The sequence below is a fragment of the Cataglyphis hispanica genome, chromosome 8, assembly GCF_021464435.1.
Source record: "Cataglyphis hispanica isolate Lineage 1 chromosome 8, ULB_Chis1_1.0, whole genome shotgun sequence".
In the NCBI taxonomy this organism is placed as follows: Eukaryota; Metazoa; Arthropoda; class Insecta; order Hymenoptera; family Formicidae; genus Cataglyphis; species Cataglyphis hispanica.
This window is the reverse complement of record NC_065961.1, coordinates 4,878,174-5,156,863: the sequence shown is the minus strand read 5'-3', so window position 1 is coordinate 5,156,863 and position 278,690 is coordinate 4,878,174. Positions and strand designations below refer to the sequence as shown.

General features: G+C 37.9%; 1 protein-coding gene and 2 long non-coding RNA genes across 5 annotated transcripts in view; 2 read left to right on the top strand and 1 right to left on the bottom strand.

Moving 5' to 3' along the window:
- Positions 1-38,182: 38,182 nt before the first annotated feature.
- Positions 38,183-163,531, bottom strand: LOC126851506 (uncharacterized). Its single transcript, XR_007687678.1, has 3 exons — positions 162,505-163,531; positions 77,300-77,355; positions 38,183-38,382 (listed from the first exon to the last, which is right to left on the bottom strand). It is a non-coding gene; the product is annotated as an uncharacterized LOC126851506 (long non-coding RNA).
- A 1,362-nt stretch (positions 163,532-164,893) lies between these two features.
- LOC126851497 (hemicentin-1-like) lies at positions 164,894-259,419 on the top strand. 3 transcript variants are annotated; one of them, XM_050595547.1, is made up of 7 exons: positions 164,894-166,157; positions 178,994-181,409; positions 231,050-231,222; positions 233,746-233,956; positions 234,506-234,617; positions 235,050-235,228; positions 254,120-259,419. In XM_050595547.1, the coding sequence occupies exons 2-7, from the start codon at positions 181,343-181,345 to the stop codon at positions 254,227-254,229; spliced, it is 852 nt and encodes a 283-aa protein (XP_050451504.1). In that variant the 5' UTR covers positions 164,894-166,157; positions 178,994-181,342; the 3' UTR covers positions 254,230-259,419. The 3 variants fall into 3 exon arrangements, with proteins under 3 accessions (XP_050451504.1, XP_050451506.1, XP_050451505.1); XM_050595549.1 differs by having other exon boundaries at positions 235,050-235,232; XM_050595548.1 differs by having other exon boundaries at positions 164,899-166,157; positions 231,053-231,222.
- A 12,337-nt stretch (positions 259,420-271,756) lies between these two features.
- The window catches only part of LOC126851508 (uncharacterized), a 49,222-nt gene continuing 42,288 nt past the window's right edge, over positions 271,757-278,690 (top strand). Inside the window, exon 1 of the long non-coding RNA XR_007687680.1 lies at positions 271,757-271,914. This is a non-coding gene — a long non-coding RNA (uncharacterized LOC126851508). The remainder of the gene's footprint in view (positions 271,915-278,690) is intronic.

The window sequence follows — 278,690 nt, the reverse complement described above, 5'->3', positions numbered from 1 at the left end:
ATTTGGTTAATGTAATTATAATAACTTCTCGTAATAATTTATGTTGATAACTTGAAAGATAATATATTCTGTTTTTATTATTAGTGATGTATTGATTAATTATTAATTATTAATTATATTCACGATAAAATCAGCCATCCGTGATTAAAGTTACCAAAACGTTGAGGAAAATAGCGAGCTGAAAATATTTTTATTTTAAAATCACTTTTCAAAATTTAGACATCAAACGATTGCAACACGTATTTCAAGGTAATTGTGCAGTGTCCAGTCGCCGTTGCATCGGCGATAACGATGAAAAGATGGAGACAATCGTTTCGCGATCAGCCGCACATGGCACTCGGTCGCGCGACCGTCACGAGACGCAAGGATCAATATTAAAAAGTCATAAAGAGGGTTAATCCTGTCGCGGCTACGTGACTGATGTCAGGGGATGCGTGATGTAGGAGGGAAAGAGAGGGATAGCGAGGCGGCCGATTCTACGGGACGAATGGCTGTGTTTACATAAATTTCGCACGCTATACTATGCATAACGTGGCGCGACATCCCGGGGGCTTTATTAAACCTTACATCACCATCGCCATCATGGCGCGAGAAGATAAACCAGAGTGAAAGACAGTGGCTGCGAGCGTGGAGTCAGGGGAGAGAAAATATAAGGGAGAGAGAGAGAGAGAGAGAGAGAGAGAGAGAGAGAGAGAGAGGAGAGAGAGAGAGAGAGAGAGAGAGCAGGTTGTGAGGAAGGATAGCGTTTTTTGCTCCTTTCTTTTAGCTCCCCGCAGGTTGCGCTCGAGTCTCAAATGTAATCGCCTAAAGGTGATGCCCGCAAGACGTGTCTCGTTTCACTTTGATGTCGAGAGAAATGCCACCGAACCTCCCCTTTCCCTTGTCTCTTTTTCTTTTTAGGAAGCATATTTTGTGAACCCGCGCGTACTTTTACGCGAGATCACGTGTGCACCTTCAGCCTCATAACTAGACAAGGATCCTAACGGTATGAGTAGATAAGCGCTGTCATCGTAACGCCAGAGACCGTGATTTGTGCGAAGCGAAATCATAAACGAATTTTTTATAGAAAATTGCGTTGTGATTATTGCCAAGCATGATTGACAAGAGAGCCACCAAAGCTGTCAAAACGTAGATAATTCAAAACATTTACGATTAATTCAATACTTTTTATGAGAAAAAAGATATTGTGTTAATTTAGTGTTTTCGATTTACATATTGTATAATCTTGTTTACGATCGGTGTTTGTACTAGGTTGTAGCTTTACTGAATAATGCATCACGAGATAATTAATTAATATATTACGCAAAAATATATTGATATATATTATAGATTATTAATATAATAAATAATTATGCCACAACACGATTTTTGATATTAGGTATCTTATATTTGCTGACAAACTTTGCCGAAAATGAGAAATGTATCTCATGCGAAACGTCTTTTGCACATGTATCAGCATGCCGATATAATAAAGGCAAAGGCAAGACAGCGGAAATTTGCGAGAAAACAACCCGAGCAAGCAGGGGCTTAAATTAATGACGGAGAAACGAGCGCTTTGGCCCTCAAGTATGTCGACTATCGCGATGTCTTTACCGGAGAATGACTTTACCGGAAAGACACGAGAACGGCTCCTCGGTGGACCGAGGACATGAAATATGGAGGTGAGAGAGAGAGAGAGAGAGAGACGCGAGATGACAGTAAAAAAAAGCGAAGGAAAAGCGTATCGGGGAAAAGGATAGCGCGTAGGGAGCAGCTGAGAAGCTGCTATTGCTGGAATAGAGATTTCGCGAGATGAGAAAGGGGGCGACGAAAGAGGCGAGCCGGGTGGGTTAGTTTGCTCGCGCGAGGCATTGCGGATGTTCCGTGAAAGTGGATGATTGTACGCTTGGGCGCGGGCCGTGCCGGGCCAAGCCGGGCCAAGCCGGGTGGTTCGTACAATGCAAACAACAATACGCAATCAAGTAGTTGACGGCTGACGTTCGCATTACCGCGCCATTGTTGGACGCGTCTCTCCGACGGCGTTCTGAAATTACCGAGCCGCCCCCCCCCCCCGAGTGCCGAATTATACTCGGATGTATGCCACGCGCGCGTTAACGCGCGTCCAGCATTTTTTTTTTTCCCGCTCGCCGAAATCGGAGGGATGATGCATCGGAACGCTCGCAATTCGCGCGGTCGATCGTAAACGTCAATCGCTTAAAGCTGCAGTAGCGAGAATCGTAAATGGTCAGCCGCGACTCGTCAATCTCTCTCTCTCTCTCTCTCCCTTCTATTAAAATAAAGCCACAATTGTGAGGATCGTAAATGGTGGTCAGCCACGGTTCATCAATCTCTCTCTCTTACTCTCTCCGCCACCTTCTAATAAAATAGATTATAATATAACTCGTACTGGACTTCGCTAAGTGATTGAAAACATCATTTGCAACGCGTCCGGGCAAAAAAAGAACTTAGAATGAGCTATAAAAATTACATTAACAAAATCAAACAAATATATATGCATAATTCTAACTTTTTTGTACGAAAATATGTAACAATATTAATTTTTCAGTTGGAATACTTGAGCAAGATGCCCAGCATGTACAACCAGTAATATTCCTATAAAAATTGCTAACAAAATAAATGATCATCATTTATCTGTACAATATTTATCGAAGCGTGACAACTGTTTTGAGGTAGCGCGCGTCTAGTGGATTACCAATAATTGTGTGTCATGCTACAAATTATGCGAACGCAATTTATAACACCGCGTAAACGGCGTTATGAATTATCGAATACGCCTGCATCCATATACATATATAATTCCCGGCTACGCGAATTAATATACCAAACACAAATGCGTGGGTGTTATAGCATCTCGCTTGGTAATTTAACTTGGCCCGCGTGAATTGTAAGATTTCCCCGGAATAAATCGATTCGCCTAGCTGTGAAGCGGATGTTAGGGAAGAACGCGAAGTGCAAGAGCGGAATTGTGAGATTCGCCGAGCTGCGAAACGATTCGCATCACTTGTCAAGCGTGCGCGAGCGCAGCTTAGTTCCCTCGATTCCCCGTAGAACGTTTTGCCTGGAGATCAGGTGTAGCTGGCAGCAAGATTGTATGTACACACGTGTACCGTATATGGCTTTACCGTATAGTCGTCGCTATTCGCGCGCGAATCAGAATCCTGTCTTCGTGCCGTCTTTGCATTAAATTTCTCCTTGATACCCTTGACAACGACCGAGTCGACTCGCTTGCTCGCTGCAAAATTCCGTAATGTTTTGTAGGAAACCATATGTAAAGATGATCGAAGCCCACGGAAAAGGAAAGAGAAATGTAGAAGCGAGTGGCATCTAGAGGAAAAACTATTGTTTCTTCGGAAGAGCATTATCGACTGACTTTCTCGAAGAGAATGTAAAATAGAATCGTTGCCAACTCTGTTTACATGGATGTGCAAGAGACAAGTGCATTTTTTTTTTTCAGGAATGTACAAATATCGTATAAGACGTTAAGAATAAAAACTTTCTGCTTAAACCAAAGAGAAAAATTTTTTAGTGGATTTCTAAAAAAAACGCGCAAATGTAATTGACAACGCTCGTTTCGTCAGATTTTATACAGCTGATTGTAGCTCGTTAATTAATTTACCGTGCGCCATTAATCGAATTTCGTACGTATAGTTATCTCGCGAGTTAGCTGTCAGATAGAGATGGAAATATCGCGTTTTATGCGACGTTGGGCGGCGAATCAAATCGCGAACTTTTAATTTCCGCCCGTCGTCGACACGGCGGCCCGACAGTAATAGCACGGAAACAATGCGACACGAGAGACGAAGATATCTCTCATCCGCGGAAATGCGAGCTCCTGGTCTTTAAAGCTGAACGATCGAAGCGAGACGCAGCGACTACGGGATTTATAAACCGGAGTGTATACACTACATATATAAACACACACGCATACACACACACACACACCGACGATCAAAAAATATTTTATATTTTGACAGAACGACGAGATCGGCGGCTAGTCTGATTCAAACATTGTCGGCCACTTTATCAATTCGGCGTCTCACTCGTATATATGTACGTACACAATCAAAACATACTATCTTCGGTGTTTACAAGGTTCGAATATTCAACCGGGATGACTCGACCATTTTGCGAATTACGCGTAGAATAATATAGGTCGAAGCTTACAGCTCTCATATCGCCCTCCAGGTTCTCCCTCTCTTTCTCTTTGTGCGTATGTGTGTATAAACTGTACACACACACATGCATATACTTTTTTTTTAATATATATAATATGCAAAGCTGTAATATACACGTCCATATTGATCAGCAGTGTACATGGTAAACAGAACGGACAATAGGCAAGGCATGGTCACTCCGTGGTGACGGCAGTGTGATAAGCGGTGAACCAGCCGCTATTGATTATCGAAATTTATAGGCGTCATAATGCAACAAATATTTGTGATCTTGCTGCTGCAAGAGCCAGGGTTGCCTGTTCGTAAATAGATATTTGCATAAGGCCATATTTGCATCACGCGTTTAGGATGATCGTTGCGACTCTCCGCATGTGAGTATAAAAAAATGTCCCGTGGTCCATGACAGAGACGGTCACATCGGACGGCTAATCCTACGTATCGTATAACTCGGCAAGAGCCCGATATTTCTTGGTCGCGATCCGACCAACCGAGGAGATTGAACCGTTCTACGGTCTATATTTAACAAGACAGCTGCTCCTCGCAAACAGCCAACCGGATCGATATACGTAGTACGGTATGTCTCACGCAGTCGGTTTCTTCCCTCTTCTCCTCATCTCTCGTCCTTCATCTTGTTCTCGATATTGGACTCGAGTTCAAACTTCCGTTTGGTTACGCGCAAAAAAAAAGAAAAAAAAAATCATCCAACGTCATCGTTCGAGAATATGACAAGCTACAACTTTCGTTCGAGATATATAAGTATATACGAGGATTCCCATAGATATGTTCATTACCCAGGTGGTTTCTACTATGTTGACGAGGACTCGTTTTGTGAACAGTTCGTTTTCTCGACATACGAATATTTCATGAGAATATTTCGTATCGAAATAAGGAACCGCGTGTCACGTCTGAGACAGCGATTGCCCGCTGATGAGATCGTGGATTCGGATATGTTTGTTTATGTGAACGTATATCCCTCCCGATGCATATATGTACGAAAAAAATCTTTTTTCTTTGTCGTACATAGCAGGAAAAATTTCAATTTGTTAGAAATCTCTCTCTCTCTGTATTTTCCCGATTTTGACAAAAATGTAACTTTAGAAAAGGAGATAAAACCTCCTGTGCATAAAGACCATCATTTTAAAGTCAATCATTTTTAATAATATTTGCACAGTAGAAGAATTGTGTGAAATAATTATGGCCGTAATTTTTAAGTATGCATTAAAACGCTAATGTACTCGAGTATCGCAAACAATTTTTATTTCACGAGAAGAATTCACGATGAGAGTAAATTTAAGGGCAGTTTTTGCTCGCTGAAAATTGAGGATTTACTTTGTACATTCCCTACGCGCGAGTAATACTTTTCACGCGTGAAATGGAATTTATTAGTCACAAAGTAAACGAGTTTGCATAAAACGAGATTCTTTAATTCCGTTTCGTTAGCTGCGCGACGTATTTCGTAGCCGTGCCGCAGTTAAAGCGTCCGTTCGCGCATAAAGGTATTATTGTTGCTCGTAAAAAGTGCAGTTAGAGTCGGTTTCTACGCTCATTCGTTCTCGAGTTCACGTATCTCATCTGGCGAAAGTATAAGACGCGCGCGGGATGAAAACTTTCGACAACGACGCGGGATGAAAGAAGAATCGAAGAACGCGATGAAGCGGAAGACGGTAATTATTATTTTGTCGAAACGTGCTTTTTTTCCGCACGACATTACGCGAAAAGGAAAATGGGAACCTCTACCCAATGCAGGGTTGGCCTAAACATTCCGGTCAGACTTTGAGAATTTCTATGAAATTTAATTCTGAACAAGAAATTTCCTATAAACATGGATCGAAAAATACTCATTATTCATTAATCATTTTCTACTATTACAGTGCTATTTAGTTTTTTTTTAGTTTAAAAGGAAAAAGAATTATTTTATTTTTATGAAAAAAATAAAAATTATTTTTTTATTTTTATTGATTTTTTCCAAGAAATTTATTAAGTTTCATTTTCTTTTTATTTCATTTCCTTTTCTTCTTCTGCTCTTCTTTTCATCTTCCTATGATGGTTGGGGTTAAATGCAGAAAAAAAGTAAAATTTTTTTAATGGAAAAATCAACAAGTAAGATAAATATTAAAAATTAGCTAAGGCTATAACAGCATAAATGAAGAGTATTTTTAAAAAGCTCCACTGTCGATAGGCGAAAAAACACTTTTTTACATTCGAAACTGGTTAGCTTAAAACCTGTAGAATGTATTACAATCATTTTGATATCATTTAAAAAATAATTTAATTTTCTACAACTTTTGTTTAATACTTTTTGTTAAAAAATATATTTTTTTGTTCCAATAGTTATAAAATAAACGCGATCTCAAAGGTTTTTGGACGCTAACTTTTTAAGGAAGCATTCTTCGACCAATGTTCATAAAAGTTTTTGTTCAGAATTAAATTTTCTATAAAATCTCAAAGCCGGAAGGTTTCGTCCCCACCCTTTATATATGCGATAAAATTGAATCCCTTCACGTAAAGGCGTTGCGGTTTTTGCGTTTCCCTTCGACTAGTAAATACTTGTTCGCGCTTTACGACTTTCAACCCATCTCCATTTCGCCGTGAGAAAAAAGTCAAGCTCTCGCTGCATTCGTTATTTTTCTTCGTCCTGTTTATGCGGTTTGTCTTGCCGCTCGAGCGACCCTTTTTTTTACAACTCTTCTCTCGCAAAACTTCCTTGTTAAATGCTTACACTTTAATACGAAACAATAAAGTGGGATTAAGACCTATGTGACTGTTTCAAAAACTTTCCTAAAATATTTCAAGTACATCCATTCCCGCTGCACGTTTACTTGCTCAGACTTTTTGCCATTATATTGTACTTGTACGCTATATTTAAGTTTTTACTTCAGAGCTCATTCTCTTTTCTTATCCAATTATCGTGTCAATTTATTGTGAATTTTGTTTCGGGAAAAAAAAAAGATTGTCCAACCGGAAGGGTTAATCGGTAAAAAGAGTTTTGAAAGTTCCCAAGCTTTTTGAAGCGAACGAGATAATAAATTAGCTTGGAGCCGGTAATAAAAAGCGGAGAGATGCTAGGAAGAGATCGTCGAGGAACGGCAAGAAGAGCAACCGCCAATGACGCCAAATCAAGTTTGCCACTCAACGATGTAAATAATGCATCACGTTCGATGGATTCAGTTAGTTGGACAACCAATGCAAAGCTTCGGAAAATGCTTAGATGCACCGATCATGATCATTATCCCCAAAATTTTCCCCGGAATAAGATCCTAATAAAAATGTAGACATATTGGCACTAAATATAAAACGTTATATCAAAGAGATTCGCATATTGACAACTTAAAATTTTTCTATTTAATTAAGTATTAAATTCAGATAAATGTTAAAAGTTTGCGATCGAGTCAAGAGTAGGCAAGTTAGTCACACAATAGACAGTTTTTGCGAAACAGCCAGCGAGAATTTATCGAGCCGAATCGAATGAGAGGCGTAAACGAGGTCACGCTACGTTTTGCCATACACGATCGCGCAATAATTGCTTCGAAATAGGAATCATAACGCACAAATCCGATGTGACATAAGTAATACGATTACCGATGGAGAATCGTTGCGAGCTTTCAACGAATGTATTCTCTATACAATAATGGGACTAATTGGAGGCCCATGCTCAATACGAGCTTTATATTTTTGCGCAACGCATTTTAGCTGAGATAACATTAAAAAAAAATTTGTCGTTTTTTTTTTTGGGATCAATAACGACGCGTAATAAATAACGACACTGATAACATTTAACGAGAAAAATTTAATCTCCTCGATGCTGTCTGGACTCTCGACCGATGGATCAAATAGTTAATGAATTCTGCATTTGACGATTTTTACGGTAGTAATGAAAGATTCTACAATAGGTTTCAGTTTATTTGGCGATCGCCGTGAAGAATTTTTTAAATCATTCAATGACAGGTATCGATCCGTACTGTCGTCGCAATTTTCGAAACGGCTATTTTTTTTTTGTTTTCGTTATCCATTGGACAATTACATTGGTCTCGATTAACGATAACATCGCTAAACCGGAAACCTTCTTTTCCTTCCAATAATTTTAATAAACAGGTAAAAAGAGCATTTGGCAAAAAACTACTATAGTGTCATATACGGCGATTTCTTTCGTTATCTTATCCGTGGCCCTTCGCTTTCCTTCGATCAATCGGACTCGTTATCGTCAAAAAGATAGAATCAGGCATGGGCTTGTAAAAGCCCACTCGGCGCGATAACAGAATTTACTATCAGCGAATCGGGGAAAGTCGCTACTCAACAAGTTGGTCTCGTCGAGGACAGATAGGTGGGTAGATAGGTAGGTAGATGGTGGCTTTTGCTCGGTGACGGGGCGCGAAATACGGAAATTGTGCAACCGAGCGAAGAGAGGGAAAGTCGAAGTTGGGAGGGAAGCGGAAAAGGTGATATTTTATCGAACGTCGCGGGTATTATTTGGTTTTACGCCGATATTTTACCGGCAAGCGCCTCTCTGTTATCTGCACCGCCGGCAAACGTTCTCATACGAAATGTTTTTACATATTTTACTCCTCACCTACCTCTTCCTCTTCCTGATCGTCGCAAACCGCGGAATTTATCCGCGCTAGCCAATTTACACGCTCGGCTATTCTCGGGACGCGCGTCGTTAGCCAATCTCGCTATTGATGATCCCTCGTATTTTTCGAGAGGCAAAATTTAAAAAAAAAGAAAGAAAGATATCCAATCACTATGAAAGCACATAGAATAGCTTTTAGTCCTTTCTGATAAAAAATATACAATAAATATGTCGATATTTTTAAATATATTGGAAAAAAATTTTTTTGTCAAAAATAATTAATCGATACTGAAAACATAATACGCACACATATGCTAATTCTTGTAGAAAAATATTACTGAAAAAAGGAGAAGCTATCAAATGAGAAATATTAATAATTTATTAGGAACTTTTCTGAAGAAGGAATAAAGTACCGAATATGCACGCTTTAATTCTTCCGTCGTGGAAGTACGAGAATATCGCAATAATAGTTAAAGCAAACACAACTGAATTTAAACGTTTGCACTGGCAGTGGAGCCGAAATTTCCATTCTGTTTGCACAATGGAAAGTTCGTGAATGAGAAAAAAGGGCGCGTGCGACTCTGACAACCTCCTTTACTGGCGTTATGAGGATCTCAAATAAAGTTAATGCTCCGTGATTGTTGGCTAATCGGAAATGTCTCATGGACTCGCGCGTGAATTCTCTTTATCAAAGGAACGGGAAAAAGAAATCCCAAGGCGTACAAATAATCGAGAATAATTTTTGATTTTTCAGTGTATAACGAAGTATATAAATATTTGAATAAAAAGATATATATTCGCTCTTTAATCTTCTCGGAATATTAATTCGAAAGTTTTAATTATACCAATTGCGCATACATATATCAATAAATCGTGACGGAAAAATGATGATTCTTGAATCGTCCAATCGTCTCTCGATCTTTTATTTTCCGTTCGAGATTTTTCTCGTTTCGCGTATTCTTCGCGTAATCGTCACGAGCGCGTTTTACGCAGGCCACTCTGTTTACAGATAATAACGGATAATAATTCCTGTTTCGGGAAAACCCACGCTCACGTTCTCGTTCAAAAGCTCGCTGAGTGCTGGGCGTATATCGCGTCTGTTTTTAACTCGTTGCCGAGGTGCGCGGTAGCGTTTTAGCCAGCGCACGAATGCCAAAACCCGAATGCCTCGCCACGCGATTCTTTATAACTCCGGTTTTTCGTTTACGGATTTTCACGATGTGTGTTTACCGGGGAATTTAATTTCCAGTATCGCGTTATCGAGTGAAGCACCTACAATTCTTATAAGTGTGTATTTCGAAGAATAACAGATACCGAGAATGATTACGAGAAAGAAAAAGAAGACAAGATATTAAAAGACAAAATATACCGTCAGATTGTTATTAATATATAAAAATTAATATATTAATGTATAAAAAAATTATTAATATATTAATGTATAAAAAATCGTTTTAATTTCTAACTTTCTTAATTTTTTTAATTTTAGAAAATAATAAAAAACTTTAATTTGTCAAGAGATTAAAATATATAAACTAAGAAACAAATTAATTAATAATTAATTAATAATATAATAATTAATTAACAATATAGATAATATAGATAATATAGATAAGATTAATTAATAATTCAGGTTACTTGCAACACAATCGTATATATTTTTGCAAAAGAATTTATGATAACAACAATCTGAGATTGAATTTAAAATTTCTCTCTCTCTCTCTCGTGCATCACGAGAATCGATTTTTTCGTCGTCAAAGAACGACGCAGGTCTCATATCAGAGGTAAACCGGTTTTGAGCCGCCATCGGTATTGGCCGAGTGCTTTGTGAAGGATGTTTCTCATGAGGTATAAGTTATCTCGGTTGATTGGATGCACAAGCTGAATACACATAGGGTGGGTTCTCTGGTTATAATGCTTCGCTCATTTCTCGTCTCTGGATACGGATATATCAAAGCGATAAATTGCGTATTTTCGAGACCCAACCTCGGCTCAAATTTATTTTAACAAAGCTCTCGATATATTCTGCGCTCTCTCTTATCCACAGAAACCAATTACTTCTGTTTACAAAAATAAGCGATAACACGAGGAATATATAAAATGGCGTAGAGCTAAATAGTTCACATGGTTGATTCCTTTTTTTTTTTTTTTGCAAATAGAAAGTTGTGCAAATTTTGTAATTAAGTTCATAATTATTTTACAACTCTCGCGTCAGTATACTTGACGCAATTATTAAATTTGACAAACATATTTACTAAGCGTTATTTCCGTAATTGTTAAATTGGAGCGAAACGCGCGAGTCACCGGGCGAATATAGAAATAAGTCGAGCGCGCCGCGAGAAGGGAAACGTCACTTTCAGGCGGAAGTGACGCAAAACGTCCACTACGCTTCCGCCGCGTTGTGTATTTTTCATTCGTCGAATATGTACATAACAATCGGGACGTACACGTTTTCCCGCCGGCTAAATAACGCCGGTTCGTTACGTCGCGCGTCGCCCAGGAGGAGAGAGCGCGGACAGCGACGCAAACAGAAAACGCCAGCGCAAACGCAACACACAAACGCGGTGGCGCTTAATGTTTTAAAAGTTAAATCGGACTCCCCCTCCCCTCATGCCCGATCCCCTCTGCGTTCTCGCGCTGCGGCGGATCCGACACGGCGCGACGCGCGTCCAAACGGCCGCGTAGAATTCAATATCTGACCGGGCCAAACACGCCGCTCGAATTCGAACGAAACGCCGCCGCTCGTCGTTTTTCGATGCATTGCAAATGCGGCCATGAATCTGTTAAACTATTGGTAGGATGTGGCGGGCGATCGTGCCGGGTACAGCACGGTCGACGTGTCCACCGAGGCGTGCCCCCCCCGGGGGGATGGATACGTGTAGACCGGAAAAAAAGGGACGACGTTTTCCTCCCCTTGCTCACCACCTCCTCCCCCTCTCGCCTATCCGTCAACCGGTAGTCGTTGGCGTTGCTCGTTCAGTTATACACCAGAGCCGGTAAATAAACAAACGCGGCCACCGTAGCGATTTAAAAAAACTGTGCCGTAGGGCGAGCGCCTTGCGAAACGTCAACCTCGCGTAAAAACTGACGTAAATCGTTAGTAGAGTCGGGAAATCGCTCGAGTAAGGTGTCGGACTTTTAACGAAGGCGAGATAGTGAAAAAAAGGAGGGGGAGAGAGAGAGAGAGAGAGAGAGAGAGAGAGAGAGCACGGTGTGCTTTGCGCCGGAATGCTCGTTTGCACGTCCGAGGAAGTCTTTTAATTTTCGGTGATTTTTGAATTTTTTTCCATTCCATACTGCAGACACAACAGAATGCATCTTACTCTTTCAGTGTAGCAAAAGTAAAATATGTACTCTCCTCTCTTGTTCCTTGTAAATCCATCACTGAAAACGTGCTATTTTCCTCGTTTCGTTCTCTCTCTCTCTTTTTTTATTTGGTGCTTTTAGTGTCGAGTAACTCTTTAGCTCGACTCCACATTCGAGGTGGAGTAACAAAACGCGGGGGACGATTAAATCACGGCGACGTGGAGAGAGGCCACTCTCGCGAAATTCCAGCGTACATATCTCTCCGCGGTGCTGTTTGCCGCAAAATACGCGGCCTCTATTACGGGATGCGCAAACTTGGTGGGCGGGAGGGGGGAGGGGAGGAACGGCGCGGGCAAAGTATCGCACTTTTACGGTCGTCGTCGACGCTCGAGCTAAGTCGAGGCACGTTAATTGCTTTCGAAATTACGGGACGCTGACAGTTGTTTCAAGTCTACGCCCGCCGATCTCTTGCCCGGGACGCGTCCCACGCTTTGAACAGCATCGAGGCTTGCGCGAATTAAACGATGAATTTATATTCGTGCATACTAACGATGGTAAAGAAATGGTTTGCGCGCTTTTGCGCGAATTAATTGCCCCTATTATTTACGCTATTCGCGCAAGTTCAGAATAATATGATAAGCATTCGCGATATATTGTTTGGGCGAAACTATTTAATATTTCTTGTAAATTAATAATTTGTTCACAAAGACAGACTAATTGTGACAATAACAATATTGTCAAAATATCTAATAATGATTTGAATTTTGCTCAATTTTTATTCGCTGAGAGAAAAGAATGTTTAACCCAATTAGAATTTAATCTTTTAGAAATCGATAAAAAAAAATCTCTTTCGCACCCAACTAACCACATTTTGACAAATTGCAATGCCCATTGCAAACACGCGGCGGCGGCTGATAAAAAATATATATATATATATTTATCTTTTTATAAACTTATCGCGTGTGTGCGAATCAGAGGAGGGGGCGTGAATGGGATGCAGGGATAAAATTTATTCCGGGACAACAAAGTGCATCGCATCGGTAATTCAGTACGGAACGGCTTCTCTTTTCGATGCCGGATCGATCTCTCGCAATCGCGAAAGAAAAAAGCGAGAAAATTTTTCTTCTCTTCGGTGGCGCGCGCGACAGATTGGCAGCTAATCTCGGGAGCGAATATGCCGTGGGATAAAATTGCGCGCCCGTGGGATAGGGCTGGGATAGGGCGGATCGGGGAGACGGGGAGGAGAACGGCGGAAAGAAAGAGGGCCGTCTCGCTGCGGGTTAGAATGTAAAAAAGTTAACCGGTGATGAGATTGCATTTTAATGCCAGCCGCGCGCATATCGGAAACAGATTTCCGTTTTTATCCATCTCTTTGCTTATCATAGACCGCAATTCCCCCATTCCGTATCACTACCGAGTCCCCCGAAATACCATATCAATGGCGTTTTCCGCGGCCAAGTGTAGCTATAAGCTCCCGCGCCTTCAATGCGCGATTTCGATATTCAATTCCCGCTCGTGGATTTTGTGGTAGCGAAGGAGGAAGGGAGAGAGAGGGAAAAAAAAGGAGCGAGCTCCTCTTACATAACGATGCATGCCGCTGCTGCATCGCTTACATCCATTCCACCGTCATGACGAAGCGCTTGGAAAAACAAGTATACCGACGGATTTAAAGTTCTAAAAATCTAAGGAAAACCAGTTTAGAGATCTTATCTTAGATATGATATGAGATTAAAATAAACTTTCTTATAAAAACATTTTTTTTTTTTCACGCTATTATTCAGAATAAATAAAAACATCAGATCTTGATGGCAATATCTTTGATGAAACATTAATAATAATAAAATAATTAACGATAATAAAATACAATTTTTCACTCTTTCAAGAAACATAAATAATTATTTAAATTATTATTTAGAAAGAAAAATGCACGAAAAAGTTATGAAGCCAAAAAATAAAAAAATGTAAAAAAAAATAAAGAAAAAAAATAGAGAGAGAGAGAGAGAGAGAGAAAAGCGCTAAGCTTCCTGGCAGTCTTCATTTCCGTCGCTATCTTCCTTTTTCTCTTACTCCCGAGAATCTCGTGCGCGACACGAAATGTTATTTCGCAGCGATTGTCGCAAGCTTTCGTTCACTCCGTGCACTTTCCCCTTGCTTTCTCTTACTCATTCAGTACTGGTACGATAAGTAGCCTGTTGGTTCGTCGCTCGCAATCGGCCGAATGAAGACGGAAATCGAAGGTGAAATTCGCGATGAGCGAACCGTCGTGTCGCCATATTTCGTCCGGCAAATAGATTCCACCCGCATTACATCCGGCTCGCGCGAACGTAACATTCGCGATAACGTCGCTTCAGCCCCCCCCCCCTCCCTCCTCACGGGACTCGTGTTGTCTCGCGCGATATAAAAAGAACGCCCAAATCTCATGATACGATGCAGTATCCGCGACATCACAGGATGGCAGCTTTGTGTCGCGGCTGTCCGGAACGTTATCCCCCGATTCGATCGCACACAACCGGTATTGCGATATTCATCCGTCATGTTATCCGCTTATATTTCTTTCCTTTTATCGAGCATATTTTGTGTGTAAACGGTGCTAAAATTATTCAACTCTGTAGAATATCTCATTGATAAAGTCTCTTTTAAAATCGATATTCTTAGCCTATACAAACGTGATTAAGAGATATACATATAGTACGACTAAATAAGTATAAGAAAATAAAACATTTTACAAGACTAATTACGAGATTAAGAGGCTTCAAGATTCAAGACGTAATCTCGTAGAAAAGATTATTATTCGAGAAGCAAACGAAGATGAAATGAAAAGGTAAACAAAATTTCTTTGAAACTCTTTCGACTTTTGACATCGGCACGAAGGTCGTTATCGCGTAAAAAGAGATTTGTGTGTGTGTGTGTGTGTATGTGAGGAGGAATGTAGAGATTTGAAGAGAGTAAAAGACTGTTGTATGCACCCGGTAACTTTCTCCTCCTCCTCTATCTCTCTCTCTTTTTTTCTACGCGATTCTCGCGGGTCAAAGCTTTTTTTTATTCTATGTGTATCGGCAAATTTTGATGGCTGCATATATATATATATATATATATATATATATATATATATATATATATCGGAACAAAACCGGAAAAAAATTAGATCGTATCTTATCTTCGATATCACGCTTCTAAAAGTTATGCATTGATTTGATGATGGCTGAAGATATGAGTCGACTAACGAGAAGATTGACCGACAGAAAAGATGCAACAATATATGATATAAATTTGTTATACAATATAAATATGAAACTCGCAATTCAAAATCGCGATCTCACGGGGTCATCGTTAGTAAAAACCAATATGAAAAAATATTCGAATATTGTGTAAAATATTACATTCTAAATTTAGATATTAATTGACAAATTAAAAAACAATATATGAAATAACGTGTCATTTGAATTGTGTCATTTTCAGAATGAGACTAATTAAAAAAAAAATGTATATATATATATTTCATAAAATAAACAAATAATAGGTTTGAAGTCTAATGAATATAAGTCAGGTTAACGAAGGTATTTGTGTCAATTTTGCGATACTTACGTGCAGTTTACTTTTACCCAGACGAGCGTACGAAAATGTACAAATAACATGTTATGATAAACTCTTGTTCACACGCTGTTACTCGAGTTACTTGTGTTCAAGTGCGCTCGTAAATAGTTTCTTCTTACCTTATTTAACATCTAACATCCAAGTACCTGTTCAACTGAGTCGCACCGCTCGCTTGAAAGATGTTGGCTGCGGGACCCACTCATCTTTCAGACTTGGCTTTGCCAGTAAAATGTTTTCAACGATAGACACTAGACACGATAGCAAACTGTAACGACCGACTGCTTCCCTTTTATCGTGTTCATTGTTTATAAACTTTTATAAGCTGTTTATAAAAAGATCAATTTTCTAAAAAATTTTATCTTTTCAAGCGTTCATAATTCAATAATTAATATTTTCAATAATTAAAAACTTGCAATAAAAATACATCAGAGTTAATCGCGTGTCTGGCAATCGGATTTTACCGCAAGAATTTTCTATATACGTGTGCGTGTGTGTATGTGCGCGCGCGCGCGCGCGCATTATATAGAGTGTCTCTATTAATAATACGTTTACGGCGGTTAGGCAGCAGCGGGCGAGACGGGGTGCTTATGACAGTCAGGAGGGGTTGATGGTGTCCCGCAATCCTCTTAGCTCCCGACCGTCCTTGCCACGAAATGTCACCATTCAATACCAAGGAGATAAGGCGCGCGCGCACGTGCCTTAACATCGGAAATTACGGGGACTTTAACGGGGGACGCGTCGGCGTTACGCACACATCCCCATGGCGTTTACGCGCGCGCGTCATGTGTCCGCCGGCTTTTCGTTTGCGTTAAGAACCGGATTTCCTCTCGCAAATTGGCAATTCATACGTCGGTTAAATCGCACAAACTCATTTGCCACGATCTCATTGCCCGCCGCAACGAATAATATTCTATTATCGGTGTAAAGGCAGTTTCGCGGACCAATTAACGACTATTCGAGAACAATGTTTGCAGCTGATACGAAATTTTCGAGAGAGTAACGTGACGGAAAATTGAATTTATAAATGTGCGCGGAGAAATTTAATCCAATGATTAATGAACCTCTTTGAAAACAAAAACTAAATGTATGTCTAAAATCAGATTAAATTATAATTGAATACTAATAGAGGCAATATAAATCCGTTATTTGGCAAACGATCGATTGCTTTTGTCGCCTCACTTCCGCGAACCGCAGGCTATTATTAATTAATTAGCGAAGATAATAGCAACAAATGCATAATGCAAAGTTATTTAATATCTAGGAATAGAGTCTATTAGAGTCATTCAGGATGTATAGTGATGAACTAATGTAATATACAGCGTGTAGCAAGCGAGCTATTTGTGTGTACAAACATTTAAAGATATTACTAAATTAATTGGTCAACTAAATTAATTACAATGTGTAATTGTATATGCTCGATCAATTAAATAATTCGATTATCATAGGCTGAGGCAACAGCCCGCATAATGTTTGAATGCAATATCGTCGTTTATTTCTAACACATATAGATTAGCTCGGACATTAAACAGAGAACGTGAGCATCGGCTAAAGATTTGTATGCGCGTAATGTTTCTCATTATGGGATAAAAGTTTTACAAAAATGTTTCATTCGATAAAATGTTGTGTTTTCCAGACGAGTTATCTAATAATAAGCGCGAATTGATAATTAAGCAATATTTTATAAGAACATATGTATGTATAAACGAAAAATATCATGGTATTTGTGATTATTTTAATAATAAATTCTACAAATTCGGAAGCAATTTTTTTTTCTACGTGGTGTCACGAAAAAAATATTTGTCACAATTATTCAAAGCGATAATGTATTCATATTAAGATTAATTTTCATATTTTCATTAATATTAAAATTTAAATATATTTTTATTTATATTAATTTTTATTTATATTACATAGTAATATTAATATTTATATTCATATATTCATATATTATTATTTATATTAATATATTCATATGACGACCTTTTGCGAAAAGCCGACTACTGTACAAAATAAAAGTATCCTCGATGAATCGGTCTGATTAAAAATCGATTCTATCCTATTGCTGTCGTTCCACCTGGGCATGAATTTTAGGACACGTGATATTTCATAGCCAGAGGCGCCAAAGGGGTGGCGATGCGATGGCGGGAGAAGATCGTGCGAAATCGGAGGTGTGAAGTGAAGGTCGTAGGGGGGATGGGAGGTAGAGGTAGAGAGAGAAAGGAGGCTCGGGTTCGGCGAGGTGGAAGAGGTGACTATAAACCACGGAAGACAATAGCTGCTTCGGTAATAGAATAACGCGAGACCACGGCACGTCCGATAGCGATTCAATTATTGCCGTTATCCGAAGGGAGGGGGATCTTGCATGCGCGGCTTTTGATCGCGAGTGCGCCCTCGCCTCCTCCCCCGTCCTCTCCTTCATCGTCCCCTTGCGACTATCCATTGAGCCGGGGCTTGTTGGATATTCGATCGGATAGATTGCCGCTGTTGTTCAATATCGTATAGGCACCCTAGTGACAATAAAGGTCGGCTCTGCCGCTGTCGATCCCCCGTCGACTCGTTTCCCCCGCTCCTATGTTCCTCCCTCCCTCGAGATTCAATCATTATCTCGTTGCGCATCCACGCGTGCATATCTGGACCAGGGCAATAAGTTTACGGTTCGCGCATCGATGACGGCCGGTGAGGAAGTCAATTGACCAAACGTGGAAATTAAATTTACACGATAGAGATACAGCGGCGTGATGCTGCTTTAAAAAGTATAAATGTTTAAACTATTTGGCGAATGTTACGGGTTACAGTTCAATTGCTACGGTAAAATATGGATAACGAAGGGATAGATAACACGTTCTCTTTTATTTATTTCACTCAATTATTATTGTAAATTGATGGCATCAATTTACAATAACAATCGAATGGAATAAATAAAATAAAATAATCATATATCAATAAAATATACGGTATTATACATATATCCACCAATTTTGGACGATAAATTTAATTATAATTTTTTTTTATAAATATTTATAATAGCAAACGAAACATTGTCATGATTTTATATACACATATTGGAGAATTTATACATTAGAAAGAAATCACAATTTTATAAAACACCAATATTGACCGAAAAAACAACGTCCCAGTAGTAAAAAAAAAGTATGAATTTTATTCGCGAGTCAATTTCGCGATTTTCGCAATGTCATTCTTAGTCTTTGAGTTTCTCCAGCATATCTAAAGCGTCCAACTTAAATTATGGCGAGCACACTCGATTTCACATTATAGTTCATTTGGCCGATTTCCAATTACAATTGAACTGATTATCGGCGATAGGACAAACGTGGAGAGAGAAAGAGAGAGAGAGAGAGAGAGAGAGAGAGCGGACTATCAAAAAGCATTGGCAATATCCCGATAGCTCGCTTCGCGCCCAGCGGATCGTCGCGGCGATTGCGGAATGTGGCCGCGCGTAAATGCGTAATGTACTTTATTGTCGTGCGCATCCGGTGATGTACGACGCGCGTGAATTTCCAACAATTTTCACAATGTCCCCGCGGCCGCGACTAATTTCGGCCGGTTCGCCGATTAACCGTATTCGCCTCCATTTCGCGTCGACCAATTAAAGTGTGTGCGTTCGCGGTCGGATTATATTTCGAAAACCGCCGTTCTATATCAAGCGCGTAATCAGATTGAATTGGCTATTAACAAAGCGATACGTCATCCGGGGAAAAAAGATACCTATATATATATATATATATATATATATATACACGTATTAAAATGTAATGATAGCTTTTTGTACAGAGACTCCACTCCCCCCCATCGATTCCCTTCCCTTTCGTTCGCCAAGGTTTTATTTGACAGAGACTAATTGGCACATCGAGCGCGAATATCTCCTCCGCAGAGCTCGATTTTCGCGCACGGAAACGTAAAATAAAATAATAAAAAATAAAAAAAAAAAATACCACGACTGACGTAGAAAATGGAGCGAAAGGAAAGCCGTGGATACGCGACGGATTTCGTTGCTTCGACCAATCGATTCGCTTTTATTTGCCGAGCAAACGTTAGTCTCCCAAAATACCCGAATCCGATTGCACATTCTTGAAGCACGCTACCGTGTTCACGCGTTTCCCTTCACGCGTGTCGTTTAATATAGAAAATCCGAGCTATTCAGGGAATTTTTTGCCTCCGATGTTGTGGTTCAATTTTTCAAGGGACAAGACAGGAAGTAAGGAATGTAAGACGCGCGCCAAGAGCAGTTGCACGCACGCGCGCAATCACTCTCTCCGCAGTGGTGATAACTCGATAAATTTATAATCCGCGGTTGTGCCCTTCCGACAACGCGCTGGAGCAACGATTCATAATGGTGCCGCCGCACGCGAATCATGTATCATTCTAATTGATTCTAAGGTACATAGGCAGACAGGGGAGAAGACAGATACAGCCTTTCACCGGCCTCACACGAATGAATATTCATCCTGCAAAATCGCGAAGGAATGTTTCCGGGGTGTTCCACATCTGTTTCTGATAAACGGATGCGCCGCTGTGCGCCGGTGGAATTCATTTGTTGCCTTAATGGCAGGAAGCGCGAGTTGAAAACGATGAGTGGAATGACCAGTCTTGGGAATTTATGAGTCCGTCGCCTCTGCCCAAGTTCCTCCGAATCACTTTAAGATCGAGAGAGAGAGAGAGAGAGAGAGATCACGACTGTTTTACAAAACAGTTTCACTGATCGAATATTAATTATATATTATTAATTAATTCTCGGAATAATTATAAATCGAGTCACAATAATTTATTTTTATTTAATCAAAAATCCTAAATATTTGCTTTCTTTCAAGTAATATTTTTATTAAAAAAAATTATTAAATTATTAAACTTTATTTTTAGATGTGAGATAATAATGATATATGATGAGATAATAATAATAATTTATCCTTTAATAAAAACTCGCACATAGATTAAAACGTTTCGCTCTTTATCCAACGAGACAGTTCAACGATGAGTTTGTATCACGGATACAAATGCCAGGTGCAAAAACGACGACGGCGCGCGGTGCATTATCGAAAAAGGAACAAAGAGCTTGCGACTGCATGATCCTCTGCCTCCGTTATCGGGGCACGCCGCGCACCATGCAATCGGTGTTTATGAAGCAAACACGCGCATTGTTGTACGCGCGGGTTTCACGAGTGCTATTAAATTCGCGGATAGTGTTGGAACGGGAAATTCACGCAAGAAATTTCGTTCGGATCGGTTGTGTGTTTCGCTCGGAGTGGGCGTACCGAGCTAAAAGAGTCAGCCTTCTATTTTCTACGCTACAGAATCATTAAAGCTAACCGTGTTGGAGCCCGATGGACATTGTTGTTACGCGCTGAATTGAAATGAATATAAAATTTATATTTCCCAGGCCGATGCCCTCTCCCCTTCTCTCTCTCTCTCTCTCTGTCTTTGTCTCTTCGCTGACAGTATACACATCGAAGCTTTATTGCCAAGTTGTAAAACATCCTGAGATGTGTGTGTGTATGTGTGTGAGAAAGAGAGAGAGAGAGATGATGTAAACTTCATATATATATATATATATATATATATATATATATATATATACTTCAATTTTATTATACGTAGACTGTAGCAAGGTGAAACGTACAGGAAGTCATTTCTTCGTACATACACGTTCTTATCTTTCTCTCTGTATGAAGGGGGCAACAGACATTTTGCACTTTCTCTCTAGCCGACGAGAAACCATCCCCCTCGCGCTGCCGCCAGATATACGCGCGTATATAAGAATTTCTTTTCCTATTGGGAACCGTTCTACTTGATATACGACTCGGCTAATGCAATAGATAAGACGGCGCATTTGTCATTGACGCTTTATGACGATCGTCTTTCGCGTTTGGTCGGCTCCTTTCTTCTTCCGTCAACCAAGATCATCCCTGGCGTTCCTCGCGATAACCCTTCAAAGAAAATATGTATCTCTTTTTCCTTCTCCTTGTTTCCTTGCGGCAATAAATGTGACGACGCGCTTGAATCAATCAAAGATCGCTCTTTAGTCAAATTAACAATTCTATTTGTTGGCGAAGTCAATTTGCCTCCCGGTAGAGTCCGATGTTGAAACGGACGGTTACTATCCTTCTTTATCGCTATCCAAATATAAAGTTTGAAGAAAATCATTATTGAAATTCGTTTAAGTGAAGGATGTTCTGTCGTTTAAATTCAACGGATGCCTCTCTCTCTTTAAATGGAAATTTCATCGCTTCTCTATTTCTTTCACTCAACCTAGCTTTGGGTTCTCGCCGATATCATTTCGGCCCCAGATAGCGTCGAAACAAATGTCAAATGAAAAATTTAGGAAAAAAGTTAATACTTTCTTGCGTTAAATAAACATTTGTTTCATCTAGTCGAGGCCGATGTCGCGATTTACCTCGCAAATATTAAAGCTAGTAAAATATAGAATATAAAGTTTGCAATTTTAATTGAAGTTTGGCGAATTGTAACAGAGATAAATGTGTATGTATGTGTGTGTATGTATATATGTTGGGAGATGTGAGATAGATAATTAAAAATTTATTATAGTTTGTGCAATATGTGACTGTAATTTTTATGAACGCTTTTATTCAATTTTTTTTTCTATTATTTGGATTATTTTTCAAAAGATATCTAATGAAAACGCGCGACGAAATTTACATGAAATGGCGACGTTCCAACGTCGGCGAAATTGGTTTCATCAGCAACATCGTGTTGACAGGAAGATAGTAATAAAATTATTCTCTAAGTGTAGTTATAGTCTGTACAGGAGCAATAAAGATTAAAGAGGGGATCGATATACTTCGAACTAAGACCTGCAGTGGCACGAAATCAATTTACATTTTCGCCACAGAGTATCGCTTAAAATGAATTTGCATTTCTGATTCCCGCGACCTCCGATCCTCTATTTTCTCATCTAAAAGTATAATTTCTCCTGAAATATTAAATTCTTGGAATACACATTTTTGCTCGCGAAACGAACGCGGATGCCTTTATCGTATTATGGTAATACTTATACTCCACTATACCAACTTTTCTCTACATGTTGTCTCACCGTGAAACATGTCGCGACCACAAAAAAAAAAATCAATTTTTTTCCCCCTCGAGCACACGATATCGATCTTATCAAGTGCTCGATGTATAGCGTCGCGCGCGCTTAAAATAGAAATTAATAACAACGTAGGAAAACAAATCTCGCACCAGCGGCCTTTGATTTTGACGCAAAATATTTTATTTGGCAAATGGAAGCTCGTGTTTTGTATTTAAATATTTTCATAATGCTAGTTCCTCTCCCGTTGAATATTATCTCGCGTGATATTACGCAAACGTTTCTGCGAAAATTGAACGACGACGATGTATTCGCTATCTCGCGATTGTGCGACATTTCACTGACAATGTCAGTTACCTCCAGGAGACGAGAATTATGGCCGCCGATACAAGGCACCGTTCGTCTAACGCACATGCGTCCTCGTTAAGATGAGGATCCGCGCGTGTACGTTCTTATAATCGAATCTTGTGAGAGTAGATTAAGTATAAGTATATTTATTATTATTTAAGTCGGCAATATATTCAAATTTAGCGGACGCGCGTTTGTCTCATTCCAAGGGGATCAAACGGACCATGGAGGAAACATTTTCACGTGCACGGCCTTTCGACATTTAATACGTAGAAAGACTCGGCGGAAGTGGATACGGCTGCTTACCAGAGCCGGCACATTTGGGCAAATTTATCGACCGACCGACGCTCTGACCCCCGGTCTCATTCGTCCGGGCATTTATGTTATCTGAGCGAGGCATGAGAAAGCCGAGGAGCCGATTTCTTGACCACGCGCGTAAATGGTAGTCCTCTTTTAAGGGCCAACCTGTTCCCGGGGGTTAAGATCGCTCGTTATCGGCCAGTTCAGCACTCGTTCAGTGTGTACCGCTGAAAGAACGTTATTAACCTTAAGCCCGGTTGTGTGTTATCTATTTCCGAGATTTAACGCGCGCGCGCGAACCGACAGAGAAATATACTTATTAGAACGATGATGAAGGGTGTCCGCAGAGAGCGGCGATAGATTGCAGCTTTGTCGGCAGGAAAAGGCTGACAATGCCGGCCGTTTATGATGCCATTGACGAAACTATTCCTTCGCCTCGCTATTCTCTCGCGAAGATGGAGGTAGACATTAAGAGCACAGATGTTATCCGGTGATTGATTCCGTTGTTCGAATGACAGGCGGGTCGAGAAGTATCTTACCGTTGATATCGTGCGATCGTTCGTCGCTTTTGACGTCTTTACGATTCTTTGTATATGCGCAATCAAGTACGACGGGACATCAATAATGCCGATTTATTCGACTCGGTTTAATCGATAAATGATCGTCGAGGCTTGATTAAATTTTCATTTAGCAATTTAGTTTTATTTTTGGGATTTTTAAAACATGTCACTCCTTCAATCGTACAGGATGTCTATTCAAATTCTGTCAAAAATTTCCCTGAAAATTCTCCGATTTTTCCAGGTATTTTTTTTTCCAGATAAAGAAAATATTTTAAACATTTTTTCAATGCAATACGATTTTTCCTAAAATAAATTTTTTTATTGTACGTGTTTTCTAATGCTTTTCATTCATTTAAGAACAAACACAAAACCATTTCAATATAAAACTGAATAGCCTTCGTTAAAGTAAAATTTTTTTAACTTGCATAACATTTTTATTTTTTATCACTAAAAATTAAAATAAAAAATACGCATTGCATATTTAATATTTTGTTAAAACATTGAATATATAAATAAAAATAAATAAATATTTAATATATTTTAAACACATAAATCACAACATGACGAATTGTCTAGTGCTAACAGTATAAGAATAAAATTATCAAAGAAAAATTTTTTTAAAAATTCCCAACAAAATTCCATGAGAATTCTCTGATTTTTCCAGGTATAAAAAAATTCCCTAAGAATTCCAGATTTTCCATATTTTTCCACGGAATAGACACCCTATCGTACTTTTCTCAAGAATTGATTCTCTAACAAGTTTGCACGTAAAAACATTTTGATTTTAATTTCAATTTAGTCTCCCGGTAATAAAAGTAATAAAATTCCATTGCGCGCATAATCGAGAATCTCCTTAAACGGAGCGAGAGAGAAAATTCCTCTTAAGATCAAATTAATATAATACAGCTGGTTCGCGCGAACGATATTCGCGAAAAAGGGCATTTCACAATAATGGAAGATACGAAGCGCTAAGAAAACGAGGTCGATCCCTTTGGGCGCGACATTGTTCGAATTGATGGAGGCGATCTGGGTTGCTCTCTTAAGTACGCTTTGTGCAGCCCTATATAGGAGAATGTTGTCAGATCGGTGGCAATTAATGCGCTTCACAGCGGTCGATCTCTCGCCGTTTGTATAGCATATTCCGGCCGCTCGTCCTCCCCCTCCCTCTCCCGCCCCCCCTTTCCCCACCTCACCCCTTTCCCTCCCCCCGCTCACCGTTGCTATTTAGAGCGGAAGTACACGGACGGTATCGTGTCGCGGATCAAACGACAAAGTATCCTCCTTTTCCGTCACGTCGGCGCGGCACAGGTAAACTCGCGCCTGAATAGAGTTATACGTATTTATATCGTCGGTTCGGGACGCGGGGATTTATAAAGTAGACGCTCCCGCGGAAATATGCGCGCGGAACGAAATCTCCCCTCTTACTAGCTCAGACAAAAGTTTCCTCGCCCTAGAAATTCAATTTCTTCGAAAACTCCTCGATGTTAAGAGAATTGCTCTTCTCGCGCGTTTAGAATTCTGGCCCCTACAGGTGTGAACGTCAGGTCGAGCGTGCTGGTAGTACCAAAAAATCTATCTTGCTGATTTATCGCTAGCATCCGCGTGTCGATTACGTCTTTTACAGAGAATTTACTCGCGCGCCTGTGCCAAGAGTATCGCGGCAAAAATAGATGACGATTTTTCCAGATCAAATTATTTTTTAATAGTTTTTTAAGCGCAGCAGAAATACATCATTCAATACAATTTTTTTTTTTTTTATATATATTCAATAAATATTAAAAATAATAGATTTATAATTAAATGTCTAATAATGGAACGAAATATGTTCTGCGAAATATCCTTGAATTTTTATAAAAAAAAATGAGAGATAAATTCGATACCTTCAAAGCGAACATTCTCTTATTGTTAGATAGGAACGATTTTAACCCGGCGTACGCGAGAATTCATTTTTCTCGATTGCTGTTTTCAAAGTATATTCGTGAGAAAATGATACGTTAGACGTTTTATGATACATGAAAGAAATTCGCTGAAATCGAGATTCCAGTATCGCATAAGGCGGATAAGACTGCAGTGAGATCGATTGAACCGTAGCCGAAAGATGCGCGGTCAAATGTGAAGCATATTTATTGATAAAGTTATGATCGGGCTCGGCACCAGCCGCGTATTTTCATAAAACCGGGACGCTCGTAACGGGCGGCACATGGAGCCGTTTCTTCTATCTCGGTCATCGATGAGGACAAAAAAGCTCAATGAACTGCGCGGATATAATCGTGCATTATGTTTTTCTTAGATCGCGCAAAAATTTTTATGACAAAAATATTACGGTCACATTTCGCTTAAATTAATGATATAATAAAATCTTTATTTATAATAATTAAATAAAATTAAAATATATATAATCCGCCTAGCACATTGCAAATATTAGTCATATTTTGCTTAAATTAATTATATAATAAAATTTTTATTTATAATAAGTATTAAATAAAATTAAAATACATAGAATCCGCGCCTAGCACATTGCATACATTGATAAACTTAAAATCCGCAAACTTCTGATTACACATATGATTATCTCATCTGCTTATCTCTCAAGAAGTTGTGCCAAAAATGCCGTGCCAAAAGTCTTTTATCTCAATTCGTGTTTTTTTTTTTTTCTCATTTTTGGAACGCAGAGGAGCGTACTTTCGATGTCCCCTAAAGATTGATAGCGCGATATGCCGCGAATGAAGCATTTCGGTTGACGAGAACGGGGCGGAAAGGAGATCGAGCCGGACAAGTATCAAGGTGGCATAAGATGCAAGCTAGCTATTCTCTCCCTTTTCATTCTTCCTTCGCGTTCTCGGCTCCAGTATCATGTTGCTATCGCCATAAAACTCACTTGTCATCGACGATATCGCATAGTTCCGCGATTATAGCGTTTCTCTCATGCATCCTATCCAACGAAGCAGAACAAGTTATTCGCGTTGCTTCATCGGGTCTAAAGTTTCGGGGAATTGAACCTGACCCATCGATGCAGTCCTCGATACGAAAGTGGCGGAAAGAGAGAGAGAGAGAGAGAAGACCCGCTAGGATAGTTCATTGAACTCTCATCCTGTAAATGCGAGCTGTTGCCGAAGGTGTAATCATTCAACCGATATATTCCATACAGAGTGTTTCTGGCCAACCGCGTTTTCTTTAAACGGCAAACTGTATGTGCAAAGTTAAGAAAATTTTTAGAAAATAAGTTTTACAAAATAGGTTTTATCCAATTTTTCACATCGCATAAATGAAATAAATTCCATGATTTTCCTCAATCGTTTTTTGTAAATTATTGATGAGCCAAATATAATCATTTTAGAAAAGAATTTGACAAAACCGATCAATCGAACACGGGCCAATGCGAAATCGCCGGATGTCTTACGAGCGGATGGGCGATGGTCATTATCTCTGATCACTTAGTGTACAATGTACGCGCGCACTATACGTGGTCGCTGAGCGAAGCGAGCGATGGCTGTATAAAGGGTACTTTAATTAGGACATGTCTGCCGGCCGAACAACATCCTGTCGGTTATGGAGCATTGGAAACTTCTGAGCCGGAACTCACCACGACACCGATTCAGGCATTCGCGTATTTACGAATAAACATGTACGTTGACGAATTAAGCTTTGTATGTTGATTAAGAAACTCGTAATATATTTTGTGCTATCATTCCAGATCCCTCTTTTTATCTACGACAGTCCAAAGTGCAATCGCATAATCTCGAAATAAAAAAAAGTTAAATATTAATATTAAATAGATAATTAAAAAACTTAATGAATCAAACGAGTTAAAAAAAAATATCAATAAACGTACAAATTATATACAGATTTTAATATTTAATTATTATCAGGTTCATCGTCTATCAGTTAGGTCTGCTATTATTCTTATTGCTTGGGTACAGATTAAATCTGCCAATGTTGTCACGCGACGCGGTATTTCAGGTAACGCCGCCACGTGTGTCGTATGCGCCGTATTCCCGAACATGAAATCGCCGGCGACCTGGCCAATAATGAAATTCGCGACTTGCAAACTAAACACGCCACGGCAGACAATGCACGCGCGGAATGTATTATATTTTCCCGGCGCCATTTTTTTTCCCCTCTTTTCTTTTCCCAACACGATGTGCGCCTCCTTGCCCCCTCCCCCTCCCTCCTCCCGTATAAAATGTTAATATTTATTCTGCCACTAGGAATTCTTTCTTATCCGGAAAGTACATCGTAACTTCGGTAAACTTTATATTGCAAGCACGTCCGGTGTTCGACGATGTATTTCTTCCGTTGAGAACACAAGCGGAGTCCCACGTTCCATCATCGGGTTGGCTTTTGCGTGGTCCGCGTATTGTTTCCTCCATTATTCCTTGCAAACTGATCCGCCGAAACTAATTTGCCTCTTAGCACTCACAGATTTCGACCAACATCGAATGCAAACGCATTGTTAAAGCGTTGATTTTTACGTAATTAATATATAAATAAGTTAAAAAAGAAATTGTAATCATTATTAATTATTTCTTACAAAATAATATATAGATGTTAAAATTAATCATATCCTACCATATCAAAGTGTGAAATATATTTTCCAGGCACAATTATATTTTATATATGAGAGAGAAAGGCGATTTTATATATTCATGCTATATATTAAATAGAAAAATATTACATAACTATATACGCGTTTATGAAATATTTAAAAAATCCTTGAACTCTTTTGTCTCTGAATGAGAGGAGTTGGGCAAGTTTCAAAATATCAAACCAAATATGGCAACTATATATTATTCATTTAATTACGTAGATATCAGTCAGCCGAATACAAAAATGATAATTTTAAAAGAAAAAATCTACCACGCTATTTTAACCATTAAACAATTCCTTTAGCCTATCTTTATGCTGATGATAAATTAAAATTTTATAACTATTATGTCATATCACATATCAGCGCTTTTTTATTTAAATTTTTCTTCTATATATTTCTTAACAAAAAATAGATTTTAGTCGCAGATCAGCAATTTACTCGCAAGAGAGAGAAAGAGAGAGAGAGAGAGAGAGAGAGAGAGAGAGAGAGAGAGAGACGTGAATACTTAAAGGTATTATCTTTATCCCAAGTTAAGAAGGCGCTTAATCGTGTCCCATTAGCTAATTACTGGCGCCCAAAGAAATTCTGGTTTTACTTTGAACATTCTTGATTAAAACGTCCGTCAGACTTTGCGCTGTAAAGTCTTAAAAATGCATTTTGAACGAGATGCGCTGAATACTAAAGCGATGCCATTCTCATTTTTAAACGCCTGATTTCTTATTAGAATTTAAACAAAACTATACATTTTTTAAAATTTGACGTGAAATAATATTGATTTCGCAAAGTAAGAAATGCGACGTTGTATGAATTCGTTTCGTTATTTTAGTTTGCCCTAAAAGAATTCTTTTTTTGGTTCAAATTGTTTGTTTAAATTTGTCAAAAATTATAAAATTATTGAAAATAAAGTCAGAGATCTTGATAATCTACAAGCTTCTACAAAATAATACAACAGCTCTATACATGTATATGAAATGTGTTAGTATTAATTTTTGTTAATATTAGCAAACTAAATCTTTATTAAAATCTAAATTTGATTCTTGCAAAACAGTCTGCAAGTTTGATGAAAAATCAGCTTAACTCGAATCGTGAGTCAATATTTTGCATATATAGAAGAAGAGACATTATCTTTATTAAGCCGCTTTCCCAGATATGTTCTCGAGAATGTCATATTTACATATTCTGATAATGGTATTTCGAATTAATTATTCTGCTCTAAGCCTGTCTTCACGCTTTTTCAATTTCATGAAATTGAAGATTCATAAATTCAAGAGAGGAGAGCCGTTTAAACTTTCAAAAAATGAGCATATTTTCCAGATATAATTTGCAGCAGCACTTTTAAAAAAATTTCTTTTTGAGTTAAAAATTTTTATCTAAGTAGCTAATAATATTGTATTGATATTATAAAAAAAAATTAAAAATTTTTATCAAGTCGTGTTGCAAAAAATCTAAAAAATATACTCACTTTTCGAAGGTTCAAACAGGTATGCCCTTTAAGGTATGGAGGAGTACGCACACTCTTTTTCTTTTTCTCTCTCTCTCTCTCTCTCGCCCGCTTGAAATTTATTGATTGATCAAAATAAAGTTGTGAATTTTCCGAATGAACTCATATTTGAATTTGTTTTTTAATCGAGACTCGAGACAAAAGGTTTCCATTTTCTAAATAAACGCGAAAGTAGAACGTGCCTCTTCAAACAGAAATTTGTTTCATTTGTCAGGCGAACAGCAGCAATCCTCGCTACTTGCGAGCTTGTCAAATATTTTCCGATAGCGCGTTATACGATTCGGGATTTGCAACATAGCGCTACAAGCGTATCGACATGTCGGTTAGGTTGACTGCGGTCAACCTAACGGTTGCGGCGCGTAAAATTGATCCGGTGCGAAATCCCATAATTGTCAATAACTCGGAAGCGATCGATCAGTTTGCGATGCAAGTGACGCAGGGTAACCCAATCTCTCCTGAATCTTTCTGCATTTATTTCTTTTCAGGTTATTCTATAAATTTGGAATATATATTTCTCGCTCGATAGTACAAATGACGACATCGAGATAAGATTTAATTAATTAAAAAATACATTTCCAGTGACTTTATTCGATGAGTTGATTTTAACGTCATCAATACGCCTTGTTGTTGCGACGCTGTACGCACGTATCGTGTAACTTTACACTTAACGTGCGAAACGAAACCGTCGCGCAAATTGGATCGCAATCGAAAGGTACTCGTTGATCCAATTTCTGCTGATTCTAATAATGCTGCCTCTCTCTTGAGCACGCAAGACCTGTCACCGGAAGGAAATGCCGCTAATTGGCAGAAACGCGCGGGAGAATTAATTTGATACGAAGATCGATCGCGTTGGGTTATAAAAGATCTATTCCCTGAATCAATTCAGTTATATTTTAAAGACAATTAAAAAATTGCGCATTGCGCATGCAGGCGATTAAGTGTCGCGTTACAAACATTGTATATTTTATTCATTGTTTTGCATATCAACATTTTTTTTTTAAATACTTATATCCATTTCAAAAATTATTTTATTCAAATTTCCGCGACAGTATTTTTTGGAGAAAAGAGTCGAAGCTCTATTAACTGTGTATCGAAATTTTAAAAATAAAGTGTCAACTTTTATACGAGTTATTCAACGTCGGAGACGTCGAGTGGCTTCGCGTCTTCCCATGTGTACAATCATTCGCGCAACAGTCCAAGGATATCTCACGTATCCTGAGAAGTTTTCAGGCGACGCTGACGATGCTGTCGAGTACGAACCTCGGCAAAATTCGGAAACTTCGGACGTCCCGAATAATTTTCGGAACTCCACGGTTGAATACGTGCCGCGCCACTTTCGACGCGTAACTTTTTGACTTTTTGTAAGTTTTAAAGAATTCAGCGCGGCAACATTCTTAAGCAAAGAAGTAGAGAATTTTTCATCTCCAAAACGCTACATTCTCCCCCTTCAGAGATTCTCTACAACAATTCGCCATTTTTATATTCATCATTTCAATGACGCGACAACGTTTGGGATCTATTCTTATCGCCTGCATAATGCATCGTTACACAAGCGATGATTTTAATATAGTGAGAATTTTTTCCTCGCATTTATACTATGCAATGATAAGAAAATTTTTTTTGATAGAAAGCAATCACAATCTTTTCTAATTTTTTAAATATTTTTTTTTAATTTTAATAATATTTCAATATTTTTTTATTGTTGAATTTTCGTATCTAAATATATTTAGATATTTATTATTGAATTTTATTGAATAATAAAAAATATAATATTAAAACGTCATTAAAATTAAAAAAATAAATATTACAAAAATATAGAAAAAATTAAAGAAGATTATGATTGTTTTCTATCATTAAAGAATTTTTTTTATCGTTGCGTAGTATAAATGTGATGGAAAAACTCTCGTTATATTAAAATCATTGTCGCTTGTGTAATGTTAAACGATGCATTACGTAGAGAGTTCTACGCGGCAGAGAGATCGCAAACGGAAAATAAATTAACAAGTAATCTCAAAGGACAATTTGCATTTCAACCACAAGCGTCGCTTTGATGTCACCGCCGCGGGTTTCATAATCTGCGCCGACGGACTTTACTATTATGTGTTAAGTGCGATGATAAAAACTCGCGAGAAATTCCCGTTGACGATTGTTCATTTGCCGGCTTAAAACGAGTGTTGTTCGAAAGTATAGCTCGCGCCGATGGCGATCCTTCCCATTTGACGTGCGCAAAAAAATCATGAGCCACAATGGATCGGATAAACGGTTCCTGCTTCACGGATCCGTTACTATCATCGTCGATATTCGTTACGAAAGCGATCGACTGTTCGCCCCGCACATATACCACCCCTTCTCGTTTCGATCTCTATCTATTGGCCAGAAACACTCCTGGTCTTCGCAACACTCGGAAAATACGAGTAAGAAGATCAACAAAGGGACGCGAAAGAGTGTCGCCTTGAACACAGAGCTTTTGTGTGTCGTGCCCGGAGCTACGTCCATGTCCCGAGATACATTTCCAGTGTGTCGTGGCTCGATGAATATGCCTCGCTCGCTTAATGAAATTCCGCGCGCATTCATATGGTATTAAGAAATTACTGTCATCCTTAAGTGTTCGTTTTTGCTCGAAATATGTACTTGTCAATTAGTTTTATTGAGCAGGAAGAGAACGATAGCTTCTCCATTTATTTTTTAAATGTTTTCTGTCTTTTCTTGGACGACGACTAAGTGGGTCAGAAGAACACTAAAGCTGTCACATAAGGAAAAAAAAAATATATATATATATATATATATATATGTGTGTGTTAGGATATGCAGGGTGCAAGTTCCATATCTTTTCTACTTACCAATTCTCTACTGAATTTGAAATCGATAAAGGAAAATAAAGAAAAGAATACATATGACGTGACTTATACACTCTACATAAATATCAAGTTTCACATATAACTTTCTCAAAAAATGAATAATTATTTTAATCGTATCACTTCCATACTTCTAAATATATGTAGTAATTTGTTTCATAATCAATTAAACAGATTGTATGATTAATTCCCCGCAGACGTATCAATTTCAATTTATCAAATTTGTGACTTATATAATCCTGCCGCAAATGAGCACTTAGCATTTAAAGACGAGAAGTGGCTACTGCCCGCAAAATGACCGACGCAACGATAATGAAACTAATTGCTAACAATGTGAGCTAAACATAATTACAGAGAAATGCATTTCGCGTCGATCGGACGAGAATATCACGATTCCTTGACGTCAAAGCGCCCGCGCGCCACCGTCGAAACAGCCGAATCGATTAAGCCGTCGAACCGTGACATTTGCCGGAGTTCATTCGTACAATTCTAACGGACGCGACGGCCAACTTTCGCGTCGGTCAATGCTCGTGGTATCGGCAGAAGCATTTTCTCCGGCTCGACTGATCTGAGCCGGGAAAGAAGGGAAAACTTCACTAATCCTTTTATCCTCCTCCCTCTCCCTCAAGACGCTAATATACGCGATTCGAGGCAGCGCGGGGATCTATAATTCACGGAACGTCAAGACGCACGCCTCTCTCCAAACTCTGGACAATTATTTTTATAACTCGATACGACGGTTTAAAAATCGCATCTGCCTCGACTAACTTTTGATTGCAAGATCCCCCTCCTCTCCCGCCTCTCCCGACACAATCAACTGTCAAGAGATACCATTCTCAGAAGCGAAGCATTTTATCCTCCTCGGATTATTACGGGCGCGCGCGAGAGGTAATAAAATGTGTAAACCTATTTCTCGCACAGCGCAGGGCTCGCCGAAATATTAATATCTCACTATCGTGCGAAGACCGATAACGGAACTATTATAATATTATAGACGTGTACGCCCAACGTATATAGAGTAGTTGTGACCGCAATATACCGTAAAGGGGATCGACACTTCTTATCCGGCGACGCCGTCTCTAAATTACGACAACCGGACAACGTTACGTCCGTATGTAGGAGAGATTTGTCGTCGACCGTCGTAATTTGCACGAATCACGGACCAAGCTGAAACAGGAAAACGCTCGGCTACCTTCCGCATCTATGCGGAAGAGGACAGGACGGGGGAAAGGGCGAAATTCGTCACGCGGGTTGAAGCGCATTACCATACGGTACGACCATGAAGCGTACATAAGGCTCGGCCGTGGACACGGTGAGCCCCAATTAATTATTTCCTAACGACTCCGAATGAGGTTCGCTCTGTCGATCTCTTTCAGTTCTCCCTGCTTTTTCTCCTTCTTTCTCTGTCTCTCTTTCTGTCTCATTCTCTTCGGGTGAAACTAGCCCTCCTCTTGCCATTACGCTACACGTGCACCGCGACGTAAAAAATATAACGGTGTAATTTTGCCGCTTTTCTCCTTCGGGAAATAAACGAGTATATGAGCATTCATTCATTGCTCCTTCTGACAACCACGTCGGTGACATCAGCTGATCGAGTGTCGCTTTTATAATCGCGTAAGTATGTATTAGTGAACGATAGGCTCTATACACGAACGATATATAAAGTCACACTTATTAAATAATATTTAAAAAAAAATTAATATAAGACGACTGCACGTGTTACGTTGACATGGTTCTTAAAGGCGAACATTGAATTCTACTTCGTGATATAATAGTAAGACGGTGAATCGATGCCAATTTGCCGTTTCATGCGAGGTCTATTAAGTCGGCATCTGCCAATTTGGCTCGTCAATTCTATCAGTATCTTCGCAAATGCCAAAAATTATAAGCCGGTGCAATCAAAGTGTTGCGTTATAACACAAGTCTCAATTTTTCACTTAAGATCCTTAAAAAATTTAGGCAACATTGCGCCCACCAAATAAGATTTTCTAATGACTTTATTTCCTTAACCCATACATTTTTAACTCGGGGATATTAAGCGAACAAGACCGGACGGTAAACGGGGAGAGAGAGTGGAAGGAAAGATGGAGAGGGGAGAGATGGGGTAAAGGAAGAGTAATGACGGTAATACTATGGAACCTCTTCCGCGCGGGGAGGATTGCGCATAGAGGGCAAATTTTGGCGGATGAGAGGGCGAGGGGCCGGAAAGTCGAGGGCCGGGCGTTTGATGACGTCATCATCTGCTCTAATGCTCAGACATTACCGGGTTTAATTATTCGGCGCCCTCGGTCTTCCGCCGTTTCTCTTCTCGCTTTTGCCGGCACGTAATCGCTCGCACCCTTGCGTCTCTCCTTTCCGAGGAGAACGAGAAGCTCGAGAGATTAAGGGAAATGCAGGTGTGAGAGCGCGCGCGCGAGAGAGAGAGAGAGAGAGAGAGAGAGAGAGATGGACGAGCGCAGAGGAAGAGCGAACCAGATTATACAGAAATAGCGCGAGACTTTTTATGGCGTTTCGATGACCATCGAGGAGATGATGAACGATTAATGTCAGTAATGTCAAACTGCCTTGAAAGCGCTGCGATGGTTATTCTATTTTAACGGCGCGTGTTCTCCTTCTGGCACGCGTTTTTCATTTCTAAAGCCGTTATTCTCGAATGAACGTTGACGTACTAAATGTCAGCAGGGAGAGTAGCCAATTTTTTGGAGAAATTTTGTAAACGATAAAAAATTATTTCTACTCGAAGGAATATAAAAAATTCTGTTTTTTTAAATATTCAAGTTATTTAAATACGTCGTTTAATAAATACGATGTGACGATTTGGAAGTCTTGCATTATTTTATCATTGATGAAAAAAGCTTGGAGATGACATTTGACAATTGTGATTTCTACGTAGACGGAATAACTCATAATCTATTCATATTATAATTTATCGCGGCAGCCAATTAAAATAACAACGAATGACATTTTATACGATCGTGCAAACAAGAGAATATCGAAGCATATAAATTTGTGACAATTATCATTAATTAACGAGAATCGCATTAATCGGCTTTTAATCGAGAATTCATTATCGCCAAGCCAATCGATTGCGAGACATCTGCTTTTTATCTCTCGATATATTGTTGTTAAAATGCAACCATTTGCTAGATTGCTAATTTATCTCGCGAGAAACTATATGCATCACGGTGGCGTGATCTTCGAGTTTTCCGGTGAATCAGGCCTCAAAATCTCCGCCGTCCTCCTTCTCTCTCCGGAGACTACGTGACATAATATCTTCCCACCGATAATTCTTACGCCAAAACTCGCCCGCGACCCGGACACCTTTCACGATCATAAATCCATCAGACTCAACATTCGGGATATTGATTCCGGGTCGTACCTTGGTCAAACCATCCTGGGTTACGGTATGGCGCGAGGGGGGGGGAAGGGGAGTGCAAGGAGGGTGGTCGACCAGAGGAAAAATGTTGTACGTGCTCGATCACGGTGCTATCTGGGCCGCCTCGACGATTGAATAATGGCTGCGCGCTTTCGCGTCTGCGAGAGCTAGCGATTCCGCTCGCATTCGCAGAATGCATGTCGCGCGACGCAGGCCGTAAAGAGACCCGCCGATTAAGATTATATATAATATATCCGCGAAGAGCCGCAGCGAGGCCGAGGGGGAATAATTTATCCCTGGGATACCATTTTGCGGTCGCGGCTCGGAGAATTTCATATCCGTCTGAGACGCCTGATAACGGGGCGAGCGAGAGAAACGCAGAGAGCGATGTCGTCCCCCGCGAAATATTATGGCATCCGCGCCATTTCCGCGCACTGATTGGAAATTGTCACCGCCACGGGAACTATCTCTGCTCCATTGCCCGCGCGGATATTAGCCGGAAGCGCGGCCCGTGTCGCGGCGCGAAAACTTTTTGATTGCGTTTAGCAATCGGGGGAGGAATCGCCGTGCCGGGAGAGATCGGCGGGGATTCGCCCGCTGCCACGTGTGTATATACATGCACGCGCTTGTGGTGTGAATAGATGCCGCACGTTCTCTGTTTCTGCTACCTTGATGAACTGCGCGGACAAGCCGACGTCGCCGTCGGCGCGCGGAAACCGAAGCCGGGTGTCGCTGATAATGACGCATCACCGTGAACAAGAGCGTATCCGCGGGTCACCCAACATTTTCGGACTGTCCCCCCCTCCCCCCACTTGCACCCATCTTTTTTTCGGTCCTCTTCCTGGATTTCGCAGTCGGACGATAACCCGGAGTACTTTTTTCCCTTTTTTTTTTCACATAGTCACAAAAATCTGTTTTCCGCGTTGAAAGCTTTCCACCGGGCGATTTAATGGTAAATGGACCATCCACGATGTTTTATCATCTACGATTTTCTCGACACAATTGCATTTCATTTTACATATTAGATATTTTGTCATATAAATAATAAATAACAAATATGTAAAATGAATTTTTCCGCTTAGGCGAAGAAAGCATAAATTTATTCGTTAGAGTTTTTGAAAAATTTTTTTAAGTAAGGTATAAGATGTTTGGAAAAATATTTCGCATCTTAGAGGTCATGGCGGATTGTATCGTATACAAGAAAGACAGAAAGCCTTTTCCCTCGCTTTTTTTCTTTTTCAAATGTATAAAGCATAAGGCACTACAAAGAATGAAGTACGTATGTACGAACGGATCTAGTAAGCGGCTACACATTGTATCTACAAGTGTTTATCGATATCTCCCCGGAGTAAGCTATATACGATAAAATCACATATTCGAAGGCGAACGCGTATGAAACATTCATATATTCAAACAAACTCCTTCAGTCGCGATCTTATTTTTGCCAAAGACAATCCCGGACGCGGCTCTCTCATTATCTTCAATGTGCAACGAGGCGGAATCAGCGTCGGGGCGTATTATATCGAGCCGTGGACGATAAAATCCCACGCGGAGACGAATTTAATATCACATCATCTACATTTAATCTTGCCCGAGACTGACGATAAATTCGAATGAAATACCGATCAGAATTTCACGACGCCGGGAGAAAACAGCGAGGAGAAATGTTTTTTTAATAACGCCGCGCACCGCGCGGTTTGTGTTGCGCGATCACGAAAAATCTTTAATATAAAAATGCGGGACGCGACAAAACACGCGTTTAATACGGCCTTGTTGAAATCTCAAAAATACACAATCGGATTTCGGATTTGCCGCGCGCGCGTGTGTGTGTGTGTGCGACCGGCGTCCGCGTCCATTCGCGCGGGCCACATTGATTTTCAACGAGCACGCACAGACACCAGACTCTCTCCACCCGAAAGCCTCTCTGAAAATACTACACGTACATACTTACGTACACATTACGGATGCAGCCGGGTTGCGCACGTGCGGGCGAGAGGACAGTTTGAGTAGGCAGCTGCATTTGCGGACGAGGTGGTGGAGCGTATTCCTATCGAGTGCTCATCGTCAATTGGTTTCGCAGCATACGAGATAGCCAAGTTTTATCCGCGGAAGAGTGTTTCACCATTAAAAAGTTGTCGAGGACGATAGAGTTGTACCTCTGAAACGTGAAAAAAAATTCATCGACTGATTTCTCGTAAACAGCACGGATAAATGTCGCGATTAAATATTAATTATATTCGATGTAATTATAATAAGTCGTGTATTTTTTTGATTTCATAAAAAAATCTTTTAATAAAAAAAAAAAAGATAAAGTACTGTAATAAATTTTCTGAAATTAATGACGAACACACGACAAGTGGATTATTGAACAGTTGCAATTCCACACTTGTCAACAAAGGATACGCATGTCGTCGTCACACATGTATGTTTGCGTGTTGACAAATCGTGAGCGAACTGAATGATTGTTTAGATCGCGGGCAGTAACGATCCCTCGTCAAGGAAGAAGGAATCAAACGGAAGCTAATCAAACCAGCACGCACCGTGATTTAACGCGATTATCGTTATCCTCGGTAATTGCTCGCTCCGTGATTAGCGTGATGGTCAGGGAGATTCGTTTCTCGTGCGATCGATAGCAGTGCAGATCTGACGTATTCCAATCGCCTTATTATCTCAACAGGAAATTTGCGAGATTCCGATTTTATTGAACTTCAGATAAAAAAGTATGTACGCATGCATACTTATATATATTTGATGTTATCAAATATTTATATATGTTTGATGTTATCAAATATTTTTGAATTTAATAAAATAATTTTCTAAAAAAGAAAATGTAATTATTTTCCTAATTTATTCGCGAAAAAGTTGTCTTTTACATCCCTCCTGATTCAATTATCGCAAGCCCAAATTAATTCCTGTGTCATTGCAATGGAGTTATCACTACAATTATCTCCGTTACAAGAGGAGGACGATTAGGGAATTTCCGAATTAGCGCGCTAATTCCCCAATATTTTTCAGCACTACCAGGCGTAGCATTCGCGCGCACAAGTGCTGCGAAGAATTCGTAGGGCGCTCTCCACGTCCTAGAGTCCGCCGCCCCGGAACGGAGGATTTATGACCCCACCCGATAATCCTTCGTTGCTCCTTTTTGGAAATAAACGTCTCCTTCTCTTTCGCGCCGGCCACACTCGACGTCGTCGGCGGCGGCGGCGAATCGAGAAACAGGATGGACGTCGTCGGCGGCAGCCTCGTATTAATCACTCCGCTGCAGACAGAGCGCGTTACATGGCTAGCAGATAACGTTATCGCGTCGGTTTCTATTACGCCATAACACTTTCCGAAGCGAAAGGGTCGGCCGGCCGATAATGGTCGGCATAGTGTACGTTCTCGTTCGCGTAGGCTGCAATTTATAAACGCGGTCGCTTACATATTCCGCGAGCTTGTCTTTTCCCGGCTTTACTTCCTTCGAACGATGACGCGGCCATTTTCGCGACAATCTGTATACATGTATACAATATAAGGATCGCATTATAATTATTCTGTGATATCCTTCGAATTTTTCATTGTGTAACAATTGTGTATGGATGTGGAGAAGCTTGTATAACTTTTCTCAAAAAAAATTTTATTTTTTTTTTTTTTATATCAATTGATTTGTTATTATTCTCTATATAAAAATATTACGATAAGATTATCAAAAAATAAATATTTTACGAGATATTTTATATTTTATATCAAAATATGTCAGATTTAGATAAAATAATTCGAAAAATACTTTATGATAATATTTTGAAACTTCTTCTCATTCGAAGAATATTATTTGATTTTTTATTAATAAGAATGTGCGATAAAAAAATAAGGGTTTCCATTTAAAAAAAAATAAAGTTTGTAACAACTTTAAAAACCGTCATCTACAAACATTCCTATAACATTCAACTTGTCCCCCTTGAAGTACTACAACTTTTATTTGAAACATTTCTTAAGATAACGCAAAGTTTCTGAGATATAGTGAATTGATTAAAATAGCCTACCCTGTATAAACTTTCACAATCAGTTCGTACAAGTTATACGAATTATTATACGAGTATTTCTTGTATCTTGATATTTCTCGATGGGCCCGGCGATAAGAGGTGACTTCGGTAATGTCGGTTGCTTATTTTTCTGCTCTTAAAGCAGCGCGACTGATCACACTCCGCGATACGGTAAAAACGTGCTCGCGTCGTAACGCACCATTACCGCGCGTCGCAACGACGACGACGGCGACGGCGACGAGGAGGAGTCCGTCGCTCGTGCCGGCGGGCAAGCAGGCAGCGTAGAATTTACGCCGCCGAAGATATTCATGGCTCGTTGGCGAGTTTATTTTACTCATAAATTATGCCAAAGTATTCCACCAGTCGTTCGTTCGTTCGTGCGGTGCGCGGAAGGCTCTTCGCCGTATAAAAGAGAGACGCCGACGCGATGCGGTTCAACAAATACTTCAAGCTCGCGCCCGTCAGACGAGTTCGTAATTTACGCCTTACACCGGTACTCCCTCCCAAGAGAATGAGAGCGCATGGGATGGGTGTTATGGCCGGCCGATCGCGAGTTTGTATCTCTCTTCCCCCCCCTCACCCCTCTCCCCCCCACCTTCCTCACCCTTTCCACTCGCCAACTTTATCTTCCCCACGGCGCGATAAAAGCCTCTTTTCTAAATAATCCAACGTTTTCTCATGTCAAATGAGACCCTCCCTCACTGCAGAGCAAAGGCAACAACTCTTGAGAAAGTCGTCCTCGTCTGCCGTTGTATCGATAATTGAAAAGTTCGACGATCGAGACGATCCCCTGAAACTTTCGCGATAGACTAATGTTGCTCGCGGGAGAATTTTACAATCGCAATAATTCGAGCTATAAGTTTCTATTCAACATCTATTTAATGTGAGCGACATTATATAAAATTTAACACACGAGTTTTTTTAGTTTTATTCTCAGTGTACGTATCCCTTCATTCTACATTCTCTTTTATTCCGCATCACGATTATACATATCTTTTATCCAATTAGTTTTGCGTTATGCATTTATATATTATATAATTTCTTGTATTTTATTTCAACGGAAATCGAATTATCCACGGCATGAACGCTCAGAGTGCTCTCCATACAAATGTTAATCTCGCGTATTAAATGATTTATTAATAGAATTATGCGGACTCCGAATGGTAAAAGGGACGCTACTTATCAAATCAAGTGAGAGAACAGAGTTTTTTTCTCCAGTTTCGCTTTCACATTCCGTGAGTGATATCATTTATGAATAATCAAATACGAAGCGGTTTTGCGTTAACTAAGAAGACCGGGACATCAGACAGACACCGGCAAATCAGAAAGGAAGAGGGAGAGAAGAGGGGCCACCTCGGCAATAAATCGGCGGTTTTCGAGTGCCTCGCGGGAACGAACTGACGAAAATATAGCGGCGGGCCGCAAACTACGAATTGTTAGTTACTGCGCGCCGCCGTAAAATATATGAGCCGACGGCCGTTCACGAAGTGGGATATACCTGGCGAAACCCCGGAGGGCCGCGCGTAACGGAAGCCTACCTCGAAAATTCGACACCTCGAATCTCGAAGTCTCGAGTATAAGCGTTCCCCAGTTGCCGACCGCCAGGCGTTTCTAAATTGCCAGCCGCCCGAAAGAGAATTGTACATGAAAACCGTATGTATGTCACTTATATTATACGACACTTAAAAAAATCCGATTTAATACCTTGAATCTTATGTTCAAAAATAAATTCGCGATAGATCGTTTCTTTTTACTAAAAAAATAATTTACGTGATGTTATGTATCATGATATTAAATATTTGTTCAATAAAATATGTTAATAAAAATCGAGCGAAGAAACTAATAATAAATAAATCAATTCCTTGATAAATTTATATCATTTATGAATGACAGATTGACAAGATCTGCTTATATCACGTTGATCCTCATATGATTCGAGCGTTTGTGCAAGTAAAAAAATCCAATTCTTTTGAGAATATTCCGAACAGCCTCATTTAATACCATTCATAATCGATCTTGTTTTTGCAAAGAAAAAAATTTTTTAAACGAGTTAAATTCGTTTTGAATGCGTATCAGTAGTAGCTCGTGAATAATTTATCGGCAACGAGATTTCATACATAAAATTTGATATATGCAATATTCGTTTAATCAGAAACGATAATAATGAATTATTATTTTCGATCTCTATTAGACACATAAGCGAAAAAATCGTTCCTGTTTAAAAATTTACACGAGATATCGGAATGTACGTATAATAGGGGATGTAGATAACAATAGATAATCTCGATACAAGAGAATATAATTATAAAAATAATATAAAAAAATTCCGTTATACATCCCTTGCAATATTTAACAAATTCATATTTAAATTTGAAATAAATTCTACGTTCAATTATCACGCGCATGACGTATTGTATATGACACAAAATCTTCATACATGGAAGATTTATTATTCATATTGTGTAAAAATATGTATATCCATTGTAATTTTATAGCTCAAAAAGCAGGTCACCGAATGAATGGATCACATGTTGAAGTATCGCTTTTTTTTTTTTTTAATCAAAACCGATTTTAATTCTTCGTAATGCTACACGATCGTAAAAATACTGTAGAAAGGTATTCAGTGTTTATTAATTTCATTATTTTGATCTCGCGAAATAAAGTCGGATCAACATTCTTCTATAGCGGAAGAAAAAAAGTTTCGTCCAAACAAAAGTTAATAAGGCTCCGACTTTTTCGCTCAAGCGGCCTACAGTTTAATCCATAGATTATTAATTTGCTCGAACTTTTCGCGCCGCTTGTTCATTCGCACTTTGTTTACTCCCCGATATTCTGCAGCGCATTAAACGTAGTTACTGATTATGACGCGGGTTAGATCGAACGAGGCTTTCGCTCGCACGGGGCGGAATAGCAAGAGCGCCTCACGAGGATGATAATGGCCATCAGAATTCTAGCGACGTGCCATTAGGTAAATTGTGAGAAATGCCATGGATCCGCGCGTCTGATTCGCACAGTCGGGCCACGTTCGAATTCTCACGAGCGCAACCGAGACAGTGAGATTTGCGCCGGTCGATACGATTAAATCGCGGATACTTAATCAAAATGGATGTTAATATCGCATTAATAACGCGTCAGTGCTCGCGTTTCGGTCAAGACATATTCCGTAAATAAGTTTTGTCATTCCTTAAACGTTCTTGCGCGCAGTCATTGCTTACGTCATTATTAGTGAGCGATGACGGATGATGATGTGTTTTTTATCGATCTCTTATGGAAATAATTATTTCAATAATTATTTCAAAAAAATGATATCTTATCGGCAATAATTTTATTTCAATTTCGTCGTTATTCACTATTGTTAATATTAGTATCCGCGAAACTTTGGTATCGTTGAATGTGCAAGTAATCGTATCGCGACGCGAAACATTGCCTTGGGAAAATTTTTTTTCCGTATCGCGGACGAATCCCTAATATGATTCCCGCGCGAGTTCGTTAATTGCATAGTCCCAATCACGTGCGTTACTCGTGGCCGAATATCTGCGTCGTAATGGAATTCGGCCTTGAAAAAAGGATCGTTAAAACGTTAAATCGCTCGGTCTCTCTACGTTTCGTCAAAAAGAAAAAAAAAAGAAAAAAAGAAAAAAAAAAAAAAGGATATCATGGCAGTGCATCCCGAGAGTTTCACGAGAGAGAGGCGGGGGGGCAAGAGAGGATGAAGGGAGGCAGACAGATGAGCGGACCAGCGTGAGGGATTCGCGTCCCTGTTCGCTCTCGATCGGTCGCGCTTTCTCTGTCCTTTCCATTCCTTCTTTCTCTCTCTCTCTTAACGTTTATATTCCCGGATTGTATTTCTCGATTGTTTCATGCATCACAGCATCGGCCGGCGCGGATTTCGCGGTCCGTCGACACCGACCGATCGCCCACCGTCGCGCTGCCATCCGACGCAAAAAGGGCGGGCAACGTTATATATGTCTATTTATTTGCCGACAAATCCAATGGAACCTCGCTTCGAGAATCACCACTATTTCCGCATCCATATTCTCCCCCTCTCTTTCTCTCTCTCTTTCTCTCTCTTTCTTTTTTCCGAGCATATACTTTCGGATTGACTGGCAACTAACTGTGATAAGTCGCGCTTCTTATATATGTATATGATCTCCTTCCAAGAGAAAAAAAGTGGCATTGATACAGTACATTGGAACCGAACGAGGAATAGCGCAATGAGTTTGCCATGATTTTCCCGAAAAGTTTGGCCAATTTATCGTTACGTCATTCTCGTGTCGCGCGATCTATGACGTCAACAATAATAAAGCGCGAGAGAACGAAAGAAAAAGAACGGGATAAAAAACAATGTGAGAGTGTTTTGGTTTACAACGCGTGTGGTGAACCGGAAGTGCGATGCGGCGTCTTCCAACGTCGGCTTTACGTGGAATAATGCCTTTCGGCGTCATGCGAAAAAGCGAAAACCCAGCCACTTGATTTCGGATCGTGTGAATCCAATCGAACCGGTGAATCGACCCGTTTCGTGTGTGAAATTGCTGTCACGAGAAATTGCACTCGCGCGCTTCGTTTTCGAGTCTCGCGGCGAGTCTTCGATTCGGTGTGCCCGAAACTTCGATGAATTTATCCGGACGTAGAGATGGAATCACGGCGGTAGCTATTACACGATCGAGAAACTTTAAAAATCCGATATCTCAGCATTTATTCCGAAGACTGACAGAAAATGGATATCTTATCGAATTTGATTTGGCTATTAAAATGGCAATGAAGAGGACGGAAAAAGATATGCGCTTAAAGTCTATGTTGCATTAATTAAAGAATTCATGCACGAAGCCTTCTCATTAAAAAAAAAAAATATATTAAATATTTTTTCGAATTAAACGGTAATAACATTTTCAAAAAAGCTTCTTGCGCACTATTTCGTCCGCACGAGCATCTTTTGCGACAAAATAAAAGTCTCGCATCGAAATCGGGTCAGATATAATGGACCACGCGTGTCGGCCATGCTTCCAAAGTAATTGCCTCTGGATCGCGAGCGTCGAAGGAACGTGTCAGCTGCTGAAACCTGAAACTCGTTCATGACGTATATAGGCACCGACACACGTAAAAGGGGTATACAGGTTCGCGTTATACCTATACACACGATTAAACGTTTCACGGTACACACGTATAGAAACTCGGCGCGCACACACGCGCGCACACACACACACACACATGCATAGGTCGGGACGACGAAAGTAGCGATTGCACGCGATACGCGTGCTGAAACGAAATGGCCCCGACGGAAGCGCTATGTATCACCTACCGCCGACCATATCACCGGATCCACGCCGGTCACACAAAATAGAACAAATTTCTCGGAGCGATAGCGCGGCCCCGTGTCCAGAATTGTTCCGCTCTGCTTGCGCGTTACGACGCGCCGTTATTTTATACTTTTGACCGATAAAGCTTAATTCGCGACAAAAGTATTCTCCGCGAAATCGATCGACGCCACCGCGCGATAAACGTTAATAGTCGAGCGATACAACCTGGCTGTGTTATCTCTTAAACGCGAGAAACGCCAAAGCGACGGACGAGATGGTATTTAAAAAAAATGGCGCGATAAATTTTTTTCAGCTTGACGAGAACAGATAGATCGCTTTTGCGTAGACCGCCTCTCTCTTTCCCGATAGCTATTATTCTTATTGCGATTTATCGCAATCCTCCTCCCCCGCCTTTCCACGCTTGATGTAATAAATGGTTGACTCGAAGTTCACCGTTGATGTACTTCGCGTTTCAATGCTACGGTTCATTTGTCACCGACAGGTATTCTCGCCGCCGTTTATGTCTCTAAAATTTTCACAGCTGATTCAAACGTCAAATCCTGCTCGCCTTCGGATCGGATATCATGCATCCGCTAATGATCCATGAGCATCCTGGGAGAAATGTCATCTTTCGTCGTCGATCCGTAACTACATTTTTTTTTATAACAGTCAGATTATTTTAGGGGAGCGAAATGCGAGAAATTTTTCATCCAAAATATAATTTCATTAAATCTTGATTGAGAACGTGAGACACGGAGGTTTACGTCATGTACCGCGTTCCGCTCTGATAGTTTGACATCGGGCCGACATGTTAACTCGACAATGGTCTCCGAACAGATTTTCTCAGCGGCTATTTCGAGCGACAAGATAGACTGCGCGGCATTATGGCCCCTTACACTGAACAGATTATATCTCCTATATGCGGAACCTCTGTTTAATATACTGATTAAACCGCCTATTATACTCCTCGATCGAAGAGGCTGCTACGTATAAACAGAAAATTAGAAAGTTGAAACGTTAAAGACTAATAGAAATTATTGGAGCGTATTTTAAAATATAATTTCAGTTTTTTTTTTTGTTCACAATTTCCTACAGTCACTAAAAGGTGGATTAAAACGTGGCAAATAAATAAAGAAATAAATTAAAAAATGTAGATAAAAGAATACAAAATAAAGAAAAAGAAAGAAATTTTTATGAAAAAAAAAAGATTAAATTTATCTTAGAGCACAGTCACGAATAAATCTTGCATCTTTTTCAAAATCACCTCGTGTCTCGCAAGTGAAAATCATTTTAAGAATCGCACGTATACGCGTTGACGGACGCGTAACTCGAGCTCCGTTTCCGGTATTGTCGGAGGCGTCAGTAGCCTCATTCAGGAACCCTTTGGAGACCTTCGGGCAAAAAGCGTCCGATGCCACAGTAACAACGATAAATCCACTTCGAAGCGAATTCGACGGCGACGCCGCCACGAGAATAGAGAAAGAGAGAGAGAGAGAGAGAGAGAGAGAGAGAGAGAGAAAGAGAAGAAAGCGGGAAACGTAGGTAGAATGACGAGGACGATGGGGGATGCTTCGTGTCGAGGCAGGCGTTAACGGTTCGGTTGTTCGGTCGCGATAAATCAACAACTGTCGGGTTGGGCCCACGGCAAACAGCGCGTCGCAATTTCAGCGGCGATGGATGCCAAAGACGACGACGACGAAATTAAATACGACATTGCATTGTGTACAAAGTCGTTGTGTTGCAAGCGCCGGCACATAGACACATATAATAGTAAGTCGTATTCCCTTCAGAAGCGCGATGCTCCGAGAAGAATGTTTTCTTCCTATAGTACGCTCTCTCGCTCTCTCTCTCTTCCTCCCTCTCTCTTTCTCTCGAGTTCGAACAAAATAAATTGATTCCTCCTATCTACTCTAGCTGTGCTATCCGCTGTATGATTCGCCGTTGGAGATATCATCGATATCAGTAAAGCTTAATATGACACATAATATGACACACTTTAATGGAATTCGTATGTATGATATTGAATTGTCTCATTAATAGCATTATTATTTCGTGCTTCAATTTATTCACGTTTGTCGGGAGTTGTTTATCTTCTGAACTTTATTACTAAAATTAAACGACGGCGTTGGGTGCTTGGTTTTCCCCTTCTCAGTAAACCTTTAGAGACCTTAAGGCCCTTAAGGCACCGTCCAGGTACTAAGTCCCTCCCACCGCGGCAAGGTTACACCCTAGGAGGGTATTATACGTAGATAATTTTGTAATATAATATATATATATATATATATATCATATTATAAAATTATATACGTATAAGGTGAGATTATTATATTTGAGAATAATTATCTATATTGCATCCCTTTTTTCTCTCGATTAAAAGAGATGCGATGTAGATATGTTTTGAAAAAATAATATATGCATTAAATTTACGATAATTTAGATTGGGTTTCATACTCCATTAAAGAAACGAAAAAGAACTGTGTGAAATGTATATATTTTGAAATTAATATTGATAAATAGTAATATTGTAAATAGAAATTATTTATCACACATACCTCTGCTCCATCGTCGGATGCTTATCTACTTTTCTTCTCTTATTGTTTTCTCATGACATTCACATTCACTCGCGAAAACAAAATTAATTGTGATTAATCAAATATATGATACTCGCATACTTTACACCGGCATTTGTGATCGCGGAACAATTGCACAAAACATACGCTTCATTATTTCGTAAAAGAGAAAACGAAGAACAAGATTTTTAATGTTTTTAATACACAATGCCAAAATCATGCGCCACTCGTAAGAGTACGCTATCTCTGTTATTAAATTATTATTTTTAAAAGTTAATTAATCGTTAATTATAATAATTATAGCGATTATATTTTAATATCTATCGCGATGGCGTTTAGAAAAGAAATTTGACGAACCGTCTCGCACCATTACTTTACTGCTCGAGCGTCGCTGTATGAATGATAACAAAGCTGTAACAGTTTGGCAATAGCGCGCTAATGTTTACACCGTCAAGGCCGAACATCATGTTATTGATATTTTGCAACCGAAAATATATACTATGACGTATATATAAGCGGAATAATAAATTATACAAATATTTTAAATTATAGATCAATTATTTAATAAACGATTAATGTATCACGAAGCTTATCGTAATGTTAATTTGACTTTGATCTGCGATCCGATTATTTTATTATGCCTTTTCAATGCAATCCAAATCATATTTAAATCGAAAAGTCAAAAAAGGCCGGACTAAATATAATTAAACTTTAAATATTTTTAAAGAAATAATTATTGCTTATAAAAAAGAAGAAAAATCGCGATAAACCAATTATTTATAATTTTGATTCCTATCACTTCTTGATTATATGTGTTTATATCGCACGAAATACGCGTCTCGAGATTTATCATTACGATATAATGATGTAATATCATGAAAGATACCAAGGCGTACGAATTTAATCTAAATCTCTTTTTCTGCTTTGACTTAAAAAAATTTATCCGTAAAATACAGAATAAAACTGTGAGTGAGTGAGAATAATTTAACGAACAACACAAAACTAATTTTCAATACTGTTTCACAATTAGCGGGCAAAAACAACTCATTACAACTGCTTTGAATATATACACAGGGTGTACAAATCCCTTTTGAGTGCATAAAAGTGCAGTGGCTGATTCTGATAAAAAAAGCATGGAGGCGTAAGTAATAAAAATTTGATCAAACGGAAAATGTTAATCCAAATCAATATAATACTAAATTCCATTTTCAAAATTTTTTAAGGATAATGGAATTGCAATATGTATTACGGTCTCAGTTATAATTTTCAGATCCGATCCATACATTTTAATTCCTTTATCTAAAAAAATCCAATAATAATCTACGCCATTCACCAAGCCGATGAATCTTCTCTCGGATGCTGCAGAACATCAGGCGGGCCGTTATCGTTGTAAATCATCGAATATCACTGCCAACCGCCGTAGAAATGCTTTCTTATTTTCCCGTCACGTTTCGCGTGCATCCCCCTTTCCCGATATATTCAACACTCTTTGTGCGATCACCGCGATCGTTTGCGGACGTCTCTAATTTATCGTCACTCGACAATACGGCGGCAATGAATATCGAAACAATAACGGCGACGACAACGACAACGGTGACGAACTAGTGTGCATGCGTGCGAGAATGGCGGAGTTTCGTTTTTTCGATTGCAATGGATATTCTCTCTCTCTCTCTCTCTCTCTCTCTCTCTCTCTCTCTCTCTCTCTCTCTCTCTCTCTCTCGCCGCGAACGGAACTTCCGGCACGCTCGGCGACTACCCGATATTACTTGGCCAAAGGATAGTCCCGGATTTTGTTCACCTACCCGACCTGAATCGCAATGTATTTCTCTGGAGAGCAGTTTTCAGCGATCCAAGTATAGTCTCAGCATCGCGGTAAAAATCGTATAATGAATTTTCAGGCGGGTACAAAATTATTTGTTCCGAAGAAAATTTTTTTATTCTATGCGCCATGCTCTCGTTTTTTTTTTTTTTTAAATGTGTTTAATATATTTCATGCTTGTTTTATAATATTTAAAGTGTATTGGTGAATTGCTTTTATAAACTTCATCCATGAATTCTGATTATTAAGTCATTATATCTTTAAAATTTTTAATGTCACTTTTTATTATCAAGAGGAAATATAGTTGCAATTTTTTTTTTTTCAGAGTTGTCAAATGACGATGAAAACAATATCGGTGTTTATTGCATTTTTTTTTGTCTCTATATTGACTCTGGACAGCACTGATTTATATTGTTTATATCACGATCATTCGCAGGACAGAAAAATCGAGTCGTGTAAAATAAATTGGTACAATCAAATGCTTTGATATGAAATGTGCTCTGTACGAAAAAGGCAATTTATTTTTTAAAGATTCAATTTTTTATTTACTAAACTTTCCAAAGATATTTTCATACGTCAATAATCCGGTTTATTTCTGAAAATAGAAAATGTGTTTTATATAACCGATTCTATCCAATCCAATCAACTCGACGTTATTAAAATAAGAGCCATGTAACAAGAAGAATTCATCTTTGACAACTGAGTGACTTTTCTATTTCACGCCAACCGAAGATTCTGAATATTCCGCACGAAGTATGTATATATAACATCATCTTCTGGAAATACTTGTTTGCTCTCAACTACTAGCTATTCATCTATCAACTTTATACTAGCCTAACTGATGATTCATCTGATTTTTAAACGGAAAATCTAAGTAACTGGAAAACTCTCATAGAGTTAGTTCCATGTTTTTTTAGTTCCAGTAAAAAAAAAATAAGAAATGTCAAATACTATATCTTTTCAACATTCGTCTTTTCATTATGATGTAATTATGGCGTAGACCTCGTTAAGAAACTCCTGTGTAAATTGGTCGATGCAACGACAGCAACGGTCGTGCCAATATAAGCTAGTGTTCTTCCATGCCGGATAGCACGAATTAACATGCACATTTGCATCCAACCGGTTACGCAGCCTGCAGTAACATAAATGCAGCACGAAACGGCTTCCTCCCTAAATTGCGAATGTACTTTAAACGGGATTTACAAAAACGTTTCTGTTTAGTGAATCCTTCTACGTGCAATATTGCAGAAATAAAGACAATCGTAATCAAACGGTAGACTACAAGTTCATTGAAACAAGATAATCTCTAATAAAGATTTTAGAGAAATTCATATCATGTATTTATTTTTATCGCTATATATATATATGAAAATAATTTCGTTTTTTTTTCCGTCATTATGAATTTTTAACATTTTATTTATGCGAATGTATAAAAGCTACTAATTTATGCGATATTAAAATAATATTTTAATACGAATAATTTAAGGAACTTTTTGGAAATATATCTTTCTCATGATAGATATTTCTTATTTCTTTTTTTTTTCAATTATCGAATAAATTGCGATATTTATATTGAATAAATAATTTATATTTACGAAAAAATAAGTTTACATACTTGGCCTGTTATAATTTATCACTTAGAAATACATGTATATATATATATAGTTACGTTACAGTGTAATGTGTACTGTTCACGTTTTAGACAAACCTTGTCGTGTCTAATTTATTGCCTTATTCTACTGCCATATCGTGCTAGTCGCAGTCTGAGGCTGGCTTTGCCATGTAAAACGGTATTAAGGCAATTACCATCCTACAGTGCGTAATCTTTCAGTAAACATAAACCCGGCCCCGAATTGTCAGGAAGTTTCAAAGCGATGTATACTTAGCAGGATTAGTAGAAGATTAATTAATACACTTAAGAAGCTGGTATTCTCGCTATTATATACTTCAACTTATTTGGCCCACACGCACGTTTTTTCTTACGAAACAAAATCTAATAAATGTATTATAACTATGATATTTTTATCTCAAAATCTTATATTCAAATTAATTATTATAGTTTCTATTATTTACTTATGACGTAGTTATGTCAGAATAATATTGAAAAATCAAAATGTAATTTTATAAAAATCACACAATTATGTCTATCAATCAATAACAAATCCACTAAAATTTATCTTCCTGATATGAATAATTTAATCCATCCAATATAATTTTTAGACAAATTAAATTAAATTAAATTAATAATTCAAGCAATTAATTAGCGAGCGATACTTTGTGTAAAATAATACCTTTGCTTTCTAGGAGAATGCAGGCGGAGATGACAAAGAAAGTTAAAGAAAGAAAGAAATATTTTGAAAAGAAAAAAAAGAAAATTATTATACAATACTTTTATTTTTTTTTATAATTATCTCAGATAACAGACGACTGACAATACAGGGTTAACAGATACTGAAGGAGACAAAAATCACACAACAGTACCCATAGACGAAACAAGTAAAATTGAACAGTAAAATATCAACGAAATTCTAATATGACAAATACATTCTTTTTTTCTCTCTTTGTTTACTTTAGCGTTCTCTCTCGCGAACATACTACGCATTGCGTGAATAACAACATTGTTTTGATTTAATCTTTAGTTTTAATATATTAAATCTAAACTAAGCATTTCGAGATCCCGCGCATACCAACATAAAAAAAATTAATATCCCTTTTTACATTTCCTAATATACGTGCATATATATATATATATAAATTTTGAAAAATAAATCTGAATTTTTTCGCAATTATATTAACACCTAAAGATATTTTTCTCGATTTACCGATCGGGATGACACGAATAATTGACAAGTTGATTATATCGTGATAGTTTCGTATATGATTAATCATGATATTGATATTTTTAAAGATGAAAAATTAGATGATGAAAAATTAGATAATTTTTTGTAATAGTAAATGAATTTATGTCGATATCATATTGTAAAATATCTTCATTAAAAGATATTTAATGTTACAAATACTATACTAAATTTTTGTGGCCGCATTCCATTATTTGCATGCGAAATGGCCGAGCCTCTCTCATCGAGAGATAAAATTGAATTGAAAAACTTTGCACGATGTCTATCATTATTTTATTTAATTAGTTCAATTCTTTTTGACTCGCAAATATTATATTATATTTACATTCGTAACACGCGTGCGCGCATTTCCAAAAATATTTATTATAAATTTATATCAATGCGTTACACGTGTGGATATGAATAAAATAATCGTTGCAATGAATATCGCATTTTATGAAAGGGGGGTCGCAAACGCAAACACGATGCTTTGCATTGCAGCGCTTCTAGTTTCAAGTTTCACTCTTGAGTATGAAACTCGCGCACACTCGAGAGCAACTTTTCAAATAATGGCATAGTGAATCTGTACACAGTGGAAAAACTTATTCTTATAGAGTTGATAAAAATTCATTTTTATCGCGAGTGCAATGTTGCCTGTGCATTTTGCCTTTGACAAACGTTTTCGCGCACCACGCTGCTTCTTCGCCATGTGATTGTCCGAGAGCACGAATTTTCAAGTTCAACGAGCACGAGAGCTACACATATGTGTACTCGCATTACTTTCTTTTTTTCCCCGCCGACCACATCGAATCGCCGCGATTTCTCTCGATCGAAATAGAGCGTCGGCTTCTTCCGGTTATTCGCGCAATTATCAGACGCGGCGAGCGAAGGCCGGAAGTGGAAAAAGCCGATACAGTCCCGTGCGTTTTCTGATCCTTTCGCCGTTCTCTCGCCAGCCGCGCTTTACCACCCGTGTGTCCCGTTCTCGTTCCGCTTTCGCGCGCGAGAACACAAAACAGGGTACATGCTCGTAAAATATTATGTAGGATAAGGAGGTCCCTGGCGCGGGGCCACAATCGATGACGATGCCGGGAGTCTGGAAAGTTTATCCGGCCAAAGAGCTTAGCGTGGCTGCGGCGCGCGCCTTGTACTCGGCCCCGGAACTTCCTCCTTTATAAATAAACTTTGTCAGAGGGACCGTTCCTGGCCCATCCCTTATTCCTGTGTGTGTCCGGCTTAAGCGTCTATAATCCGGGCACACACGCCTCGCCGCGAGCACGCCGAGCATGTAGTAAACTTACATACCCTCTCATCTCTCCCCCTTCCTCTCCTTCGCGCATCATCTTTGGTTCCCCACCGCTCAACCTCATTCCCTATTCAAGACGCGTTCTCGACCTCGCGGCTTTTCTATTCCGCCATTCTCCGAAGTACGAAATATATGAGTTCTTCCATGGAAGATCTTGTAGCTCGCATTCGCTCCTTCGAAGCGGACGATCGGCTATCTAGGAATCAACGACCACGATAACGCACGAAAGAAAATCGCGGGTTTTCACGAGAATTTTTTTCCGAGTCGTTTATTTGCAAAATATCACTCGTCTTTTCTAAAGTTTGATTTATGTAATAAAATAAATTAAAGATTGCTTACATAAATCTTCACAGATAAAATATCTGGTTTTGGAATTAAAAACGGGGAAAAGATTTTTTTTTTTTACACATTTTTGTAACATGTATATTTGAAACGACCGAATAATATTACGGCGAAGGAAGCGATATGAGAAAAGGATGAAAGATTACGCTATACACGTGATGCGCTCTGACACATTTTTGATGCCGCAGAGGCAAAGCTTGGATTCTCCGTTATCACAAAGTTACGGGGTTGCATGGTAAACGTCTCGACGTGTAAGCGCAATGTTATATCCCTGTGTCAACGTGTCGTGTCGCGTTCCAATTTATAGCGTTCGCATTATACATTATCCGCGAGGAGAGACGCGTTTACAGGAAATTGCACTCAGACACGTTATAACTATTCATCGAAGAGAGCCCCGATATTATAATTGCCGCTCAAGACATTTTCCGCAAAAAGATAAGAATATCTTATTAGATTATATGGTAAATTTATAAAGGATATCTTGAATAATTTATGGCGGACAATCGGCGGCAAGTAAAATTAGGAGAAACGCTAAATAATTTTGCTGCTTAAAAACTATCTTAATCTCGCATTGCAAAAAACTCGCGCAGACAAAATAAAATCGCGATAAATGAAAGTGAAAAATGAGATTTAATTTAAAAAAAAAAAAAAAAGAAAGCTTTCTCTCTTATCTATAGGGATGCACAGTTTTTTTCCCTCGCGACTTTATCAATCTGCAACAGGTTATCCTGCTGAACGCGTGATACTGCTTTATGCACACAATGCGTGTAGCCTATCCAACAAATCCCCAACAGTCTTGTTATGCATCGTACGGCTTACGAGACAGGAAAGAGTGCGCATCCGGCCCGAATATCCATCATCCCGCAAGCTAAAGCGATTTAATGCGGCTAAGTAATTTCCCCTTAACTTTATCGCGCGAAACTTTCGTTCTGGGAACTTGTTATACTGCCGCAGATGTGTAAGCTCCTGAATTATCCTGTCGACGCATTAAGCAGTATCCTGTGGAAGTGCGAGGTGAACCAACAAAGTGCCGAGCTCAGCGAAATCTCGACGGTGAAAAAGAGAAGCGCGGCGGGACGGGGTTTTAGATAGAACGAGGGAGGCGCGCAAAGAAATTTATCGTATTCTGGAAAAAAAAATTCTCCTCGACAAAAAAAAGAAAAAAAAAGACGCGTGCAACGAAATAAAAAATATAATTGATTAGAAATTTCTATAGAGGAAATAAATTCAAAGAGAATAAGACGATATTTAAACGATGAGATTTTCCGATCAATTATGCGTCAATGAAAGAGAGATAGATGCTCGATTGACTCGTCAACTGAATATCCGCTGGCGCAATAATGTATGAAGAAACAAATAGGAAAATGAACGAAAGAGGGAATATCCGATTATCCCGTGTGTTTCGATTATAAATCTCGGTGAAAACGCGCACACGGAAGCTAACCCGCGAACGGATGACGGTGCACGTCGCGCACTTCGTCACGTCACGTCACGTCACGTCATGTCACGATAGTCCGGCGCCCCGTAAGTCCGGCATGTGGCGGTATTGTTTCGCGCTTTGCGTCGACGCCAGATTATACCAGGCAGGACTCTGTCATGTCCGTACAGGCTGCACGTACGTACGTTGCTGCATACAACACACGTTGTCCCTTTTCGTTGAATTGCAGCGGCGCAAATGCAATTTCAACGATTCAGACCGGCTACCGCGAAGTCACGTTGTAACGTCACAAAAATGTACACCGGCCTCTTCAAATTCAACCTGTTTAATGGCGTTTTCCATTCCGCGCGGTTTCGCTATTTTAGACGCAAATTTACACGATTTACGATCATGCCTGAATGAATTGTACGAAAAAAAAAAGAAACATTACGATCGATGCATAAAAGTACATATTCCATTCTTTCTCTTTCGTCAACTTTGATTGATCTATAGTGAAATATAATGGCTTTTTAATAATTCAATGATTCAAATCAAGCTATTAAGCTTTCATTACATGCTGCGTATATCAAGCGTAATAAACTGAAATTAATAAACTTGAATTGAAAATTGAAAAACATATGTTCGCTTTTAAAGCATCTCTTATACGATATAATTTCCGTCCAAATAGAAATCAATTTATTTGCTTCGAATGAAAATCCGCTGCGATAATCAAGAGTTAATCCTGTAAATTTACCTTTCAACATTCGCGGATTCATTGCCGCGCGCTCTCTCTCTCTCTCTCGCTCGAAGGAGAGGATGTCGCGGTGGCGAGAAATTAATTTTCGATAACAACAATTTAACCACGCGAATGCGTTACGAGAAATAATTCGCGCGCGCATCTGCCGCGTACATATACATATATATATATATATATATATATATATATATATATATATATATATATATATATACGTGCATACATTGTTCAATCAGCGATCATTGTGTGTTGCCTGACGATATCGGCCACCGGCGACATTGAACGCGAATTACATGCTGCAGACCGGAGAGTCGTATCGCATAAAACGACGTAAACTCTATCAGTTACACGTAATCTACAAACATACAATGATCCGGACAATTCGCCTAACTCGCGCACACGCACGCTCGTCAATCGATAATAATTCTAACGTTAAATAAAATATTTGCACATTGCTTTAAAATTATATATATATTCTATCAAAATTGAGATCAAATATCTCAAAACTTGTAAGTTTTAGAAGGAAACTTTTAAGATTTGTGAGAGGAAAAGAAGATAGGAATATTATTTAGACCTTGGGTGGCATTGAATTTTTTAACGGAAACCTATCTTTTTTTATTACATATTCTAATAGTCCTTCTTGAAACTTTTTCAAAACGCTATAATAAAATATTTTTTTATTAAAAATTTTTCAAGTTATTTTATATTTTAATCTAACATATTTTATATCAAAATAACAACGCCATTTAAGGTCTAATATTCCTATTTTTTTTTCTCTCAAAACCAAACAACTTTTGTCTGAAAAGTTTTCTTCTAAAATTTACAGATTTTGAAATATTTGAGTGGATAAATTAAAATAAATCACCCTGTATAAGCAAACCGTGCACATGGCGCAGTGCGTTAATTAATTTACGACCAACGCAAAAGAGATTGCGCGGTGGATAATGGAATCGTGTTGAATAACTAACCGATGGACGATACATCCCGAGCCATTAAATGCATTTACAGATTTATTTTGCATAATTTTGCTAATAAGCTCCTCTCTTGTAAAAGAGGAAGAATCGAGTTCGCGAAATGTTGGAAAAAAAACTTTACGCGAAATCTGCTGGGAAAAATTCATTGGACAAACATTGGTTGTATCAAGAAACGACTATTGTCACTGCATCTCGACGACGCATCATAACATGCAGCGAAAACACATCTGACGCGCCTAAGGCGGGGAACGAAATTTATTATACGTTATGCAACGCCATTGTGTTTGCCTGCTAACGCAACAGAGGCGCTCAAGTTTTAGCTTATATACTCGCCGTTAGTCAAGTTCTCACGGAATTAAATGGTACGAGACAGAAGGAGGGTACATACGCGCGCGATCTCATTATTATTTCGCGATATATGTAACATATCTTTCTGTTATAGGTTTCCGTGTAATCGGCAGGTAACAAAAAGTGGATCATCACCCGACAATTCCGACACAAATAAATAACTCTGCACGGACCAAACTTTGTTGACATTTGCAAAGGTAGGACTTAAAGTAGAAAATTCTTTTTTGTAAAAAATAATGACGTGTATTTAAAAATATGTGAAATTTAAAATTGTAACTGTAGAGAAATCGTAATTTTAGGAATGAAACGATTTTTGCGCACAAGATAGGGACTGTTAAAACCTTACTAAGTAAGATCCAGACGGGAATTAAGCTTCGTCGCGAAAATTCCGGCACGCTTAACCGTATGAAAGACCGCGTCGAGAGGGCAGAATTTTCGAGTAGACGTTAGTAAATGGCTTTAAACGACGTAAGGGCGCGAATGCTGAGCTTCGCGCTTGATGAGCGAGCTTAACTCATTTAACATCGCTTACTGCTAGACTGACGGTCAAACTGAGATACCGTGAGGCTTCCTGGGACACATGCGACAGTACTATAAAGCCCCATGCGGGCTTTATGTATATGCACGACCCGTCTATTTTGCGAGGGAACACGCCAAATCCCGAATTCTGACCGTACCTTAGTTATATACGAATTTTCTCTCTTTCTTAATCGTAATCATTTCGAAATAAAATCTGCTCATTAAGAAATAAATACGTTTTTACAATTTCTTTACGTCTAATTTCGCGCAGATTATAATTTGAAAATTATAAATAAAAGTACTTAAAATCGCATTTTGGAAACTCGGATTGACGGCACTCTAAATATATTTGTACAAAGAAATATATATTTATCGTAATGAATAAAATAATCGCGAAATGAGCGATATTAAAGCAGCATTATATTTTGAAATCATTAGAACTCTTTTCAATAAATTCAGGTCGCGGATGTTTACGCTCGCGGCCGCCGTTATTTTCTAATAGTCGCTTTTTGAAACTTGGCACAAGAAAACACTTGTGTGGTCGTGCAAAATCAAATTTAAGTCGCGACAGTCGCACCAGCTGTCTGCTAAATTATGTTAAAATGTCGGGCGATTTACGGTTTCCTTCAAGACAATGGTCGCGCGAATCGTCGCCACCGCGAATGATAACAAATAGCCAGATTTCGACGGGGTGATATTCCCCCTTGGACAATGTAATATCGCTCGTTTATCATGCCAGTATTAAGGCCAACGGTATGGCGAGCGGTACGCAAAGCGAGCGGGTCGGTGACAGACGCAAAATATATCGCGCCTGTACATTCTTAACCGAGCCTCCGCGCCTTTTGGACAATGACTACCGTCTAGCTGCCGCTCGCAATGCTCTTTGTCTCGACGCTTTCATCTCGTGCGTCCCGTGAATTTAAATACAGCCTGCGCATTTTCATTCCGATCTCTAAGCCAGACATAATTTTCTCTATACGCGTCTTATATTGCCGTAATTCAATGCCACTTTATAATCATCCCAAGGACGCATCATTATTCCCGTAAGACATTCTCAACTATGTGACTCGAGTTTTCATCGACGAGGGATGTTGAAGGCAAAGCGGGATATACTGAGGGGCAATCGTGAGGAAGGAGGCGATTTTATGGGCGCGAGATTATTGGTACGACGAAATTAATCGCTTCGCGCGGCTGAGTCACGTATAATTAAATTAAACTTCTCAAGAATTTCACTTAGACGAGACACCACCGATGTGTTACCGATCCCGGCAACGAGAGCGCGGAACGAACTTGGCGCGTACGTCAGGTGAACCACGTGTCCGGATATATAAAATCGCGCGCGCCTCTTCTCTCTCTCCCTTCTCATATCTCACCCGCTACTTCCGCGCCATCGCCGTAGTTCCCGGACGGGAATATTAATGGACTGGAGATGAAATACCGTGAATGTCAGTCGTCCACTGTGCGCGCGCGCGCGCGCACAGTAATAAAGAGCGAATACGGACGATCGTTAAACTGCAATCACCGATGGAATCTTGTTGAAGACGAATCTTTCGTGACGATTAAACTTCTCAGATTTTTTCTCCACGTTCATTTTCACTGCGCATCCGCACGACTATAAAATTCCGCGTAATATCCGCCATGGCTATACAAAAGCGGCGAGTGCTGTTGTTCGTTTCAACAGCGGAACGATATTTCAGAGAAATCTATCCGAACGATGAGCGGCACCCAGCGGACGCGTTATAATCGGCGAATTCTTCATAATGGCATCGTTAACGGCGAATTAACGCGCGCAAAAGTATAAATGTGAAATATCGAAAATTGCGCACAGCCTGCTAATTTCGCGACTAATGAAAACGTATTTTCACCCATTGTGCCACGTGCGTCGCCGCCAGGTGATCAAGCGGCTGGAACAGGCAGATTTTTTTCGACGCTACGCACCCTCGCTTTACCATATCAATATTTATGCTTTAACTCGTCGTCGAGTGTCGGCACACTTTGTCGAAAACGTCAGCTCGCTTCATTTACGTACCTCTTCTTTTTGCTTTATTATTGCTTTACCAAAGCCTCCTCTCTAGATCTGTATTAGTTCTCGGGGATAAGCGGAACGATAATCAGTTAAACTCGTCTTAACTTCCCAGCAATTTGTTCGTTATGTTCGTGGATCAAGGAGGAAGGATGTCGAAGCGGCTTTGGACGTAATTTAACTTTGGCACTGGACTGGCTTGCGCGATGTGCACGGATTCTGAAGCATATGCAGAGAATTTGCGGTGGGTTTGGAGGAATTGCTACTTGCATTGAGTTAAGTGCAATGTTGCGCCATTCTACAATCTTTTATGAAGCGACTTAAATCGTCCAGATATCTGACCTCGAGTTCATCTATCCTCGAGTGCTCAGTGCTCTTTGAAATACTTAAACTCGTGAATTATACATCTTATTTTTTTGTTAGTCTCGAATTTCAAATGGTGCAAAAAATTTTTAAATTATTCGCACATATGTGTCATGCATGATATTCTTAACATAATGTAAGATTAAAAATTCTCAATTATTTATAGAGTATTAATTTTGATTTATATTTGTAAATTAAAAAATTAAATAAATATATTTATATTTTAATATTTTTATTAAATTTTTATTTATTATTTATTACATTTTAATATTTTGAAACCTTTAAGTATCTATATTATTTTTAATTTTTTTACACATTTTATTTTTAGATATATATATATAAAAATTATTCTACTTATATTCCATTTTTCGAAATAACGAAGCTTTTGCTGAGATTTCTTATGAAGGAAAATCTCTTAAAAATTTTGTTGTTTCATAGCTTGTATCTTGCTCTTTCTTTTTAACTACACTCTCGAGTCACAAACTTGTGAGATAACAACATTCGTAACAGCGAACTGGATCGGCACGTTCTCGAGACTTTGCAAAAACTTTTCACAACTTTCAGATGCTGTACTCGTTTTTTTTTTTTAAAGATGCCATTACGAGATATTGTTTTTACACGTATAATTCAAACATTACGTTAAGTATTCATGGTCCAAACAAGACATTTTATTCGATATTTATGAACGGAAATGAAAAGAAGGATATGTAAATTAATTCCTCAAAATATAAAAAAAAAAAACGTTCTTTTTAGATAGCTTTCAAGAAGATAATCTCGTAAAGTATAGTCGCGTTGGAGTACCAAAACGCGCATTATCAGCTTTCTCACTGAGCTAAGTGTAGAAATGCGAGCCCCAAACGGATTAAAACCCTCTCTACCTTGAAGGATTACGTCCTCTCTGAGTATGTGCGCCGACAAAAGAACAGTCTTGCGATACTTGGAGAAAATGGACATGAAAGAACATTCATTCCGTTTGCCGCCATAAGAGCCTATATGAGTGATTATGTTCTTGTAATTACTACGGATCCTTAACAAGCGGAATTGCGCTGAATTATTCGATACATATTTCGTATTTCTTAATTAAATAAAATATAAAAATTATGCATGCATGCCATACTTAGGTATTCATATATATTTGTATTTATTAAATTGTTTTAGGAAAAGATATAAATAATCTTAATAATCGCTTGCACTGTTGCATCAGTCAATTATTATTTCACTCATTTGTGGCTTTCATATATCGCATGGCTTCTATTATTGTTAACCCGGAAATGGATGCGCTTACCAACGTATCTATGTATAACTGTCATCTCGACGGCCCTCTTCAATTTGTCAAATACCAGCTGTTACATTGGTTACACTGGCAGCCGCATTGTGGTTGGCCCGCGCTTTAACCCTGCGACACCTTTGTTCGATATATTGAATGTACATCAAGTTACAACGAGACATGTGAAAATTATAGAGACGCTGGTTGGTGGGTTTTAGGTCACTGTAGCTGTGCGAGCATTAGAAGGATGTATCCGTTTAAACTCTCGGAAAAGTGCATTTTCTAAATTTTTTGCAGCGTAATGACATGATAAAAACATTTTTTCTTTTTACAATATTAATACAATATTAATTACTTAAATAAAAATTTTCAGCTCAAAGAAAAAAAAATTTAAGCTAAAAATTTTTATTTAAATAGTTAATATTATATTAATATTGTAAAAAATTAAAAATTAAAAATATTTATCGAGTCGTTGCGCTGTAAAAAAATCTAAAAAATGTACTCATTTTTTGAGATTTCAAACGAATATATCCCTTTAAATAAATATCGAACGTTAAGTTTTGTCTCGATATGTCTACGCGGTATTTTATTCGCTACTACAATACCTGCGTAAAGTGTGCACGGATACCATTTTAATTAACGCTATATTCCATGGAACGCGCGCATTGCAAACTTTCCCTAAATTATGCGCCAAGTTTCGTAATGGGATATCGGCCGGGTGCATCGTTAACCTAAAGAAGATATTGCTGTTTCGAAAATAGAGAATCGTGCGCAAATAATATTTGCAAGTTACCAAAAAAGGAAAAAGGAAGAAGAAACTGCGTTGCGAAATTCCATCTAAATTATTGCGATGCACATCAAAGTGCAAATATAATTGTAAGTAACGCTTTTACTTCAGTCCCGCGCTATCTGCGGGTTGAAAAATTGTTGACAAGTAGGTCGTTTTATCTAGCAAGACTTTAACGTACGTTCTCAGATGACTGGGATATAGCCAGTCTGGTATATAACGGACGCGCGTCGCTGTAACGCGCGTTCGTAACGGGATCCTAACAATAAGTTACGTCGGCCGCGGTGAAATAACGCGCGGCCGCCGACCGGCGATTATCATCGAGGAGAGCAGCCGGCCCATCATTTAGAGCCGATGATTAAAGAAAACCTCATTCGCGCTGGCGCTTGTATGTTATTGCCGATCCTATTCCCGGCGAGCCGTTCGCCGGCGAGATAAGCTAATTTTAATTATCTCGCAGTGGGAGCGTGCTATTCGCGAACGGACACGTCCGTTCTAGATAAGGCCGAATAAATGGGATTCGAGCGTCTACGGTTATAACTATGTGAGAATAGTCGTCGGTTGGTGCCGCCATTCTCTCTCTCCCTCCCTCTCTCTCTCTCTCTCTCTTGCCAGGCCGACACCCAACGGGGTTTATTGAAATTCTATGCGCCCTAGGATAAAACGTACTGACTTCTACTAATCGCCGCCATTAGTCCCGACGGTGCAACTTCTCAGGACCATTACCTCGTCGTGACACAGGCCGGACGCCGCGCAGCTGTCTGGCCGCGTTATTGCCCGCCGTCTGATTATAGCGCGACATTTACCACTGCTCTGACTTTATTCCTAACGGATCGTGGAAACTTGCCGTCCTCGCTCGTCGATACCTATTACACTTAATATCGCCTCCTAGTTGCAATCGCTTACCCACTCTTGCTTTTAAGCAAGTCGGTGTAAGTGTTTCTATCGGCGAAAGCAGGAAGCGAGATTCTCGCGCTCATTTCCCGTAAAAGCTTTTACCTTCCGCAGTAACTCGTTGCTATATTATGTCGTTTATAGTAGATACGGTTTTGATAGGATCTTTAAAGAAGCCAATTAAATGTGGTTTACCTTCTTTAACTTATATGTTTAGAATTGCCTTGTTCGATTTTTCTTTAATTTTCTCTCCTTTTCCGTGTAAGTGTTATTCCATTAAATTATTTTTATAATTATGTTAAAAGTCGCGCACGCGCGTTTGCACATTTACAGATTAAATAAAGTGAATTTGTTGAATAATTTGCAACAGTTTCTAATTGACTGGCTGTAAGAGTGATCGGCATGTAAAACACAATACAATATGTTAAATAAAATCGATTTAAGGTAAGACTCGATATAAAGTCTTGAGTACTGCGAGAATTGATTATTCGACCGGAAAAGATATGCACTCTCGATGCATTCGCGATAAATTCGCGCTCGCGAAGAACGCTGTGTTAGCCAGAAAAAAAGGAAGATGAACGAAACGATTTATGAAACGCTCCCGTCCCGTCAAACTTTTCCGGTCTCGCAACTTCTTCGCGCCGTGTACCTTTATCGCTTAATGAATATAAATTGCGAACACCGCGCGCTACTCGCGAGGTACCTCTGATTAGTTACGCAGGTATGCACCTGCAACGAGATGAGCAAACACCCTTCGCCGGTTGCAAACTGTATTCTTTCTTCCTCCCCTAACCGCGTTGGATTTAAATCTCGACGATGAATACCGTGTAACTTTCGCCGAGATGCGCAAACACTCGAAGAAAAACTAACGTAATATTGCGAAATTGTGTAACAATAATAATCAAGTAACGTAGCCGCGTACACATACAATAAAATGATTAAAAACAATCACAATTTCATTACAAATATGTCGCGTATTATTAATTACATTTCATCGAAAAACAAATTTTTCTCCTTCTTCTCATCACCGATAGTCACAATATCGCGGTTCGCGTACGAACTCTTAATTAAGGGAATGAATAAAAAAGACTTGGCGAGAGCGAACGATCGAAGGAAAAGCATCGCCAAAACAGAAATGCCTGGTATTTCACGACATTAATTTTAATATGGATTAATGAAGAGATCACACTCGCGCATGGAGGATAACTGGAACAATCCAAAATTCAGAGACCGGGAATTTGTCATTTTATCGATCTCCTTTTTTTTCGCAACGCGAAACGCATACGGTAACACGTGCCCGAACTGATTTGCAGCGAGGCAAGGTTTCGCGTTTCGAAAAAAACTCGCCGAATATTTTATAATTCGTATCACGCGCGAGATGAAATGTCGAAATTTTCGCAACGCGCTGGCAATTTAATAAGAATTATTTTGTGTATTTTTTCCGTTAACAAACATGGCACACAATATCTACTGTGCCATTGTCGAATGTATCGCGCCACTTTTTGTCCCGAAGTGGCGCGTAATATTAAAGCGCCCTATATTTCATCCGCGATATTTTCAATTTCGTATATGTTGCGTTGATCTCGCGCCGCATATTTTTCAAACGTAAAATTAAAATATTCCTGTTTCGCGTGCTTTGTTATTTTGTATCTGAATAATAACACATTTTTTTAATATACATATATACAAAGTGCTTTAAAATCTATCTCTCTTTTTCGCATTTGCATCTCTAATTTTTACAAATCTTTATTTTTTTTCTAGTTTCTGACGTAAATACTTGACATAAATTACTTTTCCTATATAGTTTCTGACGTAAATACTAGAAAATTTCTTTAGATTGACAGTAGTAGAGCATTTTTTTATACTTGTATCCTATCATTTAAAATTATACATTGGATAACATTTTATTCTTAAAGAATATATCGTCCTTAAAACTAAATAAACTACTCTCTATCATCTCCATGTGCAGTGATTTTTCTAACGAATGTCTTCAACCGCATGACACAAATACATGTATGTGCGTACGTACGTTCCATATTGTTGGAGTAAATTTTCCATAATATTCCGCATCGTTGTCAACAATCAGCCATTCTACAACAACATTTAATGCTACAGCGAGTTGAGCCTCGGTGCCACATGAGATGAATATCGCGTAAAGACTAGCTCAACGGGAACAACCACTGTATTTTCATTGTATGGAATCAGCAGTATTTCGATATCCTTGTGACGTCAGTCTCGAAAAGCGACTTTAGACGCATTTGTAAACATTACACTGGTATGAAAAAAATTAAAAGTATCATTTCTCCCTCTCCGCGATATTTGCAATGCTTTCGAACGCAGGTTTTATCGAACACATTCGAAAATATTTCGGAAATTTGAGTAAAGAATAAATTCTTGTAAAGTTACACTGCGAGATGACATCATTATGTAGAATGTAGTTCCAGAAGATTTTATTCTGAATAAATTAGATGTGTTAAAAAGTTTAATAAATCTTTCTATTAAAAAAATATTTGTACATTTTATTTTTCGAGCTGTCTATTGTTCATCAAGTTTTCCCATCGCTCTCTTTTATCTTTGTGTCGTAACGTAAAGAATGCCCATTATGGTTATTTAAATAGCCCTTTAAGAGCGCACCTAATTCCAAGTTGAATGAGCAACTCGCTGAACAAGTTTGTACATAAAATTGAGATTCACAGGCCGTGAAACCAAAGGAGCCCACTGCGTCAAATTAGTTCCACTGTAACTTTCGCCGCTCTAATATACATTTTCAACCTGGTCACAGACACGTCCGCGTCGTTCCGCTCTGTATGGAGATCAATTTTCAAACTCTCGTGCAATTTAGATATTTAAAGTCGTTACAAAATCGCGTTTGAAAAGTCGAGTTACTGTTGCGGATTTAAAAAAAAAAACAAGTTTTCACTCAGTTCTCTCGTTTCATTAATTCCGGAATTATAAAATCGCAACAATTTAAAACTCTATTTCTCGAAAACCATAATTTTACTAAATAAATGTATGCGCATGAAGCATCTATTAGCAGCATTTCATCGTAATGCTGATCGCATTAAAATGTCGAGTACAATTTCGCCGCGCGAGATACGTTGTTTGCGGGAAAAGCTGCAAGCAAATGCAGCTTTCTCTCTCTCTCTCTCTCTCTCTCTCTCTCTCTCTCTCTTTCTCTCACGATGCACTAAAGAGCAAGATCATATTCCAAAAGCTGGGCAAGCAGAGCGCCGTGAATCTTGGCCGTCGGAACAATGGCGAGATGGCACGTACACCACGCGTCCGCGGTAGTAACTTAAATGTGCGTACATTTACTTTCCCCCGTGATTTATGCCCTTTAACTGCAGGGTTATAAATGGCCGAGTATTAGCGCGCGAATATACCGAGATCTCAGGATAAGCCCGGGCTAAATGCTCGTCCGCATCATGCAACGTCGATGCTCATTCGTAATAGAGGTAACATCGATTCTGCCGCGATTTCACAATCCTGTTTGTTGAATTATAAACTCAAGGATATATGTGTCGTATGTTGAAACGTTGACAAAAAACTTCTGAGACAACTAAAGGTAGACTGTTCTATCATTTCTTCCGTGCAAAATATCTGAGCACAATTCTTTTAATGATTTAAAAATTATTTAAATTTAAAATTATGATTGATTTTTATAGAAAGCTTATTGATAAATTTGACAAGGAAAAAACAATGTTAACGAAATAAAAATTTTCACATATATTAAGAAAATTTTAATAAATATTTGTACAAAACTTGATTTAGATCCATTTACACTTAACAGTTATTTACTAAAAATTGTAGAAAAATATTATCTCTCTCTCTCTCTCTCTTTTTGCAAATTTATTTATTTGATTTTTCAAACGGTATAAATATAAAAAGTATTTTATATTTTTTTTTATTTTGATAATTTTTAGTTACTATTATATTTATATCCTTAATTGCTTTTGTTAATTTTCTTGATAATTTTATTACAATTCTTTCTAAATTATTTAATTGAAATTTATTAATATAATTTTATTTTATTTTTAAAACTTGATTTGTATATATTTATTATCATTTTACTGTGTGTATGCGTGGCATATTTTTATTTTATCTATTCCAGAAATTAATGACAAATATACTTGTATGTTATAATTACAAAAAGTAGCAAAAATTTACAGACTAATTTGATATTAAGTGTCAAAGAAGAGTCAATGACGGATCATCAAATAGTGACTATGAAAATCATTTGTGTTTTATTCTAACTTGCTCGAATTGATTTCCTTAAGTTATCCAGGTTGAAGTGTCTCGCACTTGCTCGTACTGCGTAATGCTACCAGTCGATTGTTCAAAGGACAACTCATCCGGTTGAGGAACAAAATAGAAGTAAAAAAGAAGGAGAAAGAAGAATAGTAGAAATGAAAGGAAATTGGGGCGCGGATCGCGATAAGCCTTCAGGACTTTAGTCTCTTTCTCTCAGAATCAATCTCGTCCTTCGAAAAAATACTCTTTTAGACTGCTGGACGTTGAGAGTCTGAGAGGCAGCGTTGGCACGGTAATTGCACTCCTCCAGGAGCGATAAAGTCGTTCGCAGGTGCAACCGAATTCCTGCGCTCCGCCAAGTAAGCTTCATCTCTCTTTCTCTCTCACGTTCCGGAACACACGTTCGTATTCGCTCCAATGTGTCTGTGTATTTATGGGATTCAATCAAGTCGGACATTTCTGGAATTTCATTTGAGATCACACGTTCCGTTCTCGCACGCCAAGTATTTTTACGTGTTTATCAACGCTAGTATCAACAGTTATTATCTCTAATATGAAACTTTGTTTTAGATTACATATTAAAATACATTTATAAACATACGCATTATATTTCGATGAGAAATGATAAAACAAATTTTGGGAAGAGGCAAACAGCATAAAGAAAAAAAATCCGGGTGTTACGCGCGGCAAAGACATCATAAAAGAAAAAAATATACATCCTTCAACAATTTTATAATGGTTTAACTTCCTCTAACTTCGAAACGTCAAAGTCTATAGTTCATCTATATACGCGTACAATCTTGACACTGTACGAGGCCTCGATAAAATGCCGCATTGCCACGTCATATGAAATTTCGCTAGGATGGTTCTCGACAAAATCTCTGGAAACGCTCTTCGTCTCCCTGCTGCGTGAGCGAACATGAGGACACATTATACGTGTATGTATGCCACATATATGTAACACACAGTGGTAAGTCGTGAATACGACGAGATCGAGCAGAGAGAGAACCGAGTCTCGCGGCTCAAGGATGCGGAAAGAGCGACTCTACGTAGGTACTCTCAGTTGTCGAACCGTAACGTCACGAGTCCCCCAGGTAACCATGCTCCCGAGGGAGTACGGTTACTTCCCTTTCGCCCTTATCCTCCCCTGCGCCACTCTTTTCTCCATTTCCCCTGCCCCTGTTCGTTGCTCGGAACCAACGCCGAGAGACCGAGGGTAGAGAGGACCCCCCGAGCTTTTGCAGACTGCTGAATGTCTGGAAAAGCTGCATTCGACGCTGCAGTGGCGCGATTTTGCCGCCGCGAAAATCTCTCCGCTCGTCCGACCGCGTGTTAAATAAGATTACTCGCTGACGACAACAATATTGCGTGACGAACTGCGAACACGCACCGCCGTCACCGCCGCTTCTGTCGTTCCGTCCATTTTCGCGAGATAGAAAATTTCCCGCAACAGCGACACGATTTACGATCGGCAGTCTTTTACATGGTTGCATTTTCTGGCTCGTTATATAAAACAAAGGAATATAAAATATTTCATTGCGTTTGTATGTATAATCAGTTATTCACAATATATAATATATAATTTGCAAATATATAAAATCACTACGCATATATTAAGGGGACATATCCGTTTAAACTCTCGAAAAATAAGTACATTTTCTAGATTTTTTTGCAGCGCAACGCGCTTGATAAACTTTTTATTTTTTTACAATATTAATACAATATCTTTAAGCACTTGAATAAAAATTTTCAGCTAAAAAAAAGCTTTTTTTAATGTTATGCAAATATTTACAGATTTATATTTCATCATAGTATGTATAAAACTCCGACTACGGCTGTTCGACGGATTGACTTCAAATTTTGCATACGGGTTTCTAATAAAATTCCGCATCTGCTAACAAAGTCTTTTTTTAATTCGATTTCTTAATTTTTATGTTATAAATATAAAGATGGATTAAAAAAAAAAAAACTTTCAACACACTGCCATTTATCTATCTTTTAAAATTTTGACTAGAACAAGACATGCGCGCGCACTTTTTATTATGATAAATTTTTTTTGTTTCTCTTTAATTTTAAATAAAACATTTAAAAGATTGTTAATTATAATAATATTTAAACATTTAAAAATTTAATATATCATTTAATAATTATTAATAATATTAAATTTAACAATATATTTAATAATGTTGAAGAGTATTATTACTTGATATTATATTCCTTCTGCCTTTCTTGTTATTCTTAATTGACCTATAATTTAAAATACTTATATAATTTAATATTTTGCATATATATATATATATATATATATATATATATATATTTTATAGTACGTAAAATATTTCGTTAAATTTTATAGTTCGTAAAATATTATAAACAACAAACTAGCAATACCTAACATGGTATGCGGCCTTGGCGACGTAAACACTAGCGCGTTTTATAGCTTTGTTATTATACATACAGAGACTCGAATAGAATTGTAGTGGGGTGAGACGCTCGAATTCCTTTATGATGTTATCATTCGCACGGCGACCTTCGAAGAATAAGGTAGTAAAGCGCGAGCTATTCCGTCAAGTTTTCTTTTCTCAATACAATCGCGACAAACATCGGAAAATGATTTATTATATTATAAATAATTAATATTATAAATAATTAATTATTTTTTATATATCTTAAATAATATTTCGCGTAATACACATTTAATCAAAAATCAATGTGACAGAAATTAAATTTGTAAATTATTGATTTGTCGAAATCTTTCCTTCAGTTTATAAGAAATAATTATTTCTTTAAAAATACTTCAAGTTCAATTATATTTCGTCCGATGTTTTATCGTTTGACTTTTCGACGATTTAAATATGATTCGGATTGAGAATGGACAATAAAATAATCGAATCGCAGATCCGAATAATTAACATAACAATAAGTTAAGCTCCGTGATACATTACTCGTTTAATAATTAATCTATAAAATTTAAAATACTTATATAATTTAATATTTCGCATATATATTTTATAATACGTAAATATTTTTATAACACGTAAAATATTTGGACAGCGAATTAACAATACCAAACTATTCGGTCTTGGCGACGTTAACATTGGCGCGCTATTGTTTACGTATCACGGCTTTGTTATTATTCATTCGGAGATATTTGAATAGAGTTGTAATGTTATCATTCGCATAGCGACACTCGAGCAGTAAAGTGATAGAGCGTGAGACACTCCGTTAAATTCCTTTTCTAAATACGATCGTGACAAATATCGGAAAATAACATGACATGATACTAAATACTAATTATCTATTACATAATACTTTAATTAATATATCATTATATCGTAAGGAAAAATCTCGAGGCGCGTATTTTGCGTATGATGTATATACATATAATCAAGAAGTGATATCGATCAAAATTATTGGTTTATCGCGATCTTTCTCCTTCTTTATAAGCAATAAATATTTCTTTAAAAATTAATTTAAATTACTTAAAGTTTAATTATATTTAGTCCGGTGCTTTTGCGCTTGACTTTTCGATTTAAATATGGATTCGGATTGAGAACATATAATAAAACAATCAAAATGCAAGTCGGAGTAATTAACAAGTTTCGCGATTAATCATTTATTAAATAATTTAGCTACAATTAAAAATATTTGTATAATTTATTATTCCGTATATACGTCATAGTACACAATATATTTTTGGCTGCGTCAGTAACCTGGTACTTGGGCTTGACAGTGCAAACATTAGCGCGCTTATTGTTACGATTTACAATTTCGATCCTGCCGAAATTCGAAAGTGCGGGAGTATCGCACAAAGTATCGCGCGTACAAGTGCGAAAGTTTCTTTTAATAAAAGTGCTGTAGTGCGTCTCTTTAAAATATCGTGTGTATGAATCAACCTGAGAGGAAGAGGAGGCCTAGGAGAGGCATCGGTGGAGCAATCCTATGGTTAGTAATTTCTGTATATTTTATATTTGTATATTTTATATACATTCTGTATATTTTATAATTTGATTTTTTATTCATATGATTTAAATAAGGGAAAATTAGAGAAAGATATTTAATAATATTTAATAGAAGCTATAATCTTGTAAAAGTTTCTACTTATTAGTAATTTTTTTCAAAATTTATAGAATTGTTTAATTATTCTGTTTATTATTATATGCATTGAATATAAAATTCAATGCGTACAATAAATTTTTTTAAAAAATTCATTATTTTAAGCGTTACTACAATTTGTATCTCCTATATGTTACAGATCAACGTAGCGATCCTAACATCCTAAGAGGAGGAGGCAGCCTAGGAGAGGCATCCTGCACCGGCGGAGCAACCCAAGGGTGAGTATTATTATTTATATATTAATTATAAATCTCATATATGCATTAATTCGATTCGATCATTATTTGAACATAGTTTAAACAAGAGAGACTCATACTATAAATATATAAAATATATAATTTTTTAATTAAAAAAATAGTTTTCTTTTTTAGAATTTATAAAATTATTCCATATTTATATGCCTTTTTATTATTATACGCATCGGATATAAAATTCGATGCGTACAATAATAATTTCTTGAAATAGTTTAATTATTTTATTTTATTTTAAATTTAATTATTTTAAGCGTTGCTATAATTTGGATTTTATATTTGTGTGTTGCAGACAACGTAGTCTCAAGACCAAATCTCCACTGTTGCGCATCAGTGAGCCGGTGAGTGATAAATTTTATTTTATTTTATTTTGAGGTGACGGATCCGTAGATATTGTAGATGTAGATTGCAAATGTAGATTGTAGATAGATTCGTTGCCTCAAAATGGATGGGCTGGCTATTAAATAAATTAAATAATTTTCAAATAAATTTTTTTAAATTTATAAAACATATTACACAGATATAATTCAAAGTATAAATTAAAAGAAAAATTTGAAAAGAATATAAGATATTTTTTTTAATTGATAAATTTTATTTCATATGTCTAATGAAGAAGGCGATTTTATTAATTATATAAAATAGTAATAACTAATTTTTATATTGCGCCAATTTTATCCACATTTTTTATAGCCCATCCATCTATATTATCATATCAATAAAAACTTTGTTTTAATTGATGTAAAGCCAAATTATCGATCTATTAAATTATACGTATAAGACACATAAATGTATTATTAAATTTTATTTTTATATAAACTACATATTATTATATATTGCATATTATAATAAGGTTATATATTATTAATTCAATCAATTAATTGTGATTGATAACTTGGCATTTAGATTAATTAATGTGATGACAAACTGTCGTGATATCTTACAATAAATGAGCATAAAATTCGCTCGTGCACCGGCGATGATAATTAGCCAGCAACGGAAGGAATTTTTCTCCTTCATTGATCTCCGATAGAGATCGAAATTACATCTCTGGCTAGATGTAGCCAGGATCAATTTGGCCAGGATCAACGAAAGGTAGGTCCAACTGGCCCAACGGAAGCAACATACGGTTTATTCTATCAGGACACGCGGTTAGGACACGCGATTGGGCTCGCGATTATATATTTGTTATATTAATATTTTTGAAAACAGTTAATATAATCTTGATCACGAAAATCTTCTAGTAACAACATAAGATTAATGCGACTCAAAAACACTCTTTAGGCGTTACACAAATTTTTTTATTATGAAGAAAAGGATAGCAGATAACTATTAATATATTTAATAAAAAAAAACTTGTACTTTATTATTTCAGATATGAAATAATAAAATAAACCAATTGTTTTTATGCCCTTCATAAAATTGGAGGAGCTCTGCAAATATTCGCATAAATTAAAAAAAAAAAAATAAATAAATGTTAAACTGACATTTTTTGTTTTAAGTGGTTAATAATATTGTAAAAAAATTAAAAATTTTTATCAAGTCGTTGCATCGTAAAATAATCTAATAAACACTACTCATTTTATAGTATACTACTCATTTTACGAGATTTCAAACGGGTATTCCCCTTAAATAAATATAATAATAATACAGGTTACTTGCTGTCTACGGGGTATATGGTGGGAGACCGTAAATGTTATTTTGAAGCCAAAGTAAAATTCCAAGTTTGTGTATACATTTTCGCAAAAATTTGTAAGAGCTTTCTGCTTCTGGGGACGCATATGCATACTGGAAATCCTCGTCGTCGCGGCAGAAATCGTGTCAGCGACACATTAGACGCGCCGAGCTGCGAACACGATTTTTCGGCTTTCGCATAACTGCATGCTCGGGGAGCATGCTTGGCGCGCTGCATCGCCGAAATACCGCATGCGTGTACATGTATACGTGTGTATATTGTCTCGAGGACAAGGACGACGATGATGGTATGTTGTGTTGCGGCCATCAGGTATTCGGCGCGCGGTAAATATTTGCCGGCAAAATTCGTCCCTCGCAAAAAAGCGTAAGTACTCCCCCCCGCCTCCCTCCCTCCCACAACGAGAACGAGATGTCCGTTTTCGCGAATTGCACTATCAAATATTATAAAACGATGCGATCGAAAGCGCGGTTTAATTTCAAGTCGCCGATTATTAATTTTAATGCGTTGATTCGAGGGCAAAAAGATGCGTAATAAAAAACACGCGTAATATATAATAAATAGTAGTATAATAAATTAATTATGTCTTATTCGATGTTTTGCATCGATGTGATGTTCCTCTTGAGTTTCGATACACTTCGGATAAACAATATAAATATAAATAGTATGAAAAAAAAAATATATTTTCAATAAAACATTTAATAAACTGCAATACGTATTAATTGATGTTACTTTATTTCTCTTGCGATGCTATTTATATCGTTTATCCGCAAATACGTGTAATCGATTAATCGCGAATTTCGAGGGAATTTGAAATAACGAGCACCGGCCGCTCTGTTATCATACATTTTGTATCCATAACCGTGAAAAAACAGCGTACCGGATTTTGTTATAAAATGCCCTTTGTCATACGCGCGCGTTTCCGCGTTGCATTCATTCTGACTTCGGGGTATCGCGTGAAAAGAGAGAGAGAGAGAGAGAGAGAGAGAGAAATTCCATTTTGCCTCTCATATACGGGAATAATATGTGTGTGTGATGAAAACGAACGAGCGATTAAATAAGATTGTATCGACGTCCCGCCCCGCCAATAGAATCAACACACCGAGTGGATTTATCGATGCTTCATGATGCGAGCGATGCATCGCGCGTAACTATAAGTCTTAAATTAATTATTAATCCTTATCGGTAAATGAGCGTTTAAATGATAACAGTCAGCTGTAGCCGCGCACGTGGAGTTGTTTGTTCTCCGAAACGAATGTACAAATGAATGCGTCGCATTAGCATTGCATTCATTCGCAGATAGATATATGAACACGGTAGAATAACGCGCGTCTGAACGCTAGTACTTCGTCGATGTATACGTTATCGTACGCGAGAGAAGATCATTCTGTAATAAATTGAAAAACGGCAACATTAATGGCACGGCGGCCGAATTGTTTCCGTCGCACTGTTGTTCGTATTGCTCGAAATTCGTCGCTTTATATAAACCATAATATAAAAGCGCGCCGTGCGCTTGGATTGCCGCTCGCATCGATAACATTATTACCCCGATCCCGCGCGCTCGTCAGAGAGCCAGAACGTGTTTTTGTTCGTATCTCACGTCGGATAATGTTAATACATAATGCATCGGGAGAGCGGCGTATATCTTCATTTACAAGCGAAATTAATCATTGATTCGGGATTCAATAATCGTTCTCGTTTATCGTTACGTCGAGAGGTGTCAAGTGCGCGTCCGACGAACAATGCGCGCCATACATTTATACGCGTTATATTATTACGCATGTCAAAAGTGGCTTTACCCCATTATGTCATAATGTCTTTTTTTAATATTTCATAAATCCGTTTACCAATTTATTAATTCAAAAGCGGTAATAAACATTAATAATTATTATTACATTGCATTTGTTGCCACGTTTCATTCAAGTCACCTCCCACTCGAGTGTATTTATTTGTTGCCATCATCAATTATTGTGATTTTTACCTATCAAATACATAATTAGAGCGTCTATGTATTCCATTCTTCATCGATAAAATAATCGCGTCATTCCATTCTTCATCGATAAAATAATCACGTTCATGATTATCAGATTAAACAGTTATAGAGAGTATTTATATCCAAATTTCGAATATCAGCAAAATCCGTTTGAAGCGCATATTTAATCACGTGATTTTTCGCATTAAAATCCCGCAAAGAAAATTGCAAAATATTAGAGATCTGCAAAAATATACAACATAATTTTTTAAGATAAATTCCAAGAATTTGTCATTATATGTATACTAAGCTGAGATCGGAATTTCCGACCGAGCCGATATTTATAACGGGAATAACGAGTGAAAATTTTGTTTGTTTTGAGCGACGTAGCAGACCTTCGCCATCATCGGTCCGTGCAAGTAAGTAAATGGTGGGTAGTAGTAGGTCGCACGTGTTTCGAGCGCAACGAGCGCACGTGTCACGAGTATTCTCGGGCTAAAGGCAGGCACGTAATAATAATTCGAAAAGTGGCGATCACCGCCACCGCCCCCCGTTTCGACCGTCCTCGTGTCGTGCCCCGGTATGCTCGGGACGGGCCGTCGTATCGTCAACCGCTTCGTATGTAATTGCAGCGCACGGCAAAATCGGTGGATCGTGTCGAAAGTCCCGCGCCGCGAATACTGCAGTCGAATTCAGCCAGAATGCATCTCCCGGAATAGCGACTTGCAATTTAGCCGTGGGTGAGCGCGACAATGATTGCGCTGCACAACTGCTGCGCTTGCAGACACGCGAGCAAAATCGTTTTAATTGTTCGCTCGCAGACTTGCGCTGCATGGCGTAGCATGACGAATTATCGGCGCAACTAAATCGTAAATAAGCCAGTGCCGTCTGCGCAAGTGAAAGTATTCGAAAGTGTGACATTTATTGCAAAGACGTGGCACATATTCTGCGCACGCGGTCATTATCGTAAATTTAAACAAAAAGCTTGCGCTGTTTCCTTGCGAAATTATCTCGATAATGCTTATTTTAAATGAGATATGAGTAGCTTTTCATAAGTAGGTTTTCATAAGTAGTTCTTAAACTTTTGTAAACAACCATCTCTTTGCGTCTTTAAACTTTTCCCCACAGTTTATAGTCAAACTTCTTTTTACACATACACATTGTATAATTATTAAAAACATTAAAACTTAAATTTTGTATAAAATAAGCATTTTCCTTCAATTTATTTAATAAAATTGTTAAATTCTTACCCCGCACAGGACGACATTACAGGGCGCCTTCCCGTTCCCTTCCCTTTCAGAAATATCTGTAAAAAATATTATTTTTCTATTAAAATTCTAAAATAAAAGACACGTGTGCAGGTAGAATTTAAATTAAACGAAAAAGTTCTAACCAAAGTCCTTATTAATAATTTTGTTTTTAAACACTATAATATCTCTATTACATAACTATAGTATATTTAAAGAATGTGTATTATTATCATTATATATAAAAATATATATTATCTTTTTTTTATAAAACACTACCTTTTTATTATATCATCTTAATTTAAAATGTACAATTAAAATTTAAAAGATTAATTATGCGAAAAACATATAGTTTAATAAGTTAATTTTTTAACTTAATTTTAACTAAATTAATTTTTGTTTAAGTAAATTTTTTACCTAAACTTCAGTTTAAAGATTTTAATGTAAATTTAATTAATTTTTGCATCATTAACTTTAAACTTAATTCAGTTAAAAGAAAAATTAATTTATCCAATCTTGCAAATGAGAGACTATATTATTAAAATTTACGCCGATAGAAATGGATTATACTCTCTGTGTATTTGTAATCGTTACACGAGGCGCTCACAGACGGATTTCTTTCATTCCATTCCTTTCGTTCCGGAAACTAAAACAGATGACATTATCGACAGCAGACATGACACGTCCGGTCGAATCTTTATGCGCGCCACGAGGGATCGTTACGTTTTAATTGCGACACGCGCGAAGCATGCGAAACCTGTGAGTCGACGACATACGTAAAATCATTAGAGTGCCGTCGCGTGTTCCGACGATGTGCGATAATGATTGTCCTCTTTCAATAAGGATCTCAATTTTATTACCCAGGCATACACATTTTTTTTTAGCATCACGCATGATGCATACTTGAAACTTTTATCGATACGCTTCTTTCTTTACTTCCAAATGGTATTTTATAAAAATGTCCTAATTAATGCTACCAAATGTTTCATTTTTTTGATAAAACTAAGTGACTGCCTATTTCGATCACTTTTAAAGCGGCTACTGCGAAAGCGGATGACGTTAATTGAGACGAAGTATCATGCAAAACACTTCGCGTTGGTACGTGCATTAATAAATCATACCGCAAAGGAACGTAAACGCGCGGACGCGAATCGATAAACGCGATTCCGAAACTGTCCCAAGGAAACCGTTTAATCGCGGCGAAATTTGCTTGACATTCAACAAAATAATTTGATTAAATAAATCCGAACTTGACGAAAATCCAATAAACAGTGGCTGAAATAACCCTCGCGCGCAAACGTAATCGACGGAATGTAAGATGATGCCGTATCCTCTGCAATTTCTGGGTGATTTTCGCGCGAAATGCTCAGCTGTCCAATTATCAGACAGAACGACTATTGAAATTTTCATACGAGCCATACTCTTACAGCGTACGAAATTGAGAATATTCTCCCGCTCGTATTCCGCGACGTGGCGAAACCTTTCATTCTTTGTGTGTGTCTCGAACCTTTATATTTCAGAAAATGTATTAATGTAAGAATTAATTTATAACATCACAGTAAATTTATGTATATTGATGAAATAAATTAAACAAATATATAATATATAATAAAATAAAATATATAATAAATACATAATAAATATGTATACAAGATATTAAGTGTTAATATTTTTAAAACTTAGTTTATATTTCTATTAACATTTATATTTAATATGACTTTCCCAAGTTTCAACATTGTATTATGTCAATGTAAATTAGAATAATAAGCAGAATAATTATTAAAACATAATTAAAACATGTACATTAATTAAAAAAACATATGCGTATCAAAGATAAATGGCTGATTTATTCGCGTTACTAAATGGATTTCATTTTTTTTATATCTTGCATCAATAAGCCGCGTGTGATGAAACGGCCTCAACGAACAATAGTCTCGTGGTCGGGTGAATTTTGTAAATTCCTTTTCTCCCTATTTTACTTTGGACGGAAGTAAAGAACATGGAATGAGACTCGCAAAGTGAATTCTGGCACGGAATCTAAATGCGAACGGTACGCGTATGCCACGAACAAATTGCAGGAATAAAGACTTTACCATTTTTACAAGCTCGTCTCTGGTTTTGCCACAAAAGAAATTCACCAGCGATTTAACGTAATTTACTTCCGACTCGATTAACTTTTAATTCAACAGTCGGATATAGTAATAGATGTAATAAAAACGTATATACATGACCCAGACGCAGGATATATACAAAATATTCTCTCTCCCGATGACGTGCTTTATACTTTAGAAACAGATTCAGCAATGTTGGCGTATAGCGAAGTTTAAGCATTATATATACTCTTTCAGTTTATAATATATCCCCCACTAAAACAATAGGAGCTTCATCTTGGATCAATGTATTCGGATAGGAAACCACCAGCATGTCGATGAGCTACGCGAATGCTCGAGCGCGTGCAAGTGATGGTTACATCGCACGACTCAGCTCGCATAGTTGAGAACCTAATCACGGATTTCCTAGACAGTCGTAAAATCCTTATTTGGTATTCGACTCGGTCCCTCCCGTAATCCACGACGGAACTATAATATCGTGCTAATATTATGCATGGTGAATCGCTGCAACTCGATATTCGCAAGCCACACGTATTACACGAGCGCGGTGCGCGCCGTTGTCCGGCCATAAATAAGAAGCAAAGTAGTATTAGCCAGTAATAAGCTCCTCGAGAGTTTTACGGGAAAAGCAGGAGGGGAGGAGGAGGAGGAGGAGGAGGAGGGGGGGGGGAATATACACGTGAATAAATGAACCAATTCGAAACGTTTAATTTATTTATGCGAAATTTACACAGCGAGGCAGCGTTTCGCGAACACACTTCCGAATATATAAGCACATCGAACACTGCAGATTGTTGGACGATAACTTTTTTCTTTTTTTGGTTTTTTTTTGGTTGTTTTTTTGTTTGTTGATTTTTTTTATACTTTTTTTTTTTCTAACGCACCAGCGCGAATTTGTTTTCATATCTTTGCAAATGGGCGGCAATCGCGATATCGATCGACTGACTAATTGCGAGGAGTTTTTTCAGAACGTTCGTAGAAACGCGATAATCACGGAGAGCACGAAAATCTCGCGGCGAATGCGTGCTGGATATAATTGGATGTCCAGAAAAATGGCAGCGTTACCTGCAATATTTTATAGAAACCGCTTTCGACGCCAAAGTGCCGGGGAAAGGGAGGTAGTTGGTATCAGGATGGGTTTCGTGAAATGTACGCCGAACGAACTTCTCTCCATTGCGTGATATTCGTTATTACGTCGAACGTCAACCGTAACATTTGTCATCAATTTGTTATATGCAATAATTAATTAAATTGAAATTTCATAAACTGAAATTCTGCAACAGAAACTATTTTATAAGTCCTTATCTAGAAAGAGCAGAGTTTAATCCCTTATTATTTTCAACGTAATTATCGTCACAAAATCAATTACATAATTAAATTTTTTTCAGATTTATCAATTAATATATGTTCATTAGAAATTCCATTATAATTGTATATCTTATCGCTCCTTTACATACGGTTTCCACACCCTTATATAAGAGACTCTTTTACGTCATTACGTTATTAACGTCATTCTTAATTGTTACATATTTTTATTTTTAACTCATTTTGTATTAACTTTATTCAATAAACGTTCAACGTCGTTTTTGCTTCAATATAGAATTCAACTTTGAATGAAATGAGAGAAATTTCTTTTTACAATTCATTTCAATTATATTGCATAAGATATGAAAATAACATTTAATCTTAAATACACATTATATGTATAAATATGTATTATAAAGTATTTTCGTATTTTATACAATAAAAATGCAATATTTTATTGCCAATGTTTTTTCCTTCTCAAATTTGTCAATAAGTTCTACAATACGCGATATTTTCCATAAGAATCAATACCAACTTTAAACTTAAATAATTTCCAAATCATGAAGAAAATTGTGCTCAAATTTTGTTCAACAGATATTCAAAAGAAATAGATAAAACAGTGTATAAAATTTTCATGCTTTTGTCAATTTTTTGACATATGACACATACATCCTTAAGCGACGGATTGTCAGAGACACTTGTATGCAGGATTGTTGTATGGCGGTGATATTTTGCCTCGCCGAGCGAGACGAGTAACCTGTCCGTGGCTCTGCCGCCGGAGCTCGACGTAGGACGTTCTGTAGGACCTGCGCGCGCTCCGCCGGCCTGGCGGAGGTTCAGTCACTTCTACCAAGCGGCATTCACGTTCCGCGTCCGGACCGCACGCGCCTTTGCCGCGCGCGCGACTATCATCTATTCTCTCTCTCTCTCTCTCGCACTCTCTATCTCTCTCTCTCTCTTCCTCTCTCCCTTTCGTTATCCTTTCTCGGGGTTCGCGGCATCCCGCTGTGGGCAAGAGCCAGGATCAATCGCCAATGGATTTTGCTCGCGAGTAGTATTGCCGACGATTTCGCTCTCGAGCGCGACTCGTTCTCGCATCCGGGATGATAAAGGACACGATTAACAAGTGTTGTGAGCGCTCCGTATGGGGGACCGGCGTGTTTGACAAGTGATGAGTGAGCAGCGATTCACGAACGCCTGTTATCAGTTAGTGCTACGTGCGCGGAGGAGAGCGAGGTCTCTTGGCGGGTGGCGATGAGTGTAGCAGGTGAGTTTCTCTCCATAGTCGAGTCCTTATTTTTATCTTCGTCAGTGGCTGATATTTTTGCCGGTGGCCGATTGCGAGATAAACGGCCGTCGCGATAGTCGGATGGGTCGTAAGTCTTCGGCGAAAGAGCGACGCTGAGAAAGTACCGCTTCCCACAATGCTCCGTGTTTATATAAACGAGCGGACTGACTCGACAAATCACGTGTACTATATCTTTCCTGGCAAATTACTTTTAGGGTCGGCGAACAACTCCATTGTACTGTATGTGTGCGTGTGTGCATAGATGTACGATACTTATTCATAAAAGGCGAAAAAAGATTTTTCTTTTTTATCGATATGTTGCATTAATTCTGCAACGTAATATCATATAAATTATACAAAAACTTTTTGACATATCATTTATAATTAATTGCGTTCAAACTAGAGTAGTCTAATTAATTAATAACAAAGATTACTTATCGCTTCGAAAGATCATATTACATTCGCAGGAGTGGAGAATTAATTTAATTGCGCGGTACGTGTAAGTCTAGTGGAGCATTAAAGTGGAGATCACAGTTGGAAGATAAGCATGATCAGAGCTCAAAGTGTGATGTCAAAAAGCGATTCGAAGTGAGCAAAGTCAATATGTGCCGACCTCTTTTCGCAGTTGATGAACGTGATGCGTCACAATCGATCATAACGTGTCGCAAAAGCGTCATAAAAAAACGGAAGTGCCCTTCTTTCTCTGTCGCATGTGTGAGTAACGCGTCGCGCGCGGACCAAACAGCGAAATTCGAAGAGATTAATCGTAGTGCTTTCTAGTGTCATAATTAATCGCGTCATCCGTCGATGATTCATGTGCTAATGACAAGTTCGGCATTAACGCACGCGCATACACACACACACACACACGTCATTGTGCGACTACTAATGCACTACTAATTATTGCACTGCCGCTTTCCTTCCTCCGGGATCGAGCACAAGCTTAAAGCCAGAGAACAACCCTTCGTCATACATTATTCTCGGTCTTCGTTTAGCGGTAAGAGTGGGTGGTTTTTAACTATTCCACCCTTAGTTATGGTAGACTCGGTCGTCTATTAATAAGGAGAAAGATCCCCCGGCCTCCTTTGTTATCAAGCATCATGTCACACAGTATGAATTGCGGGAACGCCAGTTCGGCTCCGAGCCACTGAAGCGGCTGTCGTAATGAATGGCCGATAGTTAGGTGCTCGCGGAAACATCAGCGCGATTTATATTCCCTCTTCTCATTGTCAGTTCCCTCTCGGAATGTTATTTTTTTTTTTTTGAGAAAATTTGTAGTCTCTTCATTTATTGCACTTTTTCTTTAAGATAAAGATTACACGCATTATTATGCCGCGAATTATTTTTAAAATAAAGTCACGTGTTTTTATAACAATTTGTATAATTTTGTTTCGTATAGTTTTAAGATAAAAAAATTTAACACGAAATTTTTTTACAAGCTACGTCAATATTCAGGTATTTTAGATTTACATAACTCGTGTAAGCATAAGGCAACAGAGGTTAGTGTGTAACATTGTAGCGGACCAGTACTCTGTATGAGTCGTGTAAAAATTAAATCGCTCCAACAATCTCACATCCAGCAATCTAGATAATAGTATGTTAATTAACGACGAGTTTCCACGAGATTAGTCGCTTAATAATTAAGAGCACGTGTTTTGCAAAATTACAAGACAGCCGCCGGCTGGTCGAGCAGGTTAATTAACGTGCGGGATATGAACGCATTCATCAGGGATGCATATCCAGTTCGAAAATCATGATTCTCAATAGTGGAACACGATGCTTCATCCTAATTATATTACGGCTGACTAACCGCAAATGCGTTCCGAATTTCAGGATTTTGGCTCGCCGTGCGTCTCAATGTCCGAAATAGAAAGATCTCGTCTAAACTAAAAAGGGAGGATGATAGTTATGATTATGCACCGTCAATCGAAAGGCCATATATCGTACTTGAAAACAATACAAAAATCAAAAAGCTAGTTACAATATCCGTATAATTTAATAAACGTCATGTTAAATTGTCAATTTTATTTCATCTCGTTATTTGACTTTTTATAAAATATATAATCCTATTATTACTATATTTTATGACTACTATTAATTGAACGAGCGTGATATCGTTTTATCGATAGAGATATGTTGATTGAATAATATATATGTAATTTTATTGTATAAAAAAGATTTCAAATTGAAAGGATTAATGTAAAAAAAAAAAAGGAAATGTACGAATAGCTTGAGAAAGAAATTCATCTTTTCGAGAATTGTTCAACTTAATGCGGACGAGAGGTCATCAAGAGGCCAACAATTGATCCTCGAGGATCGACGAATATCGTTTAAAATTCAAATGCGAGTTCAGTGCTTTCGACTGTCTGGCGGTAACGACGACTATGACGATGTAACATCAGCATCTCAGGATAAAGGGATATAAATGAAGATCACAGTATGTACATTCAGTTGCGCAAAATAAAAACGAAAAGGGCAATTACTGGACTTTTCACATTTAAAATAAAGAGCACTTCTATTTTAATCTTAGCACCACTTGACATTTGAATTTTTTCGAAGAAAACTCTATGAATAATAAATTTATATTAAACGTACATTTTAGGAATCTCCTGTAAAACAGTTTTAAACTTGACATTTAGATTAAAGAGAGTAACACAACGATAAATACAGATCAAATTAAAGAAGATATCGATTTGAAATATCATGTTATATTGCAAAAAAAATATCGTATTAACTTTCTATATAAAAATTATTCATATGTTAATCGATAATGTATATCGATAAATAAGAAAAATCGACAAATGGGAAAATAAAAGTGGAGAAATGAGAAAATAAAAATCGTAATATATGTAACACAAATGAGAAAATAAAAAAGAATGGCGTACAGTCAGTTTCATTCTCTTTGTATAGAATGTCAAGAAGGACATACAACGCGACACAAAAGATGACTTATATGCGGCGTGTGTGAGGGAAACACAAGATTCACAAATTTTGGTTTCGAATAAGCCGACATTGTAACTCCGGCATTATACTTCGTACGCGACATGTACCGTGTTTGCGTTTAAAACAATCTCGCGCAACGAAGGCAAAGGTGGAATTCATGAGAGGCGTATGCGAGATTGCATCTCGGGGGGGAAGGAAGAAAGAATACGTATCCGACGCAACCGACGACAACGACGAACTAGCTTCGGCTTTAGCTCCTTCTCTTCCTTTCTCGCATCCGGGCGCGAAAAAATTCGATAGTTTCATTTCGCTTTTACGGCGCAGTAACGGAAGATTTCATCATCGCGGATACGAACGGGGGGAAAAGACGTCGGTGGTCGGGAGACGGCAAGGATCAGTCGGACGGAAAGCTCTTTCAGGGCGAAATACACGTGGCTATGCAAATATCCGGGGTCGAGTATTCGAGAGGAAGGGGACATGCATCTGAGCGAATGCCGGTAACCGGGCCTGGCGCGGGCTACAAGCAGCTCATAGAATCGACCGAATCCGCACACATTCACCGTTCTCGGTATTTCACAAGATCGGACGATATCGATCGGGAATCATTGAGTTGAATGAGAATAAGAAGGATATAAATGTTAAAGAGAATCTTTGGGTGGCGGAGAGTTAAATAATAAAAAACGCCGAGGATGTCGTCATCGCCATCGCTTGCTAAAATGTATATATCTCGATAACGCGTGTATCTGCGTTTCGAGTTCCGTTTGCAGAAAATTCCTAATGGCTAGCGCAATAATTATGGAAATGACATCCAGTAGCTCGTTGACGTGTTTGACCATATAGAGATCGGCGTAATGCTTCCGGGCGACGGCGACGATCGTTTTTCCGCCCGATCACATATTCGTGGGAATTGACTTAACGTCGATTTTCTATGTAAATGGGTCCCGGGCTGTGCCCGGGATTCGCGGGATGCGTTTGATCGCCATCTACATAGGTCCTTCTTCGGCTTTCTATTCGCTCGTTTTCACTCATAACTTTTAAAGGATTACATCGTACAAAAGGTGAACTGACATAGTTCACCTCCTTTGGATGAGAGAATTTTTTCAAATTCAATTCCTGTTACATTTAAATGTGTAGAAGCATCCAATATAAACTACAATAATAAAAATAAAGTATTCAAATACAATACGCTTTTTCATTAAAATTTTATAAAATTTGTAAAAAAAACTCGATTATCTTCATCAAAAAAAGAAAAAAAAAATATTCTATTATTATATTTTTATAAAACAGTAATATTCCTTTCGTTTTAAAATAATTAGCTCTTCCATTATGCGAAACTTTCAATTGGTTATACTTTAACACAGTAGCTTTCTTCTTGCCAGCGAAAAGTTTACGTTTTCGAACTAACTGCTTTTTCTTCCCGGCTCTTTAATTCACTCGGCGATTGATTTTTTTCGTCTATTTAGACGGAAAGTTTCTCTATAAGTCTCCGGATGCTCCTCGTTTACAGACAGATTCACTCAAACAGCCGTATTATAAGCGTAATAGTTGAGGAACGATACCGCTATTAGTCCGGCGCCCTCGCAACGGAAGCTATAACAAGTTTCTTACAATTATCCCTGGCGTCCAATTGTCTTTAACTGCACGTTTGCTCCTAATTATACAGTCGCACGCGATATCTCAAGTATGAAAATTGTGCGCTATGCCTGCGAGTATAAAGAGCATCGGTGGAATTACGTTATAATTAGTGAAATGATCTCAATGACAGACGTTCATCATTCTAACGAGCTCCTTTGTAAAATCGTTAGATGGCTCGAATACATTCTCGTAATAATAGCAGATATTGTTATAGTAGATGCTCCCGAGATATATATAAGCGACAGTTGATAAAGTTTCGAACAATTCTGTAAAGTTTTAACGATCGTCAAACGTCGAAGCTATGAGCCTTAAAAAGGGTGCGCTTTCTGCCTTTAAAAGACTTAAGATTTCCCGAGAGCCATCGACCATACCTTTATGTGTATACTCGAGTATATATCGCTCGATAAAGGGGCATAGAAGAATAATAGGATCTTGTAATTTTGCAAGCATTTATTTAGATTCGCGAGATTTTTCACCGGAAAAATCTCGAGTGCTTCGAAATCGAGAAAAGGATAAAAGATCTGCGAAATAAAACGTATGCTGGTGATAAATTATCGCTGAGATATTCTCCGTAAAATTTCTATATAATTTTAAAAAATGAACAATTATCGCCAAATGAGCGCTATAAATCGCAGAGCATTGTCTAGCGCGTAAAATCGCGTATTACTCTGCGATTGGGTGTTGAAGGAAAAATAACAAGCGTCACAACGTTACAACGGGAGCGGTGTAAAAAAAAAAGATGAAAAAAAAAAGTTTCGTAGCTGGTTTACAGTCAGCCACACATCCGTCGCGTCGAGCTGCGCGCGCCTGATCGTTACTGAAAAATCGGTCAACGAGCGGCCGTAACTTCATATACGAGCGCGTCGAAGAATGAGAAGATTACTTCGTTGACGTATGTATACGAATCGATGACGTCCGTGTGTATGTGCACGCGCGCGCGCTTATTCGCGTTTCCTCGGGCTTCGCGTCGACTGTAAATTTTTTTTACAGATCGATGGGACGTGTTACGTCGACGCTCGTAAAACTCTAGCTTGGCCTCTTCTCGCTCGACGGTCTCCTTGCCTCGAGCAGAGTAATTAACGACTTTTAAGAGCTGAAATCGTTTCGCTTGGCAACTTTCTTTGGTGCATCTTCCGCCTCACCTTTTCCTCCGCGTGGCGCGTCTGACAGCCAACACTAACCGACCAATTGCACAACTAGTGCATGGCCTTGATGGCTTTCCTTTCTCTCTCTCTCTCTCTCTCTTTCTTTATCTCTTTATTTGCCAGCAGCGGCTTTTTGCTCTAGAGTGTCATTCCCTCGAACCTTTAAGGCCTGCTCCTTCCGATACGCGCCCCTTCTCATCTCTGCGGTTGTGTCGTGGCCGAGACACAAACGATGACACAACGCCAACGACAAGGGCGACGAAGTGCTCGAACGGAGCTATCCGTGCGATGGAAATGTCGATGGAATCCGAAACTCTCGGGTCACCTCTCACTCTGACTGGAATGTGTTTCTCGAGCCGACATTTCTCTCTCTCTCTCTCTCCCCGTTTGTATATATATATATGTTGTTGGAGCTCTGTTTGGCACTGTATATCTCGATAACTAAGCTGTACAGACTAAGCTGCTAGGAATGCTGGCAGAGACGCTTTGCGCGAGATAGGCTGCCGCCGCTACTGATGTCTCCGACTGAATAGAGATTCAAGAGTCCCCCCCCCCTCCCCTACGTTTATAGAATTTCAAAATTTGTAGAATTCTGATATCACATAGAGAGAAGCAAGTCTAATAATAAACAAGAATGTAATACACAAGTAAACGAATAAAATTTTTAATAAGATTTTAATAATTAATAAATAAGAAAAAAAGAGGGCGAAAAATACAGTGCTATATCTTTGCATTTAACATGTTTGAAACTTTGCGGAGTGAAATTGTCAACTTATTTACATATGTTATTATTATTTTTACTATAGAATAAACGGACATGTTTCTCTCTTTATGAGATCAGAATTGTATGTCTTTTAAAATTATATAAATGTAGGAGAGGAAGATTTTTTAATTTCTGTTGTTTAGTATTTGATGTAAGACTTATGACTTTGATGTTTAACAGTAAGCCTGATCTGTTTCTATGCTATCTCTATAAGACGCTACCGTGGAACCTTGTTTTTCGGTTGTCAGAGCAAATAAGCTTGCCATAATTGAAGACGAGCTCGACAAAAGGAGATTTAAGGCGATATTTTGAAGAACGACTTAACTTCACGCTGCATGACTACTAATTCGTCTTAAATTAACTGACTATAAATATCATTTAAAATACATATAGTGCCCAAGATTTGTCGATTTTTATTTATACATTTTTTTTTGCTTTAATATAATTATGCATTAATTTACCAAAAATATAAAATTTACTTAAAATACTATTTTAAAAAATGTAGAAAACTTTATTTGGATGTGAAAATATAGCTAAAATAAAAGATCGTTGTATTCTTTATTTAATATCGCAATTTATTACAACATTTTAATTTGATGCTTAATTATGAAGTTTATATAATTAATTTATTTAATATACTTAATAAGGAAGATATTGTATTACTCATTAACAAATTTGCCCGACGTAGCTTAGCATGCTATTGGCTTAAGCGATCTCTTATACTCGGCGAAAAGCGAGCTCTCCATTCCCAGACTACATGCAGCGGTCATGCGAAACGGAATTACCTCTCGGCAAAAGGGGGATAGTCTCGGTCTCGTAATATACGCACTACTCGGCGCATACTCGCAACCGAAAGCAAGGGAAGCGCACGCGGTGGCGAACCTATTTTCCCTTGCTTTGTTGCCGCCGCAAGAGCCGGTCTCCCGCGAATGCACGCCCGGCACGCCCCCACGTCTTCGCCAAAGTATCAGCGCTAATGGCGACTACATTTTCCGGTCTGGAACTCACTGACGTGAACACTGCGCGGCCGGTGTACGCCCCAATGTTACTTTCCATACCCGTTTCTAATGGCACTCTACACCCTACATCCTGATGTTGCCTACGAGCCTTCCTAGATAGTCGTAATCATGCCGAAGCCGCTGTTTCCATTTCCTATGTCTTTCTATCTCCTGAATCTGAGCAAAGACATCGTCTCTCCCCATCGCTCTCCAAGGACCGTCGTGTGATACCTGCTGATCCCTCTGAGACCAAGAACATGATTCTCTTTGAAGCTTCCGGGATGTAAAGAAATCAAAATTTTCCTAAAGAAAATTTATGGCAAGATGGACAGAAAATTCTCGATGAAGGAGATGCGAGCGATTGACGTACAAAAGCGATACGAAATGGCGAGCGTTTCGTTACGTTGAAAATGTTTGTGACAGAAATCACTTCTAATTAATCGAGCGCGTATCGACGGGACGCTCGTGATAAATCCTGCGAATTTTATGGCACGTGTTTTAATTACCGGATATAATTACTAAAGCGACACACTTTGCAGATCCAATTAATACGATATCGTGTATACGAGCTAGCACGGCATAGCTCTGTTAATGAAAATTGCGTTTAATCAACGGGAGTTTTTCTTCTAAAATTTACGCGACAAAACTTTATTCCGTTTCGTCCTTTGTTAATTATATGTCGCATGAGCAGATTAGTACAAAATAAAATTTCGTGACGATCTTTTCGTTGTTAACGCACGTTCTGTGCGTGGCGCGCGCTTTCGCCGATATGAAATTAGAAAGGAAAATTCCGGTATGGAGACCGGAAAGTCATGGAAAAGTAGATCGTGGCTACGCGACGAGATCAAAGGGTACCCAGCTTTTTTTCCCCGCGAGGTTGTAAACAGGAAATTTTCCACGGAATAAAGCCAGCTTGAGACAAACGCGCGCAGAGCGGCGCGCGACGCCCCCTTGTTTGCATATGAAAATGTAATATCCTTAGCAAATTTACTCGGGAACGATATAATCTACGACAAAGAAGCCGAGAAAAAAGTTAGTGCAACGGCCACGGCATCATCATCGAGGATATAAGGAAAATTATACAAAATTCTAGCAAATGTCGGTAAGCCAAATTCGTCAAGAACGCGCGCGTCGCGTGCTTGCAAATTAGAAATAAAATACGTGCTATTTTCAGAATGAAAACAGCAACATATCACATTCTGTTGCTCTATATACATTCGTGAATGACATTAATTTTCCTTCACCGGAGAGAATCACGATTGTAAAGCACGAGCGGTGAAAAGCGGCGAATCTCTCTTTCTTTCTCTCTTTCTCTCCCTTTCTGGCAAAGCTTTGCGATGTTAGTCGAATAGGAATTATGCCGGGAGCTCGATGAAATTTCCCCTCCCCCCCCCTCCTCACCAAGCCGACTATTCATCCCGCCAGCAACTCGTACGTAAGTCGCGCTCGAGAGCGTAGGAAAAATGATGAGCGCCTCCCGATAATAGCGAGTCGCGTCTCGTTTGTAACGAACGTCATCGCCGCGGCGAGCACTTGTAATTTCGCGCGATGCATCTGAATCCTTTCTCTCTCTCTCTCTCTCTCTCTCCTTCGTCGATTTTGCCCGAGGTATTCCGAGGTGAATACTTAGCTTATTAGCCACGCTGCGTTTCATGGTAAATTTTGCTAACCTCACGGGATATGCATGCTCCTTCCCGCATCGTTTTCGCGTTCGCTACATAGTCGACGAGCTTGAATTTGCGTAACTGAATTTTCCGTCTCCCCTTTATTTTTTTTTTTTCATTTTCCATCGCTAACTTATACCAGTAAATTTATCAAATTTTCTATTATAGATTTATCTCTTGAACTGACACGCCGGCAGTTTTCTTCTTACTTTTTCTTGTTTCAATAATTGTTTTGTCGAGTTTTAAAATTCGGAAAGATGGATTCAAAGATTATGCACTTTTGAATAGACCGAGAAATGGCCAATAACGTTATAAATTTTAAAATTTTATCATTAATTTTACGGAAGGAATATTTTCCTCCGACAACTTTTATTTCAACTGTGTATTTTCATCCTTGCGTAGTCAATAATTTGAATCCAAGTTACAGAGTATGTTTTGCATGTAAAAGAAATATTTATATTACATGTTTCCCACTTGTTATAAAAAAAGAAAATAATTTCTCAGTCAGGTATCGTACCTAATTTTCTATTTTTCTTTCTTGTTTCCGCTTCTTCCTTACATGCGTTTACTTTAGAGTTACGTTGTTTGCGATCGGCTTTAATGTAGCGTGAGATTTATACTAGCATAAGATATCGCGCGTGCATTTTCAATGAAAATAAAGACATCAGCGTAGCTCAGTCGACTTTTATTCTATTTGAACGTGGGAATCGCGAAAGGCGCAAGAAACAGTCCATCGGAAGTACTCTTCCAATTCACGTCATTAACAAAAGCATCTCTCATCTCCTCTTCCGAAAGCGCGAGGAAATTGGTGGAGAGAGAGAGACTTTTGTGAAAACTTTCGTGCGAATAAACATTCGAGTATCGAGTAAAACCTCACGCGAAAAAAGCACGGACGTTCAAATATTTAAAAAGTTATCAAAGTTATTCTGCAGAAGCTTGGGAGAAAAGGAGAAGTGTTGGGAGAAAACGTCATCACAAGAGTCAAAAATTCTCGAAAGGAAGATGACTTCCACGAGGATCAAATTTTGACCCTTCCTTCTCCCCGTCTCTTTCACGTGTATGCACATATACGAAATATATAAATATATACACGATCCGCGCATCGATCGTGTGGAAAAGAGTTGACGCGACTCGCTCGAGAGGATTTTCGCTGGGAAAATTTCAATTCTTCTTTTCAGCGTCGCGTCAATCGACATGGAGTGCATTCCGACTCAGAATCTATTTTTCTACTGACGAAGACGCATTTTTCCGCGGCAATGCATCCTCGATGCTACTAGTTGAGATCTCGATATAGCATCCGAACGTTTTAATAGTACTAGATTCAGCCCTGCGTAGCACGAATATAACGTACATGAAGAACGAGCGCTCTCGAGGAGGAGATCTCTCGCTGATGTCGCTGTAACTTGGGCGAACGATGAAATTAACGCGGTGTCTTTGGCGCTCCATTTATTCCGTTTAATGTAATTTAGCTTAAAATCAAGCGGAGAATTATGCGTCGCGGATCATGCTACCATCTCCGACCAGACCGCTGCGTCTGACAAGCGGAGCGCGCAATTGATGCCAAATTATTGCGAGCGGAAATTGCAACTGAGATAAACGATGCGGTTTCGCGTCTAAAATCAGACACGTTCCACGTGTTCTTACAAATCAGATATCAAATTATCATGAAAATTTGCATATAAAAATGATAAATTTCCAGATTAATATTCACGATTTTTTTCGAATAAATACGTTCATTGGCATGTGTAGTACAGCTAATTTTGAGATATATTACACTGAAACGCGGCATCTATTTCTGTTAAGTTAAACTTGAACATCGTAATTAAATTACTATTAACACTACGGGCGCTCATTAAACTTTGATCAAACTTTGAGCCGATAATATGCTATATACATACATCAATACATCACGGTAACTATATATCGTTATGCGCAAACGAGAAAGTTGTATGCAAGAAAATCTACGCAAGAAAAAACTTAAATCTTGGCTTAATAATTTTTTTTCTTCGTATCCGAGAGAGGAGCAGTTGTGCCACCGGATGATACACTAGCAAATTGTTTACGAGGTGACAATAGCACGATGCTAGGATAGAAGCATTCTCTGATTCGGGCGTAAAAGATGCAGGAAAGTGGAAAGAACGCCTCGCGAAAGGGAAGAGGAAGAAGGTGAGGAGGAAGGGGACAATAGCTGGGGACAATGCATCATTCCGGCTCCCCATTCCTTTCTGTTTTTTTTTTATTCTCCCTTGCTCGGGTCACGCATTTCGGGGGTGTTTCAAATCCTCCTTACACAGAAATAAAAACGTGTAATCTCCGTCCGTTGATGAGCGAGCGCGGGTCGACGAATCTCGAAATTTGCTCCGCGAATAAAAGCTTACCATTCACGTTGCGATGCAATCTTTAACTTTTCGCAAAGATACACCGTCTACTTTCGATCGTTCACTTTTCTACCAAATTTCTTCTACCAAGTTCGCACGTTTGTTATTGAAATTGTAAACGTCGAGAGAGCATCGTGCTTTTGTGGCCTGAAAGTTTTCTGAGATGAAGAATATGAATACGACGGGTCTTCTGTCGCGAATGACAAGATCTTTAATATTAAATGTCATTTAATATTTCTCCTCCATAATCTTAGTTCTTTCCTTCCTCGACAAATAAAACGACGTGTAAAAGTTCCAATAATTTTTTACATTCTTGAAATGAAATTAACAATAAGTCTAGCGAAAATCATGTGAAAATTAAACATCGTATATTTTGAGTCTATCAAATCTATATTTTTATTAAGTAAATTCACACGAATCATATCTCCATTTTTTCTTTTTTCCTTTAAAGGAAATTCGATTAAAGAGCATGGCCAGCAAGATGGGAAAAGCGTCTTTCACGGAGTCTGGGTCTATCCTTAAGAAAAAAGTCGGTTGCATGCAAAAGAAGTGAGCGCATGCAAAACGAATGCGTTGAAAAGACCGGAGATAGGGCAGCCAGAGACGCGAATGTATGTACACGCGCGCGCACGGAGAGGGAAAATGTAAACGGCTGTTTAAGATACAGTCTGTGCCTGATATTTATGCAGAATACGTACTTCGGAATTCTTGATATCGCGCGGAATCCGCGCGAGGAAAGAAGGACGCGTCATGGTTGGCGCGTCAATTTACAAATTGCATAAGTCGTCCGCCGCACACAACTCCGTCCCGCGGGAATTGCTATTCGCGGGAATTTCGCGTACATATGTGCATAATGCAACGTACGAAATTTCGCGTGCATGCGTATTTTATTCGAAGCGCCAAAGGTCTATGGTGATACGATGCATGCAGTCTGGGAAAGGAATGTAACTAGCGTGCTTTAAGTGAAGAAGCGTTAGATCCTCGATGATAAGAGAAGGGAAAGAAGAAGCGGAATTAGCGCTTTCAGGTTGTCCTCTGCGAGCTTTAAAGAACGCCAGCTGCGCTACAACAAGCCAGAAACTTTCCCGTTCTCGTTACAGCTGTTTATTTTTTGCATGCGCAAACGGAACAAGCGGACCGCGTCTGCAATTGCGCCATGAAAGAAAATGAGTTGAAAGGAATGGCTCTCGTTATTCTTTGAGGTCAAGATCTCGAGGCATAGATTTCGTGAAACGTTTTGCTAAGTATGACAAAATTGCAATTCTTTAACCAAGTTTTCTTCGAAATTAAGTAACGCGTAAATAAACGATTATGAAACTAGATTGAATTACTATAGTATTACATAACAAGTATATATTCCTCCGAATTAAAAATTTACATATAGATAAATAATTTAACAAACTAAAAAAACACCCTTTAATTAAGTACAATTTATATCCAATACGTATCTCTAGAGAGTACTAGACACGCGTAAAAATTTACGGTGAAAATTTATACATTTTTTTTTTTAATAAGATCACAATCTGCAATCTCCTCCGAAATTACGAAGAGGATTATGCTTTCACGTATTATTCTATTAGAAATAATTGCTCCCATTTGAAAAAAAACGATGAACTGCAGCGTATAGATACGGAAAAGTGAACATGGAGGGCGATCCTGCATGAATAGGAATGGCGTGGAAAACTTTTCTGTGAACGCATCACGTACAATATTTGTCATCCCAGCATGCGTCACTTTAACGAGTTACTTGTTTATTCGTTTCGATGCCGCTTTGCATTACAAAAAGCAAACGTATTCGCGTAGCAAAGGAAGCAGCGACAAAAAAAATATTACGGTGCTCGATTTTGTTGTATTATATTAAAATTTACACATCAAAAAACATTTAAGTACAAAAAGCATTTCTTCATCCTTTTTTCGTTAAAAATTCAGGTATGTCGGCTTGGCAAAGACGAAGAAGAGAAACTTTGAATAATATTGACAGCCGAACGCGAAATTATTAGCAAAAAGTCGTAACACGACTGAAATAATGATAAGGGAATAATAATAAGAGCGGTTGGCAATATCCCATGGTATTTGAAAAGTGCCCGTTCTGGAAGACAAAGAGAATGGAACTTTAGTAACGCGGGAAGACAGGTTTGGCACACAAAATGACATTTCGCAATGTCGCATCGAATAGTGGATTTTTCCGCTCCTTCCTCGCTACGAGAAATTTCCGTTCGATCTTACGGCGGCAGATTCAAGACGGAGAGAAAGAAAGAGGGCGCAAATTTGCGCTATCACATCGGACACCCAAGTCCATCCATCACAGCTGCCACTGTTCTTTCTCCGAAGATGAGACCGTGATACACTCGAAGAGTTCAACATACCTAGTCGAGCATGTTGAAAATCTTGCGAACGCGCGCGCGCGCGAGAGAGAGAGGGAGAGAGGGAGAGGGAGAGGGAGAGAGGGACACCTGTCAAATTAGTCGCGAACAATTTGTAGAGCACAAAAGCGAAATCAAATCTATTGAGACTTGCGGGAATGCTGCGGGAGAACGAATTGACAGTCAAATTTAGTAAATTTTTTTTTTTTTTTTTAATATGTACATTCTTGTGATAAAAATGAAAATATAAAGCCCCGAATACACACGCTTTGCTCGTATTAACGAAATTAAAACTTTGAAAGGTCGATCGTTAACGTCGTCTTTTTGACGATTATGATTGATCGACGTATATTTAAAACTCATTTCATCACCGTCGATCACGGACGTGTGAAGCCGCAAACTTTGAGATATATATATTATATATACACGGCATGAAAAACTAAAATCCCTTTAGAAGAGAGAAGTTATACGTATTTTCTAGCTCCCAAACTATAGAGAAATATAATAGAAATAATGTAGCGTGTTATTTTATGCAAAGCACCATCGGATATAATTGACCAAATAAACAAATTGGTGTATAAAATTATAACTAATGAATCGTTTAATATATTTTCCGAATAGCACGAAACGCTGCTGCTAAAATTCGCTGCGGTTTATTATACTAACATTCATTTTATACGGCATGTTATTATTGTTATTATTCTACAAACATGCATATATATTAGCCAATAATGCTCGCGAACACACACTTTCATATGGACATTCGAACTGTCAATATTGTATCATAAGTATTACGAAGAGATGATTTTATAACCAATATTATAAGGATATCTATTCTCATTCGTGCATACTTGTTGGTTAGTGTATATTAAAACAATATACACTATATATGTATACACACACACACACACACATATATGGTTTTACCAAGTCCCGTCACGTTACGGTCAACCAATCATGTCGATGGAAATAAGCTTTGTTATACAACGAGAAGCCTTTGTTACCGCGCTATTATTTCATTACTAATATTAGTATTCTTCCATATACATTGTGTGTGTATAATTTCTTGAAAATCAGTGCACGCCTTGCAAACGAATTTAATCAGCGATTAATTTATATATAACACAACATTATCATATTATTTTTAACAAAAAGATAATTATATTTTTTTCATTTTAGAAAAGTAAAGACGATATTTTTTATTAAATAGAGATATTTTTTATAAATTAGAAGCTAGTTTTCTTTTCGAATTGAAATGGGATTAGACGAGAAAAGAAGTTTTAGTCAACATTAATTTATATAACTACGTCTACTAGTTTTTCGCATATATATCTGCTAATACGGTACACTTGAGAAAGTCGCGTGCAGCAACTTGGCCGGATCCCTGTGATCCCGGAGAGAGCGTCTTATCGATTAGTGTATTAGCTCGTCGGGCCCCCTACAGAGGCAGGTTATAGAGATCGAGAGAGGATCCTTGGAGAGGCTGTTGAGGGGCGGCGCGGCATCGTCTCTATATCTGATACGGCAAGCACGTGTACATACGTACATAATATTCGAGAGCTAAGGGTAGTCCGTACCGGATGGATAATCTACGTCGCTGTGTGAAGGGCCTCGTAATTCCGCGCTAAGTAAAGGAGCATCGACAATCGTCGTCGGCGACAAACGGTTTACACGGCAGGGCATTCGTAGTAAGGCGAACTATCAGATACGACGAGAGAGATACGGGAGAGCGATCGCACTATAGTTATGGGACCGGGTCCACTCGCACGGCGCACCTCACGTTTACAGAGCGATACTATTTGCCCGGCGCATACAGGCCAGACCAATTAAGGCTTATGTGCTTTTGTCACCTTCCGACAGGGTAAACTTCCTTCGGGCAACATGTTAGCATTGCGTCGTTTCTCCGCTTCCTTGGATCGCGAATTCCTCATAGAATATCATTCGGAATCCGAACTCAACTCTCCCGCGCATTCTGGAATGCAAAGTGACTCTTTACGATCGGTATTAGCTCTTCCAAAATATTGACAAACATTAGATTAAAAAAAAGAGAGAGAGAGAAAAATTTAAATGCACGATTATATGATTTGTAAATATATGTATATTTATATCATATTTACATTTATATGCAATGCATATAAATGTTTGGTTATGACTGAATTATATTTTACATAACTTTCGGATAAGCTGAAAATTTAATAATCGCCAGTCACGTGATACCATCAGGCTTGAAACGACGCGACACGTACGATCGAAAATAACAACGTGATTTTTATTATTCGCGATTGTAATGGGAGAGGAGCTCCGATCGCGCAGACGCGAACGAGTACGCGAACGGAGCTAATCACGCGCCGATCACGCGCGATTTACGCCAATTAATCCAGCTGTTAATCGTTGAATTAGAGAACTGGCGCGATCGCCGCAGTAAGTCGTCGCATTATAGTTCGGGCGTGTTACGAAAGGATAGGACGCCGCGTACACACGTACATGTGCGCGTCTGCTGCTATTGGCAGGATGGATATATACGCGCGATAATAGCTATAGGACACCTCTTCCCCTGCGCTCATTGCCTAATGGGTCATACGGCGTGCACACACACACAAACCGCCGTTCGCCCGTCGCGTCGTCGTCATTGTCGTCCCTTTCACGGGCTTACGTTTTACGTTACTCGGCTGCGCGTCTCTCGTTAATCCACAGTATGTAAATAAATTCGCGGCGCGAGTTTGTATATCCCCATGTGTATCGTGCATAGTTCCGGCGACGAAGCACGGCGTCGACAACTCGAGTCGCAACAATGATTTTAACCCCCGGATTGACCTTAATTTTCCATTTCTATATAGAATGTTTCTGATGTCTTCTGATATAATCTTATTTTTGGAGAAAGATGAATTCTTATAAGCTTATATTCTAATACGATTAATTAGACGCGAGGATGAATTTTGATAATTATTCGGGAAAATTTATAATCGAAATATATAATCCGTTCTTTTTACAAGCAAATATTTTTGGACGGCTACGGATTAACATATGGAATTTTCATGAAATTTTTTAAAATAATATATTCCATTTTAGCAACGGGAGATATTTCTGTACGCCGCTATATTAATGGAATAAACTTGCGTAGAATCGTCGGTATAGTCAGAGGCGGATTATTTTTCCAGGACAGCGGAAACGTTATTAAAGCCAGCCATATCCCGCTCTCATCCATATACAAGAGTGTTTCATCCACCATACAGCAATATATGCCTCGCGTCTCTCACATTTATTCGTGTCTTCAGGAAGCACGCAACGTCCTACATTCAACGTCGCGAAATGTTGCATTGAAAAAAAAATCAAAAAGATTATCCTTCCGTATTTTTATTTTCGTCACAAATTAATAAGCATCCTTAATGATAATGGCTCGTGGTTAATGCCGAAATCAATACCGAAATTAAGAAAACGTACAACGAACGATGCAATGATGCATCTTTGTTGTCGCAAGGGATTTGTCAGAGTCGCGAGAGTAATTGCGTAACTTCGATGTTCAGCGGGACATTAATCATTAACGGCGACTACAATTTCATCATGCAGATAACAAAGTGACCATCCGGATATCCAATATCGGCTCATCTATCAAAATTCTTTTTTTTTCTTCGTGTGAAAAAAGAAAAAAAGGCATAAAGAAATTTTTTTTCAATCACAAACTTTTCGGACGTCTCTTCTTGTTGCGACGTGGCGAATTTCTCGACGCTTAATGCACTAAATTTATTTGTTAGTTATCGATATTATAGTTATAAATATTCTCCTCACTCACTCGATAACCGATATTAATAGCTTATCACGATATCGACACGCAATTTCTTCCTCGCTCGCGCGCTGCTTCTTATATCGGTATATTTATAGTATATTTTTATTGCAGAATTTATGCAACCCAGCAATAGCCTCGAGAATTACACATCGTAAATTGTACAAACGCGGCGTATATATCTCGTCGCGAGTAATAGCTCGTCTCCATGAATGTTAAAGAAGATGAGACTTATGCGGCATCTTGGAGCGTTCATCATACAAACCAAGATGCTACATCCACGCAATATTTTTCTATACATAATACTACACATTTCAAGACAATATTTGATAAAATAATTGTTCGTTAAATCCATTTTACATTAAAGGAGCAGAAAATTTAAGCATCTCAAAAATTTCTATTATTATTATTATTTAATTTTAAAATATCGAACTCGATAATTCTGAGCTAATCTTGAAAATTAATCTTTGATTAAGAACTAAAAATAATTGCTATTTAAATCACTTTTATACCCACATGGGTAGATATAATAATGTGGCTTTTTTTATTAAAAAAAGGCTATTTAAAACTTCGGAATTAATAGCTCCCCTATATTTTTATTATCATTTTTTGTTATCATCTTTTGGAAATTTTGTATTCTCATTCTATATTGATCAAATCATATTTATGTATGCGATGACAAATCAAACGTATCAAATAATCGTCATTTTTAGATATATCAATTCCATTATTAACACATTTAATATAGTTTTTATCAAAAAACGCACTCTTCGAATACATACATTCTCTTTGTGACCCAGATAATATGTCAGTCGAATAAGTATCACAAGCTGTCGATACATCACGGAGGGACAACGGCACGGCTAACGTGAGCATGTCCGTCGAGCGATATCTCTGGCCGAATAACCCGGGGGGCCGGGAAATCTGGACGCGAGCACACACCGACGGTATGGCGGCTGGCTACTCTGGTAGGGTGGAGCCAATAAAACACACGTGGCGATAAATCGCGCGTGGTCGCGCGGGTGTCGCCGAGCGGGCAATAATGGGCATCTCGTGGCTGGTCCAGAGAGAAAGAGAGAGAAAGAGAGACAGAGAAAGCGGTTCCCGGGAACAGTCGGAAACCGAGAAGGGTTACTTTCTGGTGCTACATATAGGAGTGCCCACTCGGCCACCGTCCATCCGTCCGTCCGTCCGTCCGGAAACACTTGTGTACCGTGATCTATCGTTCTAACTCCTACAACGTCCATTTCTCGTCCCGTGTTGAGGAATGCGATCTCACTTTGCCGCCGGCGTTATCGCAAATCACGATTACATGTCCGATCATCGATGCCGTCATTAGTATTGATTTTGGACATCATCCGACAATTGCTGTATTTTTTCTTTTCGCGAATAACCGCAATAAAAAAATTGCTCGTGAGAAGAATTGGAGCTGGCGACTCGCCCATTGAAAACGATTTTTCCAGATGGTTTGCCAAAAGCATGTATGGCGATCGTTCGCTTTTCGCAAGGAGAAACTTGAAGAATGTATTCAAAGTGCCAGCGTGCTCTAAGTTAATGGCGGACGTGGATAGCGATTGTCGGAATAATTCTTTGTAAAATTGTGATCAATATTTTGAAATGATTATGTTACGTTGGGCGTTTAAAAAATTCAAACGAAACTTTTCGTATCAAAGTAAAACATTTTTCTCTGTTGACGAACAATCGTACATATATATTATAAATAAATTGTTCTCTTTGCAAAAAAACAATTTAAATAATAAAATTGCGTGCAATGTTTGCAACCAGAGTTATCTCGATTCAATTACTACTGTTTCAATTATTATCTAAAATAAATATAATAATAAAAATTATATATGTATATAAAGTTATGTCATCTATAAAACAAGAGAATTTTTTTAGATTTTATTATAAAATTAAATTTCAAGATTCTGTTCGGTTCATTATATTTATTTTCGTAGTTTTTTTTTTTTGTGTGTGAGATGCTGTCATGCAATCAATATAAGATTGTGTAAGAATCTCGATGTCGATACGACCATTAGGAAATAGCAATTGACAGCTGATAGCTTCTCGTAATAATCCCCCTTAACTGCTCTAAAGTATGTTCAAAGAAACTAAGAATAACGCGGATTTTCTCAGGATGCTAAAAGAATTAATTTGATAAATTGAAATCTTTGACGTTTCAAGTATTTCATTTGAAAAATCTGACACGATATATTTTTCTTGCAATCAAATTGTAAAGTAATAGTTAATTATAGGCGTGCATGTGTGATTTTATATAATTAAGAGATTCTATTAATATAATTAATATAATTATTAATTAATATAATTAATTAATATAATTATTTATTTAAAATTATGTCTCCGACAACTTTAATCTATTAGATCGTTTGACATTATTACGTGGCGCAATGACAGTTCAACGATGTAATCATTACGTGACATCGATCGACCATCGGGAATATCTCATTATAATTCCCTCTTGAATTCCTTAAGCATTTGGATAAAACTGTCTTTAGGTACGGCTAAACAATCTCCGTTGAATGTTCGGTTACGTATTCTCTCAAGGGCAATTCAAAGTGATCGTTTTTCTCATCACTGCTCCCCTACTTTCTGTTTCCGCCCAACATTCAATCAATAAAGTTTGATTACTTTGTAACGATGCATCCTCCCCATCGTTACGATTGCCGCCAGGTTACCGGCCAAACAAGGGCAGAGCGCTTAGCGTCCTTTTTAATCATAATTAATTAAACGGCTATTAACGTACCGTTACACGGCCGCCGTTACGGCTCGCGCCTAAACATTATCAAAGGGCAAGGGGAGCGGAGTCTTTGCCGCTTTCCTTGAAGATACTCGGTACTTGAATACTCTCGGTCTACCATCTGATCGCTCTGGCCAGCTGGACCGTGTGACAGCGAATTCGCTTCCCCGAGTCTTCTCGACTTCGCCGGTCATCCTCCTCGGATCCGCGCACGGAATAAGAACGGAGAGTTCACCATCCCGGTCGGAATTACACGATTTTCGGACGCAGTCCCGCAACATTTGGGAACAAATGCGCCGCGTCATTATGCACAGACGCCTCTACACGCAATTGTAATTACAGCATCGCCGCATTTAGCGGAACGCGCCGAATAATTATCGCGTCTTTAAAATACGTATTCGTCGCGTGATATTGTAATCACAATTTTATTCATTCATTTATTCACAATGTTACATTTCATTTAATTACATGAAAAAATTTTTTTCTCTTCATCTCATCATTTTTAATGCATTCATTTTATTATAATTCAATCAGTTAAAACTTTTTCAATGAGATAAATTTAATCGCGTCAGAAAAAATGTCAGAAAAAAATTTTGCTTATTTTCAACAATGTGAAAAATATCGGTTTTATTTTTCTAAACAGAGTGTAAATATATAATACGATGATGTACTTGAAGTTATAAAACGTAACTTTATATATTTATAAGGAATCAAATGTTTGTTTTCATTTAATATATAAAATTGATATTATTATAATAAAATCAATCGTGACCATATAAAATATTGGAGATAACTGTGATTGAACTTTTTCTTATCAATATAAAAATATCTGTAACTACTAATATTATTTATGTAGATATATATATAGAATATTATTTTTGATATTTTAAAATAAATAGCAATCAAGTCAAATAAATCATCTCTCGAACTCTCTATCAATCTGAATCTAAAAGTTTGACTCTTAGCGAGCGTGAACTTTCGATACGTTACAATCTGTCATAAAATTCGTTCGTAAAATCGAAGAGCATCCGCGTCAGCCGATGGTTTTGAAAATATCTTTTGCGTTGCCGCACGTTTTAAAGAGAAGTGTATTATTTTTTGTATAGATCGCCAACCTCTGTTGCTGCAAGTATTCGATCTCTTTCGGAGTTGTATATCGTGTGTCATAAAACTAACACACATGCAAGAAACATTGTTTCAGACCGTCATCCGAAACGTGAATCCATCATGAAGTATCATATTGTACTTTTCCACGTCTCAAAAAATTGTACATGTGTAACATATGATGCAATGTAATATATATATATATATATATATATATATATGCATGTTTATAGCATGCAGTTGACATACGTTATACATCAGGGTGATCTAAAATTTTCGATTTTAATTTATATTAAAATAAAAGTTTCGATAAATATATCCGGTTTCCATTTGATTAATATACATAAATTATTTCTGTAAATTATATTTCGAGTAAGAAATACGATAGTAATAAAATTATCACACGCGCAACTTGGGATAAAATACCGTGCGTGACAAATGTTGCATTTGTTAAATTAATAATCATTAACAATCATATCCAGGGAAAACATCCGTCTCTATTCTGTGGACGCGTCCTTCGCAACGTAATGTTCCCCGTAACATTATTAACTCGGCACACAGAGGCACGTAATCGTGAACTACTTTCCAGTGGCTACACACCGGCTATTATCAGCAATCCCGGCAGAGGGGATCCCGTCCACGGGAGGACGCGTGCAATCCGTCCAAGCTGATGCACGACGATCGATCCCATGTGCAAGCTTTACTTGTAACGACCGTCCTCGCGCAGAAGTGGGTCGTCTCGTTGGGGTAATGACTCATTAACAAAGCTGATCGTGACAGATCCGCAATACTGCATGTTGCGGGCAAACATACCTAACATACCGGCCGACTCATTCGACCATCTATCGGCATGATGATACGCGGCACTTTCGGCGAATCGTGACGGCTCGCTCGGAATTAGCGGCACGATTCATCGTCGCGACGATATAATTCGCAAAACAGTTCGCCAACTGAATAAGTAGCATTAAGGGAGGATAAGACGTTCATCCTCCGGCGCGTTGAAAAATAAGGCGCGAGCAATCCGTGCTAACCAAGTCGGTTAGAATCAAAGTTGAAGAAGAATTTCAGGTACAATCTGCCGCCGCTGTTGCACGCGGTAATGCCGTGCAGCTAAGTATCTTGTAATCCCCTCGCTTAAGATCAAGGAACTTCCGGACGCTAAATGCGACTTACCGTTGGCGACGGCTTTAACGTCATGTGAAAATTATAAGAAGTACTTCGATGGCGCGTAAGATAAGCGCCGCAGACGGAAGAAAAGCCCTAAAGCGTGGAATTTAGGGCGAGGAGAACTTAAACGCGGAAAATCATATATATTCAATCTATATATCAGCGGATCGATGCGTGCCCGTCACATACAGGGCGTACCTGGCATCACGCGCTTACCATATATCTCTCCAGTGAATTTAAAATTTCAGTTTGGCCAAGTTTTCCGTTATAACGTAGTCTCTCTCTCTCTCTCTCTCTCTCTCTCTCTCTCTCTCTCTCTCTATATATATATATATATATATATATATATATATATATATATAATTTTTAAATATAATTATATATTTAATAATTATATTTAAATTAATAATTATATTTTATTTAATAATTATATTTAATTATATTTAAATAATTAGATTTTAATTTAATAGAATTATTTTAACTAAATAGAATTTTAATATTTAACACATATTGTCTATATATATATATTTCTTAAATATTAAAATTCTATTAAGTTAAAATATTTTTATTAATTCAACAGATTTAGAGATTGTAAAGAATGGAATCTAGAGAATCTAATATATAGTCTTCCTTGTGCGAAATATGACAACTAATATCTCAATATCGAGATAGCGCCGTTTCGCCATATTATGTCACAGAAAGGAGGATGTGTTTTCTCAGATGCTAAACGACATCTGAGGAAGTCAAGAGAAACGTCCCGACCGCAATGGATTATGTAGTCGAGTCATTATTCATCCCCCGCTTTATACATTATTTCACACTTCGGCAAGCCTCTATCCGCATCGGATTCCCTCACCTTCCTTTCATCTATGTTTACGAGCATTTCGGCGGAAATGGAAAATGTCGGGAATTCGCTGAAGTACCTCGACACAAAGCTCACGTTGCCGAGAGTAAAAGCAATCTGCGATGCTCGCGTTGCATCAAGAATAGCTTCCGTCTTCGTCGCATGATTCCGAGCAGTTTTGCGGCGGGCAAAATAACGAAAGATAAAAAGGAAGAAAAAATGGAGATTGCAAAGTGTAAATGTAGTCTGCTTTAGTCTTAGCTATCAGACGACTATATTTATTTCCATCTATAAGAAACGCGTCGCAAATATCCGATAAAGCGCTAAATATTCAATAAAAATCACTTACATATACGATATTTTTCTCATATTATATCAACGTATTATATCATGACACGCGTGACGGGACAAAAAGTCATTTTGCTAAACATTTTTAATTTAAATTTGCTAATTTATTGCAGGATTATGATTAATCTGATTAGATTATTTCGATATAAATATCTGCGATATTTTTCCGGGATTAGTTAAATTTATGTTATATTAATAAATTAAATTTTACGTCCGAAATTAAAGATCTGATTTCATCCGCCAAGCTCTCTGTCGTTCGATTCTTCCTTATCAAGAGACTAACTTTTTTTACGAAAATCTAGAGGGTCGCGAAAATATTTTCTTTTCATTATTACCGTATTAAATTTATTTCGATCATGGATGAACGCGAACTATCACTCGCAATTTGCGTTTTTTAACTCACGCACCGAAAATTTATTTTCTGCGGCCACTCATTGATATGTACATCGGCATTGAAATTACAGTCGACTCGATGGAAACGACCGCGCGTATATGTAATATTAAAACAACAACAACCGCGTAATGTAAAGTAAATATAGCGGGTGGACGCGTGTCGCAAATTCTCACAATCACGTCATAACGAATCGAATGTTATTCCGAACGTTGTTCGCGCGATGCCCCCGCTAGTTAAATACCTCTATATTCATGTCGCGAGATCCGACAGGAAAATGCGAAGGGGGAAGGGGAAGAAGCAAATGGTAATAAATTTAAATTGAATTGTTATATTTACATGCACGCCATAAATAATTGAAGTCGCGATGGTCACATGCGGGGGGTACGCTGCGTGAACCGAAAATGCGTGCGGAAAGTACGCAAGATGGGAGAATTGCAATTTACATTTTCTATTGGTTGACTCGACTCAACGGTTCTGCCGTCGGCTAACGAGCATTACGTTCATATTATTCGACTTAACGACTTCCACATCGGTTCACGCAAGTATTGACACTATCCGATTTGATTTCTCGTTCCACGCAACAATGTAACGAGATTCACTTGCACATATGCGAAAATTAACTCTCTGTAATATTGTAAATCTTAAATTAAATATGACACATTTATTTTTTTTAAATAATACTATGTCACATAATAAGAATAATACACAAATATTATATATATATATATATATATATATATATATATATATATATATATAATAAGATAATCTTGGATCTGCAGCTGCGTAATTCAATGTGAAATAGATCGCATCTACAAAGGATAGGCTACTTCTTTCAATGGTTTAGCTGAAATTTAGCTCACGTTCGCGTAGAATATCCCGCCAAGCCATTCGCGATAATGCAGCCGCTAAACAGCCCATTAAGCACGGTCATTAAAAATTATCCGCGTAGATAAGCGTAATAAAATAATTTGCGTCGTTCGATAACGCGCTTCTACACAACGCGCTTAGGCAAATTCATTCAAATTGCGGAAATACGGCTACTCAAGGCTGCAAACTGTACTAAACGCCGATTACGGGGGGCTCCTCATCGTGTGCAGAATGACGCTAAACGGTCGCTTACACTGTCATTGCCTCATGTACAGCATAAGTCGTCGTTTATAATATGGATGAAGATACCCCGTGTAAAGTATGCAAATATTCTTGTAACTAGCTTGACAGCCGCGCGCTTTATCTTTACTACTTACCTTTATTACTTGATATTTTAGCTCGAAAATAATGTAAAGAAGATTAAACGAGATATGTATTATAAAATTGCGCATAAATAAAAATAATATTAGATTAGTATGTATATTTTTTAATATTTTACCTCAAATCTATTATAATTATTTTGGATCTCCTTTATAATACATCTTCTTTCAATTTATTCTGTACATGGTTATTTATCAATGCTTATTTATCGTAAATTAAATTCTTATCTTTTTTTTTGTATTTTATTTTCATATCATATCACGTCTTTGTTTTAACAGAATCGGATATTTGACTTCGAGATGTTAGCTGAGATCGCTCACGAATCGTCTCCAAGTAGTCGAACTCCGCGCATAATCGGACGATTCGCCAGCGCGATATTTCTATATTAATCGCGGCCACATTTATTTATCAATCCATTATTTAGCGTAAATTAAATTCTTATCTTTTCTTGTATTTTTTTTTCATATCCTATCTTTGTTCTAACAGAATCGGATATTCAACTTCGAGTTGCTATTGACGTTGTTCATGAATCGATTCTAAGTAGTTCAACTTGGCGCATAGTCGGACGACGACGCAGGCGCGATATTTAATCGCGACTACTTATCAATGCATTATACATATTTACCGTAAATTAAATTTTTATCTTTTCTTGTATTTTATTTTCATATTAGATCTTTCGATTCTAACAGAATCGGGGACATTCGACTTCGAGCTGCTAGTTGAGGTTGCTCACGAATCGCCTCCAAGTAGTCGAACTCCGCGTATAGCCGGACGACCCGCAGGCGCTTGACCGCTGATTGCGACCGCGATTTTCCGCTCGGTCATCCATTTGCCCGCGCGGAGCGCATAAACTGCGCGAATGCATGCGCGCGTCGGTCCGCGGGAAACGCAAAGCGCGCGGCCTGGAGAAATTATACCGCAGTTATATTCGCGTAAACGTTTTTAATCTCGTGTCAGCGGCAGTCGCCGCAACGTAAAATTAAGTATACTCGTTAGCGCGGGCGATGCCTGCTAATGCGGGAAAGATTCGGGAGGTGCGGGCGGAGGAGGAGATATTCCGCCGGCTTCTTATCTTTTTCCAACCGCGGCCGCGGCTCGCATTAATTCGCGATCTGCCGTGAAAATGCCTCGCGGTGTGGCGTATTTCGTGGCCGGGTTAAATTCATAAATCCCAACGGAATAAAGCCGGCAATAACGCGGCCGCGAGTACGAGATGAACCGTGCCGGCGAGTCCGCAGGCTGCACGAAGCGGTGGCGTGATAAATATTCCTCGCGAGGGTGAAGGAAGAAACGTTTCCGCGCGAGCGCGATCTGGGATTACTTAATGCGGAGATTACGGGCCGTTGAGCGGGGAACTGTAACTAATCTACATCGTACACGCAATAAATACGGAGTATACCGCGCCGCGGGACGTTATCGTTTCCAAGACCGTAAAGTTCTCATTTGTAATAGGCAAGGGCGCCGATTCTGCTAAATTAACCCTTTCCAGCTCGAATTCCGTAATTTCATTTTCATTTGCAATATGCCGACTCCACAAAGTCTTAGTGTGATATTTATATTGATAAGATTTACGTATTCTTTGTCTCTCTCTCTCTCTCTCTCTCTCGAACGAGAATTTAACAGATTCATTGTGTTTTTCGCAAACGACACCAAATTACTCGCATCAGCGACAAATCTCTTTCTCTCTCTCTCTTCCTCTTTCGCCGATCCCCTCCGACAAGTATAAATCGTATCCGGCCATTATGGTCCACCATCGACGACGCGACCGGATCGTCGCCATGGGCGTGTCAACGGAAGCGTTATTCCCGAAATGCGATCCGGACGAGCGTGCGAAGCTGCGCCCGGTGTTGATTATGATCGTAAATAACAATCACGCACGCCCATCGACGTTTACCCGATGTTACCGCGCGCGTTGCATCGTCTAGATGTAACACCACCGACGCGACGCGACGCGACGTGACGCCACACGATGGTTAGACCGACGAGAGCGATTATCTATCAATCATAAGCACGCACACGTACACGATCGGCTTCTGATTCGCATCGACGCTCGGCTACAGTTTATTATTCGCGTCGGACGATCGCACCCGCCGCGCCGGCTCGTGGATTTGACAGGCCGGGATTTCATTAACACGTGGGGTAACAACGCGCGGCGAGCGAGCGAGCTCGCGAGAGAGCACGCACGTGGCGCACTTGCCACCATCCTCTCGATTGTCACGGCTACACGGATATCTCGGACGTTGGTTGGGCGACGGCTGCGCTCGATTCTAATTTATAATGCACGCACCGAGGTGTCACGCGTGATCGATGATATATCTGGATCGCGAGAATGGCCATCGGCCCGATCCGATCGAGAATGGCGAAGCGCAACGCGAATTTCCACGAGCCGCGTGTACACGATGTAACGAGAACGATATATTTCCATCGTTTTCCTCTGCTGATATTCGCACGTGGGATTTAGTTACGTATACTGAGTGTATTAATTACATCATTTCGACGTAACCAATGTGTTTTCGTTACAGGACACTGTATTGCTAAAAATATTACAGCGATATAGTAGACAAAATTATCTGTAAATACACACATAATAACGAAAACAAATATTTCAAAGTGTTTTTAATATAAGTATAGTAAAAGGAATTACTTATATTAAGTATTTTATCAAATTACAGAAAGAGAAAATTGGAAATAATAATTATAATATTACTGTTATCATGTATTATTCTACATTAGATCTCTTTTTTTTTAATCTCTTTTTTAATCTTATTGTGTTGATACTTAAAAAAAAAAAATATATATATATATATATATATATATATATATATATATATATATATGTTTCTTTTAACATAAAAAACATCAATATGTATTGACAAACTATGGTATGGAGTATGTTTCACATTTGGCAAATGGCACAATAAATCATGCTTTTACATAGGCTGAGAGTGTGAGAGAGAGAGAGAGAAAGAGAGAGAGAGAGAAATACCAGTTATCGGACTGATAAAATAATTGCTAATCGAGATGTTTGGCGTGCAATAATGTGTTAAGACCAACCACTCGATTCAAATGCGATTATCGGATCAGCTCAGGCTATATTCGTTGAGTGACACGTTATTAAGCAACAATAGTGGTGCTCGGACTAATTTATAATTTATGCGCTGAAGCGTGATCGCGCGCGCGATCGGGTTAGATTAACGCGATAGAACTCTCACGTTGTGTGCATCAATCAGACGACGATGCAAATTCGTTGCATGTACGTTAACGAGAGCTATATCGCTTTCCTCATATTAGCTGAAATGCATACAATACTGCTTGATTAGCAATTTTAATTATAACTTGCACTAAGTCATCATCATCGAATGACATTTCGCTCTATGTCATTAATATGTTACAATTAATTGTGAACTCTTAAAAATCGCGAGCCCTTTGTTAACGCAGAGACAGCTTATTATTAGCTTTTATATATTAACAAAATATCTTTCGTAAAAGCGATTCAGACGGTGTTACATATACAAAATAAATGTGTTGATTAATTTGATATCTCATTTACAAAGTGAAATGTATAAGATAATATCGTTTGTACTGTTTCGAGATTAAAGTTAAATTTTCGCCGGCGCGTGTGAAACTCATATCGCAACCTCATATCGTCGCGATATTCCAAGCGCTATTTCCTCTCTCTCTCTCTCTCTCTCTCTCTCTCTCTCTCTTTATTATTTAAATTTGTTGGCTTAAAATAAAATAAAGTATCGATATGTTTTTAATACGGGCCTTTAAAACAAACGACTCAACATTATTATATAAATTATTATACAAGCAGCTTACAAAACCAGATATAAATGTTGAGGGCGATCAAAAAGGTTCTTAAACATATTAATCTTAAAAACGAATCATCAACAGTTTCGTGCGATCATACATAAATTCTCCTGTCAAAGACCGGAGCGTGCTTACGATACTTTAAATGCCGTTTTCATCTCGCGTGTGCAAAGTATTTTATCTTTACAATATAATATTTTTGTGCAAAAAGGTTAGCAAAAATTACGTAACATACGATAAGATGGAAGCAGTGAGTGCTCACCAACTCGTATAAAATAGCTCTGTATAGAAATAGAGGCATCGTCTGGTATATATGTTATATATATTTGTGCACAAACATTACAGGCAAATTAATTTCGCCATCCATTATACGTCGCGTATAGGAGTTAGCGCAAAATGACATTTCTCTCTCGTGAATCATCGCGCTTTAAAATTCATGAGCACGATATGTTATAGTTGAACGAATGGTATTGCGAGCGTAATGTATTTGCGCTACGCGGTTATTGGGATGAACGCGCGATATCTGTATTTGCGACATTCTCGACTTAATAACTTGACTATTCGAAATGATTAAAATATCACTTGCAAAGCTGATTCTAAATCGAATCTGGCTATGCGCCGCCTTTCTTAAAAAAAAAAAATAAAAATAAATAAAATAAATCAATAAAATAAAAGTTGGAAAATAATTTTTTTTGAATAATTCAAAAGCCGTGAAAAATTATGAAGCTATTTTTTTTGCTCTCCTTGAGATTCTCTTGAATCATATTTCTTTGATACTCGTCGAGTAATTTGCTGCGATTTCGCAGAGTGTCTACTTCGATAAGAGAAGGCGACGTTGTAACTACTGACGTTAACCAGACGGAAAGCGGGCGCGATTCGCATCGCCGTGTACATGGGAAACCCGTGTATCCTTTCGCAGAGATATTCCGCGTGTCGTCTGTCGTTACGCGAAAACATCGCCGTAAAGTTTCGCGCGCAAAATGAACGCCGCGTCGACGAGACTTACTGAGTGCGCGGAAAGTTTCTCGCAATGATCGATCGAACTTGCGCGTTCAAGAAGCAAAGGTTTATCGCCTCGTCGCTTCCAAAGCAAACGTCCCCGGACAACAACGCCTGGATTAAGTCCGCGCGATTCTTTCCTTTTTTCAGGTCGTTACTGCGCAAGTTTTCCCCTGGCGCGCAGTTAGCCGTTAAAACGCAAACGTTTCCTACATGCGAAACTTTGTTCTCGCTGGAGAGATAAATTGCTGATTTATGTCTCACCTACTGTGAATTGAATTGGAATCAAAAAAGAAGAACGAGACAATATACATATAATTCAATTATTCTCTCTATACGAATGTTCAATATGTATTGTAGATATCCGCTCTCGTTTAGCTGCGTGCGCGAATGCATACTTAATTATTTATTTCAAATTCCGACTGTACTTAAAATTCGTATCGCTTATGATCGATTGCCATATCTGATACTTTTATCTATCTCTGGCATCTCGATCGTCAAAAAATTTAATTTTAATATCTAGCATAATTAAGTGGTAATTTATTGTTAATCTCTTGAATCTCTTGAATTTATTGCTTCTATCAATTAACATTAAATTATTAAAGATAAAAGATCGAAATATCGATTTCATATATTTCGCTAATATTTACAGAAATTAACTACATCATATATCCAAACTTGATTTCTTGTCGTAAAGGAAGTGATGGAAGTCCGATCGAATTTACAATCGCGATGCAAAAAAATAGAGATCTCTGGGAGATAAATTTCACAAATAAAATTCAAGGCTCATGAAATAAAAATTGTAGGATTTGGAAAAGATGTTTATGATGTTGCACAACGCTGTTATAGATGTTCATATAAAAAAAAAAATTAATTTACTGCGCGCAATTATTCGACGATATTGACTCGACCACAGCAGTTCGATTTATCGACAAACCTTTTTCTCGACTGAGTGGACGCGCGCGTACGTCGCGTTTCGTTCAATGCACCCACCGGATGGTTCGCTGGTACGATCGCCAATTCGCGCGTAGAACGCAGGAAGGAACATAAAACACTTCGTTAGCCTTTCTAGAAACGAACGATCGTAAACGCGAACGATCGAATAAAAAGGCCGCGAAATTGCCACTGTAACGACGCTGACTTTGACACTGCGCTCGATTCAACTTGCAAGAGTGCGAAATTAAAATTGCCTTTACTCTTCAGCCTTTATCCTCGTAAATATCTGAATTCTTTTGTTAGATTATAATTGGAATCAAAAAAGAAGAACGAGACAATATATACATATAATTCAATTATTCTCTCCATACGAATGTTCAATATGTATTGTAGATATCCGCTCTCGTTTAGCTGCGTGCGCGAATGCATACTTAATTATTTATTTCAAATTCCGACCGTATTTTAAATTCGTATCGCTTACGATCTGATACTTTTATCTATCTCTGGCATCTCGATCGTCAAAAATTTAATTTTAATATATAGCATAATTAAGTGGTAATTTAAAAGAATTTAATTTAATTGTAAATTAATTTTCTAATATTGAGATATCTTGAGACTCTCTTTATACTGTATAAGAAAAAAGGTATTCTTTTATGTTTATCTTTTATAACTGAAATTATTTCTTCTTAAATTGAGTAATGATATTTAAATATATTATAATAAAAATGTTTTATTATAATTAAGATAAAGTAGAAAATAATATAATGATTATGCATTTCTCATAAATGCGAATTATCTGATAAATTCTGATATGTTCCTCGTGTTATTATGTATCGGGGAGAAAGATCATAACTCAAACCGTTTCGCTTCATGCACTTAAAAACGAGATACGTGAGGTATTCTTTTCATTTTACGTTTGTTCTCTTGAATTTACGATCCTGTATTCTGGCAGGCTTCGATTTGAAAAAAGCAGTTAATATTTCAGCACACGTTTTCTCGGAGGAAAATATGTGAAATAAATATTAAATGCAAAGTACAAAAGAACAGATATAAAATTATTGTGTTGCTCATTAATACAAAAATTCCCTCAAGTATCAACATATGCGCATATCAAATTTGATATCAAGTATATGAACAATTTATGTTAACAGAGGATGGTAATAATATGCTTTTAACTTTTGCTTGATGAAGATTATAATATGGTTTAATTAAAATTGCATACGCAAAATGTGAATATATAATGCAATAAATTACATTAAATAGATTATATATACACATGGTGAATTATGTAATAAGTAATAAAATTAAAACCGCATCTATATATAATTTACATGATATAATAATTTAATAATAACTATACTGTGCCACAAATTCTGTTGCGAGTCAAATTTTTAATGGCTATGAAAAGATAATAAATGTCAAACATCGGATGTAAACGTCGATGGTAAATTTTTGATCGGGATGCAGCGTGCAGGGACAACACACGTCAAACGGTTTGCTGGAGCTATGTCATAATTTGCCACAAATTAATTCCAAGCGAGATCGACGTGCCAATGTGAAGAAATTTAATTTTCGGTCAGCATGCATTCACCGTTTAATTACGCCAAGTTAGAACGTTTGACTCCTCTAATTTGTTCAAATAGCGGAGCACGCATGTGGACAGAAGCCAAGTTATATTAGGACGCTCGTGGGTCAATTAAGCGTCGAACTTTGTTAAGCTCCCGACATTAAAGTATACGTGCCGCTAGACGCACGCAAACTACTTTATGTGAATCCGTGCATTCGTGCATATTTCAAGCTTATTATAAAAGATAAAAGGAGGAAATGCGTGTGATACATTTTTTTTTAGCTTTATCAATTTATATCTACCTAATATACTTATATAAAGTATTTACCCTCGGAAAAAAACATGGTAAACCTACATTTCTCAGAAATCTATTTATACCTGAAAAAAATCGGAGAATTCTTATAGAATCTTATTAAGATTCAGAAAATTTTTAAACCAATTTTTTTTCTTTAATAATCTTACTGCAGATGCAGCTGCATTTCTCAGAAACGTTTTTATAATCGTCTCGATGCAACACAATTTCGAGTAATGGGAGTGTGAGTTTAGAAACTCACGTTCTTTTGACCGTGTATGCGCGCGATTTTTTTACATTTTTTTACCAACAAATTGCAGCTTGTAAGAAGACCGGTTGCGAAAGCGGCAAAGTCATATTCCCTTGGCCGACAGATCTAATCGAGCAACGTAGCAAACTCGAAGAGTAATGATCCGCAACGACTGCTCTCCGCGATTTATCGATTCGACTTGACTGACGTTAACAGACATTTAGCTCCAAGACGAGCAAAAGTGCGCGAGCGATGCTTCTTACGGAAATGTTCTGTTCTCCCGTTATTACTTGCCACAAAAATAAATACGATTCAATTGTAAATGCAACGTAAAAATAGCTGAAAGTCCTTTAAAAAATATGAGATAATATAAAAAAAATTATATATATATATATATATATATATATATATATATATATATATATACACAAATGTTCCTCAAAGAAAAAGAGCTAGTTTCTCAAGTATTTATCCGAAGAAAAAAAAAATGATTGTAGAGAAAGTAATCTTTACATTCGTAAAAAAACATTAGGTAAACGACATCGAAATATCCTATTCAAAGCGTCAGGGGTGACGAGATAATAACTCGTTCGTAAGTAGCAAGGGGTTCAGCGAAGCAGCAATGATTCGGAGGGGACCGGAGAATGTCGGAAATCGTCACTACGCCCTACCGACTGCCTTAAAGAAAATTGTTGCGCCGGCATAATACATTTGGAAGGTGCCGCGACAGCTCGCTTGTGGAGCTCGTTCACGCCGCGACCTCCTCCCTTACGTTTCGACGTGACGTCGATAAAGAAACGTACATCGGCGGTGGATGAATTGTGGCGCGGGATTCCGCGGCATAACTCGACGCGATATTATAAAACTGCCATAACACGCGGCGATCATATCCCCCTCCCCTTCGCATTAGATCTAACGTCGCCTTTGAAAGATGGCGACCAGACAGACATCCTCACGCCGTATGGCGATCCCGGAACGTTTGTCACCGTCTGTCAGTCGCGCGAAAATTTATGTTCCCTCGAAGATCACCTACGCATACCATGCGGTCGGTGATCGCACTGATCGCCTCTAGGATCCATGCTTTATGCCAATTTTACGAAGGAGGGCGCCGCCGAGCTTTTCAAAAAGGAAGCAAGAGTTCTTAATGGAGCTCTTAACTAATGATTATAGAACACAATGCGTTTGACATTCATTTATTCCTCCTCCCCCGCATCGTATCTGACAGATGATGTATCTCCCGTTTGCCTCTCCTCGAAATCACCGTGCGAAGGAATAACTTGGTCAACTCTGTAGATTTGGAATGTCTTGTTAATACAACCTAGTCGAATGGGCGAATGTGGGATTTACAACTGTCAAAAAATTATGCGAAGAGACATGACGTCGCGCTACGAATGACGCCAGGTCGTATCCCATATGATACGCGAATGAAATACATGCACGAATATTAGATATTGCAACAACATAGCACTGTTGCGTAGCAATAACAATTCGATTTTACTTGCGCGCGTGCTGCGTCCCGTTTCCACTCACGCCGGCAAACAGCCATTGTGTCACGACTGTAGCGTCGACACTATACGCGTTCTTAATGCCATCGGCTTAAATCTAAATTATCTTAGCTGCGTAAACTGTATGCATTCGACAGTATGTAGTCGACAGAAGCATAGGCGAAGCGCCTTCGATCGTGAAATGAAAGCTGTTAACGAATCAATAAGTCATCAGCCCAACGCAAGATACTGATTATAAGATAAAAGCTTGCAAATTCACAAACAATAAATATCTTATTCGAGCTACTAAATGACAAGATGATATGATAAGATAAATATTATATGATTAGTGTGAAATTAATCTTAAGCTATAATATTCTCCGCAATAAGCAATTATTTAACGTTATTAATGAAAAATTTTTAATTAATGATCATATGCATGCGTTTTTGTCACAAAATATTAAATAGTATAAATATATAATATGTGTGTGGCATATTCTAGTAAACAAAAATAATTTAGAAATTTCTTTATAATATATTGTGCATAATATTAAAATATTTGATGAATGACGAAACATATATGTATATATGACATGAGAAGAATTTCTGTAGAAATCCTTTGTATTCTATTCGCGTGTGTAAAATGAGCAATGTATAGCAGCAACGTTTAGAATTTCAGCGTAGCGAGCTTTGCGAAACGTTTCGCAAATGCAATGATGCAAGTTCGGCAAAGAGTTCGGCTATCGAAAAGCACGCGAAAAAAAGAATCCCAAACTCTCTCTCACAGGATAAATTATAAAATACCCTTCGTCGAATAGATATTTCCAACTTTTCACTTAAACGCACAAACGGAAACAGGGAGAAAGTCTCATTCACGATCGGTATCGGGCATAGGCGAAGGAGGATTGTCCACGCAGAAGTTCCCTAAGACTGCTGTAAGGATGTTAGAAGGACGACAAAGGGATGGGGGGGAAAGTTATAGGAGAAAGCTCGATTTGGGGATCAAGCGCGAAAGGGAAGAACAAAAGTAAACTTATTTCCCGGTAATGCGAAAAGTTTGAGAGGTGGAAAAATGTTCTCGGCGGCGCTTTTTGTTCTAATCGATTGCCAGTTTGCTCGATGCCCGCATTTATCAAGGGGCGGGCGATAGGCGAGCGAGCGAGTGAGCGCCGATAAAAGCCCGTCCCGAGATGTAAAGAAACGTCTCGCCGCGCTGTTCGCGATAGAATTTTCGATCGGCCCTTATCCCGTCTTGCCCCGTTGCCCCATAATCCCTAGGCAAAAGTGCCGACGAGAGCAATGAGATCTTTCACGGCTAGACTATCCCGATACTCTCATCCAAGATCTGAAAATTGTTATGTTGTCACGTTAACCAGACGTTCGAAAAGCAAATGCGATTTATTTCCCACAGGTTGCTTCATAATTTATAAATCGTCGACAATAATAAACGGCATAGAAAGTTCTTTTCTATAATAATATGCCAAACGTTATTAAAGAGCATATTTAACAATCACGTGTCAAATGCCAATAAAATATGTTAATTAATTAAATCATACGCACAAAAGATTAAGATCCAGCGAATTTCGCGTGTCGTAATTACGTGTATTATTTGCACAATACTGTCCGGATTCTATTAATTGCTTGTTGGACGTGACGTATGAAAAAAACAAATTGAATGTCCGAGTTTTCAATGTGCCCGTTCGTTTATAATAATTCATCTATAATAATTTTTGCTCGACGTATGTGATATGAACAAAGAATTATAAATTGTATAATATTTTTGCAGAATACATTTAATTTCTTTAATATGTATTTATAGATACAGAAGATTGTAATTTAATGTATAGAGCTTCAATCAATCTCTCTTGTACTCTCACGCGGAATCGCAATCATTGATCCGTGGCGTGGTACATCACAATTTTCAGAGACTAGAATTTTATGATATGCATTCATCTGCAAGATCAAAGCTATTGTTACTTTCTGACGTATTATGTATCCATCTCTTTTGTAAAATTTAATAAGACGAGAGATAACACTATCCGCGCGTACATAAAATTGAAAATTTCATGATCTCGTCTATAAATTTTTTTTTCTCAAACGCGTTTAAAAGTGCAAGATCAAGTGTGAATTAATTTCTTACCTTTCATCTTTTAAGTAGAAAATTTTTGCGATTATCCCCTATCTTCTCCATGCCGCGACTTGATTTAAGTGAATGGTTTCATTAGTATTCGCTTTACGTAAGCTCGATTTTTTATCAAATTATTTTCCCGATACTTGTCGCGATTAAAAAAGGATTTTGACGGAGCGTCTCGTCCTTATTACAATTTTATTCAAATATCGCTATATCTCAATAACAACAAAGCTGTGATACGTAAATAATAGCGTGCCAATATGTTTACGCCGTCAAGACCATGTCAGGACCATGGCATTGCTAATTCGCTGCCGAAATATTTTATGTAGTATAAAAAATATATGTGAAATATTAAATTATATAGGTAAAATATGGATTCACATTATGGATCAATTATTTATTAAATGATTAATATCACGGAGCTCATGTTAATTATCCGATTTTGCGATTCGATCGTTTTATAGCACGTTCTTAATCCTAATTATATCTAGATCGTCACTCGAATGGCCATCCAGAATTGTTACGACTAACAAGATCCTTTGGGAGCCCCTTTGTCCAACGATCATTCTTTGCAGACTTAAATGACGTGTGATACGTGTGATACGCGTCCCTACCTACGTACGCAGCTTTTTGTCCAAATTTCGCAGAGGGATATGAAGGGATATAAATATACAAGATGAGAGCATTTCAACTACTGAGCGATATAAATGCTAAGCTTCGTATCATTAATAATTTTTTGAGAAATAAAAGCCTCTCAAAATATATTTAATTGCAAACATTATTAAATATTAATTAAATATTATTAAATATTAACGTAAAAAACTAACGCGATGTACATATAAGGTGTCAGAAAACAATACAAGTATAACTTAAATATGTGTAACAAAAATTTTGATAGTTTATCCTTTTCCTTTTTTTTCATGTTAATATTTAATTTAATAATATTTAATTAACATTTAATAATATTTGCATTAAATATATTTTGAGCGACTTTAATTTCTCAAAATTATAAATGATACGAAGCTTGGAATTACATCGCTCAATGGTTGAAATGCTTTCATCTTGTATATTTATCGTATAGTATTCAGTTTCACGCACAAACGAATTCCGGACTAAAGCAGCAGACTCGAACGCGATTGCGCAGTAGCTGTTTGCAAGAGACACAACTATTGTAACTGTATTCATCTGCGCCATATTTTATAATAATCTGCCGTCAACTAATTCCTCCAAACCATCGTGCATTCCGGCGTTTCGACTGGCTGGTGCGGCCTTATGAATACGCGAAATATTCATCAGCGCAAAATAGATGGGACAAATTGCTTTCCGGAATTCAAAGAATGAAGACCTGCGTAGAGAATAAGGTCGCTTTCGCACAGGTAAAAGGTCTCGAGAACGTCCTCTTTCTTGCTAGGGTAAAGCCCGAAGAAAGCCTGAACTCGAACCTTTTGGTATAATAAAACGCACTTTCACACAATATTCTTGCTGAGAAAAGGAGAAAAAGAAGAAGAAGAAGGAAAAAAGAGAGAAAAAAAAAGGAGAAAAAGAAGGAAGCGCGTGGCGTAATCGGTTAACTAACAATATCTGACGAGAAAAACGTCAAGAAGCTAGAACTGTATTAAGCGAGAGAAAATTAGATTTTAAATTAAAAAGTAAGATCAAATAAATATTCGAGAGAGATTCTCGGTTTCTCTGACAGATCTCTCGGATAGCTCCTTAACGTCCGTATATAAACAGACTGTAATTAGAGTTTTACGTTACATTGAAGTTAGAGAATATATTATATAGTAAATATGTGTAGATATGTAAATAAGAATAGGGGAAAAAATTTACAACATCCTATATATATATATATATTTATGAAATGAGTGAATTTGATTGACGAGTGAGAGATACTAGCTGAAAAATTAAGTGTGAGAAATGACGGCTAAAAATAAGTAGATGGTTGCTGCAGCAAAACGACACGCTCCTCTCGCCGTATTGTTAGCCGCAAAAATAAATGTTCTCCGTGAAAGTACGTGTAAAGTGAGGTAAAGAAATCCTATAGAGCCTTCGGTGTAGTTACTTCACTCCTGTTCCTTGGCTGGCGGGGAGTAATAAAGTGCCAGTGTCCAAGCTACCGGAAATTAATCGTCGCAGAGAAAACTGCACTGCACTCGACGGTTTTCTTTCCTTTTCCAGGAATACAACCCGACCTCTTACTTTCTCATCTAGAGAGGCCATTGGACTATAGCGAAACACGCGTAATTTCACAAAGCCGAGCTCCAATAAGGAGGCTACTTCCAAGAGCTGTTACAAAGCTAGTGCATTCAAATGCGACATAAAATACGCCTTATAATTACATAGTTTTGTTGCGACGCAATTAATTTGCGATTATTTCGCGTCAGGAAGCAAAGATAACCTTAGAAGAATATCGCAGTATAAATAATTGCAATTTTAATGAGTTAAAATATGTTAATATATTGAGATCTTGCAGAAATACTAAGATCTCAAGATACATATTACAAAAATGAATAAATCGCAAAAATATGTCCGTACAATTTTCGATACAATATTTATGCAAAAATAAATATAAAAGTATTCATATTATTTATCAAACAAAATTATTCTTCTCGTATACTGATACGTCATATTCATAAAAAAAAGCTTTAAACAAAGTTTTAAAGAATTTAAACATTACTCAATTAATAAGCTATTTATATATACATTCATTTACGTTATATATTTTTTAATAGACCATAATTTATCATCTCACCCTCTTGTGCGTATAAATAGATATGTATGAATATCAACACAAACGCATAAGATTGAAATTCACGACGTCGCACCGTTCCACTGTTCTAGAAACACTTCACGAGGCGAGTAATTGAATGGGAAATAAAGTAGGGAAATGCCTACAGCGATACGAAACTCGTTTCAGATTAATATCCTCTGATATCGGGGCGGACCTAATAAACAAGCGTAGTGCATATACTTTATGCACATCTACATTATCGCGTTTGTCCCATACCTGTCACGTTCCGATAAACTACGTAATGATTGCAATCCGCGCTCTCGTTACGAGGATGCGAAAATTATACTGTTGCGTTGCATACTTATTGTTCGTGTAATTAGCGTCCTATCTTCGCGACACCTGTAACTCGGCATTATACAGGATTTGTTGACTTATGTTAGTCTTGTCTGCAAAGTATGCACTTGTTAAGTAACTGTGTGTGCGCGCGCTTTTACAAGCGTGACACTTCGCGTTTCATTTTACAACGGTAATAAAAGGACAGAAAAGTAAACGGTTGCTCGAAGACATTTCGTTGACGCTGCGTGGGTAAAAGGAAAAACGGGATGGCAATTTCAAACAGGATGATAATTCCGGACGCCGAAATTTGTACTTACTGTCGTGGAGATAGGCGCTTCACAAACACTCGCAAACGCAACACAGTTCCAAATTTATCGAAACAACATAATTACCATACAGAATTATTGGCAACGAGAATCTATCTATCTCTCTCTCTCTCTCTCTCTCTTGTGGAAAATGCTCGCATCTGTCTCGCAACGATAAAGTGAATTTTGTTACAGACTGGCTTACGAAAGTTTCGCAAAACGCAATATTACGATGAAGTATCAAACATCGGTGGCGGAGCACAGCCATAATAGTGGCCACAATAAAATTTATATATAACACGAATGAAAATTTTATAACACCGTGCGGGAAAACCCATCTCATCTTCGCGTCCGATAGCTTTATATGGGAAACGAAATAACTGACGTTGCGATATTTATGAAGAGCAATGGTACGGCCGAAATATTGGTGGTGGAAATTTCGAAATTAAAAGTGCCGCTGTATCACCGGATTTGTCGATATCCGCATCGCGATTTCCGCGAGATCGTCAAACAATCGCGCGTATTTATCCCTAGATAATGCACGACGCCAGTTCGAGGATAATATCGAGGTCCATCGCATCCATCGGCCATCGCAGATTAAATGGTTGGCTGGATCAATGCCAAGTAATACAAATGCAATCATCCTCCCGGTTTCACACTTACACCGGATTTGCGGATGCTAGACGTGAACTTACATTATCATTAACCTGCCCGTGCAGTGCCGTGCCGTGTATAAATACGTTTACTCACGTCTGAAGCCTGAAGGCGAGAGTTGCGTGAGTACATCAAATGTACACGTGTGATAATGGCAATTGAACGCTGTTTACTTGCACCGATCAATCGTCTTTGTTGATAATACAGGCGAGATAATAGATCATTGTTACCGCGCATTCAATTAAATAATCACAATTAAGTTATATAATTATACATATAATTGCGCATAATCTTTAAATACTTGTCAACTATGTGTAAAAAAATATACACATGGTATATTTTATATAAAATGCTTATTAGGGTACATAAATAGCAGGCAGATTAAATTACCTCTTTAATAAAAAAAGAAAAAATAATTATGACAAAAAAATATTTATTCACAAAAAATTAATATTCTTTACTGTATGAAATACAAAAAAAAAAAAAAAAAATTTTATCTCCTGCTCCCTCTCATATGAATTTTAATATAAAAAATTCAAAAAAAGGAAATAAATAATATAAAAGAAATAAATTTAGCTATTATTTTACTCGTTACAGTGACAATCCGGACGGAAAAAAATATTTTTATTCACATGGACAATTGAAACGATGCGCGAAAAAACAAATTTACCGACGACAAATTTACCTCATTCGCAAATGAAAAATTGGGAAGCGCATAAAAACAAAAATTGCGCGAATTGATATCTGCGTTAAAGTTCCGGCTTTACGTACAAACGAATGACAAAATCTGCCTACAACAGACTGGCTTGTACCTGGACACGGGCACACCGGGCACCGGCGCGATGCAGCCGTGCGTTTCGAACAGCCGCGGTGCATTTTTCGCTCTTTTACACGCGGCAGCCGCGGCCGTCCGGGTTGCATCAATCGGATCGATACGATAACGCGTGCCAGTTTTCTCCCCGTCTCCTACGTCTCTCTCTCTCTCTCTGCCTATCGCGCTCAAAAAACCACTTTTATCCCGAACAATTTCGACGGCTGCTTTTGACGTCCCTTTCGCGCGCGACCGACGCACGGTTCTATCCACGTGCGTGTATCTGCGTGCGTGCGAGCGCGCCCGCGTTTCTCTACCACCACCGGTTATACGCGATACATTTTTTATTTTATACGCATTTTTTCATCCCGCACACACACACACCTCATATCATGCACCGTTAACCACCGCGATGTCAATTATTTGGAGGTTTTGCCGCAATCTCCTGGCGCTACCGCGTTTCGCTCTTGGATGATCGACCAATTGCGTTGCTGTTAGCGTTGTAATTGAAAATGCCCGACACGCCACTCGTTTGTTTAGTTCCATATTTAATAAACGTGTGATAATTGTTGAAATAATTTTGTTTCGGGTGCATGGATTTTTATAGATGCAGATGTTACAATAATTTCACTTTACGTATAATATTTTTGCACGCAGATGAAAAATAAGTGATATTTATTTGCAAAAGTCGCATCGTTATTATAATTGTATATCATTCGTATAAAATATAACAAATTTTGCAAATAGAAAAAATAATTTCCTCGCACATTTGTGTATTTCTTTTTATGGTAGTTTGAAAATTAGATGTAAAAATGTTACCGTGCGCAATTATTTTATCGTATAACATAGATACATACAGAAAGTAACCACCATTGTAAAATATTCTTTACAGACTCTTATCTGCTGTTTGTACATAAACATTTTTCCGCATTTACGTAGACAATCTCGCGACCAAGTCCATAATTTTATTTTATGCCGCAGCTGTTCGAAACAACGGGCTTCGAGCGTACGCATTGTTAGCTTTACAACGACTATTATAGACGAAAATTGACAACTCTGCTTGTGTTCCATGATGCACCCACGATAAAAACAAACGATCGCTATCTTTTATTACCTAGCTATGTTCTTAAAACATTTCTTTAATGTCTCCTTCATCTTTATATATGCGTAATTGTAGAAGAAATTCAGATAAAATTAAATCAATCATTAATAATGAAAATGCCAATATTTCCATTTTGTTTCGCATTTTTATTTTATATTATTGATCCGAATAATGCGCAGAGTTTAGAACGCACGGAGCGTTCTCTGCTCACATGTACGGAATCGAAACGCTGACGTAGATATTTAATATAGGATGCTCGACATTCGAAACATGGTACGGCACTTGAGGAACTTACACAGACTGGTTAAGGCACCCCACGCGATTCGGTGCCGTAATCTTGTATAACGACAGTTTGGCATATGCGAAACAGGTTTATTATGCGCCACAAGGATTTGTCGCATAACTTCAAACTCGTCAGCCGTGCGCGCGCCGGCGAAAATTACGCGACAAGACTCCCCTCGTAACTCCCCTGTACATTGAAAACAAGCAACGACCTCGAATAAGAGAAATTATTCTCTTTAGTGGCGAATCTGATTATTCGCTGTACTATTTCGAGAGCGATCTCGTCACAATCATGTAAATCTGAGCGTTATGCAAACGCGGTAATGACTTTTCTTGCATTGTTACATCGTAATGGTATAATTATTTAGATGTTAATTGATTAGCTTTGAATGTTAATAAATGATTAGTTTCACTTCGTGTTACAAACATATTTGTAATAGATTATAAAAGATTCAATATATATATATATATATAGCACTAAATGAGAGAGTGCAAGTTGTTTCTTTTTAAATGTAGAATCATCTGATGTGACATACCTGTCAATTTGCAAATAAACGGTTAATGATTACTACGCGCACAAAAGGACCGAAGGTTTCAAAAGGCGATAGGTTCCGTTGATGCGAGATCGATATTTACTTATAATTACAACGGCAGGACACGCGAAATAGAACAGCCGATTGACGTCGACAAACACACGTGAAGTGAATAGATAATTAGTGGTGTAAGGGTGGATAAATAGCTGTCCTCCCGCTCAATTTAAATTAGGGAACAAAATTACATTACTCGAGGATCTACTGTTACCCTGTTGCTGATTAATCGTTACTAATATTGAAGCCGCGTTAGATTTCATACTAATTAAGGCTTACGGTAGATCATGACGATCGCGTACATTTGAGTATCAAATATAATGCATTTATCACAAATATAATACCAAGTAATATCAGCGAGCAATAATTAAAATTTCATATTTTATGATTTTATAATAATTTAATAATAATTTAACTGACATGATGTATAAAATATACGCATAATAATATGTATATATAAATAAATAAATAATATACATAAAACATATAAAATATTTATCTTATTTACATTTTAACGCTCATTTTGAATAATACAAGCAATTAAATAATATATAATTTTCTCACACTATTTTATTTGCAAAATTTAATTTAATTAATTACTTTAATTATTTTAAACTGTAAGTAGAACGTTCGATGATTCCATTAAACGTATTCCATTTAGATGTGGCGTACGACTAATGTATCAATGTTCGACGCGCAATCGGACATAGAATAGCATCCATGTAACTGCAGGCTTCTTTTAAAGGTACATTAATATTATCGAGAATTATTCCCGATTAAATTGGCAGCAACATTTCGATTCATTATATTTCAGTCGTGTATTATTAATGTCGCGTTAATGGAAATGTTACATCAAAGTAACAGCGCGCGAAGTGATTTTCATTTTCGCGATTCCCCGAACACGAAGACTTAATCGTTGACACGCGCGCGCACGCGTACGTACTCGGATCTCATCTTAATGTTCGAGCGCACCGAGCGTATCGTTACACTGAAATATCCCGTTACAGCGCGCACGGTAGTTCCTCATAATGAACGTCTCGTAAATTGTCGGACACGCGTCGGGCGGAGACGACGAGCGGAAGTTGGTAGTGTCGGTGATGTCGACGATGAGGTGTGTGTTGTTTAACGGGAGGAGGTCGGTACGGTACACGTCGACGATCCGCCGGTAGCGGATTTCTCGAAGGCGGAAGACGCGGGAGTTAGAGGTTTATAACCGGGCGAAGACTACCCGGGGGCTAAGAGGAACACACACACACCGCTACCTGGACCAGACCGTACGAGGTACAGAATAAGAGGTTGGGTTATACGGAAGAGAGAGAGAGAGAGAGAGAGAGGGGAGATAGAGGAAACGACACGCTATCAAGAGAGAACACTCCACCGTGTTAGGCAGGGTTGCGGCAGAGTATCAGCGGAAAATACAGTGCATCATCAACAGATAAGCTGCTTAGGTCTCGAGTCTTATGCGGTTCGTCTCTCCGCGATCTTTCTCAGTTTCTCGTCTCTTCTCTTCTGTTCTTCTTTTCTTTCTCTCTCACTCAGTTTTCCATCTACCTTTTCTCGGCTACTATCTGCCTGCCGCGTCTGTCAACGCTACTATCTACCCCGTCACGGGGTTCATCGACGCGAAGCGGCGATGTGCTCGACAAAATATTGCGTTAAATAAACGGACGCCGAGGCGGCATCGGTGGGTTGGATGGATAGCGTGCGCTCGATAACTGCGGCATAAAAGCGCGCCCGTGTAGTTTTAATGCGGCCGTCAGGAATGTCGTTGTCTGGCGCCGCGGAATTTTGGCGAGTTAATTAAATTGAGTTCCGCGCCCGTTTCGCTCCCACTCGCCGTCCCCCGTCGATCTTTACAAACACAGTATTCGCGTGCATTGAGTAAACTGAATTATATTTAACACGAAAGAGAAGAGTATAGTATAGACACGTGAATTTTTCTTCTTACCCAATGTACATATTAAGGCAAGAGATATATATATATATTTGTATGATATTGTAATTGAGGTATCTCATACTTCGCGATCGAAAGATACACACTTTGATTTGAACGATAAAGCCCGCTTCGGTATTCTCGAGACTTACAAAGACGTAGAAAAGTTTGGAGAGTTGTCTGCTGCATTTCTCTCGCGGCGCGAAGCAAAGTTTGTCAGGAAGCAGCGGAAACGAAAGCGAAGAGAAGGATTTATCGTTTGCGAATACTTATTGGCCGTAGCGCCGTGAGGCGATACAAGCTATATCGAGTTTGCAGGGCAAACAGTGAGAAGATTCGCGGAGTTTCGCAAGAGTTATATGACGACGCGACCGATAGCGACGACGACCAACAGCAACTTTGCGCGATCATATACGTATAACTATTCATCCGTCCTTCTACCTATAATTCCTTTACGATAACAAGAAACGAATCGAATTATCGTGTCAATCAAAATAACTTCCAAGTAAGTTTCGATAAGAGTCTATCAAGTCTCGTATTTCAGATATACCGTGTTGTTGAATTTCAGAATTCTTTTTTTTCTATCATTCTCTAGAATCAATATTCCAAAGTCTCTTATTAGTTTCTCTTTCGTTTTTTTTTTTTTTTTTTCCATAATTAAAAAGTAAGTCAATTTTAAATATTTTTTTACAGCTGTTAAATTGTGTACATTAATAAGATATAACATGCGTAAATCTCGTTTTGAATTAGATATATTCCAACCTACCCGAAGCGTATATACAGACGTTCATTGGAAACGTCATTACGACATAAGACTTTGACGCGGCAACGTTCTCAACAAGGCAGTCTGCAATCAGAATGTCGCGTGTATATTCGCGCCTCATATACGAGTGGGCCCACGAAAACCGAGTGTGTGGGAAAGGTCGGGCGACGATAGAGCACCAGAAGAGACAGTCATGGCGACGGTGCAACAGTGAGGAAGGTAGCGGAGCGGAGAGAGACTTAGTGGAGAAGTTGCCTGCTGTAGTAACGGTCGGAGGGAGACAGGTGGCATCAAATTATTGCAAACAATTACGTTTAATGAGAAGGTTAACGCCGCCAGCCGAGGGCTGGCGCGAACGTGGATGCAAATGTGCCGAGTAATTAGCAAACAGAGTAGTCCTCCGAGCTGCTGCCTTCTCTTCCTCTCCCCTCCCCTCCCTCTTCCTTCCCATTCTCCTCCCTCATTGCCGTCACCTTCCTTCTATGACACCAAAGGAGAGATCGGGGAAGCGAAGCAAACCCATACCATCTTTTTGTTGGGTACATCATGGGCTTTACGTGTACGTGGAATATATGGAGAATACTGTCTCTGTCGGATATTCCGTTGACAATAGATATCACAGATAGATAAATAAGTAGCGTCTCGTCTACGAGATATAAAAGTAATAAAGTTAAAATTTATTGATAAAGTAGCCAACTGTTTCTTTAATTGCTGTCATTTCTACTTATATACTTTCTTTGCGATTAAAAGACTGAATGCGAGTTAAAGAAACACTTTTGCAATTATCTAGAAAATAATGTGATATTAACGTCGAATACTATCAAAGAAACTTTGAGAATTTTCGTAGCGGGAGTGGAGTAAACTTTATGCCGCAAGGGAAATTGTCTGGAGATCTCCGACTTGGCTTTATAAGAATTGCTGGACGTGACAAATCAGAATCTGCATTGAATAACGCCCTCAAGTCTCAATGAAACAGCGAGCACGAATTCTTGGCGAGTCTAAAAGAGACCGAGATGAAAGTGTTCTCTGAATGCTTACCGAAAGCAGTAATCATGGTGGTGAGAGGTAGAACAGTCCGCGTGCACAATGGTCGAACACAGCATTGTATAGAATTCTAGAAAAATAGATTTCTAGAATTCTTAGCATACCTTCTAGAAAATATCTCGCTTTACCTCTGCATTACTTTGTGCTTTGATTACGAGTAAGAAAGCAGGCAAACGCCGAATCGGCGATATTCAGAAATATTAATAATTCATTACTCTCGAGTTAGATATTGAAAACAATTAAAGCTCGCGCTTATTCAGATAATTCGTATTTTTCGCTGTTACGTTTGCAAATATTAGAAAAGGGAGGAAGATTTAAAACCGCGAAAAATAAATGGAAAAACATTCGGTAAACATTCGTTTCAAGAGTACTGCGGATGTTTGTTGATCCCTCAAGTACTTGGTGCATATGACCGACCCGAGTAAGGCCATTCCCGAGCGGAACTGGTCGACTAACCAGCACGATAGAAAATATGTAAATATATTTGGACACCGCTCGTCCCTTGGATCGTTGTCGGCTCACTCGAGTGGAACGTTCATGATTATTCATGCGCAGCTTCGGTTCCTTCACTGCAAACGCGCGCGATCAAAATTCTCTCGTCTGTTGTCATTCTCGCCGACACGACGTGGCGCCATTAGCGAAACCGATACTACTAATTGCCGCGAGCGTGAATTTGCGTGCTGCAAACAGGCACGACGCGTCTATAAATCGATAGCGATTCTACGAGATAAGAAGCGCGAATATATTTGCCGGACGACCGGAGCAGCTCCTTACACTCATACATATACAGACAATTGTAATTAATTATGCAACACCTCGAGTATACTAAACGAATTTGCGGTTCGCGTGTTGTCGCTCCGTTGTAAAAAATAATATGGAATAATGATCGTATCAAGATTATTCACCGGAACGGTGAATGAGTGAATTGCTGTGTGCGCAACTAATATCTGCATAATACCACGTTGTTCTCGATGGCTGTGGCATTTAGATGGTGTTGCGATTAAAAAGTGTACTCGCGAATGGATATTTCCTCGGCTTACACAAGCTACATTTGTATTCAACAATCTAAGCCATTTTCGTATTTAAATAATTATAAATTTAATATCAATCAAAAATTTCTCTTCTGCCTTTAAGCGCGACAATAACACATTATAATAGAGAAAATTTTTATTAAGAATTCCTTGGCGACGCTTTAGTCGGAATTCTTCGTATATATTCCTTTTTTTACAGACGTTAGAATATCAGACATCTCGCGCGAAGAATTATGTCCGATATAACTGCAGGAAGTTCCATTATCTCTCGTCGCTTGTGCCTGCGCTAACATTTGCCTCGCGCGCACGATTGTTCTGTCTTCGCCTTTTGTAGAGAGGGGCCACCGGAATTCGAAATGGATTAAACGTCGTCGGCAGAGCGTCCCGACGCTCGTGACGCCGTCGCCGGGATATACACGCGTCGTAATAAAAGCTGAAAATTCATAATACGCCAGTAGCAGCCGCGTAATGCATCACTTCGTACATATTCGGGTCACTCTCTGCCAGCGGCTCTCTCTCTCTCTCTCTCTCTCCGTAAATCTGCACGCCTGCATCCCGGACGCAGCGAGCAGATGCAGTAGTTCCATGTGTGCATACTTTTCGTGCCTTTAATATGCTTGAGAGAGAGAGAGAGAGAGAGAGAGAGAGTAAGAAAGGATAGGAGAGAAAGATACATATGTATTTGTGTGTTATGTGCCGTGGCAGAAGCGCGTATGGCGCGACGGATTTGATGGAAAATTCTCTTTATCAGAATGAGAATTAAGAAACGCGGCTGCTACATGCTTGAAATGCTATGCGAAGAACGTAAACATTTTGCATACCCTTAATATCCATTCCCACACACTCTAAATATGCGTGTACGTGTTGCTAGATACGCGTGATGCCAAGCGGAATAAAGGAGCCAATTTTTTTGCCGACTAAGCAGATTGCCAATTTCTTTCTATGTATGTACTATACGTGTGCTTGACGTTTCTCTGAAATACTTCGATTTAGTTTATATAATCATACAACAAATTTTCGAGAGAAATTGTTGTGAAGACTCGTGTAGAGACAAGGAAAATATAATGCTGGATTATTTAAAAATATAAATAGATCACGCGAACTAATTTGCTCATCGACAAAAAAAAAGAAACGTGTACAAATAACAATTATTATTAAAAAGTTATTATTATTAGATTGATACAAAAGTAAGCGAGCACGTAATGCGCGTGTTATAGACGGTGACAGAGCAAGCATGGCCGCTCTTGTGCATTGCAAATTGGATGGAGTTCTCTCTCTCTCTCTCCCTCTGCCTGTGCCCTTTCGTCGGACTATCCAATTTGTCCTTCGGGATAAAAGATACGGTGCAGACGAGCGGGATAAGTGAAAATTTCACGGAGACTAACCGCGCCGGACATAAATTTCGTACCGCTTCCGGAATAGTAATAAGTCTGTCTAACGATCTCGCACGGAGAATCGTTTCTCACAATCAGTAGAAAGAATCACGTCAATTGCGAGATAAAAAGGCGATTTGCCTCTCAACATCGTAAATAATTACGACTCTGCTTCTGCTCGCGAGAAATCAATACAATTATCTTTATTCTAAAAAAAAAAAAAAATAAATAAAATATTCTCTAACAATAAGTAGATTTATTAATATCGCTATCGATAAAACTTGATTGTTTTATCCATGACCTACATAATATTCTTTCTTCTTTTTCTCAATATATATAAATATATATTTTGTTTTTTATATGAGGAAAATATGTTAAGCGTTTTAAAAAATAAAATAAATTTAATTATGCATATAATACAACCGAAAGCTTTAGCAAATTTTGTTTTACTTTATATCTTAGTTGCAACAAATGTGTAACGCAGATCGTTATGACTGCAAAGCAACCACCATATCAGACTATTCTGCGAAAAGACATTCATCGGGAAACAATATCGGGGGACTCGAATGTAGACTCGGGTGTACAACGCGTGTAGAGTAGAACGCAAGAGAACTGGGGCGTATATTTTCATCTCTGCGCGTATTTCCATTTCTACCGCTGTGAATAATACTTCTACGCTATATCTGTCTTATGCTGACAAGCCGGACTTTTCAGTGGCAGACTTGCTCCACGGTTCGGGCAATAAAGAAAATTGTGTGACGTTAATCTCGTTTATGAAACGATAAAAGTGGACATTCTTGTTCGTGTATGTTCCGGACACGTAACCGTCTCTTACCGGTCGGTTTCCCGTTTGTTTCTGCTCTCTCATCACCGACTCTATTATCTCGTCGTGGCAGTTGGTATTGAATTAAATTAAGAGCTAATTAAACCAAATTGTGCCGCGTTTCTTAACGATGATAGATGCGACACGTAGGAAGCCGAGGAGCGCCGCCTCGTTAAAAAGCATCTCCGGATTCTCTCTCTCTCTCTCTCTCTCTCTCTTCCTCTTTCTGGTTAAAAAGAGTTAATCGACTCCTCTCGACATTCGACGCGCATTTTTGCTTTCGCCGGCTGATGACGCATTTGCATTTATATTGTTTCAATTTTATTGTTTACGCGAGCGGCGACACAACTTCGCATTGCATTTCTTGCATTCGGTACTTTCGTTCGAAACGTCATCCGGCGTCACGCACTCACATTAGGTTGCGTTAATTTTATTACGCGTGACAGACATATTCGCAACGAGGAAACGCAACCACGTAAAGCGCCGCGGACATTCGCACGGTTTCCACATTCGCGAAATCAATGTGCATTCGTGAATGGGAGGACAATACGTATTAGAATACGTATACATGCAAACGCATCGCGCGGCGCGCACCGACACGTGGCTTACACCCGTCATGTGTACACGTCTATGCGGACATTGCTCTATTCAGAGAGAGAGAGAGAGAGAGCAAATAAATGAAACGAGGTCGCAGTGTAATATCGTCTCGCAGCAATGTACAACGCTTCACGGTTTTCCATAGGTTATCACTCCCGTTATTCTTACTAAAGATTCGGTCATGTGTATCTTTCTCGTATACGAACAAAGGATGGGCGCAACCAGTGTACAAGGATGTATTTTTCCGCGTCCTCAGTTGAGCCGACGCGACAGAAAATTACTCATTATCCTTGTTAATTCTCGCCTTTCTTTTCTCATCTCCTCCTATTGCATCATCGTCCCGCGCTCGCGATAACGAGCAATTATTTCAACGACGGCCTGCGTGTCGTACAGTGTACTGAAAAAACCTTTCGTGCAATTCTCGTTTATATTACCTAGACCATATTAATTAGTATGCGTAAATAAGCTGAGATCAAGAAGCGAATTATAACTTTCTGGAAAAAAAAACGTTATCAAGGAGACAACATGACTTTGGTATTTGATTTGCATTCCTTTGTAACTGGATCTTTATCGACAACAATCGCGTGTAATTTTGTCCACACTGAGTTATTGGAAACATTCGCCGCTTCTTTTCGAAAAATATGACCAACAAAGCTGCGAAATAATTTCGCAATAAATTGCAGCTTTTGTTCACTGTAATCTAACTTTTAGTCACTTTCCATGTTCATGAGCATTGAGGCTGTGCATGTTGCAACCGAACTATTCTCTTTAAGATTTAAAAGCGACGTAACGTATAACACAAAGCTAAATCTTTGTGTAAGATGTGTTCTCGTTTAAATTACTGTTCCGCTTAAGTTATGTTATCTCCTCCCTCGATAAAACAAGGACTTGTAGGATTCTCTCTCTCTCTCTCTCGTGACTTTCTCGCAAAAAAGTAGCTTTAGGATACGATCGCGTATCGGGAATCGGTATCTCAGAAGAGATTTGGGGAATCAATGTTATCGGCACATAATAACGGTTCATAATGCTGCGCTATTACGGAGAACCGGTAGATAGATATAAAGCGAGAGCAGGATGGGAAAGGTCTCGCGAACGGAGAAATATAAGAGAAAATTGTGTAGAAAGAGAAACGAAGAGCAAAGAGAAACAGAGAGAGAGAGAGAGAGAGAGAGAGAGAGAGAGAGAGAGAGAAATCTCTCATTATACCTGAAATTCCAGGAATGAATGGAGGCATTAATTCTCGGAGAGGAGGGGAAAACTACTGGATGGAATGTAGCGAATATATGTCGTAAAAGCTAGCGACTGAACGTGTAACAAACGCGACATTCCGAATAAACGATATCGCCAATGGAGCGATCATTTCAAAACTGGTTTCATTGAAGAGATCGCGATCCATTGTCGTCCTTAGATTTAATGTAGCGACCGTTCGTTACGCGCGTATGTTATCGAAGTCCGGGAGCGAATAGAAATCGCGAATCAATGGCAGTCTGATAGCAAAGTGTATATATATGAACAAGGTGTAAAATATATGGGGCAATTTTTATTAAATCGCAATTGAGATATTTTTAAGCAAGTAGACTTTCAAAAATATACTATAATAGAAAAAATTGCAAAGTTAAATATATAAGATTAATTAAAAAGAGAATATTGAATAAAGAAATATATTATAATTTTAATCAAGAATATTGAATAATGTATTTGCGATAAAATCTTAAAATGTCAAAATTTTAGCACCCATTTATCAAACGTTATTATTACGTATCGGTAAGGTTAATAAGCGCTTGCGAAAAAGCAAGGTTCTATGCATACGATACCTAGATGAGTAATATATATATGTATATATGAAATGTATACTTAAATTAAAGTATATATTAGTACATGGATTACACTTACATGGAGAGTCCGGCTACGAACAAGGTGGGCTATCCCCAGGAGTAAAGGCGCTCGACCGATCTAATATTTATGCTCGAATAATATATGCGCGTATGTATAAAGATATGTTTGAAGTACGGCTACGTTATTGGAGTAACGGGGAAACGAAATTATTTCCCATGTGCAAACTATACGGAAAATGTATATTCGTAACAACTCATTCTTGTAAATTTAAATTCCCAACTTATGAGGGATTATATTTAGCTCGAATGTGAGACGTTAGACCAATTTTGCATTATTATGATTAAAATTAATAATGCATTGATTTTGCTATGACTTTTAAAAATGGATCAGTCCCCATCATTTAAATATAAGTACCTTTTCAAATAGAGCACGGATTTATCAGAATTTTTAGTAACATTTCTTTTATAAGTTTTATAAGTAATAGTTGGAAATTATTCTTGAACGACGAATATTTTTAAATAATTTCTTTGAAAGACAATTGAATGTCTCTCGCAAACTTCTCAGAAGCGTTCGAGTCGGTTTTCAATCGTCGCACGATCGTCTGCGTACTGAAAACTTTACAATTGCGTTAGCTTTTGTCGTGAGCGAAAGAAAAAGCCAAGAGCGTACAAAGCTACGAGGCTCTCGTGACTTTGAGAACCGCAATCATCGTAGAGGAATGAATCGATGTAATAGCCGTAGTAGATTTATACGCGGCAAGTTTCGGTAGAGAAAGACGAGGATAAAGGATGCTTGGATATCGCTTGGAGAACCACCGATTGTGAGAGTCTAAAGAACGAACGAGTCGCGCATTTAGTGACAAAGTCCGATCCGGAATTTATGTCGCTGTCTAGATTCGACAAATTACGGTTACGCGTAAAGAGAGAAGGAGCTTGGGATCAATTGTAGACAAGAGACAATTGCAACACTCGCGATAATACGAGCCTCTGCTCGTCACGCACGTAAAGAGCATTAAATGCTCCGCAACAATACGAAGTAAAATCAAGCCGTAAGCGTAATTGAGATTGTCGAGTAAATGGAAGGACGCGATGATTTCCCTATACGCGGACTTATCGAGTAAATCGTGTTTTATCGAAAGCGCCTTAATCATCTGAAGCATGAAAACGTGAATGTAAATCGACGCAGCGCGCAAAAGAAAGAAAAATATTTTTTATCGCGATTTAGTTATCCGCGCGAATTGACTGGTCGAGGCCAATGCGACATCATCAAAGAGCAAGCCGCTATCCCCCGCGATTCTACTTTTAGCCGACCGCATAGTAAATGGCATCTGTCAAGTCGCTGTAATCAGTGACATTTTATCTACCTGTAAACAGCCGTATAGCAGGCCGATGGTGTGGATAGCGTCCCGGTTTCGCGTTCGGTGAATCAACATTTTCAATCTCCGTGTTGCCCGTCTGCGTTAGGGTAAACATGAAACGGAGGGAAGATGCAGATAACGACCGCGAGAGGGGCAAAGGACTGAGGAGGGTGGTCACGCTGAAACGAGACATGGAGAAGCTGTGAAAGAGAGATAAAAAAAAAAGAAGGAAGTAAAAAGAGCGATCGGACGCGTCCAGCAGGATGATCGGGGAACGAGTGGTCGAGGAGAAAAACGAACGCGTCATTCGTCAAAGTCCGACGCTACGGACTATCAGCGGCGAAACGGACGTGCCGGGAAAGCGCGTGTGGAACGATAAAAGGAACGACGCGGTGTATATAGGGAGGAAGACAGAGAATGTTGACGGAGAAGGCGACAGGTCCGTGAATGGAACGCTCTTTCGCGAGGAAGAGAGAGCACGCATGCGCGAGCGTAGTAGTATTATCCCGGAAGCTGTGCAGTATCCAAATGACCTCATTCGACGCGCAGCAGCATCTTCGCGAATGGCGTAAGATAGCACGCTGGGATCTATTTACCTGACAGGACAATGATAGCGCATGAGAGAAAGAGAGATAAGAGGACGGGATTGATTTCCGCAAAATATTGAATGATTAATCATTCGTGATTAAACAGTTCGAATGCTCTTCTGGCGCGTGCTTTTTCCATCGCTTTTTCCGTGTTAATATCGCTGTCGGATAAATCTTTCAATCTTCGATAAGGCAACGTGTCCATATGTCTCTTGGGACTGCTTTCACACGAGCTCAAGACTAAAGAGTTTCTAGTCGATCGGATCTTGAGATCAAACTTGGAAAATTGAAGTATGTTTTAATGACAATGAAAAAAAAAAAATTTATTATATTTTGACGGAAACTTAATGTTTGAAGAATTTAATTGTCAAGATTTTTATTTAAAATCTTATTAACATATTGTTAATGTGCAACAAATAGCTTTTCGTAAAATGGAAATATCTCTGGACAAGTTAGTTTCAATTATATATATATAATAGAAAGAGTATTAAATATAAAATTTATTTATTATACTTCAAATAATTTATTTATACGACATTAGGTGTACAGGAGTTTTGAACATTTACGTGATATATGAAAATCTACTAATTCTCCGCCGACACGCATGGTCCGTTGAATTCACTGTATTAACGAGGAGAAATTTATGATCATTTATTATCTATTCCGTAGAAAGCGGCGACTAAGCACATTACTTCTGCGACAATCCTAATTGACGTAAACTCGCTCAACTTCAGCGTAGATAATATAAATGAATTTGTAGCGCACGGATCAGTACGAGAGCGCATTTTAGAGAAGTCTTTCGCAACGGAAAGTTAACTCTCGGATGAGATCTCGATGGTCAATTGCCGCGGCACAAACTATATAATTGCGACGGAATACTCGCGCTATTCATCGCGCCATTCGTTCTCCTTTCTATTTATATAAAAGCGCGATAATGCCTTTTACCGTGCAAACGACCTTACTTCCGTACAACTTTTAAGACGCGATCAATTCGGTACATTTTACACGGCCGGTCGCTCTTCGCCGCTACTAATAATAACCTCCATTGAAAGTCATAAATTTGCAAAATCCTCTTTTATCCCGCCGTAGTCAAGGGCTCGTAATAACTAGGAAAATTACAAACGGGAGAAATAACATCGAGTCAGCGGCATTTTCAAGCTCGGGCGCAATTTTCCAGTCGCCTTTGAGGTAAACAAGCCGATTTAGCGACGAAATAAATTTCGCTACGTCCGAAAAAGAAATCGTCCTCATTCGGCGACGTTTGCGGCACAGGACGACCGCCGAGTTGCCGACCATCGCCATATGCATTTTATTCTATCGACGTTATTAATTGCCGGCTGCGCAAACATTTTCGTCCGAGCTCTACTTTCGGGCGTATATACACATATATATATATATATATATATATATATATATATATATACTTTGATCGTGTGCGTTTCCCTGCCAGCGATACGATTCGATGCTTCCTCTTTTAGCGCGAGTGAGGCAATATATCCTGAAGTGATCGCTATATTGCGACGAGCTGCAGGCGGATGTAAAAAGAAAAAAAAAAGAAGGATCTCTTTGACACCGAGGCGTGGACCGAGATGGTTCTCGTCTCCATCGCCCTCGGATATCCGGCGTCTTTACGGCGACAAGATTATCCCCACCCACATCCACGCCTTTCTCCTAGTTACCGAACCATCTAACCGAACACCTCCCATCCTCGTCTCTCTCTTTCGAAATAGATTATCCGCCGTTAGTTACAAAGTTACTTCCGTACTTGTTCATCGATCTTGCCCATTTTCTTCAATGGATTCGTTGTCAAATATCATATATGATATTTTCAATGTATATTCAAATGCTAAAATGCTGTTTATTAAATACAGTCAAATGATGAACGATGCGAGTAGCTTTTAGTGTTTGATCAACCTATTTTTTGGTTGAGGAATTTTTGGTGTAATTTTTCGGATTTTGTGGTACAAGTTATATAGACTAGTTCGAAAAAGGACCACGAGATGAACAATATTCGGAATATTTACGCGAGGGATTTTTCAGCGCGTAAAAGCGAAACCGTGGTGTGAAAAAGGTGGCGCGCGCGTAAATCCGGGAATGAGTGTACACTCGGCAAATTATGACGTTTCGGCCTAGTTGAGCTCGCCGGGCATGTCTTCGTACGATAAAATAGTGCTTTTAATTTGGACCGGATATTTATCCGGCGTAGTAAAAGCGTCCCGTTGTTTTATCGGAATGCAAGCGGAATAATATTCCAGGCGTGCGGCGTTCTTCGTAAACAGCGTTACAATTTCCATTTCCAGTATGTAACACCCTCGCCCTAACCCCGTATTATACGGTTCATAATCTGGCCGGCGTAAAAGCCGGCAATGCGCGCACGACGACAAGCACAGAGATTTCGACTTCGCGGCTCGCGCTTCCCTTGTATGCACTCTAATGTAATTTACCTCAACATAATGCATATCTGCTGTGAACATTCGGAACATTCTGCACTCATTTCTAGGTGACCAGATCAAATTCAAAATGTATAAAACATGTATTTTTTACAATGCATTTTCTAAAAATCTGCACAATGTATATACTTTAAAGATGAATAAATAGAAATAATGAATTCTTTATTTAACATTCTTTCTTTGATTGCAGAGATTACTGTGCGAAAAATATTAAAACAGTCATAATCGTTGAATAATTTCAATGATTTTTTTTCGCGAGAAAAAGGGTAAAACGATAGATAATAACGCTATGATTTTTATTCACGTTTGAAGTAATGCAAACAAACGAAACCTTATAATTAAGTGGCCGATTTCTTTGGCCCCTTCGCTGCTATCAAGCTTTCATTTCTGCAATTCGTTCTTTACCGCGATATAACTGCAATTCTTCGATTTCCAATACAGTGAAATAGAGCGTGCTTGCATAAAACGACTATGTAAGTTCAACTCGGTTACTATTTCCATACATTTCAATTTCGTCGCGTCTTATCTCGCATTGAATAATTTTTCACGCATCAATAGCATCAATTTTTATTCCTTTTTATTGTTATAATGAAACCATAATTCTACACGAAATACTTGGACCAAAATCATAGATATCATAGATTAAGCTTTAAAAATTATCAATTAATATAAAAATAGCGCCATACAAAAATTTATGTTAATCGCTCTATATAAGCAAAATTATACGGCAAACATATTATCAAAGAATCGATCGGGGGAACGCAGAGATATCGTGCAATTATAATGTTTAAATATCTGTGCATATACGCGATGAATGTACAGGACAAAGCGAATGAAACATTAACATCGTGAAATAGTGTGCTACAGTCTGAAAATAATGCATATCGCGGCGTCGGGGTCAGGGCCACAAGCATCCTATATATCGGAAACAACAATTTATCCCGCGAATCGCGCGGCAAATCGGCCAATAACATTGTTCGAGCGGCCGAGCACGCTTCCCGAATGAGAATAAATTTATCATCGGGAGAGCCCGCGCGATATTTGCGCACGATAAACGGAATAACCTGGCGCGAAAGCCATTTGCGATTCGCACACGTGCACGCGCGGCACCAAACTCCTCTCTCTCTCTCTCTCTTTTTTTTCCTCCCTCCCTCTTTCTTTCTCGTTCTTTCTCACGTATCCACGAAAGTGGTTTTCCCACGGGAATAAGCAGGCAACGCGAATCCCGGTAAGAAAGCTCCGCATACTCGCAGCCTCGCATACGTACGTGACATTCCAGTCGCGTTGTACTGGCACATTGCCACTGTGCTTTACGCGATTCCGTCATGCTCGTAAGTGCAAGCGATCCATGCCCTTATTTCCACATTATTGCTGCAAAGATTATGTATGTGTGTGTATGTCTAACTCTTGTATTCTAATCCTTCTAATCTTGGCAGCTGAAAACGATAGGAATTGTTCGGCGACAGTCGCACGGAGATATTAAATCATATTTCTACCGACATTGTATTATCATTCGCATCTTTTGCAATCACAACTATTTTCATTTCATAAAGAAAATTAAATTGTCAAACAAAAATTGCAGAAAGAATATCATCTTCTTGAAATATCTTTAGAGACTTTTTTTTTTAAAGTTTTTATTATTCTATCGGATATCATCGACCGCGAAAAACGAGGAGGAAACTGCTCTGCCGTAGTAGATGTTACGTTTCCGCAAGTAGGTTACCGTAACCGGGGTATCGGCGCTACCATAAATTCGCGCGATACATCGGCGGCGTTCAGCGTGTACACAGGTTTACCAAGCGGGGAGAGTGGATAGGCTGATATCGCACCGTAATAAACGGTATAATTTATCACGACGCACGCAGAGGACTGGTGGCAGCGGCATAAACGCGGCGGTGCGCGCTGCGTATCACACAGGCGAAGCAGTCAGGGCCAGACAGGTACGCAGGTACGCAGAATACGTAAGCACGTATGTAGTGTAACGACTTTTCCCATCCGGAGAGAGAACGGACCGGACCACGGCGTCGGGTTTCAGTTATCCGCGCTGCATTATGACGCTTATCCTGCCTAATGCATCGGCTAACTACTGGCTTGAATATCACTCCATAAACTAGATTACCATGTAAAGGGTGCGTTTAAATGCGTGATAAATTCGATTGCGCACATTCTTGTAGCTACAAAAAAAAACCGAGTTGATAAAAATCAATGTATTATTTTCTTAATAACACTGATGCAATCTTATCGATAATTTTAAATAATTTCTATGATATATTATTTATGTCGAAGATATTTTCTTAAGACTTGAATTATCGACAAATTTATTAGGAAGTGATATTAGAAAAAAATTACATAAAAAAAAAAAAAATATTAAAATTATATAATTAATTTTTTACAAAAAAATTATACAAAAAAAATATTAAATTTTGTCAATAAAATTTAAGGAAATACAACTTCAAGCAAAAAATACAATTATTTGATTTTTGAGCACGATAACAAATCGCACCACTCTTAGTAAAGCTTATAATTTGTAACGTGAAACAAAGCGATAAGGCGCATTAAGAATTGAATGTGCTACCTCATTGTTACTTTTTAAAACGTAAGCATGAACTCTGCACAATTTGTCGAGAATATTTCTGCACGAATGTTACATGCTGGTTGATTGCGATAGCATAAATAAGCTGTATAATTGATTATAATGTAACCGGGATGACTGCACGCTGTCGTATGTAGGTTACTAACCTTCATCGAGGAACAATGCTTCTAAATTTCCGATTATTCGCCACTATTTGATGCTCTTTTATCTCGCATCTAGCATCGTCTAACTACTTACTTACATGCAGACTTACTTAGCGGCGCAAACTAGATCAGCGATACGCAGCGGCAGTATTGCAGCACCTGACATGAATTTGACTATCCAGTTTCGTTTCCAAGTTTAAACCAAGCTATATAGAATAATATTTCACGACGTGCGCGGCAAATTTCATCCACCAACTATTCAGCCGTTTTGAAATGGATGTTCTCAATTATTAATAACTTTAAAATTAACTTCAAAGGAGATGTAATTCGATAAGGAAACTTTATTCTACGTTTATCGTATAATATTGTAAAAAGGAGCTGCAGGCTTTAAACACGTAAAATAATGGGGCCCAGATTAGAGAAAACTTATAATAAATAATTTTAATCAAACTTTCACGTTTAAATTCTCCTCGAGATACCCCTTAGGACATCTTTATAATTAACGATCATTCGAGAGTAGAACGAAAACGTTATCCAAGAGATCCGCATTTTCATCTAATATTAACGCACGCAGTAAACTCGTGCGTCGCATCAACCGCTCCGGGCGTTTGCGGAACGAGGTTGCGGAAATGGGCAGCCGTTGCATGTAATAAATGGAACAATTTACCGCAATGTAAGTGACCCAAAGCTATGCGCGATGCGCCAACTACTTTACATAGGTACGCTGTCGCGTTTCCATCTCGTTCCGTTCTTCTTCTTGTGGATCGTACGGAACGATTATTCCGGATAATAGAAGACATATATATATATATATATATATAAGTATAGACTAGGATAAAAAACATATCAGCGGCGTAAGGGTGCTCGAGCGCAATGAATTTCGCGCTTGCGCGCATTCACCACCGAGGTGGAATTTTAATTGCAGACTCGGCGCATCTCGAAGCGCATGTTTCTCTCGCTTTTTCACTCCCGTAAACATTTCGGTAATGTTATTCGTGCAATCAGCGCCCGGTTACGAATTAAGGCCCGCTATTCGTGCAATGCTCGCAAAAAGATGCAGTAGAGGCGATTTAAAGGTGGGTTTAGAATAACATCACCGTTGAACACTCAAGAATTCAGTCTCTTTATTTCCCTTCCCCTCCTCTCTTTCCCCTTTCTAATTCCTAAAATTTATATGTAAATAAAATTCTCTTATAGTCTTCTCTATTTCTCGTTATTATTTTTCTTCTTTTTAAAATAATATCTATCCTTTTATTTATTACATTAATAAAAATTATCAGAGTTATTAGATTTAATTAATTCGATAAATTTCAATAAAAGTGGAAATGTATGATCTTTCACGATGTCTTTATGTCCAAGAAAAGTTTAACTTCTCGTTAAACTTTCCACGATTGCTGCACAAGATCGCGCGCAATAAAGTCAAATTTATCGTCAAACTTTCGACACTTCGTCGCGTATAATTGATAGTATTTATTTTCTGCAATGCATCGTACATGCGGGGAGAGGCGAAGAATAACGATATTGCCCTACCATAAAGTGCATTTACGTAACGGTCTCGGTACTTTAATTTAGGATGCTGCTGAAAATTCTGATACGCTAATTACGATCTTGGCACAGTACGCATCTCTCTCTCTCTCTGTCTCTCGGTAGCCTCGGTGTAATCAACGGGGACGAGCAAAGAGGAACAAGTTTAAGCGCAGTTTCGTTGAATACTCGGCCTTCACTAGTTCTAATTGCTCGAGTTTCGCGGCATTTCCCTTATTCCCTCCTCGCCTCTCTCCGTCTATCCCACGCTCTTTCGCTGTTTATACTCCACGGATATGCATTCGTCACGGATACCGCTCGCCTTTGACGTACAAATCGAAGAACTGCGCGACTGCAACTAATTTCGCGAATAAACATGATAGAGATCCCCAAAGTCCTGAAAATCATATAGAATATTCAATGACACGCGCATTTAATAAATATTGCGATATTTCAATCACGGCTCTAAAAGAAATCTGAAATTGCATATAAAAAAATGACTTGTATCATTTATTTGCATTTCTACAGTGTAACACAAAACTACGTTGAAAAGTATTTGTAAAAACTTTAATTTAAATACGATAAAATACAACGCTGAAATTAAACGCGTAAAATGCTTTCGTACGTGCGACATTTTGTGTTGTGTTGGCGCAATTCGAAAAAGGAATAAAACGGATCGAGGAGCGAGATGCAACCGTCCCCTCGAGGCATTTTGCCTGTCGTGGCTCGCTATACAATGTCATCGCGAAAGGATGGAGTACCATTCTGCTTTTCGCGTGGCTAGTGATGTATCGCGAGTAACGGCCGGTTATATTATGCATGCTGTTGCTCCATACATAAGATCTTTCAGTCCATTCGTCTTTCTCTCTCTCTCTCTCTTTCTCTTTTCCTTTATCTCGCAGATCCCTATTTTCTTAGTTCTCTCCGAATATATGTATTTTGACAGACGTTCCTGATTCACAAGATTATTACTGCTATTATCACGTAATAATGTAAGTTTATACACTCGGGGGCATTAATTCGACCGGTGCAAACATTTTGCGCGAGCGCACGAGTTGAAGGTACAGTGGAAACGAGAGAGCATTGATGCACTCGAGTGTGTACGCTCGCGAATCGTACATCGCGTCGAGTTATGTACACATGCGGCCGGAGTAATACCGAAATAGCGTCGACCGATAATACGTCACGGCGCTAATTTTCCGTTCGATCCGACGGGCGCGAAATCCGAAATGGCTACCACCGTATGAATTATGATAAGTCCCGCCGCGCGTTATAATCGAAAAATAAGCGCGCGCGCGCGCGTGTTTTGTGTAGCATACGGCGCGCGTTTTACGGTCGGCACGCAAATCTGTAAAACCGCGAAATGAGAACAAAGCGGTCGGCGGCGCCGGTGTTATTCATCGGACCGGACAATGTAATTAAACGGAGATTACAACACAATGGATTTGCCCAGGATCCCTCGTGTGGCCTTTTTGCCGAACCCGTCGCGCCACGGTCGGCATAAAAAGCGTGCGCGGGCGGGCTCAAAAGGCTTTGATTTCACTTTATCCGTACGCCATTTATTTCGATAACCACTTTTGTGAGGGCTTATTGCTATCCTCTTCCCCGATATCCCGTCCACGTCCTGCTTTAATTCCGCTTATATTTATTTTTTGCCTCGGTCATAACGTAATGACAACGCGACGCTCGTCTGTGGTCATGCGTTGCCGGCAAGGATATCGTGTATATATTTTCAGGCAATAAACAATGGAAATTTCGCGGAAATTACCGATGAATCGTCATCAGGTATCAGCACACGCCGCCTCATCGTGATATGCTCGAAATTACGTCGAAACCGCTTACAGATGCGTATGGACGAATCGATGTGTTGATAATCGTCGCATAATGGGCGCAATATTGCGATCCTTTATCTAACAGGGGGAATAGTCGCGTAATAAGAAATCATATGAGAGGCCAACTAGGAAATATGGGACGAGATTAGGGCCAGTAGATGGAGTTTCATATCTAAAATCGACGGCTGCAATATCTCAACCGCCATTTTCAACTGCCCTCCGCCCGGGCTTATTCCACTATGTTATGAAAAGGCAAATCAAGAAAGTGTGCGCTTACATAAACGGTGCTGGGGAAGAAAATATATTCAACGGGATATGTCGAGAAAAAGAATCATAAAATATAAATTTGTTCAACAATATAAAATTTTTACACAAATAATTCCTTGTACGTAAAATAAATGGCGTAAAAATAAATTTGCTACCACATCTAATTCTCGGGTATGTAGAATTTAGATAGATCGAAAGATATCTGTGTATACTCGTAAAAATTAAACGAAGCACTAGGCTATAGATAGGTATATCCAGCGTGCGGCCGATATCGGCCGGACAAATGGTGCAACGCCCGAGCGAGCGTCTATTTCTCAAGGGCGTCGTGCTTGCGAATGGGAAGTGCTCGCGTTTCAAGCGATGACGATAAATATTGCATCGTGCGCCGTCATGCGATTTTCATCGTCGCCGCTGAGCGATACGGCCGTCGAGAGGAAATTTACCCCTGGCACTTAGAGATTCCTATTCAACTCCTTCAGTGCGGCTAGATATCGAGGTTCCGAAAAGGGACTCGCAAAGCTTTATATCTTATGCATTCTTTGAACAGCGCACAGAATTTTGTATTACAATAAACTGAATATCCGAAACTAACTTTCCGCGGGATCCATATCTCCGTTCGCTAAATTTTTTTGCGCACTACGGGGAGCGATTAGGAAGCGCATAAGAAGCGGCAAGAGTATACGATACGGTATAGTCGTCCATGATATATATTGACTCGCTGGTGCAATTTAGCGAGCCATTTCGGATAGCCATAACATATCTCGTTCTTACGTCAGCATTTAGTAAAGATATTCGTGTCAAATTTATAACCACGTTCGAAATTCTTCGTCAATGATGATGAAGACTATAGGTAAACGAATAAAAAAAAGAAATTTAGAGATCTCATTTCCTTGGTTAAGCAAAAAATAAATATTTCTGTGATGTATTAAATTTTTATATAAACATGAAGAGTTATATTTTTTAGATACAATTTTACAAAATATAATACTGGCTGCATTTGGTGGTCTGCATAGCCTTACAAATTTTATGATGTAATAATTTATTATAAATAATGTGAATTTTGATTCAATCATGTTTCGCTAGATTATTGTGACCTACTGATAATACCCAATCGATCGCGCATCAAATCGAAGAAAAAAAAAGATTGATTAAAGTTTCAAACAAGTTAAGAGATAAGATCGCGCGCTTTTTATGCAACCGAGTGCCCTTTGAAATTCATTTGCACGATCGTAATATCGCGCATGGCGCGTCGTCATAAGAACGGAGAGAAGAGGAGCACGGTCAATGTTGGAACTGAATTTTAGAGCGTAGCGCTTAAAACGCGCATAGTGACTGCGACCGCTCAAACCCATGAAATTTTTTACGGTCCTTTATCCCCGGGAAAAACTTTGCAACCGTCGCTGAAGCACTTTCATACAGTAAGCGAGATAAAGCTTATCCCCGGTACAGAGTACTAGGTTATTCGACTTTTTTTTTTTCATTTAATTAATTCCGGTGTTCCATCAAGAGAGTTATGGATAATAATACGCATTATATTATGTAAAAGAGCATTGGATAAATAGCTGGAAATATCTGTCTGTAAACTCTCTCGTTTTCAAAATTGATATTAAACATGCGATAATAATATATACGTGCGAAAAAAAAACATGCGATATGAAAATGATAAGATTTCATCAGTGAATGAAGACTTCATCTTCATTCACTATTTTCTGCTTCAAAAATAATCCCTTCGGATAAATAAATTATGAAGCCACTTCGATTTAGATTGAAACTAATAGAGGCTATAGGAAAAAAAATTGATATGTATGTCAGCGTGTCTCGCAAGAATTGGCGGCCGGCTACTTATCGAAATTGATTTTGGCACGGGCACTAGTGTCTTCTAGAACGAGAGCCGACGGAGGAGAAGAGACAGCGAAGGAAAGAGGCAAGCGTGAGCGGAGAAATGAACGGCAAAGGGACCCTTCGAAACGAAGGTCTTGACGAGGACCTAAGGTTATCAAATTTCATATCGGTCCAACTTGGCGCCGGGACTCTTGGGAATCGAAGCGACCATGCTATTCACCCCAATTCCCACGGACAATCGCTAACAGCTGTTGCTGCCGGCCTATTGGCTTCAGTCGTACAACATCACGTACATACACGCACACACGTACATATATAGACGTCAGCCGCTTCCGACAGTATCCTCCATTACTGTATCGAAATTTCTTACTCGCGTGCCAATACATTCAATCTTTAACGCGAATCATTTGATGACTTTTTATGACGTTCGCTCGCCGAACCGGCCGGCCTCCACATCGATTCATGGCGTTGCGAACCACCGGATCGACAGCTTGGCGATCCACAATTGTGCCCCGAATTGCGTCAATAAATCATGTTTCTTGCGAAAAGACCTCTACCGCCTAGTCCGGCGAAAGAGTTAAATCAAGTTGTCACGCTAGCGGTTATTGTTAGATTTTTTTTTTTTTTTTCGACGTTGCCCGACTTCCACGATTGCATCGTCGGCGTGAGTTTATTCGCCAAATTTAACTTTTCTTCGTTTTTCGATCGATAAAGATTTACTGACTGAAACGGGGAAAGGATTAAATGTTTGACCATTAAATTGACAAGCCATTCATTCCTTTATAATGGCTTTCATGAATCTAATATGAAGATTATGTTCCATGTCAACGTAATATGAAAATTAGACCTTTACATTTAGCTCGGAACATGCAATGAAAATACCATTGTTCCATATTCCTCTGTATATTTAGCGCTAAATGTAGCTATGTAATTTTCATTTAATGCTGACAATGTAAATCTTCATATTAAACAAATAAAACTCAGATATCCAAATTTCGCATCAGATCCGCAATGAAAATAAATGCGCGTCAAATATTTATTATTAATGCAAACTACAAGGGAAATAAAATATAATTAACAACAATTAAATAAAAGGAGACACTTCTCGAAGTGCATTAAAATATTAATTACGCTAAACGATCGATAGATGAATGAGGAGGATGGGGCACGAATACAAATTTATTTATAACTTAATCGAAATAAGCGATATCTCTACACTCCGTATAAGTATTCGCAAACGTTCGATAACTTTTCTCCCATGTCAATCACGCATATCGAATAACGTCATTATTCGTTATTTTTACATGCTTTGAGTATATCGTGCAGTCTTTCCTAAACAAGCGAACGCGCGCGAGACTTTTCAATCTGATCTGTTTGATGGGCGTAAAAATAGAATTTTTATCGATTTGAAATAAAAATTTTGATACGATGGGCACACGCCGTCTCGCTATTGTCTCGAAATCGACGAACGGCCGGTTCCCCCTATTTACTCGCCATTTTATAACGCGATATACGTGTACATACACGCGCATACAGACGTATCCTCCCATACACGCTTCAAACGCGCGGACGCGTTTATTTACAGCTTCCGTTAGAGAGCGTCAATCCAGTTTTCCAACGCATCAGTACCGTTTACATCGATATTTGGCTACGCTTGTATTCTCCGCGCGCAGTAAATCACTATTCGGTCGCGGCGGCCCTCTTCTTCTGTATCCCATCGTTCTCTCCCTCTCTTCCCTCCTCCTCCTCCTCTTTCCCTCACACGTTCCAGCGTTGCATCGCTGCAATTACACGAAGAGACCGACGCGTGACGACGCCGATGTCAAACGTGAAATAGGGCGTGTGCCGCCGCGTGTGCGGCGCGTGCCACCATTTGAAAATTGTCCCGCCATCCCCTCTCGTGTATCCTCGATTGAGGAGCTATCGAATATCGCGATATGCCCGTCGCGTCCCGATAGAGCTATGCTTGTTTTTGCTCAGGAAAAAAATGTCAGGGAAAAAACTATTTACTAAGATTGTAAAATACATTATATATGTATATATCTAAGTAAAGCAAATTGATTCAAATTTCATATTTTGAGAGATTTATTAAATTTGATTTAAGAGAGTATAAATATTAAATTTTTTAATCGCTAAGTTTGATATTTTTAATAATTTAGTATAATGTCCGATTAGTAATGTGTAGATAATTTTAATCGATAATAGAATAGAATAGACAATTTTAATTTTTTAATACATTGAATGTATTGTATTACTAAAATATGTACCCTTAAAACGGGGTAAACATTGAATATATTATATGGAATTTCAATTTATATAAGTCAGATTTTCAAATATATATTATTCATCAGAGTTTAAAGTATTTAAAAAAAGAAAAGTAAATCAATATTCGACCCCATTTAATTTTGAGCTGAATTAAAGCATTTATGTCGATCATAAATAACGTCATTCTAAATAAATAATTCAATCGTCGATCGAATAGCCGTGGATTGTGCTATTCGCAGACAGTAATTCGATTTGCTGCATGCAGAGTATAGCATCGACGCAGCAGCCTTTCAGTCACTCGTGACTTCAAGTGTCAACGAATGCCTCTGATTTCGCACAATAATGCGAAAATAGATTGCAAACGCGACGAGAAGCGAAGCGCGTGATTATAGCATATTGAATCTTGCTCGATTCTTAGCTACGATAAATCGCGATACGGCAAATCATTGAGCTTCCAACGGTTTCTCCATCGTGCTTTTTATTCACAGGGAAAAACGTGCACAGCCCCTGCGCGAAATGACATTTGGCGCACAATAATTCGTCAGTTTGCATAAGAGAGAGAAATCACAGCAGATGTTATTGAATTACCTTGGATACATACAGTTCCTTCCTCGATACGAAACACATGTCGATCTATTTTAATAGTGATAAAAAAAAAGTTCAAAAAAATTATTCAACATTTATTATTTAAAATATCTAAAAAATAAAAATATGTAAAATACATGAAATATTTAACTATCAATAATGACTATAGAAATTTCTGAAATGTCTTCTTTCTGCGTTCATTCTTTCTGGATCATCCATAGCGGAATTTACATTTTCGCGATCTGTCTAGCGCAATTTTGTACTCTCTTTGTTCTTGCGGGAAATGGAACTGTGAAATGATGCTCTACTCATTCGCGAATTTACGCGAGATTGAATTCAGTGCGCATGTACAGGCGTGAATATTGGTTTTCGTTGCGTCGTTATGCGTCCAACGAGCTCTCTTTCTGTTCATATACACGCGAACTCTATGTGCAGAGACGGTGATACGCAATCGTCGAGGCAACTCGTAAGTGCCAATCGCGCCGACACGTCCATGTCACGTACGATCGCAATGTGTCCCGCGCGTTTGCCGTGCCAACAAGCACGGAGCGCGGAAGCGACCAAGTTTGAAAAATTAAACGACAAAAAAAGGGCTGAATTGTTTCGAAACTATTCTTTTATTGATTGGAACGCCACGTCGCGAGATCGAAACGCGTAAAAAATAGAGTATTCTCTTTTACGCGGCTCGTTGCCGGGTATGTATGTTGGGGCGGCCTCTTTTCGATTTACATGGTGATTTACAGATGGGGATCGATCGAAGCGAATCAATCGAGCATTTGACTTTTTTCGATTAATTTTAATACGATTGAATATACGCCATTATTAAATTTTGAAGATTTGTGCAAAATATGAGAATTTGAGATAAATACATACTATAATTATATGTACGTGAAATATGCTTGCAAAATATATATTTGCGAAATATATTTGCATATGATTACCAATTTATTATAAAATTGTGTTGTTTAACTATGCAACGATGGTTCGAACATCGTTTCGCATAAAGCATTAAATTACTGAATTATTTCCGTGGCATCCATGATTTATGCGCAAACCGCAATATATATCACTAATGTTTGTATAAACAATATCGTAATTATTATAAACACACGCGCAGAGAGATAAATATAGTTTTTTAAATTAAACAGTTTAATCGAAATTACATACATTAATAGTTCAAAATGTTATACGCGCTGGAAAAAGACCACAAAGATACACATGGTATAATATCTGTACATTGGATCCGTGCTTTTACCTTGCCGCGACGTCATCCTTATCCACTTACCTGAGTGCGCACCTGACGGCGACGTTACAAAAAGCTCCCCCCCCGTCTTTTTACCTGGCCTTACCACTGAAAATTGCGCTTTAATGGCGATACCGACATGCGCACACATACACAAACAGTTAACGGATAAAATTACCTTCGGATCGGCGATGCACTCGGCGGCGGGATCTCGCCCGTCAACGTTATCGCTTTATCTCCGACCCCGCAGGTGGTCGGTCTGGCGTCTGCCTTTTAACCGTGGGCGTTAGGAAAAAATAAAATAAAAAAATATATTTAAAAAAAAGACTACATCTCCTACAGAAACGGATACAACGAAGTTGAGCTTCTCATGCGCAAGACGTCTTCCGTTTTTACGCAAAAGTTATCGAAGATTATAAATCACGATGCAGACGCGCGAGGCGTTTTCTATAAGTTTCCGCCGCGTGATGATTGATAAGGCAACTTTCGGCAAGTTCGCTGTATAATACACGGAAGTTAAGATACTGTATGCACTCTAGTCTCGACATTTTCTTGTTGCGCCGGAACCTAAAAGCTTCCGAAACGGCGTCTCGCAAATGTGCCGCGAGGGAAATTCAAATGCGATATTGAAGATGCATTTTCATGGAATGGATGCGATAATGTAAATTGTTCCGATTGCATAACAAGCTTCCTCATCTTAATATGTTATCTCGACTAATCTCGACTAAATCGCATAATCGTCTCTTCGCGTGTGTCTTTCGATATGGAATAGAAATTTAAAAAAAAAGATATAGGCTCGGAAATTAAATATCTCTCTACGAAAAAATTGTAAAAATAATTATTAATAATTATTATTAGAAATGATTATTAAAAATAATTATTAATAATAATTTACTTTCATAGTTTACACTATAGAGTGATCTCGTAAAAATTGATACGCAATGAAAATACGAGGCAAACAATTCACGCGATTAAATTGCCACTTTAAAAAACTGTGTCGACGATTCACTCTAGTCATGCATTGCCATCAAGAAACCGTGGCAGTGGCAAGCTGTCCATTAGAAGAATGCTCTTCGCAAGCGAAAACGCGCAATGACGAATAGCAGTAGCGATTACGCGAGCGTGTGGGTTGATGTTGAACGAGCGAGGGAGAGGATCGAGCGAACGTTTCACGCGCGCCGAGTTGGGGTTGAGGGTTTGCTTGCGCGAAGCATTGCTCGAATGGTAGGAAGCAATTAATAACTTTGTCGTGGCAGGCAGGCAGTGCTGTAGGCAGCAGGCAGGAGGGAACACTGGCAGGCAGGTTGGCAGGCAGGCAGGCAGGTAAGCGTGGTAGGTAAAGCCACGTTGCTTTAATTACGACGTCACGCCTCCTGCTCGATCTAATTAACTAATGCAACTCGTTCCCTTTTCCCTTCTCTCTCTATCCCAATTTCGCTCCTTTGCAGCCTCCAACTTTCTCGCATTTTTCCTTGTTTCATGAATATAACATTTGATTTTTTTTTTTTTTTTTTGCAATTTCATCCCAACTTGAAAATATCGCCAATTGATAAGCGAAAAGACTCTTAAAGTTTCAATGCGAACAGAAGATATTGTTACTGAGAATAATGTGAATGATTAATTATGACAGAATGCGTAGCAGATCAATAATTTCGAGATATAATAAATGAAAAATTGAAAAATGATTTATTGTTATTATGTGACATGGATACCGATTAGAATACAACGAGTCTAAATTGGGCGAAGATAACGTTAGCGAAACTATATACGTGTAAGATGCGAAATAAAAGTTACAGTCTCGTAATGCAGAAAATTTTTCGCGCGAACATAAGGTGCGATGATATTTCATCGTCGCGACGCATTTGGACTGTCGAGCGGCGAACGCTCTCACCTGGAGTCTGAGTTTTTATTTACGATCCGCCCACGAACGTTTCCAAATGTGGCACTAAAACTTAGGAGAAAATGGTCGCGCGTTTAGCGGTAAACGCGCGCGACTATGGCCCATTGTGTCCACTGGATAGACATTACGGCCGTCTTTACGACGCAACCGGTAGTAGCGACGACATTCCGCAAGGAAAGTTCCTTCTAAATCGTCCTCGACCAACTCATTAGGCAGATCATGTGTATAACGAATATCTATACACATATCGACGCCGGTTGTATCCTAGAGAGACATTTAATCGACACATCGCATACAGCGCGACTTTCCTAAAGCGACAATCGATTAAACATGTCTAGACGCAACGTTCCGCATTAGCCGGCCAACACGATGGATGAATGGTTCACGTGCTAAACTAGATAAATCTGATTTTATTGAGAATGTGCCTCGCAAGATCAATTTCTCTTATATTACAGACTAGCCAGACGAACTTGTCTTTAAAATTATGATTGAATGTTATTTGCAATGTTTTAACGTTTAATTTTAAATATGTTGCTAACTAAATGTAAAAATATCAGGAAAATATGATTGATATTTATTATTCAAAAAAATTAAAATGGAGAAAAATGCACAAAATAAAACAAGTTTTCCTTTTAAATTTTATTTCTATCATTGATACGTTCGTGAAAAGTGAATCGTTGCTATTTAGAGTGATCTTCACACCATTAATAGTCGTGTAGCAAAGTCAATTTTTAAATTACAAGATATATTTTCGTATAAAAATCAATATCCGTGTTTCATTATTATTTTAGATGCGATCATATTTCTATTCCAATTACAAAATTAGTATTTATTCTATGCAGTTGATATAAAAAAAAGCTTCCAACACAGCAGAAAATTAAATTAAAAGTTAATTGTGTTGGATAGCTTTCTGAATAAAATTGCTTCTATGCTTGTATAATCGGATACTTTTCATATTTAACACTGAATAATAAAGATTACATAAATGATAATATTCATAAATAACGCGGCTTTTTAAAAATCTAAAATAACAAAATGTATGCTAAAAATGAATCAACCATCATTTAAAAACACAATTTTAAGAATTAAAAAAAAGAAAATATTTTAAATTACTTAAAAATAAACATTTGGAGAATAAATACGAAAAATAAAAATGTAATAGATTTATAAATTTAAGATTAAAAAAAGTAAAATTCCCCGAATAAAATGCGGAAAGAAAAAAGTAAGCAGCCTTTCTTAACCATATGCGAGATGCTCAGTTATTCGGAGTAGATCTTGATTAAACTCTAGTTGGACAGAGGTGGAGAATAGTGAAGGATGAAAGATTCTTTCTTTAGTCGACAGATTTACCTCGTCGCGCGCGCGGAGAGATCAGTGAATTCCGAAGTGCCAAGTATTTCATGTGCTTCGAAAAGTTTCCTCTTTATCTTCCCACATTCTCGGTCTCTCGCTCGTCCTCCTCTCACCCACTTTCTTTTCATCCCCGTTACAGTCGGTGGGCGGTGCGGTGAGAAAGAAAAGAAAAAAAAAAAAAAATTAAAGGAAACGCTCCCTGCAGTGCGGTGAATGCATTACATGTCAGTGTGATCGGCTCATCGAACGGCGTCGTTACGAAAATCGCAGAGATTTTCCTCAGGATCAATCGAAATAAAATTTTATCCCCGTTACGTGACCCACCTATGGCTCCACAATTCCCTTTGTCTATTCATTAATTCCCGAGATGAGGTCATTTGTGCGCGTGGCTCTTTACATATTCTATGAATAAGTGGCAGAAGAACCAGACAGAGAGAGAGAGAGAGACAGAGAAATCTGCGACCTCGTTTCAGCGAATACGAATGGTAATCCCTTGTTTGTGCACGCAAATCGTCGAGGAATCCAGTTTAATGGAAAGAACAGGCAGCGACGAACAACTTTCGCTCCTTCACGAAATAATCGAGATATTTATTAATTGAAAATCAGTATTATCGTTGAATACTGATAAAAATACGATTGAATCAATCTGTCTTGACAAGGCACGAATTTTTATGGCATCGTCTCTCTCGCGATGCTTTGTTCTCGCTACATTTTCCTGAAATACTGCGACTAGGTACGTAGTTTTTATTGGTCAGCCGGGAGGTTTACGTGCCTCCGTTCTGGCGCATAAATTTCTATTCCCGGTTGGAAGCTCGAGCTTATTTCGCGTGATGGAGAGAAGGTGTCAATGGCATTCTGGCGTTACGACTATCTGGGACGGCAATAAGACCGCCGCGCCGGCTCTCGGCGATTGCTTCATTTCCGTAAAGAGGCAGGCTATCTGTGCTTCCGTTTCCATCGAAACCTGTCGTGCGTATATCGATCGTGTGGTAACCGACGCACACTTTTTCACACATCACGCCACAATCGTTTCTCCGGAATCTGACAGCAAGCCACTACGCGAATGTATCCCACATACTTTCCGTGACATCACTTAATAAATTCTTAGTAAATCTTGCTAGCAATTCTCAGTAAATCTTGCTAACAATAAGTCGACAATATAATTGAAAGTCTGACAAAAATTTATATATTATATAAATATTAAATATTATATATGAATATGAATTTTTTAGCGTCTGAAAGCGGAGAATTGTAGTCTTTTGTTTTCTCGAATTTTGAAACACAGGAAAATTCTAATAGCTTTTTAAGATATTCATCCATTATATTTTACATGCTATAAAAAATAGAAAAAAATTTCCGCGCATTGCTGTTGTATTTGTCTATTGTGTGTTTGATCTCTTTTTACCGGTTAGTCGACTCAATTACATCGATAGTCAGAAACGTGTTGATGCTGAAAATACTGTCGCCTATAGTCGGTTATATAGAGGGTATATTTATGGGCGATATAGGCTATATATATATATATATATATATATATATATATATATATATATATATATGACGTGGAAATTTTTTTTAATCATTTCCAGTCAGCGGACACGTCGCTTCGCGCAATGCGACGTACTGGGAAAGCAAACACGATATACCTAACATTTGTGTATAACAAACAACGCACGTAGGCATCGTGTAAAATAAACTAAAGGCGCGCACACGCGAAAAAAATTAAATTTGCTACGCGATGTAGCTGCGACTGATCTCTTTTTGCTGGCCGTTTGGCTGATAGCAGCGGCTCGATTAACACGCACATCAAACGCACGCTTCCCGTTACGCACGCAGGATTTTCGCTCGTCCATTCGTACGCGACCGTATGACAGAGCAAATTAATTAAAACAAATTCAACATCGTGTTGCGAGTGTCCGGTGTAGCTAGGGGGACGTGCATGAATGGATAAAGGGACAGAAAAATTGTAGACAAATCGCGATATGGTTTTGAAACGAATCAACAAAATCGGCGAGTCGGAGAGATCGCGCTGTAAAAGAAATTGAATTATTAATCGAGCGAGAATTAAAGAGTCGCCCCCGGAAAGATCCAATAAAAATTATTCGAATATTCTCAACCGCGCTCGGTAATTTTCCGACCGAGTTCGTAACGAGTTCGTTTTAATAAGGAACTTCTCGTCTGTCCACGACATAAAACTCCGAGTGTAAATCCGAGCCTTAATTTCACCGCTTTATTTTATGTATATATACATGTATAAAAGTTATCGTCTTGGCGTCTTTATAGACACGTTCCCCAACCAAAGGCTGCGCTTCCCTGTATTAATTAAAGACACAAAGAGGCAAAGTTACATACAGTTGTCAACTTGCTACGATTTCGCTTCGCTCGTACGAAATGCGTATTATGCTTATATCGCGAAGAAAACTTCCACATAAAAGAAAATAAAAAAACTTACGCGCTTACGTGATCAGACTCGTTTGTCGCACCATGTATTTGCGTAGTTTTTCACGCGCTGATTACGCGCTCTTTCCACCTTCAAAGAACGCGCATGCGTTCGTATATTGAATTTAAACAGCGCTATTATTAATCGCGACTCTACGAGGGGGATGAGCCATTTTGATTACGTAGTAACGATCGCGTCCCGAAAACACTTTCGAACGAGCGGAATCGATGAATTATAAAGAGTTCCGCTTGGTGAGAAACTTTGCAACGACTTGGCAAAGAGTGGGTCACAGGTAGTACCAAAGTATTCTACCCCCGGTACTGACCCCGGTAAGGACTTAATGGTCGCGCCAAAGCCGGCGCCAAGTTTTTCGTCCTGCCTGCCTCGAAGAAACGTATAGGAGGAGCAAGAGAGCAGGCACCCGTAACGAGAGATCTAGATTTTTGTTATTCTTATTCCCGTGACACGCCGGTGTGCTAGCAGACTGTTAATTCACATTTAAAAACTTCTTCGCTACGACGCTGCGGCTCGCTTGCAGAGCCACGGCACGTACGAATAATAAAATAAAACGCGTTATCGTAAAAACCGACTCCAATCTAGTTAGAAACGTCTCAATGTTTCTTTCGTAATACAATTAATGCAGAGGAAAAAATTTGCATAAAATACGCGACGTTTTTATTTTTTTTTTTTTCACGACCTCGAGTAATTTATGTTACCGCAACGACGAAAAGTTTACGATTTTTGTCGAAAAAAAAAAAAATTCGCTATCGATAATTTCATTGTCCGAAGATGTCTGTCACGCGTATACTGCGGCTTTTATCAAACATGTGTGTCGGCCTTTGTATATCCTGCGCGCTTAATCAACTGTGTACATTATCTTGCTTTGAAAATTAAACGCAAATCACTAATATACATGCAAAATCCAACGGCGACCTTATATCGACTGCTGTCATTATATTAATTAATTAGTCAAACCATACCCCGCGCGATCACTCGCGTTCGCAGAACAACATCGACTAATTAATTATAAAATCAGTGTCAATTGGTATGATAAAAGCCAAACTGATCTCGGCCAAACAACAACCGGTGTGTATTTTGTATATAAAAAAAAAAAAATAGCGGTTTCATCCAATTTGACAAGAGATCGCAGTTCATCACCTCAAAGTTATCAAAAATTATGTTAAAAATTTATGTGCTTTCAAAAATGTGTAGATTATACATGTTTGTGAGTTTACGTTATATCTTCTTTAATGGGCGATTCTGAGCGAAACGCGCGCTCCCTTTTTCAGGAAAAACTGTTATTTACGATATTACGTCATGCACACAATTGTGAGGTAAAAGTATTCCTGTAAACTGACGCCTTTATCGATTCGACGAGAGGATGGTGTGAGAAAGGAGAGAGTGGCGATAGAAAGGAAGTGAGGAGAATCGACAGGGATGACGGAAAAAGAGACAGGCGGTATAGAAAAAGGAATGAAGGTGAACAACGGGAAAGTGGTCGGATACAAGAGATCTGAAATGTATGAATTTTCCATACCCGAGCTTTATCTCTCGTTGATCTCTCTTTTTCCGCGCGGGCACATTAACGCGGTGCAAACTAAGAGACATTACTTCCGTACCTTTCCCTGTACCCTAGAGATTAATAACTTCCCTCTCGTTTACGCCAGTCAGGAAACTTTTCGAAATATCCCGTAATATTAGTGATGACAATTTAATGTCCGAAAAGTATATTAAAATAAACCAATGTAATAATCTCAGATCTTTTAGAGAAATTGTTTAAGAAATAATAATTTCAATTATATTATTAATTATCTCCCATACAATTATTACTAAATCTTACAGCGTGGCTAAATAAAGAATTGCTTTGCCTCTCATTTTTTTCGAAACTATTTTATAAAAAAAAAAATCTTGGAGATGAAAAGTAATATAAGCGAGTTTGAACGATAATTTACGACTTCGTAATATGGATCCACGATATCCGTGCGTAACTCGATAACCAATAAACCGAGATATGGTCGTCGAACTAATGCACTTCCCTCTTTCTTTCTAAAGAAACGTAATCGACTCGAGCAAGGGCGCGAAATTTCGCGCGACTTAAAAACTTCTCTCCGCCACTTCACGTGCAGTCAACTACCAAGTTTGTTGCTTCAAAAGCGAGCAAAGCACGCATGCAAAGCGCTTTGCGCGCACTTTATGTAAACCGCAAACGCCGACGCAGGTTAATTTCTAACTTATACCTATCCGCCGCATCTGCTTATCTTAAAAGCAAATTGCGCCGTAACATTATTTAAGAAATATTCGCTAAGTACTGCATAATTATGTACTGTAATATTATTTAACAAAAATTCACTAATTCCAAGTACTGCGTAATTCTGGCTTATCTGTTACGCCAGACTTTACAACTCAATCTATTCTTCTAAAAAATTAAATATCGCAATAATAAAACTTAATGTCTTAATTTCTCAAAATTATCATTTCTATATCTTTTAATATTTTTTTTAATAAACATATTTAAACAATTTATTATTATCGTTAATAACTTTCCATTTCTTATATCATTTTATTTTTTCGAAATATTGTATTCTTATAATCTTTTAAATATTTTATAAATTAAATATTTTATATATATATATATATATATATATATATATATATATATACAGTTTAAATAAAGTTCACGATGAATTGTTAAAGTTGACGATAAAACTGAATCAGCTGTTCGTCCGTTTAACGATCGCGCTATCGAACGTATACAATATTAATTTCCCTGCTACAAGGGTTTTAGCTCCTTAATCGTCGGTTATCCGGTCCAGTACTCTTTGAAGTTTACTTGTTACATTAGCTTGGATATAATATAACCTGGCTAGTGTAATAAGATTATAGTCACTGCTGAGATCAGTGTTATTATCAAACGAGAATCGTCGACGTGAAGAAAAAATGCAAAGTAACGACGATCGGAAAAGAAGCTTCTTATGCGATGATAAAAAAAAATACCGTCTCTTTAAATTGCTGCCCAGGCGACAACATCGTATTTATAATAGCGTTTAAAAGTATCTGTATACAATATATATATATATATATATAGTAAGACAAATTTCATCTCCTTTTCATATAAAAATAGCCATACTCGTGAAAATAATATTCTATTAATAACTTGATAATATTCTATTAATATTGAATTTTATTAATATTCTAAATTTACAAAAATCTTATATCGAAAATTATTAAAACACTTTTTCAACCGCTGGACAAAAATTTTATAGAAATAAGTAGAAAGAAGCTAGATAACTTTTTGCCCCGCTATACAAAATAAGACGCGATATTGGAAACTGTCAAATTTGGTCACAAAAAAAAAATGAGATAGATTAGATCAGTAATTCTTAATGGAGGAGCAATCTGAGTGGAAGGTAAGGAGAAAGAGCAGTTTGTCCACCACCTTATACATAATGAAGCTACGAGGGGAAAAAAACACCGAGCACGTACGCAGACTACCAGCTCGGCTGCTTCAATTGCACGTGAATCCCGGAAAGGACGCGTGTTACTGCATACGGGCCCTCTGAATAATGAAACGATCCTAGTGCGAGAGGAGTGTGTGCTTGTCAATTTCGCGTATCATGCTACTGTGCACGAACACTTCTCTAAATCGCAGCGCGCGACTATTTTCTCGTCGCTAACGCTCGACGATTACCGGGCGACTTTTAACGATATCTGAATTGTCGCGTATCTCCTTTAAATGTCGATACGAATTAATTCCAAAACGTATACACAGAGATATCTATAATTAACTTTAAAACGTATATATGCGCGAACTTTTTATCCGATCTCGATGAATAAATTGTCTACATCGTCCCTCGCTAATATATCAACTGCTTAAAGCGGATAGAATAAGATAATATGTCTCTATCGTTTTTTAAATACAATTAATAATAGAAAAAGCAGCTTGGCAATTTTATCGGGAAAATATTTTTATATTTGAATTAACAAATAATTATCAATTATTGAATAAGACATTATTTATATTAATAGTAATTATTCTTTAAGTAGTAATTAAAAATTAAAAAATAATATATTATTTAATATTACGTAAATAATTTCTCGATCTTTTGAAAAAAATAATTTATTGAAAAATAATTTACTAAAAAATGATTTAGCAGAAAATTATGTTTTATCTTTACTCTTTTATATGTGAGATTGTACATGAAAGATTACACATATTTGCATTACATTCGCCATAATTACAATGTTATACAAAACCAACTACTGGTTAAATTGTCGGTTAAATAAATAATATTATATTATAGTATTAATTGTGAGCAACGATTTGCTGCTCATAAACGGATTATATAGAATGATTATATACAATAAATATCGGCGATTAATTAATGTTTACTACGTTACAAATTAAATCAGCTTGATCACGTTTATATTAACATCTAATATCGTAATTATTCAATTTTTTTAAATTTGCATTTTTTATATAACGTAAAAAAATTAATAAATAATTGTCAATTATTGAATGAGATATTGCTTATAAATATATTAATATTGTCTTCAATTATTTAATTACTACTTAATGAATAATAAAAATACAATATATTACTTAGTATTATATAAATAATTCCGGTCATATTTTTTAGAATAAAAAATTTAATATCGGTATATATACATGCATTACACTTATATAAATTACTTATTTAAATAAAATAATGTAAAAATTGTGGAAAAATAAATCTAATTTTTGACACATTTTAAAAATATTTTGCCAACATATTATATCTACATAAATTATAATAGATATTTTTTTAGTAATATGTATTCATATAAAAACGGAATTATTATTACATAATACAAATTTATCACGGATTAAATATAAAATATTTTATCATAATCATAATTATATGACTCACCAATCGGTGAGTCCTGTCGTTTCCTTCTCGTCATCCGATTCATTGGCCTTTCTGTCCGAAACTGATTATTGACGATCCATCATATATTTAATTGAATTAGTTCATTGGATAGTTCATTAATTATCACTCACAGTCGTGATATTAGTCAAGTATGCCGCGATACTCTTTTTCCGGCACTCCCGATATATTTATATTGTACTTTCTCTCGCGACATTCGTTCACTGTTACACGCTCGCATTAATCGAAATAATCGTCCGACTTTTATTTAGCACTCCCGACACGACATCTATACGCGGCGAGGATCCGTTGTAACATGTTATTCGCCATTACTCGCGGCACTTTAGATTCAAATACGTACGTTACAATCGCGATATACTTTTTCACGCCCGTTACTTTTTCTCGGCACTCCCGCGATTCGCGGCTACACGATTATCATTCGCGATGACTGACGGTGCCGTAACTGCGATAGTGATTCGTCCTCGTCATATTTACACTCGCGTAATCGTACGAGACGATCGTCATTCGAAAACTAACGGACGCAGAGAATTCGCACGGCAACGACGATTACGACGCTCGTCGAACAGAGACGCCAAAGGAAGTCTCCGCTAACCGCCATTCACGTATCGATCAAATATCGATCGCACAATCGCGAGATACTTATTCTCGACGTGAAAAGGACGCGACGATGATATCGTGCCCGATACTTTCCTCCACACTCCCGGAATTCATCTACGCGTAATGGCGGACACTCGATAACTTGCAAAAATGCAGGAAAAGGTTCACACGTCACTCGCCAAGGCACTCGTAATCCGATGAGCCTCCGCGATATTCACATATCGATTAAATATCGATCAGCTTAATCCGCGAAATATGTATCTCGATGTGAATATAACGGTGATAGTCTCTGATATTTTCCTCCACACGCCCGGAATTCGTTTTTTCGTCTACACGTAACGGACATTCGACGACTACTAATTAGCGAAAACGCGGAAAGGGGTTCACAAGCCACTCGCCAAGGCTAATAATCTCGACGAAGTCTCTGTGACTGTGGTTCGCATGTTAAACATAGACGGAAAAATCTAAGAAGTAAACGCTCGACCAATCACAGTCGAGAATTCTCCGAGTCTCTAGTCTTTGTGATTGGTCGATCGTTTACTCTCTAGGATTCTCTAATGCGTAATCCTTACGTCACGTAATCACGTGAGCGATAATTCCAGTTGGATGATTAGCGGACGCGCATGTTCATGAGTGATTCATATACGTCAATGACCAAGATGTCCGTTGAAGAGAGAAAGGTGACGAAGCTTTATCGAACCGCGATTTACACGATTCAAGAAAATATCAATCTACTATTCATATTATTTATCAATTACTATTAATATTTTGGGCATTTAATTGATCAATAAGAATAAAAGAAGTAAAAATTTCTTTATTTTAATTTGTCGAGCAAACGCTCGCAATATTAATAGTATAAAATAAATCATGTAATTTTAAAATATCACAAGTCTATTCAATTAAATTTTTTAGTAAAAAAGAAAATTATTTTTAAAAAGTACCAAGCTCATATTTCGCAGAAAACGTATTTTTCTTGACATTTTTTAACATATTTCAAAATATAAAATCATGATTATGTACAAAACAAAAATACATTTTACTAAAAAAAGTCATGAACATGCGTTTCTTTCAAAATTACATGATTCAAATATGAATGCACTGTAAATTTATTTATTTCGTTTGCATTTTCTAAATTCATTGTCAGCTTCGTTTTCTTTTTCTCTAGCTCTAATATAATATATCTATTTCATTATAACTGTAGAAATAAATTTCTAGGAATAACGCGTTTGAATAATCATATTATCCAACGTGAGAACATAAAAACGGATAAAAATCTACAAGGGTCCACATATCACTCGACAAGGAATGCAAGTCGTTCACAAGCTCGCCAACTGCTTGCCAAGTTTCTCATTAATACGCGATGATACAAGACGATACGTGGTTTTAAAATATCAAAATTCTCTGGCGATCGAAAAGTATAATTACTAATTATTATTGTGTATTTCGATGATCACGTAACACGCGCAATTAATTTGTATAGACAGTCGGAATATTTCGGAAATGCGCGATAAATTCGTCTAGCAAAGTAAACGCGCGTTGCGTATGTAATATGATATGGCGTGAGCTCGCGCGTCCTCCCCCCACCCCTCGCATTCCAGAGTCGTTCGTCGAGCCGTTCCCGGGATGTTTTTTTTTTTTTCCGTAATACGCCTCGCGGCATGTTTGTGTCTTTCGAGTGTTTACATTGCGTGTCCTCGCATTGAATTGATCTAATATAATAATCACAGACACGCAATATCTTTTCGCAGTCTTCTCTCGTCAGTCGTAGAGAGAACGACGGTGAAGTGAAGTGCGCGTTGAATGAAATATCGAGTAATAGTTTTTTCTCGTTGATAATAATAATTATTATTAAAGGTTGTTCATCGATCGCGGAAGCACAAACGGTGTTTGCATCGCGAGTATTAAATATTTATATTTATAGGAAAAGTGAGATATCGCTGACGCTTTTTTCGGGGATGATCTGAAAACTATCGAAACGCGGTTTTCGCGTTTGAGATTATTTTACGAACACCTTGGTGGTGACGTGTGAACCCTTTCCCGCGTTTTTACTTTAGTCATCGAGTGTCCGCCGCCGTTACGTATAGATGAATTTCGGGAGTGTCGAGGAAAATAACAATGACTATCATCGTCGTATTCACGTGGAGAGTAAATATTTCGCGTTTTAATGTGTGATCGATACGTAAATCGCGGAGGCTTCGTCGGATTATTCCGCGAGCGCCTTGGCGAGTGACGTGTGTGAACCTTTTCCTGCATTTTTGCAAGTTATCGAGTGTCCGCCATTACGCGTAGATGAATTCCGGGAGTGTGGAGGAAAGTATCGGGCACGGTATCATCGTCGCGTCCTTTTCACGTCGAGAATAAGTATCTCGCTCGATTGTGTGATCGATATTTGATCGATACGTGAATGGCGGTTAGCGGAGGCTTCCTTTGGCGTCTCTGTTCGACGAGCGTCGTAATCGTCGTTGCCGTGCGAATTCTCTGCGTCCGTTAGTTTTCGAATGACGATCGTCTCGTACGATTACGCGAGTGTAAATATGACGAACCACTATCGCAGTTACGGCACCGGCAGTCATCGCGAATGATAATCGTGTAGCCGCGAATCGGAAGTGCCGAGAAAAATTAACGGGCGTGAAAAAGTATATCGCGATCGTATATTCGAATGTAAAGTGCCGCGAGTAATGGTGAATAACGTGATACACGGATCTCGTCGCGTATAAATGTCGTCGGCAGTGCTAAATAAAAATATCGGACGATTATACGAGCGCAAGAGTTGCGAACGTATAACGGTAAGCGAATTGTCGCGAGAGAAAGTACAATATAAATATATCGGGTGTGTCGAAAGTGTGTGATTACGCGAAAATAAATATGCTGCGAAAGCATAACATAAAATCGCAAATGGAAAAAAAGCTAGCTCGCGCGATCGAGTACGTTTTCGCGATTTATCCTAAATCAACCTCGTGGAATCATGAAGCAGAAATATAAATTAGCATCGATGGAGCAGCAATATATGTACATGCGACAAAGGCTTGGCAAAATTGGTGAGTAAATTATTTCATAATTTTTTAACCCGATCGAGATAATTACAGATATGAGATTTGAAAGGACACACAAATATATCTCGTCTTTTGGAGATTTAAAGATTAAATAATTCATACGTTTATTTGATCGTGGACTGTCACGGTTCAAAGAATTGCAATGCGGCATGTTAACGAGGGAACATTAAGTTTATAATTCCGCGTATGATTCAATCAACATCATAATGTACGCCATTAAATACGAGTTATCTGCATTAATTCGCGTTCATTTTCTATACACAAGATTATTTTCATAAACACATTTAAATTTAAATACATGTTCATAAGATAATAATTTGTACTTATAACGTGTTTTATACATATAAATAAAAGGCACATGAAAGAAATGTGTAAATAGTATCTCTAAGATATATAAAAATATAGAATTTATGGATATTTAATCGGTTTTGCGTCTTTTTCTCATGAAAAACCACCGAGAGGATTAATTAAGAGCTTCAGATTAAGCGTTAACTAATATTTACGGCAACGATTCATGGCAACAGCCGTTTGGAATAAGCTAATGCATTACGTTACGCTCGATAATCCGATAAACGCGATTGCGAATCGCAATTTATGCATCGCGTGCACGACGCGTTCCCGTTTTAACGATCGCGCGGCCGAAACAAGAAGTGTCGATCAAATTCCCGCGTGGTTATCGCGCGCGAACACAATCACGCACTGCTCCTACAATTTTCCGTATCGCGCGTGTGAAAATTACTGTAATCGAAGCCTCGACATAAAAAAGGCCCGTGTAACTGACACATATTCAGAAAATTATTTCTTTATTCGAAAGGATTTTATAAGGAGGCTGATGTACTCCGCTACGCGAGAGATGCATGTTATGAATATTTATGCGTTATTTGAATTATTCATGAAGCTGAAAACAAACGCTGATACAAGGAAAAATATCTATGATTAAAACACTTTCCTTTCGGAGATGAGTAATAATAAACTATTTTTTGCCAATACACACGCGTGTAAGAAGACGTATTCTATTTTTGACAGTAAAAAAAAAGGAAAAAAAAATCGCGACATTGCATCTCTCGTATCTGTAATACAAGAATTCGCGTGAGAGATTCGACTGTACGGAATAATTTTCTTTCCACTTGAGACACAACATCGAACGGTCACGTTCTTTGCCATTAATAAATTTACTTAGCGAATAATCGAGAGAGGATCGAGGCTGTGCGGTACTGTCTTCGAATATATACGGCGACCTTTGTATTCCTGGATCCGGCGTATATATTCGCGGTCGTGTATATAAAGGATTCTAGGGGAAAAAATTGAAACATTACTCACGCGACACCATTGTTCTCTTCCTTTCGTGCGTCCCCACATGCAAATGGTAGAATTTTCCATCCGCCGTGTATTTCACGTTGAATTTCATGCTGAAGCGCTCTCGATGTAGCTTATCTATTATCTGCGTCGAGAATCTCTTTCGTTTCGATAATGGGCCGTCTAATAGCAATTAACTTTATTGACTTATTGACAAAACAAAATCAGGGTTTTTTTTTATTTTTTTTTTTTGGTGTCAAAATCATTTATTTAACCGAATTAGAACTTACAAGAATAAATTTTTTTTCGAATAATTAATGTTCCAGATTTTACTTTCTAAATATTTAACTGATTTAAAATAAAGTTATGTGTTAAATTAGTTGGTTATTTTTCTGTAATTCTGACTATATATATTTTTAAAAACTACAAATATAAAATTGACTTGTTTTCAATTCAAGTATCAATTAGTGTCATGGAACAGAGGATCTTTATAATTTATTAATTTAACATGGAAATAATTTTTGACATTAAGTTATAAATTAAAATTGTGTTAAAACTGTTATAATATATTTTTAAATGTTATAACATTTTTATATTTGTAATACAAAATTCAAATTAGTTTTAATTTAAAATTTATTGGAAACTCTGTTGACATTTGTATAACTGCGATTCTTTTCTTATTTTATGTAATGTACAAAACTGTAATAAACAAATTTTCGTATAAAAATATATATGTTATGGAAAAAAAAAAAAAAAGAAAAAGAAAAAAATAGTTAATTGCCACGCGAAATAAGATTTTACGATCGTATAATACGCTGATACTCGAGATTCACGGGATATGAGATTGCGGATAAATCGACGATTAAACTTCATATGTCGGCGCTCTGTAGTCTCGTCGCTTAGGGTTTAACTCGGTAATAATAACGTCGCCCAAACCCGGAGTCCCAAAAGTTAACGATGGTGTTACACACGCCTGCAAATAGAACGATAGACTTCGCTCCGCTCGCTCGTTTTAAAATTAATCGACCGACCGATGTTCATCGGGGAACGACGGAACTTTCGGACAACGTTCTCAGAGAGACACTTTCCGAGAATTCCCCGAAGAGAAATGATGGAGATATGGAGAAACGGTGTGACGCGAAACGTGCGACCGAGTAGAATCGTTCAAATTTTCATCAACAACGTTAGGGAGAAAGGGACAGAGAGAGAGAGAGAGAGAGAGAGGGAGAGAGGGGAAGAGAAAGAGAGAGAATGTATATGTCGTCGCGCTTTCTGAAAGTTCATCTTCGCTTCGTTTATGCCGCTTGGCCGGATCCTGCACCTTGAGGAGCGCACGCAACGAATCTTCATGTCCTTGGCTATCGCGTTTCCCCTTCATAACATCTCCGAACATTTGTCTTCATTTCTTGCGCCACTCTAAGCAGCGGTACGTAGTTATGATTTAAAGCTGTAGTTTTGCGGCGAAGATGAAGAAGAGCTAGTGGTAGACGCGAAATTTCGTCGTCGACGACGAGGATGCGACGAGGAGCGAACCGCTTACGTTACCCGGAACAAACCGCGAGAGCGTCGACGTAATCACTTTTCCTCCGCTGGAACCACAACACGTTCCAGCGGGGCAGGTCGATGATAATTAAACTACAGCGTGACACGGGGAATCGGCAAAAAGTGGAAATCTTTGAATGGGTAGAGTCGCCCCTCTATTTCATCTTGATTACGGATTAAACGAACTCGGCGGGTCTTTCATTCGACTTGGACGTAAATAATCGCTTATCTGCCATCTCGCCACTGGAATACGGATTTCGAAAGACGGATGGAGCTTACGAAAACAGGATCGATCGCTTCACATTCGCATAGAGATTCTTTATCTCGTGACTTTGTCCGGCGCCATACGTCTCGCGTATAGTTTGTGAAGGTTTGTCGTTTAGTGTACCCGGAATCTCGTCGTTGTTATCATACCCGGTGCGCTGTTTACAACTTTCCAGTCACGACATGCCTTATTATCGCCCGAGTGACTCTGTATGCCGCCTATTCACGCGCGCGCGTGCTCTGCTTCGCGAGAAAATAACAACCGACACGTAATTCCGTGCATGACGACACCACGCCTGCTGCCACTCGAGAGTTAATAAATGCATCGTATGTAGTGTGCTATCGTTGTTAAGTTGTAACTAGCTGTATGCTTTGCGACCTACAAGCTGACCGTTGCAAACGATGACGCGTCTCGTGGATTATATGTCAAAATATGTATCGGCCATTGTCTTATTAATTATTACATGAACATAAATTCGGAAATCTTGTATCTTGGACAGCAAATATTGTATAATACAACTTCATTCGGCAGATAAATATTTACATGTCAGAGAATTTTAAACCTTCGAATTGTACGATGCTATTTAAAGTTCTAAATACTAGAGATTGAAATTTGATGTTATTGGAAAAATTTTAAAAAATATCTAGATTAATTGATTTTTTTTTACTCAACTCCAGTAATTAAATCCGATATAGTACAATTATTTTTGATTATTTTTTATTAAAACGCGATAATTCAATAATTTGAAATTTTCTATTTTATTATGTAACTAAATTGCTATATAAAACTCGCAGCTATTTATTGAATCATCGATTGAAACAACATTCTATGTAGAATGAAAATGATTGCATGCAGAACAATCCATTTATTTTGTCACAATAATGAATACGCGTCCAAGTTATAACGCGATATTATCGAGCATGATTTAATTAAACGCAGATATCTTCCGGCACAAATGACTCTTAACATAAAAGCAGATACTATAACAGCGACTTAATGATTACTCGAAGAAAATGAATTTCTCGAGTTATGCGACTAATGGAGATTACAAAATGTATATTCGTATAAACGACGAGACGAGATAGCGCAAAGTCATCTCGGCGTAGGTTCCTCGTCAGCATTGGCGCGTTTTTTTTGTGAATCGTTCTTAGCGCCCCAGCGATCCTGCCAGAAATGCGGTACTTAACGCTGTATTAAAGGCCCGATAACATGATGCTCGAGGAAAGTTGTGATGCCATTAAGATAATCTCTCGCGGTGGTATTATGTGGTGCCGCAGAAGCAGAACGACAGGACTCTGTGGGATTGGGACATAGCAGGGAGAGGGAGGCATAGAGAGGAGAATATAACGAGAAGAAACGAGAAGAGACGATGGCAAAGAAAGTCCGATTACGAAGCGACTACCTCGCAATTCTCTCAGAGTTGCGAGTGGCACGCAATTGGGGGAAAAAAAGTGTAAAGTGTCGAAAGGAGATTTTTTTCGAGCTTAATATTCAACTATGTATCGTTCTGAATCGTGTATTGCATTTATTTGTCCATTTTATTTTGTTCCATTCATTTTAGATGATAAAACAAACTAGATAAGCATCGAGTATTAGTTGGAAAAGGCTCTTTAAAAAAATTTATTTTTGAGAATCATATATTTAATAATTCATTTTAATAATTCATTTTAAAAACAATAGATTAATGAAGAATATATAATAATCAAATGATATATAGTCTTCATTTAATAATTTTAATTCAAGATTGTCGAGTATAATGTATAATAATGATAGTTTCTCTGGTTTGCATGGGAATAATTATATGTTATATTTCGTATAATGTTTTTATGTAAAAGGTTAATTAGAGATTTTATTAATAATGTGAACTCTAAAAGTATCTTTTATATTTCATAGTCTTATATATCATTGCCGTAATATTTTCTATAATAATATTTTACTGATAAGTTAACAAGCATCTGTTGTTAGTTGGTAGAAGTGGCTTAAATGGCAAATAAGGGAATTAACTTATCCGTTCCACCGCAATTTGCAGTAAGACGGGTAAGAAATGAATGGAAAAAAGAACAAGGATAATTGAACATTGCTTGCGTGAGACGCGCGATGTAGGTCAAACAAAATCGAAGATTAAATTATACCTTTGCAATCTTTACAATCCTTTACATAATTCCAGGTTTATTCGCAAACATCACTTGCGCATTCTCAAACGGCATATCCTTGAAATATCTCTCGTTGGAAAAAAGAGTCAGCTTTTCTTTTTTGACTTTGAGAGATTAATGCAAAGAATTAGTTAAAGATTATCACATGCAATTTATTACAGTTTGAAAAACAAACAGTAGCGATATGATTCGAAGTTGTATAATTGAAGTTAAGAGAAATCTTTATTCGCTGGGGATTTAATCTGTTAATATAGAAAACACGGCGTGATATCGTTGCTTTATCAAGCCGAGAAAATCTCATATCGGAAATTGTCTGTTGCAGAATGAATTATACGGTACGGGGTTGAGGATAATGAAAGAGGTACGAGAATCGAATTAGCTACGAACGAAACGATGCAATTAACACTTAAATGGCATTTTCTAATTATCGTATCGATTAAAAAAAAATCGGGATTAATTTTGTGAACTGGTCTTAAAAAACATATGTATATAGGAATAGTATTTAGAATGCATATATAATATATAAAAATAAAGTAAAAACATAAACGAATTAAAATTAATGTAACATAAACAATTTAAATTATGATTGTTTAATTCAATTAGTAGGTTATTTAAATTATTTATTAAATGTAAAAAAATTATATAAATTATGATAATTTGAATTAACAATAGTTTTATTTCGATTTTTGAATAAAAGAACTGTTTACTTTTTTTTTTTTTAATTGAATCGGCCTTAATATTTACCTTGAATCAACGAACTGTAAATTATTAAAATGCATTATTAATTTACTTGTTTGTAAAATACTTTATTAAAATCATTAGAGCTTTTGCATATTATATTGAAGAGGTGCATTATTCGGCGTAATATGGAAATGTGCTCGCAATTGTGTACTTACAGTGAAGGTAATAAAATATAATAATTTCATCGCGCATAAAACATATGCGTTTTCAGACGATATAATATATTTGACATATAAATTATTCTCTTATATATAAATATAAAACGTTGCAAAAGAAGCGAGAGTACGTACTCACGGTTCTACATAATACAGACGTCAACAAGTGAAACACGTTAGTGCTTGGAAGTAAATTGCTTTCGACCGGAAACGCGCATCGAATTATCAATACAAAGGATAGATTATTGTACGGGTCAATAATTACGAGCATGGAATCTAATCGACTGCTATTTGATTGGTAACCGTTTATCTTGCGCGATTGAAACGCTATTGCAAGGATTGAATACTACCTATATGAAACATTAACAGTGCGAAACGTCAATCAAAATAAAATCTCAACATTGTGCAATTTTAGAATAAATTTTAAAACTTTGCGTGTATGCATAAGTGAGTTGTATGACGCATTTTTAATCCGATTAGCGAATATTTAATTTATTATTTTATTTCTGTTAAATATTTACATGCGTGTGTAGATATTTATCTTAATTTGTATAAAATATTTGTTTGGGCATATGGTATTTATAATATATTTTAACATATAATGTGCGTGTTCTCTTTGTTATTTATTGTACAATAATTATTGTATACGAGAAATCGATTTTTATTTTTAAGCGAATGTAAAAAGGGTTAAATCACTAACATTCAAAGTAAATGAGTCAGTTCAACAAAAAATCGAGTTTTTTTTTTTTCATCGAGTCGATGACTCTCGACTTCAATTAGTCGACTGAATCTTTGTTTTTTAACCGGCACAAAGGCGTGCTGGCTTTGAAAGAGTATCATGTTTCTAACACATGCTGATAATTACATGCGCTTGCGAGTGCGAGCACTTTAATGGTTTGTTGTCCGTTGAAAATTAATTATTTTACGCCAGGAGCTGGTCGAGGCATCGCTGGCGAGTGTATCGAAATACCTGTAGGGCGGGCAGGCTCAGCAGGCCGGAGATAGGAAGGGCAAGGGGCAACAAGTCAGAGGCAGGTAGGGTGAGCTATACGGGGGTGGCGTGTAGTTGACGCTTTATCGGAAGAGCGCTTTTGTTAGAAAGTCAATACCTGTGAAGAGACCTGGGCGCTCACTTCCTGATACGCTCGCGTTAAAAAGTACACTTTAGAGCACGCATAAAGCGCCCGTTTGATTTTTCTGGCGGAAATGCTCTCTTCGGGAAAATTGCGAGCGTCCCCGGCATCTAAGACGAGTCGGAATGACGTAAAAGTTTGAGCGTTCGATTATCGATTTGAGCGACCGCAATTGTGTTGATTTCTTTTTTTACGATGGTGGTATATGGGAAAACGATACGAATTAAATTATCTCGGTACGAAATATTCTACGACTGACCTCGTCCATGAAGCATACAACATTTCATCCATGATATCTCTCAGTGACCGTTCTCAAGCGGAATCAAACGAATAAATCACAGCTGTCAGCAGCGAGATATTCACTGCTAATGCATTATGTATTTTCTGTTGCCGATTCAATTTTGGAAAAAAAAAAAAAAAGAAAAAGAAAAAATATTCCGCTCAAGGATCCCTAAGAGGGATTGCTCGTGTCTCGCATCGGATCTTTTGCCAGCAATACAGCTTATTCTAAATTCGTCGATGAGATTCGCTATTCAAATTTTTCGCTGAATATCACTGCCGAGAACATCAAATATAAATACACCGTTATTCATTTATTCGCATCGCGATGAGATTTGTTCATACTAGAATGAACCACGTAATCATTGACCATCTGATTTTATGAAGTTTTAAATAGAATAATTGTTGATTTTATATCTTTCTCGTTTTCCTGTCGTCCGCATACATATTTCCACTACTTTGAAGAAAATGATAAAATTTATCCGCGCCAGTTTTGTCAAAATTGCAGTTTTACGCGACAATCATTACGTATATTACTGTATATTTTAATGATTTGCAAATGTTTTACTTATACATTTTCCAAATAATATCAATAATTTTATTTGAATTATTATATCATATAAATTATTTTAAGATACATTAGTTTTAATAAAATAAAAATGTGCGCACTTGACACGGTCGCATTCTCCACAATGAGAATCAAATATCTCTTTTAAGGCTAAGTAAAACTGCACAGTTTGACCTGCTTGTTGTATTTACTTTTAATTACAATTTACCTCACAACTTTGCCGCTTTTATCGCGTTTACCGAGCCACCGACCTTGCGCTAAAAAAGTGCTCCGGGGTGTCGTCGTACGCGAAACAGGCACTCCTCCTCTCCCCGGCATTAAGCACTGTCGCCGTAGACGCTAATTTAAATACGACAAGAATTCCAGATTTCCTCGACGGAGGGTGAGAGTGGAGCCACTTTACTACCTAATACATAGAGAATGCAGATACGTATCGGACAGTACGACGGGGAAGGCGGTGGTGTGCAGGAGGAACTGAGAGGGAATTGTTTTTGTCATGGGGGCAATGGAAGGTTGGCTGGCGGGACATGGTGGCTGTGAGAAGGGGACGGAGGGGGAGGGAGGGAGAAGGCAAAGAGCTGGTCGGGAGATCGGGGGTTGATTCGGCTACGCAGCGCGCTACCGCGGCCGACCCGGGAAACTCGGACGGGGTTGGTCCGAAAGCTCTCTCAGTCGCGGACAAGCCGCCACGTAGTGATAACACCCTATATAACGCGGGCAACTTAAATCCGATCCGCGTCGTACGACTAGAATCCTATTCTGATAAGAGCGTAAGTTTGTTAGTGAGAGCATGGATGTATTAATCAAATTTATCAATTGGATTATCGAACATCGAATTGTGTTGGATAAATGATTGACAATTGAATGCAAGATCCACGTGGTGGATTGAAGATTCAGTTGAAATATTGCTGCGGAAATTGCGACTTTCAATTGCAATTTTGTTCGCTTCGTGTCTCAGCTTCTCGTTCTGCGATATCTCCGGCGATGATTTTATGTGCAAAGCGAGTCAAATGTTACACAAGCGCCGAGTAATTAAGAAAACGTGTAGCGGTTTTTATATTTTATCAAAGTGCTGGCATACATCGTCTGACAGCATACTTAACGTGTAATCGCGACTAACGGAAAACCTCATTTTTATTTCATTGAATCGTCATTATATTATTATATTATTATACTTTCATTCCATGCTGATGATTAGAATGATACAACGCTTGTTTCACTGACTTTGATCTCATATTATATTTGTTAAAAAAAAAAAAAATTAAATTAAATTTTTAAAAATTTATACATACATTTGAATAAAATAATGTCGATTTTATAATTTTTTTTAAATATTTTAATTGTCATTTTTCATATAATAGAAACGCGAATCAATTGAATTTTTTAAAGCAAATGAATTGGAATGACAAATGTAAAATTAATTGATCCGTATAGAAATAGAAAAATTTCTTTCTTTCGGAAACTAAAGCAGTGCTGGTGCCAGCAAAATAAAACATTATCCAGTTCAAAGAATCGAAATAACGATATAGTGATGGTGATGAAGAGATAGCGAGACATGATAGATTTTTCTAGGCAAATGTAAAATTCTCTTTGTGTCGGTCGTGCTAACAACATAATGGCTCGGTTTTTGGCTACCATATGGGGCGGTTAATTTCCAGTTGACCGTGCGAAAAGGTAGTTACGAACTTTATGATTACGCGGCACGAGCGGATTGCTTCATTCGTCGATTACATGCAACCTCGCAGACATAATTCACAAAGTGTTGCAACGAGGGCGGGTTGCGTGCAACGATATCTCGTTTTCAGAATGATTTTATATGCGTGAAGAATACATCAACTATTTTCCACTAAATCTCGAGCAGTTAACATTGCTGTTTTATCTTCAAGTTGTGGGATAAGCTCGTAACGGAATTGCAAAACGAGCTTATTAATTTATGCAGTGGCTATATCGAATGAGGCGAATGTACTTTTATGAGAATAAGAGTGGGTACACTTATCATTCGGAGCGTTTGGGTCACTTCCAATTTCTGGCAATTGCGGGAGTTACGTACGAAAAGGAGGTCAACCAACGCAAAGTGCAATAGCACAGTGCGACGAATGAAAAAGATTTCGTGTTTAATCGCATTACAACGTGTCTGCAACAGTCGTTAAATATTCATGACAACCCGACACTGAGACTGGCAAGTGGCTAAATTATTTATGATTCTTTTATGTCATAATTGAATATAGCAACAAAGCGAAAGTTGCATGTACAAAGCTTGCGGATTGGAATATATTTGCGAACTTTTTTTTAATCTTGTTATGAACAAAGCCATTTGTGAATCGCTGCCATTATTGCTGAATTGCATTGATATTTTTTTTGCGTTTATCGATGAAGGTAGAATCATAATTTTATATCAAAGCGACATTAATTTATATAATGAGGAAGAAGTCATTACTGTTTTCGCAAAATTATTATTGACGTCTTGAATAATCTATTAAAAAGTATTTTATTGAGCGAGCTGCAGAACAAAGAGCGCAATAGATTTTACGAATAAATCGCAATTTACGAAATCCATGAATTATAAAGTGAATTATGTAGTTACCTCATGGAATCGATTCTCGTTTCATTCCTTCCGTCCTCGCATTTCCAAATTAATATTGCCATCTCTTTATTCTGTCCTCGTAACGAATTACGTACGCAACGCGTTTCAATCATATTGTATAATCATTCTCACGTGGTGTTACGGCTTGGTTGACAAAGGGACAAAGGGGATTGACAAATTTCATCCGCTATAGTTCTTCGCAACCATTGCAACCGTCGATTGGTTGCAAAGTTGTAGCCGCGTGTGTCTTAACGGCCGGAAAGCTGCCACGTAACCGTCGAATTAGAGCGACGATGAAAGACCAATTCCCGGGTAATCGAACTAGCTCTCGCTTCCCGTTAAGCTTCCGTATGAGACGTTATATTGCTTCATCTCTCGAGTTCGACAGAAATTCCCGAGTTGCGCTGAAGCAGTAAGCTTTTTCTCATCTCCCCTTTAACTTTCTTAACATCGACGCATCGTTCGTCAAGTACGTCGTACCCTCTCACGATTATTCTTGCGTAACGGATGAATGTATCTCGTTACAAAGTTGCGACCATCTGTTATCTCAATAAATTTCGACAGTTTTGATCAATTAATAGAAATTACAGTAATTGTTTAATATTATATATTGTAGATTCCGTAAATGTAGAAAATAAATACATTCATCAACGTATTCGCGAGTAGATAAATTAAAACAAAACGTATGTGTTAGCTTAATACGAATCTAAGGCAAATGTTGGTCATGCCTCCTGTCGTTGGTTTAGTACGCCTTCCATATATTTCCAGTTTCATCCTACTAGCCGAATGTGCAGCGAGCTATTTAAACTTTCGGTCAACGGAGAAGTAGTTAAAGTTAGGGAAATTCGGATAACGCGTGTGTACTTTAATTAACACGCATACGTAGGAAGTTCCTCGGTTATTAAGTCCTGTCGTCTGGAAATTGGATGTACAAATTCAACAATGCTCATCTGATGACGTTATATATCTATATTCATACCTGCATATATTCATATAAATTCTTGATTTGTTATGAAATATAGTCGTACAGAACAACCGGAGCATGATAACGAATAGCATCCAATTATTATATTTTTTTTTTTTGACAGAAAATAATTGTCGCATTGGTTTATGTTTGCATTTTATCAAATTTTATATTTTGAAATGAGGCATACATTATTTTAAAAATGTGTTACATATATATATATTTACTTAACACTACATATAGAGTTTCTTTAAATTTAATAAAATTCTAAGTATAAGACTTTCTCTCTCTCTCTCTCTCTCTCTCTCTCTCTCTCTCTTTTAAAGAAATTTTTCAAAAGTTTTATAAAGATTTTTTAAAAGGATTTTCTTTGTTTAAATGCACTGTGTCAATTATCCATAGAAGGAAAAAAGCTTGGGTGATTGGTGCGACTGATTATCGACATGGAAAGGTCCATTAAATCTTAAAATCTCACGAATTTCAAAGCCCCGAGGCATGTCGTAATCGAGTCACTCCACGGTCAATCTTAAACTACTGAGTTATACGAGTGACTCTGTGGCACTCGCGCTCCGGCACTTTAATCCGAGGGACTTGAGAGTGCACCTGCTAGATGGTATATCTCTCCGGCTGCGCGAACTTCGGGTTAGCTTGCGAGAGAGACAGGCGTAAGAAGGACGCGGGGAAGGGAGAAGAGGTGGTAGACCCAATTACATCTCGTTCGTGCAGAATTGGACGAATACATACAAGATGCTTAAGACGCTTTAACTACCTCGGGATTTGTACCCACATTCTAACTGTCGAGATTCGTTTAAGTACCCTATGCTGGACTTTCGTCGGTTGCCGAGGATTGCCATCGACCCATAAATCCGTTTCCACAAACTCTGACAGTTTTCGCTAAATAGTCTTTGTTTAATTACAATTTTCGACTTGGATTTAAATATAATTGCTTTAAATAATCTTAAATTATCAATTCAGTGATTATAAAATTATTTGCTTGCTTTTTAGTTATTGTTTATAAATAAAAAACTTATGTTTACATATACACGTTAATATAAAAAAATAGAATGCTCTACAAATAACTAATCGATTAAATTTAATTATTTGTGCATTTGATTCGAGCGATTTTCTCTTTATCTTGCAGGACGCTACAGATACGAAAAAGCTTTTTTTTCGGGACAATAACGGATCGGATGGGATGGAATCTGAACAGTAATGATGAAAGAAATTCTATGAGATTGAAGAGCCAAGATTAACCGGCTGTTCATGTTCATCATCGCTTCGCGCGTTAATGGAGCGCAGCCTATGGAAAGGGATGCGCTGACACGCTGCCAGCCAAAGACGAAGGTTCCTTGAGACAGGATTAGAAGGTCGCCTAAAACCCGAGTAAATTCCTGTCTTCATCTTAGATCAATTAAATCATCGACGTAAGCTTCTTGAAGAGGTTCAATCTTTGCGTACTAAAATCTGTGTCGCGCACAAAATCTGTTTCAATCATATAAATCTGTGAAAATTGTGATCTTACACGTGATAACGGATTGGCTAAAGAAGAAGAAAATTGTGGGGAAAAAAAATCGCTTGATCAAACACGTATAATCGAAGGATCGCCTGTTGATAATAGATTTATCCCATGTCTTGTGAATTTTTGAAAAGTCGATTGTCGCGACGTAGAGATTTCGAAGGCATCGTAAACGATGTGCTCGTCGGTGAATTAAAGCTTGTACCTGAGCCGGTAATTCAGACAATCAATAATGCCGGGTCGTAAAACTTTGCGCGAGGCACGCAGCAGTGTTTGATAAATAATGCAGTTCTATCGGGTTGGTCGATGTTCCGGGGTGTGAAGCAAAAAACGCTGCATCACCCTTGGTGCTGAGAGAATCTCGAAACGTGAATTACAACACGGACATTGTGTTGTGCGCATCGATTTCGTGAAGTTGACTTGGAGTGCTTGATCCTTACACGAATCAGAGACGAGGGTTAACAAGGTGTATTATTATCCAGTATAAGTGATCGTGTGCACCACACGAGTGTTCGAGGAAGTGCGGATCTCCTTCGATTTTCTTTTTTTTTACGAGATCGATTTCCGTGACGTCATTGCAAAACGATTCGTCGGTAATAGTAAATGGTATAGTGTTGGCAAATATTTGTCAGTACTTCAAAATTGTGTCGTTTAACGTGTGATAAAGTGTCTCATCGTCATTCAGAATTCATTGTTTGACGTGAAAAAAAGTGACTTTCCATATTGACACACCGATATCAAATAAAATTCATATACGTGTCAGAACGTAAATCGTGGGATATGAGAAATTATAAAAAATCGGAAAATCGATCATTAATGTAATAGTTCAGATACGAAGGCGCTTAAAGTGCAAGCTTCGCGGTAATTAATTTTTTGAATGTGAATTTAGAAAAGTCAAAAAGATTGTTTTTCTCTCTTGCGAAAACCATTACTTGAATTTGATGGCGCGTAACTTGTAAAAATAGAAACATAGCGAGTAATTATCTACGATAGCTCTAATTATCGAAGCAACGAAGAATTCTTTCGCGAATATACGAGTCTTTAAAATCACGAAAATATACGCGAAGAGTGCGCGAAGAAAAAACACGGCGTGTGAAATTTTCGAGGTCGCTCTAGATCCGAGAAAGTCAATCTCCTTTCGCGTTCGTGTTTCAATTCTAGACGAACCAGAATACGGGCGGTGCCGTGTGTGCTTCGTTAAACTGACAGTAATCGTCAACCGCGTGTCACAAACTCGTACGTGGCGTAAAGCGAGTGTTCGCAAATTAGATTCCGGCGATGCACTTACGATGACGTCGTTTTGTGATTTGAGCACTCGAGCATCAACGCACGTGTGAAAATTGAACTCGTCTTTCACGAGCACGATTGCGTATTACTAGAGGAAGAAAATCGTGATAAAGAGAAATTCGAGAAAACCGCATCTCCAAGTCAGAGTATCTTGAAAAAAAAAAAAAATCAGGCAATTATTATCCATGTAAGAGTATGACGATCGTTATCAAAATACTTGGACATTGATAGATTTGTCGATTCATTCGAATATTCCACGAGAAGAATATCATATAGAAAGATATTCCTACAAAAGAGAACATCGCGTTATCGAAGACTTGTCTGAAGAGGAGAACATTCGGGAAATTTATACGCGTGTTCGCGGGAATTTTTTATACTGGAATAACGATAATCGACCGACAGTCGACGATTGTTGCCGCGGGGCAAATGGCAAACCTTATCGGACTCGACACGTGATATATCGCACGGCGACGAACGAGTGGCGCGATTGGCTACGATAGAATGACGGTGACGTGTACGTCATTTACGGATGTTGTTCAGTGCCGGGATGCTGTAGTGAGTAACTGTTAGTAAAAGCGACGCGAGTGTGACACAACGAGATCGGTTTCGTCGTCGTCGTCGTCGTCGTTATTCGCCGGAGAGAGTGAGAACAGAAGCCGGCCAACATCATTCAGAGAAAGACTCAGCATGAAGGATCATCGAGGACGATGGCTGCGCGCCGTGCTGCTTATAACGTTCCTCTCGCATCAAACGGGTGAGTGCAATTTTATATTCGTTATTATTGCATCGGCTTTTTTTGACGAGACTCAGGGATGATTGCACCACGCAAGATTTTTTACCTCATCTGTCGCTTAATCGGATCTCTCAATCGTGAATCCATTTTTATGAAACATAAATTATTTTATGATCAATTGGCAAATCTACCATAAAAAGGCACTATAACGAAGAAAAAATTTTGAAGTTTAAAATTATGTATTTTTTTTTATAGAGGTAGCTTTGAAATGTATATAATAGAAACATAATCTAAAAATATCATTCATTAAGAATAAGATATTATAAAATAAGAAACGAATGATGTATAATAGTATTAATTAATATTTTAATTAATATTCTGTAGTTTTAAAATACTTTTTTGGATTATATATAATTTATACACACTGATCATACATTATTATCAAGTACATAAACAATAATTTAATTATAATTTAAGTGTTTGTTTAATGAAACAAAAGAGAGATAGAGATGATGAAATCGATAATCAGAATTTAAAGCCAGAATTTCAATAATGAGATAAAGTATAAACATGTTTCAAGCGTTTGAATAGAAATTTCTGTGAATGTAATTTAGTCCAACGATTTAATAAATATTTTTTGTTATTTATTTTCTGTTAGCCTAAATAAATTTAAAGCGGTGCAACCGCACTGTGTCGCTCATTCGAACAAAACGCGAGTGTGTTGGTAAAATAGGCCACACCGACACAACATTATTGTTTTCCAACGCACACAGCCATGCACGTTCACATGGGCGTGATTATATCGAAATGTATATCAGGAGTAAAATATTATAAGAGAGAGATCTAATTTTGGACGGAATATTGCGATTAATGAGCCACGAATAACCGGCAGTTTTTATAGGATGTGGTTTGTATTAACAGTTTGTTGAACGCGTCTCTTTATGAAAAGCATACAAGTTTGTGGAATACTTTTCTTACGGACGATTGATAATTATTTTCGGCGTTTAATAATATTTTGCGGTTAACTTAGCCGATGAATTGATCTATCCAAACCTCGAGTATATCGGTCAGTTATTTGTAATCCAAGTTATAAACTTGCGGTTATCTGAAATAACTGAGAAAGTTATTTTCTCTTGAGAAGGAGAGAGAAGAAAATATCGTGTACAAAAAAAGATCGCGTTATCGCAACATTCTGTATGATAAGACAAACGTCGCGCGTCTATAATTATGGAAAAAGAAAAGAGGGCTAACCGTGCAGATATTCTTAAACACTGCGGGCCACTATCGAATTGATTTCCATAGAATGAATGGATTCATGAATAAAGCGCTTTAAGCAAGCTCGCTCGAGATGGTTCGGCGAAAGGCAGTCGGCCAATAATTTCAGGGTGAACTCCATCGACATATCGAATTATTCATAATTTACTGTATTCTGAATTGCATTAAATCGAGAACAGTCAGTAGGAGCAACGAACGATTTGATTGTTGAGATTAAGAATATCAAGTTATTCTCATATCAAGTTGTATTTTTTTTGCAATTTCGATCAATACTTTATGTATCACGTATTTAATTCAATTCGATATCTCCTTCGCAAATAGTTTATAGCTCTTTCTTTTTCTAATAGCGTAAAATTTGTTATTTAGAATATTCCTTAAAAAAAAAATATCGAACGGTTGTCGTGCTGGACATGTAACGGAAATTCACTCGTTCATCATAAACACGCTGCGCGAGTGAGCTGTATAAAAGTTATTACCTGAAATTTTGCTACGTCCAGGAATGATGAATAATATGAGGCTATAATGTTACACAACGCACACACACACACACACGCCGTTACGGAAATTCTCTTTACGGTATTTTCCTGTATCGTAATATTGCATTTTGGGTAGAAATTTCTATCGGATATTTTACTTTATTACGTTGTCGAGGACTTATTTAGAGAAATTAAAACGTACGTTTTTGATACTTTTATCTATTTAAAATTAATTATTTTATTTTATATGTCGATGGATGAATAATAAAATTAAATATTGAGTTAACTTTTCGAGCCTGTTAAATATCAAGTAAATAAATAATTTTATGGCGTGTTTGTATGCAAGTAGAAAACTTTGCGATAATTCCGTGTCACCCCCGAAAAACTCAACTACAAATCGAATTACACATATTTTGTAATTAACGCGTCTTAGTCCTGCTAACTGTTAGCTTTGAGAGAATAAACATTGCTCGAATTAGTAGAACAAATTTATCTCCTTTCCCTACGGCGTTCTCTTGCTCTTTTGGATGACTTTCATCGTACCTCTAGCCCGAGGATCGAGAGGAAAGAGGTATCTGGAAATTTTATCGAGGAGCGAACTTTCTTATGAACGTTACAGAAAATTGAATTTTTAAACGACAGGTCATTTACGAGTCGGCTAACTCCAACTTCGCGTGTTGACTCGCCTGTGTGTATTTTTCGAATTCGTTACGACTTTTGGATGCTGCTATTGAACGGAGGCTACATATATAATTACAACTATATAATATTCGCCATTACTAACTGAAACTATTTTTCGAAAATAATGCCGTAATTCTGTACTTAATCTCGTATTTTTCGACCGCTTTAAAATATCGCTTTTATTTATTCGCAGAATTATTGTTATAAATCATCTCATAGAAACGGTATATAAAAAAAGTTATAGCCTTTTATAATATAAACCGTATTTTAAAAATTGCGGTGTATAATTAGAATTTATTCGAAAGAGATATTTCTATTGGGAAAGGTGGTAGAAAAGGTAATATTTATCACGTTGAAATGAAAAGGATGACAATTGATCGCGCAATGAGAGACGTAGAAATATAAATTGCTCTTTTATATCAATGCACGAGATCTGCATCAATCTACAGACAATTATTTTCATCCCGCGATTCTCGTAATTTACTTTGGCTACAAATGAAACAGACAAGTCGAGCCGACGAGAGAATCAATTTTGTGAATGATTTTTTGCACGGCTAATTTCGGCGATATTGCTTCCTTCCTAATGATTCGCGCAATATAATTATACATAATATTGTCCGACCACATCGATATCCTTCTTGACGAGCATCGTGACCGAGAATTATAGATATCGAGCGGTTGTGTAACACGTTTGCGGAATGCGGTTGATTGTAAGTCGGGAAGCCAATTTGCCAAACTCGAGTTTGTCGCGGGCGGGCGGCGGGGGAGGTACCGCAAGAACACCGCGGTGTTCTATTGAAGTTGTAATCGATGTTATTATATATCTATCTATCTACCTACCTGCCGGAGGCGCGTATCGTGAATTTACGTCGTGGCATCTCCCATCTCACATCACCTTTAAACGAGAAAACCTTAAAATTAAATTGCACGCGCGTTATTAAACTCCACGTGAGTCGGCGTAATTTAACTTTCGTACACCAGATAAATATATCATTTCCCAAAAGCGTATATAAACTGAACATAGGCCCGATGCTTAGCGTAAATGACAGAAATAGCTGTTTTATTTAATAATTAGTATTTTTATTGCGTGTAGTTTATTTATTAATTGGATATTGATATTATTGGAATGATGTAAAGGTTGGAAATTATTTTTTAGATAGTTTTACGATATTTATCAGATATTACGTCGTCCGTTATAATCATGTTTCGTCAATAATGCATTTTTAATGCATTTTCTCTTTGTCGCCGAATATATGGGAATGTTTGTGGTGGCTCTCTGGGACATTCTTTGTCTATGTCCTACTTTATATCGTGGCAAATGCCGAAAAATTGAATTGCGATCGGCACGGTGGAGCAGTAAATCGAAACTCCCCGCAGAGATCCCGGTGCAATCGAACAGACGAACTACGGTAGAGAGAGCGTAAACCATTACTATTGGGCTTATCAAAGTGATTCACGTGACTGGCCGACGGCATTATGCAAATGAGCCGTAAAATTATCGTAGCCTTTAGGCATCGCCAGACAAGGGGATGCCTGAACTTTCCGTTATACGTGACAGAGCACGTTACTGCAACTATAGCAACTATAATCGCGCTTCAGAAGGCAACGATTATATAATAATTTTCCATTAGATGGCCATGCAAACTAACTTTGTCTTTGAATTATTATTATTTGCGTTTAAGTGCAATATGAATCGCGTATCATAATGAATATTGAACCAACAACAATCGCGTATTCGAAAATTGATATTGTTATTATTAGAGTAAAATGCATACATTGTGTAGCATTTTTTTAGCGTAAGAAATGACTTTCTCAATTTATATCAGAACAATAAAATAAATATTATGAAAACAAATAAAAAAAATATCTTGTTTGAGATTGCATTCCGATTCGAGAGTCGGTTGAAATATAAAAATTGGAGATGACGAGCGGTATTTTTACCATGTTATAATACAGTGACGTAGACGATTGATGATTTAGCTAGAACGAGTAAGTGGTAGCAATCTCCGTTCGGTGTGCCTCTTGGCGAGTTATCAATGTCTTCATTCCCCTTAACCAGAAGCGAAGTACAGGAAACAGGAAGCGATTCCTTCGATGGCCGTGTCGAGAATGTGTCCGGCAAATTTATACGCGCAGACAGTTGCTGCTAACGAGAACGCGCACCTATATCAATATTCCAGAAGGGATTACACAGTGGCCGAAGAGAACAATGGCCCTAAAATTGGATCAAAGATTTTCGATGACGATGCTGCGATCGAGATCGTGTGCGAGCGCGAGCGCGGCAAAAAGATTTCCTGTCATAAACAGAGATTGGCACACGTGCGGGATGCTTATACCCCTTAATGCAGCCATTTGGTGTACGAACTTTCAATTATCGCGCGGTGATATCGTTTCACGATAATGATAGTGTTGGAAGAATCTCGATATATTTATGTTACGCCGACCGGTATACATTTAACATGAAAATGCGGCAAATTTATATTTATATATTCTCGAATAAACTCAAGCGAAGTAATATTGCTGTATAATTGATCGTTAAGGGGCAAGCTCAAAGGCAGCATAACTCAACTCTCGCGATAAATCCGCTCGTTTGCAGTCGACACTCGTGCAAATTACAGTTCATTACAGTCCGATGAATCGCCCCGCATTTGCGTGAATCGCATTACGACAGTCTCGAGAGAACTCAAGTGTGGCGTTTGTAGAGTAGTCGCTTGAGATACGCTCGCGCGCGTTGCCGTTGCCGGACCGCAGCGCGCATTTAACACCTGCTTTAAATACGTAAATACGTGTGTGCTTTATCGCAGTCGACGGTAGTCGATACCGTTTACATTTTCGGATAAAGTTCTTTTTAGACGCTATTGATTCAATTGTCTCTCATGACGCGCAGTTTTGGACAGATTTTAACTTTTTTTAGCAACGATTCTATTTTTTAGATCGATTCCATTTATTGGCAGAAATTTTCTGCGCCTTTTACATTGTTACGTAGAGATAATATATGTTAGGAATTTTTCAGAGAGATTTGTAAGCTAATTATGAAATGTGTACTACGTGTTGTTGATTATGGAGATAATTACGAAGAGACTAATTTTCACGGTTATACATATAATACGAAGATTAAAATATAATGAATTACCAGATTACAAAATTTTAATTGGATAAGTTAAATATTCTTGTAGATAAATGGCGTAATATCATTAAAGTTATAAGAGCCCTTAGATTAATTCAAAATTATATTTATTCGCATAGATATAATTTGCAACCAACAGAATTTTTTTCTCCAAATAATATTCAGAGAATTTATCCGTCAAGATTTATTGCAAAATTATAAATTTATTTCTGTATAAAACAGTATTAGTTGATAATCAACATTCACATTAGTATTTTTGCATTAAAGTAATCTGTTTGATTTTTGATGATCCTGTATTGTTGATGTATTTGAAATGAAAGCACGTTCATCTGTGCACATTTTGCGTCGAGACTGCTCGATCTGATTGAATCGCTCCGTCTTATCAGCGTTCAGGTACGACCGTAATTCTACATTTGACCGCCCTTTTTCCCAATTCCCGATATCCGGCGGAGGAGACGAATGCATGCACTGTTATGGAAATATCAGAAATCTCCTCCTCCTTTTGCGCCATATAAAACGCGCCGCGGCGACATAAAGTATCGACGGCGTACGTAATGCGAGAAATAAAGTGTACCGTATTATAGTTTATCCTTATAAACGACGTTAAAGCTTTTAGACCCTTGATAGCAGCAAACACCGCGTGGGTCTATACTAAATATTTCTGCAATGCCTGCGCTTTCGGCAGATTGCAGATTTTTCGGCTAACATATAAGTAATATCGATTTTTGCTTAGCATATAAATTATATTTTTTAGAAAACAATGTATGCAGTTTATATTTTTCACATATTGTTTCTCATTGAGTGAAAAGTGAACATTGAATTTCACAGATTTAGATTTATTTAGAGATTAATTTATTAAAACCACTTGAGTTTTGATCATTTATAAACTAAAAACTTTTGTGTTAAAAAAATAATATTTTATTGTAATTAAAAATCATTTAGTTTTTTTCAACTATAACAAGATGTGTTGCGGTTTTCTTGATTACATAAATAATATTCTTAGCGAAACATATATTTTATCGAACTAGTTCAGCTGCGCGATAACGGCAACAGCACGTGCGGCGTGATTCGATATCGCGATTGAAAAATTGCCACGAGCTATTAAATATTCTCGTGTATTGTGCAATTTCTCGGTTTCTGATGAAAATGGGTTTTGCTATAAAACGTTTTTGAAAAGGACGCGTTGATTACGCGCGAATGTTGGAATTGTTGCTGCGATTGTTTGTTTTTCTTCCTGATTTTCCACTCGGTCTTTTCTCCTTCGTTTAATGTTCGTTTCTTCAACGAGATCGATCTCTTTCTCGAGAGGAGCAACATTGGCGAAGTGTCCGGTGATTTCAAAGAGAAGTATCAAAACGCGAAGTAGCAGCGTGAAAAAGCTCAATGTGCATTAGACGAGAGAGAGAGAGAGTCGAGAAATTCTCTGGAATCATTTCGCTTTAGCATATATTGGACAGCCGGCGTTTTTATTTCGCGAAACTTATATATACCGTACGCCGTGTGCGTAGCCTTTAGGCAAAACTTCCATGCGCTTTATAGCGAAATATTTTCCGCGAGATATCGCTGGAGCTTCACGGATTTTTCGCCCATGGATTCTTATCCTTGAAAATCTTAATCGAGAGTCGGCTGTAGAGAAAACGAGAAGATCGGACGGTCGTAAATTCGCCGCGAGCGACTTATTCGAATGCGACGAAGATCTCGCGCAGCATCCTCTTCTTCCTCGCGGGGACCATCAGCCGTATCTCCGGTATCATTCCCAAACGAAGTTATATACGTTCTCAGTATTTCCAGTATTGATGGAATAGCTGTTCGGCGGCACATCCGTAAGCGCGACTTCTCCCACTTTTTATTGAGTCGGAAAAATGATAACGATTCTTGCGGCACCTTCGAATCCTTTGACCCGCTTTCGGTCGAGCCTGTCTCACACCACGGAACTCTTATTCACAGAGTGCGCCATATTTTGAATTTATTTCCACACCACCTCATAGCGACTTCCGGACGCGAACTTTCCGCCGTCGCGCTCTCACGAACTCGATATACCGGAAAATTGCTAGTCTCACAAAGTTTTCCTGGGATGTTATCTTGTAAGCGCATGACTGTCCCCCTTTTATACCGATCCTGAAATCGATACGACGACTGTTTTTGTAACAAGTGTAGTAAATTATTGCCGAGTTTCCAGAATATATTTTTGTGACATTTATTTTGGATTCGAATGCATTTTATTAACGTGCGGACATTTTTAGAAATAGCCTATGTTAATATTTTGATATAGGATGTTATAGAATTATTTAGTAAAAAAAAATCATTGAAATGAATTACATATAAACTTATTTTGCTCTTTTAACGACGGACTTAAAAATAATTATTCAGTAAACAGAGATATTTAGCCTTAAACGGATGTAGAGGATAAAAAAAAAGTAAAACAAAAACGATTTGCTTTTAGCATGAAGATCTCTCGAGATGCATTATTAGTTTATGAACACTTTCGTTGCCGATTTGTGAAAGCGTGATTATGAGAGTTCTTATCACGATCCTTTCGACCATCGAAATTGCAATGCAGTTTTAAAATTCAGAAATGTCGCAACTGTGGTTTTTACGCTCGGCAACAAAGCAATTCGTTAGCGCGTAAAATGTAGAACATCGGAGGTAATTGTAAAGCTGTCTCTCAAAGATATCCACTCTGTTCTGGAATTTTCTCAATCAAGGAGAAGAAAGAAAATGCGGGTGACACTAGTTTTATCGAATTTTGTAAATAAGGATGAGAGCAAAATTTCATGTTAAAATTATCTTGGTCAAGAAGAAAAAGGATGAAGAATTTAATAACAATTTGAATTATCTTTTGTAGGTGCATTACGCGAAATTCAATTGTGAAAAAATTTCATGTTACATCATTCTATATAAAAGCTGAGCTATTTTGTAAAATTTCTGCTAATGAAGAGATGTGCGCGAACATGTCTCCACTATGCATTAAGTTAAAAAAAAAAATAAAATAAAATAAAATAAGAAACAAGTTACAAATTTGCTTGAAAGGTTGCACAAGACTCGAGACAAGACATTGTTGTTATAAATATTGTATTCGTATTGAAAATTCTCGGAAACTTTGTTAATATAAACGTTTTTATTTGTTAAATAAAAATTTTTTATATAATGATTTTTTTCTCAACTTTTTTCTAACTTACACAAACAAATATACTTATTTTAGTTTTTTTTTCTTTTTTTTTTTAATCAATCTTGCAATCGTAGCATTGGTATTGTCTTGATAGCTAATTAAAAATCTTGTCTCGAATTTCGAGAAAAGACAATATCGAGATTACTAATCTTGATATCTCGTGCAACTTTGCTTGAAAGTAGCGTCAACAAAATGTTACGTGATGTCAATTATCGGGAATTCTCGTCGTTATATAAATAGCGTCCTCCGGTTGCTAATTTTTATCGCGTTACTATTGAAACCCGTGATTAATGGAGCACGATGTGAAGGCGTTACATAGACTTCATTATAATATAAGTCGACAAGAGGGGAAAATGGGTCACACTGGCCGACGTGGCAAATTCAAGATATCGTAGAAAAAGCAAACACTATTTTTCACAATGAATAGCGTGCCCCATTATTTTAAGACATTTTTTTAGACCATTGTATTCGCCCCAAAAAAAACTAGTTTGCTATCGCGCGCGCGTGTTGGCGCAATAACAAAACTGAAAGTCCAGTAAATTAGAGCGTGCATTGGGGTATATGATCTGGGGATACGTTTCATTCTGTGAAGACCGAGTTCTATTTTTCAGAACAAAACCTGCGTCTCTTTGATGGTTTTCATAATAGCAGCAATGGGTTCACATAACTTTTTGAATTTTTATGAGCACCCTCGGTACAGAGGTCCTTGTATTCGTTCCACGGGGAACAATATAAATTGCATAATAAAAGAACGCGAATCGGAATGTACATTGAATTATATTTATCATACGAACACAGATACGTATTATGGAACATGAAAAGCGCATGCATAACCGTTTGTCCGTGCATATACAAAAACATTCATGGGTATCGAGAAAAAATATCGTGCAACTTGTGTTAATATGGTGGATCGTTTTAATAAAATATTTGTCTCTGATAGCGTATCTCTCTCTTTTTTCTCTCTCTCTCTCTCTCTCTCTCTCTCTCTCTTTCTCTTTAGACATATCCATTCTTCCATTTATCGATTAAGAGACAGCGATCGTCGACAGTTTTATTTTAGCACGTGATTAGACAAGCTATAGCTTTACAATACATATTATTATCCATTTGATTATTTTTGCAATACTTGGAAAACAAAACAATTAATATAATGTGCGTCAGATGTAAGTTTATAACTAGACAATTTTTTATATTCTATTCTAAACTTTATACGGTCTGAGATGTCCTGATTTTAATACAAACTATAAATATCGATGCTTTCTCTATAATCTTCCCGCGCTTGATCACGTCTATGCTCATCATTCTCTGTGCGAAATATTTTTCGCCGTGAAAATCAATGCAATTTTATAAGGCATTATGTTAATGGTTGATAATAGTTTTGCGAGTAGAAATGATAATATATTATTCATATTCAGAAGATTTTGGTTGGAGAAATATTATTAATTGTCAAGCTCTGTTCTGATAAAATATCATGTATTAAAAATAAAAATAAAAATAATATTTCTCGCCGGCGAAACTTTTATGAATATCCCTTTTGTGCTCTCACATTGTTAGTGCGATTGTTAGAACGAGCCAATAATTGATTTTTGTATAACGGGCGTGGGCGTGTCGCGTTGCGTTATTCTCACTCTGCCTTGAAAGAAACGGATTTCGTCGGATTGCGTGTAAATGATGAGCCGTATTTTCGGGAGAGCCCGATTCATCGGCTGGCAGCATCTCTTCATTATTCATCAGTATGTGGGCAATAAAATTGGTTAAAATTAAATTGCACTACCGTGTAGAATGCTATATTAATTTTGAGATATTTTTTAGATAAAGCGGAGCACATTATATCCATTAGAATTGATTTCGCGTGCATAGTTAATCCTTTGACGGATAGAACTTTAAGTTAATTCTTTGGTACGTTATAGATTGTTTAATCTCTTTATTCTTGAATGATTAAAAATAGGGGGAGGCTATGGCAGGAAGCTTAATTCTATATTTTATTAATTCGCTAAGAAATTTGGCAAAGATTGGAAATTATTAGCGCAATGTTTTTTTTTATAAAAATAAAATTTTTAAGATTTAGAAATAGAGTTTTAAATATATGAAAGATATTTTAAAGATAAACACTTTGACAAGTTTGAAGTAATCTCTTGACCGTAAAGTTTTTTATAAAGGGTCCTGCAGAGCCAGAAAATTTTGATTTTTTCTTTTCCTTTGTATTTTCACTACATCATCCGTCTTACATTTTTCAAGCAACTTGTTGACACTTATGCAAATGTTGCGACCGCGTGCGCGACGATGTATGCAAGTTTTGTGCTTTGTCATTCTGCAGTAAAAGTTGCAGAGTCGGCGAAACAACCATTCCACATACGGACGGCAAGTACGACAGGTGGCTGGACATACTGATTTCCATTCCAATGTTCGACACCCATTTTGATGTTGTTTCGGTCTATGAGTCGATTTGTATGTGTGTGTTGAGCTTTCTACCTAAGTAGAAATCTCTTCATGACATTTGTAAGTGACAGAATAATAAGACGCACGCGCGGGACAAAAGTTTGCGTTTCTACAAGCCATCTCCGAGAGAAAACAATTCCTCGCCGGCGAAATACTCTAGAAACTCTTCTCCGATACTGCTATAAAATGATGGGGAAATTTTTCAAAGTGCATGCGCGATATGTTGCTTTCGTCGTTAGTAAACGAAGAAAAATGCAATATTACTGCGTCGTTCCGCGCCGCGACGCGTTGCTGCGCCGCGTTCTCGTTGGTCGACAAATTTTTCAAATTACCGTCGTAACGTATTGCTTTCGCTCGTAGGAGCGAAGAGACGAGAGAGAACCGGTTGAAATGCAAACATATTTTTTCGCAATCTTTCCGCCGGAGATTTCTCTGTCGTCATGGTGCAGTGGTCGACGAGCGTGCGCGTGTAACGAGCAGCGAACGAAAAAGATTCCGCTCGGCGTGTCCGTTCTTCGTTATGTACATAAAAAAAAGAAAAACAGAGGGAAAGAATGTAAAAATAAAAAAAAAAAAACGGATGTGTTTTATCATGTACGGTTGGCAGCGTGCCACGAGCACGCACGCACGACCTCACCCCGCGGTCGTGTATTTGCTAGTTTCCGTCTCGTTAGGCGGAAAATCTATTTCTTTACGTCGGTATTGTGAAAACGCGAGTTGCATCGGCGTGCATCCGAGCGAGTGGCCGCCACCCATCGCGCGTATATAAGCAAACGCGACGAGTGTTTAGAACGATCGGTTCTTTTTCTGCCCTCTTTCTCTTTCTCTTGCTTCCCAATTTTTTGGTTTTTTTTTTCGGCCACAAGCCATTTGGATTTTAATCGAAAAGCTGGGATTTATGCTATTGTGCGACGATCGCGATTGTTCGCGCTCTCGGATTCTATTATCCGCGCACGCGATAATACACGCCAAATATAGCGCGCTATTGTGCTAACGCTGCAAGCATGATAATAAAAGAAATTATCGTTGTCGCGATCGCGCTGCCACTGCGAAATTAATTGGCACACAATCGCCTAAGGTGCTCCAAACTGTTAATATTTGTTCAAACATAATAAAACTCTACGTTTGAAAATATCGATACTTTACATGAAAACTTTAATTTTTTATATATTTTATCTCTATGTAATCTTGATTATTAAATATGTCCATAATAAAATATAATTATTTTATAATTTTTTAAAGTCGCGTTCACACACACACACACACACACACACACACACACACACACACACACACACATATATATATATTTTTTGCATATGAAATGAAATATTAATTTATATTACGTTCTTTTAGAGAGATTCGTATAATTTCAAAATTTATATATGTATATTCATTGGTTATTCAATCTGGTGGTATAAAAGAACCATACGCGCTGTAAAAATATAAAGGTATTATTTGAGCCCGTATATAAACTTGGCACAGAAGCTTATGTTTTGTCGTGACGTTTAAACAATAAGCAGCGACTATTTTATAATTGCTACGAATATTTTGTTCTCCACGCTCTGGATGCTACTCATTTTACACCGCGTTCCCACACATGGCCATAAAACACATCGGTGATGGTTTTTATCATGCTAGTGAAAATCCATAATGAGATACGAATCCGACGGGTTACATCGAGAGGGATTATCTCTACGTTAAAATCCGTAATGATATGCGAGCCAGCGAAATTACCGTGGACGCGTAATTGAATTTTCTACTGCGTGCCATTGTTAAATTATCTCTCTTTCGCGACCTACAAACGTAACAGCGCGACGTGGTTTTACCGGCCGAAATGAAATCACGGTAAAATCATATCACTTTCACATCAGCGTACTCATTTGACAATGAAACCGGGCACAATGTCCGCAAGTTTTCCAAATATTGCGCGATGAGTGCTCTTTGATGAATATATGTAGACCAACAATGCTCCCGTTCGTTGGTTTTAAAATTTGTGCAACCTTTCCTTTCATTTTTGCAAATTGCGTGCGGAATTGAAATATTTATAAAACAAATACTCATAAATTCTCTGCAAAGAAATATTAATTACATTAATTAGGAACATTAATTTTTATTTACATTAGTTTTAAATAACTGTAATAAAAACAGAAATGATGGAGAAAGCACGGGTATGCAAATATTGTTATTATGAGATTATTAAAATTTATTATGAAACGTGCAATGGTTTAAATGTGGATCGCTCCAACAGCGCTCTCAGAGTTAGCTAATAGTTTGGCATTAGCTGTTTACATCGTTGACTTGCATCGCGCGATATTGCATGCATCGCGCATCGAACTTGTGCATCCTCGGCGCGAGGAGGATGCACGAGTTATGGATTACGATTGTTTACGTGACACAGTATCAGAAATTATATTCAAGCGTCGTAAAGTAAGAGGTTCTCACGGTTCATAACTGCATGACGAGCATAGCCTGCAGCTCGATACCGCCCGTTGCGTGTCCGTTTATTGTGTCGCGTCGCTTCTGGCTCAAAGCCGTATGCAGTTCACAGCGGAGTGCATAGTACATGCGGCGTTATAATCCCGAATAGGAGAGATCGTTTTAGCTAGAGCAGGCAGATCGCGTGATCAAAGGGACGGCAAACACAACAAGAGAAAGGGAGAAAGAGAAAGCGAGCGAGCGAGAGAGAGAGAGAGAGAGAGAGAGAGAACGAGAGAGAAAGAGCAAAAGAACGCAAAAATGCTGAGCGAGCTTTTGGCCGAATTATTATCGGTTATCAATTCGCGATGTCGCGTACGGCGGAAAAGGGATTTCCGCCGGTGCAACGCCGGCACGATAGAATCGATGCGGTCGCGACCGGCTCGCGGACTCGGCCGGCTAAATCTTTTTATCCAGTTATTTTTTGGCAATTCAATTCATCCGTCATAAGCCGCGCTCGCCTCGCGAACGCGATGCGTTCTACTCGGCGCGCTCGCTCTCGTCGCGCAATCAGCAGTCGGCCGGGCTTTAACGATGTTATCGAGGAACCGTGATTGAAGTAATATTTGCTCGCCGGTTATTAGCAATTAGTCGGCATCGTGATTTTCCGACCAAACCCGACTCCTCGATTAGATATTCAACCGCGCAGGGGGAAAAAAAAAGGAACGCCGTGTATATGTCGAGAAACTTTCGCATCCTTTTGTTATCTTTAGTTCCCGCGTGTTTGTTAAGAAGACTTTATCTACATTTTTTTTTTCCTTTTTAAAATTTTGGAAAAATTTATGGATATAGGTTAGTGCGATCATTCTTTGATTTTCTTAATCATTCCAATTTTTCTCAGTGCTGTCAAATTTAGAAAAAAATTATTTTTCATGACAACAGAATTATATATGTCCAATTTAATTTCATTCACATCTAAATCTAAAACAAACAGGATTTTTTTACCCCCTAATATAGTATATCATTGCAAGTAATGGCATCCTCATTTAAGTCAAAGTCTCGCGCGCATATCGCGATTATAGATCCATATTCAAATGTAGAGTGACGGTAGTTTCTTCTAATCTACAAGAGACCAGAGACAGAGTATTTCCTATTAAAAGTTTGATGCGGTCATTTATATTGCTGCTCGATTCGCGACGTATCTCGTACGTACTTGCATCTCCCCTCTCTCGATATCGGTTCAAACGTACGATCCTCGGAATCCGTCTGGCATAAATATTCCAAGCTGAGTCTCGGGGTTCTCTCGCTGCCGATGAATCAAGGGGAGAGAGAAACGGCGGGTTCTGACAGCGCTTCAAAATAAATGTTCCTCAACCGCATCTCGAGCCAGCGGCTCGTCTTTCTGATTGTCGGCTGCTGAATTATGGATTTGCGTCTGTCGAGAACTTATAAGAATAAATACCGCGAATATATATCGTGCCACTCTCAAGCGCGTCGATCTCCCAGGCACAGGTTCGGCCTTGTGAAAGATTAAAGTCGAGAACGGATGCGCCGGATGCTCACCTATCGTCGAAACGTTTCCCGAGGAATTTCCGCAGGCATTTATTTCTTATCAATTCCGTAAACTGACGTATATCATATCCCGAAAGCGCGTTGAAAGAGCCGGAAAAGGAAAACCTCGAGCAAGAATTGAGTATGTATTTTTGCATTTTTGACGTTGATATTAATTCGCCACGTGTCAGCAATTAGCGAGGAGCAACGTTGCTCTCCCGTGGGCCGTATAAAAGTGCACGTTCCGTAACGGCGACGGCGACCTGGACCACTCGGATTGAAGTTGCGTAATTAATTCCGTCCAGCACGCGAACTGAATTCTTTTAATTTGCCGCCTCCTTTACGCCCGTCCGGTACATACTCATCGCGAGTTCCGCGAAAAGTTCATTTCTTTGTCGTCTCTTTACCGCTCGTAAATAATGAAACCGCTGATTAGCGGTTATTAACTGTCCTTGTCGCGAGTTTGCTTCGATCGAGAGTGAGGGAAAATAGGACGGCGTCAGATTTCCGTGAAACCGTTTCTCCATTATTTATACTCTCGTCGGCGTCCGAGTATACAATGTGGTCGCAATATAGTGTCGCTCCACATGCGGATTCCTTGACCCCTTGCTCCATTGTCTTTGATACGACGCTTTCCCAGTGTAAATATTGTTAGTTGTGGCTGATCATTGAGGCGACGCTTTATCGTTGCCTATATAAAGCTCATTGTAGCTGATCAGAAAATAGAATAGTGTAAAGACATACGATTCTTCAGCACTTTCGAGAGTATCTGTCTAGAGTATAATGGCATATAATGTGAAAAATTGAGAATACATGATATGGCTAAAAATGAAAATGATTTGATCGTTTAATGTCTAGACGATTCGATTATAAATAATAATGAAATTTTGTTATGAAAAATGAGATTAATAGTTTCTTCAATTCTCTTTTCAAAAGCAATTTATGTCACCATTATATAAAAAATTGTCGTATCATCTTATTTTAATTTCATCATTTATCATAATTATTACACACACGCGCTTAATATATTCTGTAAAAATCGCATTTTTTTCAAATTCTTACTGCAACAATTCTTACTATAATATTTCGAACTGCATGATGAACGTAAATCAATTTCGTATTGATTATTTTGCTATAATCTCCTTACGTTCCCTACGGTGTTAATCTTCAAGTATTGTATTATTATTGACAGTCGTCGGTTTTCTTCCTCTCGTGCCTGTTGCTCTACTCGTGTCGTGCCACCCTCTCGAAACGTCGCGTGCTGTCGTCTACACGCACCTGTCCCTATTTTATTCATGCGATCGCGCGATGTGAATCTATGCCGGGTAGAGCGGGGTGAAAAGACGAAGCAAGATATGCGACATTCTGTATATCAGAGTGGAAAGCAGTGCTTATAAACCGTGACAGACGATGTTTCTGTCGGAACATCGAAGTTCGGACGTGATGAGTGGAAAATACTTTAGATTCAGTTTACCTCTTTCAAATTGTGCCAAAACTATTTAATAAATTATAGAGATGTTTAATTATAGAGATTATTTCTTATAGCCTATGATTTATTAGATAGCAAATTGCGGTTTGTTTTAAAATGAAAGAAAAAACTTTATTTTATGTTGTGTGTATGAGAGAGAGAGAGAGAGAATTTAAATAAATTGACATTTTCCAGAAGTCGATTTATTTTTAACTATGCATAAAAAATATTAGAGGAGCAGCATTTTTTGTCTAAAACTAAGAATAATTTTAAAAAATATACTAAAAAAAAGAGATTTAAAAATTATAAAAGGCCCTTTCCTCTTGTTTGAAAAAAAAATTTTGGATCGCGTGTTTCGGATAAAATTCTTCGGAAATGCAGAGGCTGCTAAAAGAAGTTCCGTCGAAACATTTCGTTCCTCGTTCGCAATCGTATACGCATTTCACATTCGAAAGCCGTGGATCGTTGTTATGTAAGGCCGGCATGGCGAACTCGCGGAACACCTGCGTAGATATGCGTTTAGCGTGCGTCGCGTGCCGATGTCTAGGCGAAACCCGGGCTTCTTTGTTGCTTCCCTCCCCTTTCCTCTCCTTCCCTCCGTCACCCTGGCTCTCCAGGAATCTCACCGACTCCTCTCCGCTCGCACACTTTCCTATTTCGTACATCCAGACCCGAGACGTCGGCTTTACCCGAGCCTTTACTGCAGCTATCCCACATATACAATGCATCGAACTTTTCTCCGAGCACGCGGAAGTTGAGCTTTCCACGGATTTCCGTACGCACAGATTCCCCTTGCTTTGCGCATTCGCCATGGCGAGAAATAGTCGGAGCCTCTTGGATTTGTTCGATTTCTTTGCTAGAGAACGCTTTAAAGCTACAAAAGAATATTTGTCTTCGCGTTGTAAACACACTCGCATATTTTGCAACAAGTTGACGCTATTGCGAATAAATCAAACATTCAACTTGCATTTGTGAAAGGAGATTTTGCACACGATAAAAAAATACCAACGAAAGTAAATATTAATATTTATTCAATTTAATTTTTAAGTCTTTAAAATCTTTTATATTTAATTTTCAACAAAATTTTATTTACAGCAAACTTACAATTTTATAAAAATCAAAATCTAAATTTTCTATACATATATAATATTTTCGTTTCACAATTCTAATATTTTTTAGTCTAAATTGTCATTTATCTTTTCTTCAAGGTGCAAACGAATTTATTGCTGCCGTTTGCAAATTTAATTATTCCCGACATTGTGCCAGTCCGAAGATAACCAGCGCTTCGAGATTGAAGGAGAGAGAGAGAGGGAGAGAGAAAGTTGATCTCGTAGCGCTTACATAAAATATTTAATTTTGAACGCGTTGCGCTTGTTTGCGTGTTGGCTTTCGTGTTGTCGTCGTCGTATACTTTACTGCAGTTTCCAGGAAACTTGCATTTTACCGGAACCGGTCAGAAATCGACATGTGTCGCGAGGTCATTGAATATCCCATCGATTATTTAAAGAGTTCGAATGCATGAATTAAATACGTTTGTGTGTCGGAGCTCTTAGCACTTTATTATACCCGGAAGTGACAAGCTGTTTTATTTTCTGCAACTTCAATAAACACCAATCACTCTTACGATAAACAGCACATTAGAAATAGTCCTGGATTTGCAATATTAATGCTTTTTCGGGACTATATGACCCAGAAACAACGTAGAATTACATTCGAGAAACATTTGCTTAAAATAAAAATATTACAGTGAAAGAAAAAGAGATAATTTTTTGAATATTTTAAGAACTCCTTTTATTTATGGAATATAATGTAAGCTTTGCTTTGCGAGATCTTTTAGTCTTTTTAAAAACATATCAAAGTATAGAGAGGGTTTACGATAAAAACGGAAACTTTCTTCTGAAAGATGGGGGGAAAAATAAGACGAACTAAGAACTCGAAGTGGGTTCCCGGATACGAATATACGCGTCCTGATTCATGCGCCAGCGATTCGAAACTGGTTCATGACGAGAGAGAAGAAACTCGGTTCTTTCTCTTAGAAGAGCAAATATAATATAGCATTGAAGAAAGAGAGCGAACGCTCGAATCTTGCTTTCGTGGATTTCATCGAAGATTTCATAATCTTGTTTTCTTTGCATCATTGAATCTGAGCATGCATGTCACGTACGCTCCCATCATCGATCCCTCAATCCAATTGTCCGATTCGTGATACAGTATTATTATTTCTCAGCAAAAACCTCTTTCAAACAAAATTATATCTTTTATAAATAATTTTTACAGTAATAAAAATCCGTGATTATTATTATTACGTAATATTGTATAATGATATAAAAATTCTTGCATTTTTTAATTAATAGAACCGTTTTATACGTAAGAACATTGCGAAACGAATCAAAAATGATAATCAGAAATAACTTGGCGACAGTTGATAGTCGGATGATGGCGCGATGACAGGCGGCTTGACAATGTGACGGAAGTAGAATGAGCGGCGCGAGAGTCACGTTGACGGTACAATAGCATCAAGAATCCTCATCCTATCCCCGGGAGGTTAATAGTTTCTCGATAAACTTGCCGATCGCTAACATTTTTTGGAATAGTACGAAAGACGTGACGTGCTGAGGACAGCATGGAAAAGAGCGTCGATGTGACGAAGCGCACGAACGAGTTGTACCCGCGGGAAAAATCGCACATACACACCGTCGACTCTCGCTTTGGTCCTCGCAGCAATCAGCGACGAATATTTTCTGCGCCGAAATTTCGCGTATTCTCATATTTCGTCATATGTCCGTGAAAACTTGTTGCTTTGATTTTGTGCAGTGAAAAAAGAATAATGCGTTTCTGTGCCATTGTAGTGTCAGATGCAGACTCGTCGAGAAAAGCCGTTATTTCATAAAAACAAAGAATTTCAAATTTATTTAATAATTTGTTAATTTTATACACACATTTTCACGATTTCTCGTAATAAAATCTTTTTTATGTGAAAATCCGTACTTTTATAAAAAATTAAATATAACTTGCAGTCTTTGAATATGATTTTTAACTAAAATAAATGTCTGTGGATATATAATCTTGATTGCTAGAAGTTAAAACAAAAAACTCATCCAAAATTGCTGAAGGCAAAAGTTTCTCGTTTGTATCTCGAGTATCACCTGGCGCTATCATTGGAAGCGATAAAGGCCCGAATAGCGCTTACGTAAAAGAGAGAGAGTCCGTCTGATTATTCTCGGCCGGACGAAACGTCTCCTAAGGGATATCAGATAGTCGTAGATAAAAGAGATTTAATCCAAATTCTTCGAATGTATTTAAGGTTAGCTATAAAGCGAAATGCCATATGATATAAACTGCGAACGAAACCTCGCGCCTAAAATAATTATTACTATAAATAGCATTATAATTTATTAATCAATGTTAATTATAGTAACAAAAAGAATGAGAGTGACAAAGAGAGAGAATGATAATAATATTTTAGAGATAATTATATTTCTACAGAATATTTTAATTACGCTTATTTTTATGAGTTTAAAAAATCTTGTCAAAATTTATATATTTAAATTTATCCACCATTATACATCTTATAGCAGCTAACAGAAGCGTAACAAAGACATGGAAGTATATCTCGGGGGATATTATAAACTGCGAAACTTCGAAGGTCGACTGTCATTTCGGTCGTTTGTCACGTCTTATACGTGTACGAGGCGCGAATAAGATATATGTGTCTGGTAAGTTCATCGCGGTTAAGAATGAAGATGTGGCAGTTTCTCCTAGAAAAATCAGAGATCGGATATCGGCTGAGAAGCATTTTTATATAGACGCGCGATAGAGCCGAAAGATGATATTATACGAGGTGGATGGAAAACACGTGATTCTCTATCGTATTGGTATTGGAATCGTGCGGATTCTGTAATGGTAGGGAAAAAAAAAAACTCCCTCTTTCGAGCTTCGTATTGTATTTGGTCTACTGAGTCCGGCGTTGGTAGTATCATCCCGATGAAAAGAGGGCTTACTCCAATTGCTTTAGGTAGCAGGGCGAGGCGTTTCTTAACGACCGAGCCATTTTCTTCAACGACAGCGGGAGTCGATTCGGATACTCTGGACAGTGAGATCCGATGTCGGAATGCTTAAGTCGATTCCAGACGAAACGTAATTCGATCTCCTCGTGAGAAGGGTGCGAGAGATGTTTAGACTTGAGAGTATACTCTCGAATGGAAATACGCAGTCATATACGGTCTACGTCAATACTTGACACATTTATGATATTGTCCTTGTATCTTTTTATACATGAAATTGAATTTAAATGAGCATTTATTAAAAATACACTTTTACAACTTCAATCAGATATGATTGATCTTTATAAGTTAAAGGGGCATATCTGTTTGAAGTGTCGAAAAATGAATACATTTTCTAGATCTTTTTGCAGCGCAATGACTTGATAAAAACTTTTTATTATTATTATTTTTTTTTACAATATTAAGTATTTAAATAAAAATTTTTAGCTCAAATTTTTTTTTTCAAAGTTATGCGAATATTTGCAGATTTATATTTTCATGCATACCGTGCATTGCGAATTTGAGAACTTGAAAAAAAAAAATTCTTTTTAAGCTGAAAATTTTTATTTAAGTACTCAATAATATTATATTAATATTGTAAAAAAAAAGTTTATGTCAAGTTGTTGCGCTGCAAAAAATCAAAAAAATATACTTTTCGAAGGTTCAAACTGCACGCCTCCTTAATTTATTATAAATATAAAGATCAATTTTAGGCTCCCTTAAATAGATATATAGTTCGTTCATATAACTTGACATTATTTGACACTATTTGACATTAAAATCCGGATATTAGCGGCTAAGAATAGCGTGATTGAGTGAATTGACGCTAAATAACCGTTTAATTATTCGCCATGTAATTAGACGCTGACCGTTCTGGTTTTCGCTATTCGATTTATCACAAATCAATATCCGCGGCGTATGGACTTAATGGCTATCCGATGCACGCCGGACCCAGAATCTGCAACACTACCGTCATAAACGTACGCTGACTCCGCGTCTTGCCAGAAACTTGCTCGTGCTTACTACTGCGGTCGGCGGCGGCCTGGAAACGCCATCCTGCATTGTGAAATCTTAATGGACTAACGACTTCCTTTGATCATACGTCAACACACGACGCGTGCTGGTCTAAATTCGGATCGATAACCGCGATGACGCGGCCTTTCCAGAAACGCGATCAACGCGATCTCGTCGTGTGAAATATATTAAGAGTGATACGTCGAAATTCCTGCATTGCCGCTAGGGTTCTGCATTCACGCGAAGTTTATTGTTTGCCGGAAGTTCGGCTGGCGAAGCGCGCGTCCACCAAGTCGCGAAGTTAAATGCGATTAAATTTAATGCCGGCTCGGTACCACGCGCTATTTGAACACGTAACAGTCTCACACACATACACACACACACACACACATATAGATATGTAGCGAAAAGCAGGAACTCTTCGCGATTAATCTTGAGCAGGACGGAAGGAGGGAAGGTATTTAGCGCGAAGCAGTTTGTCTCCATGCACGAAATTTAACATATGATCAAAATATTATATTTTTCTTTTACGAAATCTTTGGCAGATTGTCCAATCGCCTTTATCAGCGTGCGAAAAACGTGCGGGGAGAAGGCAAACACAGATATCTCGATGTCCCCTGAAAGACGAACGATATCGCTGGTAGCGATAAGAGAGCCAATTCGGATTCGACCTGAATTCAATGGTGGAATTCGAGCCCATTTCGTCTTTCTAGCGAAATGTAATCCGAAGTTCTCGACGAGAAGATCGCGGAAGGAACTTTCGATCTCGGGGCATTTAAGTACCGATCGCGGCGTGAGTTTCTTTGAGATAGCTTTAAATAGGCGGAAGCTGTTAACGGCTAAACGATTCACCATAAACGTGCATTCGTAAAAGAATTTTGGAAGACATTCCATTTAATATTTACTATCATATAATGGTTATCTCGCCAGCGGCGAAATAAAATTTAAAAACACCCGTCAAAAAAATGGAATGATTTTAAACGATTTAGATCCATTAACTATTGAACAGTTTTTACAAAAATATGCACTGCCATATGAAATTTATGACTTTATTTTATTGTTCTAACTCACTATTGTTAGAGAATATATAATTACTTTTCTTTGTGCAACGGAGCTATTCAGAAACATTACTTTGCGCGTACTGCAATATTTATTCCATGCAAACGTTTCATGAAAGAAGTCGAGCGAAAGATTATATAATACTTTGGAATCTGAATTTTGAAATTAAATTGCTAAATTGCGCACGTCATACGCTTCGGCAGTAATGATCGAGAATGACAGCACGTCGCTCTTCTTCGCGATAACGTCGCGCAGAGAGAGCATATGTGTATATGCGCGCTTGGCGAGCCTATGCATTTAGAGTGCATATACTCGGCGGAAACGACAGTAGATGGACCATCCGATGCTATTTTCTTCGTGTAGTCAACTGTCAAGTTGCATTTGCGACTCGACTTTCACCATCCCAGGAGAAAATTCGTCGCGAGAAAATTTCGAAACAACCGCGAAAAATTTCGCGGTACTTGAATCGCAGATGGCGAAGGAAGGGTTAACGAGAACTTCTTCTTGGAGAAACGTAGATCCCTCGCTTGCGAAGGAGCGGCGATCGATAACAGGCAAGTCGAGAAGAAGAACACGCAAGTCGGCGCGGCGGCGGAATCAGAGGGGAAGACAATGGAAAAATCGCGGAAAAGTGGAGAAAATAAAAGTGACGATATGTATACTCTCTCCGAGTATTCGAAGTCGTTTCATCCTCCGGCCTTCATTCATTCGGGGGAATGTTTCATGGAAATTGCTTCCGCCGCCGACGCGTCTGCTCTTTACGCCCCGGGACGCTCCGGCCTGAATTTGCATCGTGACTTTATTTCGCGAGGAGACGCGGTCTGTATGTCATGCTTTAACAAGGGTCCGCCTACCTTCGTCCTGCCTCGTCCGCCACGCCAAGACCAAGCCGATGAGGCTCATTCGTGTCAACGAACGGATTGTAAAACAACCGGAATAATTTGTTCTACACTTGGTTAATACGCGTACTTTTTATTCTCGTGTGATTGGACAGCTTCTCTTTTGCGACTTAATTATTTTTTAAACGCTTATTTATTTTTTATTGAAATTATGTACGAGTCGAAACAAGAAACGTGATGACTGTCTTTATGGACGCTTCGCTTTTCATGGCTTTTTCCACGAAATGTTTGCATTAATAGTACCTACGTAGTATTTTATTTTAACATCTTTATTTAATCCTTTCAAAATCATATCTCATAAGGCGATAAAAATATGTATGTGATAATAAAGTCAAATTTTAAAAAGTCAAATTTTAGATGAATTAAATATAAGTTCAAAAATTTTTAATTTTTTTTTGAAATAAGTAATTTTATTTTAAATAATTAGTTACTAATCATATATCCAGAGAAATGAAGTAAATATTTTGTTTTAATTAAAATTTGCCAAAATGATTAACGATTCACGCAGCTGCGTGAAAATTCTTTAATCGAATATATTTCGGATAATTTATCGATATATACTATATGTTTGATCGGCTTTCCGTCTGTTATCCAGTATTCTATTAATAAAATGACGATTCATTAATCGATGTGTGGCTAAACAATGATGCACTATATAATTATCAATAATTCGACGTACATAGATGAATCATATTTTAATAAATCATGCGCAATTAAATCAATACGGAGTTAGTAATTGAATCATCGCATTATATATAAAATATGTATATGAAATTTGAAATTTGAACTTATGAAATTCAAAATCTATAACCCAATATTATAGTTGGACGTATCTCTGTTATTTAATAATTTATTTTAAAACAAAGATTTATATAACCAACTCTTCCCCCCCCCCCTCTCTCGGGTTTTATAATAAAATCAATTTACTTAAAAGATCCAAATGTACATATATATGCAAATAGAAAAGAATTGGACCTGGATTTAGAAGATTAGAAAAATAAGAAGGAGAAAAAAATAAGAAAGGTACGATTGGTTGTTGCCATTAAGAATAGATCTCTCGCGTCGTCTTTCGCAATAAAAATCTTTTGCAATTCTTATACGCCCCCCGGCGTATTTTGCAGCTGCACCGCGATTTCATGGCACGGAATGCCGTGTGTTTTAACGAAAACAGGACGGCATTGAATTTCTCAGCGAGAAAGCATACCGTTGTCTTTCTCGCGTACGTTGGAACTTGCCGTTGTTTCTCAATCCGAGCATTCACTCGGCATTCGAGAGCGAGACGTGTGTAAGATGGAAACGAGCGGAACAATTAGGCACAATCGTAGAGAACGCGGAATGGAACGGGACGAGCTCATAAAGGCGCCTCGACGGCATCGCGTGTGTACATCCCTTGCGTGATTCTCGTTGATAACACCCGGCGAAATTTCCCTCGCAGAGCGTGCGCATTCACTCGGGAAGAGACAAGGCTTCCCTTTGAGCCAAGAGACCACCGGCCTCGTGCCGTATTCGCGTTTTCGCGATATGTTTTTATCTCTAATGAAGCTGTCGCAGACGCATCGAAACTTTGGTGAAATATTTCTATTTTATCGAGATTTCTCGAGCTTTGATTTTCATTGCTTTTTCACCGTTACATGACCAACAATGATATTTTACAAGCACGTTTCTTTAATTTCGACGAGTTTTTTTTTTTTTGATCGTGTAAAGAAAAAATCAATTTTACGTCGTAGCAAGACGATACTTGAGAATTATGTCTCTTGAAGTGACTCGTCTGACTCGTCATTGGTTTTTATCACTGTTTTATATTCAAGTAGATTTGAAGGCGCAATTTCTTACACTAAGGCATTTGTAAAAAATACGTTTCTCATTTTCTATATGTACATAAACATTACCTATACGAAACTCATCAAACTGAATGCTACAAGTTTTGCTTTCTCATTTTGTTTCCTATGCGAGAACGAGGAAAGACAAAGCTCACGGGGCTTCGTACTCGGCACAGGTAATTAGACGCGAGAATCGAGCCGCATAAATATGTATAAAAGCGCGTTTGCCTCGACCCTCGGAGATCTCTATCGAGGTTGAGGGCAAGCAGCGCGCTGCAACGAGAAAGAAAATTGCCGGAAAAAAGCACGTGTTCGAATTAATGAAGCCTCTCGAAAGAGCTAAATTTACTACTCTCGATGTATGTATTTTACGATAGGCGCACGTCATAGCGGCGCGTATCGCGCGTTGCGCTTTGAAAAGAGGGCTCGTAAGCGCGAAATGATTCATTATGCCGGCATTCCGCGGTTACGTTACCTCGTAAATGCACCCACGTCGTTGGTATACATACTTCATGAATGTTTCAAAATCGATGAAAATACGCGTTTGGAAGGTGCGCGCGCGCGCGCCAGCTAGCTTTACGCTTTACGTTGAAATAGTCTGTCGCTCTGCGGTGAATTCTCGGGCGATATCTGAATTTATGGCGGTCAGAAGTATTCATTTCCGGGTCAATGCGTGCGAAAAGACATTAAAATCGGTTTAATTTCAGTTGATTTAACGGTAATGTCGTTGTACACGCAGAATCTGAAATATTCCAATTATTCTATTGTTTATTTATATCGAAAATATGTGAGAAAAAAAGAAAATCTATATATGTGTAAATAGAAAGTAATGCAACTTAAATAAAGCTTTAGATGTAATAATTTAATTAAAAATTATTAGACTGTTTGATTATGAAATAAGCTAAACGTATAAGCGATATTGTGATAAAATATTTTTTTAATGTTTTGGAAATACGACCGAAAGTTTATAAAAGTGCGATGATAATACCGCGATAGAAAATGTATTATGGGTCTCACAGCAAGAAGTTCATTTGCGTCGAGCTTAATTATCGTAAGAGAATCGGGTCAGATCACAAGAGAATGAGAAAAATAATAAAAAAGTTCATTGTGAAGTCCACATAGTTAGACGTCGTCTTGTCCTAAGAGGAAAAAGGAATAGGAGGAAAAAAAACTCATCGGTCAGGATATGCTAATGCTTAATGTAACTAGAAGCGACTGTCTCTACTGGTTTGTTAGTCGAAGAGCTATTCTCTGTGAAGAATAAATTCATAAAAGATAATCGGAAATTTTTCGGTGTCGCGAATAAATTAGCAGACGCTAATTATATCGATTAAAAAATTACAAACAGGAAATTAATTTTTTTCACAATCACATAGTTGAATATTTGCTTCGAAAATGAAAATTTTGTGAATAATTTATCGATACTCTTCATATATATAACAAAAATAATGAAACGAAGAAAACTTTGAAGAAAATCTAACTAAAACTGTCGTGCGGTTTTTGTAAATTCCATAGTATTTGAATAGCGTGAAGGATGAAATAGTGTATAGTCGAGTTTGTGTAGTCGTTATGAATGTAGCGAGTGTGGTTAGCACTTTTCAAATTAAATCATTTAAAAAATGCATATCGATTTTATTTTACACGAGATACAAATAGTCACTAGGTCATATTTGTACATTTATTTCTTTTAAAATACCAAATAAAAAAAAAAAACATTACAAAAATATCAAACATTTGAAAATCAATTGTAAAATTTTGCATTTCATGATTCATAGGTCAATTTGAGAGTATTTCGAAAAATAATGATTTTAAAATTTGAAAATTAATATCAATTTGATTCTGTCTTCTACTTTTTGACAAAAAAATTTTTGTAAACTTGAAAATTTTCTTTTTTTTTCCCTCTCTTTTTCTCTTTTAGTGACAATATTTAAAAAGTATTATTGCCTAAAATTTATCCGTGAGCTGATAACGTGTGGATTGATAACATAAATTAACATAAAGAAATTTCTAAATATTATAAAATTTTAATTATATAAAATATATACACACACACAAATAAGAGTATTAACACTTCCTCTCTCATGGTTCTCATTATTATCTTTTATGATGTAAAACTTGTGATATAAATTTCTCTAGATAATTCTGTAATGAAAATGTCTCAAAGGGCAATAGTAAAAATGTAATTGTAATTGCACTGGGACGCCAGTCAGCTCTTCAGCCAATACTTATTTGAATGCATGGAACATGATATCTCTTCTGACTGAGAGCTCTCAGATATCAAAAGGAATCGTCTCTCGAATAGACGTTCTCACAGAAGTTGAAGGAGGTGTTATGAGATGTTTTTTTAATATTGCCTTCATTTCTTGATTTATAGATTATAAATATATTTTCTTTATGTGTGTTACGTTAATTCTTAATATCTTTTAACAAAAATAAAATAGTTTTATGCATACATAAAATATTTAAAATAAATCAAGAATATTTTTGTCTTATTATAGATATTAAAGCATTTTATAAAATTATATTTAATAATATATATTTAGATTGAATTATTATGTATACATTATTTGTTGGAGGAATTATTTTAATCAAGTTTAAATTTTTACGTTTTTTCAACATAATCTTTTTAAAACTGGAATTCTCATAAATATTTTTTTTACATTCTACAGAGAAGAGATGTATCTCATCTAATTATTGGCCAAGATTTATTATTTATTGCAGCCTTGAAAAACATCAGCAGGAGCATGTCGGAATTTATTCCAGATGCTTTTCCGTTTGCTTTCGTATCGCGATAAATCAGTCACTGTAATTATAATTGCATCGAGACCGTTTGGTACATCCAAGCAGGGGAGATTTCTTGAATAAGACTCATCGCTACTAAAGGGTATCGCCTAGTAAATAGACTAGGTTTGACTAGATTTAGCGAACGTGTAATAACGTCTGCAAGTCTTTGATGTCACACGATCGAGCCTTCTATACATCCGTGTTCTTTATGTAACGAACTCCTGTTTCCGAATTTCTCCTCGATTGAGCGCAAACGAGAATATTATTTACCAGAACATACGTAATTTCGTTCTCGTAGAATTATGTAACAAAATTTTTTCTTATAAAATAATTTCTTTTTTTTTTTTATCATCGAAACGTGGTACACTCGTAATTAAATTATCAAATTAAACATAATGTCTAAATTCCGAATAATAGATTATTAATTACTTGAAAATATAGTAAAAATTTAATGATCACATCCAGCTGTTTAACTTTCGTGACATCATGTCATCGCGAATATTTTACGAAAGCATTTCATAGTGGCATACAGTTATTCAGAAACGGAGTCAAACGCGACATAGTAGCGTGGAAAAATTAATGTCCGCGGAATCGCGCGCGTTCACCGATGCACCGTGCTCGTACTTACGACCGTGCCGTATTTTTTCGATGCAGGGAACATACGGCGCACGTGATAGGGACACGAATTTATTCGCGCGCGCGCTCGCAATTAGTTGTGCGCTCTTTCATTTTTCACGTCGCTCGCGTGATCGATCATTGTTCACTTCACCCGGTGATCTCTGAAAAACTGATAGAAACCTGCATCCATCATCGATCCATCGGGAAACTGTCGGCGAGGCGAGGGACCGCGTATGTCAGCCGTAAATAGTTTTAACGCGAGAGAAATAGCCGGCGTGCGTGACACGAGCGGTGCATCTGCAACGTCCAACTGTTTGATCGTTAAGGAAAAACTAACTAACCAACTTGCGATTTTAGATGAGTTTCAACACGTGTTAACAGGCGAAAATATTTATTAGCAATAAAACATTTTATTATATGATTGTAACATAAAATGTGCAATGCTTTTGTTACTATATATTTCAAAAGTGGATTTACTGAATACTTTTACTAAATTTTATACACATAAAAGAAGAAGAGAGATGGGCAAAGCATGGGTTGTTGTGTACGATTTCTTTACGCTAAAAGCCTTTATATAATCAGGTCAATCGTGTTACGTTCTCGGTTCTGATGATAGATTGAACGACATGATATCGCCATCGATTAATGCAATTGCTTTGATGCATTAAGTTGACGATATATTAGAATGTAAATTTTAACATTTCCGAAAGGAGGACGAATCGACAAGATAGTCTCGAATGTCATGAATCGTCGATTTTCTTCCTTTTTTGTCTTTTGCAGGAACTTAATTTCCTCAAACGAAATTTTGACAATATCAAGTGAGCCTTTATTTTAATCTCCAGCTTAATATCTTAATATGTATTTCGCGATATATATATATATACCCCAGATACTAAAATGGAAGAGAATTAGATAACGGAATTGAATTATTTACATGGAAACTATTGAAATTCTCTATATTTTACGCAATCAACAAAACGTCATTTTCTGACATTTAGTATTCATGGACAAAATTTAATTCTTATTTCCACTTGAAAAATTGAGACATTAAGAGTATATATTTATTATTTTATTTAATCCTTGCCTTGCGGCTTCAGATAGTTTTCGATATACATTATTCATTCATTACATTCATTACAGACAATTAAACATTTAATAGCATTGTAAAACATTGTAACTTTGTAATTTTAACTATAAAACATCGATATCTTACAACTTTAAAACTTTAAACTTTAAAAATTCAAAATTTACATACTTAAACTAAAATTTAAAACTTAAAACATAAAACATGAAACATAAAATATAAACATTTATTTGTTAAAACATTAAAACTCTAAAGATTTTAAATTGAGAGTATATATAATACATACGAATAAGTAACATAACTTTGAAACACTTTGTGTCGTGAAAAACCTTCCTCTCACATGTAATCTTTAAATATTAATCATCTCTAGTTGATTGCGTCGCACGTAGATCAGAGCTCCGCCACGGTCCAATTTTCCCTGTGGCAAACTGTCGTTTGGAGTACAAATGTGACTGGATGCAACGTGTGTTACAAAGTTCCGAATGCGCTGGCGAAGTGCTCGCGAAGGGTCAATTTCATTCGCGACTGTCTGTCGAACTCTCAGAGCACTCTCCGTGTGGCTTATATTGCATTAGCGACACATCACTCGACGGATACCGATGACTGTAATGCGATTTTACGGTCAGCGAGCTGCGAATACGATTTGTCGGCCGCGAAAGAGGACTTAAACCAAAGGACGACTCGGTCCTGTCGCACTCCGTCTTGTATCTCTCTCTCTCTCTCTCTCTCTCTCTCTCTCCTCTTACTTCGTGATACGTGATGATCATGTCGTTAAACGTAAATATCAAGCCGTGGCATTATCGAGGTAATGAACACGACCAACCGAAATTTCCACTCTGGCTAAAATTGTGATGGAAAACGTCATTGTTTGCAATGGCCCGGGCGCTCTCTCGCGTTCACGCGGTTACGCTGTCGGTGCGGTGCTTATTCGGCGGCCAATAAAGGCCCTTCTCGCACTCTGACAAGTTCCCGCCGTACTGTCTACTTTACATACGGAGAATGAACTTGACGTTGTAATGGATGCGTTGCGCGAATCTCCAGCAAATGCGGGTATCGATTCGCCCCGCGTTAAATCCCGAAAGGCCGCTGTGATAGAAAAGCCGACCTCGAGCACATGATAATTTTTGAGATGAAATTTGAAATTACAAGATGTTTCACTTTTCGCTCGTAAATATCGTAAATATCGTGTTAGCGGTTCGAGATTTATGATTACGATATTTTCTAGTAAAAGGAATGTACATAAATACAAAAAATTTTTGCGAAATACAAATTATTGATTTATTAACAATATTCTGTTGATTGTTTTTCATTACGGAATTATTATGCGGCACAAATAGAATGACACGTAGCTTGGCGAAGAATAATAGTGATAGGGATATCTGCGAAGATCTTATCTTAAGGATGTTTTACGAGCCATATGTACATAAAGTTTTTTATTCCATTTTCAAAGAATCCATCCTATCTTTATACCTAATCTTCCGAAATTACTTCATTTACGATGAAGGTACAATTGTAGGAAAAAATATGAGGATATTTTACTTGAAAGTACATCAAAATAACATATCGCGATCGAGATCTTAAACAAAATATGGAGAAGTATATTTTATAAAAGAATTATAGATGAAAAATCGATTTGCGATATTTATTGTCACTCAAATAAATTAGTGATTATGATGAATTAAACTTTAACAACTCTTACTAAGCTCGCAAATCTATATAAATATCGATTTACTTTTTTTTTATGTAAGCAAAAAAGAGACATAATAAATTAAATTACATGAATGTCCGCTGCAATTTTACGGGATGCTGCCGTGAAATTCCCGACGGAGTGATTTTAGTAAATTCGCGAGTGTTTAACGCCACTAGAAACCTTTGATCTCACGAAACAAATTTTCTCTTTAATCATTTAATTCTCTCTTTAATCATTCGATATTCAATAGAAAATCAATGACGACCGTTTCTTCGCATCCATCTTTTCTAATTACCGTGACGCTCGTTAGTTTTTCGATCTCGGCTATATCAGGTGGGCTCGATAATGTGAATTTGAAGGACAGCAGTCCACTGTTTAGCGGACTCTCGTCCGATCATAAAACGTTAACCGCACGAAACCTCTCCGTGTCTGACGGCTCTTGAAAAGGATAATTGCTTTCTTTTAGCCTTTAGCGCCGCGAGGCTTATGCTCTCAACTCACGCACGCACCGGTTCGCCGAGAATTACGCCCTCCTAAATTCGTACACCATCTGATTCCGCTTAATTGCCCAGCTCTAATTAATTGCGTAATTTATCGAGTGTTAAGATAAACCCCGTGATTTAATCCGGCAGGAACATCGGTTCGCCGCGTGAACGCTCGACAGCGAGGCGGAAATCTGAAATCTGCTGGCGTTTCATCGATAACGTAAAATCATGACAGTCTCTCGGGCGAAACTTAGAATGATTAATAATATAATAATTTGTCCTTATTTCGTGTCGGCATGGAAATACCGTAAGATGAATCTTGAAACGTTACGACCGTATTAATAAGAGTAGATTAAAAGTGACATATCTTTAAAATAAATTTTGCAACCATTAAACTAATAATATATCTAGTGAATTGTGATACTCATATTTAAAAATTAAAATGAATCACACTCGATATCATATTACTTATTATTTATTAAAGAATTTATAAAAGAACGAAGACATTTTACCGTGTCGTGAAATTTTTCTTTACGAAACAAAAAGAGATTTTTCTCTCTTTAATATCTCGCAGGAACAATCGATCCTTTGGCGGAATTCGCGGAGATGTTAAATCTCGACCCGCATAGTCTTACCCGACCGCTCGTTAAATTTCGCTAGCTCCATGGAAGATCTGAATCTGGCAATGTTCCAAGTCTATATTTCGGCGACCTGAGATGAAGCGAAACGAAATAACTCCAATGGCGCGAGACTTGCGTCATAAAGCTGCCCCATCAATGATAGATAGGAACATTTTGAGACCTTAAGGGTAGAGGAGAGATATATGTATATTGTAAGAGTTTGCGGTAATTGAAAGTGATTAAATAAAAAAAAAGTATTATATTATAAAACTTTTTGTATTTTTTATGAAAGTAAATTCAATTAGAACAAGATAAACGCGCGCCAATCTCTTTATTACCTAAAAAAGTTGAGAATATAAATACAACGATAAATGTTGTAAGTGTATTCTCATCGAATTACGCTCCGTCCGCGATAAATTATGAAAAGTATCTGTTTCCGTTGTACTTTAAATTGACAACGTGATACCGGGGCTCGGTTAAGAATTCCGCTTGTTAAAACGGAACTTATCCGCCTCTGGATTTCCGGGCTGCCAGTGGCGTAATTTGAATTAATAATAAATGTAAAGTGCTATGCCCGCGGTTCTAGGACAATTCGGCTGCGGTATTGTGTCGGGATTAGCGGCGCGAAAGAACTCTGCGCAGATACACGGAAAGGTTTATCTCGTACAATTTTGCATGATAGCGCAAATGTGTATAAATTACAAAATTACGATGTATATATATATATTGCTGTATATATGTTTTTTTTTTTTTTATCATTGACTTTTATATCTGATCCTCTAACGTTACATCGTCCGTTACTAGTTTTTGACCTATTTCGACTCGCGTGCGTTTATAGTGCAGCTGCGTGTTTGTTACATAATTAAACATATTTATGGATAATGAGGCAACTTTCAAATTTTAACGACTGTGTGTGCTGAAACAACTCGTTATAACTATAAACTAGTAGCAAGGATATTATTCGGTAAAATTCTCAAGTTTCAAATATTTCTTTAATCAATATTTTTACAAGTAGATATTTTTTTTAATTTTGACATACTTTAGTTTTCTAAAATTTTTTTTTTTTTTTTTTTTTTTAATTTAAATTTTGTTTCTAAAAATTTCACATTCTGAATAATAACTTTATTCCTCATGTAACATCAATAGGATGTTACAAAAGAAGACCTGTAATGACTTGAATGGAATTTTCTATTGGTTTTCCTATATCTCTTGCGAAAAAATACAATCGTTGATTAGTTTGATAAAATTTATTATTGCACATTGTACATTAAAAGAATGTTGCAACAATCGGGTTAAGCGAAATCTTGAAAACGAAACACTAAACATTTGTTAGTGTTCGGGATGTTTACGTGCAGGAGTTTGCTGCAAAAAGATACCAACTGCTGGCGGAGTAGAAGTTATAGATTTCTTCCAGCTTCTGAAGAATAACGAGAGAAGAATCGGCCTTCTCTCTTGAGAAATGTTTGTAGGTCGGAAAAATAGAAACCGACTAACATCTGCTAGAATTGTTCATTTGATATTTCCTGTTTATTACGGCAATGAAACATTTGCTTCAATATTAACGTTATCAGAAATAAGGGATGATCATAAATTCGCTTGGCAAATTTTTTTTTTTTTCAGTTTCACATTTTGTTGTTCATTTTTCTCTGCGAAAGTTTGTTCGGCGATTAATTGCTTCGATGTAGTTAGAAAGTTTTCTATCATTCTGTCAACGCGAAATCAACCTAATTCAGTGTAATAACTCTACTTTACGGAAGCTGACGTTTATGCTCGACGAATAAAAGTGAGAATAAAAAAGTCGCGTTAAATGCGTGAGAATTAGATTGCGACGTTTCGTGTTCAACGACCGGGAGAAAGTTCACTCGTTCGTGGCGTCGTTCGCGATCCGAGGCGTCGCGACGTTAAATCACGGGCGGAGAGGGTATGGAGAGGAACGCATGACTCACCCGCTTTCTCTGGTCGTGAGCGAAAAAAAGGTGAATAAAAAGCGCAGAAAGCCCCGCGCTTCCGTTTTCCGCGCGCAGCACGACTCCGTGTCCCACACAAGGGCCGATTACTGATAAGCTCCGGGCCCTTCGTGCAACGATCGCGATAAGGGAATATTCCAGCCGGCTTTAACACCTATCGTAGTCTCGTGAGGGTTAGCGTATGCACCACGTATGTGCCACGGTGTATTACATGCAATTCTCCGCTTCTTCCGAGAAAAGATTTGCGCTCGCCGTCTTCCTCGTCCATGCGATTTTATTTGCTCAGCGGCGAACCAGAGATACACGTCAAGTGTATCAGATACGCCTCAGTAGCAACGATGCAGCTTCTCTCGGCCGCGTCGTCTGTAAGATCTTTAGGATCCTTTCAAGGGCTCCTTCGCCCGAGAATATATCCCGGTAATTACATTTACGCAAGATAGGATTGCTCTTGCGGGCCAGTCATGCGCGTCTTATTACTGGCCGCATTCACACTCCGTATAATGACGCTTCGCGGGGCGTAATCCGGTCCTTCCCTAATTAGAAACGGCTTATAATCGCGCGTTCACGATTTCCGTCATGACATGAATTGGTTCGACGCGAAGGCGAAAGTCGAGAAAAGGCAAAAGTCTTGTTAGTTTAGAGTGAATACATTTTTTTTTGCGGATTCGCGCGATTATTTTTCACCGCCTTTGTGATGCACTTTTTGCTCTTAATTCATTTCTTCGAACCTTTTAGTGCGCCGTCGTCATTAATATACACACTTTCTTATACAGACGTTAATGTTGTTACGCGATAGAATAGCGATGGTTGTTAATCGAAGGCGAGCAGCTCTCTTTAAATAGAGTTTTACAAATATAATTAAAAGTCTTTGGAGATACTCGACTCCTTTTTTTCTCTCGCAGGTATTTAACGTTATTATTTTGACAAAGGAGCGCACGCCATCAAAATAATCAAATATGTTCGTTAAGTAAATTGGCGTGAGACAACATCAATTTTATATCATGACTGCGCTGAAAAATACTAGCGAGAAGGGCACTCAAAATAGCCAACAGCAGTCAATGCATGTCAAATGTAACTGCATTTTTTTCGTTTAACTTGCGAGCGAAACGTTTGCTATTCGAGACGAGTGACGGGTATGTCAAGTGAAAAAAGGAGAAAAGTTAGTTAACTCCCAACGAAATATCGTATTGCTGCGCTAATTTGTCTCTATTGTGACCGCTCGTTAACGACTAGGTGTTATGTCAAATTACCGCGCTCTATATCGTATTTCCAAAGTGTTCTTCTTTGTGCCGCTGCAATTAGTCTGTCATGAAATCAGCGAAACGTTTTCTCTCTAATGTTTAACGCTACGATTGAATCTTGTAACGAAAGCGTACGAGAAATGGCATCTCCTATTAGCAATATCATTTAATTAAATCTAAATATTGTAAACAGATTTTTGGTACATCACAGATCGCGCATCTCGTTAAGCTTTCTTTTTTGAAAAAAAATATTTTTGCAAATGTCTTGGTAAAATAATTTCCTACAATATTATCGATGCCTCGATTATTTTACTGTAAATCAATTTGAGGACACAAACATCGTGGTATCTTATTGCTAATCTACACTTGCCAATAGTTTATTTTATTCGCCTGCAGTAAGCGCGCATCTCGAGCTGGATACTTGCCAACCAGATTGCTGGCTCAGCGTGGAATCGTTGAAATACCTCGCATCGTGCAGCATCAACTACGGCATTACCTGTGCCACGATTGTGTAGGCGACGATCGTGATGTCGAGTTATCGTCGTCGGAGTTTTAACCGCAAGTTTTACAAGCGCAAATGAAATGAAATAACGCAAGCACGATATAATCGAGGCATCTCGCCGCGGACGTTTTATCTCGCGTTTACGGTTCATTCTGCTGCGGTGATAAAGTCCGGTATGCCGTACAGAGAGAGAGAGAGAGAGAGAGAGAGAGAGGAAAAGATATGTAACCGAAGGAGCCGGATAAACAGTCAGAGAAACGGCTGCAACGTCGTAAAACTGCCGTTTTTCCCGCTTGCGCTGACATCGATTTACACGTCGCGACGTGGCATCGCGAACGAGAGTTTCGCGCGAACGACCGAAGAATCCACTCCTTCCCCTGATTGTCGCATTGACTCCTGAGATTGAGCGATTTGCATAATTGACTTCGAACGCGAACACGTGAATGTTGCTGTCAGCAGCAACGCTCTCCGACGATTCTTATTCTCGCGCTTGGCGACCGTATCGATCCTTTCACACATTGTCTTCGACAGTGACATAAATAACTTTGTGAAATCTCTCGATAAACTGTACGTATATATTATTATATTGTTATATTAACTATAACTGTATATTATTATATTATAGTAATTATAGTAATGAGCGCGGAGATAATTGCAGTGCAGCACAAACATAACATTGTAATAATTAGAACGAGATTTGTATCAATTGTGATATCGTAAACAGCAACATAAATACATTCAGTTAACAATATTGGAAAAACAATAGTTATCACAAAAAATGGGAAAAAATTGCTGGTATCTGTGGAATTTATCGACGGTCAAAGAGATAAGCTTAGCTTCGACGATATGAATTTATACTATCTCTCAATTCATTTCGTGATCTCCATGTTTACTCTATCGAGAAGTCATATAGCGATATTAATAGATTGATGAAACGAAAAATATCGAGGAAAATAATATTCTTCTCCGATTTCTTGAAAGTACATTTCGCCAAAATACGTTCCAGCTGATGTAATGCTTCTTTGTATTTTAATGAAATTTAGTGAAGACTTTAGAGTCGATAATTTTCATATTATAATCACAGTTGATGAGGAAGTTGGTTCTTGACTTGGTTGAAAGGTCATTTATCGTAACTTTGATTATCGGATTTTCGCAAAGTCAATTGGAACCATTCGATGCTTGCTGTCGAAAAGTTTTCTACAGATTAATTAGTGATAAAAATCAGGATAATGACGTTAAGATCAACTTAATGTCATGATAAAAATATCGGGAAAATAGTTTCATGAAAATTTATCTTGCACATGCGGTTCAAATGCAGGAATGTCATTAAATAACGATATATTTGACAGCAATTTTATCTCTTTACAGTTTTATAATTATATTCATAATCTTTGTCACACATTTTACTACAGAAATAAGGATAAATCCAATTATTATTTTGCTGATCTTTTTAAATCCTAATCTATAGAGGATTCTGATAAAATATTCTCACAAGATGCTGAATATATAAGGCAGACATCTAGGTGGAGTTTCTACTCTCTGGAAAATATCAAGAGAATCCTTACGATGAAGCGTTCTTTAGAAAGACTCGCTCTCTTCTTTCGAACTTAAATTCGCTATTTCGTTGTGAGAAAATATTAAGTAAGAAGAGAGAGAAACAGAGAGTGTCGATGAAGAAAGAGAAAATCCGTGTGCGGCGCCAATGAAATCGATTCTGCCTCGGCGCGATTATTCGGCGATCCGATAGATCGGTAGCATTGTATCTTTATGTAGCTCGGCGTCGTGTTTAGAAATAAAATCGCGTTTACGTTAACAGCTTGCCTCTTGGAAAGAGAAGACTCCGGCCACGTTATTTACTCAGATTTTCCGCAGTGATATTATGAAAAGGAGCGAAAAATCGGTGCTTTTCTCGCTCGCTGTACAGCAAAGCGTGGTAATGACATCTATAGATAGAGATGTCATCATTGAATTTTCGAAACTTTCTGTTTGCCTTTTCAGTTTGTTCTAAAAATTCTTAGGAAGATTAGAATTAATATTTCTCTCTTTACTCCTATATGTTCAGTGCATCATTTTTTTACATATCAAATTATATCATATACAATATTCCATTTATTATTATTATAAAAAAATTATTATTAATTATGATGCACGTGACTCTTTATGTCATTTTTTTATTTACTAAAATATTTTAGAATATAATATTATAACGAGTAATTTTAATTATAATTAGGAATAAATAGGAACTATCATTTTCCATTTCAGGATATTAAAATATAAAAGCTATTTGTAAATTAAGGATTAAAGTATATTTACTATATTTTTGATTCTTGAACGAAGAGAAGAATTCGGAAACGAGAACGTTTCGAGATAAATTTGCATCGCTGCAACTGCATGCACCGTTTGCATAATTGCATTCATCCTCGTACAATATTTCGCATTTCGATGTGTAGCGAGCAATCTTATCTGCGCCTCGGTTTAAGAATATACCGATTTAAGAATATGCCTTTCGTAAGCGAGGCACGTCCCGAAGCAACTTATAATTGACCGAAGGTTTGTCCGTGACAGTTCTCGTTTCTATATCGTTCACCTCTGTTCTTCTCGCGCTCTCTTTCAACTCTCTCTCTCTTTCTCTCTCTCTCTCTCTCTCTCTCTCTCTCTCTCTCTTTCTCTCTCTCTCTCTCTCACTCACGCTCTCTTTTCCGCATCTTTCCATCACTCGGCCTCTTCTTCCATCTACTCTCTTCGTGCCACGAATCGACGAAATTGCTTTGCCCCGATAGACATGACCCAGGGCACTTTGCCACGGCAATTCCCGACCACGCCTTTCGATCCGTTAAAAAAGAGCCGCCCTATATAGCCGGATTAATGATTGACCGTCACAGGTAGGCTCGTATTCGAAATATCGCACATATAGTGTCTTGTATTTCTTCCATCTCTGTTGCTTAAATTATCGAATTTGATTGATGAAAAAATACGAAGATCTTTGCAAAATTTATTCAACTGTAGTTCAGTGAATATTGAAAATCATATGAAAGTGACCGCGTAAACCTACCCATTGATGCAAAGTTTTGTAAAATCGAAATAACGAGGTTACATCGCAGCTATGGCAATTTTACGCTATCGCGACACTTTAATTTGACATCTGCTACAATGCGGCACAATGCCTCTGTAATCTTGCCGCATGCTTTGCTGCAGCGCTAAATGTGGTTGTACATTTCTCATTTCACGTTGACCTGGAAATGCCAATACTTTTGGATTTTTTATTGGACGTTTACAACAAACGGCTAGATAATTAGAGCATTTATGATTACTAGACGAAATTGGATTACAATTAATTTTTTTTTTTTTTTATATATAACAATTTTTCGATTTGATATATTTTTATGATAACGTATACTGATTATTTTGCAAATACAATTACGTTAAGAAAATATCATTTATATTGCTCCGCGATCTCGCCGTGAGCAACAGCAATCAAGCTTCGCTTGAAAAAAAAAGACGTACTCAGAATTAATGAAGCTTTTACAGGTTTTCGATAAAAACGCTGTTAGTTTGATCGCAATCGAGACGTATGTCGGGTTTCATACATCGATAAGTGCTTATCCGATTGTTCGTGCAAAAACCCGTACGCCATACAGTGACAATGCGTCATCCGATGTACGATCATCAAAGACATGCTTTTTTCGCGTCACGAAGATTAGAGGCCGCTGATTCGGTAACGAGAAACTCTCGTGTTCAGCGCGACTAATGACACGCAACACGCGACGCGCTTTGCAGGATTTGATACTCTGGTATTTACATTGTTCGATCGAGAGGAATTCCATCGGTCGGCGACTATTGAAAGCGCTGCAATCCGTACTCTGATCTCTGTGATATGAAGAGAAATTATTGTCAAATGATAATTATTTTTTTTTCTTTCCTTGGAGGGAAAAAAAGGGGAATAATATATTTTACTTCTGACGAAACAATTCTTCACAATTGAGTCTTCTAAATATATCTTTTAAATATTATTCGATGTCTCTTTTACAATACGCGCGATTTAATATTAAAAAATTATTTTTTTCATTACAAAAAAAAATTTTTTTTTTTCTCGACATAAATTTTGGAATACCAGAACATTTATCGCGCGTTCACATGCGTGACTTCGGACTTTTTCTAATCGTGTATTACGGCGAGGAAAAAAAAATAATCCTCGTATTTGCCACGCAATAATATACACATAATTCTGAGCGCGGCAACATCGTTTGCGTCTCTGATGCGAGCTCGTGACGTACAACTCGTGTAACGAGGGCGCGGCCGTATCCACGAAATTTGCAAGGCAAAGGAGCACGCACACACACACACACACACACTCACACGCAACTCGCACACATACATACATTTACTTACGCGCAGACGAATAGTATTGCGAATAGTACGGCTCTCATGGACGCGAAATCTCGTTTATTAAAATTCCTTTCGATCAGAAGGGACCGATCGGGCGGGCAGTGTCCTCCTTCATCCTCTCTCGCGTTATTGAAAGCAATATTTTTGACGTTAGCTATTGTCGAAGATCCAAACTGGAAGTGTGTTACCGCGAACATGAACGTTCTGCGTAAGCTTGCACGTCTACTCGAGTGTATGTAAACGCGCGCGTCAATATGGATGGAAGCTATTATATCTGCCTGCCCCCTCTCCCCTCCTCTCCTCTCCTCCCATGTCCTATCCTCAGCATTATTACACAACTGAAAAATGCTATAAATCTCTCACCCTTATTATGATTGCATATATACGTTGAAACTGGTTTTCATCGCTCTCGCGCTCTGATAAAAGTTCGAGAGAATCGCCGATCGATCGATCTCATTATGAATATATCGATCTCAAATTTATCTCGCTAATATCGCCGAGGCGATCTAATTCCGCGAACGTACATTAGAATCTGTGTGTGCCTTCCACGTGTGATGACAAACAGATCTTGTTGGTAAAATTTTCAAGACTTTGAAGGTTAATCTATATCGTGTATTTAATTTACGAAATTAAGAAGAATAATGGCGCGTGTTCACGTAAATGTTCTATGAAAATTTCTGGATGACTCTTAGAAAGTACGCCGTAAATATATATTTGAATTTGACTAATTTGACTAATAAACCTAAGTAACTATTATATATTTACTTTCTCTCTCTTTCTCTCAAAATTTATATATATATATATATATAATAAAATGTAGATTTGCAAGACGTTAATAAGCATTTGTCCAAAATATAACGATTGTTTCAACCCGAGAAATGACTTAAAATGGATACATATGTGGTGGAAATAATGAATAGCACTTTGGTCGCTCGCCATCGATATATATCAGATCGCGCTTTAGATCAAATCCGCATATTCGGTATTTAATCCGCGTATCGATCAAGCTATAAAACTCGCCATTAAATCCGTAAACAATATTCGTCCCGTGCATCATTTACTATCTTCATCCGATTGTCCGCGTTTGTTCTGTGTAACGCTTTACACAGATATGAATGCGGATTTATTGCACGCCTTCGTTATCTCGTGACGCGCTAATTCGCCGAGGATCGACTTTGACATCGCGTCCCGATAACGCGAAATCACCAATAACCGCTAACTAATACATCGATTGGCAAATCTAATTACTGTCATTTTTACATAGATTTTACAGGACGATAATTTCATAAATTACCTGTAGCGTTTCAACGCGATAGGGCGATAATACATTTATTCGATATAAATATTGAATCGATTGAATATTTAATCGAATGCAGACTCAATTTAAGCGTCCGTTAAAAATTTTCGTGCCATTATCGCGATCACACCATTCTCGGTATAATTCGATCGATACAATACGCGCGAAAATTGTTTCATCGTAAAACGACGAAAAGATGGGGTCTCGTCGCGCAACTTGACGAAACCACGTTGCGGATTCTCGCGTTCTCTCTGTCTAATCTGTGGGATTAAGCGAATCGCGGTTTCGCACGCTCGCCTCGAAAGGGACGCGCGATCCCCCGCGGCTTTGCGTACTTTTAATTACGGCGACGCGGCCGTGTTTATCGGATATTCCCTTTGACGCAAGAAATTGGAAAAGTTTTAGGCGGACGTATTCATTGGACAAGCGCCCGAAAGTTTGCGTATTCGCGGCCACTTCGCTTACTTAAAAGCGACCCCTCGCACCATTGCCGACGTCTCTGTTTGTGAACGACAGTGCCCATTGCGGATATATCCCGCGCTGTCGAAGCGACCGTCGCCGCAATAAGAGATGAATTCCCGCCGAATCCATTCGCCTGGAATCGTCCTGGAAAAGAATCCCGGATTCGGCCCGAAGAGGCCGGTCCTGCCGCGACCGACGTTTCTGGCTCCCGCGCGATAAGGAGCTTAACTTCTCTTTGGTCTACTTTATCCTCGAGTTCGTAGCGAGAACGTCGATGTAAGCGCTTGGAGTTGATCGCGCAAAATGTCCCACGATGGGCTCAGACCCGCTACGACGGATAGATATATTTATACGCGGTTTAGTTTGTAATTTATATGTTTTTATTTCTTTTGATCTGGATATATCTCTCTGTTAGAAATTAGATAATACGTTTACAAAATTTTCACAATATTTATACGTTTTAAAAGAATTTTATCCATTGAATGTATATTTTCTGCAACATCTCAGCAAGTTACAGAATGACATTTGTTTTCATATCAAGACATCAAGTTAATACTTTATGAATGAAGGCGAAACATCTTGTCCCTAAGACTTTCATTCCTTGCTACTACAAAGTTATGGCGCATTGAGTTAATATTCGATAAATGGATGCAACCGAACACTTTGCATATTCCCCTAATATTCCCATTCGTCTATCGTTTTAGAGTCGATGACATTGGCGGTTCTTGTTCCATGATATCAAGTTAATACTCGTTGAATAAATTCAACCGCGTAACATCTTGCTCGGAATATTCCCTCTCTCTCGATTCACAGGACGAGGTCTTAGCTCACTGCAGCATCAACTGTTTGATGCTGTAGTGACTTAAGACACACTAAATGGAAAGTCAAACATCTCCTTTCATTCAATGAACAGGACGTGTTCGATCTCTCTCTCTCTCTCCTCGCATGGTTGTCGATCCGTTGAAGAATCTCGGGCAATACCGTTTAACGGCTCGTTCGAGTTTAATGCAAATGTAACACGCGGAGCGATGACTGGCACGTGCCTCTAATGGCGCGTTGGCGCGTTTAAAATTATCGTCGCGTGCCCCCGCAAGGCTCTCCTTCTGAAGCGGATCCGAGAGACGAGCTACTTTAGCCATTACCGACTCGAATATTTGCATCGTAATAAGTCCGCCTTCGGCCAGGAACGATCCTTAAATCGCTGATAAATGCGCGGACACGCGACGGATATGAGAATCGAGGCGGAGAGAGGACGAACACCTGGGACAGGCGACGGTTCAACCATCCGTAAAATTTACGGCCGATGTCGATCGCGATCGGCATACGCATCCTCGATATTCGCCTGTGTACACATTGTCTCGCGGCGTTCATTATCAATCGAGACGCGGGAATAACGATAATGGAGAATTCTTTAGGAGGTCGCCGACATAGTCGAGGCGAATCGACGAGTTGGCTCGTATAAATAGTCTGCTCGTCTGAAGGATGTAATAGGTGGAAGATAAAATATTTCTCACGAATGAAGACAATTCACTTTATTATGTCAGCGTGAGAGATGAAAATTTTTTCATTCCTTTCAATATTGCAAGCTCGTCCAAAGACTAAAATTATTAACAAATTATTCCTCTAATTTATTTTCTAAATTTACTTTCTTAACGGGATTTATTAGTTAATAATTTGTAAGTTAATAATTTATATATATTTTATCGCTTATATTGTTCCATATATTTTGTCAACGATGATAACGTCAAAAAAAAAAAATGTGTGTGAAATTAACTATAACTTCTAATAACATACTCTCATGAGTGGATATTGTTCTACCTCTATATTATTGTACTACATATAATTTGTTCTTAGATATTCATGGATATCGGCAATCGCTTTGAAACGCATTACTCGAGTTCAAAAAACCACAAGCATTTGCGGGCGTTGCTCAAACGAAAGAATTAATCTATCTCCACCGTTTCACTTTACGCTCTTGCTCTCCTTTTAAAACCGCTGTTGCTTCTCAACTCGTCGAACCGTGAAACTCCCGCGAAACTCGTCCTATCCGTTCGCGAGTTTACAAAATAGTAAGTAAAGGCTCGGTGCATTGTTTTACGGTTTTTGTTGAGATATTTCTCGTTTTCCTTATCGTCCATCCTTGCTAATGAAGCGCTTAAAACTGCCCTTGTCGCGTGATTATGCCATCTTGCAATGATGTTTTTAATTACTTTCACATTTCTTCGTTGATTTTACTTCTTAATGAATGTCGTTCTGTAATTTTTTCTTCAACCCCTTCGTTCTTAGCTTTCGCAATTATGGATATACTTTTTTATTTGCAGAGATGTATTTTTTTAAGGCTACTCGGTAGATTCGCATCCTAGCATATATTAAAAATTTAAAAGAGAGATAAGTTTAATTTTAACGAAGGTTTTCAAGAAACTGCGTATAATTACTTGCTTATAAGAATTTATTTACAAAAAATTTGGAATTTCTTTGAATAAATAAAATCTCCGTAATGAAGGAAGGATTACTATTAAAAAAGGGAAAGAGAGAAATACATGTATTGTACATATATAAGGAGAGCAGTATAATTCGGTTCGTTTAAGGAATTTAATAAAACTTTAAATTTAATTTAATATAATTTATTATGTTATATTATGTGTTTGTGTGTGTGTCTCAAACGAAAAATATTAAATATTGCGTTACCTTTATATATTAAAGGAACAAAAACATCAATTACAAGCTTCTCGCTAATGTCAATTGCACGCAGCGCTTGCAAAAGCAACTGTGTGACGCAATATTTAATACTTTTCGTTCGAGAGAGAAGATGCGATGCAGTCTCGATGTAATTTTCCGATACTGCAACTCGATGTAATAAAATGGGAAAAACGAGAAAAAAAATGTGCTTGCCACACGATGGTTCGAAGAAAAGTTCCACTTTTACGCATATGGGAGTAATGCTGGAAAAGGAACGAGACGATATGCGAAACATAAGCCACTTATATTTTAGCGAGAGGTTTTATCTTACACGCAATACTTACAACGAATATTTTGGTGACAGTGTGTTACCGCAAAATGCATACGCGAAACTTTATCGATATAAAAAATAATTCTCTGGATTTGTGTGGTTCTGGAAATATAATAACATTTTTCTTTTTTCATACATTTTTAAATTTTTATACAATGATACTATTTAATGACAATATTAAAAGCAATAGAAATTAAAACTTATTAGCCCATTTTAATTTCTTTAAATTCTACATTTTTTGCCTCTTTAAAAATTTTATTGTTACATATCGTATGAAGTTAAAATACTCGATTCACTCTTATTCAATTTTTCCGTTAACGATGACAATTGATATTCCATATTATCCGATAAATGTGTCATTATATCGGCGAAATTAATCGATGTCTTCAAAAGCATAGAGGTTTTCCACAACCGCGATGTTATTAAATAACTTATTCGGATTAATATCATGGAATTGAGCGAATTTTTATGAACTTGTGACGCGAACGATGAATTTAATATACATCTGATAAATTACTAAAAAACACTACTTATAACGTGAAATAATTATTTCATAGTTTTTCGAGACTACTATTCTCTCGTTATTATATTGGATTGCACATCCTGGGGCGCTATTTTCGGTCAAAAGATGACTCAACCGAAGCAAGGTGGCAGCGAACCTTGTTCGGTCGAGAAAAACGTGGGTGAGCGCGAGAGCAGAAGCGAATCCCTTCACATTCTTAAATAGAAACTTTTCTCTCGACTTTTTCTGGATTTCTTGGAGAAAATTTCGTGCGTGTCTTTGGAGGAGACGCGTCCTGAATCCGAAGACACATCACTTCGTTCGAGTTCTCCACGCGACTGAACAAGCTGAGAGGCCGGGAACATAAGCTACTTGGATTTCAACGAGAAGTGTTGCGTTACTTTCACGAAAAGCGGACATCTTGACGACATTCTCCGCGTTCCTCGTCTCGTAATCTCTTCGAAAGGATTGCTTCCATAGTATAACACACACATTCGAGGGAACGTCGCGTTTGCCTTGAGGAACTAAACAAACAAATCTACCTCGCGATAAACGCTTTTCTCTTTGTTTCTCATTCTTCGTCTCTATATCTTTTAAATATATTTTTTTTTAACATTTAACAACAAACGCTGATTTTTAGTAAAACCTCATCTTTATCTTTGCGATATCGTTGTACTACCTTGAACAATTTTGATAAGTGATCGAAAAATTGTTTGAGCGAAAACATCGAGACGATCAAAAGTCCTTTGTATTATACATCGCGCTTTAGTCTTGTGTTCTTTAGATTTCTTTCCTTCAGTGGCGCTTGCAGTTTCGTTGCAAATGGAATGACAAGAAAATAGTTGAAATGTAACTTTGGGAGACCCCAAGTTTTTACATTTGAGTCGCTGCACGAGACGTACCTGCCGTGACTTTTACATCTCTGGCGAAAATCAAAGAAAAACCGTCCGAGAGAGAAAAAATTTCATTTCTACTATTTAATTATACTGTAGATATAGTGTATTTTACAAAACAAAGTGTAAATTGTTTGCCTACATTTTTAATTAACTTTACCTTATATTGGGACACTCCTTCGTGTATTTGTACGCGGCAAACTTAACTTAGAGCGGTATCCATTGTCAATCATTATTTAACGAATAATAATTTCTTTAACTTGTTCGATATGTGCGCGCGCGCGCGCGCGCAAATCAAACGAGATTGTAAAATTTTACGTGGAATTTGAAATTAAATTTTTTTTTTTACGGTATGTCCGCGATTTCTTTTGAACAGTAGTACTATGTTAATCGAGGCAGGTCAACGCGCGTGCGCGTTGGCATGCAAATATCTGGACCAGTGATGTTCGTCATCGGATTTCTTTCGAGAGAGCTTCGCGTTAATATGGAAACGAAAGCCGAGCGCTGACGAGACTGACAAAAAATACGACACGATTGAACAAACGGAGGGTGGCATGGGGGGGGGAGGGGAGGGGGAGGCGGCCATCGACGAATGATTGGTTTCGGCGCCGCGGGCCATTAGCAAACACCTGAAGCTTCTCATCCTGCCGGAGTTCCTTTGCCTCGAACTTTCAGTGGAGAAAGAAGAGCACCACCGGGGTTAACAAACTCATTCTTTCATCAGAGCTCGCTCTGACCCGTCCTATAGTTTTTAAACGTTTTTTGCCGCATCACGTTAGTCGTGCCGGCTGCAAACCCGGCGAAAAAGCCGATTAACAGCCTGCGATTGGAATTGGGTGCTTTTTGCCCCGCATTGTGCAACTTTGCGCGGTATTTCGAGCGCGGGGAATATCGGCGGTTCGAGTCCGCATGCGGGAATTTCCGAGCGAATTTCCTTTGAAACGAAAGAAATTTACGATTGTTAATTTGTATAATGTATCTGTCGATTTTGTATTTGTGCGCGAAACATATCGATACAAGCGGAATCGATGCGCTATAGAAAAGGATGAAAAAGAATTTTCTAGTCTTACCTGGAAATGGAAAATATTTCTAATGTTGATATGAGATATCGTCCTTCATTTCTGACACAATTAATTTTCACTTTATCAAAGTATTGAGTACATTACGCAATAATACAAAAAAAAAAAATTGATTGATAATTGACGCTGCCATATTATTACGTAATATTATTACTTAAAAGACACCGTGTTTATAAAGTATCAACACGAGAATGCGGATTCTTCGGTAGCATCCTTTCGTAAATTTTCTCACTTCGCTAAGACCTCGTATAACGTACATAAAAGGTTTCTCAGAAGGGTTTTTACGTCACCGGTTACCAAGAGTATCGTTTTCGCGGAATAAAGTAATCAGTGAGACGAGCGGTTGGAGAGAGAGATGAGAGTGTGGGGTGAAAAAAATTGATGAGGGACTGTTGCAGGGAATTTTACGCCACACCGGCAGATCGTTACTTTGAAAAACAACCGTACTTGGAAGGATACTGTAAAACAAGCGTCTCAAAGTCTATTAAATATTTTTAATGAGATGACGATATTGTATAGTATACGAAATAATTTTTTTTTTATTTATATCCTTTCACATTCTCTAATAAATTCTTATCGTTATTTTTTTTTTTTTTTTCATTCATTTTCTCGTCGATATTCAATTTGTTTATATTCGATTTTAAATACGATTTGAGAAATAAAGAGAAGTGAGAGATTAGCTGTCGAGTGAATGTTTGCGCAAGAAGTAATAAAATTACATAAGGATAAAAAAAAAGTGTGTTGAAAGATATTAGGAATGAACGATTCATTTTACGTATTTGCATAATGAACGATGTGATCAGTCTGCCTGTAAATCTTGCAATTCCCAGGCATCGATCGGATTTTCGTTCCGGCAGAAATCTCATCGCAAGGATGTACCTTCACGTAACATACCAGGAACGAAGTAGAATTCCCGAAGGGTGTTCTATTAGAGTTCGTTCGTCCGTTCGCGGCAATCGACATCTCAAACAGCGTCCCGGATCTGAATTTCTGTATTCGTACCGGCTCAGTCCAGGTTCAGCTTTAAACGCTCAGTCGGATAAACCCGAACTTGTCCCGGACAATGGAACTCGTTCTCACGACGTTCCGTCGAATGGGAAGAATCGATTTCTTTATGAAAGAGCGACACAAGTGAGATTTTATACGGAGGAGTTAATAATAAGTTTTAGTCAGTTATCGATAAAATTCTTTTTCTACTATATTTTCTTTTATCGGATTGCTTTCAATTTGTCACATTATTGCATATCAAATTAACAGAAATTTTGATAGATTATCGATATGCTATTAAGCTATCTAATCTCAATTATACATATAATTTAATAATTTCCACTATGAAATATTTTAATATTTATTTATTTATTTGAAAGTTTTTTTTTCCCCATTTATTCTTTAATGAATAAATGTATAAATAATATAACGTGAATTTTCTTTTTTAATTTGATTGAATTTGGATTAATCAGCTATATATTTTGTTACTTGCAATTTTTAAAAGACTTGATTATTCAGGGCTTTTAAGTTTTACTTCAACGCCAATGCTGCGCGACAAGATTTCATTAATGGCGATGATAAACAAATCTTATTAACGAGCCTCATTGTTTTTAGCAGAATGCGCAGCCAAGAACGGGAGAGCGGTGGTGGAGCACCATCCGTCCTCTTACTGGGAACAACCCTTTAGTCAGCCTTACTTTGACAACACAACAAAGAGGGAGACCACAACCACCGTAGGGCAATCCGCTTACCTGCACTGTAGGGTGCGCAATCTTGGCGATCGCGCGGTAAGTCCCAAGTTTCCTTATCAAGAGCTCGTCGTTGTAATAACAACTCCCAAGTTGGGAAACTTAGCATTTTGCCACGATGTGATCGCGAGTCTGTTAAACATCGCAAACGTCTAACGATTTTGATTTTGTAGATTATTCTCACTTTATGGGACACTTATTTATATTGTGACGTTGTTCGACAATGCATTTATTTTTATCGATTGACTTCAAAAAGTATTTTTATATTATTTCTCAAGTATGATATTTTTCTTGAGATTTGCACGTTTCTTTCCATTTGTATTTTCCGGCGTTTTATTTATCTCGCAAAAATCATTTTTGTTACTTTTCTTTTTCACTGAAATTTATTCTTAAATTATCATTTGATAGTTAATTTGCAACACATAATAATATTATATTATTATGTCAATATTATTAATTTTTTTACATAATTCCATGCATGGTACGCATGTTTTGAACGGTTTTGACGGGTGCTTGCTCATGAGCAGATTAAAGATAAAGCACAAGTGAGAATATAGAATCAAGTACGCAAAGTACTGTAAAATTATTTTGCTCGAACTTTTGATAAATAGTCTTGCCAATGACATCAGTGTTTTTAGAAAAAAATCAATTAACCAACTAATCCGCTTATTAGGTAAATTATGCAAAGCTCGATGGACGCTTTAACGCTCGATTGTACGTCAACAGGTTCTCGCGATTAAATTTTGCCGTTGCGAGGGGACTTGATGGAGCAGAAGCAGCGACAAACAAATTTGTCATTGCGAAATTAAAGCGCTTGTTTGATTATCGCGAGATCCAATTATATTTTTTTATTTTTCTGTGCGCAAAGCGTTTTTTTTTTTTTTTTTTCCCCCAAATTCTATTGCTACCGAACTTCGCTGACATTGATAAATTTTCGTACGCGCGCTTACTCGACGATCGCACGAACGTATCCGAAATCGAATACGTGAACTACGACGAGGCATTAATCCGCGATCGTTCTGCGATAAACTTGGGTGGTCTCTTTGCTAATGCACTTGCGCGACTTGCAGTTCGGAGTTCATTCTTCATTTATCCGCGTGACGCGACGTCGCGTCGCCTCGCGTTTTTACAGTAACCTAGTTTACAGCTAGTTGCAGCACACCGGCCGAGGCCTTTGTAACTCTTTTTCGCAATCTTTTTTCTCATAATTCCCCGCTCCCCACCCCCGTCTACGCAAACTTTCAGGGTGAGTATAACTTTTCACAGTCCAACGCGCATACACTTTCTTGCACATATTTAGAAAGTTACGGGAAGACATTAACATATGATCTCGTTAACGCCGAGATACCTCTATGGCCATCGCGTTGTAAAGTGTCATTTTTAACTTTGAAATTCTGTCCAAGAAAAAAAGAAGTAAGCAAGTATATGTATATTTGATATATATATATATTTCTTAAACATTTATTAAATGAATATAATTAAACTATACCGTAGAAAATTATCTCTTTGTACAGTGCTTTCAATATTATATTCCTGCGAGAAAACAAAAGAGCAAATTTTTGCGAAAAGAGCAATTTACATTCTTTTTTCTTTAATAACGCGTTCAATTCTTTTAAATAAAATATACATCGTTGCTTGCATTTTGTTAACTTCCAACTACTCTTTGTACTTGCACAAAGTGGTAAAATGTGATGTAATAGAGGCGAACGTTATAAAAAAGAAAAAAGGAAAAAAATTCAGAGAGGTGCAGGATTGCATAAAATACATAGTTGCGGGAGATACGCATATATATTTATTTTTCGAGCAGTTTGGTGGATCGGCGGGCGGTTCGGGCCGCTGTTTAACCCGGTATTCATCACTCGCGGTCCTAATGCAAAGTAATTTCGCGGGTAGGCGCATAGGTCACCCGGGCGAATGGTGACATTACGCGTTATCGGCCCGCTGCTCATGCATCACCGCATGACGCACAGGAACCCGTCAGAGTCCAATCACCGATCGTAATCGCCAATAAATCAAATTTCTCTCCCGGCCTCCATCCCCTCTCCCGACAGTGTCCCCCTTTTAACTCCCCCGCGTCCATTCCGTTCGCCATTCACAGCCACGCCATCGGCCCTCAATAATCCGCGCACCTATGTATGTACATACATGCGTCTGAACGTTTATATCTCGGATCGTAAAATCAACGTGATCGACGCAGATTGCACCGCCGTCCGTCGCGATCGCGTTTCGCCTCAGGCTAACTTCACGCGCAAATTATGGATTGTCGCATAACAGTCGGTATCAGTCAAAGGTTCGCATTCATGTGTGCATGATATCATTTAGACGATCGGAAATTGCGATTAAAAATTTTTTAATTTTCGAATTCTCTTGTTTATGCAGAAAGAAGATGTAATTTTACGCGAGAGATTTTTTTCTGTTTTGATATTGTTGTAAATTTGCGAAATGCACGTTTGACATTTCATCGTGAGATGAAAGTTACGCGAGACAACTTACGGAACTTTCCGGCTTCACGTCTAGTTTGGTGTGTCTTGCTGAAACAGCAGGTGTTTCTTGATTGCGCAGGTTTCATGGATCAGGCAACGGGATTTACATATCCTTACCGTTGGCATTCTAACGTATACAAACGACCAACGTTTTCAATCGTTGCATAGCGATGGCAGCGACGAGTGGACCCTGAAGATCAGTTCGCCGCAAGTGCGAGACAGCGGGATCTATGAGTGTCAAGTCTCGACGGAACCCAAAATTAGTCAAGCTTTTAACTTGAGCGTAGTAGGTGCGTATAACGTGTTTCTTTTTAAGGATACTTTGACGGCTTTTCAAGTATATTATAGAAAAATATAGAGTAAATTATAAAATATATTATAAAAAAATATATTAAAAGTAAATTATAAAATATAAAATATATAAAAACTATATTATAAAAAAAAAAATATAAAGTAAATTTTAAAATAAATTATACAATCGAGATCACACACATTACTTTCATACATGCATAAATTCTTTAAAAGTAATAAAAATAATTTTACAATGTCGCATCCGCGTAATTTTCGTTTGATGAAAATAGAAGAAGGAAACTGTGAAGATAGATGACGGGATTGTGTTTTAAAGCAATTAACACAAGTTTCATACTGTGCTCCAATACCAAAGCCGTTTGTTTCCTAAGTGAATTTTTAAGCGGCTGCTTTCGACGAGTTAATTGCAGCTGTGCGATTTAAGGAAAATTTGTGATCATACTTCTTGGTTTGGGCTTTACTTGTCGATTCGGCCGAGCGTGCTCCGGTCCGAAAACCACTTTAACTTTGTTCTATTTCCCGCGACGCAGTCTCGAAGGCAAAGATCAACGGCAATTCAGAGCTCTACATCAAAAGCGGGAGCGACATCAATCTGACCTGCATCGTGCTGCAAACGCCGGAACCACCATCCTTCATCTATTGGTGAGTTTCGAGCGTTCTCCCTTGACGATAGCGCGATTGAATTTGTTCCGCGTATATTTCGACACGGTCGAGTTTTGCGAAATCCAAATTTACAGCGACCTCCATTCGATGGAATCTGCTTTATCGAAAAATTTCAACATTAGATGCCCGGTAAAGCGAATCTGCGATAAAACGAATCTCCGACAGAGTTCGCTCCTTGAAAAGTTATAGTTTTTAGAAATCTCTCGCAAATGCGCTGATTCACATAAATCGTCTCGCATTCTTTTTACATGAATACTTACAGCTGCAATTTATTTTTATATACTTTATTCAACAACTTGATAGGGAATGAAGGCAAGCATCAAATTCAAAAACAGCTGTTTTAAGATCGACTTTATTTTACATTTTATGTTACACCACTAACAGCTCGAATTTTTCTCGATAATTTGACAGGTACAAGGGCGACAGTGTGATAAACTACAGTCAACGCGGGGGCATTAGTGTTGTGACCGAGAAACAGACGCGGACGTCACGTCTTCTGATCAGCAAGGCGCTGCCAACCGATTCCGGCAATTACACCTGCGCACCATCCACAGCCGAGTCAGCCAGCGTCCTCGTCCACGTGCTCAATGGTGGGTGAGTCATGAATAAAATTATCGAAAATAAATGTCGCGATTATTCTTTTGTAAAAGAATCTTTTTGGCTATTTTCTCGATGCTGACATTTCATATAAAACTTTAAACAGTCGATTCATTATTGCCGATTAAACATACTGATGTAAATGATGCGTATTACAATTGCATGAGAGATATATTCGAACAGCGACGATATTTATAAGAATGTCAACATTTCGCCCCATAAAATGGTTTTATATTATTCATCCGCTGCATACGGAATTTTCGGCAAATGATTGTTTTCGAATTGGTTTGATAGTATAAATATCAGGACCACAGAATAAATCATAGCCATATAATAGTTATCGATCTAATTTTTTTTTAAATTTATATATCGATTACATCGCGATATGAAAGAATAGCATATTATCAATTGCGATATTTGCCGTTGAATTTAACAAAGATTCTCATAAGTTTCGTGAGAAACGCGGAAGTATAAAGTCAATTAATTAATTCCGACAACTTTGTGCGCGTTTTAATCAAGTTTCCGGCGAAACGTTTTCAATATTACTCAAGTTGTGGACCGCTTGAAGGGATGCTGAAGAGAAACAATTTCTATCGCTTCTGAATTAAATAATAATGCATCAGCATAAAATGTGTGCGTGCGTACATGGCAAGAAAGTGTAGACATTCGATCCCGACGCAGGATCGGCAAAATAAATTGAAATTTTCTGCAGCAGCAGAAGTAAGCAGGCAGAATCACAAGAAGCGAAATTAAATCGCTCGACTGTGCCCGTCATTGATTTTCTCTTAACTCGCTCAATTGCAGCGTGCAATCTGATTTACTTGTAGTTTATTTTACGAATCTTACATATTCCTTTGAGCAAAACATGTATTTGTAAATTACGTAATTGGAATCATACAAGAACCTTAGAGGAATAAAAATTTATATTTATCTCGAAGACGGGTCACAATAACAATGTAAGAGAGAGAGAGAGAAAGATTCATTATAAAGGCTTAACAAATTTAACAATTTAACTTTCTACACGAGTTGTAAGAACATCAATTATTACGCATCCTCGTAGACGGAATTAATCTCGCGTTTGCCGTTATTCGTAAGAGATTTACAAGTAATTACTGCGGGGAAAGCCGCGCGAGAACTTGCCGGAATGAAACTCTCGTCAAGCAAACTATATATGTACTAACGACAAACTATGAAGTCTCCAGCTAACTCCACCGTTCCCTCATGTCCTCTTACGTTTGTGCGCAGAGAAATTAGGTCCGTGGCTTCATTTGGAAACTAATATAGGTACGGCATCGTGATAATCGAAAAACATCGGCGAATGATCATAACTTTGATTAAATCGCGCAAACGAATAAATTATTTCGCCGGAATCATGAGATAATATCGACGTAATATATCTCCGAATTTTGTCGTCAAACAAGTCGATTAAATCGGATCATCCGACAGAAACTTATTAATAAGGGACGTTAATAATCTGAATGATGTTATATTTGTCAATGTTTCTGTCATTTCTCTCTCTCTCTCTCTCTCTCTCTCTCTCTCTCTCTCTCTGCATTGCTCGTCCCCAAATCGTCGAACTTATCATCGCTATTTTCCTTCGGGTTTAATGTAATGTAGCAAGGACGAAAATTACAGAGTTCTAAAAGCCGCTCATTCAATTTGGCTGATTCATCCACTGTCGTCCTCGTCCAGATAGCTATCGCATTGACCTCGGACTCGTTCGCAAAATCGCGCACAACGTGCGTATGTACGAGAGCTTAGCAGTCGGAATTCATTTCTCTGACATGGATCTTTCGTCGGCGGTTATATCGTCCACTGAGAGTACACAAGGGGGAGGGAGGCCTTTACAAAAGTCAACAATAGTCTCGTTTTATTGCGTCAAAATGGCTTTCCGGGTAACGTCAAATTGTCGTAACGTACAGAAATATATTTTTAGAACGAAATAGCAACTACGAGCGACAGAGTAAAGTTTTTTTTTTCTTTTTTTTTTTACGACGTTTCATCTAGATTGTCGCGAAACGAGTGCACGTTGACAACGACATCGCGGCACACGTTATCGGGAGGCGACTGCGAACAGTCGGACGAACGCGAAGTCACACGATATCTCGATTGCGAGAACGGCGCGCGCGCGCGGCGCGAAGGGAAGGTCACGAGGGTGAAATGCGGAGTAGGTGTAATCTGACTTTACGGACCGGGCCGTAAATCCCACGGGGCTTGAAGGAGGGTTCGGGGAAAGAGTGTTCTACCGATAAACTAAAACGGCAAAGGCTGTAAACGCGCGTCGTCGTCGGTCGTATAGCGTTGCGTCGATGCACTCCAACTCGTGATCGCGCGTCCCTGCGTACAAGCGGCGATAAACCGGATATTCTTGTCGAGTGGAAAGGGGGTGGGGGTGGGGAAAGGTCGGCTCCTCTCTTTATTTCTCGACGATTCGCGGCGCGGAACGCCGAAGAAATAAATCCTTCGGACACGTCTGCCCTTTTCCACCTCTTCGGACTCGGGGGGATAAATCAGCCGAGATATTGTCCCATGCAAATCCCTGCCGGGTTACCGCCGGTTACTCGCCGTGGTGTGCACTCCTCCCTCCTTCCATCGTACGTTCGTTCCTCACGTCCGCATGTCTCATCGTGGCACGCGAGCACTCCTGAGATATGCACGTCAAGTGGCTGCTCGACGGTGTGAGAGATCGCGCAAACTGTTATATGTTATGTAATATCTTTCTACGTTTTCTCTCTCTCTCTCTCTCTCTCTCTCTTTCCCTCGTTTCTTCCTCCATGTTTCTACTCCGATTTCCGTGCAGGGTAATACCGAACTTATCGGAAGTAATACCGCCAGTTATCGGAAGTACTACCGCAGTCATCGGAAGTAAATCGCGGCGGACGTACACAGCGGATTTGGGGCAAATGTTTGCGGCCCGGAACGCCGCTCCCGATGACTTCGGTTAACCCTTTCAGTATCGCTCTACTCTTGGTATTACGATTGTTTTGTATATTTCTTGAATATAAATTGCAATGTTAATCGCGGGAGACACATAAATGGAAAAACTTTCAGAATCGGTGACCCGAACTGAAGTCTTAATTAGTTTAGACCGACTTGCAGAGAGAAACGATTTTCCGCATCGCGACTCTTTCTCTCCGCGATTTCTTCTTTTTGCACGACAGAAAAAAAAAAGAAAAAAAATTTCACACAGCGCGAAAGGATTGTCGAGAAACGTCCTGTGCGATGCGGCGCGGAAACGTAAGTCCTTGTAATCTCCGTGAGACTTATCAAAGGACTTCGTTACTGCGTGATGTACTGCAATATCCGCGAGTTAAATTGTGGAAGTTACGGGAAAGCCACCGTACATATACGCGGAATACGTATTTACTCCCGGCCACAGTCTGACGATGCTTGTACATAATGGTACCGCATGTGTGCGGGCAGAGACGCGAGTAATGTATCTTTCTCTCTCTCTCTCTCTCTCTCCCTTTGCATTTCAACTTCGACTTTCCTCCGAGGAAGACTTTTGATCAGAACAATACGAGAGGATAATGTCGGCGCGGAGATTAAAGCGCGAGATAGCGCGTATAACGCACACTTTCGTAATAACTCGTACGCACGTGGCCCGCGAAATTTCAGTAACGAGTTTGGCGGCGTGTAATAACAAGGCGGCCTGCGGGCGTATTATGCGTAATTAGTTGCGATAGGGAAGTAACTCTCTACGTGGGGGATTCGTGCGCGCGTCTTCAAGAGAGTTCCGAATCCCGAAAACCTTAATACATAATTTAGCCGTCAATCGTCAAAATATCTCAGTACGCGACGCGATTCCGCATCGATAATAATTGTGGTGCGGCGCGCGCGATTTTGATTAAGTTATTTCTGCCTTGCTTATCATTGCGCACGCGGTCTAATACGCGAGACGGATACTTTGCCTCGTCGAACAATATTGTTTCCCGAAATTCGAATTTTGACACTTGACGCATTGTCGCGTTTTGCCTTCGACCTAGTATAATTACAACCATGACATAACGATGCGGAAGCGAATATATCGTTTCATCGAACAAATGAGAAAATAAATAAGAATTAGAAATTCGATATAGATTAACGTTATTTTTTTTTTAATTTCTATAAATCAATCTATAAAAAGTGACACGAGTAATTTAATTCGCCCATTCTTCATTTTGACGATGACTTTCGTAACTTTTAATAAAGAAAGCTATTAATATTTATATGAACGTTCTCATCGTTAAATCGGTAAGCACGTGCAGTTTGCGCGAAAATAATAACGTGCAATTTATCAGCGCGATTGTAGCCGGGACAGTAGATGTCGATACATCTGCGCGGCCTCGGTTAACTTTCCAGCAACCTGAAACGTTGCCAAGTTCTTCGACATAGCGTAGAACGATAAATTATACATGCTTCCCGTACTCCATAGAAATCAATTATCAATTATGAGACGGGATGCTATAAAACGTTTTCTCTTTTTACGTAAATACCTGCGACGCGAATCATAACTCTTAACGCCTATTTGATAACTATTAAACTTGATTAATGATCAATATTGTTTTAAGAAATATGAATTGTGTAGATAATTTGAAATTTAAAATATTGTAGCGTTTAAAAAGTAAAAAATGATTTTAAAAACAAAACCATTGTTTTTTTTAAAAAACAAAAATGTTTTTTTAAAAAAACAATGGTTTTATTATGCACCATTAATTTTGAATTTTATATGACATTGTATATAAAAAATATATTATTTGGAGATATTTTTTCGGAAAAAAATTGCACGTGCGTACGTCATGCAAACTTTACAAAATCTAATGGAAACATTTACTCGATGAAGTATTTAACAGAATCATAACACGCTTTATATATAACATTTTAATTTATGCATTTAAACCGTCACTTTTATTATATAATATTTTGCGAACTGTTTTCCAACAATTATTTATTTTAAAACTCTGTTATATAAGTTCCGAAACAAATTTTCAATCAAAATATCCGAATATAAACTGTCACTATGTAACAGGATGTAATAGGATGTATAGAAATAGAGGTATATGTCACTATTTTAAAATTAAATTCACGTCCAACGGAATACGCTATGTTTGCGAAAGCGATGTTTGCGGCCTTTTATCAGGATGCCGTTTACTTACGTATCAGAAATTATTCTAAGGCTCTAAGGGTATGTAGATCTTCGCAAACACTTTGTACTACGTAGAACGATATTTCCGCATGACAGCTTAAGGATTTATCAAGACAACCGACGCGATTGCCAACGCAAATAAATCCTCAATTTGCCCCGACGAGTAATCGAGTTGACAGGACCCCGACGCACACGTAAGGCTCTTATGCACACGATCGCGTATGTTCAATCGTGCGTATGATGCGTCCTCGAAGCCGATCGTTGGATTTTAGTCCGCGAAGTATGGCGACGAAGTGGAACCTGTCGAGTTACAGTCGGACGTGACTCCTCTCCCGACATCGCGAGAATAAGAAAAGTTTTGCGATCAAACGAGACGAAACTAATACAAAGCCATTATCGGGAGTTAACGGCGTTTCGTGCCGTAACTGCGCACCAGAATTTATTGTCTTCCGACTACGAATCGCACGAGCAACGGCAAACGAAGAGAAGGTACAGCGATGAGAGAGTGAAAGGGGGACGGGGAGGGGTTGAAAATTCTTCCCCGCTACCATCACCACGTTAGATTTGTTAGATGGACAACGAGGTTCAAAGAGGTTCATGTCCCAGTTCGCTTCTATTTATCTTCCTGGAAGACAAACTTTCCGCGAGGGTGCTTCGTCGCACCTTCCTTTATGCGCCGTCTTGTTACTTGTCAGTCCGCTCTTTACGTGTCAGCGTCTTCGAGCTATAAGAACGGTCAATATGTCATTCTTGAAAGCGGGGCTAAAATTTTATTTGTCGAATTTTTCTATTTATTTCTATTAATTCAATTTAATTTAATTTTTTAATTTTTTATTTTATTTTATTTTTATTTTATTATGTTTAATTAATTTTATATAATTGTCATTGCACTTTATTTCATCATTTTCCCGGCAATAATCGAGACTTCTCGCCGTTTATTTTTTTTTTATTTGACATCGATGTCAGTATCTACTTTAGGAAGGAATGTAATGTCAAGAACACTCAAACTTATCAAATTACAGAAGGAAAATAATGTGAAAATGATTTATTTCCTGTTTATAAGTTAATTGTCATTTATTGAAGTTGTTAAAATTAAGAGTTTTTAATTTAAATTATTATTTTAATTTAAATTATTATAAGTATTATATTGATTGTTCGTTATTTTATTTTATTTTAGATAGGAGAGTATCATATAACTAGATGTTATGTTATTATCATAACTTCTATGTAAACACAGAATGAAAACATAAAAACACATAAACACGGAGGTAAAACAAGAGCCGAAAGGTACAGATTATAAATAAATAGAAAAATAAAATTTATTTGCTGCTTTCGTTGAATACTCTCGTGTTACATTTATTCTCGCATTATTTGGACTGCTTGATATAATAATCGAATAACAGGGAGAGTGTTTCCGATGTTTGTTCATTATTAACATTTCGATTAGAAAATTGGTCATGTATTATTTGTACATTAAAACTTGTCATTTAAAACGGTTTCAAAATACCGAATTAATATCAAGCACAAGCAAAATGTGAATTTATATTAAAAAATTGTCATCCTGTCAACCTTGACGTAAAATATCTATTGAGTTTTTTTGATATACTAATAGGCAATGTTTGTGTAAGCTTACACGATCTCGTCGTCAATTTTCGAGGTCGTAAGTAAAGTCGAGGAGCGTTCCGCCATCCAGTGTTGAATTACGAAGTTTACGGAGACGAATTATAGACTCCTCGATTTACCTTCGACCCTTTTTTATTACGTCATGAAATCGCATCGTAAATACGGTCGCTTCGTTTTGAGACACGGTACGTGTGCTGCGACTGACAACGAGTTATTGGCAGTTTGCAGAGTAGGGATTTGCTCAGCGCGTTCTGCCACTCGTAATCCCTCATTCTGTCGCGAACTTGATCGACAGGCGACACTCGCGACGCAATAATAAGATGATTCGGGGAACTTCTTCGTGCCCGGTGTTCTCTGTTATTTCTTCGGCTACTAAAAGTTTTTGTAGACATTAGCTCTTATTCCTACCGTTTTACTACGCATACCTGTTCGAGACATACAATTAATACGTCATTCGGAAAACGCGAAAATAACGTGACATGCAATTTTCCATACATTTTTTTGCCCTTTAACGATATTTCTGAACGAAATAATAAACAAGCACTTGAAACATCATATATAATGAATAAACTATTAATTAAAATAAACTTTATAAAACACGTCGCAAAAATTAATGAAATTATATATATATATATATATATATATATATATATATATATATATATATATATTTGCACGCAGGGAATAATAACTTCTGGGAAAATATGCAAACTGTTACAAAATACGCAAGCATCATTGAATTATAACGGGGCTTATAGAGAGGATTATAGGAAGACGGTTTATTCGCGCCGAACATTTTGTAATCTCCGATCGCGATTTGACGCGGAGAGTGCGAAATACTTGTCGAGGGATGATAGAGTTAATCTCCGAGTTTTGCCGCGTACTTTACGTGACGATACGGGTTGCCCATTAGCGTAATCCCCTTTTAAACTTTTTAATGTGTCTCTTTCGTTTCTTCTTTTACACATCCTTGACAAAAAGGCGAAGTATCGTCATAGTTAACAATCCGTAACGTTTCAAGAATTATTCCGCTCGGTCAGAAAGATGTCATCTCGCTTCATATTTTATTATAAAAAAATATTAAAATTAAATTTAGCATAAATTTAATCGCATCCTAATGGAAAATGGGAAATGCTTCTGGACTTTTGTTGGCCCATGTTTTTTAGGCCGGCTATCGATTTCTCCTACACTTTGTTTCGAGTGGCAACGGAACGGGACGATTCCGCGACAGTTCGAATACTATTGGAAACACGCTTTTTTCATTAGCACTCTGGACTACTGCCATGATTTTAGCCTTATGAGAGCGGGAGCGGTTTACGGACGGTGTTACGGAAAAACAATTTGTTTTCCACGGAATCTGCCGCCACGGATTGTGCGGCGAATCGACCGACGCGCTTTCGGAATAATCGCGACGATGATTTAGCTTTTCTCGACACGCTTTTTTTTTATTATCTCGCGCCTCGTCATTACTCTGTCCTCTATTTTAAGCAGAGCCCAATGTGGGGACACGAATTAAAGGCAGGGCGGGTCTATGTTCGATTTGCGTGCGAGATAGTCGTTACTGAAGTAAGTTAAGTGATGGATGAAGGCCTCTGATCGGAATCAACGAAACGAGACCTTGTCGAGGATTACGTTTATCAGCGTAGATCTTGGTATTTTCTATATCGAACGAACGTCCGATTTTTTTTATCATTGTTGGAATTATTCAGATATTCAGATAATTTTTCTAATGTCCGCGAACAACCGATGACTGTTATAAAAAAGACTGTTAAGAACTTTCGCGAATTTCGAGTGAGTATTTCGAGTAGTTCGTATTTATATAAACAAATACCAATTAGTTAGAGGAGTATTAAAGCTAAAGCGAGGTGCCAAGAGTATATTTACATGGCCCAATTAAAGTTGCTTCATCTCGTTGCCGTAACGATTGCAGACGTAGTTAAGAAACTTTTACTATTTTAACTCGCCCCCTTCGGTTTAGTCCTCGACGTCTTTGTGGCCAAAGGCCATTCCGTTATGCTACGAGGGAGAATTAGCCGGTCTGTTCTCTATCAAACGATCTTAAGACACGGCATCGGTGATTTAAATTTATGCAGCCGCAATTTTGCCCGCAGACGCGCTTACGAAGCTCAGAAAAACGGGGAAAGCGTTTGCCGATAACACTTACGACGATGCTCTCTTCGTTTCGATAGCGCCGTTCGTTTCGATAATGCTTAGGAAAGGATAAAATTCTATCCCTTGGTACAGCCTTGAGGTCGTCCCTCGCACGAGGGAAACGAGGAAATAGGAGACGTAACGAGCAATTTTGAATATCCCTTTAAAGTTTGTGTCGTCAATTTGGAGGATTATAGCTTAAGACGAGCGTACAGATTACAGGATGTTTCCAGTCTTATTCCGCAACTATTGGAGAATACATTTTTATACAATTAATTTAAAAAATTCTGCAAAAAAAAAAAGAAAGGAATTTTTTAAAGAATAGAAAAAAATTGAGAGAGCTCTTGGAAGATATTTTGCAAAAGAGAGATATATGAAAAGGAATTAAACAAGAGCCGAGCATTGTTTCAGAGAGTTGCACTGATATTACTGACCTTACATTCACCTTACGTCGACGCTGTACGAAGGTAAAGCTCGCGGTTAGCTTATCAAGTGCATGTTAGCGGTGCAACTCGAAGGAACGCCTACGCGTTGAAAGCAATAAATGATCGTGCACATACACCGGTAGATACGACGTTCGCATAATTAAGGCGGCGACATGGCGCGATAATGCGAAATCGGCTACCATATTTTATCGTCGAGAAATGGACCTCGGCGCTGATCGAAAGACTGATGAAAGAGAGGTACTTAGTTTCATCACCCATCCACCTTCTGACTCTATCCGATTCGAGAACGTCGTCTTTTATATATAGTATTGATTGACATACATCGTTGTATAATACGTTGTTATAGTTCACTCACATTTCACATTTTTTCATCGAAATTACTTGTATAAACTAGTTTCGAAGCTCGTTTAATTACAATACTGTCAAATTGATACATCAAGTGATTTATTTACGTCGATTTATCGCAAAATATTAATATAAATATTAAAACGAATTTATATTAATATTATATTATTATATTATAATTTGATGCATTTAATAGAATAACGATCTAATGAAGTAATAAACTCTAATTTATCGATGGCATCGATGAGATTAAAGGGGAAATGCGATGAGTGTGGAAACAAACGGTTATCTTGCCGCGCCCATTGCATTTCGCCATTAACTCCCACGACAGCAACTCTGATCTGCTTAACGCCAGCTGTTGGACATGGAAGCGGCGATATTAAAACGGATTAAGGCAAATGAAAATGGTCCATTGCGCGCGCAACGGACTGACAGGAAAACGATGGTCAGTAACCGCCGCCAAATTACGGTATCGCAACTTGACATCGCCACCCATAAATGTTTCGAGTACGTTGATACTTGTGTGAGTTAACAGGGGTGGGGAGGGTAAAGCATTTTCTCCCGCATATTGACGTATAAGCTACCCTTTGATGCTATTAGCGAATCTCGGACTCATTTCTATTGCCATCCAGAGAAAATTTTATCGCTTTAACGAACGTATTTCTTGATTATTATCGATTTGTACTCGTGATTTAATAGGATCAACATTGAAATAAGTCTCTTTTCAAATATGTATTATATTACTTTTACAGGATAATATCTTTAATAATAAACCTTTTTTTATAAGAATTTTTATTCTAAAAGTTTCAAGATAAAAAATCTATAATACATTATTACTATCGACAAAATTATTAGAAAGTGTTTGTACGTTAAATTATATTATTTTATTTTATTTTGTATGTATTCTTGATCATATTAATGTATATATTTTTAGATATGTCTCCCTAGGTAGAATCACGTTTTTGTTTTTAAAAAATATCACACAATTTTTTGTTGCAAACATTTGTTAATTAAAATGTCGCGCATTCTGTAGTTTTACGCTTGCGAGTTTTTTCCAAGGCTTTTTCGTTGTAAAATACATCTGTCATCGGCGGGAATTGCGAGCAGGCCGAGGAAAGTATCGCGTCCGCAAAGAAAGATTGGACGGATGATTTCGAGCTGTGAGCCACGCGAAGCGGAACGGAGCAGAGCGAAGCGGATACGCGAGATTAAAGGAACAGATAGAGAGGAACGCAAAGCGGAAAGTGCGCGGAGGCGTGCAAAGCAACGTCGATATCCAAACGAGGTACGGCGAGATCGCGATACACTGTCGAGAGAGAGACGGGAAAAGGGGGGGGGAAAGGAAAGGGGGGGCTCCGATAACTAAACCAATTATCCCGCGATGCCGATGAGAAAGTTTTAATCCGTTCGCCCGTCATTGTCGCCACCGCGAATTTTCCACCACGGAGAGCTCTTTCTTCTTCCACTATCCCTTCGCGAGCCTTTCCGTCGACGTAACTTCCTTTTATTCTTTGTCCGTTCTTTGCCTTCAAACGATCCAGCTTTATCATCGTTGAATCGTTATGCTCGACCAAGCTCTGCTCCGAGCTCCTCTTGTATCGTAATACAAATGGTTATTCGATACACTTGGCGCAACGAGGATTGTATACTAATATTCAATAAAATTAGAAATTTTGCGAATGGCAAAATGTATGTCAGAATTTTTAATTTATGAAAAAGAAGAAAAATTGAAAAAAAAAAGAAACTTTATAATAAAAATATTAATTCTTGAGGAATGGATTAATATTTATTAAAAAGTTGAGGCGGACAGATATATCATGAGTATACATGATCACTGTTGGCGCTATTCGATTCGTTAACATAACAAGACATTTGACTGTTCGTCAATCAAGCGAACAGTCAGCATTCAGCGATACCAATGAAATGCGTGTTTGCTGTTTTGGCCATACCGCAATAGCTCAAATTACGCGTATGCGCATTGTGTCATTCGATAACTGTGAATGCGATATGTCGACAGATGTTCTGAAATCTATACCCGAACTTGAGCTACAGATGGCTCGCTTTTGTGCATAACGCAATAGCGTCGAAAAGTGGAACGAAAGATCAACAAAAATATTATAGATATGAAAAAAAGAAGAGGACAAAAAAGATAACGTGGGGGCTCTTTCATCGGATTAAGATGAAGGTGCTTGCCCCGATATCCTTCTCGATATACATCTGCTATTCATATGTCACTCTCATTATTCATAGTTGAGTAATCAAAGTTTAATGCCGCCGCAAAATAGCCGACGATTTGGTCGAAACAGGTTCGATGGAGATTGATCGCTCTGAGCATTTGTGGCTTGCGCTAAGTCGCCCAATCGGATCAATCTACGTCCACTCGTGGCGCGATGCGCGAAATTAGATCTTCGTTCCATTACATCGCGGCGAACAAAAAGAATTCCGCCAGATGCAGCCACATTTGTCACGATTTGCACGAGAGGTGAATTCTCTCTCAAAATCTTTCTCCGCGATGTCATCGGCACATTTGAAGATAAAATAACAGTGAAAATGAGGATGGATCGTGGAGAAATATTTTATTATTCAATACAAATTAAATCTTTTTATTCGTGCTTCAGCTCGCGTAATTTATCAAAATACTCCTTTCGATTTTAGCTTAAATATTTTAAATATTTTAAATTCCAATTATTATTGTTATTCTCAGTATGATGCTTTTAACGTTGCTCCATCACTATTCCCAATGGTTTCTCTGTGGTTCGGGGAAACGTGACATCTGTGACAGCTTTACAATCATTCTATGCAACATAATGCATGTAATATTGAGCGTTTCTCATTTCGATTCTCGCGTACGAATATATCGGATATATTTGGAGCGTGTTCTTTTAGACAAGTAAAATTTAGCGAACATGAATTTACGGGATACCTTCGTTTAATCGAGATATGCGTAATATTACGTGTGCGTTTCTTACATTTCGACGTGCAGCTCACGTGTGAGCTTTCCGGCGAATTGCCCGGGTCGGAACACGGTATTTTACGTGCCGCGATCGATCCGCATTGGAAACTAATTGCACGCGCAGTTCCGAGAATTCTTTGCGTTAAACTCCAGCAACGAACTTCCAATACCGCGGTAACGATAATCAGAGAATCTGAACAATTTCTTCCATTCTTCAGCGGCCGGATTTTACGTATACACAGGGCTTCATTGCCTCGCCTAAACAAATTGCACTTTGCGAGGTACGCAATTTTGTCTGAAGGAATCACTGATCCGTAATTTACATTTGTTTCTGACGTAACGTAACGAGTCTTGGTAATTTTTCTTGACATATTTGGATATAAAAGATATCGGTTTTTTACAATGAACGGAAACGTCATGTCTTATGACAGTTTTCTAATTAATTTTTTTTTTTTTTTTATTCAGGTTTTATTCAGAAATGTTTCGTTATCATGACATTTGAATATAAATTTTATCTTCTCGGGATCAACTACGTTAAAATATGATGAGCAAGAATTGCAAGATTTTAAGTCGGCAAAAGGCGAGATACACTTTATTTCAATCACGTATTTTAAAAGAGATAATATACCTATGCTTATATATATATATATATATATAAAATTAAATTTTCAGTCTAGTTCGATATTTTAATATTTTAATTCAACGATCAACACGAATGAAGAGGGACTCTTTCAAGCTCGAGTTTCATTGGTCATCACGTAAACATTCGTCCTTGCACTGAACATACGCGAGCGCATTTCGGGATTACCGCGGGAATGAAGTTAACGGTGGATTTTCCTCCTTCCCAAACCCTCGCGGCGCTTGCCCTTTTCGAGATGAATAAACCCGGGGAAGGTCAACGAGCTCGTTCGCGACGCGGTGTATCCTCGCGGTGGTTACATTGTATTAACGCGCCGCCTATTCGTCGTCGGGCCGGATGCTCGCCTACTAATGTCGCGTAAAAAATGGGCAATAATTCTTGGCAGCTGCCTCTGCGTGCTGCGCTATATAAGAGAGCGTGTGCCACTCTCCTCCATCTCCCCTACGTTGTCCTTTTCTCGTCCCGGCACTCGCGCTGCTGCAAATCAGAGTCGTCTTAATGGGATTACCGCGGCGCAGCGGGCAAACTACTTTGACAAGTTTTATGATCGAGATTATTTTTATAAAGATAACTCACACGACGACCTGGCAGCTGGGGGGATCGTCGAATACCCGCACAGGTATAGGTAGGCATATTTTACTTTCAAGGACGACAAAAAAAAAAACGTGCTCCCTCCTCCCGAGGTGCGCTTTCCTCCGGAAGTTCAACCGTGATTTAAGCGACCGTACGGCGACACTTTGAAAGTCGCGGAGGCATAAAAAGCGAAACGAAAGGGAGAGGGAAAGAAAGAGTCGAGAATAACTCGCCATTTATTAAACAGCGTGTTGCGATTAAGAGAAATTCTTAGCGCTGTGCTGCGCGAGGGACGGTCAATGTACTTGTCTAACCGATCTGACGATATTCCGAGTTTGTGATAAGCACGAGCACGCGCTTTGATTACATTTTTTTTATTACTCGGAATAGTAATTTTTGAAAAATTAATTCACGCGTTTGTGTGCGGCGCAAGCAATTTTCATTAGCGTAAAAGAAATTAATGTAAATTGCAGATTGACGTGAAATTTTTACGCGATGATTATGTCTACGAATGAAGCTGACCGTGCTTTTAGCGTGTCAAGGTAATTTCAAAAAGCATATAATTAATGTTATTTAAAAATGTATAAAACATTATTTTGCGGCTGGAATGTTGGCATATTACGTCTTTTAATGGAAATTTTATCGAGTTTTACAGTAACTTTCCTGCAATTTCTGGTAAATGTTTAGTTCTGTTCTCGCATAACTGAATTTCGTTAACCGATGGTTACATATTTCACGTATGAGAGACAATGTAAGTGTCGTATAATGAAATCACGCCATTTCACTTGCTAAAACGGCTGACTTAAAATGTAGAATTACGCTGGCTGTGCGCGATTTCACCGAAAATTTTCGGTTGCCTGGTTTCGCCAGATTATGTCAGATTCACATGCGCCAGCAGCTCGACGAGATCTCACTGCCTTCATCAGTCACGAGTAAACATTGACGACAACTGATTTGCTAATTGGTACCATACATCTCTGAGCCTAGCCTTTGAATATCCGGGCACACATAGGGCCGTTAATACGGCCGCAAATAGCGCCGGTAAATTGCCAATCTCGCGATTAATCGAATTCGATCGAACACTTGCCTGAAACTCGATTATTTTAGATGATTATTTTTTTTGATCGATTATTATGGCCGTATAATCGATTGTTTGCGCTGCAAAGCATCTGATATCAATCTATATTAGATATATTTTATATAATTGTGAATTTTACAAAAATTTAAATTGATGAAAGGTACCCTTGAATATCTGTATAAATTTTAGGAAATACTCTATAAATTACGGCTTACATTCAACTTAACATAGTTTGAATGATAATTCCATCTGCGTGTTGCGGTGGCAAGGCACACCCTATTTCATGACAAAAATAATAAGATTTTCGGCGATTCCGTACAGTGTTTATTTTATTATTTGCATAAAACGTATTTGTTATAAAAAGACTAAGTCCAAACAGTGCGCGAGTGGCCGAAAAGCATACACGATATATTTCTGTTACACGCGTTTGATTTACGGTGCAACGGATCCGGCTGCGCGAACGTCAAAGTCAAAAGTTGCGAAATTGGATTTATGGATAATCGCGCGTATAATTGCGCGAATTTCACGATTGGTGCGTGTGCGAAAAGAGGAAAAGAGAATTTTCGCGACGCCATTTCGCAAGCAGATTGTATCGTCATTGATATCGAGATTAGCTTCTCTCTTCCCGATTAGCGGGTCGACCGCGGGTTAATCTATCAACGTCAATTACGCTATTGCATTGTTACTAACGTTGATTCAAGAGCTCGGCCAATATTACATATAGAGTAATGTTACGTAACTGGACGCGATGGTAGCATATGTGAATAAAAAAATAATTATTGCAGGAATGAACAATAAAGTAATTTCGTACAGCGATCGGCTTTTTCGACATATTTAGGGAATTGTTGCTTGTAACAATTTTTAAGGATTTTTTTTTTTTACACCATTGATATTCGCTCCCGTTATTCGAGACGGCTCGTATTATTTTATAGTTCGCGATCGAAAACATTATCGAGGTTGCTGTTGGAAAATCGCCATTTTGCTATTCCGCGTATGCATGATGTCTCGTTGGAGTTTTGTGCAATTTTAAAACGTATTTATCTCTGTCGATTTCCACTGTGGTTTATTTGTTTATCCGTCTCGCGTCCGTGAATACGCGCGGCGACGATTACGCTTGTTAATATTAAAACGCATTATTAGCATATTCGCGATGCAAAATTGCGGTGTATGGATTGCAAAAAAAATATCCGATACACTCGGATTAAAAATTTACCTGTTGCCTAATTCTTTTAAAAATATAGGCTATTGTATTAATTTAATATTTTATTTATATTTATTACATTATAATGAACAAAAAAGATTTGGGAAAAAAATTATTATATGCAAATAATTCTTATGAAAAATAATACATAACAATTTTCGTATAGTTGTAGCGTTTTATTAACGCCGAGTTATTGCGCGAAATTATATTTTCATCACATTTAATGATGTTTATCGTGATGCTTTTAAAGGAAAGCTCCAGAGATGTTAGAAAAGAGATCATTTATTTGTAATGTAGTAAGAAGAAGATAAATGGACGATGTAACTCTATATATACACCCTCTTGTATAATAAATTAAAATCCTAAATACAACTCCACCGCACCACACGCGCCGTGCATTTTGTGTTTGAACTTATGTAAGCACTCAGCGCCGGTGCCGCGTTACATCAGCGTCTTGTAAGGGCGGTAGAACGTATCGTCGATGCCGCTTTCCATCGAAAAGCCCCCCGAGCAGTTTTATCCCCGCTGTTGTCGATTTACTTCCGCGGGTCGCCGGCTTCGCGAGTCCGCTCACTCGCATCTTTTTCCTCTTTCCATCGCTCCCCTTCACCTTCCCTTTCTTTCTCTCTTACTTTCTTCTTTTTTTTCCCTCCCCCGAGACGCTGATGCTCGTTTTCGCTGAAAAATGAGCGCTTTTTGCGGCCGCGCAGTCGTTCGTCGAATTGCGAGTCGTAAATTAGCTCGCGCCCCAGACGGACGTCGGGGCGGAGGGGGAGGGAAAAAAAAAAATACGTTTTAGCGCAGAAATCCATCCCCAGTCGAATGGATACGCGTAGAAAGGAGGGAGGGAAGAATTGCGGTACGTAGGTGCACTGTTGGAGGTCGAAAGAAATTCGACCTTTTCGCTCAAGTGAGCGCGCGCCTGATACTTTTTCATTGATCTTCTAGCGCGACGTCTTGCATCAATCTCCGGCCTCGGGTTTTAGTATGTCCTCTCGAACTCGATCGACAAGCGGTTGCGTAGATAGATAAAATATTTTGGAAAGTCTCTTGTCAAGGTACTTGACTTTGATTACGTGCATGATTTCTGAAGATTTATTACAATATCTGATTTTATTAATATTTTTATAATAAAGATTGTGCTTTAGAAATTAACTTGAAAAACATTAGAAAGTATAAAAACATTTAAAACATTATCAGAGAAGTTATTCCATTTTTAGATTGAATGTTTAATGTCACTTTCTCTCTCGAATCAATCGACACGATATATTTCTAATTAAATAGTATTTAATTTGATTAATGCCAATTTTAATGAAAAAACTTGGCTTGGTGGTATAACTAATTGCTCATGCAAGGAGAAACTTTGTGTAATCGCAATTAGACATTATTAAGAAACTGCATAAATGTAACGCACTTAAGTATCTCGCGTGCTCGAGAACGTACACCACGATAATGAACTTTCGCGATACCCGCGCAACACGTTGAATTAATAATAAGTTGAGTATCGTGGCCGAATAAGACACTTACATTACGTTCTCTCTACCTAAGAACTACGAGAAGAACTCTCGTAGTTCGACGGCAACTTGGAGCGACCGATAAGTGATTACTGGTACAGCACCTGAGGGTTCTCGCACCTAAGGTTCTCCGTTGTTATAGCTCTTCGTCTCGGTGAGTTGGGTTCACGGATGGTAGTAACGCGTCCGGATATGCGCGGACTCACGCTTACGTCGTTACGCCGAATGCTCCTCGTATCAATGTGACTTGGTTACTGCAAACTCTTGCAAGACGCGGAAGCGCCGCTGGCGTCAACATTTAGTCGCAGTTTCTCAGGAATCTCGCTCTGTTTCTTGCGAGCCATCCGAGGACAAACAGTAACGCTATTGCAATATCTAACGTAAATGTCCGCTTGAATATTTGATTTATCCGAAATCGATACGCGGCGCGACCGACAGATTTCGACTTTGCCCCGGCCGAACATTTCGCCTTACGTCTGCGAAAGCGCGCACGAATATCTGATTGCGGGTGGAGTCTCCAGTTTTCTTATGCCGCTACGCTATCATTGTTATTTCACTTGTATCTCATGTCGCGCGCTTCAATTTAATTACGTCTGCCGACCTATTTCACGAACGATGAACTTACTCTGAGATTGATATAGTAATTCGGTAGACATTAATTGTAAATGTTTGATCAATAATCACGCACAATCTTTTGTCTATTATTGATTGTATCATAATTCGTAAAACAAATATGTGCATACACAAATATTTATGTATTTGTAATAGAGAAAATAATTAATGTGTTGATAATTTCGCACAATTATTCGTGATTATTCTAATAAACGTTAGCATCGTTTTGATTATCATACGCATGCGGAAATTCTATTCTAATATAATGCTCTCGATAATGATATGAATATTGCACAATTAAACGCAATTAAATCAATTCCAAAACCATTTATTTAATTTTAAATTGATATATATATTTTTTATTCGCCCTTTAATCATCGAAATATTTAATGATAAGGAGAAACATCGCAATTGGAAATTTGTCAAAGAAGTCATGATTAAAATGAAGGGAAGCTCTCCTGGATCATGCTGTATATACATTCTTCTACGTGCAAGTTTCTCAAGGAGCAGAGAGAAGGACGAGGCGCAGGCGAGGGATGTAAATTTTCCATTCGCCGCATCCCCTACCGCCCAGTCTCCGTCTGCAAAATAATTTATGTGCATGCGGCTTTCTTGGGTTTCAGGGGAGCATCCGGCGGCCATGCAGCACGGGAACTCTAGCAACAGCGGTGCGGCCACGAGGACGCTCGCGTTACTCCTGTTGCTCCTGCACGCCGGCTCCTTCGCGAGGTGACTGGTCGATCACGAGGCGCTGCAGTAAAGAGAAGTACGGCCGATAATTTTCACCCAGGCGAGATTGAGGGAACGACTACGAGGATGGTGCGAGGTTAGTGAGACGAGAAGGGGAAGGGACGCATCATCCGCTCGCAAACCATCACCTGGACTCTATATAAATCAGCTCCATCTTCTTTCCGTATTGCCACGGTCGGGGGGTAGTAAGAGTGCGCGAAGGGAGGCGAACGAGAAAGAAGATGATGCGCGGGGACTAATGGTAAATAAACCACGCGTAAATAGTCTGTCGACTTTGCTCTCGCTTCCGAGTGTACGAGTCCAGTTTCGTCCTGTTCGCGGTTTCCTTAAGCAATCTCTCCCGTGCAAACGCGCGTGTTCGTGTAACTTACGCGGTAAGATGATCGCAATGATCGTATATACTCGTCGGACTTTCCATCGACTGCGAAGCGATTATTGAAGACGACAACTCGTGTAAACTCGACGACGAAGGCGAAATTCGTGAAGAGATGCGGCGACGAACGAACTGTTCGCGTGAACGATTCAACTTGTAGAATAGCGAGTGTTCGAAGGACCAACGAACCGAACAATGCGTTTCGACGAGAAACCGTATGATTTCTCTCACGTCGATATTCGCGACGACGGTATTAGCATTTCTTTCCATTCACGCGTTAGATTATATATGAAGATCTATCGACGAACGCAGCTGTCGCAGATTCACAGAGGTAAGAATCAACGTGTTTTCGTCCCGCCTGGTCAGATGGACCGACCGGCGACCTAGATACGCTTGGCAAAACCACCGCGGGGAATTCCATTCAATTTCTGGTCGCCGGATGCGCTATCGCTTCTTCCTCGAGGAGAACAAATATTTTGAGCTTCGTCGGACTTACCCGTGCTCGCGAAAACTTCCGGGTATGTATATACACGTTGCGTGTCATACGAATGTCTCGTAAGACAGCGGATGTGCACTCTGACATGCTGAAAACTTTGCGTCGACGGCTCTCGGATGCAATTTCTTTACGATCGTTTGGATCATCTTTTGTGTATGTTACAATCTTATGTCTGCAGACAATAGAATACTATTTTCGCTATTACAATATTGAGATGCTAAAGTGCATAATTATTATTTTACGCACATATTATATTTTTATAAAACGATTAATTTGGATTTATTATTATTTAGGGACAGAAAAAAGTAAATTACGCAGATTTAAAAAAAATACATTATAAATTCATTGACTGATAAATAAAGTTGTGAACTTCAACAAAATCCGAAAATTCTGATTTCGATAAAAAATTTTACACGCGTATAGGTATTGTTTTTTTAGCCGCAACTGAAAATTTTTTAATTCTATCTAATTACCGCCTCTCTCCTCCATATGTGTAGAGTTTCACCAGAATCCAAAATTTTCGACGTTTCCTTATCAGATTTATCAGTGATCTTTTCGTTCGCATGCTCGGAGTTTCGAATAAATATTTTCCTCGATCGTTCGTTCCCGCGGTCTATTACGGACTGGCAAACGGAATCGGCTACGACAATAAACGGTTTTCGCGTTTCGCGAGAGACGAAAAAGCCACTGAAGTATCTCTAAATTATGCGGTACGGATCGCGCGAAACTCGTAGCTTGGCTTGGGTGGACGGGCCGGTCGCAGTTACGCCCGGCGTTCCATTTGCATCTCAGAACGCGGAATTTACGAGCCCGAGGGTCGTCGATCCATGCTGTGGTCACGGGACCGTCCGCGTATCCGTGCGCGCATATGATAGACCCGATAAGTTATATAAGCTCTCTCTCTCTCTCTCTCTCTTCTCTCTCGACATATCGTCGTTCGCGAGAGAGAAATATCGGCCTGGTCGATACAGGGTGAGCTGACATATAGCTGATATAGCTGCGGTCTCGATTATGTTAAGGCAGCGCACTTCCGATCCGCGCGTTTAATTATAGATATTAGTTTTCTGTGCGACTATTTTCGCTCGTAATTGAATCGAAGCTGCTCAACTTTATTCTTTTCCATTTTTTTTTTCTCACACGGCTTTTATCGCTCATTTATGCATAATATGATTTTTTAATTATTGGATTATCACGATTTAATTTATGGCATCTCATATATATATATATATATATATATATATATATATATATACATCAAATTAATTGCATTCCATCAAGATGTTCGAGATTGTATCACGTCGTGCGGGGCGGGCGTGCGGTTAACGCAATCAGCTGACGCGCCCGGAATGTTCTTCGAATAAAGTTCCAACGTTCAGTTGCGGCATCCGAATAGCCCGTCGACTTGGGAAATATGTCGGTCACAAAAGTGACGAAAAGTCTCCCTCGGAAAATAGACAATCGGCGATGTAATGTCGCGATTATAATTCGATGCGCGCGCTAATGCTTCGATAGGATTCCGTTGACTTCAACGGAATATAAAGCCCTTAGATTTTTTGTAATTTTGATTAAATGTATCTGAAATCTCTGGGATACCTTGATTCGCTCTATTACCGTTGAGATTTTCCATCACCCTGAATCGATTTTATTTTAATTACCGCATGTCCGGGTGCGCATCCAACACGTTTTTAATCACATCAAGATCTCGTGTCACGGGCATGGAGTTTGCATGTCGATCGTAGCGCTATGTGGACAGATTGACGTAAAGGTGTGGCTACGAAAGCGAGAATAGGATTTCCGAATTTCCAGCAATGTGCGTAGACACTCGGATTCGCGCTCGTTAAGATAATGTTAAGCTTTAAGTGATTAACAAAAGTCGTATCGTACTGGTCTATCCGTGTATACGTCTCCATAGATCTCCAATCGCAGTGGGTCGGTCGTAGCATATAAGGAGTTCGAGGCGACGACACGTAGAACGACATCATTCCGGATAATAATATATTACATACTATCTTTAAGAGACTCACAATGGCATCGCTCAAATAAGTGCGCAGAAGAGCTACCGGTAGTCGGAAAAATCGAGAATAGATAATTTGTTAATTTTTTTGTATTTTTTTGATGAGCGAATAGAAAATTATACAAATAGTATCGCGAAGCATTTCTTATATATTACATTTGTTGAAAAAAATATCGGATATCTAGGTTAAAATAGATACAACTATTGACTCTTTTTTTTTGTTTATTATGAACGGTTTTGATTATATTTATGATAAGCGAGTTCTATTGTATTTATAAACTGGGATTTGGGGACAGTTTGTAGATAAGGATAATACATCTCTTAAGAATACATTTTCATTTCTATCATTTCTATATTTTTAAGATACAAAATTAAATTAACATAAAATGACAATATAACGTATGTTTCGTTGATTTTTCTTACTTCTTGAAATTTAAATTTTACTGTTTTTTTCTCTCTTTCTTTTTCTCCTTTTATACATATATTACATCAAATGAATAAACGTCACACTGACAATATAAAAAAATTGTAGATAATGTAATAATAAAAATAAAAAAAAGTGTTCTCGTTTTTGTTTGCTCTATTTTTCCATTGGGTAAAAATCTTCGTGCCGAGTGTCATTTTAGGAACTTGATACGCGTCGGATATACATTATCATTATCAGCAGCACGATCGACCCACAAATAGCCGTACTGTACATACCTTTTTAAATGTAATGATAAACGATCGCTGTAACTCTATTCGACTAAGAACCACGATGCAATTCTTACTAATTTACACTCTTAGATCAATCGAGTGCTTCGTCAGCTAAAACGCAATCATTACACGAAACTATCGTCATCAATCAATTATCATCACGGATAATCTTGCGATGATCATGGTTTGCCAAAAGAAATTTTGGGCGCGCCTTTGTACAAGTGAATTTTCCTATTAGAGAAGATAATAAATTAATGAATATATCTGGAAAATGTCGTAATATCAATTGTTAAATTTAATTAATATTAATTGTTCGATTATAGCGTTGGATAAAATTGATTAGTAGGCAAATCGAGACAAAGAAATTACTTAATTTTTGTGCGATTATCAGATGAAAGATTAGAAAGAGATTTTTGAGGAAATAGATTAATGAAAATATAACACAGCCTTGTAAATAAAAAGTTTATGTTTTATGTATTGCTTGTGTGAACCAGAGGTGCGTAAAAAGGATACGAAATCTGTCATTTAAATCTTTTTTAATCTAACAGTTAATCTTTTATTCACATCTTACTTTTCTTTTGATCAACAAAAGAGCCAAAAGAGAATTTATTTCAAAAATGTTAAAAAATTAAAAAAAAAATAATTTTATAATATTTTTTAAATAAATTATTATGTTTAATTTTAAAAATGTCGCCAGTAAATAAATTAATAAACAAGTGTTTATACGACCAAACTGACAATTTATTGTTTGATTATTATATCACGACGTTTCGACCATATGGTTTTGGTCCTTATCAAGTGAAAGTTATAATTAAAAAGTAGAAAGAGAAAAATCGAAATGTCAAACTGACATTGTGTCAACCACTATGTTTGGAATACTGAGATCGACTTTTTAAATAAAGTACAATAGAAAAACTGTGAGACAATTTTTGACTTTTGCTGGATCTGACAGATTACTGACGAAATTTTGCGCACCTCTAGGGGCGATCAAGGAGTCTTCGTTTTGACGAACGAGATGAGAAGGCGCGACGTGGTTGTATGTTCCTGGAGAAGAGTTCCCGACGAAACGATCGTCGTCAATCACAAGAACGAGCTCTGCAAAATCACCACTACCACCTTGCATACACACACACACACACACACACACACCCATCTCCCTCTTTCCATACTCCTTCTATCCCGCCACACCATCCCTCGTGCTTTTTTTATACGCTAAACGAGATCTGTCCTCGTTAGTATTTGTAAATGGCTTTCGCGTACGCGCGGGTGCCGCTAATCCTGCTTCTGTATATTCCGAAAAAAATATAAAAGCGAAGCGGACTCGGATTGCGGACAGCGATTAATTGACTCGCGTCCGAGTCGCGAATGAACGTGAAGGACTGGTAGCAAGTAAGTTTAACCCGATTGTACGAGATCAATTACTTGTTAGCACACGAGCGATCAGCGTACGCTCTTAGCGACACTACTCGAACGATGTTAAACTAACGAACGTTAATGTATATATATATAAACGAGCAGTACTGATTTATCGTTTATGTTGGATCCAATTGTACCAGAATTCCTAAGGCAATTAAAAGAGAAGAAATAACGATTATTTGTGGGAGACATACAGAGATTCTCATTTCGCGAACCTCCACTCCGGTTGTGACTGCGACGTATTGATTTTTTTTTCCGCCATTTAAAAATCTGCATGCGAAAAATTGAATCATTTATTTGCATAACCTTCCGCATTCCTCCACTCCCATCGCATTTTTAATTGAACAATCAGATTTTTGGTCGAATTCATTTTACAGGTTTACCTCGCTCTATGTACGAAACGCGGATTGATACGTCGCTATATCCTGAAGAATCTCTTGCGCGAAAATTAAAATTGCGAATTTTATTTATTCTATTTATTTCACATATATTGACGTGTATTTTTTTTTAAATTCATTTACTTATAATTCGCTGATATTGTTTTTCAGCAATGATGCATTCGTCTTACTACAACTTCACTACGCATCTCTTCATTTTCATCCTAGTTATCTCTCCCACTCTCCCGAATCTCTCAGAAATTTCGTAACAGCAATATTCGGAAAGCAAGAAGCCTCCGGCGAAGACGGAAGCATTCCATGTCTTGACCGCTGCACTAACCGAGTTGATGCGTTATGGGTAAGTACCTCCTCGTCCTTTGTCTACGAATGTGTACTCTCAACATGATATACGGGGGTCATTTGCATCCAGTCTCATACACAGCCCCACTGTCGATAAACAGCGCCCAGGATAGCTGCATAAACACACTTCTCTATGCGCGCTTCGATAGGTACGTTGGCATTCAGGTGTGCACGGTCGATGAATACATATGCCCGGCCGTCCCTCATATCTTATATGTCGTACCTACTTAGTGGCACTTAAGCGGATACCCCACAACCTGCGAGGACCCATTGAAGTAGGGTTGCCGGTCGGCCCGATCGGTTGCCAACGGGAACTATTTCGACGTCCTCCAATCGGACGGATGCGACCAGATTAGGATCGATCTAGGTCACCACGTGGATACGCTCGAGGAGCAAATATGATTGCGCCTGACGTTAATCCGCTCAGCGTTCGTGTCCGTAAAATCAATCGTGATTTGCAGCGTAATGTCTGCGAGCGAGAACTTTTTCTCGATGTCTCTTATCGAGTATCGCTTATTGGTGGTTTTATAAAAATAGCTTTTGGATTTTTAACTGAAAAGTTAAATAATTGCACAGCAATTCATCAAAAAATTGAAAAAAAAGTTTGCTTTTTCTGCGTAATATTGTATGATTAATATTGTATGTTTTTTACAGAAGAAAAGTGAAGAATCAAGTTAGTTTTAATAATCAAATTAAGAATTAATCTTATATATTTTAAATTAATTAATTATGTATTAATATATAAACCTCTCTCTTTCTCATATAATTTTAAATTTTATAATCATAGAAATAAAATCAGAAATTCGAGACTTGAAATATTGAATATTGAAAAGACATAAATCGACTATAAAAAAGAAATTTAAAAAAAATATATGCTTTTATATTTGTGCGTTTAAACGTAAATATAAAGCATTCAAAAAAATCAAAGGATATTAGATATATTCAACTGAAACATAAATTAAGATCATTGCTTCGTAAAAGTCTCAGTTTATGTTTCATTTGAACGCACCTGATAGAATGCAAATTCACTATTGAAATATGAATGAAAAAATATCGGTGGAGTTTCTCACTCGAGTTATATATTTCGACTGGATCGCGACGGAACGCCATGATGAATGTTAATTAAAGTAGCGAATTGGTTTGCCCTCATTTCTCGGCTAATACAACGTAATGTTTCATAGTTGGCGTTTGTTGGATTTACCGGTTTTTATTACATCTCGTAGCGCAGCAATAATTCAACTTTAGCCGACCGCGAGTGAGGAAAAGCAATCACGTCGATTCCACTCTCGAATCGTGTTTCACAAACAACCAACGCTAGCATTAAATCATGGTAGGTAGCTTAAATACGTTCGTAAACAAGTGTCATAAAGAGCGAGAATGCAAGAGAGAGAGAGAGAGAGAGAGAAGCGAATTTTTTTCAGGATGCACCGCAATCGTAAATCCACTTGGCTCGTTTGCCTCGTTCGAAATTATATTAATGCGCGAATGTATTGCATTGCAGCACGTGTTGAATTTTCCTAAAAAAGACTGCGATGCTACCATAATCCGTTGCGACAACAGCTTTTTATGATGTCGCTTCTGCCGTTGTCACGTATTGACGTGAGACGTCACAATAAATAATTTTCTCGCAAAGCGACAGCAATATCGTATAGCGTTATCACAGATAATATATCATGATAAGATAGGAAAAACAGATCTGTGCGGATTCGGTAGTTTAATCGTTTGTCCAATATTTTCTGTACACAGATAAAAAAAGATTCAGCGTTCAAACCGAACTATTTATCTTTGTAAAGTTGTCGAATCATGAACGGAGTATTAAAGCAGTAGATGTAGCATCGGATTGTACGATTAATTTTCCTTTTAAATTTCGTAATATTTAAATAGATTTGATTTATCTTCCACCGAGTTAAAATTAAGTTGGTTTGAAGCAGCATTCTTAATAAGACCTTACCGCGCGTATTCTCACATTGGGCATTTTTAATGCGCAATACTTTCTTTCTTCTCTAAAGAGAGAAATTTGCGTATTTTCTTGTGTTTATAATTTTTAAGGAAAAAAAATATCTCATACCATAGATATACGTAACGATTTTGCTACTCCCGGAATTACTGTGAAATTAAAAAATGCATATCTTTAGACGAGCTCAGAGAATTTCAGAACGAAAAATATTAAAGCAAGTAATATTCTTAATGTATACAGACAACGCCGCCGAGCTAGGAGTGACAAGTCGCAACCTATTTTTCGTAGCAGTGCCAGTAGAGAAACACGATCTCCTAGTAATTTCACCATTTAGAATTGGAAGTGGGATATGACATTCTCTCTCTCGCGAAAAAAAAACTCTTTTATATTTAAGCTTCTAATTATTTCTCAATTTTTATTTCTCTCCCGAGCTTGTTGTTATTTTACATAAAAAAAAAAATTTAGCAAAAGGAACGAAATTTTGCATCCAATTCAATTCATGATTCCGTGGATGAAATTCGCAAGACTGTCAACTCTAAGCAATGTCATTTCGAAGATTTCAGAAATGTATTATCCTCTTGCATTTTTAGTCTCAAAGTCAGATTTGCAGGCTAGATTGATCCAAGATACAATGCTGGTAGTCTTTTGATCTATCTGAGATGCGTGCATTTGAGAAGGTGCGCTTGGTATTTGCTATCAAGTTAACATCGCAATAATGGGTAGGTGCTATACTCGCATGCTCGTGATTATACTGTATTGTATATTGCACGAGGTAATTATGTGAACAATGCATATAATACACGTATATGGGAACAAAGGATATAACTCTATACAAAATTAACGTCCGCTAATTACATATCCTCGCATCCTTCGTTCGAAGGCGAGCGAATCTAATCGTCTGTCTTCGTTATCGTTGAAATTAGAAACAGAAATAATATTAAATAAACGTACAAGAGATGTTCATTCATCGACTATATCATTATTATATCTTACATGCTCTCTTTGTGAGTACTTTTGTTTTGTTGCAAATTTAATAAAGATATTAGTTGCAATGTTTGCGACATTTGATCCGCACGAAGTCCATATAAATAATTAATTCTGACAATAAATTTTACTCGTAATGTAGAATTTGAACGTACCTGAAATGAATATCGTCGTCAATATTCATGTTTATGTCGAGCAAGTTCGTGCATACAACTATGAAAATCCACGTATGTAATTCCCCAGTATAACACCCGTAATACAATATCTGGAACTTTGGAATACCGTATTTAATAATAATTTGCAAACGTATTTTGTGTTCAAACTACCAGTCAGGGGGAAAATGATCTTCGTTAATATGCGCTTTATCGATACATATCGATTTTCAATCTTTAATTATCATCATGATATTGCCTGATAAATATTTCCACAACATATAACAATAACATTTTTTTTTTTATATTATTTCAAAAAATATGTTTGCATTTCACATATATATTTATTAGCAACAAGTACACAGTCTGACTCACACAAAATCCTAATATAATTATTCAAGAGACTACATTTGATTGTAGTTATCGTCATGGTAAACAGCATGTAATATTTAAGTTTGCTGGCAAAAGTGAATTGCATGCATATTTACATTTTCATATAAGCATCTATGTATTGACGATTAATTCTCGTTGCATCTGCAATGCTCGGCTTTGTATGTCGGCGGGGCACACAATAAACTACAGTATCTGTCATAGAATGACAGGCATTACGAATCATTTGCGAACTCTTCGCAGAAAGGAAATATTTTATAAAAGCGTCAGATTAATGGCATAATTAAGTAGAGGACGTAATTGGGTCGGCATTTGCGTTAGTTAAATATTCAAGTATCCCATTATGCTACATATAGGTTACGCGTACGCGCCTCGCACAGGTGACATCACATTTTACACGCGTATACGCGTGTACAGCGTTCAACATTTTGATTCAAAGATCCGATTATTTAACATCGTGATTAGCATCGGAAAATGAGCGATGTGAAAGTCGCGTAACGATATTTATAGCGAAATTCAAATTTCAATGAAATTTTGATATCTTTTTTCTTTTACTTATAACATAAAGCCTCCTAATTAAATTTTCAATTAAACTCCCGAATGTTCATTTCGCGTCGCAGATACCACATTATCATTGCAATCACGCTGATAGACATATATTTACATACGAGTATAACGCGATTGTTACGGATATTCAATGAATAGATTCATTTGGCTATTGCACTGTCCGACCTTTTCATACATATTCGATATATGACTATCTAGAGTGGTAATTAGCGGTTCGTGGTCTCATTATGACAATATACCGCTTATCAGCTGTTGGAAGCGGCCGGATGGCAAAGCGTCCGCTCCCGCTGTTCGAAAATAATTAAGTCGAAACTCCGAAATAACATTTTGCTCGTAGTTCGTATGAATATTTTATGTTTCACCGGGCTGAGCACAAGCTGCTGCAAACTCGCACATAGTACGATACGCAACCCTAGGATCCGCAGCTTAGAGCGAAACGCTTTTTCTCGCTGAGTGTACAGTTTTTCTCCGTTATAGAAAGCACAACCGGATTTATACGGCATTCGCATACGCTGCGAATCGTGTGCGTAGTTCGTTTCACATTCGCGCTTTTAATTATAAAAACGCAGCGTGGCGACGAAGCGAGAAAGCGTTTTACCGTGAGCGGATAAAGGATTGTAATCTTGTTTTGATTAAGTGCGGAATAAATTTGCGAGAACTTTCTTAAACATCTTTAGCAGATATGTAGTTCAAATAAGAGCTTTTTCTTATTAAAAAAATTATTTTTTTTATATATAATTCTTGTGAAAATTATTATGTATTAATGTATGGAAATTTATTTTGCGATAGCTTGGAAAATTTCTTTGCAACAATTAATGTATTTTCCTAAGACTTATTCGAATTGAGAATCAATGTTTTTCTACGTACGCAGAGAATTATCGTGATAATTTTCTTGCTATTAGTTCCTAGCAGCCTGTCACGTTTTAAACGTCTTCAGCTGGTCGGAGAGAGAGAGAGAGAGAGAGAAAAAGGATATGGCGAGCGTATTCGCGATTCCCGGAAGCTGCCCACGGAATATTCATGACGCGGCGACGTAATCCCAAGCATGAAGAGCCCGGGGTGTATCCTCGAAGACTGTACTATGCATATTCCGGAGACGTTACGGCATTAGTCGGGAGAGTTACGAGTAAAGGCGCGAGCCTGTTTATCCGCTTGTCCGTTACGGCGACAATTTTCAACGGAAAACCGGAAGATCTCGCTGAAATCCGCTTCGGAAGCAATTAACTTGCGACATTAAGTAACGCGAAACGAGATCGAAGGCGATCAGGAATGCCGTTCCCGTGAGATGCGGACGCGACTCGAAAGGAGCACGTACAACCGCGATACATCGCTGATGCTAAGATCCCTCACGGACCCGCTCACGTTGCATCCCGACTCGAGAGAGGGAGAGCAACGCTTTATACGGGGACGCGCGCGCGTGTAAAAGTGGACTCGCCGTAAAAGTGCGCGGTGGTGGATGAAATCACAATTGCTTAATGAATTTGCGGAGGGAGGGAAAGTGAGCGGGGAGGGGCGGGGGAGTATGGCGGAATTGGGGTCGGCGCCGTCTAAACTGCGCTCGCATTAGCTCGTTACTCCCTTCCTCCCCTCCCTCCTCCCCGCCTCGGAAAGGGACCCTCTTGCTCTCTACGTGAAGAGGGAGGAAGAAAGGGTAGGTCAAAGCGAGGAACGAGTGAGAGACCATTACACCGAATTCGCTCCGGAATTTGCATATATAGCGGGACGCGGGTCCGCGACGAGATCGAGGGGTGGCGCCGCTGTGGGACGAGGATAAGTGCTTGTCTTTGAGCGGCTCAAACCTTAGGATTATTCAATTAATGAATTCATTGAACCAACGAGGGTAGCGCGCTCCGAACGGCTGCCTTTCGTATCTCGAGCTACATTTTGCACATAACACGTTTTAATTGCGTCACATTTACTGTGGATGAAAGAGAAATTAAAAAATTTCTTTATTTTATGTATATATATATATATATATATATATATATATATATATATAAATTGAAAGATTATTAACTTATTATTTAGTTTGAAACGTTTTATGATATTTCATATTCTGTGGATATTTTATAATAATTTTTTTACCTGTTTATTAATTTTTATTGAGTTTTATTTGCGATAACGTTAAAAAATGTGCAAAAATATCTCGTGAATTTAATTCTATAATTAATAATATTATTGAATAGTGACCGCCGAGTAGAATACAGACACACTCACACGTCCACAAAATTCTGAACATAATATAAAAATAGAAGTGAATAAAGAATTCATCGTGTACACAGAGTAACGTATAAACTAATTAGAAATAGATTATGAATTGATATATGACTAATTTATATTAATTAAATGAGAAACACCGAGTAAATGTCATTTAATATATTCCTCAGCGTGATAATGCTTAGTTAATAATGGATTTGCATTAACGTTTCATCGAGGTTCTGGCAATTGACAAGTCGCGCAACGCACACACGTAAAGACTTCGTTACATCGTTTGCCTAGTTTATTATTTCTATAAATTATGGAAATTTGTTAATTGTTATCGGATATTATTTAATTCATATGTGATCAAAGGTATACAATATGATGAACGTCACGAGCAGAAAGGCAAGCTTGGCGCCGTCTAGTTTTAAATTAATTACTTTATCGACTTAATAAAATTATTATCATTATTTTTACATCCAGCATATAATCACATCCGCCTGTTATTTGTCAGGCAAATGAAAGTTTGCGTTTAAATGATAAATACGCGTCACGATATAACTCAACAAAAAAATGGTTTTTGTTCAACTCGTATTTTAAGCTCGCGAAGATAAATCTCTCGCAAACTACCACGTATGCAACTTTTTTTTTTTGTAAAAGAATAATGATCGATAACGTAAACTGAATATACATTCAATAATTTATTTCAAACATATCTGTCTAATATTAAATCTGTGTATTATTTCAATCGACGTATGTAACATAATGTATATATTACGGGTTGCTAAATTCTTTTAATAGTGTCATTGACGATACCGTACATAGGAATAACGGCACTTGTATCGCTTTTTATCGCTAAAATCCGCAATTAATTTTATATACGAATCTTTCTGTGTCGATTTGTGTAGTAAATTGTTATTTTCTTTTTTCTCTACACAATATTAGATGTTGATATAATCAATAAGAGATGCGATTGTCGAACAATGTATCGCATGTATTAACATGTATATGAAGCACGATGAATTTCTTTTTTGGAATTGGCATACGTTCGAAGAATTGGGTGCTGCAATAATACCAATGGACGAATCAGCATGGTTATATGCACATATCATAATATTGCATTAATCGAATAGCTGCGGCGTGAATGTTCATTCGCGGTAAAATTTATTGTATTGAGAGACTTTTATCCAAAATTACACAAGAACATAACCGGTTGAAATTACCGTAACGGCTAAATATCGATGTTTTACACCACGCGATGCACAACGATTACGCATTTTAGCGCTAATCAAGGGAAAAAGAATTTATTCACCGAGCAAAAATAAAATATTGTTATAGTTTCTCTCACTTCCATATAGCTTTTATCACTTAAATTATTAATATTTATATTCTGTTATTAATTTAGTAATAATTAATATGAATGTATATTAATAATTTTTTTTTTATTTTTGATATAATAATCAATTTAGTTACATTTTAGATCGTTGCTTTAGATCCTCGCCTTTTCTATTATCATCTCCATAAGAAAAATTCGCGACGAATATAAACCTCAGTATTTACCGCGCCAGACTCGGCCAGACGGTAATATCGTGATTGCTTCGGAAAAATTGGCTCACTCGCCGTGGGGACAGATTATGTACACAGATACACGATGGCGACGAAAAGGAGACGAGCGAGACGGAAACGGAGAAACCAATTAGCATTTAGACGGGTTTCGCAAAAAGCAGGGAGGAGATGGGAATCCGGAAGGAAGGGGCGCGGAAACCGCGCTCTCTCGTACTCTTGCGCTTTGCGCGCGGCATTAAAGCGGATCATCGAGAATCAACGAGACGATCCAGAAAGAAAGTCTCGAGCGACCGTCGCTCTCTCGCCAACCGAAAACCGATGATCTTATCTTATTTCTGGTTCGCGATATAACGGTGAATTAACCGCGGCAACGAAATGAAAATTCTCGCGAGTCGGTGACTCGGAGCGGAATCAAAGGAACAAAGCAAGCCAGTCACCCATGACGGTAATAAGTTGCACGAGCAATTAAGTTTTAATCACTCGGGTAGTTCAGCAAATGGCGCGGCATTGTATTTTTTAACTATAGTTTACGAGTTTTGTTTTATAGCTACTTTAGTAGTACTGACGGCGTAACTTCTCTTTAGACCTGTTTTTTTTATTTAGCAGGGATTAAAACACTTTATACGACTGTCGTTCTCGAATTTTTATATTTCACGTGCAATTATTTTATTAAATTATTTTATTATTTTATATTTCGTTAAAACAATTTTGGATTAATATGGGGGAACAAATTTTATTTTATTCATTCAGGTTGCTACTGATGCGACGCCGATATATTATATATTAATGAAAATTTTTTGTAAAGTTTCCATCGAGCTTTTTTATGTCAATGAGAACTATCTATTGTAAATGTGCTGCAAATTAAATAATTGGCGTACAGCTCTTTCCTTTTTACAAATTGAACGAGAAAGATTGAATTCAACGAAAAAAAAAAAAAAAAAAAAACAAACGAAATACAAGATTTTGTAAAATTAATTAATCATAGTGTAATATTAAATGTTGAACACTCAGAATATTTCTTAACGTTCGCCTAATTAATGAATAGCGGTAAGGAATTCGTAGAATTATTTGCTGTAAATGTTAATTATATCGCACGCGCATAAAGCATATTGCGGACTTGATAAACTGGCTTGTCCGATGGCCATCTTAAAATTGGACAAATGTTTCAGCATCGGCCATTAAATATGCGCGATGCACGCGCGGTTAAAGTCGCCGCAAAAAGGGATCCCTGTTTAGCACCTACCGCGGCCGATACAGCACGCAAAATGGTGTGCAAAGTGCATTAACTTCCCCGGATGCAAATTCCCAGAACTATAAATTATAACGAAGTAATTTCTGTACTGACCGCGCCACGATAGCGGAAGCGCCTTGGGAACGAAACGGGGTAATACGAATCTCGAATTCCGCGTGCGGATGCATGAAATGATTTGAATCGTGCGGCCGTCGCAGTTCATCGTTATATCGGCGCGTAGTTAATAATTCGTTATCAGAAGTTACTCGCATCTCGATTCGCTGAACGAAGAAAATCGCGGTCAATCGATCCGATCGCGATCCGCTAATTATCCCCTTGCCGCAGTAATTCGTGCAAATTTTATTTTATATTATTGTATATATTTATATATATATATATATATATTTCGCACGTTTGTTCTTGTCTATAAAATCGTGCGCGTAGCATCGTGTACACGATGGCGAGTTCATAAATTATGGTGTAACCTAAACGAAAACGTGTTACAACGGCACAGACGCGTTTTCGCACCCGCATTTACGATTTCAAAAGGCGAGGAGGATGGCGATACGTGCCTTGCATTTAGACGGGGGCGAGAAAATTATAGCGCTCGCGTAATGTCGCGGGGGGCTGTCCTACTTTTGCTGTAAATACAATGTTTTCGTAAAATGGCCTCGAAATGGTCCTCGGGAATCCTGCGTTTTTCGAGGCGCCGCTCGCAGATTGCTATATGTAAATGTAGCGGTAAAACGTTCCCCCTCGTCCCCCTTCTCGCCCCCCTCCCCGCTTAACTGTCAGACGAATCGTAAATTCGCGAATAGACGGTGTCACGGTATATACTCGCCGCCCCCACTTACTTCCCACCCGATATAATCGAGAATTTGCGAGCGGGATAAATTTTGTGCGATCGTGATTGATTGATTTACTTGTTTTTCAAAAATTGCATATCCAGGTATGTGTTATTTTACAAGAGAGACGTTGTATGTGTTATTTTACAAGAGAGATGAGAAAGTTTGTGTGACATGTTTTATGAAACCTTTATTGCTCGGCAAAAAAAAATTCAACAAAGAATAGAAACAAGAGATAAAAACATTAAAAGCGAAGGGAAATGCACGAAGAGAACATTTCTCTCTTTTTAAAGGGATAAATATAATTTTCTCTCACAGAGAGCTCTTTTATACAAATCAAAACGCGGCGCTCTTATGAAAATATAATATAATACTCATATAATACGATGCAAGCGTTTTTTAATGTCCGACAATTTTTAATTATTACGTTCAACCGGCGCGCGTTTCGCGTCGTTGCCGGAAAAACTCGTAGTAAGGGAACTCACTAATTGTAGTAGGAAATCTCGGGGATATTACGGAAAACTGCACCGTGAAAAATTGCACGACAGCCTTAAGCGGATAATCTACATTTAAATCGCGCGGAGCGAGACGGCGCATCGCGGTTTCGGCCGCACGATAATCGGATATACATGAGACAAACAATCGAACACCGCGACGATTCACGGATATGCGCGATTCAGCACACGCGGTCGCGGCCGCGTACTCGACCCGAATATTTAGTTAATAAGCGACGGCCAATTGAAACTAAAGTGCCCGGGATACGAGTTGTTACGAGTACAATTATTCAGTGCATCGACACTATAAACCGTTCGCTTGTTGTTGCCTTCCCACTCGAACGGATCCGATTTTCGTTTGATCAGCCGTCCCCTGCGCGAATCTCGTTATTGACGAGTCATTGGACGTAACTAAATGCCAGGAAAAGGGAGGAACGCAATAATTTTCATTAGAGGGATTCGATTTCGTCATCAGTACAAATTTGAATGACACGCATTGTTGATGGCCGAAGATATTTATTTGTCGAATAAATGTTAATATCTATTACGTAGCGATAATTTTAATTTAAAATGTGTCAGATATGATATATCTGACTGCGAAAAAAATCGTACAGAGTCGACTGACGAAATTATATAAAACTTGCTTTATAAATTACTGATATTTGTCACAATATGATATTCATATTTTTTCTACTACATATTTCTTCTAGTTTTTACACATCTATTTAGTTTTTATTATTATTAAATAATAAATAATAATAGTAATATTATAAATATTATTAATAATATAAATATTAATATTATTTATATTAATATTATTAAATAATAAAATAATATAATAATTAAATATTAATATTATTATTAAATAATAAATTTGTATGGATTATACCAGAAAAGGCGAAAAAAAAAATTTTAAGACTGACTGAATAAATTGTTCTTATCACAGAATCCACTTTTTATCACGCGTGAATTTTTGTATATTGTAAAAAAAAAAAAATTTACAAGAATTGTATTTTTCACTGTATATAGAACGTATATTAGATTATTTATACCGAGGATAATGTTTATTAACTCAGTCTTTAAGCTGCCGTATCATCAGCGCGTATAAATAAACACAACGTGCTCGAATTTATAAGACACAGTTGTTATGGGACACAGTTTGTTTACTTCTTGGAGATAAACATTCTGTGATACCGAGATTTATTATAGTCCATAAAACACGATGAGTATATTACTTCTATTTCATCTTTTCATCACTTTCATTTTGTTATTGTCAAACAAAACATATACACGCGCGGACGATACGTGATTTCCCACGTAATGTTTTTACACGGTCGAAAAACACGCGAGCCGCGGAATTCCTCGCAGTTCGAATCCAACGCTTGTACCGTTCGCTAGGTCGGATAAACGCTCAGTTAAAACCTGTAACTTGCTTATCCGCAGTTTCCTCGACACCGTTCTATCTCCGAATACACTATTATCGTTGCAATGATACACACTGAAATATTATATCTCAATTTGGTTGCAACTCCTACACGCGGATGTTTGAAGGTACGTATATCGAGAATGTTTTATTTATCTGCATCGATGATATATAATCGCATCAGAATATATATTCGCTTATATTATATATTCATATTAGGCGGAATTATCAATGGCGGTTGTTTATTATCTCTCGTTGATTATCGCACAGTTCCCGAGTGATTAAAAATTAAGATTGTAGACACTCGTACGATCGATGAAACGTCGCATTTATCGCTGTTCGTACTACTTGAAACCTTTTCGAGTAGCCTTTTCCCACATGCCGAATCGCATTATTAAATGACATTTATATAAATAAAAAAAAAATGTAAGAATACGAATAACAACTGGAATGAGGTCGCGTTTATTACATTCGTTCAGATGTCATATCGAAAAGATATTTGTTCTACATCTAATTGCCTATCAAACCGAAACAGGAGCGGAGGAAAGTAAGGGCACGTTGCATACATCGAAATACTTGCACGATGTAAACGAGAGTGCGGAATGAGCTCTCCCGTTATACCGGAATCATAATCATGGCCTTAATTAAAAGAGCATTAATTAAAAGCGCGCGCCGCCGCGAGTCTGCAATTAATAATGGTCCAATTTGTTCTCGTTACCCGACAACGCGCGGTCCAGCGACATAGTTTACTCCTCTCACTTTTACAATGACAACGCGCTGAATACGCATAAATGTTACGAAAAATCTGTTATGTTCTTTTTTTTTTGCCTCGAAAACTTGTTTTTTGTATTTTTCGCGCATAAAAATATTTCTTAACCGGCTGTAACGTTTCCAGATCGACAAAAGTGACAAAAATTCGATAATAACGGATTAAATGTCAAAATTCCCTTTGTTAAATTTTCAGGCTATAAATGTAATTTGACGTACGAAAGAAACTACTTAGCGTACATTTGCGAGAGAACCACGTGTGTCTATTTGATAAACTGGAAAGCTGGCGATCTATCGTTAACAGGGGGGAGGGGGAGGAGGCAGACATAGTATAATATTGACATAACATTAAAATGCAGGCTGCCATCGGCTATTGTTAACAATACAATAGGCGGTTTATATTCATGCGAGATAATCTCATGCTGATAATTACCGATGAAACCGTATTGCGATATGGAAGCGCGATTATAAATAATAGAGCAATGAACAATTCGTTATAATCAACGAATATTATATTGATTCGCCGCTACAATGCAGTGTGCATTCTTTCACGAACAATTGATGTCATCGATGATGAGGTGATATAATCGCGATGCAGGTTTTCAAATATCGCAATGTACAAAACAGTGACATTGATTTCGTTATGGAAAGTCTGTAGGGAATCATTGAAATTTTGCGGTTGATAACGAACGATAATCGATATCAATCTACGGTTAAATTAATTATTTAATAAACGTTTTATTTAATTGAATACAAGTATTCTTTATATATTCTTACACTTTAATATTTAAGTTGTAGTTACATAAATTACAAATTATATATAAAGTGTATATAATGTGTAATTTATGTAATTTTATTAATATCATAATAAGATTGTGTTATCTATATATATCATACAATTCGTTATATATATATATATATATATATATATATATATATATAATAATTATCTTATGGTCTTTTTAGCAATCTAAAATCAGAATATTAAATTTTAAATTAATAGCATTTTTAATTGAATCATCTGTCATTTTATGAGAAGTACAATTTTCCGGTGAATATTTCGCAAAGGTTCTGCAGAGAGTTGAGTGACGAAGATGCAGCCTGGATCATATATTCGGTACGTTCGTTTCAGAGGAAACCATAACATCTGCTTAATTAAGTGCAGCTTTGTCTCTGTTGAACGCTTGATTCTTTCGCAAAAATATCACGCGATTCTTAAAATTAATACTCATCCGTTTGCGATGCAATTATTTGATATTTCATCCAGCCCGTCTTTTATATTACGTCACGTCGGTGAGATATAAATGGCGTCGCGAAGCATTATCTTATATCGAATCAGCTCGCCTCAAATATATCATAGAGTTCTTAGCTCAGAATCAAGGTGTAAATCAAATTTTCTATAACAAGCAAAATCAACTATATCCAATATCATTAATATAATTCACACGTCATTGTAGAATAATGTGGTGTAGAAATTTATCCTTTATGTATAATAATTTTTTTTTATATTTCTTCAAAAATTATGGACTTATATTGCTTTCTATGAGACACATGCATGAAAGATAATATTTTCTCGCCTCCTTCAAAAAGCCACAAGACAAACGATGCATCTTTTCATGACAGTCGGCGGTCGCGTTGCTACTTGCTACTGCAAGAGCATTGCCACTGCAATCAGCTGGAACGGGCGACTGTAACCGCGGATCCAAGTAGAATACGCCGCGAAGAGAAGTCGCTGTAACAAAAAAACAAAAAAAAAAAGAAAGAAAAATCCACCGTGTAGCCGCATGTAAATGGATTGTTTTAATAACTCTGAAAGCTGCGACGCGCATCGAAGCGCGTTGCCATCAGAGTAAAATGGTTTTACGCAACAAGCGTGAAGGTGGATAGCGGGGGCGTTTTGTCTCTTCTTCTTCTGAGAGAGAGAGAGAGAGAGTGAGGGAAGCCACTCTTGCGAGGAAGAGGATACCGAACAGCCATCTCATTGACGAGGTTTGCACGCGAAGAATGAAACTTTGTCTATGCACGCTCAGAAAAGTCTCCATTAATCTTTGATAATTAATGCGTCGCAATTTTCTCCGCGCGAGACTTTCTCTTAACAAATCTCAGATAATGCAAGCTGCACAAGCAAGTCGCGCAAACCATCATGCATGTATTTCTTTTACATTTGCGATATGTAAGGTAAAAGAAAATGTAATATTAAAAATGTAAGCGTAAAGCTTTTTAGAAGAGATATTAACAAGCTCCTCTTTTTCGATTTTCATAAAACCTAGAGATGCATTTGTTGAGAGAAAATCTCGGATTTTTCCTTTAATAAATAAAAATCGCAAGATGGAAAGAGGAATTAAGAAATATACGAAGAAAGTGGTGATTCGACGATTGCCGGATATCTAAAATTTAGTGATGTAAAGCACAAATGATTTAACTAAAACAAAAGAAAACTAATGCGAATGTATGTATACGATTACATATTTTTTGTACGACAAAGTAGACGTTTGGAAAAAATGGGATTCCGTGAATTATAAATTTATTATATGTGCACGACGTTTCGCAAGTTTAGAAACTCCACTTCTGAAGCGGTTCAGTGGGCTTACCACGCTTTAATGGCAGTCGAGTGTCCCGTGTACGGTCCACTTTGCAATATCGCGTGTTCAGCAGTGATAATTAAGTGTTACGGTTCTTGGTTCGTTATCCACTTAGTCGCCGCAATTACACGCCGGATTACGCCGCACATTCGGTAAGCAAAGTAGCAATTTGTTCCGAAGCACTGGCAATCCGGATGAAATATGACACTGTGCGGCTGCGTTATTCGATTTTAAGATTGTTATTACCTGAGATTCATTATTTCTCTTCCCAAAGATGTTTCTGCGATGAAATATTGGTACATCGTATATACTAACAAATGAATTATTTATGGGAATTCAATTCATATGTAAAGAGAAAGAATAAATTTGTAACATATGCCTGAATGTGCTGGGCAATGCTTCAAAAAAGGAAAAGAAAAGAAAAAGAAAATTGTGTATAATTTTTTATATTAAAAAGAGGAACGCTCTTAAGAAAATAAATATTTTCTAAATAATTTATGAAATATTATGTTTGGAGAAATAGGATATATACAATGTGTGGATATGAACATGTGAATGGGAATAAAAAGAAATGAGGTGATAAGAAATACAAGAGAAGTATACAGAAGAATATTTTCTATTTAATGTATACAGATCGAAGATATAAAATATTTGATAGACAATGGACAGCTTTAACGATTACTGTATAATATTCAAGAATAGAGATTAGCCTTCCTTTTTACTCTCTCTCTTTCTTGTTGAACAACGAAATTATCAACTATTTAGCTTATCATTGGCTTATAAACATGTACAACATTAAAATCCTGATTGAGAATTAAAGACAACAGCAAAATTTATATATATATATATATATATATATATATATATATATATATATATATATATATATATTATATATATTTTTATATATTTTAGTTTTTATTTCTTATATTATTTTTATAACAGCTAAGGTTTCAACTTTCGTGCTATTTATGATATTGTTATTTCCTTCTTTGATTTAATGACTTTTTGATTCTGTCCGAACAAGATTAGCAATAATATAGTCATGATAATAATTACTTATACTATATGTCAAAAAGGTATTGAGGAAGTGGCGAACGTTGCTGTTGCGCAAAATTGATTTTTTTTTTTTCATAACTTTGTTTCATACGATATTTCTTGTAAAGTTCAATATATAATCTGGCTTTAACTACATAAAATGTCGAGAGACTTATGTACAATATTTAAGAAGAAACATTCATTGACAGAACTCTTCTTGAAGAGTTATAATATTCAGCATAATCTACATTTGCAAAAATCAAGCTTATTCAACAGTCATCGCCGCGCACTTGAATCTCTACATTAGTATGACTGATACTTAGTTAACATTTACTCACAACCAGCTGATGATTTGTGATCGATTAGTATTCGGCTTACTTTACTCAAAGGAACATCACATTGCACACTTACAAATACACGTCAACACACAATTTTATCCTTACACGCTCACTTTACATAGCCACTTACACGATAATGACGATATTTCTTTGAACAGATATTAGCGATAATTGTTAATCAGAAAAGAGAAATCAAGCATTTTTCTATATAAAGATTTCAATTAGAAGAATTGGAAATAAATCCTTACAATCGTGCGTAAGAAGAACAGGAAAAAAAAAAAAAGATTGCATCGAAAATTTGATAAATATATACGCATTCGAGCTATTAAAAGTATAAAAATTAAAATAGCTTTTTAAATCTTTTGTTTTTGAATGCCTAAAAGCTTGAAGCTTTGCGAGAGAGAATGGAAGACTTCAAGTATATTACTTCAATTATATATATATATAAACTATTTTTTCTTTAAAAAAGTAAATATAAATTTTCAAGAAATTTTTTGTTTTATTATACATATATTTTATTTTTATTTTTAAAACTATTATTTTTATTTTTAAAATAATTTGTATCTATTGTTTAATTATATCGTTGGAAAGTAAGAAAAGTTTGCAAAATGAAATATCGCAGATATCAAGATGTTCTCTTAAGAAGTTATGCACTAGAAATATGCACGCAAAGATTAAAAATTGGGAGAAGAAGGGGAATCATGGATTTTAAAGTCGTACGCGTTGTCTCGTTTAACAATACGCTCCTCGTGCGCATCTACTTTAAGTGCTACTCAAAAAATAGAAGGAGAAAACTTTTTACTCTTGTGGTATTTCCCTACCGAAAATCCTTTCTATCGTGAATCTCTCTAAGCTTTCCTAAGCACTTAACCCGTACAATCGGAAATAAACAAAAAAGAATCCTGCAAGGTATATGTGTGAACATAATACAGAGTGTTTTAGGACCCACGGTTTTATTCGCGTGGTACGAGGATGCGTTTCTCAAAGTTTTCTAAAAGATATTTTTAAGAAATATCTCTAAGAAACAACTCTTTAATTGATAAGAAAAAATTTTTAACAAATTGCTAAATATTATTAAAAATAATTAATATATTCTTGGTAAAATTGCAAAATTAAAAGATGTTCTGTAAGATTAATGTACTCAACTTTGCATTTCCATCATCAATTTGTGCATAATAGAAAAATCATTGTGGAAAATTGTCATAAGTCTTATTCTCTTCTGTATTACGCTTACTATTTATCGATGATAAATTCTTTTACCTTTTTAGTCTTGCGAAAAAAAAATATAGATCTTATCCTGTATTAAAAGATACTATATTTGTAAAATATTTTAACTGTGTGTTATCGCAATTGACGATTTGAATTGGTTAGTTCTCGTTTCGAGATGATTTTAATCGAGAAGAAGCTAATAACATAAAAACAACAATTATGTATATAGTGCCGCATCGATATTAAAGAATGAGGTAACTTGGTTAAGACGGTACCCTACAGTACCCACAATTAGTCGCAATAATTATACCCTAGTTTTTACAACGACAATTACATTTATGGAAGCTGAAAGATCGTAAATCGTGTGACTAAAGTGCAATAAATGCTTTCTGCGCATTACTTTAAATGCTTACTGTTAGCTCGACTAATTCTACGTTCAGATTAATGTTCGTATTTTACAAAGACTGCGATTTGTTGTCTAAGTTAATAATTTCGAAGCGATTCTTTACTCGCGCATTTCTCGCGTATTTTCTTTAAAATATTCGTGCAGAATTATAAGAACCAAAATTTCTATTTTCAACGCCGAAATATCTTATCTTCAATTATTAATGTAGTTTTTGCAATTAAATGCTTAGGATAAACGCCACATTTCCATGCAAAGCAGCTTTCAAATCAAACAAGAATTAAGCCGTTGTTTTTTGCTTTATAAATTGCGACGCAATAATAGATTGCCATAAAGAATTCAAGAGTTCTATTCTAGCTACTAATTAATGAAATTTCATTATTTGAGAATTTGCACCTGCATGAAAAGTAAGCAGACTCTAGAAATGTCTGAATTTGTCGGCATGTCAAGTATGAATGCCAATTCTACTGTATTTCTTTTACGCACAGCGTAAAAACGAAAAATCGATGAAGACGATATTCGATAAACTGTTGCCTTATGATTATAACTTATTTCTCGATAGCTTA

Coding starts and splice junctions, on each gene's coding strand:
- LOC126851497 (XM_050595547.1), top strand. CDS start 181,343: ATGAAGGATCATCGAGGACGATGGCTGCGCGCCGTGCTGCTTATAACG. Junction 231,223..233,745: donor GCAATCTTGGCGATCGCGCG/GTAAGTCCCAAG, acceptor TTGATTGCGCAG/GTTTCATGGATCAGGCAACG. Junction 235,229..254,119: donor CCTCGTCCACGTGCTCAATG/GTGGGTGAGTCA, acceptor CTTGGGTTTCAG/GGGAGCATCCGGCGGCCATG.